The 219,005-nt window shown below is 43.9% G+C and overlaps 1 protein-coding gene across 3 annotated transcripts; it reads right to left on the bottom strand.

Moving 5' to 3' along the window:
• Positions 1-21,358: 21,358 nt before the first annotated feature.
• LRRN2 (leucine rich repeat neuronal 2) lies at positions 21,359-169,128 on the bottom strand. 3 transcript variants are annotated; one of them, XM_083508867.1, is made up of 2 exons: positions 168,430-169,128; positions 21,359-24,881 (listed from the first exon to the last, which is right to left on the bottom strand). In XM_083508867.1, the coding sequence occupies exon 2, from the start codon at positions 24,605-24,607 to the stop codon at positions 22,457-22,459; it is 2,151 nt and encodes a 716-aa protein (XP_083364993.1). In that variant the 5' UTR covers positions 24,608-24,881; positions 168,430-169,128; the 3' UTR covers positions 21,359-22,456. The 3 variants fall into 3 exon arrangements, with proteins under 3 accessions (XP_083364993.1, XP_083364994.1, XP_083364995.1); XM_083508868.1 differs by lacking the exon at positions 168,430-169,128 and adding an exon at positions 168,025-168,343; XM_083508869.1 differs by lacking the exon at positions 168,430-169,128 and adding an exon at positions 76,330-76,410.
• Positions 169,129-219,005: the final 49,877 nt, after the last annotated feature.

Here is a 219,005-nt window from a genome sequence, read left to right as displayed (position 1 = left end):
GGGTTTTGTAAAGGAAACGGAGCCCTTTAACTGGGGAAGGTAGTGACTGTGCTTGTGCTGCGTGAAGACAGACTGACATGCCTTAATTAGATGTTTGTCCCTTCTAAGTGGAACTGATCTGCATATCAGGCTGACCCTCTTGCCCTCATCCCCATTAGCTCCGGAAGCTGCTCAGAAAACCGCCCTGATTGTCAGCTCAGGTCTGCCTTTCTTTCCAAAGGGCCTTCATCTTGCTCTCTCAAATGCTCCAGCTGAGTGGTTGTGGGTGGGGTTTTTTGAGGGTGGGTGGACGGCTTGCTCTGCCCACCCGCTCTCCTCCAATTCCTGCATTGTGCATCAGAGCTGGGCGCACGATTGTTAGCACATATTAATATTAATTTCTCATCAACCCAAACCCTGCCCTTCTCTGTATGCAAATCAGAAATAGATTTCCCCCCTAATTAAGTTTTAATATGGCCCTAGAATGGCACGGGAGCAGCAAGATTAATAATAAAAGTCCTGCATCCTTCAGACAACAGGCTACAAGACTGTAAGAGGGGAGGTGCGGAGGGTGAAATCTGAGGCTCGGGATGTTTTGCCTGGAAGGCATTTCTCTGCAACAGAACTTTTGCTTGCTCCTCCTGTCTCCTGGCCGTCCTTGGCAAATGAGGGATGCTGCTCCTGCCGCTGCTTCGCTTGATTGGAATCGGCAGGGCTCCAAGCAAAATGCCTGCGAGGAAAACACTGAACTTGCGCTCATGAATGATCTTACCTGGCAGGGCCTGTTGTAAGAGACTAGCAGACTTGTGTCTTGCAGGATGGCCATGGCCTGATAGCAAAACTTCCCCCCTCCCAAACCTCATCCTGGAAAAATTATTTCCATAGTCTGTCTGTCTGTCTGTCTGTCTGTCTGTCTGTCTGTCTATCTATCTATCTATCTATCTATCTATCTATCTATCTATCCTATCATATGTATAGCCCATCTCTCCTCCAAGGAGGTCAAGGTAATAATAATAATAATAACAATAACAACAACAACAACAACAACAACAACAATAATAATAATAATAATAATAATAATAATAATTTATTATTTATACCCCGCCCATCTGGCTGGGCCTCCCCAGCCACTCTGGGCGGCTTCCATAAAAACCAAAAATACAGTAAAATATCACATGTTAAAAACTTCCCTGAACAGGGCTGCCTTAAGGTAGAAAACATATTTCACTTCCTCCCCATCTTTACAAACAATCCTTTGAGGTAGGTTAGGCTGAGTGACTGTGACTGGCCCACGGTCACCCAGTGAGTTTCAGGGCTGAGCAGGGATTTAAAGCCTGGCCTCCTAATCCTAATCCATGCTAGCCACTTCACCACATTGGCTCTTAATATGAGCCAACTTCTCTTATATGTGAAGTTGCAATGTTTTTGCCCCAATGTGCATCTGTTTATATTTGCTTGTTTTGAACCTTCATCCCCCCCCCGTGGCCCCTTTTCTGCTTAAATATTTTAAGCGACATTGAAATGTGGGGCATTTCTAGCTATAGGTTAGGTTTCTCAGTATCGCCTTTATCTCTCCCCCCCCCCTTTTTGTTTCAGAAACTGGCTTTTATACAGATATTGGCAAACACTGAAGTGACACCAATGCTATAGGAAAAACCTCCAGCTTTGGCATTTCTTGAATGCATACCTACTGCGTACAGCAGACCCTCCAAGTGTCCCTATTTTCCATGGACGTCCCTGATTTAGAGAAGCTGTTCCAGTTTCTGATTTGATCCCAGAATGTCCCACTTTTCCTTAGGCTATCTCTATTTTCATTGGAGAAATGTCGGAGGTTATGGAATTATCCGACCCCCGAGCCGTCTGAAGGCAATCCTGTATAGGGAAGTTGTTTTTTTTAATGTTTAATGTTTTATTATGTTATTATTACGTTGGAAGCTGCCCAGAGTGGCGGGGGCAACCCAGTAAGATGTGTGGGGTATAAATAGTAAAATTATCATTATGGAATGGGACGTCCCTATTTTCATCAGAGAAATGTTGGAGGGTATGCATATAGTGAAATATACGAAACAGTCTTTGACTTTTCAGTTAGCCCTGTAGCTAACTATCAGGTCCCACAGATGAATATCTGACTTACTCAAGAACCCTTTTTGCAGGCTAAAAGCCTTCTCAGCTTTTAGGTAGGTCCACCTGGGCCCCTATACCTTTTAAAGCCAGGAAGTGTCATTCAAAAAATGGTTGTAGCCTCTCAGATGCTATATGCCACAATAAAGATGTGTTAGAATTTGCATCCTACTTTAAGCTATACCAGGAGCTTGGAATGGCATGTGGTTCTGGGTTCACTCTGGCATACATCCAGTTGGCAGAATTTTCACCACCTGTGCTCACTTGCATTTATCTACCCTGCAATTTGGTTTGAATGGTATGCAGGCAGGAAGACATCTCATACAGAGGTACTTGGATTGCACATTTGCTAGGTTCTTCTCCATGCATGGATTGCCCTGCATATCAGGACACTTGATTTGTTCTTGTGTGTGTGCTTGAGAGAGTGCCAGGATGTTATGTACTGAGCTGAATCCAAGAACAATAGGATCCAGAATGCAGCAGTCTGATTGGACCGCAGGAGCCACTCAATCCAGCTCCAGGTGGAAGTGAATCAGTGACCTGACTGGCCTGTAGAAGCAGCCAATCAGGCTTCTGGAGGAGGTGAATCCGCAACCTGACTGGCCTACAGGAGCAGCCCGGAATTAGCCAATCACACAGGGCCCATTGTGTAAATAATGTATATATAGCTAGACGTTTCGGGGAAAGTTTCATTGATTGCTACTATGAGCTGAATAAAGAGCATGAAATGCTGAGTATATTTCTCTCTCTCTCTCTCTCTGAGAGAGACATTTAAGACGAGAGAGAGAGAGAGAGAGAGAGAGAGAGAGAGAGGGAGAGAAAGAGCTCTCTAGAAGGGAACAGTTACTGCTAGAGGAGAAGCAAGACGGCTTTTAAGGGTGGGGGTTGGCATCACCTAGATCTAGTCTGACAGAATCTTAACTCAAGGCCACAGGGGTTTCATTACCCATCTCGGTACAGTTTCAAGGTCATTGCAATCAGCTGAAAGAGAGAACACAGTGACTTTTACATCAGTGCTGATACCTACAGGTGCTCATCAGACATATGTTCTTACTCTTGGCTGGGGAATTGCATCCTTTCAAAGTGCCAGAATAACTTGGAGACTCCTTTATGTGCATCCTCACACACCCCAAAAGAATCTCATTCTCTTTTTCTTCTGACTGCAGATATTACTGATCCCATGGAGTTTAGCAAAAGGTCAGGCATATGTCATGGAAGTTTCCCATCTCCAAATGCTGTATGTCTGTTTCAGGTAGCACTCCCAGCACTGCCTTTCGGCATAGTGACAAGTATGCATATGCCAAAACCATTAGGACTGAAGTTGGCCTATAATTGAGATTTGATGCCACATTTTACTACTACTGAGGGGCACACATTATTACTTTGTATTACATGCACGCATAAAATGCTTTATGTGTACAAATCAGGGCAATGCAATGTGTGCATGTAACTCATATATTGCTACTCAAGTATATTGGCTGAGTGGGTGGAGGATGGATTGGCTGCTATTCCCTGTCACCGTGGCATCCAGCAGTGAATACTCGTCAGTCATCATGCTTGAAGCAGTCCGTAGGGATGGTAAGGGTTGACTGTGGATGCCCTCCATTTGTTGGCCAACTCTTATTTCTCTCTCTGGCTTTTTTTGCTAGATGGGTTACACCTTCACCTTTCAAGTGGAAATAATTAATATCTGGTCTTAGAAACCTCCATATGCCTGCCAATTAAGTTTGCAGAATGAAACCACAGGAGCAGGATTAGTCTAAGTGGTGCCCTCTAGATATTGTGGGACTACAATTCCCATCATCCCTAATTATTGGCCATGCTGGGTGGAGCGGATGAGAGTTGGAGTCAAACAACATTTAGAGGAAACCATGTTGGCTACTCCTGATAAAAACAAAAGGAAAATATTCTTGCTGGGTCTGGTTAAAGATCCATTTAGGGGAGTGCTATGGCACCCAGGCTGATAAACTTAGGGTGCTGCGGGTGGCACTGTGGTCTAAACCACTGAGCCTCTTGGGCTTGCTGATCAGAAGCTTGGCAATGGGGTGAGCTTTCATTGCTCTGTCTCCGCTCCTGCCAACCTAGCAGTTCGAAAGCACGCCATTGCACGTAGATAAAAAGGTACTGCTGTGGCGGTAAGGTAAATGGCGTTTCAGCGCGCTCTAGTTTCTGTCATGGTGTTCCGTTGTGCCAGAAGCGGTTTAGTCTTGCTGGCCACATGACCCAGAAAGCTGTCTGTGGACAAACACCGTCTCCCTTGGCGTGAAAGTGAGATGAGCACTGCAATCCCATAGTCACCTTTGACTGGACTTAATGGTCCAGGGGGTCCTTTACCTTTTAAACATATATGGCAGCACCTTACAGGTTTTGTGGGCCCCATCTTCTGTTGGCCCCATCTAGCATGGTCAGTGGTCAGCCACAGGTTCCCCATTGCTTGTGCCCTGCTGATCTTGCACCAAATGCTGTTACATCAACCTAGGTGCATTCTGCTCTTGTCTGTACAACTCTGTGTTGCAGATACACCTTTTTAAGGATCAGGGTGCCTGGGCATTCCTATTTCAAGCTTTCCTTCTGTAAGCTGTAACATACAGTAGCAAGGCTGTAATCTTTTAGTTTTGTACTATTCTATGTTGCAGTAACTTCTGTAGCGGCTATAATTTCAAATGGTAACAGCATGGCCAGGCACCATAACTCATCTACTGATAAAACATTAAGACTGGGTAGAGAGGAAGAGCCACAGAAATAATCTCCACAATCACTGTACTGTGCCAGAGCCTGGAAGGATTAATGTCCATACTATGGCCAGTTTGGGTAAACTTGGAGAAGCAAAACAGTGTAACAAAATAGTTAGTTTCCATGAGCACACACAAGCATATATGCACATTTGAAATTGACAATATTGTTTGTTTTTTAATTTAAAAAATCAAAACCGTTTCTTCAAATTCTCTGCTCTCTCCACTACCCATTTTTACTTTATTTTGTTTACAGAGCTTTACTACCTGATCCTAGGGCTTGCTGGGCTAGCAAATAAATACTCAGGATGGATTTGCTGGCTGCTGAGCCAATCTAGGCAGCAGTATTACAGCAGCAATTCCAAGACATTATTCATGCATTCCAAGTATTACCCTGATTTTAAACAGCAAAGTCAAAGTTGCAGCTGCAGAGAATAAACTAGGCTTACCGAGAGTCCAGATTCAAACATGACTATTACTTTAATTTTTAAAATATACTTAGAATAGCATGAGTTGTATTAGACCCGTTTGAGTGTGGAACATTCCTTTTGAGTGTGGGGCATTATTTTCCAAGGGAAGCCCTTTTCCTCATGTTGCTACTGCAGGGGGCGTTTCCCATGGAGAACCGACTGCTGCTTCTACCAGCCAAATACCCCTCCCTTGCTCTTGTATTGACTTTACCTGGCAGGTGTGTGTTTAGGAATTGCACATTTGCTAGCAGAATGTGTAGCTCTGTGCTTCCATATGGTGACCATGCCTGGAGAGCTTTCAGTTTTCTTTGGGAAGCTTTCTTATAGATTCTACAGCAGGAATAGCTAACTTGTGGCTCTCCAGATATTGCTGGACTCCAACTCCCATCAGCCCCAGCCAGTGTGAACAGTAGGGATGATGGGAGTTATAGTTCGCAGGTAAATGGGGATGTGGGTGGTGCTGTGGTCTAAATCACTGAGCCTCTTGGGCTTGCTGATCAGAAGGTTGGCGGTTTAAATCCCCATGATGGAGTGAGGTCCCATTGCTCTGTCCCAGCCCCTGCCAACCTAGCAGTTTGAAAGCACCCCGGTGCAAGCAGATAAATATCTGGAGGGCCCCAGGATCTCCTGCTTCTCCTGCTACTGCTACAATGTGGTTTACATGCAGAGGATCCAAGGTTCTCCAGGTAGGGCTCTAGAAGGGAATGACTCCCTTCTGAAATATTGGAGAGGTGCTGGAAGCCAGTATCAACAATATACCCGTGGTCTGACTCAGTGTAAGGCAGCTGCTTAGGTTCCTGATGTGATAGGAGAAAGTGTATCTCCTTCACTTCTCCTTGCTATAGAGTTGTTAAAGGCAGGTAAACACTATTTGGGACAGGAAGTGGCATAATAACCAACCAGATATCCTACCTGAGGCCACCCAGTGGTTGAGCACTACCCATGGCCAATTAGAATAATATTCATGAGTTTATACAGATGGAGAGAACCAATTTTCTAATGCAGGATCTGGGAAGAGAAGACCTGAGACTTGAAAATAATTGAGCTTTTGATGTTCATTTGATTTTGCTTACAGATTTTGCATTTAAACTTGAATTAATTCACACTTGGTTTGTTTCATTTCTAATGTTAATTAGTACGCATTTGATTACTTCAGGTTTGAGCAATTCATCTTCAGCTCATTTATTTTTTTACATTAAGCAATGAGCTTGAGAGGTATTACAGTCTCAGCTCACTGTGTGAATTGGCCTTGAGTGGTGAGAAGGCCAGCAGAGTCACCAGCCTTGGCAGAATCAGAAGGGGCAGAACTCTCCTGATTCTGCCCCACTCCCCAGTTTGCTGCAGGATCTACTACATCCTGATTGGCCGCAAAACCTATATAACTCCTTGTTAGTCAACTCCAGATTTGGACTTTTACAAACAATACGTGACCATCAAAACAGGCCTGACTGTTCTTTCTTATCTTCAACCTTTTATCTTCCAGTGCAGGGGTGCAGAACCACAATCCTGCAGGCCAAATGTAGCCCTCTAGGCCTCTCTGGCCCCCAGAAAGCTTCACAGGCTGCACCCCTCAGTGGCCTTGTTTTCCTCCTAAGTGTTTCTGCCTGGCTAGAATGTGTCTTTGAACTCTAGCAATGTCTCTTGCTTGCCTGGATGGAGGTTGGATGGGGCATGTGAGTGTGTGCAGAATCTAGCCTATGGGGGGCAGAGGTGAAATTTACATTTGTGGCCCTGCCCACTGACATGTGGCCCTCTGTAGATTGCCATGAAGGGAATGTGGCCCTCAGGATGAAACAGGTTACCCACCCTGTTGTAGGGTTGCATTTCTCTAGTCATAGATCTGGCCCAATTCCTCAGGTGAACTCAGCAAATGGTTCATCCATCTCCAGTGGTTGAGTTCTTGCCTTTCAGGTAGACACACAGCTATGGTAGGGAGAGCTGGTTAATTTATATCAGTGAAACCTTGACTTGTGGCTCCTGAAGCTGTTTCCTTCTAGACACCTTGGTGGATAGAGCACATGTTTTGCATGCGAAAAGGCCCCACTTTCAATCTCTGGTATCTCCAGTTAAAAGGGCCCAACACCAAGTAATGAGATCCTGAAGAAGGGCTGCCATTCATAATGGAAAATACTGGGTTTTATGGACAAACAGGGCAAGGGAGTATAAGTTCCTTTCTATGTTCCTAAGTAACTTCTATGCCCCCTGCTGATCTTGCCAAGTAACCAGCCCCCAAACTTCTCCAGAAAGTTAAAATTAATTAATTAAACCAAAAAAGGTCAGCATTTCGCATGAGTCAAAGTGTGGGTATATATCTTTTTTCCAACTTTTGTTTCATTAAAATATAGCTTCAGTTCTTTTCACCCTCACCCGTCGTGCTATGATCTGTGACCCTGCTGTAAGTCTTGATGAGGAACATACTGAGTTTTGATAAATGAGTTAATGAGATTTGAAAGATGATAAAGCCAATGGATGAGGTCTGCAATTCTGAACATGGTTCATTGCAAATTGGAACCACGGGGCCCTTGGGGAGGTTAGTTATGATGACCCCCCTCCCATCTGATAGCTCAGTAAATGACTCATTTGTTTCTTTTTTTGTCCCCTTGTACTCTCAACAGGCATACATTTAATAGGAAGCTACCTGCTTGAAATCACTAGTGTTCTTTTAATTGATGGTCTCTTTGTTCTTGCATTCAGAGAGACTATTTTAATGATCAATGTTTAACAGTTAAAGATATAAATAAAAATGTTTCTGTATCTACATACTATGGTCTGGTTGCACACTAGTATAGAGCTGGGACATGTTTCATACATGGTAGAGTGCAGATCTTAGGACGGGACAGCCAACAAGATGCTTTCCCCTCCCTAGAAATCTTGGACTCCAGCTCACATCAGCCCCAATCAGCAAAGCCTATAATCAAGGATGGTGTGAGCTGTAGTCCAACAACATCTGAAGGGCACCACTTTGGTGACCTATGATGGATGGGTTGTGCTCTGAAGCCAATGACTTCAATCTTATTGGGAAAGGTGTTGTGACCAACTGCTTTGGAACACATTTCATAACATGCCTGTTTTTTTTAAGGGCTGCGAGCTCAGAACCAGAGACTGTGGTGTCTGGGCTAGGATTAAAAGGGTTAACTTGCCCATAGTTTTATGTTGCTGCTTCCCCTTGTTGGAAAGCCGAATTTGCACTACAAATTCCAAAGCATCCACATGATTTTGATCTTTCCGTGATGTGCACACCTTGGTCCTTTCGGATGCTCTGCTGGTCCCAAAGCCATTGGAATGAATCTGTCTTGTGTTGATGTGGTATGCTTTTATGAGCTGACACTTGAATTCCTCTCTCAACAAGTTTTGTCTCTGATTATGTTTAAAATGTTTGTTTTGCTTAGCTCTTTTTGAGAGGTTGTCACTGTGATATGACCCAGTCCAGCTAAAGCCAGTCATGACTAAAGTCTCTCCACATGTTTTTGAATGTGTGTATGGGAGAAGCTCTGCTCCTAACTTACATGTGGTCATTGTTCTTCCAACTGTATCCATGGAGGGGTCTGGAAAAGTGGGCTGCTGGATGCATGAAGAAGAATATAATGTAATATAAGAAGAACCCTGCTGGGTCTAGTCCAACATTCTGTCCCCAGAGTGGCCACCAGAAGCCCATGAGAAGCCTGTAAGAGTACAGTCATATGCACAAGGATCTTTTTAAACACTATGATGAGCAGGGCCACAGAATAAAGATCCACAAGGGTGGGAGGAGACCAGTTGTGCCTCCTGTTTCCAAGTGGTGGCACGGGGGGAGGTGGGGTGCCTAGGAGACAGCAGGTCCAGCCTGCAAGTAGTTATGCAGCTGTTGTTGTCACTGCAGCACCACCACCAGGCTGTGCACTCCTCGGAGGCTAGATTTGCTGCCCCTGTGGATCCTGCTTCCTGAAGTGGTCGCCCCACCTTGCTTCATGGGTGGGCCGGCCCTGATGATACGGATACGTACATCAGGACCACAGCCTGCCATCATGATGCTGCCCCACTGGGTGCATTCATTATACGTAGCTAAATGAATGGAAGAAACTTTTGTCCCATGGAAATAAGTAGAGTGTTGGTCATGAGTAAAGGAAGCCTCATTGATTTTAATGGGATATAGCTGGATCAGGCTCCTGGATTTCCCCTTTAAGCTTCAGCAGAGTCTTCTATCAGTAACTTCCCTTCTGCACACTCTTGAGTCTGCATAAAGCCCAGGGCAGTCTGGTAGCGGCCAAACTTCCCTTGATTGCAGCTGTGAAAGCTACCATTAATCCAAACAATAACCATTCTCTTGCAAAGAAAGATTCAGCAGTAAATTTCTTCCACTTTTTTTTTTTAAAGAATAAAATAAAATCAAGTGCTTAAAATAGAGTGTGGCACACAATGCCCTCAGCTGGATTTTCCTGAATTTAATAAATTGCACATGAAACTCACAAAGCTGTTTACACTAAGAAGGACGAGGGTGGAAAGGTAGACAGCAGAAGGTGCCATGGAGGTGCCTGTTGTGTTAGATTGTTATTCCCCAAGCAAATGTAAGATGTAAACAATAATAACGGCAGTGACAGTGGCAGCAGAAGTCTTCTGGTTTGCAAGAGGGAGATGAGACCTCAAAGTGGGGCAGGGATACATGCTTTCAACAAGACTTTCACACTGCAAATGAAACCATCAGCCGAGGAATCGTTCTTTGGTCTCCCAAATAGATCATTTCTTCATCCCATCTGTTTTTCTTAATGTTCCTGTTATTTACTCAGGAAGGCTTAACTGCAGCATAAAACTTTCCCCTTTATCATGTTCATAGATTTTAAGGTCAGAAGGAAGCATTGTGAACATGAGTTTTCTAATCTTCCGTGTAGCACAAATTCACCCATAATTCTTGCATTCGGCCCATTAACCTGTGGCTGAACTACAGTGTATTTTTTGGAAATGCTCCTGCAAGTGATGTCTGTTGGCAAGCAAATAATTGATTTACCCATTCAACACCCCCCATTGCAGTCATATATTTGGGATGCCTTCACTATCCTCATAGTTTCTTGGGTCCAAACAACGCATTATATGCAGTCACATATATATTTCTCTCTGACTTTTTCTTTATTTTGCCAGAAGCAGATTCCAGTAGAAGATGTGGCTGCCTAACTCTTCCCCTCCCATCTCTTTTTCTGTTCAGCCTCCCCCCCAGCTGCTTTTCATCCGGGGGGGGGGGACCAGTATCTTTCTCATCACAGGGTCCAAAGCTGTGTGGGGAGAAGCTTTTGATTGGGAAAATAGTATGAAAGCCACTTGTCCCCCAACACCAGGACTTCATGGAAACTCACAGCCTCTTGTCTTTCCAAGGAAACAGAGGAAGATGCAGGTGTCTATGTGGCCACTTCAGTGCATTGCAGATGTGGACAAAAGCTCTGACCATACTGAATTTCCAGTTCCATCAGCCCATGGCAAGGAAATATTGAGCCACATGCTGAATTCAGCCCAGAACTGGAGTTTGACATATTGTTGTACATGCTGCAGTATCTATGTTTGCAATATGCAAAACACAGATCCAGATTGAACAGAAGAGTATGCATATGAGTGCCTCACTATATGAGCTGATACAGCTGGACCGGTTCCCCACAGCTCTCATGCGCCAGCTTTGTAAACAGGTTCTAGGACTTACCGTGGTGTGCAGATAACTTGCGATGAAGTGCATTTTATTGTTCAGAAGCTGTGTATAATGCACCCATAGATCCATGATTGTAACTCCAGGTGATGGTTGTGATTGTGTGATAGAATTTCACTTGACCCATGTAATCATATGGCTAAGTCCACAATCCTGAACGGAGTGTAATTTCCCCCCCACCCTGGGTGTAATAACAGTCACAATCATTCATTTACAGTGGTATCTCGGGTTACAGACACTTCAGGTTAAAGACGCTTCAGGTTACAGACTCCTCTAACCCAGAAATAGTACCTCGGGTTAAGAACTTTGCTTCAGGATGAGAACAGAAATCGTGCTCCGGGGGTGTGGCAGCAGCAGGAGGCCCCATTAGCTAAAGTGGTGCTTCAGGTTAAGAACAGTTTCAGTTTAAGAATGGACCTCCAGATCAAATTAAGTTCTTAACCCAAGGTACCACTGTACCTCCATGGATAACAGTCTGAATCCTATCACACCACCAGTTTCAGCATTGCAGCTCAATTTTGATATGAGTATACTTTTGGTATGTGATGCCAGTGTTGAATCTGTTTCATATACATGGGATGTGCCAGTGGTTCTCCAAACTGTGGCCCATGGTTCACTTTCAGGCAACTTCCCTCCCAGATTATGATGAAACAATAAAAGTCCCAAGACCCTCGTTGCTTCATATCAGAAGAAAAGGCTATAAACAAGGACTGTTATAATGGAAGGATCCATCTGAGTTTTACTTCTACATTTTAGTTCTGCTTCTGCACTGGTTAGGCTTTTAGGGTTGTTATGAAATGGTTTAAAATAATGGTTTAAAATGGTTTTATATTGTACTTGGACTTGGATTTGTCATTTATATATGTGAGCTGCTTTGTGGAGCATGGTTTCCAAAAAGCAGATTATAAATCCTATAAATGAATAAACATGCAAGTGAGTAGGCTGAAAAGCATTTCCATAGGAAAGGGCGATGAATTAAAAGCCCTCTCCTCCTGGACTCCAGTGCTGCTGAACCAGTGAACTGGGTTCTAAGAAAGCGGAAGGTGGCATAGCTCTTTGAAGTCACTCATGATCAGATATCCCTGTGGCACAAAAATATGCAGGAATCTGCTACCTAGACGCACTTTCCTTTCCCTTCACTTCCTGCTCTGTACAACTGCACCAGAATGAAGAAGGGCCTCAATTTTGAGTTCTTTCCCATGTAGCAACCCTAATGGCAGAAAATGTATCTTGCAAAGACCAATCAATTGGAGCTCTGTGACAGCACTAGGAGGTCTCCTAAGAACTCTCAGAACCCCTGCCAAACAATCATTTCCAAGATTCATGACTGTTTAGAGTGGTATGGTACTGCTTTAAATGCATAGTGCAGATGGGGGCCAAAGACAGGGTGTGGGTGGGGATACCCAGGTTAAAATCCCCTACTCAAAGACAAAGCTCACTGGGTTATCTCAGGCCAGTCACTATCTCTCCTCAGGATTGTTGTGAGGATAACATGGAGGGAGATCCATGAATAATGTCTCCTTGCAGGAAGGATGAGATACATTTGTCATAAGCTTAATAAGAACATTTTTAAAATGTTCATTAAGTTTTATAATGCACACCTTTCTTGAATAAATAAAAAGAGTCTCACGTTACCCATTGTCCTACTGACACACTTTCCCCAGGGTGATGATAAGCATGGTTAGGGCAATAGCTCATTTGGAAATGGTCTACTCTGAGTCAGGGGATGTTTTGGATAAGCAGAGCTGTGTTGAGTCACGATGGTGGGGCTTGATATGCTGGTCACTTTTGAGTGGCATCAGCTAGAAACATTTCTATTCTAAAAACAAGCAATGGACGCACTGCCCCGCCTTGAGCACTGATTTGTTCCAGTTACGCATTTTCTTTAAAAGAGGCTTTTAAAATTGAAATTATGAACTGTAATTTCTATTTCAATGCCCCACACACACACACACACACACACACACACACACACACCCCTGAACTGGAACAAACCAGTGCTCAAATGGGGCAGTGTGCCCATTGGCTCCTACTCTGGATACAACCCTTGTGGGCATCAATTGTGCTGGCATCCTCTAGCACCATCACTTACTGGATCTGTCTAGCCAGTGGCAGGCTTCTGAAAAGAACATAAAGCAAATGGAGAGAGGCTAGCTTAGAGAGAGCCATTTTGTTTCATTCTCATGAGACAACATCTGGAAGTGACTTATGCCTGGCAGTCAAAAATATACCCCCTGTGGAGTCGCACAACTGCTCCATTCACAGGATTCAGCCATGAGCTACACAGTGGCCCATAAGTCCCAATAAGCAGGGCCTATAAAATTTTGCAGCCATTATAATTCACAGTGCACAGTTCATCCTCTGACTATTCCCTCCTGATTAGTGATGTTATCACGGCGCCACCTTCAAGGTAGTGATTCATGGAGGCAAGGCTAGGCTGACTTTAATAGGAGCTTCACTGATTTGTGGCTTTTTCTGCCTCTCTGGTGCATGGGCGAGCCTGTGAGCCACTTCAGACAAATACCAAAGAGCCATATGGAAGTGGAAGGGATCCAGAGAAGTTCCTTTTGCCTTTGTCTGAAGTGGCTTTCTCTAGTTGTGACTTAGGAACCTATAGATCTGCCTTATTCCAGATTAGACTATTTCTGTCTGGTGTTCTTGCTTTCTAACATTCAGCCACTGGGATTGTGGCAGTTTTATCTGCAGCTTATCTACACATGCATGTTAAGAGAAACCTCAGATAGTTTGTTTTTTTAATCTGCCCTCAAGGATGGAATAGCTGAGCCTGCAAATTTTTGTTTCTGTACTGCTTTGGAAAAAAACCCAATACCCAATGCTTTGAAGATGCTCTCTCAGATCTTCCAAGTGTCCCTACTTTCCAGGGACAGTCCCAATTTTTCAAAAGCTGTCCCTGCTTCTGGTTTGATCCTGGAATCTCCTGCTTTTCCTTAGGATGTTTCTATTTTCATCAGAGAAATGTTGGTGGGTATGGAGTTATCCAACCCTCGAGCCATCTGAAGGGAAGCTTTTAAAATGTTTAATGTTTTATTATGTTTTTATATATGTTGGAAGCCACTGAGAGTAGCTGGGGCAACCCAGTCAGATGGGTGGGATATAAATAGTAAGATTATTATTATGGAATAGGATGTCCCTATTTTTATCGGAGAAATGTTGGAGGGTATGATATGTGTCTGTGGAGCTATTACAAGCTCCTTTCCTTGTTCCTTGCTATTTGATAGCATGGGGGCTGTGACTCCAAGAAGTATTACTGGTCCATCTGTCAGCATCTAAGAGCCCAGCCCCTGCCTGGTATGCCCATTGTAATGCTCTGTGTCTGGGGTGGGAAACCTGTGACTCTCTGGATAATGCTATGTTGTCTGGGGCTGATGGGAGTCCAAAACATCTAGTGGGCACCAGGTTGGGGAAAGCTAGTCTAAAAGAGCAGGAGTATTTAATGTCAAAGTCAAATGAATTGGAGGCCAATTCATTATTTTCATTAGGCCTTAGCCCAGAGGCTGCCTGTCTAACTGTGTCTGAAGTCCTATACTCAGGAAATGCTTCCAAGGCTACGCTACTTTGCTCCAACCCAGGTGCACAGCTGGGCATCTTTTCTAATTTTTGTGTTGATGCTTCAACAATAGCTCATTATGATGACCGTCCTTGCATTGAACCAGATGCTTGTCTTTTACCATTAGGCAGCTTCTCTCTTGCCTGAGTCATTCGGGGGGGGGGGGGAGCTCTGCTCTCTTTGGAAGGAGAATAGCTAAAGAGAGGAAAAGGAAAGCTACTTCACAATTGATATTGGCTTCACAATCCAGGGTAATAACAGCTGTTAGCTCTGTCAGATTAGAAAGGTGCATGTTGAAAGGGCAACACAAAATGTCATGTAATACAGTTCTGCGCTTCCCTGCCAGGGATTCATTGGTGTTGAGCATTCGGCCTTGCACCAAATATGTGTTTTCTCAAGGTGGGTTCTTCTGATGGCCATTTCCACCTTGCAATAGGTTCAAGTCCCCACAGAACTGGGTTGTCTGAAAGAATCCAAATAGTGATGGGTGCAGTGGCCAGGCCACTATGCTTTGCCATCCTATATTGGACACGTTTGGGCAGTCCAGTTCCATAGGGCCCTTAAAGCAAGACTCTGCCACAGCAGAATAAGAAGCTGCCTTATACTGAGTCAGACCATTGGTCCATCAAGCTCAGTATTGGTCTATCTAGCTCAGTCTCCACTGACTGATAGTAGCTCTCTAGGATTTCTGGCAGGAATCTTTCCCCAACTCCACCTGGAGACGCTGGAGATTTAACCTGGGATGATTTTCTTCCAAAAGGACGCTCTGCCACTGAGCCACTGTCCATGTATTAGGTTTCTATCCTGAGTAATGTTGAGGATAGTCATTGCCTTATTGACTATACAGTGGTACCTCGGGTTACATACGCTTCAGGTTACATATGCTTCAGGTTACAGACTCCGCTAACCAAGAAATAGTGCTTCAGGTTAAGAACTTTGCTTCAGGATGAGAACAGAAATCGTGCTCCGGCGGTGCGGCGGCAGCAGCAGGAGGCCCCATTAGCTAAAGTGGTGCTTCAGGTTAAGAACAGTTTCAGGTTAAGAACAGACCTCTGGAACGAATTAAGTACTTAACCCGAGGTACCGCTGTAGTTCCAACTATTTCAGTTTTTTCTTTTATGCTCCTATGACAGTAGCCTTGTGGCATCTCTATCCCATTAGGTTTAATTCAGCTGACCTCAGCTCAGTTCACCCTGACCAACCATTATTATGCAAGAAACAGACTTAGATAAACATAATGTTAATAGTGGGATTTGTAGACAAGGCACTCTCATTCCTTGCACCAAAATTAGACCACAGCTAGAAAACTGTCCCAAGTGTTGATGTTCTCAGTGCATTTCCCTCACTGTTTGCGCAGCTAGCATGTAGCTAGATTAAAATATGTAGACCAGGGGTAGGCAACCTAAGGCACATGGGCCGCATGCGGCCCAATCGCCTTCTCAGTCTGGCCTGTGGATGGTCCAGGAATCAGTGTGTTTTTACATGAGTAGAATGCGTCCTTTTATTTAAAATTCATCTCTGGGTTATTTGTGGGGCCTGCCTGGTGTTTTTACATGAGTAGAATGTGTGCTTTTATTTAAAATTCATCTCTGGGTTATTTGTAGGGCATAGGAATTCATTCATTGCCCCCCCTCAAATATAGTCCAGCCCACCACATGGTCTGAGGGACAGTGGACCGGCCTACGGCTGAAAAAGGTTGCTGACCCTTGCTGATTAGATGTAGACTATCCAAACAAATGGATAAAAAGGAGGACCTCAATGCCAGGTGAATGTCAAATATCTTGTCTTGTCAAATATCAAAGGCTACTTTCTCTGTTGACATTCCAAAGCTTACTAAACATTATGAAGATCCTCCTGGCTGATTGAAATGTGTGTGTTTAAAATGAAGTATAAAATGGTGAATAAGTATAAAATGGTGAATAATACATTTCACCAGTTCTGGAGGGAACAGCTTTTGACTGAAAGCAAAAGTCAAACAACTGATGTACAGATTAAGTTGCTTACATCAATTTTGTACATGCAATAGTGACCAGAACTATCCTGTTTTCTTCCTGAGCTTGTCAAAATTAGAGTTTTTCAGAGAGGATTGTGTTCATTTTCCTTCTTGGGGTGGGCAGGCTGCTCAGAGAGAGAGCCAGTGTGGTGTAGTGGTTAAGAGCGGTAGTCTCGTAATCTGGGGAACCGGGTTTGCGTCTCCGCTCCTCCACATGCAGCTGCTGGGTGACCTTGGGCCAGTCACACTTCTCTGAAGTCTCTCAGCCCCACTCACCTCACAGAGTGTTTGTTGTGGGGGAGGAAGGGAAAGGAGAATGTTAGCCGCTTTGAGACTCCTTAAAGGGAGTGAAAGGCGGGATATCAAATCCAAACTCCTCCTCCTCCTCCTCCTCCTCCTCCTCTTCTTCCTCCTCCTCTTCTTCTTCTTCTTCTTCAGAATAGAGAGAGACTCATCTGAGTTGGCAGAGGAAAGTAGAACGCTCGCCCTTGAGAGGTGGTGGACTCTTCTTCCTTGGAAGTTTTTAAGCAGAAGCTGGATGGTCATCTGTTACAGATGCTTTAGTTGAGATTCCTGCATTTCAGGGGGTTGGACCTGATGACCCTCAGAGTCCCTTCCAACTCTACAATTCTATGAATTTGTTGAACACCTCACCTGTGCAATCCATGTCTATGGAAGACATTGCTATTGTTAAGGCGTTTTTGCTGAGTCAGCTGTGTCCAACAGTTTTGGAACTCCTCCCTGGTTTGCTGTTTATGGCATTGCTGGAGCAAACCCAGATATGTGTTTGGCCTGCCTGGCCTGGCCAGGAAGCAGAGACAGGCAGGCCAGTGCTAGATATTGCTGCTCTGTGCTGCTGTTTCATTAAAATATTGGCTCTGTGGTTTTATTTTAGGACTTCAGTGTACAGTGGTGCCCCACAAGACGAAAAACCCGCTAGACGAAAGGGTTTTCCGTTTTTCAATGCGCTTCGCAAGATGAATTTCCCTATGGGCTTGCTTCGCAAGACGAAAACATCTTGCGAGTCTTGCGATTTTTTCCGCTTCCCCCCCTTTCTAAGCAGCTAAGCCGCTAATAGCCTTTTAGCCGCTAATCTGCTAAGCCTTTAATAGCCGCTAAACCGCTAATAGCGCTAAGCCGCTAAGCCGCTAATAGGGTTGCTTCGCAAGACGAGAAAACCGCTAGACGAAGAGAATTGCGGAACGGATTATTTTCGTCTTGCGAGGCACCACTGTAAATTGTACCTGTTTTAATTGGGATGCTTTTGTAACCAGCCCTGGGATTAAATAAGCAAACAAAAAACCAAAACAAATCAAGAACCCCACCCCAACAAACCAAAGGAAACAGAGTGCTTTTCTGCTCAAACATGACACACTGTTGTCAAAGAATTGGCTCCAGATTTTAGAATTGTATGGTTTGGGGAATAGAGTAGTAAGTTGCCTAAATGGGGGGGATGCAAATCCCCCCCACATATGCCTCTGAGTAACTAATTTGAAAGGGCACTGTAGATCAAAGAAGCCTTGCTTCATGACAGCAGTCCTCATTTAGGAAGTTACTTAAGCATGCATTTAATTTAAACATGGGAATTAGGCCCCATTTACTCAATGGAGCTAAAGCACATGATTAAAGTTAAACAGAAGATTAAGTGCTGTGCTCAATGACACCATGGCTGCCAAGAGCAAGTGTTTAAAAGCCATCAAGAAGGCCCCTAAAACCAGGAGCTTGAAGGATTAAACTGTATCCTCCTTGCTTCTGCTGTCAAGAAAATGTCTCCTAGGAGGTGCCCAGCTAAATACAGTTGTGTTTTATAGGGGAAGACCCAAAAAGAAGAGGCTTGCATTTTGCCAGATGAGGCAAACTTGCAGCCAGCATCGGACTTTAAGGCTAATCCCTTTCTCACTTAGAAAAATAAATTCCAGTGTTAGCCTTTTCACACTCATTGTGTTTTATTAAGCACTGCTGTGATCAGTTTAGGGAAACTGGCCAAGAGCTGAGCTAACAATTCAAGTGTGGTCTGTTCCAAGGCGAAGTTCTGTATATTGGACATGAAGAAGGCAGCAGGGGAAGTTTTGAAATGTAGCTGTTTTTAATGAATTGTGTTATATATTTTGTATGTTTTATTTGTCAGCTGCCTCGAGAAGGCTTTCCCCCCTTCCGTGAAAGGTGTTGTAAAAACTTTTTTAAAAAATAAATAAATAAATAAATATTGTCCTGGGAAGATTCAGGTGACCTGGGATGAAAGGTTAAAAGTTTTCGTGGGAAGTAGGTTATCTACAGCGTCCAGCCAGAGTCAAATTACACCATGGCATGAGGGTTGGGAGTGGTAAATAATATTGGAAAATGGAATATCATCTCCCCTCCATGAGACTGCAGGCAACCCCCTCTTGAGCTAATAGGTACCACATGCAGAAGTGAATCTCACATTGCTGGCAGATTGCTAAGGCTGGGACTGCATCTGTCCCATGCCCTTTTAATTTTTAATGACAGCCTTTCCATTGTACACCTTGAGCAACATTGAGTTATTTGCTGTTGTTACCTTACAGCAAGCTTGCTGTAAGTCGTAAGGGAAACGTGTTGGTTTTCCCTTTTCTCTCTGATCAACTCAAGGGCCAAGGCCTCCCTCCTGCTAAAGGGAGTTGGCACCGTTGTGTTTACAGCACTCTGGCATCTTGTATGCACTGTTCCCTGGGCTTTTTAAAGCTTGCTAATGCAGCATATTCTGCATTAGATGATTACTGCTGAAAAGTGACTGGAATTTCCCCACCGGCACTTCAGTTTTTAATTGATGAACCCAACCTCGGGTTGTAAAAAGTAAGGAGTGGGATTTTTAATCCCTGGAGGGATGGGCTTTTGCACAGGAAAGCCCTAGGCAACTTTCCTCTGCAAAGCTCTGCCTATGCCCTTGATCCTATGCTGTTGAACTCTTGACATCAAACCTGCTGAATCCCTTTTGCTGTTCCAGAATTTTGACCCCTGCTCCCCCAGCATACACACCAATTTACCATCCTCTAGGCCAGGGGCAGCTCACAGAGTATCCTATGGATATTACTGGACTCCAGGTTCCTTTGGTCCCAGCCAGCATGGCCAACGGTCAGGGATAACGAGAGATACAGTCCAACAACATTTGGAAGTCACCACATTGTCTCTTCCTGTCCTAAACCTAGCCCAGCTCTAAAAAAAAAAATGGCAATCTATCTTCCCCCTTTTCCCTTCTTTGAAATCCTGATTGCGTCCTCTATTAAGAGAGGTGCAAAGTCATTCCCACTTCTGTTTATTTGACCATTGTTGGCTTACTGATAGGGGCTCATTCATACATGTCTGGAAGTTAAGCAAGGGGCTGGACATGTTTTCAGAACTCAGAAATTTCAGACCAATTTATTGGGAGGAAGGTGAGTGTAGCTAGTAGTTCTTGTTCATAGGTGTGTCTAGAGGGCTAGGATGCAGTTGTGTATGGCTTCTGGTCCCTGGCATTGTAACTCATGTTGAGGAACCAGTGATCCACATTGCTGACAGGGATTGGAGAACAATGGACCAGCCCTTTCTGATGGATGGGCATTCTGGATGGATGTGACCTACCAAATACAGCCAGATCACTAGGCTGAAGGCCCCACCTCCAGGAGAGGAAATTTTGGATACATTTAATCTAGAAGAAACAGCCCTTGGGCCCCAAGTTCACCATATCTCATGGCAACTCCAAGAAAGAAGAAAATGGTGCTATTATAGAATAGCTGCTCAAGGAAGGTTCTGCATGATATACATACCCCATGTCATATTGGAGAGAGTTCCTTGCCACTGTAGGCCCATTTAGTGAGAAGGTTGGGTGTCCATGGATGATTGCCTTAAGTTGTTCGCTGCAAGCAGCAAAAAGAGTACGTCCAGACTCGCTTCCTACTATGGGTGTGGGAATATTCCAAGGCAGGAATGAGGAACCTCTCCAGAAATTCTTGGACTCCAACTCTGCTTATCCATCTGCACTGGCCATGCTGGCTGGAGCTGATGGGAGTTAGTGTCCAACAACCTATGGAGGTTCACAGATTCTCCATCCCTGTCTGAAGGGATTGATACCTTCTTATTGTGCCGTGGAGAGCAAGGGAAGCTGCTGCTTAGAAGTGCCTTATGATGAACACTGTGCCCAGGGTCAGTCCCATTGTGCTGTTGGTATATGGGACTAAGGACTAACCTCCTCTCCCTCACCAGGGCCAATCATTCTGCTCCTGGTCTTAGTTGGACTATTGCCAGCCGAGAGAGCCCTGTTAGCTATCCTGCCAATTATCACCTAGGCCAGAGGGAGTTGCACTCTATACTTTTATTATTATGCAACTGTTCACCAAATTGTTGGTTATGCAGAGATCTAGTGGATGCATTTGTCATGCTTGACTGTGTGCCAGCTGGAAAAGTGGGATACAAATAAAGTGACTATTACATCACATCTGACGGCTGCATGATCCTTTTTGTCAGGGGTGGGGATCCTGTACACTTCCAGCTGTTGCTGGATTACACAGCCCATCAACCATGACTGTTGGTCATGATGATTGGGGCCGACTGGAGTTGCAGTCCAACAGCATCCAGAGTCACTTGAGGGCAGTGGAGCCAATCTAGTGCTCCTGCTGGTGTGTTTGCACTGCACCAACCTTGCCCTTCATCCTCCCGATAGGCAGCACCAGTGATGGGAAGTCAGGTAAATGCTGCTGCCCCATCGATCACTACTGGCAATGATTCTTCTGTAGAACAGTTTCTTCCTACGTGTTGTACCCCCTAACCCACTGATGCATTTATTTATTTTGCTCAGCTAGGAAGAGATTTGGGGAAAGCACACTGCCCACTGGTATGTTTCATTTGCAATTTTAATTGGCTTATCAGAGACAAAGAGGTGATGACAGAGTTAGAAAATGAAACATTTATCCTCTCCCCTTTTCCTCACCCCCTCACCCACTCCACTTGCTTTTGTCTCCTGGGATATTTTGAGCTATGCAGCGTGGAGATCAGCCACTTCAAAACGAAGAGATTCTTATTCTTTGAAACCTCTCTTACATTAAAGATTATCCCCCCATAGCCTCCCCTCCCCACTGCCCACCCCTTAGCTGAAGCAATGCTGACCTAGCATAAAGCCTTCTAGCTATGGTAGATTGGTATACAAAGGATTTTTTTTCTTTTCTTTTCTTTTTCTTACAAAAAACAGAAAAGCAGGAATTTCTTCACCCTCCCTCTTCCTCTTTTTTTTAAACATTATTCACAAAAGTTTACAAAATAGCCTTGAAATTAAGCTCCAATCCACTTTTGAGATCCAATCCATTTTTGCTAACTGATGTTGCTAATAGATTGAAGGATGCATTCATTGTTCTGAGGACCATTATTGTTCTTTGTGATCTCATAGCCCCATAAGTTTGCCTTTCCTCCATATTCACCTTCCCTAAGGTGGTCCCCAGGAGGCAACCCATGCAGCCTACAAGAAGAGGCTTGGTGGATTTGGTTCAAGATTAGATTCTCGATGGGCAATACACATGTACACATAAGGGAAAAAGCCTCTTTTTTGTATCTCCAAGGGAGCAGCAATTTGCTGAACAAAACGTACATTGGTAGCAGGCTGCCAGGGGATCCACAGGCAGCCTATAAAGGGATGGTGAGATGCCAAGCTTGGTGCTTCCAAGCTCATGGTGTCTGCTCTCTGGGCACTGACTTTCTTTGCTGGAACTTTCCCTCCATAAACAATGGATTGTTCATCTTGGTATAAAAGAACATTGGTTTGGCCAAACTGGTGATTTTTGTTGGGTAAGGGGACATCCAAAGGGGACATTTTGTTGTCTTCATCCTCCATGCTTATTGTTTTCATGGTTGAGCTTTCCCCCCCATTTATATTTGGTATTTTTTTTTTAATCCACCAGAACTTCTTGCCCACCCTCTCTGGGGGGAAAAAGCTCCCAGAATCCTTCAGGAGTCTAGTGGTGTTGCTTGAACCTCCATGGCTAGGAGTGTCTCACTTTTCCTCGCTTGATCCCAGTGTTTGATATAAGTCGGATACACAACACGCACTGAAGAGGAACCTGACTTCCATGGCATGCAGGCCCTGTGGCTCCCAGGCTGTGGCTTGAGAGCACCCAAACCATAGTTGCCTATAAGGCTAATAAGCAGCAACAAAACACAAAGAGACAGCACCAGTAGGGCGCTCTGCCTGTTTTCCAGGTACTGGTATTGTGCCTCTTTAGTCCTAGCATTGACGCAGGACACCTTGCTCTGCAAGGCTACGAAGGCGACATGAAGGCAGGCCCAGTATTCTGTGCTGTGGTGTAGCCGTGTGATGTTGTACATATGGGTGCCTGTTGGGAGACGGGCCACACTCATCATGTCCAGGCTGGGGTTGAAGCTGGACCATGTGAGGTTGGAAGAAATGGTATTAAGATGAGGTTTCCAAGCAACCAAGATGTGGTAGGCCTGGACGTCTTTCACCAGCAGCTCCAGAGTATCCTCGCTGAAGGGGAAAGAACTGTTGACCATCAAGCTGATGCTTCTTGTATCGGCACCAATGAGATTTTGAGCCATGCATGTGTACAGCCCAGCTTCTTGTGCTGTAACCTTGTGGATCTCTATTGTCCCTTCAGGGTACACTTTATACTTTCCATCTTCAGAGTAGGGCATTAGCTTGAGACCTGATGGTGTGACCCAGTAGATCTCTGGCTCTGGTTCTGCCAGAGCCCTGCAGTGAAGAGAGACATCCTCACCATCTGCCACCTCCAAATGGGAAGGAAAGCTTTTGTCGGAGATGAGGGGCAAGCACCTGTCAGTCATTTCCCTGAAAGGGACGTCGCGGATGTGCTTCCTTTTTAGGTCCGGTGGCTCAGCACATAATGTGGATTGAGGCTCAATGAAGCGGATGCGGTTCTCTGTACTGTTGACCCAGCGGATGACGCAGTCACAGCGGATGGGGTTGCTATGGATACTGATCTCCTGCAGATTGGGGAGGGACTCCAGTGTCTGCTTATGCAAGGCACTTAGGGCATTGTTGTTGAGCATGAGGGTCTCCATCTGGGGGAGGTGGTGGAAAGCACTCGGGTGAATGTAGGATAGTTTAGGGTTATTGGTCACATCCAGCTTGGTCAGTTCAGGCAGGTTGATCAAGGCAAACTTGTCAATGGAAACCAGCTCCTCCATGTTGTTGAGTCCCAGTTCCTTGAGGTGCAGCATATTTGTGAAGTCACTCTGCTTAATCCTCTGAAGCGGGTTTTTGTTCAGATCCAGGAACTTGAGACCAGGGACTTGCTGCAGCGCCCGTTTGGGGACATTGACCAGCTTGTTGTCATAGAAAGAAAGGCTCTCCAGACTTTTCAGGCCTACTAGCGCATAATCTGAAATCTCCTTCAGGTTCATTCCAGCCAGAACCAAACTCCTCAGATTGGATAGGGCCCTGAAGTTCATATCCAAAATGGCATCCACTTTGTTGCCTCCAATCATGAGGATCTCCAAACTGGGCAACACTTGGAACCAGCGGCTGTCAACTGCCCTCAGGAAGTTGGAGTTGAGGTGGAGCCGAAGGAGACTTCCAAGGCCTGAGAAGGCTTGGGGTGAAATCCTACGTATTTGATTGTGGTTAAGATAAAGCTCCTGGAGGTTTGACAGGCCCGGGAAGCTGTTGTCAGGCAGTTCAGCCAGCTGGTTCTCTTCCAGGTGAAGGCTCAGCAACTGGGGCACATTCTTCAGGCCGAAGTCCAAAACGTCTGAGAAGCTGTTCTGTGACAAATCTAGCTCTGTCAGGTTTTTCAGATAGTCCAGCTCGCTCTGCTCGACCTTGGCAATATTGTTACTTTGCAAGAGAAGAATCTGCGTCCCCTCTGGCAAGCTTTCAGGCACTGTGGAGATAAACAAATCATTACAGTCAACTGTGGCTGCTTCCCTGTACACAGACCTGGGCGTGTACCATGGCCTGATCTGGCAGACACATTGCAGTGGGCATTTGACCTTCCAGGGCACAACAGGGATTGCAGTGGTGGTTGCCATACAGATGAGAAGCAAGTTCAGTTGGAAGTGTCTCATTTTCAACTGGCAAGTCCAACTTCCATGCAAGGTGTAAGCTTTTACAGGACACATTTGGAACTCAACATAAGCAAAAACAAAACCCAGAAACAGGGAAGAGCAGACAGCAAAAATCCACTGCCCTGCCACCCCTGGAAGCTTCCACAGAAGTTGTTGTTCCTGAGGGAGGGTGCTGTGCTAGGGGTAGGAGGCTTCCTCAGCTAAAGAGGTCATCCTAATGGGCCTTGTGGTCCTTCTTTTTCTAATCAGAGCTTCTCCTTTTCCTCCTCCATAAGTGGTTCATTTTTTCTCTGGCTTGCATCATTCAGACTTCTTCTTAAGGCTGCACCTGAAAGAGATAAACGAAAAAACTTTGTGTAAGAAATGAAATTCACAAGCTAGCAACACACAGGAGTCAAAGCTTAGCATGCCATTGTGGAGATTTCATACAGAGCTGCTGTAAGTGTGGCAGAGGCAGTGTTTCAGAACTCATGACCGAAGTATGCATGTGTCCATCATGGGTTGACATTCTGTGAAAATTGTTCAAATCTGTTTGACCAAAAAGGCCTCATGGCTTGTTAACGGCTTTCAATATTGTGTTTTAATGTTTGCCTGCTTCCCCTTCCCACCCATGATCCACTGCCTACAGCCAAGTCTTATGATACTACTGCATTTGTGCCCGTCCTTCTAGGGAACAGTGCCTGCAGGTTTTACACCAGGCATTCTTAAAATCCAGTACTCAGCCAGGGAATTGTGTGTGTGTGCTGGAGGGGTGGGGGTGGGCAGCAGCAGATTGACAGGGTCTGGAGAGTAGTTCACCCAGGAGTCATTGACTGTGGAAGACAGGCCCAGCACAGAAAGTTAGAGGGCACCACTTGTCACCTGCATTTCTTAGCTGAAACCTCTCCAGTGTATCAGCCAGGATCTGCAGTTCATTTGGGGAGATGACCTTTCCTCCTCATGGCCATTTGGAGGTGGGCCTGCCCTTCTTTATAAACAGTCCCCCTAGTCTGAAGTGGCTACTCACCAAATACCGGTGGGCTACAGCAGAAACATAAAACCCTGCAACAAACTAGTGTGCTAACTCTGTCACCTCGTCTACCCAGGTATATAGATACTTTACAATATGAGTCCTAGCAAGAGTTTGTCCCCCTGCTCATCTTCCAACGTGGCATACACCATCAGCTGCCAATAGCACCCCTGAAACATTTACATATGTCAAAATGGTTTTCTGCTATGGAAGAGGTTAAATGGACACAAATTGGACATAAAAAAATGTAACTCTAAAAAAACAGCAGGAGTCCATTTCTTTCAGACCATCAAGGCACTCTATAGCAAACTTTAAGGTTACAGTACTTAAAAAAATGTTTCAAGAGGGAAAAAAAAACGTTTCAAGAGGGAAAAAAACGTTTCAAGAGGAAACATTTCAAGAGGGGAAAAAAATGTTTCAAGAGGAAGTTGCCAAATGGGAATTCAGTAAGAAAACTGACAGTGTGGAATTTGGTCTCAGCAGATACTGGGAATTTCTATCTCACTATATAATTGCCCGTTTTATTTTATTTTGTTTTGATGATTCTTTTTCTATTCAAATGGGTCTCATCCAGGCCAACAGGCTTTTCCATGCTTTTGACTGAATTCTGTATTCAATCAATCATTCATTCCTTCATTCCAGCTCAGAAGTTGTGTCTCTGAGCACAGTGGCCTCCAAAGTTGGGGAAACTGTGGTTTATAAATTCAGACACAACTCCAAACCACAGGTAGCACAAACCATGGTTTGCAAGCCTGTTTCAAAGCACAGCTTCTGATCCTGGTTTGTTGGTTAGTCACAAACTGCAGTTTGTCAGTTCAGACAAAACACAAATCCATAGTTAAACTTGCTTAACTATGATTTGCTGTAATGTTTAATTGATTTATAGCAGAAATCTACAGCCAGGAAATAAAAGTTAGAATGATTTTTACACAATCCAGAAAAAGTTATGCGTGATTAAGAGACCCCCTCATTCAGAATACAGTATTTCCACACAAAAAAAGGAAGAAAGAAGTTAAATGCATACACTGCAATTGCTGGGAAGAATTTCTCTGTCTGTCTGTCTGTCTGTCTGTCTGTCTGTCTGTGTCTCTCTCTTTTTAAAGGAATAGTCCATTATAGGCTTGTAGCTCAGAGAGAATATATTCTCTCTGTCTTGCGTGCATGTGTGCACTCATGCACACACACTTTTTTTGAGTGCAGACTGCAGTCAAGGGCTATATTGGCAGCTTGTGAGTAATGCATCAGGTTGCTCTGCTGGCAGCTTAATCAGAGAGCAATCTCCTTTCCAGGGGACGGGGGGACATGCCCTCCTTTGGAAAACCATGTCACCAACTATTATTCTGCCTCCATCTTCCCTAGTGCTCATATGATTATACAGACACGTTCCGTGAGAAGGTAGGATGGATAAGCCTGCTGTAAAAATCACTCTCCTTCCGTTCCCAGACCCACATTAATGGCATTCATAAGAGACACATCGCAGGCTCAAATGTGTTCTTAGTTTCACTTGTGAATTGGCTTGAAGATCCATGTGGGGATTGCTACTGGCCATTTGGATGTTTTAATACATTTATCTGCTGGCATGGCTCTAAATGCACAATCCAGCAGAAGTCAGGCTTGATCGATAGCATGCAGCAGGATGAGACAGCTGAATCTTGAGAGTGGGCAAAGGGAACTGGCCCTACAATTGGACAGGATGAAGTAGCTGCCTCAGGAGACAGCTGCTGCTGCTCCCCCCCCCTCTCTCTCTGTGTGTGTAGCAGCACATCTGCAGCCCCCCCCCGGCTGTTCCACCTGAGCCCTCCAAGCCGTTCCCTTTCTTGGATCTAGAAAACCAGTTTCCTCCAAGAGTTCCTGGAGTGTTGAAATAAGTCTCAGCTGGTATTAGCATACATATAAGGCACTATACAGCTCAGGACCATGTTACTTCAGAGACCACATTACCCCTTAAATGCCCGGTAGGTCAGTGCAATCTGCAGGAGAATGTTACTTTCATGTCCCCAAGATATCTGAAGGGTGCTCTGTAAACATGCCCAGCTGGGTGGGAAATATTATTATTATTATTATTATTATTATTATTATTTATTATATTTTATTATTAATTCATTCAGGTGTGGCTGCCCCTGTTCTGTGGAACAGCATGTATCCTGTGAGGATACAACAGGCACCCACCAGCTACACATTCCCATAAACAATTGAAGACCTTCTTGTTCAAAAAAAGCTTTCCCATCTGGATTCATATTTCTCTGCCAGACCTACTCTGCTACTGTTTTCTGTATTCTTGCTCACTGTTTTTATTGCATTTTGTACATTGCCTTGAGATGTGTGTTGAAGGTGATTAAACAACAGTGGCCAACCTAGTCATGGAGTGGGCACCCTCTTGTATTTAGCATCTGGCAGCAAAATCTCTTGGGCCAGCCTTGAGAAGAGAGGTGATTGAACACTCTTCTCACAAAAACACATAGAAAACATGCGCACCTAGGAAACTGGCATGCCAGAGAAAAGCCTAGCCTGGAGCTCTTCTTGACACCTGCTTTTTGTGTGTCCAGAGACTCTATTTAAAGACAATGTTTGCCTATATTTCTTGATCAGTTTTCCCCAGATCACTTTCCAGTCTCAAGGAAATGAAGGAACCTTATTCTGTACCTGCCTCCTTTAAAAGAGGAAAATACATTGTTTTGCACGATCTGGATGGATTTATGGAAGAAAACACATCCGCAGAGAGGGGAAAGAAAGATGAAGGTCCATCAAGAAGGATGTGAAAATCGATACAGCCCACCCTTTCTTTAGTGCAGTTCCTCTGGGAGTTGGCATAATAAAAGTCAAAAGACCTTGTGGAAGGCAGCAGCGTAAACGCAAAGGATCAATTTTGGCACATGGGCCACAGCAAGGCAGTGGCATATAATCTTTACTCTGACACCCTTTATAGAGTGAGCATTGGGCCTGTAACTAACTTCTTTGGCCTTGGAAAACCACAGCCTTGTTCATTTAATTTTCCTGGAGTGCATGATGATTGCAAGTTGCATGTTTAAGCTTCATAGATGATTGGGGGTTTTGTTCTGCAAATCACAGGGTCTTTCTCTTTCTAAACCTCAAAGCCGGGAGGTGGTTTGAAGAAGAACCGTTAAACTGATCTGGAAATGCTGATCTTTTCTATTTGGAATTGGGAGTATGAAGTGAGGGTTAAAGCAAATCAGCTTTAAGGAAGCCTTTCTGAAAAGGCTCAGCATACAGTTTATTTTCAAGGCATTTATTTTTGTTCTCTATCTCCCCCCCTCCATTCTTTTTATCTTTTTGTTAATTTAGTTAAGTGCCTCTAATGTTATGTGTACATCTAGAGGTTGAAGCTCTGGGAGGGTGGAAATACAATTGGAGGTGGGTATAGGCTTATTTATTTATTTGTATTTTATTTGTTATGCAAAAAGGGCAAGGAGGGGAAGGATCCATTTATTCTGGACCAAATCTTTTGGAATACAAGTTCTTAAATTAAAATATTGCTATATAAATGTTATTTTTAAAAAACAACAACAGTGAAAATAAATTGGGACTTCTCTTTTAGGTCATCCTATGGACCAGCCAGTGCTTGCCCTCTTCTCTTTCATGGAACCTGGGTCCAGAGGAGGTCCAAGTGGCTGTTGCTTGGTCAGTTAAAGCCTGCATCTTTGCTTTCCATCACCTGTGACATAAGATGAGTGTTAGGTGGGGAAGGGAATCACCCTCTTTCAGTGTAGGTGGACTGCATCAATTATTGTAGGAGACCTTTGTGGGAATCCTTCAGTCAGACCAGTGGCGTAGCGTGGGTTGTCAGCACCCGGGGCAAGGCAAGTAATTTGCGCCGCCTAACCCGTGGATTTGCGCCCCCTAACCTGTGGATTTGCGCCCCCTAACCCTAACCCCCAAATGTTGCGCCCGGTGCGGCTGGCCCCCCTGCACCACCCACGCTACGCCACTGAGTCAGACCCATAATGTCGTTTATACTGGCCTTGTCTTAAATGTCCTTTCTAGGTCAAAATGTGGAGGTTTGGTGAAGATGAACTTCTAGCAAACAGTTTGTTACAGAGGAGGGGTGTGTGGGAGGTGGGGGTGAAGGAGGACAGTATTCTAGCAATCAAACTGTGCAGAATGACAGTTGCGTCGCCTGTCACTCCTCATTAATCATTTTGTGCTTATCACTCATTATTACTGATTCCTTGTCTGCCATTCATTGTTAACAGCCACACAAAGCATATGGGCTAGTCAATTCTGGTTATGGATTTAGCAATTTTACCTAATGGAGGAGCTGCAAAGGTAATTAGCAGGAGACCTTAGGCTAGTCCCTGCCCTGCTGAACTCTGTTGAACTAGGTTTCTGTTTCATGGTTCTGCGTTGCTTGCTTTATTTAGCTACAGGCTCCAGTTTGAATTATTATGGCCCCTTTTCTCCCATTGTCATCTTTTCTGCGGCAGATTCCATCTATGTGATAAAATAAATCTAACAGGCAGGACTTTAAGGCAGGAGTGTTAATGTTTCTTGATGTCGGTGAATGAGAAGAGAGGTCCAGCACCAGTGACTGGTGGGGTTGGGCTTTGGCCAAGGGCTCTATCTGCTCCATGATTAGCTGACTCTTCTTGCCATTGGCTCCGGCTCCTGCTAGTGTTGGGCTTCCCTCTATCCTGTCCTATCAGTCCCAGTGAGCACCAGACACCAATGAAAGCTTGAAAAATGGACATTTTTAAATTTAATTTGCTGGAAAACTTCCAGTCGACTGCAAGCAACATCCTGCTTACAAGAGAACACAGAGCTCTGGCTTTCCCTTTTCACACATTTCAACATACCTTGGGCCAGGAAGAGGGCAAGGAAAATGTGCAGTGTGTAAGTTGGGAGCAGAGTTTTGAAAATGGGACTAGTCGCTGTTTGACAGAACTGAGGATTCTGGGAATTCCCCTGCACATATTTTTTCACAGTCCTTTGTGACAGTCTTCAATGAATGATTGTGACTGCAGGAGGATTTATTAGTGCTTAATAAAACAAATTCCAATTAGTTTGGCCATTCATCTGTACCATTTTACTTTCTAAGCTCTTTCCCAACCCAAGTCCACATACACAGAGCAAGTGGTGTAGGTCAGGTTAAGATCTAGGAGACCAGGGCTCCGATCCCCACTTGGTCATGCAGCTCACTGGGTAGCATTGGACCAGTCACTGCCTCTCAGCCTAAGCAACCTCACAGAGTTGTGGTGGGGATTAAATGCAGGGGGAGACAACCATGTCTCAAGCTCCTTGGAGGAAAAAGGTGGGATCTAAATGCAATAAAAAATGAAATGAAATTTACCAATTTGCTGTCACAGATGCCTGCCCCCCGCCCCCTAGATCTTTGAATGGAAGTTCTATGAGAATACACAAAAAATTCTTGTACTGTCAGAGAATTAAAGTTCCTAAGGGTGCCGTGGACAAAGATTTTTCACATTGTTGAGAGCAGAGTTCTTCAAAAGAGAGAACTCTCTACAGCCTGGGATGTTAGATTCAATGAAGGAGATGAAGCCGACCCACAGCAGGTTCACATCATGGGGCCAAAATCTCTCTGACTAGCATTTGAGCACATCTGCCACAGCTACCATCTCATATAGTGTAGCTGCTCATTAAAATCCCCAACTGCTAGTTCTGAAATCTTGGGCATCTTTTTCACACACACGAACTCTGAAGCACTTCCAACTTAACTAACCAAAAACATTCACATTCACTGTGCGTAGGCACCTTAAGGTTCTATAATTGCTACCAAGTGACATCCTAATTGGTTGCAACGATGCTGTGAAGAGATGCTGGATAACAAGCGGAGATGTTGCATTCTCCCTTTCTCTTCTTTCTGCTTGCCATTCCTAGCCTACTGAGTCCTTGTATGTTTCTATCCATACGTGACAGCAGTGAGCCAGCAGTAAATCACACTGTGCACATTGGCATTAACCCTTTATTAGCAGGAACAAGATCTGCACAGACTTGGCAGAGTTTCGAACTCATCCCCGGTAGGATCAGTTGCCCCCCATGGATCAATTGCCGAGATTAAAGGTCCCTGCCTCCCTACAGCTGCCTCTGTCTCCTCTCCTCCAGGTTTCCCATGGACTGCTATCTACTCCTAAAAGGTAAAGGTAAAGGGACCCCTGACTATTAGGTCCAGTCGTGGCTGACTCTGGGGTTGCGGCGCTCATCTCGCTTTATTGGCAGAGGGAGTTGGCGTACAGCTTCCGGGTCATGTGGCCAGCATGACTAAGCCGCTTCTGGCGAAACCAGAGCAGCGCACGGAAACGCCGTTTACCTTCCCACCGGAGCGGTACCTATTTATCTACTTGCACTTTGACGTGCTTTTGAACTGCTAGGTTGGCAGGAGCAGGGACCGAGCAACGGGAACTCACCCCGTCGCAGGGATTCGAACCGCCGACCTTCTGATTGGCAAGTCCTAGGCTCTGTGGTTTAACCCACAGCACCACCCGCGTCCCTGCTATTCAGTGGTAAAGAGTGGATTTTTGGGAGGAAGTGCCAGGGCAAAAGAAGGGGAAGGGGAAGTTCTCAGACACACTGCACCTAGAACTGTGGCATAAAAGGAAGCAGTCATGTTCCATCAAATCTAGTCCACCTCTCCATTTACTTCCCCAAGATATCCCCCTCACCTCCCCACTATTATATATCTTTCCTCTGCATCTCCTCCCTTTCCATGATTTCACACCTTCCACATCCAGCAGCCCTGCTAGCACATTCACAGCGTGAGTTCGATACAGTGTAGAAAAGAGCTCATAATTCTACACTACTGATTCCCAGTCATTGTTTTTTAAGAGTACATTATCATCAGGAGTGAATCCTAAGTTAGTGTCATGGGAAAGGGCAAGAGCTTTGAAAATGGGGGAAATCGCAACTAGATGATTGCTTTAACTACAGGGGTGGAGCATCTCTGGCTTTCAATCAGCCCCATCCAGCCAAAACATCTGGAGAGCACCAGGTTGGGGAAGGCTGCTCTCTAGGACATAGAGACCAGTGCCAGTTTACTTGGGAAAGAGTTGCACTGAATGCAGTAAGACATCTACAGTTATGGCTAGGATCAGGGATCAAGCTTCTTATCTCCCCGCATATCCAGAGGTGCATTCTGTTCAAGAAACCTTCAGCACATGTAAAAGATGCATTGAACGAAGCCGATTGTCTTCCATCTAAACTCATTTATCTGGAAGGAGCTTGCATCCATTGCACTGGCACTGACTTTGAATCATGTGCTTTTAGGACCAGGGTGCTTGGATGGCAGCAGTACAGTGGTAAATAGAAGTCATAGAGCAAGGACCCTGAGGACACTGGCTTTTCCTTTGGGTAACTCATTATGCACCACTGTCCCCAGACATCAGCTGGAAGTTTTCCAAATGCCTCCTAAATAGAATTTAATGTAGTTTCCGCGAGAGGGCTGCATCTCTTTTATTTAATCATCCTGCTATTGTGGGGCCTGGGCCAGTCACACGGGAGCCCAAATGCACCCTCCAAGAGGCTGTTAAAATTCAATCTGTCTCCTTTGTAATGGACTGCATGTGCTTGCAGCACAGCCGCCAATTGGTTCACTGAGAGAACAAGATCTTTAATTACAGAGCAATTGTGGGCAGGTGGGACTGGTGGAGCTTGTTTGTGGAAGGTTAAAAATAAAATAAAGTCAAATTCTGTTATTGTAAATGTATTAATTCAGGAGATAGCAGGTGGCTGCACAGATAAACACAGAAAACACACCAGATGGACTGAGATGTTGCCCTGACAATCCATCGAAAGGACCAAGCCTTACAGAGTGTTTTGCACTTATTGCAAACTCCCAGCACCTTAATGTCCCACTAAATGTCTCAAGTCACTGAAGCTAACCGGGAAATAGAAGCTTAAGTACTGAGCAGGATCAGACTGTTAAACAGCATAAGACGTGCCTATGACATTTTCTGCAGACTGCCTTCCCCTACCAATACGACAAGGTTGCCTGTTAGGAGAATCAGGATGAGCATCATGCACTTTCCATTGTTATACCAAAAATGGAAGGTTGGTTCAGATGAGCATGTTTGTCATTTTATTAGCCAGCAAGCTATGGCTTAACATTGGAGTGTCGAGTGTGTGTTTGAACTGCATATGTTCAGATGATGTCATGGGCTACAAAAATTTGGTCTGTGTGGTCTGTGGAGTTTCATCTGTGGTGGCTCTTCTGCACATGCAGCTCACCACTTGATGCTGACCACAAGAACAGTATTGCTGGATTACATTGAAGGTCCATCAAGCTTAGCATGTGTGCTGGGGTGGAGCTATGGAGGTACCCTTCTGACACCGATGCTGCTGGTGCATACCTGGGTGGGACTGGAATAGGGCAGAGTTTGGGTTTTGATTCCTCCCATTTCTTGGTTTCAGCAGCAGTACAGTGGACCCTCCGGATATGAATTAAATTCGTTCTGGGGGTCTGTTCACAACCTGAAAAGTCCATAGACAGAGGCGCCTCTTCTGCACATGTGCACAGTGCGATTGAGCACTTCTGCGCGCACACGTGGCGCACAGAGCACTTCTGCGCATGCGTGTGACCAAAACCTGGAAATATACACTTCTGGGTTTGCTGCGTTCGTAACCCGAAAGTTACGTATCCAGAGTGGTACATAACTAGAGGGTCCACTATACAGTTTAAGGAGGGAAGAGTCTCCCCCCCCCAGGTGGTACAGTTAAACAACCAGGAGCCAGAAATCCTTCCTGACCCACCTTAAACTGTCCAACCAACAGATCTTGATCTACCTTTACCTACCCTTGTTGTAACTAAAGTTAAATGCACAGAACCAGTGCCATTTTTTTTCTAGAAAAAGAGGTGTCTGGAACTCACCATGAACTTCTCCCTTGTTCTCTTAAAATGGCAATGGTGCCCAACTGAGCTCTGGCTGAAAAAAAGCACTGCATAGAACTCATTGCATAATCCACTCCATTTCACCTGTTTCCATCTCCTGTTGCCTTTCTTGTGTCTAAATATATCTATTTATAGATGCCCTTCGGGGCAGGGACCTCCCCTCTCATTCTTTGTAAAGCAATTGACTACTTGTCAATGGCACTAGAAATAAATAACCATGCAATCCCATGCATGTCTACTCAGATGTACAGCCCAAAGAGTTCAATGGGATTTGCTCCCAGATCAGTGTGAATCGGATTGCAGCCTCAATAAGTAAACCCATATACACACAGCCATACTCATTTCTGAATGGTGGCCCTGAAAGATCTGGGGACTGTGCATGACATGCTAATGTCTGCAAGATTTTGGTTGCTAGCTCCATACCTCCCATGGCTATTTCTGAGCTCTGTTTTCAGAAGCACCATCTTTACTTCAAACCTGTTTCTGCTCAGTACTTCATTTTTATTCTTCCTCTGTCTTTTGCAAATACTTTCCAGTTTGGGTAACCAAATGTGACGAACTTTTCATAGTTGTGCAGGAGAGGCAGTTGCAGCAGGTGGGGGGCTACTTGTCTGAGAAGCTGCTTGCCCCCAATTTTTTTCTTCTACATGGCTTTTACAAAGACAACAACCTTGTCTTTCCTCACTCTCTTTTCCCCCAGCAGCCCATTGTTAAATCCAGAAAATGCACATGCTAACTAACATATAACAGTACATATCATAAGCATTTCTGCAGAGCAGAGTGCCTAATGCAGAGTAGCTGATGCAAAAGAAGACAGGGTTCTTGCACCTTGGTGTAAGGAATACCGGTACCTGCTGAATTTTCCTCCTCTGCTCAGTTATTAAAGATGCAGGAGCCCCAGCCCTCTTTTGCATCTGGTCACTTTAAGCTTAATGCAGCCGAATCTCACACTTGGGAGTCCAGCTTCCTCCCCCAGATTTCCAGCCCAGATCAGTTCCAGTCTCTCCTCTGGCTTGATCTCAAGCAGAAGATTCAGCCTTCCAGGAAGTCACCAGAATGCCAAGCAACAAAGAAGCTAATTAAAAATAAGAAATAAGTCCCACACATTTCTCTGCTGCTTCCTTCAGTGCCTTGTTCTAACCAGCCACCGCAGGGGAGTGTGGTTGTTCACAGAAGCAGGCGGGTAAACTCATTAGTAGTGCATTCCCTGTTCATCGCATGAGATAATTGTCGGAGGCTTTAGCACATTATAGGTGCTCTGAAGATGCGGCTAATGGATTGTGTACATATAACATTTCACTCTCATGCACACACCTACACGCTCATCCCTGATTTATCCCAGGGAAAATGGGCAAGCCATCCCCAAGTTTACAAGGCAGATGAGAGGCAGGATAAACCAGGCAGTCCTGCATCGTGCTAGAGCCCTCTAGCTACCTCCAGGCTTTCCTTTTTCTCCAGCACCCCAGTGGGGGTTGGAAGAGTCCCGGAAAGATTCAAAGGCTTGCACTTGAATATACTCAAGATTATGAATCACAAAAGCAGCGTTTGCTAAGAGCTGTCATCACACCTATTTTGTCCGCTGCATTATAGCCAGGGATGTTATGTACGTGGATCAAATTGTCTTAACGCTATTTTTATTTGTTTCATTTTATTTATAAGATGCCAAAAATGTTCTGGGTGGTATGCAAAGATTTTAACTGGCCATAAGTACTCTGCTCAGGCTTACAATGCAAAAGATGGTGCCAAGGGGGGAGGAATATGGGGAGGGAAGAAGGGAAACCACCAAATCCAGGTAGCAAAAGTTTCCACCAGCAATTAAAAACAAGACAAATCTTGAGTGATGTACAGCTGATACACAGGCCATTTAGTTGTTCATTGACCAAGCATAATAAGGTCTTTGGTTTAACCACTCATCCATTTGCCATTGTGTTAATAAGTTTGTAATGCATTAACTCTGTTGAATGTTAAGATGTGGGATGAAACTTGATGTACGGTGCTGGTATCTGACAATACATTTAATAACAGCAGCAGCAGCAGCAGCAGCAGCAGCTGCAACAACAATTAAATAAATTTATCAAGGGGTAGCTATGTTAGTTTGTACCAACAAAGACAATAGAGTCTTATGGCACCTTAAAGGCTAAACAATGTATTCTGGCATAAGTTTTTGTGAGCAAAAGTCCACCATGGAATGAATGGAATGTTATCCTAAATTGACAGATTTAACACACACACAGATGTAAAGAGGAAAAAGTGTTAGCTGTGATGTCAGAGGGAAATTAAAGGCAAGAAATGCAGACAGTAATAAGTGCATTAATACTTTAACGTTTGCAAAATAATTCCAGTGACAATTCACAAAGCAGTGTTGAATATAATGCAACTACTCTGGTACTGGTGTGTTAATTAACACCTGTATCACCACCATCACCATCCTAACCACTAGAACAGACTGTTCTCTTGCTGCTCTGTGCTTTACTTAGACCTTGGCTGCCTAGGATTTTTTTTTTTTTTTTTTACAAAGCAACCACTTCTCCCCCTTGCAACCTTGTTTGATCAATCAAACAAATACATTTGTTTGCATTCCCAGGCTAGGATCAATAGGCTATCCCTGGCTGCAAGAGGAGATTTAGAACCAGCATTATAGAGCATGGGGCTTGAATGAAAGATTGGCTATGGCATCTGACTTCTCCCACCCGCATCTTGTGAACCAGTCAGCCTCTGCCCACCATCCCATCCCCCACTTCCAATGCCCACCTCCAGGTTTGGGGGGCGGGCGGTGGCAGAGAGAATGAATCACCATGAAGGTGGAAAGGTATAGAGAAAAAGAATATAAGCTGAACAGAATCAGGAAGGGGGAGAGTTGGCAGAAAACAATTTCCCTCAGGGAGGCAACATAACAAGAACAGCTGAGTGCATCCAAGCTGCCAACACAGAGTGCCTTTTGCAGGAGCTATACAACGATGCTTATGAAAAGGTGCCTCTTTTGAGCTAAATTTCCCCTGATGAAGAGCTTATTCCATCTCAAAATGTAACCTCATTTTGTACCTATTATGAAGTCTGATTTGATCTCTGTTGATTAGGTGCTCCTCTCATGCTGTGCTGCTGCTGCCAGACAAAAGCACAAGAGCACCTGTGTGTTTTGCTTAAGACCGGAGACAGAGCTGGACAATGGCTGGGTTCTCTAGTCCAAAAATTGGAGGATATGCTATGATTTGGAAAGCTTCCTCTCCAGCTGTACCCTGGCTGCTTGAAGGGCCCATTGAGTCCCAAGCCTGGAGCAATTCCTGAACCACCCTCCTCCCTCCCACAGGACAACCATGGGAAAGGAGCACTGAGGGTTGCAGAAGTGAGGTGGGCAGCTTGGGCTCACCAGAAAAAAGGCCTGGCCATCGCTCCTGAGCATTGCACATCCTGGTCCTCCAACAGCATCCGGAAGGGACAAGTATGGCTACCACAGTCAATCAATAGATGGGCCTTTCCCCTTGGGTTACCATGTTGCTCATTTCATTTTTGTCCGGCACAAATATTAATCCGCTTTCCCTTTGCTGCTCTCCCAGTGGCAGGGAGTCCCAGTGAAGCATCCTGGAACTGAGTGAGTGGCAAGATCTAGCAGGTCTCTCTTACAAAAAGCTAGGGTTGGTCCCTTGCCCATTATTCTTCTAGTTCTACCTGCCTTTTGCCCTGCAGTCTGTGAGGCAGCTTTACCCTCTTGGAAGAGCATTCCTTTTGTTTGTTATGTGGTACCAAGGAAATACCCCTAGGGAAAAGGGTTATTGAATGTGCACCTCTGTTGGCAACAAAGTACCAGGCAGCAGTGCTTTCCATTTTCTCTTCCCTGCCTTGAATTGATTGGAGAAGCATTTGTTCAGCGGCTTTGGCAGGAAAAGCAGAGAAGCCAGCAAAGCTTTTATCATTTGAAAACCAGCCAACCTCTCCTCTGCACTCCTGTGCTCTGTCATGAAGCAGCACCATTTTGTGTGTTTGTGTGTGTAACTCTGATAGGGCCATATTATCATGTGAGCGACCTTCTGGAGGCTGCCTGCCAGTGGCAGCCAGAGCAAGAGGCAAAAGTGAGAGAAGCAACAGATGTAACTCTTAGTTTTGTACAGCCAACTACATTTCAGCCCAGGAAAAGGGCAGCCAAGAAGACTGTAGAGTGCAGATCAAAGTAGATGATTTGTGCAAAGAAACTTTCAGCAGGTGGTGTGAAGTCTCATGCCACGTAGCTAGTTTTTCTTGTGCGTCTACCATTTTTAATTCCCTCTCAATGTCTTTCACAATGCAGTGGTCTTGGTGAGGGATTGCACTGAGGATTAAAATGGTGGTGGCATTGACGAGTCCTGCTGTGGGGGGCTAACACTTCTGTTAGGGCCTAACAAAAAAATGGGGAGACATGATGAGCTGCTTGTGCGTAAAATCCAAGTCACTCAGAGTTTGGTCAAGTTTGCAAACCTCTGTCTGTAACGGAGCCCCTTAAACATGGCTCCGTCAGTCGCTGGCAGATTCCGACAGTGGCTGCTTTCGGAATCTCTTCCAACATAAAAGCTCCTTAACGGAAACACGTCTTCTGGACTCTCTGCGTGACAGTTTCCGGTGAGGAGTGGGTGTCCCTACAGGAGGTCCTGAAACCTCCCCACTGTTTTCGCTGGAAGTGTCTCTGAGCCATCCCTCCTGCTCACTTCCCCTCAGCTCACCTCCTCTCCCCCTGCTGGTTCCCTCTTCAGCTGCTGAGTCTCTCCCAACCTGTGTGAGCCCTTCCACCTCCCTTCCTTCCGATGGCAGTTCCCTGACAGACCAGTCCCAGCATTGATGTGCTCTGCTGGGACTCCAACATTTGCCCACGGACGTCATGTGCAGGTACCAGGCCTGTCTTGCAGAGTTGCTCCTTTAAAGCACACATGTTCTGCATGTACAGTATGTGAAGAGAATCCTTCCTGGTTAAAGGGTGCCATCCAACCCCCAACCCCTAGCTAGGGTTGCCATATGTCCCGATTTTGCACAAAAAACTCTACAACTTTGGCCAAAAACTAATTTTTCTTTCAGATTTTGGGGAAAAAAAGCTCAACAACTTTTCTCTTTTTGAAATATGGCAACCCTAGTCATAGCAGAAGGCATTGATAGGAAGGAGGACAACTGGGCCTGATCCTTGAACCAGCTCCAGGCTGGTGCAGCAAACCAGGTCTGGATCAGACCTGATGCTTTTGCACCACATAAGAAAAATGCCTTGAGATCCAGAGTTCAATCCTGCCTTCGCATCAGGGCTTTCCACTGACACACATTGACAGAGGACATTGCCAAGGAGCCTTCCACCCACCCAAGTTTGCCAGGTTAGCTGGCAGAGCTGGGTGAAGGGACACATCTGCTCAATCCAACCCCTTCCCAGTCCGATGTAAGTGGGGGTTTGGATTAATCTATGTATAATTTTAGGATCAAGTCTCAGGATGCTGAGGGCTAGATTTAATTTCTCCTGATGCCATGGGCTGGGACTTGGGAAGCAGAACATGGTACAAACTTGTATTACTACCTCCCTCTCCCCCTCAAAGGCCTTGTCTTCTTTGAATAATGGGAGGATTGATGAATCTTTGTTTAGTTCCTTTAAGCTCTTTACATTTCTGGCTGCCTGATTTGTATTTATAGCCAGACATGGAAGTAAATTAATTATTCTGAGAGGCAACCACTTCACTAGGGCTACTAAAGACTTGTGTGCCCTGAAGGAAGGCAGGAAAAAAAAAAGCCCAGGCTATGGAGCCAAATAGCTGAAGGCCTCCCCTGTGTGCCTACAGATACATGCATGCAGCAGGTTTCCATGCGGTCCGGAACTCCAATTGCACAGTGGTCAGGATTACACAGAGCCTCCTCTGCAAGGCTCCTGTTTCCAAAAAGGAGAGGAGGGCGGGGAGTCTGATCTGTCCACTACTTTTAATTGTGCTCCAAGACAAGAAGGGGAGGAAAAGAAAAACTTGGACACTCCAGAATCAAATCAGAAACCAAGATGGCTTCTCTAATTCTGGGACTGTCCCTGGAAAATCAGGACACTTGAAGTGAATACAAAGGGGAAACTCCAAAGAAGAATCACCTTGGGTGACTTAGGGGAGTAGCAAGGGGCACTTGCATTTTCTTTTGTCTCTTGTCAGGGGTTGGTCTGGATCGGAAGATTGGGAAATGCAATTGCAGGGAGATCTAACAGAAGAGAAGGGGGAATATTCACCCCCCCCGCTTCCAGCATTTCCAGAATCAGTGAGGCAGGCAGACGCAGAAGCTGCACAGTTGAAAGTGGAGCTATCCAGCGATGAGATAGTAGCTAAGCAACCAGAAGGGAGGGAGCAGCTGGGTGATACATCAATCAAGAGTGGGGTGGAACCCCCTCCCTCCAAACTTGGATGTCCGAGCGTGTTAGAGATCAAAGGAGGAACTTCCTGCTGGCATGCTTCTTGCTGCGGATGTGGGGAGGAGTCAGAGTAGGCAACTGATATCCTTGCAGAGGGCTGACTGTTTGTGCTTGCAACATAATGCTGTAATAGAAGGACTATAAATCTACCAATTGCTCGTTAATTCTTATCAGTGAGCTACCAGAAGGGAGAGGGGAACTCCAGTACTTGACATCTCTGTTTAATTCTGTGGTGAGTGAACAGGTTTGATGTGAGGGATGTTAGGTGTGTTCAGCCTTGACATGTGAGGGCTAAGGTGCATAGGGTGGCAGCCCCTCCCCCGTGTGTCACCAGGCATGCCCCATCCACTCCTGGTCGTAGCTTCTTTAAGTCAAAGTACAGAGGGACTTATAAGCATATTTAGGTAAACATGCTTAAAAGCCTCTTCCTAGTCAAGAATATGCCCCCAGTCCCCACTGCCCCACTATAGGCCTTGCAACTCCAGGCTGAATGCTTGAAGGGGCCTTATATTAATCTGTATTTGCCTGTTTAGAGCATCTTGGGTTAGCAGATTTTACTTTAGGAATTTGAGTTGATGTTCATGAATTTTGAATCATGTTTATTAATTGAATTATTAATGTCCCCCATGGGATATAATTGACAGATTATTGTGATTTTTTTATTGTGGGATATTTTCCCATATTGTTTGATTTCTTCTTTTTTGGTGCTCGTTTTGGCTGTTGTCATCGGCTGCTTGGGCTGTCCTTTTGGAAATAAAAGAGGAGTATACAGAGGGCATGAAAAAGGAAAGGAAATGAAGGGGGTGCACAATGCATTCTGGGATAGGATACTAGCACAAATGCAAGGATGGCATGTATATGAAAGATAGTTCTTTCTGAAAACACTCTCTCTCACATGTATTATATAATTATGCATGGAGGGGTTCCTATTCCCTAAACACCTACTGGACCTGACAGTACTTTCTCTACTGAGAATTGCTGCTCTGTGCAGATAAACACCTGATATTTTGCCAATACAACTATCTGCTTAGAACAGGGGTCAGTACAGGGCCACATTCACTTGGGGTAATCTGTCAGGGACCACATATCAGCAGTGGGTGGGGCTAGATTCTAAAGCAGGCAAGCTCAGAGCCAAAAATGGGTGGACCCAGAGCCAAAAGTAGCTTCTTCTCTTTCAATCATCCCATTATCTCTTTCTCTTTTTCTGTTGCCCCTTTCTCTCACTGTTCTACTCCTTTCATTCCCATCTCCTCATCCTTGTCAGCCACTGAAATTAGACCAAGGATGCCCACCTGTGGAATAGGATATTGGAGCAGGGTGTCTTGCTGTGGAAAGATGCAAACCCTTCCAACTCTTGGATCAGGTAGTGCACCACCCACAGTATGATATTTCTGCTACTGAAGGCAGAATGTGGTTCCCGCCCTAGCTGTGTTTGCTTCCTTATGCTGCATACTCCATATCAGTGCAGAATTGCAGCTGCCATGACTGCGGTGGTGTCCCTAGTGGGCAGACAGACACATTCTAGACAGTCTGAGCATTGATGGATCACCTCAGCCTTATGTTGTGCTGACTGAAAAAGCCTCCCATCCCTTTGCGCCAGGCTGAGCCTTGAAGAACATATGACTGGCGTAATGGAATCTAACTTTGATAAACTTCAGTCTTCTTGGGGGAAGATAAACTGTGGCTAAGAAAATACAGACGCAGAGACAGCACTCAACCACACACACACACACACACACACACACACGAAGCTGCATAGTCTGTACACAAAGCTAATGCTCTTACTGTTGGCAGATGCCTTGTAAAGGCTTCTTGCCAGCACACCTTGTGCAATACTTCAGCCGGGGCCCATCAAACTGCCACGCACTGTTTTCCTGGCATTCCCCCGTCCATCACTGCTGCTGATGGCTAAGGTGTGTGCTTGAAAACATTCTCCCTCCATCATGGCTGGAAAGGGGGCACAGGACTCGTATAAGTGGTGGAAGGAAGCCAGACCTGGGACAGACAAGGGAGTATGGGCAGTGCATAATGATGACAGGGAGTGAGATGTCATCCAAACAGAGCTTGACAAGGACAATGAAGTCCTTTCCCGGTTGCAAGGCAGCACCAGTTTCAGATAGGGGCAGAAGGGCTATGGAAAGCAGCTAATGTTTCTCTTTCTGTGCAAGAAACAAATGGAAGCCCAGCTAGAGCAATTCCCCCAAAGATAAGGAATGGTCATATTTCCACAGTTTCAGTTGGTTCCCTTCCTCCCCTCCAGAGAGTATGGAAATGGAAGATCTGTATTCAGGAGCAACTTGTGCTCAGGTCCTGCTTGTGGGTTTTTAACAGAATGCTGGACCCGATGGGCCACTGGTTTATCCTCTTATGGCCCAGAATCTTCGAAGACCTTAGGTCCTCCTCCTCCTCCTCTGACACATCCTGTCTTTCCTACCCCCTTCCAGCTAGTGCCACAGGGCCCATGGCAAGATGACCCTGGCGCCCAAGGTTCCCTATCCTCACTCTGCATCTTACCTGGCACACACTCTGCTTTAAGGGGAGTATGATATCCCAAAAACTCATTTTGGGGGCAAAATTAGCAGACAATTAGACTGTGAAATGCTCTATGCAATCTCCAGTGACACAAGGGGTCTAAAGTTCTTGGTTTCACCCCACCTGCTCTTTGCCTGGAGGGAAAGATGTGCTTTATATGCAGGGTGGAGCACAAGCACGGATCGGATTCGCGCCGAGGGATTCCGTTCTGTTTCTGCTTCCTCCCCTGCCTCCATTGAGATAATGAGAATCTTCTTCCCGCTTACAAAAATCTGCCCTATGCAAATGGGAGCACTGAGCTGGGCAGGATTATTTCCGTTGCTGAAATAAAGCTGGGGCAGGGGACCTGTTGGTCGTCATTTATTAGTTCCGCAGTCTAGAATGGAGTCTGCCTCATTATTTCTTAATTAGAAGCCAATGATGCCAGGAGGTAGCATGCAAAGTCATTTACTGTTTTATTGCACTGCACCACTGAGGGGCTTCAGGGAGGGGAAATGGGGAGCCCCTTCTGAGCAGGAAGTGCCAGATGAGACATTTATGAGTGTGTTTTAATGTCTCAACCACTGGGATGTATTTCAGCGTGGAGGGGAGGGAGATAAACTATGCAGAGGTAGAATGCTTACTTTAAACATTTATAGAGGAACTGAGCGATCTTAACATTTTTAGTGGAGGCCAGGAGTGAAAATAGTAATAATTTTAATTGGTTTTCCTCCCCCTCTACCCACAGGTCTTCCAACGTGCGCTGGAGATAAATAAATATTATGAAGTCCACTTTGTGAGATCAAATTTATCCAGTGTCCAACCTTTAAGGTGCTCAATGCTGTTCTTTGAAACTTGGAGGTCCCTGGCATCTATCCCTGCACTCACACCTTGAACAGGATTGTGAAATGTAAAAGCCAAGCAGCTAGACCCTTGCGTTAAGTTTCAGCGAGGATCACAGAGAACTCTTCACAGAAGGTGTTTCAGAATACCGCATCCCTCTTAATGCAGACAGTGTGCCTGGCAAGGGAAGAAAGACTTTGTCTAGGGTCATAAATCACATCTGTGATTGCCGAATCTAGGTCAGGATTTTGAGAAATCCGCAGCACTAAAAAATCTAGACCAAGAGGATTAGTTAAACAATGGTAGCCGTAATGAGGAATTCCCTGGATAACGATCAATAGCCGAGTCTTCTTCATTCTCAGCTTTGAGAAGTTGGGGGAAAGAATCTTTTTTGCATTCTGCCACAGGAATACTCTGTTGGGTCTGAGGTGCTGTAACCAATCACTAGCATTTCTCACTGTATGATCCTTTGGGAGGAAGGGGACAGTGTGTGCCTGTGAACTGGTTCCACACACAAAAAATGATACTGCTGAGGCAAAACACGTAGTCCTATTGATGCAGCGTTTGCTGGGCTGTATGAACCATGGTGCGCAGGGCAAGACTGCTTGTTTGGTCCTGTCTAGATGACTTATTTAATGAGCATTGAGTCTGATTTGTTTGCAGAGAGATAAGGCAATCACAGCTATTTAATCAGTATTCAGCCCGATTGTTTGTGGGCAGCTTAGGTTGCATCAAGGCAAGTGCCACCCCACACTTCCCATGCATTTTACCCAGGGAAGGCGAGTCCTGTTTTGCTGCTTGTGGTGAAACGGGAAGTGCCACCCTGCCCTGCCGCCAGTGCCACCCTGCCCTGCTGCCTGCGCCGTTGGCAGAGAAGCAGCACCAGCATCAATGCCAATTCTGGATGAGATCTCGTGCACTTTGCAATATCTCTTGTGATTTCGGTGAGAGTGCTGATACCGGCGCAACTTCCCCACTGGTGGTGGGGCAGGTGAGGTGCTTGCAGGGGTTCCACCTTGGGGGTTTCTACTGCCTGAAGAAGCAGCCTCACTCCACCTAATGTTTGTGCCGGCCCTGATTTTACAATCGCTGTCCTTATTGCAAAAAGCCTGATTTTCCGCAGAAGGCCACCCCCCACAAATCAACTTTAATTGTGCAGCCTGAATTTTCTGGTATGTAACTGAGCTCCACCCCACCCCAAATGATGACAGTCTCGGAGGGCCTTTTATGGTTGGGGAGACAGTGTCTAACTTTGAAGGAAATCTCTCCTCTTCCCCACTCACCTTCAATTAGCAGAGCTCACCTCTACTCAGTTCAGGGCTGGGGAACCATCAGCTAGAGCAGGTGATGGGAACCTTTGGCAGTCCAGATGTTGCCATCAACTCCAGCAAGAAGGGACAAGGCTAGTAGTAATGGGACTTCTGGTTCAGCAACATCTGGAGAGTTAGAGGTTCTTCACACCTGAGCTTGAGCAACTCCTTGTGGTTGTGGCCAATCCCCAATGAGCAGCTGTCTAAGGAAAGCCAGCAATCTAAGTGCAATTGCAGGTAGCTGTAATTAACAGTGCTCTGTCCTTCTGTTTCCTCTGGAGAGAACCGATTGTACTGTTGAACAGGTTCTTCAGACTTTCCTTTTGCATGAATCTCATCTCATTAGGGGTGTGGATTTTTCCTTGCATGGCAGGAGAGTTGCTTACCAGATCATGGAGACAGACTTCACAGAGGCATGATTTTAGTAGGTAGGAAAAACTCCCCCCCCCCACCCACCCAGCAGTGTTGCTGCTTCTCCTTTTCCCTGGGTTGCCCAGCATAGCCATGACTGCCATTTCCGGCTTCCTTTCCACATCATCACATGGGTCACATGGCACATGTCCTCATAGTCTGATTCTCTACTATAGGATTCTTCACCCCTTGTTTATTAGTGCAAGGGTGTATCCTCTAAACATCTTCTTTGAGATACCAAATTTTGTACCAATGTGCCATCTCTGTGGTTCACCCTCAATTATGGAATACCCCCCCTTCAGAAAATCTATTTATTTGAGCAAACCTTCCATATTCATGGCCAGGTTTTGTTATTGTTTATCACTATTAACCAATGGTTTATCTGGTTTTATTTTGTTGTTGATGGCATTTGTGCTTCTCCTTTTCTTTATGGTCTCCTGCCCCAGGAACACTTGAGATGAAGGGCGCGTTAGAAATATTTTAAACAAACAAACAAAACCCCTCACTGTATATGTGCCAATGTAGCATGCAAAGAAGATGGCTTTAGCCTAGCCTTTTCCCTTGATGCATTTGCTTTATATCTGCAGGGATTATGTGTTTTCCCCAGCTTTGCTGGCACAGGCGCATTTGGCAGCTTTGAAAGCATCAGGGTATCATTTACTTCAATGCAATAGCAAAGAAGAAATGTTAGGGTTTATTCTGCATGAATAAATCAGTTTGCACTGTTTACAGAGTCTTCTAATACTCCGTATCAGTTGGGCAATCCCAGCATACTCTTGGCTCCACCTATCATTGGCTCTGACTCCACCTACAGTCAGTCTCCTTGCATTCCCACCACTGCTAAGAAGCTTCTTATAAGGAAACACAAAACCCTGTTATATATGCATGCAGAATCCATTTCCCATAGTTATATGTGCAGTATCTACTTCCCAAACTAAGATTGTCCAATTTGTAGGCCTAAGCTTTTTTGTGTTGTTCCTTTTTGTGTTGTTCTTTAGTTTAAATAGCTCCCCTTCCTTTATTGTACTAACCCCCCTCTCTAATAAATTTGTGGAACACAGGTCCTCACCACAACCCTCCCTTTTTTCTTTGCTGACTAAGGTCACACTCTTCTGATCCCTCTTCATAAGTTCTTTGTTTCAATAATGGTTCCAGTTGCTTATACGGTCCTTAAGAAAATCACATGGGCCTTTTCACAGTGCCAGGGATTGTTAATTACATTGTTCTAGTTAAATTTCCCCATTAAGATCCAATTTCCACCAGTGTGCAAAGAACTTTTACAGATTGGCCCCCCCAACAATATTTTGCAAAATAGCAATAAACTTGTCATGGCCAACGGACCTGAGTCACATCTGCATTTGCAACAACAGGCAAGGATGCGTTCTGCAAAATCCGGCAAGGTTCCTTGGAGATGAAAGGGTTATAGAAAAACAAGCTATTATTTAGGTTCGAGGGATGGCTCCTGCTGCCATTAAAATCAATGGACAGATTCCAACAGGAGCTGGACAAAGCTCTCTGTTGGCAAACTGTGCGCCGAAAGGACACCTTCTCATTAGCTCCCGTGTAGCACACGCATTTGCTGCATGTTGCCTGCAATCTGTTGCTGCTTCTGTTCAGGGAAGCGTGGGCTCAGATTCTGGGTTTTAAGAGTTTTTTATTATTATGATCTTCAGTTCAAAAGATTCGGCCCACGGTGCTGCATGCTGGAGTCTGTGAGGGAGAAAAAGTACTTGCTATGTGACTAGAAATTCAATGTCGGAGCCACGTGACGCACATTGGAACTGTAAAGGCCCACTGTGTCTGTTAGTAATGAGCTGCTGTCAGCTGGGACTCAGCAGTTTATCCCTTCAGGCCTCGCCTGCTTCTGCCAGCAGTTGCTGAGATGCAGGCCTCTAACACAGAGGCGGCTGCTAGGAGGAAGGTGAAGAGGAATCCCTCTAGCTCTTTGTCCCCTCATAAGCAGCCCACATACCCCTTCACTCCAATTAAACTTCTGTGGCCATTCTGCTCATCCTCTCTGCTCATATTCAGATCACCAGACTCTTCTTGCCTCTTTCTCTCTGCTGTTTGCTAGGAATGGAAGGCTCTGTCAATTTCATTTCTCTCCCTTGTCCATTATTCCAATCATAAATTCAGTTCTCCACATTCTTGCAGCAACTTGCAAAACAATTTTTTGAAATCCCCCTGAGAATTACAATCTTAGTGTGAATTTCTTCCAATATACATCTATGTTATTTTCACCAAAGCCTTCCTTTTTATGCACACTTCCCCCCAATTTATGCATTTTTGCAACTATTGTTTAGTTGGAGAACTGCATCGCAAAATTCAGATATGTGTGAACATAAGAAAAGCCTGCTAGATCAGACCAATCCAGTATCCTGTCCTCACAGTGGCTGACCAGAAGCCTGTGGGAAACCCACAAGCAGGATTTCAGCACAAGAACACTCTCCCAGTAGCGCACCTTGGAGCCTAAGATTTCGGTGGCAACTTCTGTGACACGAAAATTTGGCACCTCCCCACCTCTTACCTTCCATTCCACATCAGTAGTTGTGGTGCCCCCGAGGCTCTGCACCCAGTGTGACCAAACCAGTTGCACTCCCCTAAATCTGCTTCTGACTCTTCTGTCCTGTGCTTTCCAGCAGCTGGTATTCAGAAACATACCAGCGATGGCTAGCCATCAATAGCTCTCTCATCCATGAATTTGTTTAAGGCCATCTAGGTTGGTGGCCATCACTACCTGTGGGAGGGAGTTCCATAGATAAACTATGTGTCGTGTGAAGAAATACTTTTTAAAATCTGTCCTGAATCTTCCAACTTTCAGCTTCACTGGATGAGTTCTAGGGTTCTAGCAAACTCCAAAGGAAAGCTGTGTTTCGGTCCACATATTGTTGTGCAAAGTGCAAAGTTGATATTTTTTTGTTGTTTTTTTTTTGAAGAAGGGGAAGAGGAGTTTGGATTTGATATCCCGCTTTATTGCTACCCTAAGGAGTCTCAAAGTGGCTAACATTCTCCTTTCCCTTCCTCCTTCACAACAAGCACTCTATGCGGTGAGTGAGGCTGAGAGACTTCAGAGAAGTGTGACTAGCCCAAAGTCACCCAGCAGCTGCATGTGGAGGAGCAGGGAATCGAACCCAGTTCACCAGATTACAAGTCCACTGCTCTTAACCACTACACCACACTGGCTCTCCAAAGTTGATAGATTTGTCTTTAAATAGGTCCTGATTCCAACTTCTCCTCCTCCCTTCCTACCAGCCACTCTGTTCTCTCCTTTCCTCCCCCTCCTTTCTCTCTGTGTCATGAACATTTGATTGAATTTTGACTTTCACATAAACCTTTCCTACGACATATGCACCTGTTGTGGGAACAGCCGTTGTGTCAGACTGGCGCCAGTCTTTGATGCAGCACCAGGGGTGAGATGGGCTGAAGGGAGAGAGAAACTGGCTTGCCCAGCAACATAGTGGAGTTAATTTTTGGCCCATATATATTTGAGAAGTATACTGTAGCCCAGGGATGGGGAACACGCCACCCTTCAGATGTTGCTGGACTTCAGTTTCCATCTGCTGCATCCAGAATGGCCCATGGTTAGGTCTGATGGAATTAGTAGTCCAACTGTATCTGGAAGGTCATGGGTCCCCCATCCCATGGGCAAATAGCCCAAGCAGTTTACATCCACATCTCATAGATTCTTTTGCTGATGGCTCATGTAAATCCTTTATCCAGAATGTCTAAATCATATTAATCACAAAAACGCCAATGAACTAATACAAGCATTGGATCTTCTGTACATATTCTTGGCATGTTTTCTGCTTAAGGATGTTTTCTTCTATGCATATTAACACTATGCACACACTTAATATTTTAGTGACAGGGAAAGGATTTGGTCAAGGGAACCCATTGCTCTCATTTCAAACATGCTCACATCATTAAGTCAGGGACCATCCAGTTGTAGTTGGAATAACCCCATCAGTCCCAGCCAGCATGACAGTTTGTCAGGGATGATGGGAGTTGTTATCCAACAACATCCTGAGGGCACTCCATTTACTACCTCTGGATAAAGGCCTAGAAGTGCCTAGGTAGAATAAGGATATGTTTTTGGAAAATATGTTTTGTTATAACTTTGAATAAAAAAAAAAATAGAAGTGCCTAGGTAGAGAATGCACAGTGAGTTTAGATCATGTATTGCAAAAGAGAGCAAGCTGCACAATGCTTGCAGCTACTTGAGGTAGCAAATTCTGCCCCTTTCATGTTTCTTTATTTGTTTTAAGAATGCATGTGCCTCTTTCCAACTTTATGGTTCATAAAGTGGCTCACAACACGTAAAACAGTATTTTTTTTAAAAAATAAAAATGCTTACTATAAAAATAACCATAAAAACCAGCAGCATACTTTTAAGAACAGCAGAACAATAGAAGCAGTTAACAGCACATCAGCGTAAAACAAGCGAATTTGCAGCCACAGGTTTCTGGCTCTATCCCACTGTCCCATCTCTTTCTGTGTCATTCATCACCTTCTTTAAAGCCATTTGTTAAAACCGTGTTTACGGAAGACAATCTTACTCAGCTATGAGTGATCGCCAAAGAAGAAGAAGAAGAAATAACGAACTCTTAACCTGCCACTAAAAGACACCCATGTTGGTGCCTACCTAACTTTTCAGGGCAAAATGTACCATAGGTGGGGCACTAACACACCTTATTAGCCACTCACTTCATCTATGATGTCAGGACATCTGACAAAGGGTCTTTAGGCACACAAGATTCTCTGTGCACAAAACTCCACGTCATCAACCCTGACACCTAAATTTTAATTTGTGTTTTGGCAATCTTACTGTAACCTGTGGGTAAGGCAGAAACTGAAAGGTGCCAATCAAATCAGCCTGATGTGCAGGTGGGGAAAGAACTTTAACAGGAGAAGCTTTCCTCACACTTACCTGCATACCAAGAAAATTTCACCAGTTCTATTTCTTTAAGTCAGGCTGCCAAGAAAAGTACAGAAAAGCAAGACCAAGGGAAAAATAAGAACAGAGACACTTTGCATCTCAAGAACCTATTCAAATCCTGTTTCTGCCCCAGTAGGCAGGGAAAGAACCTCTCTTACAAATTCTGCATTGATATTTTATGTCTTGATAGTATCTGAAATAGCCTGACAGCTCTAGTGCTCAGCTAAAAACCCTTCTGTTGGTTCTTATGCTGTCAAGAATAGATCTGACTCGAGCAATTCCATGGATAAATATATATCCAGCCTTAATTGCAAAGCACCATATGGTTTTAAACACCAGAGCTCAGAGGGGGTCTGTTAGGCAGGAAAGCCAGGATCCTTTCCCCTGAAGTGCAGAGGATGCCACAGATTGTAGTGGTTGCCGCCAGGCAAAGGGATTATGCAAAAGGCCCTCTGAAAGCACAGTCTCTATGCTAATGAATATGGCATCAGAGCCTTTTGTGCCATCACTGCACGTGGAAATGAAGGAGAAGCGGGAAGTCCAATGTGCCGATGGAAGGAGTTCCTACAGGGACTAGCAGAACATTCCATCTGGACCATAGGTTGAAAATCTGTGATGCCCCAAAGCCTTGCACCTAGAAGGAAGCGCTTGATATGGCAGAGATCAGCAAGAACGAAGCTCAGAGAAGTAAAAAAAAAAAAAAAGAGTAATAAAACCGACTTCCTCCTAATATCACTGCTTATGCTGAGTCCGGCTGTTCTGTGCCTGCCATCAATTACTTCATTAACTACACCACATGGCCAGCTTCAGCACAGCTACTTGCCAAAAGTGTACGTGAACATACTTCCTTGACCTTGAGCTCAAATGGAGCTTTTGGATCTGGACTGGGAGCTAATCTGTCAAAGCATATTTAGAGGCTGCGCTTAACCACTTCTGTGTCTGCATCTGTCTCACATCCCTTATTCGTGCCAGAAGTTCAACCACATGGGGTTCTCTGTATGGTGTACCTGGAGAACACCAAAACAAATGATGCGATCAACAAAGAGTATGTTTCAGGGCGTGCAGTGCTACCTTTGCTTGTTCTGCTGAGGACTTAGGGCAAAACTAGATGAGATGTGGGAGATACACAACCCCAGATCTCCTGAAATCATCTTCTTTCATTAAAGAAGCCAACTGGGGGCCAGGTTAGATCAGGGCCATGACCCTTTCTGCTCTACCTCCTTCCCTGCTCAAAACTGCATCTCCTACACTGCTGTTAACTACAGGGTGGAGAGGAGGAATGACAGGTACTTGTATCTATTGCTAATTGCTGCTTCAGTGAGTGATATAAATGGGAGGAAGGGTATGGAGGGGAGAATGGTTGGACTCAGAGTTTCCTTTAGTACCATGGTCCCAATCCATAATGCCCCCTGTGCGGTTTGCAGCCAAAATCACAGATGCATGTTTTGCTAGACAAGCAAAGGGCTAGTACAAAGAGAGTTCTTAAACTTCCTAGAGAGGACCCTCTGAATATGGTTATTTCCTTTGCCTCCACCTGGTGGGAATTCTGTAACAAAGGAGACAATCCTTTATATTTCCTTCTGCCTGTGAGGACAATCTCTCTTTTCACCATGCCTCCAAGCTCCAAGCCATGTTAGCTAAGACTACCAACTTTTATTTTACTGTAACTTAGAAGTACTTTCCTGCACATTACTTTGTTGTATTTGTTGCCTGCATTGATTTGTTAGTAAACCCTTTTCTCATTTATCTTACAAAAATGTGTGGTTTATTCTCTGCAATGGGGTGAAGAGATTCATAATACTAGAACTATCAAATCATCAAATGATGCCGAATGGTGAGAGACTCAGGGAAGAAAAAAAGGAGGTCTTTGTTCATACAGTGATTAGGTAAGGAATGGGATATGTGGCAACTATATGTGGCAGTGACCTCCAACCTGGACAGCTTTAAAAAGGAATTAGACAAATTAATGAACAATAAGGCTATCAATGGGTTTTAGTCTTGATGGCTATATACTACTTTCAGTTTCAGTGTTAACATAGGAATCTAGTTGGCCACTGTGGGAACAAACAACAAATAAAACAGATATCCAATTGGTGTCTATACTGCTTGCAATTGCAATAGCAAGCAGGGGGGGGGGGAATCTCGTTTTCCCAGGTCAAAATATAGCACAATCTTTGCTGGGAACATTCTTAATTCTTGTCTGCTCTTTTTTTCAATTCTGAAAGGCCTCAGCTCAAAATACCCACAAAATGGTGAGCCCGAGAAAGATTCTCCTTTTCAGACCCACAGAAGGAACTGAAGTAGAGCTGTAATGAGGGAGATCGGGGAGAGGGGGAGAGCAGCAGAAAGGCAGGGGTAGGAATGAGCTGAGATAAAGAAGTAGGAAGATAATGAGAGATTGAAAAAGAACAAGGGAGAGATAGTAGTTAAATGAAAAGAAACTAGAAATCTTTTCTAAAGAGGGGGGGGGGGATGCAATGAGAATGAGAATTGATGAGGCGCAGAGAAAGGAAGAGTCCTTCCATCAGCAAGTTTGCCAGATGAAGCTGGGAGATAAATCACCAACTGGAAGGAGCCTGGGTTTCAGTGCCTTTGCTGGCTGCTTCTCTCCCTCTGTCATCTGTCTAATAGCCCAGCTTCAGGAGATAAATGGCTGCAGCTGAGTCTCAGGCTATTCACCCCCCCCCAGCCACCCTCTTTCCCCAGTCTCTTTTTCTCACTCCCTTTGCTGCAGCGAGCAGGGTCTCTGTCACTTTTTTGACTGCAAAAGTGCTGGCTGGCTAAGTCCTAGGCACGGCACCATTATTCAGATTGGACAGAAGGACGGCGCTCAAATAAAGCATCAGAGGCCGTAATGTCTTCTGAGCATTTTATTAGGAGCATTATTATTTTTGTAAGGGAGAATTTGATGCATAGCAAAGGCAGCCACCAGATAAAAGAAGGCGATAAATGACACGGAAAGAGATGGACAGTGGGATGGAGCCAGAAACCTGTGGCTGCAAATTCACTTGTTTTACGCTGATATGCCTATTGCCTCTGGCGTGAATTTCATTTCAAGGCTAAAATCTGTCCTGATGTGCGGAAGTCATTTTGACTGCTGGAGTGACAACTTTTGCACAGTGCTGCAAGCATCACCATCGACTGTTTCATAGACTACAGTTTTTGTTTGCATGAGAAAAACCATGTGGTAGAGAGTCTGATGAATCTTGGGTTAATAAATGGTTCAGCATGTGGTCTCATCTATCGGCCACTAAGTGAAACAACTAAGGGCCTTTCATTTCCCAGATTTCATTTTTAGCACAATAATATATGCACAGTTGTGACCCATTTACTGCACATAGTCCAATTTCTTCTTTCAAGCTTGCGCTTGTGTTGCCATGATATCATATTTTACCAGGAATCGTTGAACTATATTTTTACTTGGAAAACTGCAGTTTCCCAGATTGCTATTGTAATTGCAAGTAAACACCTGTTGGATGTTTTCTTTGATATTTGTTTTTAAAAAATGTATATCCTGTCTTTCCATTTATTGGGGGGGGGGGACGACCATTCATGACAATAAACAATACAACAATGAAGGAAACTAGAGGAAGGAGAAAATTGTACTATGGTGATCTAAGCAACAAACCAAAAGAAAACACATAAAAGCCATTGTTGTTAATTAAATCTTGTAGAAATAAGATGGTCTATGTCTGATACTTAAGTGGCAGCAGCACTGGAACCAGCTGGACTTCTCTATGGATAGAGATCCAAAACTGGGATGTCACCACAAAAAGGTTCTTTCTCTGATAATGGCCTGTTTTCCTGTGGCAGGTAGGGATTGCAGAGAAATTTGATTTGTTCACATTTAAAGGAAAATCTATCAAATCATCACTTTCCAAAACAACAGGAGAACGGAAATGCAGTTAACCTTTGCAATGCAGTTCTTCAACCAAACAATGTCTCCATTAGAGGAAGGTGTGCATAAAAATGAAAATATTATTGAAACTATATACAAACATCCATTATATATGAGGAATTTGCTTGTAAAAATGTGTATTTGAGTTATAACTGCATACAAAAAAGTGCTTAATTGGAGAAATTTGCACTAAAATGCTGATGAATTTTTGGAGGGTCTTTTTTTTAAAAAAACCACACCCCACAAATTGCTGAAGAAATATAGAGAACTAAATTTAAGATTGGGGGGGAAAGAGAGAAATGAAGAGAACCAAAATTGACAGATACTTCCATCCCTAGAGTACCTAAGGAAGGGCCTTAGTTGTGATATTAAAAGCAGGGTAGCTTTGTGCTTGTGGCATGATTGGTGACAATTTGATAGATCACCCCATTCTTACATAATATTCATTTTATTTATTATTAAATGTGGCAGGTCTTGAGACGATTGCCCATTGGATCACCATGGCTTCACAGCACAACAGATATTTGCAGCAGGGGCTAACACCCAGTACTTACCTGTCCCCCGCCTATGTGCTTGTGGAGTGCCATAGATGTCAAGGCAAAATGGACAATGATCTAAATCTGACAGGCTTTGTAGAAATATAGCCTGGGGACTTCTTCGGAAAAGGCTGACTTGAGTTGTCTGGATATTACACAGAGATTAATTATAGGCATTAATTTTCTCAGGAGCTCTGAGGAAATAAAACTCAATTTGAGATGTGGATGGCTGAAAGGTTCTTCTGGCACCTAAAGACCCATGCCATTTTTCTTGGTATTTATATTCTGTTTCCTGAGGTCAAATTATAATAATTATGGAAAACTTTCAGCATGCAAAGTGCTTTACAGCCCTTTTCTCACTTGGATTCCTAACAGGGAAAGTTTCAGCTGAAACATTCACACAACAACCAGTTGTCCCCCTGGCTGGATGATAGCAGAGGGCCAATCCAGCACTACTGGCTGTCATGAAGGCTCTCAGACCTCCTCACTTTCCTCTGCTTCAGCAATGTGTTGCTGAAGGAAGTCACCATGTCCTCCTCCTTTGCCACCAAACTACTGGCATTCATCCATCCATTCTGCCTTCTGACCTGTGGGAAACAAGATGCTGGATATGATAGACCAAGTGTGGGGAACCTTTGACCCTGCAGATGTTGCTGAACTACAATTCCCATCACCCTTGGCCATTGGTGATGCTTGCTGTGGCTGATGGGAGTTGTAGTTCAGCAACATCTGCAGGGTCCACACCTGGTCTATCACACCGAGCATCTTGCTTCCCACAGCGGCCAGCCAGATGCCTCTGGTTAGCTCACAAGGCTTCTACAAAATAAAAAAATTCCTTCCAGTAGCACCTTGGAGACCAACTAAGTTTGTTATTGGTTTGAGCTTTCGTGTGCATGCACACTCCTTCAGATTCTTCAGGTATCTGATGAAGTGTGCATGCATACGAAAGCTCATACCAACATACCAATAACAAACTTGTTGTTGTTGTTTAGTCATTTAGTCGTGTCCGACTCTTCGTGACCCCATGGACCAGAGCATGCCAGGCACTCCTGTCTTCCACTGCCTCCCGCAATTTGGTCAAACTCATGCTGGTAGCTTTGAGAACACTGTCCAACCATCTCATCCTCTGTTGTCCCCTTCTCCTTGTGCCCTCAATCTTTCCCAACATCAGGGTCTTTTCCAGGGAGTCTTCTCTTCTCATGATGTGGCCAAAGTATTGGAGCCTCAGCTTCAAAATCTGTCCTTCCAGTGAGCACTCAGGGCTGATTTCCTTCAGAATGGATAGGTTTGATCTTCTTGCAATCCATGGGATTCTCAAGAGACTCCTCCAGCACCATAATTCAAAAGCATCAATTCTTTGATGATCAGCCTTCTTTATGGTCCAGCTCTCACATCCATACATCACTACTGGGAAAACCATAGCTTTAACTATACGGGCCTTTGTTGGCAAGGTGATGTCTCTGCTTTTTAAGATGCTATCTAGGTTTATCATCGCTTTTCTCCCAAGAAGCAGGCATCTTTTAATTTTGTGACTGCTGTCACCATCTGCAGTGATCATGGAGTCCAAGAAAGTAAAATCTCTCACTGCCTCCATTTCTTCCCCTTCTATTAGCCAGGAGGTGGTGGGACCAGTGGCCATGATCTTAGTTGGTCTCTAAGGTGCTACTGGAAGGATTTTTAAAATTTTGTTTCGACTACGGCAGACCAACACGGCAACCTACCTGTAACTAGAACTCTTCTGCAGTGGCTGTTCCTCAAGAAATGTTCTTCAGTGGTATATTGCCTCTGAGGATGGAAGTTTTCTTTAATTATTATGACTCACAGCCATGGATATACCTGTGTTCCATAAATTGGTCCAGTCCCCTTCTAAAGTCATCTAAGGCACACATGGGCAGACTTTGTATTTTTATTTGTGTCCTGAGATCTACTGGAATAGAATGTAAAATGGTGGCTCACAAGATGGAACCAATTACCTCTCATATTTCAAATCTGCAAGTAGAAATCTACATTTGAGTTACTACAGATCAGAAATTCTAAGAGTCTAATTTAGAGGGAGGGAGAGAGGGAAGCCTTTTTGCTGTTGCTAAACCACAGTCAGAAAACTGTAACTGATCTGTCAGTAGATCTAAGGTACAGCCACTGTACCTTGTGGTAGTAAATTCTGTCAGTTAATTAGCTCTAAAGAACTTCCTTCTGTCAGAAGCTATCACCGATCTATTTTCTTGACTGACTCAGAATTCTAGTATCATGAGTAGGGATGAGGGAGAAATTTGATTCAGTTTGCTTTTAGAGGCAAACTTCCCTAATTCACAATTTTCAAAACAATTTGCAAATTGAAACACGGCCATCCTTGTTCTCTGGCCAAGTAATGTGTATGAAAGCGTATTTGCTAGGGTCAAGTGTGTGTATATAAATGCATGCATTAGTTAATAGAACAAAGAAGAATGGATTATATTAAGGAAAATTGGTTTGCAAAAAATGTGTATATTTGGAGAAATGGACATCAAAATGCAGAATTGAGGAATTTAAAAAATCCCAAACTGATGTAGAAATGTAGAGAACTGATAGGAGAAAACTGAGAGAAACTGAAATTGATATATTCACCCATCCCTAATGATGAGTAAGGGAGAGAAGATGACCTCTATTTGCTTCTTCCACACCATGCATGATTTTATATCTTTCTATCATGACTCATATGGGCCACCTTTCTCCCCCTAAACTGAATAGTCCCAAATCCCTGGAGCTCACGCAGCAAAGCACAGGATGGAATTGCCATCACCCCTTCTGTCTTGGCTGATGTGACTGACAGGGCTTTGTATGCAGTGGTGGTCACTAAGGCCTGCCACTCTCTTATGGGATTTAGGATTCCTTCCTTAGCCTTACCTTTTAGGAAAGATACACCAGCCCCTTGATCATTTTGGTTGCCCATTTCTGCACCTTTCCAGTTCTGGAATATCCTTTTTGAGATGTTGCAACCTGGACCATACACAGCATTCCAAATGCAACTACACTACATAAAGTCAATGCCAATAAAGGTGTTACAATACTGGCTATTTTATTTTCAGTCTTCCCCCTTTTTTCACCACCACTAGAAATAAACTGACATTTTCATTTTTTTTCTTGCCACCACAACTTTAGGATTCATCTCCTGGCTACCCGTGGCCAATTCAGGATCTCTCAATAGAAATGCAAATGTTTTGCATTACTTTCTTTGCTAGGATGTGCATTACTTAATTTAAACCTTGTTTGCTACTTTATTGCCCATTCACCCACTGAAGAGAGTTTAGGGTTGGATTTTCATTATCTTGAATAATCCTCTTGGATTTTCATTATCTTGAATAATCTGGTGTCATCTCTAAACTTGACTATCTCACTGCTCACCACCGACTCCAGATCATTTATAAATAAGTAAGAAGTACTATTCCCAAGATAGACCTGTGGAAAGGACTCCACTTACATCATGAAGATTGTTCATTTATCCCTACTCTCTATTTCCTTTTCTTTAACCAGTTGCTGGTTAGCACATGTCCCCTTTTCTGTCTAGACTGGCCCTTTGCTACTTCAGCGAAAGTAAGACCAATGTAAGTAATGGCTTTCCTCTAACTAGGGCTGAGAAAACAATGTCAAAGTTTTTCAGAAATATTTTTGACCCTGCTGAAAAATATCTCGCAGTTTGATACTCTTTAGTACTCCTTTTGGATAGAATTGACTGTTTATGTGAACTGCTCATTTCTTATCAGTTTCTCTGTCTCTCAACTTCATGCGCTGTCGGTTGTGTTACCACATAGCCAAATATGATTAGTAGGACACCATTCATTGCATTTTCCCTTCCTGAGAGGTATCTAATCAAGGAAGCATTGGACTGATCTGCCCTTGCTTTCCATTGTTCTCATTGACCAGTATTACCATGTAGCCAAATGTAGCCATGTCACCAATCCTTTTATTGTATTTATTATTTACTTGTTGCACTTGTGTCCCACCTTTTTCCTCCTAAGATCTCAAGGTGGCATACAGGGTTCTTCTCTCTCTCCTCGAGTAATCCCCCACAGCATCCCTGCAAGGTAGGTTAGGCTGAGAGGCAGTGAATGGTGCAAGGCCAACCAGTGAGCTTCACATGGCTGAGTGGGGATTTCAACTCTTGTCTTTGTGGTCCTTGTCCAACACTCTAACCACTATACCACACTGGCTCTCAAGGTGAAAATGACATGAAATGCAGCAGCAGTCTGGTGAAACAATTGGCATCAACCAGAATGGTAAAAAGCAAATGTCAGCCCATCTAAGAGAGTGGGTGGGGGGTGGGGGGTGGCGCAGTGGCATTTCTGTGTCTCCTGAACACCAGAGTGGAGAATATTCAGCACAGCTAGTTGGAAATATGCTGCCCTTTTTAGTTTCTCTTCAGCATTTTCTGTAGCAACTGAGGCTGTTCAAGCTCTGAGCCTGTCACCCAGCAGCCTGCTTCTGTGCTTAGGTCCACACATATGCATGTGCACAGCCACCCGCTGCCACATGCCAAAACCTAATAATTCTGAGTTCAGGGTCAGTGAATAACACCCTGTTCTAAATGTTGGAATTGGGTGTTAATGAGAAAAAGCATTCAACTCCAGCAGAGTCCTGGCCTGTAATTAATGACCCAATTGGTTTTGCTTGGTACCCCAGGCAGAAGGCAGGGTTCCTGTATGGCAATTGCGAGCGACTGACCCTGAAGGGCCACTGGCCAAATTAAACAGTAATAATTCGTAAAGGCTCTAGTTGAGATGCAGGTTAATAATGGCGATTAATGAAGTCCTTCTGCTGACCCTAATTCTCGGAGGTGGAGGGCAGTGTACCTGATGCCTGGAAGCAAAAGTCCTGGCCTTGTGGTTAAGTAACTTTAGACTTCAGACTAAATCATTTTACAGGCCTCCTGTTTAGATGGTAAAGAGTATTATTTCACTTACTTCAACATGTGGTGAGCCAACTAATGTGATGGGAAAAAAGAGGGAGGGCATCACCAAAAAGAAAAAGGAGAAACACAGATTTGCACAAAGTGCATACATTTCCCCCACAAGAAACAGTGATGGCCACCAACTTGGATGGCGTTAATGGAGGCTTAGACAAATTCATGGAGGAAAAGGCTATCAGTGGCTACCAACTCTGATGTCCATATTGTTATCTATAATTATTTAATTGACACTGAAATGGAAAATGGCTATGTGTATTACTGAAGGCTTTAACATGGGTTTTTCCCATGAGGCTATACTGCAGCCAAGAATAGGATTTGGAGTTAGAATCATAGAATCATAGAGTTGGAAGAGACCACAAGGGCCATCGAGTCCAACCCCCTGCCAAGCAGGAAACACAATTAACATAGTTAACATAATTAACTATTGTTGTTCTGTAATAGCTAACATGTGAGTGTTTAACCTTAGATCAGGCAACAAAGGTATTTGGTTGCAAATCTCCATTTTGAAAGGAGGTTGCCTTTAGTCTTTGTTTACAGGCTCTATTAAAGTAAGAAGAGCTGTATAGTTTAAGCAGCTGGAATGCAGGCAATGAAGCCTGTGTGTGAGAGAGAGAGATGGAGGGAGAGGGAGAGGGAGAGCTCTGATTATCAGCTCTGATTATCAGTTTATTTTATTTTTAAGAAGATGTGTTGGACTTGCATGATATTACATGGAATTATTTGGATGTATCTTTGATGTTTTTGTTCTGTTTTGAAGAAAGTTCTGCAAGTAAAGTTTTGAACAACCTAATGGGTCTGGACAATGCTTCATCCCCAAAGGAGTCAGTTTTTATGCATCCAGTCACTTTAGAATGTGTAATATTAATATCTGCAATATATATTTTGCTTCCACTGCTTTCAGTAGTATGCTTCTGAATACCAGTTGCTGGAAAACATAGGAGCGGAGAGTGCAGTTGTGCTCAGGTCCTGCTTATGGACTTCCCACCAGCATCTAGTTGGCCACTGTGAGAACAAGATGCTGGCCTAGATGGGACATTGGCTTGATCCAGCAGGCTCTTCTTATGTGCATCTGCTAATTTATATGTACAGGTGCAAAATTACAAAGAAGTTGAATTTTTTTAATGAGATTTTAAGAAATAAACAAATAAGTAAATATCATACATATCACCATAGATTATGACCAGGTGACCTTATGCGTTTACTCTGTTTGCTGTTCAGGAGCTAACTGTTGATGGGTAACTTTGGAGCCCCTGTTCTCCCGTCATATGATTCTTCATCTTCAGATTGGACTTGAGTGGGACAGCCTTTCAAATAGGCAACTCCTACAAATAGAAGTCTGTTCTCTGCAAAGCAGAACACACAAGGCCATCTTGCCACAGTCTCTGGTGTGACTTAGCTTTGATGAATAGGACAGTATGTGTTTAGCTAGAGTATTTAAGCCCTTAGGAAAGGGCTCAATGGCAGAACATCTGTCTTGCATGCAGAAGATCCAAAGCTCAATCCCCAGTATCTCAAGCCTGGACTGGGAGAAACTCCTTGCCTGAAGCGCTAGAGAGCTGCTGCCTGTCAGTTTAGACAATACTGCGCTAGATGGACCAGAGGATCTGACTAAGTATAAGGCAACTTCCTATGTTCCCTTGCTGTGTTCTGTGTTCCCATCTTCAGTCTTGGAAGTGCAACAAACAGACCAGGCAAGCATCAGAGAGTCATAGTCACCTGTTAAAGCTGAACAACATGACTACAGCTTTCCTCGGCATGGAGCTACACTGATAGGAAAGAGCTTTACCTGTTAAATTGCTGCCCGCCCCATACCTATGAGAAATCCAGTAGTTCAATAAAAAAGAGGCAATTCTATTGACGAGGCTGCAGTATTTCTATAATTTGTTGCACTCTATGGTTTGTTCTGCATCTTCAGGAATGTAAAGGGACTGTAACTCAGTGGAGGCAGGTGTAAACAGCTGCCAGGTAAATCAATAAAATTCAGATGGCATGAATTAAACTAATTACAATTGAGCCACTATTGATTTTTCTACATGCTCAGGACAAGGATATATTCATAAAATGAAATAAAAGAAAAAAAAAAACTATCCATCGCTTGGAATAAGCTCCTTGGCTTTTCTGAATAGCCCAGAGATGGAGAACTGGGAGGAGAGAACTTCCTTTGATGAAACTGTGTCTGTGAACACACTGTTCATTTAAGGGACTTTAGAAGCACATGCCTTCCCCCAAAGAGTCATGGGAAGTGTAGTTTGTTAATAGTACTGGGAACTGCAGCTCTCTCTCTTTCTCTCTCTCTCTCTCTGAAACTAAAGTTCCCTGGATTCTTTGCAGGAAATCACATGCTTTAAATGTTTGGTGTTTCCGCAGCCCAAGTAACAGACTATGGTGTTCCATGATGGTTGTTTCCATGAGGCTTGTTCACACATTACATATTACAGATGCATGCCATATCTACGCAAGACATTTGTGTGAAAGTGTGTGCAAGTGTTGATTTATACAGCTCAGACTGTACACTCATTGACCATTAACACTGAACATGGAATTGTGAGGGATGGGGTCAAAATTTAAAGCTAATGGAAATGCAAGAACATAAGAAAATCCTGGTGGCCCATCTACTCCAGCATCCTGTTCTCTAAGTGGCCAACCAGATGCCTGTGGAAAACCCTCAAGGAGGATCAGAGCCCAAGAGCCCTCTCTCCTCCTGTGGTTCCCAGCGACTGGTATTCAGAAGCATTCCTCTTCTAACCATGGTAGCAGAGCATTGCCATAGTAGTCCTTGGTAGACCCAGAGATGGAAAGAAGATAAAGTCCCTACCAGAGAAGAATGGCAGATCAAGTTGATGGATTATGCCGAAATGGCCAAAATGAAATCAGGAAGACAAAAAAATTAATAAGGAATGGGGAAAATTTATAACTTATCTTAAAAACCATTGTAAACAGTTAAAATCATTAGTAGGGCTGGAATATCACTTGCAGTTTAATGGTGAATTTTGGACACAACGGAGAGGTAAAAGATTCTAGATTATCATAAAAGATGCAGGAGGAAATGATTAACAGTAGGACCCACAAAGGGGAGGAGAGAAGTCCAAGAGATTCCTTGGAGTCTTGTTTTTATGTTGTAAGTTGGACACATGACTGTAAAATTTTAATTTGGAAAATATATAAAGTGTGTGTGTGTGTGTGTGTGTGTGTGTGTGTGTGTGTGTGTGTAGTCCTTGATAGCCTTATACTCTATGAATTAGTCCAATCCTCTTTTAAAACCATCCAAATTAGGGGCCATTTGTGCCTCCTGTGGGAGTGAGCTTTTATATGTAATTTGAAGCGGAAATAGGGATTTGTTAAGCAACCCCCATGCTGGCACTCTTGGCCCCACCTGGCACCTTCTGCTCAAGTTGTTGCACCACATACAGCAACAGGTGTTGTGAGGACTGATGCTATGAGAACTGTCAGCAGAAAGGAGGCACAAGCAAGAAAAGAAACAGATTCAGTGAGAACATTGGCCAAGGCAACAAGAGGAGAGAGAACGGACTTGGCTAACTTTAGTCCACATCTTTCCCGCTAAGGCTTGACAGCTGTAAGTGCAAAAGAGAGCAGCTTGTGTTCCCTTCTCGAGAGATTAGGTGGCAGCTGGAGTGAGTGAGAGGTCAGTTCACCATAACCTGGGAACAGCTGTGCTGTGAGTTGCTCTACACTAGAACAAACTGAGGAAAGGAGGCTCTCTTGGTGTGCGCTGGGTTTGTGGAGAAAAATCACATTCCCCCCCTCCAACCCTTTTGCAGCAAATGATAAACAAATCTGTATTTGTGGTAGTAGAATATGACTCTAGAAATCAGGAATTGGGCCAGGGCCTTGTCCAGTCCAGCATCCCCATTCATGGTGACCAACCAGATGTTTCTGCTACCACCTTGCAACCTGGATTTTCAAAGGTTGTACATTCAACGCCATTTGCAACAACAAAAGTATGTGTTATCTCCAGCGCCAACACCATGGCCTGTAGAAAAGCCAGAGGTGTTTCCCAAAAACATCCATGCATGTGTCATCTTTCCTCATATTTCTGGGGTGTTCTATTTAGTAACATGTAGTGAACAGGCAAGAACTAGTGTTTTCCAGTGGTACCTCAGTTTTTGAACGTCTCCGTTGACGAACATTTCGGTTTTCGAACGCCATAAACCCGCAAGTAAATGCTTCAGTTTTCGAACATGCCTTGGAAGTCAAACATGCCGTGCGGCTTCTGCTGAGTGCAAGATTCTGAGGTCTAGCTGTCGGCTATCGATTTTTCAGTTTTTGAATGTTTCAGAACTCAAACTGTCTTCCATAATGGATTATGTTCGAAAGCCGAGATACCATTGCATATGTGAAGGGGCTCTTACTCTCTTACTATCAATTTTTTTTTGTCCAGACTAAATCATTAATCTAGACAAAAAAACAAAAACATAGATCCATAGGAAAATAAAGAAAAAAGAAGGGGAGGGGAGAAGAGAGAGAAAAATAAAGTTAAGAAACTAAGGAACTTTCAATTCTTCATCTGTCAGCTATATAGAAACATTATTCAACTCATCCACTCCAATATAATACCCAGCACAACCACTATCTATAGACCAACATTATCTTCAACCTTCAAACCCAAATGTCATTATTTCTTTTTCATGCAAAAAGTCTATGAGAGGTTTCCAATCTTTAGTAAATGTTGACAATGACTTTTCTCTGATTAAACATGTCAATTTTGCCATCTCAGCTGTCTAATAATTTTAATACTATGTAAACTTTCTTAAATATCAGTGGAGCTAAGTACAAAACTCAGGTGACAGAACTATTGATCATTTGGTTTTCAGATATGAGCTGACAGCAAATGGAACATTTTCTTATATGAGTAATAACCGTGCTTTTAATATACTAATTAACCAATCAAAATTGATACAGTATATGACTGCTTTTTCAAACATGGGTTGAGGATATTTTCCTGACTTAAAAAACGAAAATGCAACCACCACAGGGTGTTAATTCCTTATTTAGTAAAGGCAGTGAAATGTGGAAGCTCCAGCATGCAAGCAAAGGGTCCCATGCCCTCATGGAGTATTGAGAACTTGTTCACTTTTCTTATATGATGAATCGGAGACATGCTCTGTGGGTGCAATAGCCTGTTGTGTGTATGAAGCTCTCCTTGACCAACAGAAGATGTGGACAGCCCCATCTTTGCATGCCTATGTGTGCCTAGGGTATTGGCACAGGATAAGGATGAAATGAAAACTGTAACAAGGTTCCAAAACAGGATGATATGATAATGACGACTCAGACAACGCTAACATTTCTTCTGAGAAAGAGATAAAGCCTCAGTTCACAGTAGCCTGTAAGAGGGCTTGATTTGGCCGGCTGGCTGGAATCCTAAGAATAGGACCACCATATGTAAGAGTGCTGTGGGTGGTGATGATACACTACAACATTTTTTTGCATGCTCCACTTGCAATATCTGTTTCAGAGGCAGGGGACACTGCTGAGCTTAACCTGCCTAGCCTTTGATTGGATCTCTTCTCAGCCTTGTAATCTGCTATATGTGAAACATGAGCGCACGGATGAAAGAAAAATATTACCATATCAAATTATGTGTTTTTCCTGCAAAGGATATGAATTTAGAACGGCTGTACGCTGTCTCACAAAGTTCAGTGTGAAATGGAATCTGGTTGAAAAAGAAAGTTACTGAATGGTGAATTTTAATTTCCACTGTAAATTTGACTCCAGATTAATTTCCGCGTGTTCTGGATCAGCTGCTCCATAGTTGTGATCCTTGGAGTGTCTATTACCTGGCTGTTAATCTCGAATAAATGTTCTTAATGACCACCCTCTTGTTTAACATAATATAACTATGTTATTAAATTTCAATTACATTGGATGAGTCACTTATGGTTAATGCTGACAGAAGCATATGTTTGTGGAACACCTTTGGCACCATGTTGAAAATCAGATATATCCTTTACGTGCCACTTTATCACAGAAACACTGATAAATCACAGACTCATAGAAATGTAGGGCTGTCACGCACCAAGGGTCCACCAGGGCTTCATTTTAATAAAATAGGATCATAAGAAGAATCTGCTGGACCAAGTCAAAGGCTCATCTAGTCTGGCATCCTGTTAAAAGATTATTCCATTAACAGAATCAGGTACCAAGTGATGGTAAAGACATTTCTTGAGATCCTGGGAAGCTGATGCCGCTCAGAGTTGGCAATATTGAGCTAGAAGTACAATCAGTATCACTTGTTATAGGACACTTGTTATAGTGTATCTGAAGAAGTGTGCATGCACACGAAAGCTCATACCAAGAACTAACTTAGTTGGTCTTTAAGGTGCTACTGGAAGGAATTTTTTTGATTTTGACTATGGCAGACCAACACGGCTACCTATCTACAATTGTTATAGGACAGTTTGCTATGTTCCTATCGCATTGCAGCCTGAACACAGAAAGTAATCAGGAGTGAGAATGTTTAAGCCTATGCAGTGTATATATATTTCTCACTGTGGAAGAACAACAAACCCATATCCTGACTTACTGGAAGTGATTCCAGGTAAGAATGGATGACTTCCAGGCAGATTTGAGACACAATGCCCCTTATTTTAGCTTAAGCACTGATATGGTTCCCTAAATATCATTAATACAGTTGATTTTATATACAAAGTAGAGCCCCAGCCAGTCTGGGAACTTGAAAAATTGTTCTGTTCCTTCAGAGTATCTTATTTGAATTCTCCAGTACAGTGGTACCTTGGGTTAAGAACTTAATTTGTTCTGGAAGTCTGTTCTTAACCTGAAACTGTTCTTAACCTGAAGCACCACTTTAGCTAATGGGGCCGTGCCACCACCACACGATTTCTGTTCTCATCCTGAAGCAAAGTTCTTAACCCGAGGTACTATTTCTGGGTTAGTGGAGTCTGTAAACTGAAGTGTCTGTACCCGAGGTACCACTGTATGACCCATAGGAGAAACAACTATGTGCCCAGCTGGAGGAAAGATCAAAATGCTAGTAGAGAAGACAATATAGTTCTTTCTTATCTTTAGAAGATACATGACTTAGTTTGAGAGACTCTTATGGCTCTTTGGACTGAGTCACAGGTATAGTTATCAAGGGTGGACAGCACACAAGGGTGGCTGTGTTTGTGTGCTTCATCTCTGTGTTAGCACTGGCTTACAGAGAAGACTGTGTGGTGTACAAGTCAGAGAAGAGTCCCCATGCCCTTTAATCAGGCCTTGTCAAACAGTAGCGCAGGATGTGCTACAGCCATGGTTGAGTATGATCCGCATAGTGTATGTATTTTGCGCAGTGTACCGGTATTCTGCTTCTGAGTAGGAGGATATAGGAGCTATGTATCATTAACCACTACTTAGAAATAATATTCAGTGATTCTCACAACAAGAGATGGTGAGGTTCACACACTGCCATCAAGGGCTCGCAGGTTGTTTTGAAATGAAAGCTGGGGTACTAAGAAAGCTGAATTGTATATCCAATGCTATATTCTGGAGAGTTTTTCCCCTCTGTACTTGTGCAGGATGGCAGAATCCACACAGCCTTGTTTTATATCCCGACATTGGCAACATACAGTATGGCACTTTTGAGAGAGAGAGAGAGTGTGGCCTATAATCACTCAACTGCGTGTGCCAACAACACAGCCCACAGAGGCAGAGAAACAAGGAATGGCATGTCAGAGGAATTGCTAGAAGATTAAAACCCGAATGGATTGAGGAAGTAATTCATGCTCCAAGGATACACACCAACACTCAACTTCAGTCAGATCCACACTATGGAAACATTCTCCTCAGTCCACTATCTGTTAATCAACTAGGTTCTGAGTTGGGAAACAAGCAAGACTCACCCATGATTTCAAGATGCTATGCTTCTTAATTAGGACCCTTCCTCTAGTTTTCAGCACAAATTTGTGCATTGGCTTAAAGAGCTGCCCGCTGATTTCGTATCTTTCTTTTTTTTGGTAAACATTATTATTATTTCATTTTATAATATATATAAAACAGAGATAGCAATAACAACAGACAAACATTAGAAGATAAAAACAAAACTATAAAATAGGCACATAGAATGATTGGTTGCAGATGTGTTAAAGAAGTGATTTTGTATCTTTTGAGATGTGTAAAGTCATTTTCCCATCTATGATAAATCTAAGTACCATGCAGAAGACAAGTATGACTTTTCATGCCTGAACTGGGACTTAGCCCATGCAATATTATAGTGTGGATTGAGTGGGCCCATTTATGTGCCTCTGTGGCCTTGTGATGGTGTGACTAGTCTTGGCTTTGAATGAGTTTCATGCACCATCTGTTTCAATGGCCAGTTTCACATGGGGATCATTTCGCTCACTATCCTTCAGACTCAAAGCCTTAGGTCAGGACTGTCTTTGCCTTGGGGTTTCTAGCTCAAGGCTGGAAATGGAAGCCCTGCAATACTTCAAGATTTCATTTGTCCTGGTATAAGAACGATGGAATCCCTCGTACAAATGATCAGAATGGAACTCATAGGAATGCTGTACTCTTCATACTGCTCAGTTTGAAGTAGCATCAAAAGTCTATGATACAATTTCAGAGTAAATTATTTCAGATCTGTGATCTTTGAGGAATCACAACCATGTATTTGCAAGGGCATCTAAGCAGTTGTTTGGAATTTCTGATGACTGTATCCAAATTAAAAAAAAAAAATTCCAAGAAATGTTCATGACACCAAGAGTGATTGGCATGTTACTCGTCCTATGTATGTCTGTTATGCAATGCCAAGGAGAAAGAAAGGGTTATTTCCTTGCATGGTGGCTGTTGCTTGGTAGCCTAAGTGAGAGACATTGCTCACTTAACCCCACACCCCTCTATTCTTTTTGTTTCTTTCCACCTCACAGCCAAGAAGAGCCTCTTACTAGACTTTGAGAAAAAACTGTGCTAGACTACCTGTTTTAATGGAATGTGCATTAGAAACATTTAGCATTCCATAAAACAGGGAGGGAGGACTCATGGCTCTCTGAAAATTGTTAGACTCCAGTTCCCATTAGCTCCAACCAGCACGGCCAATTGCTAAAGATGATGAGAGTTGTAGTTCAACAACATCTGGGTGCCCCTGTGTTCCCCATCGCTCCTATAAACAAATGCAACAGTTACTATTGTTGCTTGAAAAGACTTTTAAAAACTGGAGATTTGCACAAACTGCAGCAAGCTTTTCCATTTTCTCACTTTGATTCTTTTTTAAAAAAAGAAAGAAAGAAAAGGAAAGAACTGTGGGCACATTGCCAAATGTGATCTGACCAGCAATGTTGTCAGTTTTAAACGAACCTGCATTTAATTCCAGCTTAAAAAACAATTATAATAACGCTTTGGATGGGAGCAATAACATTACCGGTATCATTAGTCTAATAGTTCATTCCTTTGTATATTTACTTCTGAATATGCCCATTAAACTTTGGGACTTACATCTGAGTAAACATGCATAATATTGGGCTGAACATTATTAAGTTATTTGCTGTAGGAGAAGGCATTTTATGGAAACGTTTCAGCATTTCCCATTTATTTAATCAGGCTTTGGGGAGGGGAATAAAAAGGGGGTGAGGGATTCCTTCCAATTTTCAGTTCTTGTAAAATAGTCTAAAGCTATGAGAAATAAGCCCTGCTACTACTTCCCCTCAATTTCCCAGCCTGCAAAATGTGGGTATGGCTATTTCAAAAAGGCCTTTGAATAATATAGCAAGAGGATAATGTAAAAGCACACCAAAGCGAAAGCATTGCTGGGCTGTAGAAAACAGTGTGCCAGATCTCCCTTTGTAACATGGCAACCAAATCTCCTGCAGCAACGCTAGCCTTCCTAATCTGTATGCTTTGTCACAGCCTCACACCATCCACTGGGTTAGCGCCATGGCAACACCATGGTCTTTAAACACAGGAGTTTGTGCTGTGATTGCAAACGGCATTAGGCAATTTAATTAAGAAGCTGGCAACGAAAAAAAAACTTTGTCACTTCTGGGCCATTTTATTAAATTCCACTGCATTATGAATCCCTGCATCTCCACTATTTTGCTTAGAAGTAGAAGAGCAGACTTCTCTTTCACACCTGCCTCATGTTTCAAAGGAGCTGGAGTTAAGCAGAGGCTGCTTTGGAATTACTCTGCCATCCATTGGTGGAAATGCTAATACACCATTTTGTTCAGGACTGATTCGAAAAGCCTGTTCTATTTAGTAATAGTAACTCCCTTGTTCATTCCACAAAACTGTCATACCCCAGGTTCAAACTCTGGTGACACAGAGGATTGGGGAGGACTTTTATTGGGGGGGCATTCCTAGTGAGAGCCCCTAAATGTATGCTGCAGGGGACCTCAGGAGCCAACACTAATAAATAATAATAATAATAATAATAATAATAATAATAATAGTAATAATAATAATAATTTTATTATTTATACCCCGCTCATCTGGCTGGGTTCCCCCACCCTCTGCTTCACCCAAGCCCCCTCCTCTGACTCCTCCTCCTTAGAACACTTCATGTGTGGGAGTGAACTGCCACAATACAGTCAGGGGCAGCAACCCCACCAAAAAGCCTGTAGAATTGCTCTTTTCAGTTGTCACATCTTACTACAGAGATGGCATGGCTAGAGAACACTGTTGGCTCTCAGTTACCTCTGGGCAGCTGTTTGAGCAGTGTTCCTAGTGTTCTTTTTAGACTGCTCAGATGGAAAGACCATTAGGCTTGCCATGCGTCCGTGATTTCCTGGACATATCCTGAATACAGTGGTACCTCGGGTTAAGAACTTAATTTGTTCTAGAGGTCCGTTCTTAACCTGAAACTGTTCTTAACCTGAGGTACAACTTTAGCTAATGGGGCCTCTTGCCACTGCTGCATGATTTCTGTTCTCATCCTGGAGCAAAGTTCTTAACCCGAGGTACTATTTCTGGGTTAGTGGAGTCTGTAACCTGAAGCATCTGTAACCTGAAGCGTCTGTAACCCGAGGTACCACTGTCCTGGAGTCGTCAGCAGGAAATTGGTAAAATGTCTGAGAAAATCCGGATGTATGGGAACCCATGTTGGCAATTTTTTTTTTTTTTTGTGATTTTGCCAAAACAGCTCAACAACTTTGGCAAAAAAAAAAAGCAAAAAAAGCACAACAACTGTTTGAAATATGGCAATCCTAAACACCATTCCAAAAAAAGTGCATGTGAAATACCTTACATGCCAATAATGGAAAATGATAACTATGTAGACATCCACAAATGGTGCAAATCTGGTGTCTTTATGGAAAAGTGTATGATTGTTGTATGAGTTGTTGTGCATTATATAATCGGCTGCACTTGCCATACCTTTGCAGTATCACAAACCACCACATCTTAAAATGATCACCATGTATTAATCTACAAATGGTGTGCAATCTGGTTCTTTCTTTTCTTTTCTTTTCTTTTGTAAAAGTGTTTCAAACTGAAACATCGAGCCAAGCCATTACAGCATTGCATCCAGCTTCTGATATTCCACAAGGAGCTGGCCAGGGTCCTGATCTCCTACACCCAGGCTTCCCTCTTTCCAAGTCTTTCTGGTATCCCAGCTTGTTATCCCATAAACCCGCAATAAGTCCACATAAGTCTTATGTGCAGGCGCATAGACTGTGCATGAGGAGTTAGTTATGCCAACATACTGTAGGATCTGCACAGAAGACCTAATCAGCATGTACAGATCAAAAGGGAGACCAGCAGTTGTGATCCTGCTCCCCTCTACATGTGTTGATTACCCCCACATTTTTGTGTGTGACAGTACCGCTCCCCTTCCCCGGGGGAAGGCATTGTGGGTGGGCATCTGGGACCTCCCAGTGACCTGGCAGTGGGTGGAGGGATGCCGCCCACGTCATTAGGACTCCTAGCTGCATCATGCCCCCCAGCTGACCAATCGGATTAGCTGGGGGCATGGCCGATGGGGAGCTGCAGCACAGCTGGGGAGTGACCTCCATTCACCTTGTTGGATCTTGGGCAGCTGTGTTCCACAGAATCCTTTACACCATCATTTAAAGGCAATATGGATATTTTCTTATCCCTTTAGAAATGGCCTAAATGCAAGATCTGGATAATGTTTCTTTAAAAACCTTCTGAATTAAGTTTCCCAGGAGAACTAAACTGGAAGAGTTATATTCTTGCCTCAGTTCACCAAAGCTCCACAGAATGACCTGGTTTAGGGGTTCTAGTCAAAGGGTTTCTACTCCCAAGGTCCACTTGCAATGGTGGGAAATTACTGAGTCTCACCAGTTACAAAAATGGGGTGCAGGGACAGATCCAGTTATAATATGATGGCAGATGCAGGCAGAGTTTGGCATAATCAGCTGGCAATTACTGACATAATCTTTCCTTGATATCTAATCCACCTTTGGAAATTGCTCAGTTCTTTTCCACAGTATTTTCACTGTAGCTAGCAGTTCCATAGCTCAGCTTTCCTCAAGCTAAGTGCAGACATTTGCTCTGGAGGCATTGTGATTCACCCTCTCCATTTTTAGGCAGAATTTTCTGATCCTGAGGCTCTAAATCAGGGGCAGTCAATCTTTTTATACCTACCGCCCACTAATACATCTTTCTTGATGGTAAAATTTCCTTACCGCCCACCAGTGCTCGATGGAAGGAGGATTCCGCTTGTACCGTAGAACCCCCTACCGCCTACCTAGAATCCTGAAACGCCCACTAGTGGGCAGTAGGGACCAGGTTGACAACTCCTGCTCTAAATAGAAGATGCATTACCTTTTCTATTTTTGCATTCCCATTCCTCTTAAAGCATTTTTACTCATCTTTTGTAATTTCCTCTTCCATTCTCTTTTCACACTCAACTTGTATTCCCTCCAAACCCTCCCAGTTTCTTACATCCCTTCAACCTGGTTCTTTTACATTCACTTCTTCCTCATGTAACAGTTTTCCTCTCTTATCCCTTTCCTTTCCATTCCCAGTTTATTGATTTTATTCTTATAAATGCATATTAGCACTTTATCTTACATTCCTTTAGCACCTCCTCTAGTACTTTCCCCTCAAAGAAGGATGACCTTCCTTCCATTCTTCCCTGTGAACTTCTCTATCTCCTGACCATCTTTACTCAGCAGACAAGGGGTTGCTGGTACTAGCATTGATCCAATCAAAAGAGGGCGGGACAGGCAATGGGCAGGCTGTGGCACCGAGACACACCTGAAAGTGGTTAAAGGTGGAAAGTCGTGGATCCTGATTCACTGTTTGAGAAACACAGTTCTACATAGACTTCATACCAAGATCTGCCAGCTGGACCCAAGTGCAAAATATGTCCACTTACTAGGAGTCCAGGGATTTGTTTTGAGTACTAGAACTGAGCTGAGCTCATAGTTCTTTCACACATATACATGTGCACACAAAATCCACTCCCAGTTACTCCCCTTTTCTTCATTTCAGCGGTACAACTTAGGTGGGAAATAATTTTCTTGCTGCAATTGCTAAATAATTAGGAGTCAGAAATCCTTGCCATTCTACTTCAAAAAACCTAGGGGTCTCCCAGTAGATCCCAACCCACCCAGCTATATCAAATGTCATGGAACACATCTTAATCCTTTAATTAGGAGGACCTCATAGAACATTCCCAACTCACAGACTTTCAGCTGAATTCCAAGGTACATTCTAGGAAAATACAAGTCAGTTTGAGCCTTTGATGGTTGGTCCATGGAACTGTGATGGCCTGAGATAAGAGGGCAGTTCATTTCAAATGAGAATAATAGCCTAAATTTTTTTTTGTTGAAAGCTACGACCTTTAGCTGCTGTGCCATAGGCTGAGTTGGCCATGCCCATGTAATCGGCACACACTGAAGCCAGCACATATGGCTTTTGACACTCACTCATGACCACAGTTTCAATCTTTGATCTGCCAAGGGCTGAAAGTGTTGTGTGAATTTGCCTGGAGCTTCTGTGATCTCATCAGAAGCTATTTCCAAGAGAGTATGCTAAAGGCCACAGCCTTAATGGACCTGCCACAGCAGCCGCATATTCATAACAGCCCTGGCTGTTTCATTTATAATATTCACTTAATATTGGAAACTGTATTCAACTGGACCTCCCGTTGTTATGGGCGGCGTGAAAAATGAATGCGTTCACTATGGCTTTGACAGCACTAATTGATGGATGGGCAGAATTGCAAGGTTTCTTCAGTCAATAGACCAAACCACTGTAACAATCCTGACCTTTCTCCCATACCTGCATAAAAATTGCTTCTGGTTTTGTTGAAGCTGCGGATATTCAAAAGTTATGCTTCTGGCCTTATCATCACAAGGCTTAATTCCATACATGGGAGGGGATTCCCAGGTGGCTCAATGGAGCCCTTTAACTTCCCACCAGTCCTTGTCCAAGCATGCATCTCTTTGAGTGCACTGCAGTGAGCCCAGCTGTTGCCTGGAATGAGAAGCCCACACATACCTCCCACAGAGCAGCCATCTCACTCAGTGAGCAGACTGAGTAGGACTTGAACTAGGAAGACAAGTCTTCAAATTGGTACTCAACCACAAAGCCCGGTGTGTGCAGCCTGGGAATGATAATTATCCTTCAGCTTCTCCCACCTCAAAAGGCTGCTGTGGCACAATTCTGTCTATAGAGCATTGAACTTTTTGAAGGAGGTACTAGATAGTCAAAGTGGGGAATTGTTCTTATGAGAGTCATATGTTGCCAGTGGTGGAGCAGAGTTGGGGGGGGGGGCTAGAGCCAAAAGCAAGCAGGGTGGCTTCTTTTCTCTTCTAGCCAGTCCCTTCCTCCTCTCTCTTTATCTGCTACTTCTTTTCTCTTCCACCATCTGCATGAAATCAAGTTGAGATCAGCATGAAATTAAGAATATACCAGTTATTAATAATGGTGTTAGAGTATGTTGCAGCCGCTCAGAATATAAACAGAATCCTGCTGCTTGATCTCTGTAGCATACCCTGTTGATATTTTTGTGTGATTCTTGCTCAGTAGCAGCTCTTCTTCGTCTGGGACTCCTCGTAGTAGAGCCCCAAAACCTGCTTTCAGTCCTGCATGGCCCAGTCCTGGAATGTGTGGCTGCTTTTGTGCCTGCACAGAGCATCCTTCCCATACAATATGTTGTCAAATCCAGCCTTCAGATTAAAGGCTTTCCAGGTGGCATTGGGCATGAGTTCCATGTGGCTGTGAGCATCTTGACCTCTCATTTGGAGATGCTCACCAGGTCTCTGTTAGTTTTAGCAGGTCTCTGTTAGTTTTAGACAGTGCTTTTTTACTTAAAAAATGCTTAGGGGTACTCTCATTTTCTTACTCATATTGAAATACTGCCCCTCAATGAGGCCAAACTTACATTCACAAAATGTTTAGGGGTATGCGTACCCCTGCGTCCCCTCAGAAAAAAGCACTGGTTTTAGGTATTTTAAATGTATCATTACTGCTATTGACTCTTGTTTATAATGTGGCTTTGATAGCGTGCTTTTATTCTGTTTTTAAACTGAAGATTGTTCCCCTGGGAATCTCCTTTTTTAGGGGAAATTGGGATATAAAATCTAATATATCTGCCAGTCGGTCTGCCTGCCTGACTGCCTATCTATTTGCAGAGATATATAAATAGATAATACACGAAACTTTTCTATGGAGTTTTGGGAATCCCAAACAGGTATATTTTAGCATTCTGTTTTCACTGACTTCTTTTCCCAAATGGAAAAGAGATGTCTGTGCCAGAGTGCCTGCTGGGCCCAACCTGACTTAAAAGGAAGCAATATAAACAGGATGAAAGCATATATTTACATACTTTCTATGTTGGTGCCTTATTTGTTTTAAACACTTAATGTCTTGCCAATATTTTTTTTTTACATCTCCCATGTCTGATGCTATGTGATGCTCTTTGTAAGTCTGTGTTACTCCTTGTGGTAAGGTTGATACCACTAATTCTATTTGTCTTGAAGATGCAAAAGAAAAAAGAAAAGAAAAAGAAAAAAGAGAGGGGGACTGCCATGACGTAGGTGCGTTTTGAGTAAACAACCACAGCTGACTGCACCTTGTTATCTTGTGGAATCCTTAAGCAGCCAACGGGAGGAAACAGCACCTGGACAGACTGAACTGTTGCTGCTCACCTTTTTTCCCTGGTTTCCATTTTTTTTAAAATAAATAAGAGGGTTGTAAAAAATATTTCACTTACTCTTTGCTGCTATGAAGGGATCCTGCCAACCATTTTATGCATTTCACACTTTCTCAATATGGGGGCTTGGAGATGGAGGTGCCCAATAAAAGCAAGTGTGATAACCTGTGGGAGATGAAATAATTAAGGAGCAGCAGTAGCAGGCAATGTGGGCAAGGATATGGCTGCTTACTTGTCTCACTTGCTTGTCACGGTGCTTGGCACTGGAAGTGCAGCAGAAAATGTGTACACCACTTCACTTGATTGTTCTTATTTTGCAAAAGGAGCACTATCGCCCATGCATTTCATGTGATCCAGAAAAGGGAGAGAAATGCTGGCTAAAACAAGAATTTGCCCTATGGTTGGAATTCATTTGAGGAATGTATGAGTAACATATAATCATCCTCAGAGTAGATCCACTGAAGTCAATGGAGTTCATTGGGTATACATGGAGAATGAGTTAGCTGAATATCACCGTCTGTTTTCAGGAGAATAGAGCACATGGCATTGTGAAATTTTGAGTTCTTGATGTGCCTCTAGCTCCATTTAGGCATTCAGTTGCCTTGCAAGAGAGCAAAAAAGAGTGAAGTCATAATAGCAAGCCCCAAGCCTCCCCCCCCGTGCATCACCCACCCTTACTTTATCACCCTCCATAAGTCGAAGGGCTCATTTCTGGAGTGTGGAGCACCCTGTACTCTGTCATGTCAATGCTGGCATGAGAACAGGCACCATGGAGTGCACAGTTTGTCATTTCATACACTGCCGCCGCTGATGTGTGTTTTCTACCGTTGTATGTTCTATTATTCTAGAACAACCAGGCTTTTAACCAAAAGAACAACCACCCCATCGGCTTTTAGATTGGTGGGAGATGTGAAATTGCAAGACGGAGAAAGCAAAGTAGAGGCTTAAGCAGTGTGTAACAGTGGGGGAGGAGATAGCACTTGCACCACAGTGATCTGTGATATGTTACAAGAGTGTACCTCCTTTTAACTGTGCAGTGATGGAGGGTACAGTCTGGTGGAAAACATTCATATTCTCTTTCCCTCTCTCTCTTTCCCTCTCTCTCTCCCCCTCTCTCTCTCCCTCTCCCCACCCCCCACTATTCTATGTTCAAAAGCCAACCAAGCTTGCTTGCTCGAGTGTTGGCAACAAGAAAACATTCTCCACTACATGTAAGAGCATCAGGCTAGCTTAGCAGCACAATGTGCACTATGTGGTACACACAGCCCTTTCCTCCAACACCTCTTCAGAGGCTCCCACCCCTTCAACATTTGTTGTCTACAGTGGTTACCTCGTTCTACCTAATACTCGGGCTGGCCTTCAGCTGTGACAAACTACTACAGTGCATCATTAATTTGGGCTTTTCATTGTAGATCAAAAAACCCTAAATAATCCACATGAGCAACTCACCATGAACTGAGAGAAGCTGGAAAACAACATGTTCAGGGTTCCCCACCTCCACAGCCACAACTAGGCACTGAAGTGGCCATGAGAATAGGCCCTTTGTGTATACCCTCAGCTCCTTATATAAAGAAGAAGAAAAATTACATGTAGGCCTTCTTCCATCTGCTTTTGTCTTTTAGTTCAGGTGACAGAGGACTAGAAATGTTGCACTGGAGAGCTGTGAGCTCAGTTGCCCATGCAAGATGCAAAGAAAAAGAGCAGAGTGTTTGAAAGCAGGGGAAGGCTTAGATCATTACACACGGACAGCCATGCATGATTCTCTGTCTCTTTTTCACACAGAGAATCCCAAGGACTTTTCATTCTCTTCGAAGATCACAGGCAGAAGACAAAATCTGTGAGAGCTGTACAGTTCAATCTTTTTAAAGAGAAGTGGGAGAGCACTGTGATCTGTGCTCCGGCTTGCCTAATTAAATGAAAGGTTGGGCAGATGGGAGCTTCCTTCTCATCGCATAACAGAATTGTGGCTTGTCCTGTCAAATGTGGTTCTCTTTAAAAAATATATATATGAACAAATGAAAGGAGAATTATCCTGCAATAGATTGCATCATATTGCATCTTCGGAAGCCTCACAAATGACTTGATCTCTAATAAGAAATGAATTCAGAAGTGGTTTGCTCCTGCCACAAAATATAATGCCTGCTTTCTAGCATCAGATCAGCCTGGCACCAGGATCTTTCAGATGTTTATAAATATGAGCATAACTAGCAAAGCCATCCAAGAGGAAGACTGCTGGGCTGGAAGGGAAACAAGAGCCCCCCTGGGGATTCCCCCTCCTTTTCCCCGAGAAAGGATTTAAAGGGGAGAATAGAAAACCATACACCACAGGCCCTGTTCTGAGTTTTACACGCAGCAGGAAAGCCTTTGGGCTTTTTAGTTGGTAATGCATAGAGTCCTGTGTAATTCAGACATGATCAGCAGAGCACAGAAGCGACCAGAAATTCTCTTTATGAGCTACATACTGCCAGATTTTTCAAAGAGCCATATTAGAATGTATTATTGTGATTAGATTATCCTAACGTATAAAGCCCAGGGAATAATGTGCTCCCAACAGAACCCCATATCCATGCCACACTTGTTTTTGGTAGCAGTAACGTGCCCTACAAAGGCATACTGTTCAATTATCCTCTTGCACTTTCTACCATGATGGATACAGATTCCTACTATGTGTTAAATTGGCATCTAATACGGCCAGGGGTAGCCATGTGGCACTGGAAATGTTGGGACTGAGTTATTACATGGTGCTAAAAATGTGTAGATAGATAGCAACTAATATGAAGATAAGATTTATTGGATTGTGCATAAAGGTTTGAGTATGTGCAGAACTGCCACTAAGCTGTTATTCTGAACAATGCCCTAGACATAAACAAAGGTTCTGGTATACTGATTGGTCAGTTAGTAGTCCATAGCATAGGATCTTATACTGTACAGGCAACTGGCTTTTTAGGAATTTGACGAGGATCAGGATCATTATCCGGAGCTTTGATGCATAATGTTTTCAAGTGTTCCAAGCACTGCTCATCCGTTATCTTACAACCCCTAGAACAACCCTGCAAGATTGGTATGCATTATTGTTCCCAGTAACAAGAGTGTGTGTGTATGTGTCTCCTGAGGTTGATAGAGATCTAGAACAGCTTGTCACAATCAACCAGTGAGTTTATGGCACAGATGAGATTCAAACTGGAGACTTCCTGATTCACAACTCAGTTGACTAGCCACCAGACCAGCATTCAGGGTCCCAAAGAAGACCTTCAAAAAGCAAAGGACAAGGGACCACCTATCTCAGTGCTGGAGCTCATGTGCTGCGGGCAGAAGGTCCCAGCTCCAGTCCCTGAGCCATCTCCAGACTAGAGAAAAATACCAGGTAGCAGGTGATGTGAAAGTCTTCCTGCCTAAGATCCTAGATTGGTGATGCTGGTCAGAATAGAAAATACTAGGCTAGGTGAACAAGAAGTCTGATTTGGTATGTAGCAGCTTCCTAAATGACAGGGTTGTAGGAAGCTTGCCAATTCTCATGCTGATCACCATTAATTTGAATGCATCAGCCATGGCACAGAACCAGTAATCACAGCACAAAGCTCCTGCTCTAGTTGGTACCTTTTCTGAGAGGTAATTTACTTCTGCCTTTCCTTTTTGATGCTGCCTCAACCACAGCTATTTGAAAGCAGGCTCCCACTAGCACAATGAGAAGGCACCTTCTTCATTCACCCACCACAAGCACACTTCATTTGCCCGCAGTAGAGCAGAAAACGTAAAATTTTGCAGGGAGCCACATGCCCTCAGTGGGTGGGCTGAGTATTTCTAGGGTCATTTTGGCTCCATAGGATCTGGGAAGTGCTGTTTAATAGGATCTCTAGGTGGTCTGAAGTACCTCTCTACTGTATCATTTCAAACAAGATTATTTTGTATTCAGGCACACCATCTAAGTACAGAATATATGTACCCCATCAGATGTGGAATGAACCAACTTCCATCGTTGGCATTGTTGTGTCCCCAGATAATGCATTCAGAAAAATATCGGCCTTAGAGACAAGCATCCCAAAAGCAGCACACATTTATTTTGAACTCTGAACATAGCCTACACCTTGGTATTCTTTTGTTAGGCTAAAAGCCCACAATGCTCAGCTGATGTTCCATGAAACCAATGACAGGAGATTACTTCCTGATAGGAGGAGATCTCGCATGAGTGTTTTGACCTTAGAGCAGAGGTGGGCAACATGTGGCTCCCCACATATCTTTGGAATACAACTCCAGGCTGTATGGTCAGTGGTCACAGGGATGATGCAAGTTCTAGTCCAATACATCTGGAGAGCCACAGATTCCCCACCGTAGAGAATCTGATACGAAGGCAGAGAGGCTGCAGAAAGAGCAGTTTTGGAAGAGAAAGAGACTGAGAAATTCTAGTTGGAGTTAGGTAAGCATGCTGGGATGGTACCCAAATTGTTCTTTGGGGATTTCTTGTAGGATTGCTAGTTTGCCGCTGCTTATGCTCTGCCAAGTATATTTAAAAGTAAAGCAAATATTACAAAGGCACCATAAGCTTCTAGTGTTACTTCTCATCCAACTGAAACTTAACCTGATACCACTGGCTCTGAAACCCCATAGTGCTTGAGGAAGTAAGCAGTTCAAGTACAGCAATAGTTCATTTGATGGGACCCTCTCCCCTGCTCTGTCCAAGAATCATAGGGTCAGAGAAAATGGCCCAGAAGTTACCAATTTCCAGATGCAGAAGCCTTTCTTCCTGGATTCTTGGTTTTTTTAATTCTCAGGTTGGTGTCGCTGCACGGATGCTGAGCTGTCAGCTCCGGCTGTGAAACAACACGACAGGGAAAGCATCCCTGTGACCCGATAATAGGCACAGGACGCTGTTTATGATAATGCCAGCAATAAAACCTAGAGAGATTTGACAGCATCCTTTTTTTGCACCGGGAATGGATCAAAACTCCCCTGTGTGTCTGTCAGGCTGAGCAAAAACCTTTCATTTCTCAAAAATAATAATAATTCAGATTTTGGCTCCCTATGACAGATGCAATGAGATGACAGGCGACAAGCAAAGCTCATGGCATGTAATGTAGCATCTCCCCCAGCCCTTGGAGTGTGGGGGAAGCAAGTGACAGTGGATCTAATAAAGGACGAGTTCTCTACCCGTGGAAGAAATTTTGGGGAACATGGACATGGGGAGGGGACAATCTGGCCCATCAATCCCTCATCTGGAGACAGTTGAGATCAGAGTGTTCTGCCCTTCTTCCAATGAGCTTGCAGCAATTAGGGTTGCTTTTTTCCATCACATTGCCATACACCTGGGTTTCCCCTAACATTTGCCGATTCTGCAAAATCCCCCCCGACACCATTTTTACACCTGAAAGCCAGGACATTTTCCTGATGTATGGCAAGCCTAACAGCAATGTGGATTTGGCTATCTTCAAACTACCACATTTTTGGGAGACTTGGTTGGCTAGGAGTTGAACTACAACTCCTATTACCCCAAGGTAGAATGGCCATCAACTCTGGAGCTGATGAGAATTCAAGTTCAGGACATCTGGAGGGCACCAAGTTGCAGAAGGCTGCTACTGCTAACAAGGGCTGTTTGCAGTTGTTGCTCTCTGTTGTTGCTCTGAAGTTGTTGCTCTCTGTTGGCAGTCTCTGAGTTCTGCTCCTCTTCTACCCATGTCCTATCATGCATTTGCTGAGTCTCCACCCCACTGCCCTCCACCACAAATAGACTGCACCCTTCACCATTAATGGCTTTAGAAAAGGTAGCAAGCTAAATACTGCCTCCCTCACCACCACCACCTCAATCTAGATGCTACACTAACTCAAGCTGCCAAATTACGAAGCAGTTTAAACTCTCCACAAAAGAACAACCCCACACCACCCCTAAATACAGAAGTTCTTTGGGGCTTCCAACACAACTCAGATCCAGATCCCATGCAGGGGCAGACTTTGGTCTTTCAAATTTCAGCAGCACCCCGTGCAAGCCCAAAATTCGGTGCCCCCATCTCTTACCTTCTGTTTTGCTCGATTCACTGTGTCATCTTTCGCCCCAGCATTGGGTTGTAACCAGAGTATTATCACCCATGGCAGCCATTTTGTGCTGGCACCCACTTCTATATACGAGTACCATCACTTCATTTTTTATTCCCCCTCAAAACCCCCACTGGTCTAACAACACCTCGAGTGCCACAGGTTCCCCATGCCTGCAAGCAGTCACGTTTCAAGTCACGCTGCAGCTTCCATCAACCTGCTCTTGGCATCTGCCCCACTGTTTTTGATTCCCATTTCTGCTCAGACTCAGCATGCATAGTGTTCAAATGGCAAAGTGTGAACTAGAATGCTGATAGCAGTGTTCATGCAAGTAAAATGAGGCTGGATGCTGAGATATGGCTGTGGGGTTTGATCTTTATACACAGGCTTCCAGGATTGACAGCATCCCCCACGCTCGGCATCTACATAACTTCCCTCTGACAACCAAAAGAAACAAACTACTCCTATATCATTAAATGGCAAAGCTCCTATTCATTTTAATGGGAGACGGATCGCTGTCTCAGTATTTATGGGCCAAAGAGAAATGCAAAATGTAAGATTTCCCATTAGCTGTTTGCAGTAAATGGGCATAAAGAAAAACCTTATTCTTCCCCTTTAAGAAGAATTTTATATTTGACGCGCACACACAAATTCACAGAAAATTTAGTATCAACTTCATCACAGAAGAACATGATTTAATCAAACAGAGCTCTCATAGCACAACATGATTCTTCTGTAAAGCATTAATCTTGCTGTAATATATTGATGGAATGCATAATCCAGAGAAAGTTAGTTATGCTTAAATCACACTGAAATCAATAGGGCTTAAGTTAGCTGTAAGTAACTTAGTTAATTGATTTCAATGGGACTTAAGCATGACTATTTCCTCTGTGTTGTGGGGGTTCTATGATTGTAAAGAAGAGAAAATCATCCTGTGCAGAGAAAATGGGAGAATTTTCTTTTTCATTAACTTTTTAAATCCTTTCCTGATTCAGGAGTGAGAATGAGAGCAGACATTTCATGTGGGGCAGGAATTCCATTTGAGGCGCAAGGCAAATGATGGTTTATTTATTTATTACATTTGCCCTCACATAAATGGTAGTTTCTTTGCATGTTTTAATAAGCAGGGCCTGCAACAAAATGTTGCAGCGTGGACAGCTCCTGTCCTGGATTCTACCAAGCCAGGCATTCCCTTTTCTAAAACTCCATTCCAGGTTCCCCCTGCCAAGTTTCTATTTCTGTATCCCCAAGAGTCATTCAACATTCCATGCACACTGAGCATGCTCAGTTCTCATTGAGTTGCTCGGTGCCCCTCCTTAGATTCTTCCACCCCACAAAACATGATTTGTTGCACTTCTGCAAATATTGGTGTTACTCCCCAAACCTGACAATGTCTCCCTTCTTCAAATGAGGAGCCCACCCAGAGAATGATTTGGTAATTAATATCTAGAATTATTGTATTTTAGGAAGGAACATTCAATCCTAGAAGAGAGCCAAAGGCCAAATACTTATGCTTGACCTTGTTGGTAGAGTTGCACAACAGCTCTACCTTCTATAGCCATGAGTCTGCAGATTCACTTATTTGGCTGTCTGGCCCTGCATTAGGAACACAAGAAGCTACTTTATACACCAGGTTAATTTCCTTCGTCCATCGAGTCCAATATTTTCAACTGGCAGTGGGTCTTCAAAGCATTAGACAGTGGTCTTCCCTGCTCCCTGTAGCTATTAACTGGAGATGCTAGAGGTTGATTGTGGGACTTATGCTGTGTACACACTGCAAATGTAAAGCGCATAGGGCAGGATTCCTCTAACTGGCCGTTCTGTGCGGAGACTACCATTTGTGCAATGAGGTTTCTCCTTTCTTCTTCTCCCATGTGCCCTAGGTGCCCCCTTAAATTAGCTTGGGGGCTCAGGAGAACCCCCAGAACAATGAAGGGGGGAAGGGAGCAGAGTATCACTACATCTGGCAAAAGGGACTGCTTGTACAGACAGAACAACTGGAAGAGTGCAATGTTTAATTCCACCCATGGCTTCTCCCAGAGAATCCTGGGAAGTGTAGGCTATCTTTTCCAGAACTACAATCCCTTAGCACCCTTAAAAAACCACAGTTCTCATGATTCTTTGGGGAAGACATGTGCTTTCAAGTTATGGTGCATACTACACAGCTGTTCCATGTGCAGAGCATGTGCCCTACTCACGGAGCTGCAATCCCTCCCTGTCAATAACTGCTCTGGTACTAAATCTCATAATTAAGATATAATTGCATCTTGAAACTACTAGCATTTTGGGAAGAGATTTTCTTAATCAGTGGTTTAGCTAGCTAATATTAGACCCCAGATTTAGTGGTTCTTTGTGGTGGCGGAGGAGCTTTAGACAGTCATCTGCACTATTTCAGATGCAAAGTACACATTAATCGTTTCTCTTTTCCACCCACCCCAATCCATGCTTTGCAACTGCTTCAGTGTTTCTGCTATAGAGCAAAATGCAGACAAAAAGAGTTTGCCAACCCTGATTATAATGATGTTGGTGTTGATAATGATGACAGTAATACTACGAATAATCACATAAATAGTCTCAAGCGCATGCAGTTTCACATTTTTTAAAACTCACTTGAATAACAGCACCATTATGACTGCAGGAATAAAGTTTATGTCTGTTGCCTTGATGCTAAGGCAATTACCTTGTGTGCAAGCACCACCCTGTTGCAGGAAAGGGTAATATAATTTTAAAGTAAAAATAATAAAATGAGGATTAGTAACAACACATGGGCCTGGCAGGCTGCTCCTCAACCGTAAGATTTAAAAAACAAAACCCAAACCAAGATGAAAGATGGGATGCTGCAGTGACCCCCATGCCCATACTTGCCACTACTCTCATCCTCTGCCACCAGAAGTGCCTTCTTCTGAAGCACATTGAGAGGGCCCAACACAACATCCTGACATGGCTCTGCACCCAAAACAAATACAATACCTTGTTATGCAGATGCAATAATTACAACATATAAAGATGAACAGGCTGACAGGATGTACACCATATACAATCCTTGAATATGGTGTACATCCTGGACTTGATTCCTATGTTAGGAAGTAAGCTCCCTGGAGCTGGCACCTATATCTGTGATTCTCTGAGTGGTAGTCTGGGAAGTGGGAGGGTGAGCTGTGGGGAGCGTTGGGTGGTGCCCATTGGCACTGGTAGGCCAGAAAGCAGGGTGGGAGGTCCAGCAGTAGGTGGAATCCAGAGCCAACAACAGGCAGGGCCAACTCATCCCAGCTCTGTCCCCAACCTCCTTCTCCTCCCTGCTAAGTACATGGGTACAATGGAGACCAAGGAGGATGAAGCCGACAGCCACTGCCATCCTCTGGGAGGGTTGGAAGGAAGTAGGCATACCGGCAGTGTAAGTGTCCTGGAAAAAACTAGACATCCCATTTTCCTTCTTGTGAGAGAAAGATAGCCATTTTGGATGCCATGAGCTCGCACAATTTAGTGCTGTGTCACCCCCCCCAAAAAAGTGCTTTTTTGAGGTTGTGATTTTGCTTGGTGCCCCAAAATGTGTGCATTTTGGCGCTGTATCTGAAAAGGCACTTTTTCAAGGGGGAACCATGACGTGAAATCAAGCAAGATCATGGCATCCAAAATGGCTGTCATTCTCCCACAAGAAAAAGCAGGAAGAAGTTGTCCAGGAAGATTGTGTCCTGGATTTTGCTGTTGGGGTGTTAAAGTTTATGTGACGGCATATTGCAATTGATGGGGCAGTGCCCCATCCACCCTCACAGACTAGCCTCCAGTGGCTATGGAGCCCTGAGGTCCAGCCCTAGCTGCCCCACTGCTCTTAATAAGAAAATGGGGGTGGGGTGGGGTGGATACAGACTCCTATGAACTAGCATTGAGAAATCTCTGTAGTTTGAAAAGAATAGCTTTAAAGAATTTATTGGACTATCCCCTTGTAAGCTGGGACAAGCTACTCAGCTATACTAAGACCTCATTTCCACCTTTGCTTTCTCTCCTCCTTTTCTCATATTTCACCAGCAAACCCTCCCCCTCCTCACAGCGGCTCCCCCAACATGGCTGCCTCTCCTGGCTGCTGTAGCTATGGCAACCATGCTCTTCCCCCAACAAATGATTGGGGCTATGTCTCTCTCCTCAAATGCCCTCTGGCCTCCTCATTAGTTGTGGTGCTGGCTTTTCAGAAGCCTTGCATCCCCACAAGCCAGGAGCGAAGGCTTGGGTTTCAATAATGGGTAGCGGGGGTGTGTGTGTGTGAAATGGGATGGGTTGGCGAGAAGATTCAGGAGCCAGAGCAGTAAGGCATGCTTGCCAATTCTGTGCACACTAAGGCTGGCAGGGCTGGCTCGGGGCAAGGCTTCAGCTGCTGCTCATTCTGACAGCGGATGCGCTTGTCACATGCCCAGTTTCACTGAGGCTGGCTCGTGTTAGAGAAGCAATGAATGAAGGCAGCCGCTGTGCATTAAGAGCTCACTCCTGTACCAGGGAGGGCAATATAAATGCCTTGAAACAAGCACTGAACTCAGCAGAGCCTGTTTCTCTTTCGGTATAATTTATATGAAATCCTAAGAGAAACCCTCAAATCTGAGGGCTTGTCTGCACTTCAGCTTGTCTCATTCCAAGGAACCGCAGGTCTGAGCAGTTTTCTGTTTGTGCAGTGCTTTCCAGGCATGGGTCCTAGTGGTTTTGCATTTGCCCCACTGCTTTCCCACAGAAAACCTACTCTTGAGGGCTAAATCAGAGCAAACAGCAATCCAGAGAAAACCCAATTGACATTTGCTCCGATTCAGTGTTAAACAGCAGGTTTCCCCAGGGGAAAGTGGAAATGTGGATGAGCCCTTAATCTATGTGACAGTGCATAAATACTAGGCTCACGTGGGTTTCCAAATCATGCACATGCTTTTCAGCACAACCCTTTTATGCACAGGTTGCCTTACAGGGATGTTTCCCCCAGACCTACATTTGCCATGGAATGAATCTGGATGCATGCGTATAGAGCTTCCTGATAGGGCCACTCAGAGGCCGCGTCTGCCAGATGGAGTCAAACTTCCCCAGCCCTTGAGATGAGATTGCTCCTACATGCCATCCTGTCAAGTGAGATGCTGAATAATTCAAGCAAGACCCTGAACAGCCTGGAAGATACCTCTAGGTCTTGCTTAATGAGCTCATCATGGACTGCTCATCCAAGGATAACTTAAAGGTGGGATGACAGGAGACTCGGCTGAATACATAGCTCTAGCACTAGGTCCAGGAGTGCTTTTCTAAAGTAACACCCATTAGAAGGGAAGGAGAGAGAGGGCTTCTCCATACTCAGCTGGATCCACTCTAGACTTGGAGGCATGCTGAGAAGTGGGTCGTTCAAGAGGGCCAGGATTCAATGTTCAGACTTGGCAAAATAAAAATAAAATGAAATGAAATGAAGGTAGTTGTATTTGTGGTTACAAAAAGAATTGTATTCAACAGACTATGATAGTTTGCATGCAATATGTTTGCTTTCTCCAAAAGCTTTCTGGGGTGACTCATTGTGTCTATCACAATGAATTCATACCATTTGTGTACAGGGAAGCAGGGGATCTGCTTTCCTAACCTGAATCCAAGGGTTTTCCATTCTAAGACTGATAAAACTACAAAAGGCTAATACGCATTCCTTCTCTATGGAGTGTTATATACCGGGAAATGCTCAGGCTCTTAATTAGAAAACAACAATAGCAACAGCAGAAGTTTCCAAAATGGTACAGGAAGTGTGGCATGTTGTGGCACAGGTCATCGGTTTTTTCACAGATGCAAATCAGTAGGTGCTTGTGACCCATGCCAATACAGTGCACACATGATGTTTCATGTGCTAGTGGAAGCGGTGGCCATCATATTCCCCCCCCCCATGATGTAAAATTGAGATATCAGTACTAGGAAATCTGATTATTCCAACAATAGACACACTAGTTGTGTGAAGAACTTCAGATCCCCTGAGACAATTGAGTAATAGCTTCACATGTACCAATATGTGATTGTCTTGCTAGGTCCTTAGTTACAGCTAGACCTCTTTGGACAAGCGACTCTCTGGGTTCCGTGTGGGATTTATTTCTCATCTATCCAGCTTTCAGGGCCCGACTACAGCAAAAAAAAAAGAAAGGGGAAAAAAGGCAATAGAAATGGAGGGTCTATATTAGAAGCTGCATCCATCCTGTTGTTGCTTTCAGCTTGAGATGGTTGCTTTAGAAATATTTACTCCCCAAGTAATTGCAGCTGACACCTGGTGAGCGCTTTTCATTTCCCCTTTCCTTCACAGGTGACTGCCTGTGTTAGGATATTAATAGCTAAAGGTTGAGAGGGCTTGGGCTGCTTGTCCCAGCAGTGGATTGCTGAGAGCTTTCTTCATAGCAGCCAGGAATCATTATACACCAAGTGTCTACTTTCAACAAATGAGTCAACTGGGTAGTAAGTGCAGCAATTCTTTTGGTTACAGAAGGGAGGGGGACTCCACAAGCAAATGAGAAGCCGACGTCTGTACACACCTTGCCTAGCTGGCAGCAGATTTGGCACTTGGTCCCATTTCTCTCTTCTGCCCTTGGCACTTCAGGCAAAGTTCGCTGAGCATCATTTATATGGTGTGTTGATAATGGCCCAGCCAAATCTTGCAGTGAGTCTGGAGAGCATTATACATTCAAGAGTGTGAGACACTTCGATAACAGTCAGGTGGAGAAGGAAATTTTAGACGAATGCAGGCGTTCATCATGTGTGGCAGCTGAGCTACACAAATAGAGTGAAATTCATGGCCTAAGTAACCTTGCTGGAGTGGCAGCTAATGTACGAGCTGCAGCCGTCTACTTCCAAGGCTTATGTTTGTGCTGGCTGAGTCTCTGGATCTGCATGAAATGGGTCAGCCTTCATTTGGTTCAATTTCTGTGGTTGCCCTGAAAATTCTTTGTAGTGATATGTACACCAGTCCCTTCAACTACAAGCTGTTAATGTGAAGAGGAGGAGGAAAACAGAACTGCTACATCAAATATGGAAGGAAGGAAGCCAGTGCCCTACTATAGGTGGAAGTTATTTAAGCTGCTGCCTGTAATGTAAACCAGAGATGGGTTTACCTGTGGCCTTCCAGATATTGTTAGATTGCAACTCCCATCAGACTTGGCCAGCATAGTCAATATTCAGGGATGACAGGAATTGGAGGGCCAAAGATTTCCTGTCCCTTTTCCTGCGGACAAGGACTTCTATATCTCATTAAGACACAGAGAGAGATTCTATTGTTTCCAGTGTTGAGGACCATGCTTCATCATACCTGCTCCTTATCATACCTTTTACATTCTTTTAAACTGCTTTTTAATTGTGTTTTTAATTTTTTTTTCAAATTGTTTTTAATTGTTTTAACTTTTTATGTTTTTTGGGGGGTTATTCGGCTGTTTCTGTTTATATTTTGATTATGTATTTTGTGTTTTTATATTGAAATTTTATCTTGTGAACTGCCCTGAAACCTGTGGGTATGGAGTGGTATATAAATTTAATAATATCTGCACATGCACTGCACTTTTCTCATGTGTGGCAGAAACCTTAGGATTACCAGACTGCAACCACTGGCTTTTATTGTTTTCAGTTGCCATGAATTAGATCTTCACACCAAGCACCATTTTTTCTACCTGGGATTCTAGGCTGTCCTGGCATGCTGGCTCTTTTGCTCAGGGAAACTGGAATAGATGATGAGCCTATTGAAGTTAGTGGAATCTCAGTGTGGAGGTAATATAGGTGCATAGCCTTAGGAAATATAAATACATGAATATTTATCCCCAATATTTCAGGGGAAACTGTTTTGCATTGCTCCTGTATGCAATGGGACCTGTTTCTCAGTACCTCTCCTCATTGGGGTCTATATTTATCATAGACTGATACTATAGGGCAGGAGTCACTAATCCAGTGCCAGATTACCAATATTCAGAGTAGGCACCAGCCTATGGGCCCCATGCCTTTTAGGGCCCCCACAACAATGGATCAATAATATTGATTTGATCTTGGGGGGAAATTACAAAAATGTATTGTGAGGGGAGCCCCAAGATTTCTACAGCCTGGGGGCCTCCACAGGCTTTAATCTGGCACCACACTTCTCTGTGTTGCTCCAGATGTTGTTGAATTCCAAATCCCAACCGCCTCAACCAGCATGACCCATGAGAGTTGTACTTCAACAACATCTGGAGAGCTGTAAGTTAGCTACTCCTGGTCTAGGGTGCACTAGTATGAAGAAGACTAGGAACTCTTTGATTTCCTCCAGAGTTTTCCTCTTCCACTTAACAGCCTTTTCATATGCTGCTCGAATAGGCTTTAAATCTTGGGACTTCCTCATGCCAGCGTAATTTTCCATCTGGGTTCATTTTGCTCATGCACCTTATGTAACAGTTTTCAGAGAGACAGCCGTATTGTTCTTTTTCAGCAAAACCAGTGAGGAGGACTGTGGCATCTTAAAGGTGAACCAAATTTCTAATGCTAATTTTTAAAGGTGCCCCAAGACCCTTTGTTGTTCCATACGTTTACAAAATGTATAGATAGTTTTGCACCATGAAAACAGTCTCATGGTTTTCATGATGCTAGATACCCTTTGGAGCTGTATTTGCTTGTCTACTCTGATCTCCTAGGATTTATTACTCGCTCATCATTTTTATGGACTGCTCCTGTGTCAGGAGTTTGCCCATGACTGGAAGAAAGCATTATGGACACAGTTTCCTTCTCTCACATGTGAAGGCAGAATTTCCCATTGTGCCTTCAGTCTGGAAAATAATAATAATAATGGTGGTGGAGCTGGAGCAGCATTTATAGCATTTATAAGAGTTTACTTTCTCAACCCTAGCCCTGATTAGGAAGATAATTGGGTTATCTATAATTTTCCAAGGTGGTAGCTACTATAAAGGTAAAGGTACCCCTGCCTGTACGGGCCAGTCTTGACAGACTCTAGGGTTGTGCGCTCATCTCACTCTATAGGCCAGGAGCCAGCGCTGTCCGCAGACACTTCCGGGTCACGTGGCCAGCGTGACAAGCTGCATCTGGCGAGCCAGCGCAGCACACGGAACGCCGTTTACCTTCCCGTTAGTAAGCGGTCCCTATTTATCTACTTGCACCCAGGGGTGCTTTCAAACTGCTAGGTTGGCAGGCGCTGGGACCGAGCGACGGGAGCGCACCCCGCCGCGGGGATTCGAACCACCGACCTTTCGATCGCCAAGTCCTAGGTGCTGAGGCTTTTACCCACAGCGCCACCCGCGTCCCCGGTAGCTATGTATGTATAATCTCCACCCCCCCAAAAAAACCCCTTATTATTTCCAGAGAGTGGTAGGGGGTGCTTTTTCCTATGTTGATGGCCTTTCAGCCGATTCCCTGGTGGCCTGCTGGAATGTGGAGTTAACCAGGGCTATTGACTGTTTGGCTCCGAAGCGCCCTCTCTGATTGCATGGAGCCCGGACAGCCCCATGGTTTTCCACGCATCTGAGGGCAATAAAACAATTGCTGAGATGGCTAGAATGCCGGTGGCGGACAGCTCATTCTGAATCTGACCGGACATGGGTTAGAGCTCAATGTTGAGCCTACCAAGTGGTGACCTTCTTCACTGCCTCTATTGCATCTGTGGACAACAGCAGCAGGAGACTCTTTCAGGTGGTTCGCAGTTTAGCAGAACCACCTGCTCCATTGGGGCTCAGTACAGGCCACATGATCTCCTGCAATGATTTTGTAAAGTTTTTTTGCAGATAAAGTCGCTCAGATTCGTGGGAGCAGCGCCAGGGCGGGAGAGTCAAGTTGCGTGGGATCAATTCCAATCTGTTACATCTGAGAATGTGGAAAGGCTGCTTGGACCAGTGAAACCAACCACCTGTCTCCTTGATCCTTGCCCATCCTGGCTTATAAAAGCTAGCCAGGAAGGGCTGGGCGATGGGCTTTGCGGGGTTGTGAATGCTTCTCTCTGTGAGGGAGCCTTCCCAGACCTGCTGAAAGAGGCAGTTATCAAACCGCTTCTTAAAAAACTATCTTTAGATGCGGTCAATATGGCCAACTACTTCCCAGTCTCAAATCTTCCATCCTTGGGCAATCCATCCTTCAATACCCTCATCCCCACCTACCCACCCCACCCCATTGCCAATCTTACTCCTCCCGCAGCTCACCCAAAACTCCCCCTCCCACACAGTTTGCCCCAATCACAAGATCCCTCTGTTGCTGCCGCCATTTGCAGAGGAGAGAGAAGTGAAGAGCAGAAAGCTTTTATTGGTAATGCTTTGTGCTTGCCTGAATGAAAGATAAAGAGGGCCTTGTGAATGTCTACAAACCAGTCTACTGTACAAAGGTAAAAGTCACAGCCATTGCTTTGCCCACTTCCACCTCTGGCCCCACCTACCACTGGCATGTGGCCCCTCTAAGGTTTTTCAGAAGGGAATGTGGCCCTCGGGCTGGAAAAGGTTCCCTATCCTTTGGATAAACACACAACCTTGGAGCCCCTCTCAACACCCATTCCCTCTGCACACAAGGAACATGGGAAGAAAGCTAAAAGGGTTGCCATCCCAAGATAAACATTTATACAAGCAGGAAGGATGCTATAACCTCCCTGAATATATTCGCCAATGGCTACTGGCAACAGCCCTCTCCTTTATGAACACTGCCTTATAACTCACATACTTTACTTGTTTTTAGTTTACTTTTTGGATTTTTGTTGCCCTGATCTTTACAGCTCAAGGTGGTGCGCAAAAAGCAATTTATTATATCAAAACATGAGGAAACGGATCTGTAAAGCCTGCATCCAGCTAACCCATTTAAAAACCTTCATAGGATTAGACTACAAAGGAGCAGGCTGCAGGAAGGGATTTATAAGGTCATATTTTTTCAAGGAACGAGAGATTTAGGACTTTGGCAAGAGGTTGAAAGGGTGCTTGATACATCACTATCCCAAGACACACACACACACACACACACACACACACACACACACTTTCAGGCAATCAGAACAGTGCCACACAGTATGAGGTTCATCTGAACTAAGTGGGAGGCTCAACAGCCCCACTGGGGATAAAGAGTGTTGTCTATCATACTCGGAGCTGACAGATAAGGCTGCAACCCTGATGAGATTCATGGCCTCGGGTTGTTTCTGTGACAGAACAAATCGCTACACTTGAATTGATAAGGGGAAGCCGCATATGGGATAAGAATTAGCAGCAAGCAGAGTTCACCAGAGGATCTGATCCTGTGGGGCTCAATAAGAGTGCATTGCTCAGGTCCGTACAAGAGAAGGCAGAATGGCACATAGCACCCTGCGCAAAGGCATCACAATTTTTTTGGCAGCCCCGATCTTCAAATCAGACATAACCGATTGGTAACATTTGATTAATTCCTCTTAAAGGAACCACCATCAACATGATTTTGATTCTCTCCCAGCAGCCTGATTTAAATTGGTAATAGGCTTCCCTGTGGATGGATATAAACAATCTGTTCCCATGTTTAGAAAGATGTGTTAGGTATAAAGTCTTGTAAAGAGCTGCAGTATATCAATTCTCCTATCAACATATCATTCGAAAGCTTCAGAATTATTTGCCTGCTTTGCTTCGCAGTTTGTTTGTGAGGGGGAAAGTTATCTTCCCCACCCACCCCCTGTGGGCAGAGAAGTAAACAGCCTACACAGGCATGGACAGGCTCATGCAGAGCTGGAAACCATTCAGAGCATGTCATATATTATATATCTATTTACTGGATTTATATCCCACCTCTGCCTTCAAACATGGTTCTCCCCCTCCTCATTATACAATATGAGGCAGCTGCCTTGGGAGGTAGTGGCTGTTAGGAACAGTGGAGGCTAGTGCAGTAAGACAAATGGGGAATACATCACCAACCTTAGTCTGCCCTCAGCCAGCAGCCACTATTCTGCCATCTTACTTACAACCGGGCATTGCCCATGAGTTGCCTCCTCCTTAGTCTTAGTCCTGCCCTAGTAGAACTCAACAGCGAGAAGCATGGAGACAAAACTAGAATTCATTGGCTCTTGGCTCCACTCTATTGCTGGTCTCCCTGCCTTTCACGCTCCCAACCCCAGTGGTTGCTGGTATGTCTCAGAGCCCACTTCAGTTTACTGCTGCTTAGCTTTAAAGTCCTGTACAACTTGGGACCTGAGTTTCTGAAGGGCTGTCTTTTTTCACATGTACCTGTCGAGGGACAGGGATCATCATCATTCCAGGTTTCTCCACCTTTCAGGAGCTACACATTTGGTGATCCTTGCCCAGAAAAGGGCCCTTTTGGTTGTGGCTTTCACCTGGGAGTCTCTCCTATACTCAATTCTGTTTTGTGCCAGGCAAATACCCCTTTAAAAAACCTCCTAGTCCCCTCAAAATATCAGCTCATCTGACTTCTTTGTTCTTCTCCAATGCTTCTTACTTTTATTCTTCCAGAGTTTTAATTTCTGTTTGCTGATTTGATATGTTGTTCTTTTATTGCTTTGCAGTGCAATCTAATACATGTCACCTCAGAAGTATGTCCCATTGAGTGGGATTGGTTTTCTTTTGAATTGATTGTGAGTTGTCCTGAGAGCCTTTGCAAGGAGGGAATGTACATTCTAAATATAAAAAAACTATTGGGAAACATTTCTCCCCTGAATTTAAGAAAGCATATTAACAAAATGAAGTGGCAGACTTTCAAATTGTTGCCATTTGGTCCTGAGTTGTAGACAGCTGTTAGAATCACGCAGAACTTCTACCCAAGGTGGAAAATTCAAATGCCAATTTAAGACCTTTAACAGTGATTATCTTCCATCTACTTGTGGTCTGTCTGTCCCCCAACTACCCAAGAAACTCTCCATCCTAGGCTGTAAGATTTTGGACTGTGGTAGTGTAGACACACCAATCATGCTCTAATGTGCAAGATTCACTACACCTTCCAAGCTCTGGAGATGGAGCAGACAGAACCACTAATGTCATCTCAGGCAGTTGTTAAGCAAATAATACATTAAATGCATACTCCGTCCTTCTGACTGCATCTGTCCTTTTATGAACAGTTTGTCCTGCCTTTTAAGATTGGATCTGTTCCCAGTCCTACAAAGAGAAGAGAGGGGAATTTATGTGCTGTATCCAGATATCCCTCTTTTCAGAGGTTTAATATTTTCCCCCACATCGACCACAAGCTAATGTGGGGACTGTGTGAACAGAGCACCCCACCTGTGTTTTATGATTCCAATCACAGCTTGACTAATGGCAACAGAATCATAAGTTCAAGCATGCCAGCATGACAGAACTGGTGCATTCTGGGAATGTTGTTCTGGCATCAGACAAGCTGATACCCACCAGGCTTCCAATCTCAATGCCAGAGCCTGGCTCATCTTTGTAAATTTGGCACTCTTTCAACTGAAATGTCCCCCCTCCCTCCCTCAGCTCTACGTACACTGTTTATCTTTCTATTAAAGGCAGAGGAGAAAATTCTTCTTTATCCTGTCAAATTACACAAATGGGCCTGTCTCAGTATTGTAGTACTATAGCATTGTCATTACCTAGATTCTTGGCTCACCTCATTCTTAAGGCTAAGAGCGGGTAACAAAATTAAAAAAAAAAAAACCAGTCCAAAGCCGGGTTAAGAATAAATATATTTCCAAATAAAATATTAAGTATGTCAAAAGCTGGCTCAAATCCAAAGAACTCACAGCACTTTAGAACTTCTGAGGAAATGAGGCAAATAGTATTGACCTTACTGACAAAGTAAAAACGGACAAATCACCAGGTCCAGGTGGCATCCACCTGAGAGTTCTTAAATAACTCAAATGTGAACTTTTTGAAACTCTAACAAATATATGTAACTTGTCTCCAAGATCAGTCTCCATACTGGAGGACTGGAAAATAGCCATTGTAAGATCAACTTTTAAAGGGGGATTCATGGTGGATCGTGTAAATTACAGGCCGTTTAGCTTAACACCTGCTCCAAGGAAACTCATGGAAAACATTTTTAAAGATCAAATTACCAAGCATAAAGAAGAACATGCCTTCCTGAAATAGAACTAGCATAGCTTCTGCAAGGGTAAATTATGTCTTATTAACCTATTAGAATTTTCTGAGGGTGTTGACAAGCATAATAACCTGTCCAGTCAGAAATATGCACCACTGAAGTGAATGACGCTTACTCCCAAGTATCTATGTAGAAGACTGTAGTCATGCAATCTTAGCCAACTGTGCATAAGATTACCTAATAAATTGGGTGTTGTGTGTTGTAAAGCTGCTGTTTGTGGGGAGTATGTCAGCACAGCTGCCTGCATTTTTGGAGGTTTTGCCCTTTTGGTTTCTGTTCATCTTTCCTTTTTGAGTCTGAGCCTAGAGAGAAGCCTTTTTCTTCACTTGTGACCTGACAATCCCAGCACCCAACTCGGATCACCTCTGGATAAATTTAATTATTCCCAGTTACCTATTATTTTAGCCTAATTATATTATTTATTTTCATACAGTCTAGATGTCACAATGGGGTTTGTTCAACACTCAACATGGGATACCACCATAGATATGGGAGCTTCCCCTGCAGCTATTACACATGTGGAAAAAGCCACAATGTAAGCAATCCCTAGAAGGATTTCAGGATGCTTCCTAGAAGCCTTCGCAACTCTTTCCCAAGACTACTCTCAAGAGGTCTTCTGGAGGTGGATTACTTCACAGTCAGTCATCAAGTACCAGATGTTGCTTTTTCCTCTTTCAAAGAAAACAGCAGACGTTTGGCATCTATTCTTCATGTGGGTTGGATCTTGTTTTGAGTCCTCCTTTAGTGACTCGTCTGCCGCCAGTCTGCACTGCACGAAGCCTACCAAGATGCAACTCCTCTGTCAATTAAGTCCTAAGGTGGCATCATCTCCTTAAGCAGGTTGTCTAGCATCTCCATTCCAATGGTTGATATTTCAAGACTTGACCAGGCTGTTTTCAGTGTTACAAGTGGAGGCATACAAACAAACTATTATGCTTCCATCTAGTATGATGGCACCTCGAGTCTGGCTGCTCACAGCAGCCATGGTGGAAGGGAAGGCAGGGTGATTGGGCCTGATCCTTGCCCCAACTTCAGGCTGGCATTGTGATTGGGCTTGGGTTGCATGACAGCAATGGGAATGGTTTAGAATCCAGCAGATCCTGGGCCAGCCCCCTCTTTGCCCCCAGAATGCCCTATTTGGGGGCTTCCCATTGTCCCCTTCTGGCAGAGTCACCGAATGTCAGCCTTCCACTCACCTGTTTGGTGACTTGTGAGAGGCCATCTCAGCCAGCAGAGCTGTGTGGATGGTCACCTCTGTTCAGTTCAATCCCTTTCCCCCATACTGTTCAAGGAAGGTTTGGATTGGTCTATCCAAAATTAATTACAACCCTAACTTTTAAAGGTGCTTTATAACTTTAATTTACTTGTAATAGGAATTTGGTGTGGTGCCAAGTGAACAATTATCTCTATGCTTTTGTATGTTAAAGATAACGCTTTTAGTGAGGACTAATGGCTAGAAAAGTTTCTTTAATGGCTTTTGACAAGTGGAAGTATTAGGTATTTTGCCCTGCTTGGATAGTAACTGAAGAGAAATGATCTGGCAATTGGAATATAGAGGACAAAAATCAGTTTTGCAGTTATCTGAAAGAAGACGAAGAAGAGGCAGCAGAGGAGGAGGAGGGAGCAGTGGATTGCAGGTGTGGGTGGTGCTCCAAAGGCTACATTTCCCCCAACCCCGGGAACTGATGCAGCTTTAAAGATTAGCACTGTCTGTCTTGGTGCTTGCCTGCTTTCCTATATTCAACTTGCAAATTTGAAAATAAACATCAGAAGGAAAATGCTATATAAATATCCAGCCTGTGCACATAAACTGAGCCTAGAACTTCCTACTACTCAGGGGAGTGGGAGTGTGTAAAGCACACTGTCATCTAAAATATAGACAATTTAAACCACAAATTTCAACTTGCATCCTAGCCTCTAAATTATTTCTCCAAGCCAATATTGAAATGGGTGGGATTCTTGCTCCCAGAAATGGAGATCAGAAAGACCTCCTAAGGATTGATTCCCTCTCTACCCCCCCTTCCCTTTATTTTCCTCCAGGAGAGATTTCATGCCAGGCTGAATAAAGTAAATAATATGATATTACAAAAGACTGCAGTATAGTATATTAGATACCACAGTACCATTACAGGGTGTCTGTCAGCACCAATCACCATGACTGATGACTTATCAGAAGCAGACCTGACATTTCCAAATGAGCTGTTTTGATAGAGATGTCATTTTAAAAAAAGCTATCTTAACATAAAAAGAAAACCAGGTATAAACTCAGATGTACATGGAAAGCAGCTGTCACCTTTGCATTACCTATTTATAGGATTCCCACCTAGGCAACAAAACATTTGATGTTTTCTAAAACTAAAGAAATGAAAAGCAGCTGAATATCCCAAAGGAAAAACTTTGTTAGGATACTCTCTCAGATCAGAAAAGCTGGTACCAAGAGGTATGCTATACTCATGTTTTGCTGAATCTATTGCCTTCCATTTCAGACCTAGGTTGTTGTTGTTTACATTACATCTCCAGCTGTGATAGGTGGAGAGCAATTATGTAAGACAGGAGTGGCAAACCTGTGGCCCTTTTTATATGTTGTTCAATTACAATTCTCCAAATCCCTGACCATTGGGCTATTCTGGTTGGGGCTGATGGAAGCTGGAAACCAGCCACAACTAGAGGCCCCTGGGTTCCCCATCCCTGATGTAAGACAGTGAAAAACAAAGGAAGGCTGCCAAACACCTGAACTTGGAGAGCTATCTGAAAAATAGCCATGAGTAAGTGTCAATTTAGGACGTGGGTGGCGCTGTGGGTAAAACCACAGTGCCTAGGACTTGCCGATTGTATGGTCGGCGGTTCTAACCCCCGCGGCGGGGTGAGCTCCCGTCTTTCGGTCCCAGCTCCTGCCCACCTAGCAGTTCGAAAGCACCCTTAAAGTGCAAGTAGATAAATAGGTACCGCTTTATAGCGGGAAAGTAAACGGTGTTCCGTGTGCTGCGCTGGTGCAGGCTCGCCAGAGCAGCGATGTCACACTGGCCATGTGACCTGGAAGTGTCTGTGGACAGCGCCGGCTCCCGGCCTCTAGAGTGAGATGAGCGCACAACCCTAGAGTCTGTCAAGACTGGCCCGTACGGGCAGGGGTACCTTTGCCTTTTTAAGTGCCAATAGCTGGTTGCTTCAGTTATAGATTGAATGCCTGCTTCCATGCATGGCTGTAGGAAAGGCAGCTTCCAATCAGTAACGGCTGGTGTGATGGAACAATGGTGCAGAATATGCCTACCGACCCTACCATCATGCGCCAAGAGTCAGCTTTGCCTGATGAACATCAGCCTGAAGGGGGAGAATGTGGAGTGACTCCACCTGCAGCTGACCAACCTTCAAGGATTCAGAGGAAAAGGCACTGATGAGAACCAGTTGGCTTCAGTCTTCTTAAGTAGAGCTTCCAGCAGCAGTCAGATGCTTTTAACAATGCTTGTAGTTACTGGTTCTACCTTGCTGCTTCCTGCTTGTCTTGACTCTTGACCCCATGATCATTGGTCTCCTTAACCCTTGGACCATCTGACCATGCATGGGTGGCACTGGGGTCTAAATCACTGAGTCTTTTGGGCTTGCCGATCAGAAGGTCGGTGCTTCAAATCCATGCAGTGGGGTGAGCTCCTACTGCTCTGTCCCAGCTCCTGCCAACCTAGCAGTTCAAAAGTATACCAGTGCGAGTAGATAAATAGGTACCTCTGCAGTGGGAAGGCAAACAGCATTTCTGTGTGCTCTGGCTTCCAGGACTGTGTCCCTTTGCGACAGAAGCGGTTTAACCATGCTGGCCACATGACTGGGAAAGCTGTCTGCAGACAAACACCAGCTCCCTCAGCCTGAAGCTAGATGAGCACAGCACTGACACACCAGCAGAACCCATCCAATGCTCTTGCTGGTGTGCTCCTACAACCCGACCTTACTGCTGCCCAATCCCACCTGCCCTGTCCAGTTAAGCTGCAGCTATGCTGGTGATGAGAGAGCAGCTTAGCAGCATCACACCACACTCCTTGCTACTGAAGCCAAAGGTTTTTTTTTCACAAGGGGATATATGCACAGGAAATGACATAGAAATCTTACCACCTAAAATGATTGTATGAGCAACTGGCCCAAAGCATTTGAGCCATGCAATGGTTAGCTGACTTTAGGGATAGGCGGGTCAGTCTAAATTCCATCTGTGGCAATTTTGTGTTTGGCCAGTAGTCTGTTCCATTCATTTCCCATGTTTGTGTGTGTATTTGTGTGTGCCTGCCTTAAAAAAAAATCCTACATTTTGCAAATGATCTGGGGCGGCTGCATTTTAATCACCTTCCCTTTTCTTTAAAAGGTTGTAGCTATCTTAAATGGCTAGAAAGTGCAGCAGCTGCTGAACACTTTAAAATTGGGTTCACAGAAGCCCCTTGGGGTGGTTGAATGTATGATGTGCCATCCCTCCCTTGGACTGTACAGAAGATAGATCCCATCTGCTGCTATGGGTTATATACTGTAGCACCCCATGGGGATTCTGTGGTCCCTGGGGAAAATGGAATTGGGAACCTGAAGGTTTAAAGGCAGATCTTTAGTTGGAATTCTAAAGCAGACCACATCTAATTCCACATATTAAGCTGGGAGCTACAGAAAAGGCAAACCACTCTGGAATGCAGAGCCTCCAAATTCCTCAGCCATCCTTGGCTGGCATAGTATGGCATTTGCCTCCTCCTTTGTGTGCTTGTCTCATCTGTCCTCCTGATTCCCTTTCCATCCTTTGTTCTCCCTTCTTTCTACATTGGCTCTGATCTTCTGGTGTGTGTGTGTGTGTGTGTGTGTGAGAGAGAGACTTAGCTTTTTGGATCCTGATTATAAACTGTTCTTTTGTGTTGGTTTCAATTCTGTTTGCCAGGTGACAGGGCATCTAGGCCAGCATTTGACTTTAACTCATGGAGATGCCTGTTCTTTTCCCGCTAAAATTTGGGGATGTTGGGTGGGGAGAGAAGGGAGGAAATCACACTAAAATTCAGTAATGCCATTTCTAATCCACATAGGAAAAATCACTCAATTTACTCATTAATATTTAACACTTTAATTTATGCCAATTAAGTAGCCTACTATCTACAGCTAGGCCAAAGTCAGGGTGGTTTGGGGGCGGGGAGCCATCCAGGTGGCAGCTATGCCTATTTCCCAAATGATGAAGTTGTTCTAGTAACGTTTATGCCTCCCCTGGGGCACTGTTAGAGCGGATTCATTAATGTTAGTAAAGTGCTCTGAGACTCTCCTTAGGGATGGAAGGACCCTGAAATATAATAATAACTTTTGTCCTCCCCTGCTCTTGATTGCTTCTGTAAATAAATGAATTAATTAGGTAAAGTAATACTCTGATATTTGACTACCTCTCTAGAGGGAAAACTGGCCAAGAGCCTGAATATTCGAACACTACTTAATAATAATAATAATAATCCACCCCGCACACCTAGGGTAACAGATACTTCCATGGAGCTGACTTCTGCATTTGCCTTCAAGGCAGAAAGATAGACAGCATACATTTCAAACAGTGCAATCCCAACAATGTCTGTTCAGAGGTAAGTCTTATTGAATTTGACGGGGCTTACTCCTAGGTAAATGGGGTTGGGATTGCAACCTTCATTAGCAATCCCTACTTAGGAAAGTCCATTTCCAAGCCTGGGACAGTAAAAAAAAAGAAGAAGCATCATCACACCACTAATGCAATCTAGGGTTGGGGCCAGGCCATGACATTTTGCTGCCTGTGCCTCGGGTTCCCATATGTCCAGAATTTCCCAGACATAGCTGAGATTCAGCTGTCAGAAATAGTGTCTGGGAGGAAATCGCTGCAATGTCTCAACAACTTTGCCAACTTTTTGAAATATGGCAACCCTACCTGCGGCAAATGACAAAATGGCCCCTCCCACTCCCCTCCACCACCTCATTCTATGCACAGAAGTAGTTGAATCTTACATCAACAGCGGTGATGACTGTGATAACATCTTACCTTCCACTGTCAGGATAGAATGCTACCTTTGGGAGCACAGGGCAGGTTGTGTGTGTCACACAAAACTCTCCCACCCAACAACTCACCACACTCCCTGCCTCTGCTCTAGGATCTGATGCCAGAGGTAGCTGCCTCACTCTTGAGTAGAGGGATAATTAATTGTATGTAGCAGGCCCATAGCTTAGGGGCAGAGGCAGCATGACAGACGCAGCAGGTAGATACCGTATATCCTAGTGCAAAGAATTTGCGTAATGTCTGCATCATCTCTCAACTCCTGCTGTAAGGTTGTTCCGCTCTTCCAGTACCGTCACTATCTTGATCTTCAAAAAATGATAGAGGTATGGTGGAGAAGTGTGGTAGCTCTGTGCCATTATGCATAGCTGTCAACGTTTCCCTTTTTTAAAGGGAAATTCCCTTATTCCAAATAGGATTCCTTGCAAGAAAAGGGAAAAGTTGACAGCTATGCATTATGGCATAAGTTCTACAAGATGCTGGGGGGGGGGAGCCAGACGTGCAAATTATATTTTCACATTTACGGTAAGATCTAGTTCAGGCCTCCTTCAGAGAAGAAAATAATTAGCTAAATTGTTTGAGATGCTTTCTTTTAATTGTAGCTCTTAAGTCAGGAATGTGTTTTCTTCTATCTGCCTTCTCCCACATTGTTGTACGGGAAGGTTTCCCCCTGTAGATGGGTTCCACCCACACAGGTTTCTGAAAGAAAGGCTGCTTGGAGTTTTCCAGCACATTATTTCCTGGGGGGAAAAAAATATCAGCACAACCAAGTCCTTGTACTTCATAATGATTCACTGAGACAAAGATTGTGTGTGTGGTTTTTTTAAAAAAAGAAATGTTGAAGCTGTATTCTCTGTAGGGAACCAAAATTAGGCTTCTATTGAAACACCACCACACATCTGGTCTGCTTTCCAGTTCAATACTTGGGCTCCTGTCACCAGCGGCAGAGCAAGCCAATCAGGAGCCTGGGGTGGCACGCGTGCCCTACACCCAGGGGCAGGGCCAGCCACTGCAGGGCGGGGCAGGATTCTCTGCGGGGCCTCCAAGGAGTCTACCTGCCTCCTCCCACTCAGCCGCCCTACAGCTGAGGGGGAGGTGGTGGGTGGAACGTTTGGGGCAGCAAGGAGCCTGCGAGTGCCCAAGCTACTGTGTCACTCCCAGGAGAGACATGTGGCTCAGGTGCACTGCAGGCCCCGCAGTGACTGCTGCCCGGCATTTTGTCACCCCCCTCAGTGGTGACACCCAGGATGGTCCACCCCACCACATCCCCTTTCCTCCACCCCCTGCCTATCACCCAGACCCTTCCTGAATGCATGTAGTGAGTCTTTCAACTGTGGACCATCTCAGAATAATACTGAGTGTCCAACTAAGACAGGGGTAATGGCAGCAGGAATGAGAGAGGGTTTTTAAAGAGCTTCAATCACAACAGGATTTCCTGCTTACATGTTTTGGGGTATGCAAGGCCCTAAATCAGGGTTGAGGGACCTGTGCCCCCCCCATATGTTGTTAGACTCCCAGCATCCATTAGCTTGCCAGCTTGACTAGTGGTCAGGGATGATAGAGGTGGTAAGCTGAAGTCCAACAACATCTGGAGTTCCCCAGCCCTGTTATATAATAATGATAATTTTATATAAATATTATTCTTGGTAGGGCAACACGGCCTCATAGAATGATCATGTTGCATCCTCCTAAAGATCTGTCTAGACTCCTGGTTCCATTCTTACTATGGCTAGCAGATGCCCCAGGGAAATTCAAGATGGCAACAGCCACCCCCAGTGCCTGGTGACTATTATTATTGAACCGCATGAGCAGTTTTGTAGTTAAGGTATGCATGGAGTGGAGACGGCAGAGAGGAGTTTCCCCCCTTTTTAATAATACTGGTAAACAGGACATTCTGGAAGATTCGGGTCAGAAAAAGGAAATACCTCTTCACAAGGTACATAATGGAACAATGGAATGCCCTACTACCAAGCGTAGTGAGAGCCACTAAGTTGGATCATTTTAAAAGATAAAATTCTAATTCATGGAGAAGAAGACTATCAATGGCTACTAACCATCCCTGGCATCATGACTATCAATGGCTACTACCTTCAGTTTCAGAGCAATAGGGCTTTGAACATCAGTTGCTGGGAATCACAAGCGGAAGAGTGCTGCTGTTTATTTATAAAAAAGCATTTAATACCAACCCTTCAGTGGGGACTAGAGAGGTTTACGTCATAATAAAACTGTAAAATAAAACACAAATAATAAACCACTAAAACAGTACAACCAATAAACTATTGCTCACAGGCTTCTCATAGGCAGCTTCTTAAGAAGCATATTACTGACATTGTCTATTTAGGCCACAAAAAATCTTGTTTCTTATAAAACCGAGATGGATCGCTCTGTCAGTATGAAGGTTACTGCAGAAGAGGGGTTTGAGCTATCTAAATTCAGGGAAATTGAGTGGGAAATGACTGAATTACAGCTGTTTAAAAACTGGGGGCAGAATGGTTTGATGTTTTTAACTCCTGATGCTCCCCACCATTTCAGGTTATTTGGCCGGAAGTGCAAATGTTTCAGAAAATCCATGTGTGCTATGGAGATGGGCCTTTCATTTAACTTTTTGATAATCTATTGAATACTTTTAACACAGTTACATTTTCAGTTCCTTTATCATTCAATAGATACACACAGACATTGTAGTTTCTATTTTGGAATAGAAACATCCCGAATAATTTGAACTTTCTAAGAGCTGCATTCACACACTTGAAAAGCCTTAAGGGAGCCTGTCAACATCCTCGTTCGGGACACCCAAACCTATACACTTTGAACCTGTTGGGGAAGTAGGCTCCTAAGGAACAGTTAAGTTAGTCTGGTGCCAGGTGGACATCTGATTTCTGAGGCTCCTGTGGCTCTGTTCCTGCTGGAAGGCAGATTCCTTTCAGTTTGCTACAGCTGGCCCAGCAACTAGCATGATTTGCCAACTGAACAGGAACAGACTATGGGTAACACTAGATTGTTAGGTCTGGGTAGTGGTGGAGCACCCCTGGAAGGGAAAACAAAGCAATGACTTTGAGAAGTAACTCAGAAAGGAGATTTGTTAAGGCAAGGGTGCACAGGTATATGGACAGCGTTCTTGCTCAACTCACAGTGTGCCACGAGCCACTGATCTTCCCCTGCCCCATACAGACAATCTCTGTCCTCTGTGGTGGTGACATGTAGCCTATATAACATCATTAGCTATGTTGCAGTGTGAAATCAGCTAACTCAGCTATTATGTGATCCCAATTGGCTACAAAGACAGCAAAAAGACATGGAGGAGCAGAACAGAGGAGGAATATCATGGCTGAAAATAGGCACAGATAAAGTGCCATTTCTGTTAATGTCCTCCAAACACTCAATTTCACTCCTTTTTTGTCATGGTTAATACTTTTGGCCTAGCCCTAATTGCAATTAATGTTTTCATTACAGCCTACCAGCTTTGTTGCTAGTTGTTGTCACATGCTAACCCTGCGAAAGGTAGGTATGAAGTGGAAATTCAGTGTGAAAAATGGGAACAGTTGCAAGAGAGAGAGAGCAATTGTTTGAAGGGAAGGGATTTGCTTTGTAAATTCAGTAATCTAGATCTCCCTTTGGGAAATAAAAAATTAGGTGCAAAACAACTAAATAGTTCTGATTATTGTAACCTGACCTGGGATCTTAGGATGAAAGGTGAGATGATGATAACATCAAACATGAGAATGAAGAAGTGTAGGATGAAAGAGCATCTACTTCAGAGAAGGATGATATTGCCATGAAAAACATGGTTTGGTCCATTTCCTTTAAAAAAAATCACGTAGAAAAGATTAATGCACAGTGTGGGTACATGGAACCATTGTAAGCAAGGACAATATGTAAGACTGTACAACATCGTTACTGCTTGTATGGTGCTCAAGTTAAGCTAAAAGACTTAGCAGGCACAGGGCCAGCTTGGTTGGCTTTTACACTTTGCCAAAGGGGGGGAAAGACACAAATTTCCATAAAATTTGTGTGTGATAACACACAAACACAGAAGGAGGGAGAGATAGAGAGATGCAGAAATAGTTACTAATTAAATAGAAATAGAATCTTCTTTCTCTGGCAATCACTCGTAGCCGAGTAAGATTGTCTTCCATGAACACAGTTTTAATGTTGTGTCCGTAGGTGCCTGGAATATGCTCACCATAGAAGGAATACTGTGACTAGTGGCTTGGACTATGCACCTTCAGCCTCCTGTTTTGTTGCTAACTGTTGAAAGGCAGCTTCAAAGCCGCAGCTCTCCCTTTTTATGGCTTATTGCCTTACACCAACTCAGACTGGACAGCTCTTCCGCTAGAAGACTCTGCTCTGACAGCCCTTCAAATAGAGGACAGTCCTGTGCAGACTAGGGCACAGGGCCACCTGTTCATCTTTTGAATACTTTATTGTCATCTCAATGTACAGCCCATTTCATGATTTTAATGCATGATCTCCATGCCTGACTTGCCCTGACATCTAAGATGACAAATTTATGCACAATGATCTAATCATAAACACCCACCAACACACCGTTTGTTGCTTTTTTATTATTAAGTGAATGCAATGTCGGCCAGTGAGGTCAATGTTACCAGCTTTACTAGTGAAGATGAACAGCTTGTACGTTTCATTTTAGCTATTAAGTACAGCACATGACAGGTGCTGCCTTTCTTTCCTTAAATCTAGCTTTTTGGAGCTTGAATGGATTTGGAAGAGACTTCTCTCATACACTGAATGCTTTTTTAAAAAAAAATCTTGGAATATTATGTTTTACAGTGTGCATGCACACGAAAGCTTATACCCAGAACAAAGTTAGTTGGTCTCTAAGGTGCTACTGGACAATTTACGGTATTTATTTATTTATTTTGACTGTGTCAGACCAACATGGCTATCTACCTGAATCTAGAATCGTAAAATTTGTAAATAATATTAAATGCTTTGGCAGTTATAGGTATTGTGATGTCCTTGGATTCGGACTCGGATGCTGAACCTGAGGGATCCCAGCCTGCACAGGATTCCCCGCCTCCAGAACCAGCTGAGCCGGGGCTGGGGCATGAGCCTGAAGGGTCCTCACCTGTGCTGGATCCTCAGGTGCAGGCATCAGCTGAGTCTGCTCTGGCTCCTGAGGTGATGGAGGACCCATTGCCTGCAGGTGCTTCACTCTCAGCCCCATCAGAGGAAGGTGAGGTTGCCTCTGGGTCCGGTAACCCTGCAGAGACTCAGGGCAGAGAGACGGAGGGAACTAAGTTCCCACAGGAGGAGTGCTCGCATCCAGGCCAGGAGAGGCGAGTCACCAGAAGATCAGGGCCGCCCTATGCCTCGGGGCAGATAAAAGCCGGTCAGTCCCAGTCCCAAGTTGTGGGAGCAACATTGTTGGTTGCTAGTTCCTGCCTGAGCTCCTGACCCGCCCTGGCTCCCTGCTTGCAAGCCTGTTCCTGACTTCACTCGACTCCCTGCCCTGCACCCAGCTTCAGCTACTACGGACTGCTTCCATGTTGCACCTTTGACCACAGACCGGACATGGACCTCACCTCTCGGGTAACCCACGGAACCAGCACAGGTATACTGCTACTGAACAAAGAAGTTCAACTTCTTATTATCACATTTTCTAAATACTGATAGAACTAACTAAACTCCATGCAATTATCTACCGTATTTTTCGCTCTATAGGACACACTTTTCCCCCTCCAAAAATGAAGGGGAAATGTGTGTGTGTCCTATGGAGCAAATGCAGCACCGACCCTTCTCGCTCTCCAGGCTTCAGCGAAGCTATCGGCAAGCCTTCGGAGTCCGGCTCCCAAGGCTTGCGGACAGCAGCCTGCAGCCCGAAACCTGGGGAGCGCGGCGCTGTGCACCCCGGGCTTTGGGCATCTATCCACAAGCCTTCAGAGCCCGGCAGGAGCTCCTGCCAGGCTCCCAAGGCTTGCAGACAGCAGTCTGCAGCCTGAAACCCAGGGAGCACAGCGCTGTGCACCCCGGGCTTTGGGCATCTATCCGCAAGCCTTCAGAGCCCGGCGGGAACTCCCCTCCGGGCTCAGAAGGCTTGCAGATAGCAGCAAGCTCCGGGAGCGAAGGCGAGGTTGCGCACAACCTCACCCCTGCTCCCGGACTCGTTCTGGGGTCTGGAGAAGCTCGGGCTTCCCCCGCCCCAGCGCCCCAGCTACAAAGGAAGCAAAGACAGTGAGCGGGATCCAGCCTCTGGGGGAAAAATAATTTCCCCCCCTTTATCCCCCCCAAAAAAACCTAGGTGCGCCCTATGGTCCGGTGCGCCCTATAGAGCAAAAAATACGGTAATTGCTTTAAGGTTGTCTATGCCGGTTGCCAACTCAAGAAGATGACTCCATTGCTTGGACTGAAATTGTCAGTGGCTCAGTGATTAGTGAAGTATGGGCAGACATGTTAAACTGCAGTATTTTTTTACACCGATAGAGGAAAAATGCCCTAGCATGATGCACTGAAATTACAAGAAATGGAATAAAATGACCCAGTAAAGCAACTGAAGAAGGACCTTGGCTATTTCCCAAGCATTCAATACCATTCTTCACTTTACAGCTCTTTGTTGCTGTTGTTTTTAAAACAGGCAAATCTGAAGTGCATTCAATTCACACACAAAAGCGGAAAGAATTCAAACATTTTTAAGCAAACAAGGTGGATGAAATGGAAGGTTAAGCTGCAAACAACTGACACCCAGCATCTTAACACAACCAGCTTTTCAGCAAAGGGTCGTTCTTTTTCAGCCACAGAATAAAAAGCACCAAAAATACATCACAATGTTCAGAGGCATCTTCGTTATGTACACACACAGAGAACACACCATCTCTCCAGAATATACTATAAGGGCTCTGAAAAACTGGTTTTACAATAGTGATCAATTTGCATGCGCGCGCGCACACACACACACACACACACAATATTCCAGTCTGTTTGAAGCAAGACTGCAACTGGTAGATTAATCAGTTGAAGATGGAGTTGAATGTAGTCCAATTTAATCAGAAGGATTGTGGTGTTTCAATGTGTTATGCTACTTTTCCTGTCACCATTGCATTAGCCACACCACACATTGAAAGCACATAGCTTCTCTTCCCCCACCCCCCCCAAAAAAGTCCTGGTGACTGTAGTCTGTCAAGTGTGCTGTGGGAATTGTAGCTTTGTGCTGGTATAACTTCAGTCCCCAGAATTCTTTGTGTGACACCATGTGCTTTAAATTTATTGGGGAATGTGAATGAATAATAGTTTTTCAGTGCAACCCTATGCCCATTTACTAGGAAGTAATTCCCACTGAAAATGGGGGCTTTACTTCTGAATAAACATGAATAGGATTGTGCTGTTCTACAGTTTAATAAACATTAGTTCACCTTCAGCATCTCCAAAAGTATTTAGTTTCAGTCTTTGTTAATAAGGAAATGTATTTAAATTTGAACAGTTAATCAATCAGTTAAATAGGAGATGGCTGGTCAACTAAAAATTATTTAATTGACTTGACAGCTTTAATTTAAACATACTTAATGATGGTAACTTTTTTCTTGCTAAAATAAATTAAGCTTTAGTTTTACTTAAAATAATAACTATAAATATATTTCCCAAATCAAGAGATGTACATAATTGTTTACAACAATGCCGTCAACAACTGAGCACCGTTTTAAGGGACAGCTCCATTTAAAATCCAATTAAAAGCTCACATTTTAATTTGTGGCTAATGAATGAATTGATTATGTGCACCAATTCATCAATTAGCAGTTTTAGTGCTAGCAAAAATAACATGAAGAGCAATTTGAGAGTATAACACAAGAAACCAAATGAGAGAATCGAGTCAGAAGGCAAAGTAAAATATTTATATAACACCAAAGGTTAGCATTGCTTCACTTCTAAATCTTGGGTCACTCGATGACAGCTTCCAATTTCATCCAAAAGGTTAAAAAAAAACAACAAACCCCACACTTTCCCCACACTTTCCCCATTCATGTGCTTTCTTCTGTGGCCACATCTACATGGGTCACATTTAGTGTGCATATCTGTTCTTTACCAGCCTGCAAATGATCAGTGAGTGTTGCAAGCCTTGGTTTGAATACACTGGGACTTCCTTCTGGGTAAACATGAATTGGCTTGAACTATCAGCCCGTCAAAATTATGAGCCTATGTAAAAGTTATGAGATGCAGGCATGTGATTGACACATATACACACACTGGAAAATAAGTAATTCCATTCAAACCTGGAAATGGCAGGAGAGAGCTGGAGAATTCTTGTGGCTCACAAGGACACCCTCCCCAGAGCCTGAAGAGGATGTAAGCGAGGGCACAGGAAGCCCCAAAGAGACCTGAGGCGCACCAGGGCTTTGTTTAGGCTGCTCAGCCTCCTCGGATAGCAGCTGGTGTGCGTAGTAGTACAGCAGCCGCATTCCTACATGTCCTCCAGCCTCCTGCCAGCCCCAGCGTGTCAATTCTAGTTGTAGATATTTTTAGACACAGTGTTTTTGGTCTGGAGTGGTGAGAGTGTACCAGAGAGGGCATCTAAAGGTGGTCCCCACTTACACAATTTTTGCTTATAAGCACAGAGTCCTGGAACGCAACCCCCGTGTAAGTGGGGGGACACCTGTACTTCAAACACATTCAGGGCTTTTAAAGTTTTTGCTTCTGGAGAGACCCTTATTTATTTTGATATATATAAGAATTTCAACCCTGCCCTTCTAATGGATATGCATTTCTCGGGGCAGCAAGCAGTATTTAAAATCACCATATCACAGCAGTTTCAAACAAAGTGTATTGGAATACAATGGAGGAAGGCAGATCAGATAAAACACAAAAACCTCAGGTAAAGGTGTCAATCTTCCCTGCAGAAGGCAGGTGGAAGGTCCCATCAGAAGACAACTAGAGAAGAGGCAATCGGAACTTCATGGGGCAAACTGTTCCAGAAAGAGTATTTATTTTTAGCTTTTAGAATTATATCATTATTTATATTTTGGACCTTCCACCTGCAATTATCACTGTTTTGAGACACTTCATGACCAGCTGAAATTCTCCCAGTGGAGACTCCCCCAAATCCTATGACTCATAATAAAATAACGGGCACTAGCAACCTTGACTGAGAGATGCGTACCATGAAAGGAATAGTCCTAGAAGAGTAGATAGCATTGTGGAAGCTGATAAAATATTGTTTTCCCCAAAGGCAAACAATAATATTCATTGTGAATGAACACTAAGCAGCTATTCAAACTATTCATAGAAGAGACAAAAAAGGAAGGTGGTTATTGCCTGAGGAAGCTTTCAGATGTGCCTTTATGGATATATGAAAGGAAAGAATCCCAGCTGTATTTTTTAATAAAGCACCAGAGAAGATAAAAAAGGTAAATTTCAAGAATCTCTGCTCAGAATGAAAATCTACCGTGGAAATAACATGGGAAGATATCCCCAACTGCTGCACAGATGAAATATCAAGTCCAATTCACCTTTGTAAGGGACCCTTTGTGCTGATGCCCACAGAGTATTCACATTAAACACAGCAGGAAGACCAAAAATAATTCACACAAGCTGCTGAATTGAATGGACAGGTTCAGGGACAGCTTCTCAACTAGCCCAAACCCCAATGCTTCTTTGATTTATTCTAGCAAACCATCCAAGCCTTTAAAAAGACTCATAGAGAATGAATGTCCTTTGCTAATCAGACATTAAGCAGACAAGCCACATAGTTATGTACTTCTATGTCAAAGGCAGTTGTATGTGTGTGTTCACATCTAGGCTCTCAAAGCAGCAGAAGTTTACTCAAGTAGAAACTACAGCAGTAAAATACTTCACTTCTACCCACATTGCCAGCTTCTGTACTGTCTTCACTGCCAACTTAGCGGGATGTAAATTGAGGGCATATGGATAATATAGAAATCAATTATGTTACTGGAATAAACTCTACTGCTCTTTGGGAGTTTAGGTGTAATTGCACCAATAATAATAAACTGGCCTATCCAAGGCATCTAGTCTCATGCAACTGCCACAACCCACATTTTCTTCTGCCAGTCCCTTTAATTCCTATTTTCTGCCATAAACCCCTCATCCATCAGCTCCTGGTCTTCCCTGCTTGTTTCATTACAAACCCTTAACCAAACCCATAAATCTTTGCCTCCTAAGTACATATTCCTCATGTCTTCTTGCCAGTAAAATAAAAGCTCACAGAAAAAAAGAGAGAACAAGAGGGATGGACATCTGAAACCAGTCTGGATCAGCAGCATCTTGAGAATTTGGACCCTACAGCATATATACAAATGGACTACTGTATCACCAGTGGTTCATGGCAATTAATGCTGAGTACTTAAGTGCGGGAAAAGAGACTCAGAAAGTCTGGGACTTACTTAAGGGTAGGTGCTGCTTACAATGTAGCTGTTGATCATCCAGTGCTCACAACGGCAGAAAGGACAGGATGCAATTAACATTCAGTGCATAAAATCGAAGCAGCTTAAGGCTAGTTTGCTGAATCCTCAAAACCTTGATGAATGAAGCACTATGATTATGACTGTTGATAATAGCAGCTGGAAACTTGGTCTTCTAAAACCACCTCCCATTATCGAAATGACAGTGCCAGTCCTATCCAAGCAGGAAGATGAGGAGCTCAACCTTTCCTCAGCTGTGATGACCCCAAAAGTCTTGTACATGAGTGGGGAGACAACGTAGCTTTGATTTAGCTAATCTCAGGAAAGTGTGGCACCATCCCCTATTGAACAGATTGATGTTAAGCATATAGCTGATTTGAGGATGTGAATGGACTGTATATAATATATCTCAGTCTTTGGTTGCCAGCACTATTCTCAATGCAGATGGTTCTGAGGACCATGCAGATAAGTGATGATGCTTGATGAAATCATGCAAATGAAACATAATGAATGGGATAAGGTAGACAGGGTTAAGAATGCTAATCTGCAGAACATGGTTTCTTGTGTTGGGGCTCATCAAAGGAACACTGTGACCCAGCAGAAGTACAGGGGGCATCACCCAGGTCAGTGTGTTGCTATAAGAACAGCAAACTGACTTGCCATAAAAGCCTCCTCACGTTTACTCTGATATAAGTCCCACCATGATCAGCAGGATTTACTCTCTAGCAAGTGTCTTTAGGATTAAAATCCTAAAATATAAGGAGAGGGCCAAAATGACTTTCATAGGTTCCCTGCTTCAGATGGGCAATGGTTCAACATCTAATTATTAGAGATGCCAGGTTGGAGACCATGAAATGCTATCTTTTTTAAAAAAATATTTTTATTGCTTTTCTCAGGTACAGAAATAAAGTCAGATACATAACATTAATAAGAGGAAAGAAAAAGAAAGAAAGAAAAAGAATCCATCTTTTCAAAACATTTTTTCATCACCAACCGGACTTCCCCACGTCCCCCTCACCCTGCATTCTTTATAATAAAAATATCAACAAATTATTATCTTGTTTCATACATTGCTTTGTACTTTCAAATAGTCATGTTTTAGGTTTAAAATACTTATTGGCAATTTACTTTTATCTTGATATAAATGTAATGTCATTTTAAACCTTAGTCCCTTCAAACTTATAACCTAATTTCCCATAACGCCGAATCTTGTTGCTGAAGCTAGATTTTTCAAATCATGCAAATTTTTAACATTCATATAACTTATAATATTTTTGTAAATAGGCCTTGAACTTTTTCCAATCCTCCTCCATTGTTTCTTCTCCCAAATCTCGGATTCTGCCGGTCATTTCAGCCAGTTCCATGTAGTCCAACAACTGCGTCTGCCACTCTTCCAGTGTGGGCAAGTCTTGTGTCTTCCAATATTTTGCAATAAGAATTCTTGCTGCTGTTGTTGCATACATAAAAAAAGTTCTATCCTTCTTTAGCACCTTCTGGCCGACAATGCCCAGGAGGAAGGCCTCTGGTTTCTTGGGAAAGGTGTACTTAAACACCTTTTTTAACTCATTATAAATCATTTCCCAGAAGGCCTTCACTTTTGGGCAAGTCCACCAGAGGTGAAAGAATGTCCCTTCAGCCTCCTTACATTTCCAACATTTACTATCAGACAAATGATATATCTTAGCAAGCTTGACTGGGGTCATGTACCACCTGTATATCATTTTCATAATATTCTCTTTCAGGGCATTACATGCCGTGAATTTCATACCGGTGGTCCATAACCTTTCCCAGTCTTCAAACATAATGTTGTACCCGATGTCCTGAGCCCATTTTATCATTGCTGATTTGACTGTCTCATCCTGAGTGTTCCATTTAAGCAGCAAGTTATACATTCTCGAAAGTACCTTGGTCTTTGGTTCTAACAATTCTGTCTCTAGTTTCGATTTTTCCACCTGGAAACCTATTTTTTTGTCCAACTTAAAGACCTCTTGAATTTGAGCATAATGAAACCAGTTTTGCACCTTGTTCTTTAGTTTTTCAAAACTCTGCAGCCTCCAAGTTTCTCCAACTTTTTCTATAATTTCCCCATATTTTGGCCAGCCAACCTCCATATTGGGTTTTTTCCAGGCCTTGGCCTCTGCTGGTGATAGCCACCTCGGAGTCTTACCTTCTAGTAAGTCCTTGTATTTTGTCCAGACCATAAATATTGATTTTCTGACAATATGATTTTTGAACATTTTATGAACCTTTGCCTTGTCGTACCACAAATATGCATGCTAACCAAAAGCATTATCAAACCCTTCCAGATCTAGGACATCAGTGTTCTCAAGAAGTAACCAATCTTTCATCCAACTGAAGGCCGCAGCTTCATAGTATAATCTCAGGTCTGGCAGGGCAAACCCCCCTCTTTCTTTTGAATCAGTTAATATTTTAAACTTTATCCGGGGCTTTTTGCCCTGCCAAACAAACTTTGATATATCCTTCTGCCACCTTCCAAAACATTCCACTCTGTCCACAATCTGTAGGGCTTGAAACAGAAATAACATTTTCGGCAATACATTCATTTTTATGGCTGCGATTCTACCCAACAAGGAAAGTTTCAGTCTTGACCAAATTTCCAAATCTTTTTTGAGAAATGCTATCTTTTTATTTAGACACTTAGCTGCATCTTAGAAAAGGGCTGGAAAAGCTATAGCTTCCCACGGGTTATTAGACTATAGATCTCATCACCCCTTACCATTGGCCATGCTACCTGAGACTGATTGAATCCAATGACATGTGAAAGGCCACAATCTCCGCACCCCATGTTATTATAAGCCCACACCTGCACTATCCATTTGAAGCAGTCTCATGCCACTTAAAGCAGTCATGGCTTTCACCAAAGAATCCTGGGCACCGTAGCTTGTTAAGGGTGCTGAGAGTTGTTAGGAGACCCCCTGTTCCACCCACAAAGCTGCAATTTCCAGAGTTCCCTGGGAATAAAGGTTGGTTGTTAAACCACTCTGAGAATTGTAGCTCTGTGAAGGGAATAGGGGATCTCCTAAGAACTCTCAGCACAGTTAACAAACTGCAATTTCCAGTATTCTTTGGAGAAGCTATGACTATTTAAAATGGAGTGCTAGTGCTTTAAATTGATACTGCAGATGGATTGATCGGCTTCTTTCTAGCCCTGCAAGACTTTTTCCTGCTGGAAGGCGAATACGTTGCCTTTTGCCCAATGTGAGGAGTTTAGATTTGAGAAGAAGACAGAAAAACAAGCCTTGAACTTTTGCCCCAATTCCACTTACCTCCTAGCAGAACTGGAGAATCAGACTAAATTGCATTTTGCTATATTCAAACTATTTGCTTATAGATATGTGGCTTTGAGAAAGGGATCTCAAGGGAGTAAATCTTATCCGAGAAAATGAAGACTGGGACTACTACGACATTTTGCTTAAATGATTTGGGATTGTTTTTATCATTGCATTTATATCCCTCCTTTTTCTCCAGGGATCTCAAAGTTTTGTACATGGTTCTTTCCCTCCTCAGTTAATCTCCACAACAACCCTGTGAGAGGTAGGTTAGGCTAAGAGGCAGTGACTGGGCCAATGACACCCAGTGAGCTTCATGGCCAAGGGAGGATTTGAACCCTGGTCTTCCAGGTCCTAGTCCAATGCTTTAAGCACTACACCTCACTAGCTCTCTTAAGAACGTTGCTGCCTGGCTTCACCCTTCAGCCAGATGATCTTGTAAGCAAGAAGCTAAATCAGAGTGGGTCTGGGGTGATTTAGTCCAGAAGTCTAAAAGTGGGCCATTTACCATCAGAGGTCAAGAACCGTGAGGACTGAGGGGTATAACACAGCAGCTACAATATATAACCTAGCAGCTATACAATCAATGTAAGCTCATCAGCAGTCATTGGAGAAGGAAAGAAAGAAGCAAGAGTAACATCAACACCAAAATAAGAGTGATCTTAAAGCTATCAGGCATCAAACAAACAAAACTGAGTAGACAGTATTATATTTCAATCTCAAAATAATGACACCCACTATATGGCATGCAGCTACGGAAAACCAGAATGATGCAAAAGAAATAGCTTTAGGAACTGTAAGCAATTTTGAGGAACACTTTCATTTTCTTTGTAGTTTTGTTTGCAAGAAACTAAACTGGAATAGCAGTATTTCCCAGTAGGTTTTAATAAGTTAGCTGTGTAGCTGCTACGAATCTGAGATATAACAGTAACAGTGTCTACTTCTTCTGGAACACTTTTGGAATTGATTCACAAATACTGAGCTAGATTGACCAGTGGGCTAACTCACAGCTTCCTACGCTTCTATACCATGAAGACTAAGTGGTATAACACATTCATATGAAATTTGCCGGGCAGTTCTCCAACCAAAGACCATATACAAAAATGCAGACATTAGAGGAAAGTGTAATAACTTATAAAAATGTGTTATATTAGGAGAAATTACTTGCAAATGCATACATTAGACAAAACGGCATAGGGGAAAAAAAATCTATTAGCAGAAATCCACACTAAAATGCTGAAGATTTTTCACAAGCATTTTAAGAAAGAAAATTCACAAATTACTGCAGAAATGTGGAGAACCAAATTTTAAGATTAGAAAAATGAGAAATGCAAAGAACAAAAATGGACAAATCCTTCTCTCCATAGTCCAGAAATAAATTAAAGGTATAGATTCCCTTGTCTACTGTATACTTGGGGTTTTGTTTAACTGGAGAAACTTAATAAACAAGAGGTCTCTGGGTCAAAGGTTATTCTATAGCTTTTAAAAAGGTAGGTGGATAGTGCTCTCCTTGCTCTCGGCTGACACATCCGAACTTCCTTGAATATGAACTAATTTGGATTAATTGGCAATCAATTAACCCTCTTTAAAAACTCTCAAAGAGATGTTTGGCCACTACACTGGGGACTTCCAGAGCTGAAAGCCTAATAACTTGAACTAAAGAGATAACATTCTCGTTTAGCTTGAACAGAGAAAGACACATTTCACAATATGCACAAGGGAAAGAAATCAGGCCCAATTAGCATGAAATGTTTGCAGTTGCAATGCTACGGCACAGCTGCTACGGTGAAAGAAGCCCAGCCATGGGATAGTTGTGCTTATGAGATCTTGGTCATCAGGAAAGTGATACAAGTTCCCCGTATTCACCCACTGCCTTAGAAATCTTCAGGTCCTTCCAGTTGTGTAGCCACTGAATTTCAACTCAGTGATTTGGTTTCTTGATTAAGTAGCATTTTGTTCCCAGGTTGAAGAGAAACCTAGTAAATGTTATACAATCATGACAGTGAAGATTGAAAAGTGGATTCCATTACCGACAAGTTCTTGGGATCTTTTTGACTGGGTGGTCTAGTGGGTGGCCAGGGAAGACATGGTTTTAATAATCTGGTGAGCAATGAACCTGCTACTTGAGACTCTGGATAAAGTAAGTCATTGTGTCTCAGCCTCTGCTCCACATATATAATATAGAAATGGCAGTGAGCCCATCTTACAGGAAATCAAACACTATGGACCATTTTTCACATCCATCGTTCTGCACACATAATAAGAGACTGCTACACATTTGGATTCCTGGCTGGTTTGCAGAAGCCCCAAATGCTTCTGGCTCTGTTCAGCTCCATTTGCACTGCCATAACTGAAATGTCCAACAGATATTGCATCGGAGAGTTAGTTGGTATTCAATGTCTAACGAGTGCCTTCTTCAATCTAAATTAAATCCCAGACCGAAAGGCAATTTAGCGTGAGACCATGAGTTCATTAGAAACCCATGCTGAATCCAAAAGGTGCTCGCAGAGAAAAGAGAGATGCACAAGCAAGCAGGTAGTGAGTCAAAGTTAGAAAAGGGGGAAATCGTCATATTAGGGAGATGAAGATTAAATGACAATACACCCTCCTTCCCACAATTGAAAGGACAAGCAGGCAGAGCTAACAAACTGTGACAAAGTGGAGTACGCCGACACTCGCAGTCAATTCCCTTAAATAAAACTTTTATTGGAAATAATATCTGAAAACAAGCAGGCTGCAATAGGAATTAATGGCAATTCGTGCCCCACCAGCCTATCTTTGCATTCACAGTGTGGAAAAGGAGACATTGCTGTGTTTGCTTCTGAATGCAAAATCTTGCAAGTGCTATTACTGGAAGCAGGTGAGGGTGGGGGGCTGGGAGGGGGCAGAGGCGGAGAGGAGGAGTGAGACGGAACCATTTAGCCTTCATTAGTCCAAATTAAAATCAGAAGTGAGATGACAATTACAATTTGTGACCAGCTAATTGTTTCCCTCAGAAGCTGATCGTTCTGTAGATTTGGAAAATTAATTGTTCACAGTCCCAGGTGTATTGGCTTTGAACCCTGCTGAGGAAATTAAACTCCTTTGAGCTAGGAATCTGTGACTCTGAGCCATGCTCTGCAGGCCAGGCCTACTAACACATAAAATGGGAATTGCCATCCGTAACCGGAGATGGTTGGTACACACTTTGGGAGACCTGGCTGGTAGTGGAGAGGGATGCATTTATTTTCTAAACTACTGTATAGGAAGCAGAGAGCTAAAGGCACATAATAGCTGGTACAGGAAATGGAAAGTTTAACCATTGTGCTGTAGGCTAGTTTCCATACACACTTCTCTCTCCTCTATCCAGGGAAGCAGGAGACATCATCAGAGTTCAGGGACACATTCCAGCCAGGCAAAACTACTCAAGGTCTGTATGAAGCAGGAGTAGTGGAGACTGTGGCTAGGGAGGGGGCATGACCTTGGGAGAGTCACAGGGGCTAGATCAGTGGTTCCCAGACTTATTTGGGCCAACCCTAAGGTAAAGGGACCCCTGACCATTAGGTCCAGTCGTGGCCGACTCTGGGGTTGTGGCGCTCATCTCGCTTTATTGGCCGAGGGAGCCGGTGTACAGCTTCTGAGTCATGTGGCCAGCATGAATAAGCCGCTTCTGACAAACCAGAGCAGCGCACGGAAACGCCATTTACCTTCCCGTCGGAGTGGTACCTATTTATCTACTTGCACTTTGATGTGCTTTTGAACTGCTAGGTTGGCAGGAGCAGGGACCGAGCAACAGGAACTCACCCCGTCATGGGGATTCGAACCGCCGACCTTCTGATCGGCAGGTCCTAGGCTCTGTGGTTTAACCCACAGTGCCACCCCTACTTGGTCCCATAAATTCATCCCCAGTGTCCCCTATCCTACAAAAAGCATTATTCAGAGCAGCAGCTTGCCCAACCCACTAAGAAAGGCAGTAACATAATAAAATTGAAAATGGTAACAATTAATTGCACATTCATTCAAAATCCAATTAAAACTATTGAGTTTAATTCAACAAAATTGATGAATTGATCCAGTGATTCCAACTTTTCAAAGTCTGATAGTCATTTACACCTTTAGTGCCACCCTGCTACCCACTTGTCTCTTAGCAGCCCCCTAGGTAACCTCACCACACCCAGGGGGCAGTACTGTTGCCCATCCAGTTTGAAACCATACCAGACCCTGCTTAGCTTTGCAAATGTGCTAGCAGCTTTACTTATGCACCAATAGCTTTGGAGCATATTACTGACAGCTCTTTCTACCTTCTTCCCAGCTTTTCACGTATGTGATTTGCAACGAGTAAGCTTTCAGCTAGAGGCACTGGGCCTGCGTTACCATTTTTCAATCAGAGTGGCTGCTATTCAAGGATGAGGCATTCCCCACCCCAAGGGGGGAGAAAACCAGCAGGAGTAGTTTTTCTTGGCATATTTAATTAGTAAAACAGTTATTGGAAAATTAATTTTCCTTTGGCTCTTTCACAGTAATACCTGCCCTGAAAAATGACTACGATGAAAGGATTGCTCACTTTGCAGAGTACAGAAAGTCCAGAAGTTAGTTATTGGGTCCTGTGGCTTAGCCATTTGTGTGGCATCTGCTGAATCTTGCTCCTATGGAATGTCTTACTACACACTAGCAGCAGTATTCTAGATGTTCACTATACAGATTGAGAAGAAAATAGGATATTCTTACTATCACCAGGTTTGGGATTACTATTGGGCAGCTGCGTCAGTGGCAAATGTTGGAAGATGGTGGGGTGGTTGTGGTGTCAGCCTCCCCAATTCATTCTGAAATTCCCTGGATGTTCTTGTGACAGATCCTACATGGCTGAGATGACTGCCCACCTCATATATAGCCATTGAATAGAGAACTGAAGTCTCAGAGGACAGCCAGAGGAATGCCATTGTCATGTCCCTTTATGAACTAGGGATCAGAGCTTGTCTCATAGGAGTATTTGGAGAATGCAAGTCTGAGTGTTGGTGCCTATGTGGAAAACCACCAATTTAGCCTGGACTTGTTGATGTGTTCCAGTTCCTGACTTATATAGTAACCAAGTCACCCCAAGGTCTTTTTCTCAGGCTAGGGGTGACCAGAGGATGAATCATACACATGCATGTCACTGCTTTGCGGATCTGCCTACTTTAAGCTTAAGATGAAGGGAAATGAATTACGTGAAGCATTGTCTTTTTTGGCCCATCCTTACTTTTGACCTTTTAATCCTGTTTGTATAATAAAAGTCTGACACAAGAAGATGATCCCTGTACTTACCGTATTTTTCGCTCTATAACACGCACCCGACCATAACACGCATATAGTTTTTAGAGGAGGAAAACAAGAAAAAAAATATATTCTAAACGAAACAGTGGATGTATGTTTTTTGTGGTTCATGCTGTGGCCACAGACATGTGATCTGACGGTGAGTTTGGGGTAGCCCAATGCAAAAATCCTGAGGATCCATGTGGATCCATGCTTTGTAACCATGTTTTTGCACCACTGTGGCCCCAGGCAACAGTGGGTGCGTGATTTTTTTGGTGCAAGCTGTAGCCATGGACATGCTATGTGATCTGATGGTGAATTTGGGGTGACCCAGTGCAAAAATCCTGAGGATCCATGTGGATCTGTGCTTTGTAACCACGTTTTAAGTGGGGAGGGAAGGAAAAGCACTCAAGGGACAAGGAACACACATAGGGTGGGTGGAGAAGGATGCTGTTAACAATGCAGAAGAGGGGTATAAGAGGAGAAGGCTCCTCTCCTCTCCTGCTTTGCTCCTTTAAAGCAAGCAGGCTCTCTGTCCCTCTCCTCCCCTCCCCCACTCAGCGGCTCTTCTTCCGCTTTGCTGGTTCCAAGCGAGCCACGGAGGAGGGAAGGAAGGGGAACCATGGATCCTCTGCTCACAACTGCAGCAGATCCCCCCGCCATCTGTAGGCATTCGCTCCATAACACGCACAGACATTTCCCCTTACTTTCTAGGAGGAAAAAAGTGAGTGTTATGGTGCAAAAAATACGGTAATTATCTAGACAACGCTCTAAATAGAGCCAGAATTATCTGTGCAGATAGCATTTGAGCCTGGATACCTCGAAGCTATGTACATAGAATCATAGAATTGTAGAGTTGGAAGGGACCCTGAGGATCATCTAGTCCAACCCTCTGCAATTAAGGAATATTCAGCTGTCCCATATGGGGATCGAACCTGCAACCTTGTGTTATCAGCACCATGCTCTAACCAACCAAGCTATCCACCTCACTTTCTGGGGGAGAGGGAGTGTCATTCAGACAGGGAGCCTCTGCCTCTGACATTCTTCTTTGTTGGAAGCCAAAGCTGTGTGTATCACACAGGCTGTATTGCATCTCCTAAACAAACTTGCTCTTTCCAGGCGCACTGGAGGATACTGCCCCATCACCATTGTAGAAGTAAGACCCAACTGACTGTTGGCTTCTGTATGTGGAATTAGGGGGTGTGCATGCACTATCTTGTTATTTGCATCATACATCAAAATGTTTGGGGCTGGCTGTGGGTTGACCCTAACCCCAGAAAGCTCTAAACTCAATGCAGTATTCTGAAGTCAAAAATAAAGCTCAGCACTGGAACCAATTTTTCCACCGTTAGCAAGTTTGGAGACAGTGCTTCAGTTCACATGTGTTTTAACAAGACACAAAATATAATGAAACAAGGAACTATTACATCAATAAAAATGTTCAGAGATAAAATGTTCAGGGCACAGTGTGAGGAAAAAATACAGAATGAGATTTTCAGGGCACAGCGGGGAAAAGTATATATTTCGTACAAGAGAAGAAATGACCAAGAAAAGATTTGCAACACAATAGCATGGGATAGGGCATTGTTGCCTACCATAGGTGTAAGGACCCTTTGGTCTTCTAGATGTCGCACGACTACAATTGACTATTGACCATGCTTGCTGGGGCTGAAGGGAGTTGTAGTTTAGGAACATCTGGAGGGCCAACCGTTCCCCAGCCCTGGCCTACAGATTACACAATGGGCTAACCAATGTGGTGCTCTCCAGATATTGTTGAACTTCAACCCTCCCCCTCCAGCCCAAGCCAGTGTGGCCAGTGGTCAAGGATGATGGAAGTTAGAGTCCAGCAACATCTGGAGAGCTCTACTTGACCCACACATTATTTGCACCAAATAAACTGAGACATCCAAAATAGAAAGTAGTTCATTCTGGGGTGAGAATTTAAGGCTGTAATCCTGATCATGTGATTGCAGCAAAAATAACTGAACTTTCTTTAGAAGAAATATGTTCATTATAGAAGCATTAATATGAATTACACATGTATTTCATATTAATGAAGTACATCTATTAATTTACTTACTTTTGTCTCTAGCTCCACTCACCACTGGCAGGTGACAATTGGGATGAAAAATTACCCCCACCCCTGACTTTGGATTTGAGCTGGTTAGAGAAACAATGCATAAAACAGTAGGATTTTTATAACCTTGTTCAAGATACATATGCATTTTAGATAATGTCATGTGAACAGGGATTGAAAACTTGAAATGCACAGTAAGTGGAAATGTGAACACAGCCTTAGAATATCTCATGGGTTAGTGAGATGATGGCATTTCCTTTCATTGCTGATTTCTCAGAAAGATGCTAAAACAAAGTGCAGCAGCAGCAGCTCTAACAACCAACTAAACCTAAACTGGAATGGGGCTAGCTTCACCGTGATATGCATATGCTTTCTTTTACAACCCGGGTCACTTGAAAACTCAGCTTGGCCTCTTTAGTGCACTTTCAGAAAAACTAGGCCCCTTGAGGATGTCCAACAGAGCAGCTTCTGCTAGTTATTCAAATATCTTTTTCCCCTAGCCTCCTTGCTCCCAGTTTTGTGCTTTACTGCCAGCTGTCTTGCTTGCGTTCCGAGATTCTAAGCGGCACACTTCTCAATCAAATCTTTTTTATGACACCTCTATCCAAATGGTTATTTTTATACGCGGTTCAGGCATCCAGATGGAAAAGCACAGTTGCCATTAATAGTTGGAGGACTCAGGGACTTGACAAGCATTCACTTAACAGGCATAAATAGATGAGGCAGTCCCTGGATGTTATGCAATATATATATATATATATATATATATATATATATATATATATATATATATTCGGGTGCTTCCCATTCTAACTGGAGCACAGCTGCAAATGCGGAAGCACATTATATGCTCTAACATGAGGTCCTTCCTTTGAGGCCTCTCTCACTTCTGCTTACTAATTAGCTGAGAGGCTCGTGAACTAAGTGACAGATCATTCTAAATTTCCCTTTGGTATTTAATGTAATAACATTGATAGTATTCTGTCCACAGACCCGAGGTGCTGCCAGCCCCTGCACACTTTATTAGCACATCTGTCAAGTGCAAGAATAAACCAGCTTGCAAAGACTGGCCCAGACCCCTTGCAGGGTTATGCTTTTAATATAGAAGATCCCAAGTCCAATCCTTGCTGCCTTCAGTTAAATGATCAGGTAGCAGGTGATGTAAAGACCTTCTGCCTGAGACCCTTTCAGGCTAGATGGAAGAATTGTCTGGCCAAGTATCAGGCAGATTCCTGTGTCCCTTTGAAATATATTTCCCATGTCTCAAAAACGATTCAATATAAAGGAATGAAAACAATGCAGGTCATTTACATAGTGCAGGGATAGGGGACCTCAGGACCTGGAGGCCAAATGCAGCCATCAAAGAGTCTTCATTTGATCTTCAGGACCATAGGTGCCAACTCCTAGGGGCCAAGGTCCTTTCACCCCCCCCATAAAAGATTTCAGTCCCAGCCCCCATTTGATGGGCATTGTCATTCAAATGGTGTGCATGCACCATGTCTTGGGATTGATTATTGAGGTGGGGCTTACCTGTCCCCCCAATATCTTTTTCATGCTGGTACCCCTGCTCGGGACTTTCACTAGGCTCAGGACCCTCACCATTCCTGCTCCACATCCTCAGAAAGTGCCTTTGTCTGAATGGGATACATCAAACTGTGATAACTAGCTAGTTGGTGTATGGGAGAAATGTGTCTATCAAAGATCTAATGGTGGTACCAGAAAGAAAGATGGGAAGGGGACACACAGAAAGGGCAAAATGCATTTCCAGGAGGTGGGGGGAGGCTTTGCCTGAAACACAAATCGCATGCTTGTTTCATATTGATGCTTCTATAATGAACATATTTCCTCTATTTAGAGGAAATATTTCAATTATTCAATTGGTTCAATTATTTTTCTATTTTTCAATTGGTTCAATTATTTTTCTATTTTTCAATTGGTTCAATTATTTTTCCTGCAATCACATGCTCAGGATTACAGCCTTATTACAATTTCCAGTTTGGGTTTCAGTTATAATTTATGTGTGATGTGTAATTTATGTGCCCTTTCCTTCAAGTAACCACAAAGGTCCAGCAATGAAGGCAGTGTGTGTGTGTGTGTGTGTGTGTGTGTGTGTGTGGTATGAGAGCAGGATCTTATGTCACCTGTGTACCTTTCACCCCCACAAAGGCATGTAGGTAGCTAGATGCCCTTGTGACATTAGATGATTAATAGGTAGAAGGCCCTGCCCACCTGTCTAATAGCCTGCAGTGGTGAGGAAGGGCAGTGCAGGTGCAGAAGAAGAAGAAGAGTTTGGACTTGATATCCCGCCTTTCACTCCCCTTAAGGAGTCTCAAAGTGGCTAACAATCTCTTTTCCCTTTCTCCCCCACAACAAACACTCTGTGAGGTGAGTGAGGCTGAGAGACTTCAGAGAAGTGTGACTAGCCCAAGGTCACCCAGCAGCTGCATGTGGAGGAGCGGAGAAGCGAGCCCAATTCACCAGATCTTAACCACTACACCATGCTGGCTCTCAGAAGTGTGCAGCTACCTGGTGGGAAATGTGATGCATTTGATATCATATAATACAGGTGTGGGGAGATGGACACAAATACAGCAAGATCAACACATAACTAAAGTCCTCTATCTCAACTTTTGGAAACAAAACAAGCAATAAAAACAGCAGATTTAACATAATCAGTTGCAAAAATAGCCTACAGCTGCAGAGTCCCTTAAGCATATTCACAGGTATATATTAAATATATCAAGAAGTTATTAGAAAATCCAGCAATGATAATACTAAAGGGCCTATTCACATTAAACAGTGCTATGTGGTTGTCAGTATTTAAGTGTGAATGAACTGACTATGCCAGCTGTGGCCAACTTGCGGAGCTGCAGAGCACACCCTCTGGACAAACCACATGGGAGCCTGATCTTCTGAAGACATGATGCCACTGCGCTCTAAGAGTCCTATTTACTTATTTTATGAATTAGTTTGAAAGACTGCTCATCATTTAGCCAGTAATCCTGTGGCAGTTTCTACCACATAAAACAACTCGAGAAAAAATATATATTTAGATAAAGCAATCAATACAAATCAAAACACTACTGCAGCAGCCCAGAAACCAATAACAATGGCAGCTTTGACTGAATAATCCCTTCTGTCCTTGGAGAACAGAAATGCTTTTACTTGGTGGCGGAAACCCATTAAGGCATTCACTCTCTGTGCCTCCAAGGGAATAGGATTATGAAGCTGGGAAGCCACAACAGAAAGGCCCTATCCTGTGTCACCATAGGATAAACCCATTGGGAGACAATTAGAGGAGCCCCTCTGCCAGTCACAGGCCCAGGACTGTCCTAGCCATAGCCCCAAACTTCAAGAGCACAGATACGGAAGAAAAGGAACCCCAAAACCTTAGAGTGCCCTGGAGTCCAGTGGAATGGACTACAGAGGCAGCGGACATAGGCTCTGCCAAAACACCATGGCCTAATTATCCTCTCAAACCCTGAGCCAGAACATCCTGTGGTGGAGGCCCTGTCAGAAACAGTTACCCATGCTCCCCCCCCCAAGACATCCCAGTTTTTACTCACATGCTGGCAAAGCCCCCAAACCCCAACAGCATATGGCCCTTTTAAACATCTCTATCTATCCTAGAGGGAATGGAGCCTGGGATTATAGCCAAGGCAGGGAAGAATAGAAAGGCTCATCGTGGAGCTGTCCAAGGTCTGATGCTTTAGCCTGATGCTTCTACAGTGGTACCTCAGGTTACAGACGCTTCAGGTTACAGACGCTTCAGGTTACAGACTCTGCTAACCCAGAAATAGTACCTTGGGTTAAGAACTTTGCTTCAGGATGAAAACAGAAATCACGCGGTGGCATCAGGAGGCCCCATGAGCTAAAGTGGTGTCTCAGGTTAAGAACAGTTTCAGGTCAAGAATGGACCTCCGGAATGAATTAAGTTCTTAACCCGAGATACCACTGTACCTGCTACTGATAAATTTACACCGGGGACCCCATATCCCAGGAACCTCTTCTTCTCTCTGGGCTCCTGCTCACAGTCAGGACAAAACAGACCTGTACTTAACTTGTCTCAATGCCTTATGGGAGTTATGCACTGTTTTAAAGCTGGTAGGCATTAGGAATGGGTGAATCAGTCTAACTGCACCTTGTGTCACTTCTGCACACATCCTCCCATGAATCTGTTTCCATACTTAGTATGGAATCTGTTGGGGGTTTTTTGAGGGGTGGGGGTGGGAAACGGTATAAAAATCCACATAAAACATGTATGCATTTAAAGAGATGTTTTAAAAATTGTTGTCTTTCAAAACACACCATGCTAAATGTATTTTCTTTCAAATATGCATTTCTAAATGTATATTGCACTCAAATACACGTGCGTGTGTATGCCTGGAACTGTGGTGAAACATTCAAGAAGTGCAAAAGCTGGAAGGCAGCTAAGTTCCTATCTGCACATTAGTTCAGGAGATCCAGATCACATCAGTTTGTATCAAATTTCTTAAGATGAGATTCCTTGAGAATCCCTAGTATCATAGAATCATAGAATCATAGAATCATAGAGTTGGAAGAGACCACAAGGGCCATCGAGTCCAACCCCCTGCCAAGCAGGAAACACCATCAGAGCACTCCTGACATATGGTTGTCAAGCCTCTGCTTAAAGACCTCCAAAGAAGGAGACTCCACCACACTCCTTGGCAGCAAATTCCACTGTCGAACAGCTCTTACTGTCAGGAAGTTCTTCCTAATGTTTAGGTGGAATCTTCTTTCTTGTAGTAGGGACTCTCTCTTTTTGTGGGGAGGGGGAAATGAAGAAATCCTAGCAATATTTCCTTTTCTGGAAAGGACACCTGCTAAGGAATAACTTGTGCTTGACTCTCTTTCTCTCTGCCAAATTAGGAATGTTAGCACTGCTTTTTCCCTCAAGGAAAATAAGAAGAGTGCCTGATATTTGTGAAGTGGTGCCATGCCTCATGTTCACAGTCTGGTAGGAAGAAAGGGCAGTGGAAGGCGGGGGGGGGGGCACATGCAGCTTGTGGGCCACCAGTTGCCCATCTCTGCTTGATAAGCTCTTTCACTCTGAATAAACTGTTGTGTTGAACTGGGGAAATGCTTTGGTTGTTTTGGACACGCAGGTGCCACATCTGACATAGTTTAGAAATATGTGGGCCTTTCTTTCCCAAGAGGTTTTACAGCATGCAGAAGCTTGTCCAAACACCTGAGATTTTCCTTCTGCTGATAAGATATGGAGTGCTCCAGGGCTAAATTCTATTCCAGGCCTGCATCTTGGTGGCAAAAGTTATGATCCTTATTGCTCCGAAGCAAAAAAGATTGATGGCCATTGTAATTTGTATCCTGGCTAGTCTAACCTCGGTTGCTTTTTCTCCTGTATCAGCCCAAACAGCTTCCTCAGCTGGTCTTCTTAGCTGGGGAGAAGATGCGGATGATTAATCACCCTTACAGCAGGCTGGCAAGCCAAACAGGAGTGGGGAAGACGGGCAGGGTGGGATTCTCAGAGCCTTGGTATTTTGCAACTACAGGGACTCTTTTTAGGAGGCTGCTACAGGCAGTGTGAATATTTGCCTTTGAATATGCAGTCAAACAAAAACATAACACACAAGCCCTGGAATCCAAAACGAAGAGGGGTGTTGGTGACTTAACCTGGGGAAGAGGCTTTTATTTCATGTTTGTGAATCAATGAAGAACACTGCAAACTGTTCAGGGGGCTGTAATAATTTGAGGAAAGTTTACAATATTTGGGTCCTTTTTAGGAGAAAAAAGTGAGTGAGAGCAGGGGATGCGTAATGGAAATGTACATAATTGTGCATGGTGGGGAGAAAGAGAAGTTTTCCCCCTCCCTCTTCCATAACACCAGAACCGGGGGGATCACCCACCTAAGCTGGATATTGGAAAATTCAGGACAGACAAAAGGAAGTACTATTCCTCACAATGCATAGTTAAAACTATGGAACACCCCACCACCGAATGTAATGATGGCTGAGATGGCTTTGTAAGGAGATTAAAGAGACTCGTGGGAGATAAAGCTATCAATGGCTACTGGTCCTGATAGCCCAGATTTTGAGGCATAATGCCTCAGAATACCAGTTGCTGGGGAACATGAAGGGGAAAATGCTATTGCACTCATGTTTCCTTATCTGCTTCTTGTTGGCATCTAGTTGGCCACTGTGGGTATGGAACACTGGGTCTGATCCAGCAGGACTCTTCTTGGTGAAATGAACAAACTGGAGTTACAAGCCAGAAAGCTGGAACAAAAAAACAAAAACAAAACCTGGTGCAGAAGACCATTCTGCTAGTGGGGCTAGTTTTTGTTTCTTCTCCTGTATCCTTGGCAGGTGCCTCATCATAACAGGTGCCTGATTTGCTTACCAGGCACAGAAAAATGTTGTGGGCCACCCTCATTCAACTCAATGTTGAAGGCGGTTTGCTGGCATGCAACATTCCAGTTTTCTGTTTCTGTCATTGTGACAAACAATTCAGATGACCCATGTGACACTGTAGGAACAGCAGCCATAATGACCTATGCAGTTGGTTGTTTTGATTCTCTGCTCCTCCTCATATATCAATGGCCAAAGCCATTCCATCAGTATTTGTTTTCTTGTGAATACCAATTGATGGTGTGCATTATTTTTGTACTGAAAATGGTGTGCATTATTTTTGTACTGAAAATTACAGACTAGCTTCCAACCACTGCTATATAACATTCACCTTGGTTTGGTACCAAGCACAGTATATTGCAGCACTGCTGCATTCTAAAAATTACAGTAACTGGGAGCTAGACTTGTGCATGACAAATTGGAAGGAAGGTCAGGCATAACTAGGAAAAAAAACAAACTGTGGAAAACTTTAAGCATCTCCTACACAAGGTCTTGAGAGCTTTGTTTGCACAGTTCTCATGCTTGCATCTGACCTTCCTGACATTGCAAAGATGAACATCTTTGGTCATTTTCTAGGGAAGACATGCATTTCACGAGCATGAGTAGCAAACTGTCACATTGGAAGCAAGACCAAATGTAAAAGACAAATGGGTAGGTGGCAGAGAGTTGGCATTTAAAGTCCAACTCTGTACGGTCATTTCAGTCAAAGTCAGTATTTACAGACATATACTTAATCTTGAGAAGATTCCAATCAACTTTGTTGCTGACTGTTGCTGTGGGTAAAGGGTCCCGGGGAGAACAGATTCCATTTGCCTGTTCCTGGTTGCCTTACCGGCCATGATGCTGTTGCTAATTCCAGAAGAGGAGGAGAATGGAAACAGTTGTAGAAAACTGATTTGCCTCTTAGTCTGCAGACTGCATAATCTGCAGTGTGGTGGACTAACTCTGGAGGGTCAGCACTAACAGGGAGACACCAAAGGGGTTTTCAGTTTGTTTTCTTGAACAAAGAAAACAGTAGGAGAAAGTGAATGATATTGATAACTGGAACTGTGTTTCTGCTGCCCACAGTGAGGGTCTGTGTTGTAATTTTGTTTTGTGTTGCCAATTTGCTTAATACTTCTCAGTGTGAGGGAATGGCCCAATTGAGAGGAGACAGGGATGGAGTGGTTATGATGCTATTTGTATGATACTCTATTGCCTTTTTTAGAATAAGGGTCATATTCCCTTCTGCATAACCTTCCAGGGCCACATACCAGTAGTGAGAGTGTGCAGAGCAATGAATGTAAAATTTACCTTTGTAGTGTTGGCTAGTTTTTGCACACACTCCCATGCACCTTTTTGTCCTCCCTTTAAAGGCATGAGCAGAGTTCCTAGGACACATTCCAGGCAGGCAAAATCACTCAAGGAGAGTCTGATGGGTGTTGCATCAGTCCAAGACATCTGGAGGGTGCTGTGTTGACTAGCTCTACACTAAAGCATTCAAAACACTTTGCATGCATTGTCTAATGGTAAACTTAAGTAACCACCACACCATCGTATTGCATATGTCTTTTGATAGACTTGTAGATAGACAAGACAGATAAACAGCATTTTGGCTTTTATGTGATTTTCTCACAAGTGTCAAAGAAAACAATGTATCGCTGTACAATGAGTAAATGCTGGGGTGGGCTGTTGCTCGTTCCTTAAAATAAGCAAGCAAGACAAATGGGAGCATGCAGACTTCAAAACAGAAGGGAAAAGAACAAGCTATTATAGTCTGTCTATCTACAAAGAGACATATGCAATATAATGCTGTCTGACCTTACCAATAGAATCAGCCTAGGATATTTCAAGAACTAGAGTGGTATCCTGCTGAAAGATATCTGGATCATGGGAAACTACAACAAAGTAAAAACATTTACTGAAAACAAACCAAAAAATGTATCAAAGGTTTGTGTCAAAAAGTTGTCACAAGAGCTCATGGAAGCAATTTTGCTCACGCTATCTATTTGAGGCCTGCCCCACTATGAGAAGCCACCCTTTCATTTAAATGAAATAAGTGCATCAGCTTTTGTTCTCATTTCATGAAAAAATATTGGAACTATGCATGGGACACTGTGCCAGCAGTCCAGCTATTCCAACAGTATCATCTGTTTGAGAAAGAGAGAGTAAAAAGAATTGGTTAGATAATCCATTTCAAGGAGAATTTTCCTCCTGAGCCCTATTAGTTACAGATTAGAGGATGCTCTGAGGAAAGAGGGTTTGAAAACACTCCCAGTCTTTCTAAAGCAGAATCAATGCAGCCAGCCAAAGGAGGACTTTCCTCTCACCCCTCCTATCCCATTCCTAGGTCACTGTGCAATGTAGTGAAGGCTGATGTGTGCAAAATCTGGCACCATTACAGTAAATCAAACTTGAGGTTAGCAATGCACAAGTCACACACTATCCCATTAAGGAGCACCTCCCAGACTACATATGTGAATTGTTGCTATGAGGGTTGTTTGGTGAATAGTATTGATTGCAGATCTTGCTATAACACACAACCTTGCTTATGAATATCCAACAGATCAGCCTTTCTAACTGGGCACCGTCCAAATATCATTAGACCACTGTATTATTGTGACAAATTTAATCCTGAAGTCTTCATGCCTTTTGATGGTTCAAAACAAGCAATAGTTTAGCAACAGATCCAGCAAAGCTTCAGAAATGGGGTTATTTGCAGATCTTGGTAAAATAGACAACATGACTAGTCAATAGACCATATTTTCCAACATGGTGACAACTCCCTCACCATTGGCTGGGGAATATGGGAATTAGAGTCCAACATGTCATAAACATATTAAATGTGAATAGTAGGGAGCTAACTGATTGCAATCCATTTCTTTTGCTAAGACAATAAGTTTATTCTATCAGAAATCAAATGCAAAGGCATATATCATGATGGGATGATAGTCCACAGAGTTGTGTTGGGTAAGTCATGTATTCTAAACATCTAAAACAGATTTTCAGAAGGGGTTGAGGGCTCTATTAGGTACCGAGAGCTAGATATTTTCCCCAGAAGGGTTGATCACTCTTGCTCCCTGCAGGTAGATTTTAAGAAAAACTCTGATGGGGGTGGGATGGAGAGAGAAAATGAACTGAGTCTCTTTGCAAAATCCTGCCCCAGTGCTAAACACTGAGTCATTTGGACAAGGAGTTTGGCCTGTATAATTTGCACTGTCTAAAAATCCCCATTTGCCATCAGATGGTGAGAAATCCCATTACAAATGCTGAAATGTCATAGATCTTACCTTTACAAACTGTGACATAAAACTGATAGCAAGGAGAGAGAGAAATCACTCAGGGGATCCAGGGCGGATTAAACTGAACAAGGCAAAAATTAAGGTTGAAAACTGGAAAGGGAGGGATGCAATTCTTATCAGCCAAGCTTTCTCAAATGTGGGAGTGGAAGACCCACATGTTGCCTTGATTCAAATTAAATGGGATAAGAGAGAGAGAGAGATGGAGGATTTTGTAGTAAGTCACTGTATGTATCGTAAACTGCAATGACAGTGAGTTGGATGCTTAGCTAGTTTGGGAGCTGAGGGTCTTGCTAAAACCAACCATCTAAATGAATCAACGGGTGTGAGGCTTGATGCAGAAATTACTGGCTGTATTCCCAGGGCATGTTTTAAGCAGTGGGTTGGACTCAGGGCTCATTTACACTTCCACTTGTCCTGTGCCTAGAAACCACTAGGCACAGGTCCAAATGGTTTTCCCCTTGCACCACTCTTTTCCCAGAGGAAACCCACTCTTTGGCTCTAAACTGGAACAAATGTCAATCCACAGAAAACCCCAATTCCTGTTTGTTCCAACCGAGTGCTAAAGAGGGTTTTCCCCAAGCAGGGGTGTGTGGTGGACAGCAGGACAAGAGGAAGTGTGGATAAACCCTAAATGAATAACAGCATAATCCGCTAGGGTGCTTCCACACAGCAGTTTATTGTGAATTTGGTGTCACTCAGGCACACAAGGTACATGCAGTGTCTACATGGTATTGTTCTGATATTAAAAAACCCATCCAGTATTATTTCCCCATTAAATCTGGATTTACAATTTCTGCAAAAAATAATAATAAATCAATAAGTAAAGCAAAACAAAATGGAGGAAACAGTAGATCTAGATTGGGACTGGGATTAAGGGGTGGCATTTTGATGCAGATGACATTGTGTGAATGCTACACAAAACTTTTACTTGTGAGCAGCACAGTGGAAGTGTCTCTAGTCTACTCAGAAGAATCCTTTTCAAAGTCTACTCGTGGGTAATTGAGTTTAGGATTGCAGCTGCATACAATGCATTCTATGTTCGACATGCCTAGAATATTAAAAGTCACAAAGTACAGTGAATTTTATGTTTTGCCATTTATAATGTGAAATTTCTTTTAAATGTGCTTTTGATACTCGTATTACAAACCAAGCCACTATGTTTACAAGTTTTACTCTGCAACAATACTGTTTTCAAAATGAAAAGCATATCCACACAGAATACACAATCATCACACATACTGACAACTATAGCTACAACTCATCCCCCCCCGAAATATCAATAATAAGGTTTTTAATGAGCATAGTCCTGTAAGAGTTAAATCAATGGACATCTGGCTATGCAATCCAGATGTGATGGTGGTGCTAAGGAAATAGCCTTGCATGCAGATAGAATTCATATTCACTGATTTAAATAATCCAACACAGAGGCATGTAGTGGAGAGGAAAATTAACAGCCAGAGAACAATTAGGCCCTCTACCACTCCCTAAAGATAGAAATGTAAAGAATGATATTTGCTTAGGTTTTGTTTGCTTGTTTTCTATTTGTTATTAGTGATCCATAGGAGTGCTCCTGTTACCAGCTAGTACAGCAGGAGACTGCTCAGCCATAGCCAGGCTCTAAAGAACAAAGACTAGAATACCATCACATTTCCAATTATTCACAGCTAATACTATCAATGATGTAACTGTCAGGAAAGACTCTTATTGTGCCTGCTAAAGCAGCATTCTGCCTGCCATGAATGGTGCAAAGCTGTCCAGCTCTGCTCCCCATGTTTCTGATAGCTCCTGAGAATCCCATTTCCACAACTTTTGCATTGGCACAGGGATGTACCAGGCTGCAAGGCTGCTCTGATAGGACTTCTGATCTCTTGGTGTCCTTTCCAACCCATGCCCGTCCCCACCCTCCATTTTGAGGGTGTGGGGTTTTTTTTGCCATTGCTGGCATAGCAACACAGAGGAGAAGATGTGAAAAGATTCTGCTACCTGTCAACATGCACCCAGTGTTCATCACAGATTATTATTATTATTATTAATATTATATACCACCCTTGATCTGAGGATCACAGGGTGGTTTACAATATAAAAACACAAACATGCATAACGTAATAATAGACAAAAGCAATACCTCTCACAGTTTAAAAGGCCATAGATGGTTTAATTAACCAAAGGCCTGGGAGAAGACAAATGATTTACTGCTGCTATATGGCAGTCATGTGATCAAGCTCTTAGGCCTACTGTCATACTATATATATATAGTGTGTGTGTGTGCTTTTAGAATGTACATGTACATGATGTACATTTCTGAGTCAAATGTTTCTGTGCTAACCGTGTTCAGCTGCTCTGAATTCCTAAAGCTGCACCAATTGTTTAATTTTGATTAGCAAAGGAACACAGTATAGACATTTCTGTTCTACACACACACACACACATCTCATGCCACCGCACTAGCATGGATGTCTCAAATATTTCCGGACATTTTTATCACTACCTCGAAGTGAAGGCTTTGATGTTTCTGATCGATTTTACATAGCAGGAGCTCAGAGTCCATAGTGAGAGGCAGCAGTGCAGAAGGCTATTGTTAATAGCTAAGTGGGAGCAAACCCTTTGAGGACTCCGAGCCTGAGGCATTTGGGAGGCCCTTGTGGTGCCTCCCCTTTCTCCGGGGCTCATGGCTGACTTCTCCAGCCTTTTAAGCTATGCTGCCTTGTCATACAGAGTTGAAAGCTGAAACATCTGTTGCCATCGTTTTCTCTCTCCCCCCCCTCCCCACACAGACACTGCAGGTTCTTCCCTGCTGTTAAGCACAGCCAAGAGACACTTATTATTCCGGCAGCTGTTTCTGCAATTAGAGCCACAGGGGTTTCAGAGAGGCTGCCTCCTCTCGCCCTTCCCTCAGCCCTGAGTGACAGAGGGCGCAGGCACTCGGAGGCACGGGTGAAACGAGAAGCATTAGCAAAACAAGTGTGTAGGCCCACTCTTCTCAAGCTGAGTCCTCCTAACCAGTTATCATCTGAGCATAAAGCAGAGAATATTGAGGCTGCTTCCTAGCAGGGCTAGCCCACAACATTTTTGCTGCTTGAGTCAAAGGAGGAGATGACGCCCCTGACTCAGTTCCAGTACAAAAGCAGACTGAATCTTCAGCACTAGCAATGGGACAGCACCCCCCATCATGGGGGTGGGGGCAGGCAGGCTGCCTGTTGCACACATTGCTCTGGCTTTCGGGAAACCATGCCTGTGCTCACTCACCAATGGGCACCTGGTTGCTGCTGCCCAAATGCTGCAGTGCAGCAGAGGTGGGGTCTGTGTGTGTCATGGCAGCAGAGCAATCAGTGCAGCACATGCACTATGCACTGTGCTTCCTGGAGGAAGGAGCCTTGATCTCAGCCCTCTTACTTGATCAAGGGTGTTTCCCAATGGCACTGTCTCTGGTCACACCCAAACCATATATTTAAAGCACAATTATTCCACATTTTAAGGGCATGGCAGCAGCACCCCCTCCCAAGAATCCTGGGAATGGTTAGGGTGCTGAAAACTACCGTATTTTTTGCACCATAACACTCACTTTTTTCCTCCTAAAAAGTAAGGGGAAATGTCTGTGTGTGTTATGGAGCGAATGCCTGTGAGTGGGGGGGATCTGCTGCAGTCGTGAGCAGAGGATCCATGGTTCCCCTTCCTTCCCTCCTCCGTGGTTACAAAGCATGGATCCATATGGATCCTCAGGATTTTTGCATTGGGCTACTCCAAACTCACTGTCAGATCACATGTCTGTGGTCACAGCATGAACCACAAAAATCATATATCCACTATTTTGTTTAGAATATTTTTTTTCTTGTTTTCCTCCTCTAAAAACTACGTGTGTGTTATGGTCTGGTGCGTGTTATAGAGCGAAAAATACGGTAGCTCTGTGAGAGGTAGACTTACAGTTCCTAAGATTCTCTGTGCATGGGCTCTGTGACATGTTGGGATAAGGGCAACTAGGTGAGATAGCCAACAGTAAACACCACTGCTGGAGCACCAGCTCAGGAGGATGTAAATGGCTTGGGTGGGGTGTCTCAGAGCGGGTAACCAAGATGGCACCCCAGCATCTGGCAGAGCCTAATGGTAGAGCCAGCCATGGAGGTCTGGTTGGTGATTTGTTTGGGCCTTTGGGATTGCTGAACTGGAACACTCATACGAAAGGGGTGAGCTAGTCAGCATGCCCCACATACTGATGCTTCTCAGCACCTTTGGGCTGTTTGGGTTCCCCCAGAGGCATAGCAAGCCCAGGTGGTACCTGGTGCAGAAATTTGTTTTGTCACCCCTCCCCCCACATTGACACCCCCTTCATACGCTTCTGTGCCCCAACCCCTGTGACTCCCAAGTACCCCGAGCTGTTGGGGCAAGGGGGGGGGGGAGCCATGCCACTTTGCCGGGGCGCTGGCAAAGCGGTGCAGCTGGTCCTCTCGGGAGCCATGGCTCCCGTCCATCCTCCTCCCTCTCTCCCTCCCTCCCCGGCTCGCTGTAAAGCGGCAAAGCGGGAGACGCTTATGGCGAGCCGGGGAGGAGGGATCCCACCACCAGCCATACAGCGCTCCACCGGCGCCGGGGCAGACCGCTATGTGCAGTGCATGTGCAGCGTCGCTACACACAGCGCATGCGTGTGGCACCACACATGCGTTGTGTGTAGTGGTTTGCTGCCAGCGCCGCCTGAGAGCCGTACGGACAGTGGCAGGATCCTCTGCTTGTGGCTGCAGCAGTTATGGAGGCATCCCACTGCCATTCGTCTGGCGCTCGGGCAGCGCCAACAGCAAGACGCTATGCATAGCGCATGTGCGGCATCACTACATACAGCACATGCGTGTGACACCGTGCATGCATTGTATGTGGCAGTTTGCCGCCAGAGCCGCTCGAACACCGTACAGACGGTGGTGGGATCCTCTGCTCGCAGCTGCAGCCGCAAACGGAGATCCTTCACATGCGGCTGTGGCGGCTGCTTGCGACGCCGCGCCCAGGCCAGGGCGGCAAGGGCAAGTACCCCGCGGGGTGCCTTCTCGTCACCATCCCAGACGTGGAACCTAGGGCGAACCGCCCCCCCGCCCCGCTGCGACGCCACTGTTCCCCTACCCCCTCTTCATTTTAGCAGTTGTGGGTGCGGGGAGATGGGGTGGACATACTTGTGCCCAATTCCAGTGACATTATTCTCGCTCCACTGATGTCAATGGATACAAGTGACCTATCCAGACAATGAGATGGTTCTTTCTACCTTTTAGATCTACAATGGTTATACGAAAATATACAGACCTTTTATGTCATACATTCAACATAGACCTCTCTCTTTCCTTATCTGTTTTATATCTGTGTTGCTTTGCTCCTGCTTCAGCCTCTTCCTTCTATTCCCCCTTCCCACCCAGTTGCCAAGGTTCCCTGCACTCACTCTACCCCAGCCTGCATCAGATGTCCTTTTTTATTGTGCATTGATGATGATCTCCACTCTTGTTGGTATTGGGGGAAGTTATACATGATCCCACTTTCAATACTGTTTGTGCCTCCACTGTTTGTGAGTGCACATCCCATCGCTTCCTGCTGAAATCTTGTGACTTTTCAGACCACAAATGTTCTGGGGTGTTTTTTCTGTCTGGCTTTTGTTGCGCTAGAGTGCCAGAGTGCGCCTCCAGATGGCAATGAGGCAAGAAAGTTTGGGAAGCATCACAGAAAAACTATTAAACCAGAATGATGTGTGGTTGGTCCAGTATAAACCCACCACACACTCTTAGTGCAGAATACACCTGTAAAACAACAACCTAGTCTGGAGGGGCCCACAGTCCGGGGAATGTGAAGCACTTGACTGTTCCCTTGCTTAGAGATGCTGGATCTTACCTCAGCATTAGTTGTGCTTTATATCCACCACCCCTCCCCGCCGCCCTCAGGCCGTATGCCCTTGCTTGTTATTGTTATGTTTGGCAGGCCAGAGCTGTCCTGCAAGACTGGCACCAGTTCAAAGTGAAATTCCTCATGAAGACATCCTGCCCACCTCAGCTTAGCCTGACAGGAGGAAAATACACCACGATTTAACACCATGCGCAGAATAGTAAATCACTGCCTTTTTATTAGGCTTGGGAAAGTCGGGGGTAGGAGAGGGGGGCCCATTTGGAGAAGGATACCTTTGAGCACTCAGAAGGGGAGAGCCAATTCCCTAGATCTCAAGCTCGGGTGAGATGTGAGGGGCTCTGCTGCGTGCCTTTCATAGCCCTGCTTAATTAGTGTGCCTAACATTAAAGGGATTTGGGGTGGAGAGAGACAAGCCAATCTCCAGCTGCCAAAAAGCTGTAAATTACAACAAATGCCAATAAGTCATTAGGAAGCACAAGAAAAATGTGGGGTTGCCATGGCAACTGACATTTACAGCTTTCAGGCGATGTTCTGGGGGCTGTGTTCTCTTGTTCCTCAGGTGTGTGTGTGTGTGTGTGTGTGTGTGTGTGTGTGTGCAGGAGATAGAAAGAGAAGAACAGCTCCCAATTACTATGCCATAGGTAGCTGGGTGTGGGATGGAAAGGTGGGGAGCATTGGGGGTGGACGTTAAAACCTACCTGGCTGAAAGGGAGCTTGTAGCATTTCAACGAGGAACATGAAGGGAGAGTTGACAATTCGGTTTCGGTGGACAGACTCTGATTAGCGTGTGTGAGTATGGGGGGAAGTGAGCGTGTCAATCAACCTCTTTGTCTTCACAGGGGTTACCGTGTGCATGCATGTGCTGGTGCACCTTGGAGGTGTCAGCTGCTTATTAACTTTGACATCTGTCTGTTTGCAGGCATAGGATGGGGAGTGCAGCAGCTCCATTGTGATGCCAGGATGCTGCACAGGGCGTTGGAAGGCAGAAGAGAAGCAGAAGAAATTACAGGAAGTGAGGGGAGTTGCTCCTAATTTCTATTTTCAGTCCTCTTTCTGTGCACCAATCTCTCTGTGCACCACATAGCAGATACACTGGTGTGACATATTGTTCCTACTGCATCTTCAAATTAGCACTTCTTTTTGCCAAGTACATTGAGGTGCTCCTTTGTGAGGTGCCAATGGCATCAACCTCAGCCAGTGTTCCAACACCTGACCAGGAACAACACAGAACTTTACTTTCTGCTAGTTCTGTCTGCTCTGACTGACAGTGGCTCTTCAGGGTCTCTGACCAAGTCCTTTCCCACCATATGATACCTGGTCCTTTTTTAGCCTGGAGATGTCAGACTTCAAATTAAAGAGGCCCACGAAGTCCAGCATCCTCTTCTCACATTGGCCAACCAGATGCCCATAGGAAGCCCATAAGCAGGGCATGAGGGCAACAGCATTCTGCCTACTTGTGATTCCCAGAAATTGGTATTCAGAATCATATAGGCTCCAACAGAGGAGGTAGAGCATAGCCATCATGACCACTAGCCAGGATAGTTCTACTCTGCTTCCACAGTCAGAGGCAGTATGTGTCTGAATGCCAGTTACTAGAAGCTGAAGGAGGGGAGAGTGCTGTTGAGTTCAGATCTCAATTGTGAGTTTTCTACAGGCATCTGGCTGGCCACTGTGAGAACAGGATGGTGGAATAGATGGGCCATTGGCCTGATCCACCAGGTTCTTCTTGTAGCCCCATCCTCCATTGATTTGTCTAATCCTAAACTGACTTGCGTCCTGTCAATAATAAGGAAAGGTAAAGGGACCCCTGACCATTAGGTCCAGTCATGACTGACTCTGGGGTTGCGGCTCATCTCGCTTTACTGGCCGAGGAAGCCGGTGTTTGTCGGCAGACAGCTTCCAGGTCATGTGGCCAGCATGACTAAGCCGCTTCTGGCGAACCAGAGCAGCGCACGGAAATGCCGTTTACCTTCCCGCCAGAGTGGTACCTATTTATCTACTTGCACTTTGACATGCTTTCGAACTGCTAGGTTGGCAGGAGCAGGGACCGAGCAACGGGAGCTCACCCAGGCGCAGGGATTCGAACTGCCGACCTTCTGATCAGCAAGTCCTAGGCTCTGTGGTTTAACCCACAGCGCCACCCGAGTCCCCCTCCTGTAAATAATAAGCCTCTTTTAAAGCCATCCAAGTTGGTTGCCATCACTGTGTCTTGTGGGAAAAAATTCTATAAAATAAAATAAGAGATTCCATGTAAGTGGCATGTGCCGAAGATGTGGACATTTGTAATGTCAGAATAAACTGATGTAAGGAAGATGCCTGCATTTTGTAAAATCTCCAAAACCTTCCCAGAAGGCTATAAGTTTTGTCCTTCTGCCTGACCTTTCTGACACTTAGCCGCTTTCCTTCTTTACACACATGTAATGTGGGAAGCAGTCTTAACATAGAATATTCTTTCACAAGACAAAGGAAAGAACTTTCTGAGGATATGACTTACAGCAGAACAGAGTAGGTTGTGATATTTGAGTAACTGGCCAACAGAAGATTGCAAGAAGCCAATGTGGATCTAAGAGACGGAGATATTGTGCAAAGATATTTAGGAACGCCTGCCCTGTGGAACGCCCTCCCATCAGATGTCAAAGAAATAAACAACTATTTGACATTTAGAAGACATCTGAAGGCAGCCCTGTTTAGGGAAGTTTTTAATGATTGATGTTTTAATGTATTTTTAATTTCTTGTTGGAAGCTGCCCTGACTGGCTGGGGAAACCCAGTCAGATGGGTGGGGCATAACAATATCATCATCATCATGATGATATTATTTTTATATCAACATGACTTTTAGAAGAACCTTTTGGTTTATGCATTTGTTTAAATGATGATTGCAACTGAACACCCTCCCTCCCTGCTCTCTTTCTAGTTGGGTAAAATTTCTCACCTACATGTTCTGATAGTCAAATACAGGCACTCCCCCATTTACGTGGGGGTTACGTTCCAAGGCACTGTGCTCATCAGTGAAATCATGTATATTTGAAACACCATTGAAAAAGCCTGCAAACTTCCCATTCTGCCCCCATCCCATTCCGCCCCTTTAGGAGACATTTCTGGGTCACTTCAGAGTTTGGTGTGATGTGCATGTGCTCAAATGAACACGTATTGAACGTGCATAAATGGAGGTTTGCCTGTATAGCCAGTGTTGGGGGCTTCTATCAAGATCCTAATGCAGAGGGTAGAGGGTCTTTAATCCTTTGCTCCTCCTGTGGGCATGTCTTAAACATGTCTTGTTAGGCTTAAACTGGTTGACATCCCATGCACTAAAACTGAAGCAATGGCCTCTGCAGCCAGAAATGTATGTCTCCAATGGGAACTGGAATCCAGACACAGCAACTAAAGGTTTTAATAATCTAACACCTTTCCAGAAAGGGGAGCAATTAAGTTGGGGTGGCTAACATGAAGCCCTTCAGATGCTGTTGGGCTTCATCTCCCCAGGCAGCATGACTAATGGTTAGCGATGATGGGAGTTGTAGTCTAACAACATCTGGATGGCCAGATCCCTGAGTTAAGGAGGTTGCATTATTAAATGTATATTTGCATAGCTAATCAAATTGAAGCAAGGAAGACTTACTTATAAGAGCCAAATGGGTTCTTAAAATGATATAACATGATTGACCTGAAATGCAAGGATTCAGATTTGGAGCTTGGTGATGAATCCTCAGCCTTTTATACAAATAAACTTCTGATTCATATTTCTATAGCCAGTTTGAGTTTCCTTACCTAGACCAGGCTGTCACGGGAGAATGAGATGTCCCACATTTCCCACCTGCCAGGAAGGATCGTCTACCACAAGCCACCAAATAACTCATTCTCCGTCTCCAGCCCCCTCCCAGCAGCCAGAGTGAATTATGAAGATCCTTTCTTCAAGTGAAAGAGATGGAATTGCCCTTCATGGGTGAGGAGTTCTATTTATTCTCAGCAAATTCACTTCCACTTTATTTTAAATTAAACTGTCTTGACTCTCACCATTTGGAACCTGATGATGAAGGAGGAGCCAGGGGAATGAGAGCAAGCCCCCCTCCCCCGATCAGCTGGAAAATTAGCGCCCAGACAGGTTTGTGTTCAAGCAAGCACAAAGCACAGGAGGGATTCTAGGATGAAGCAGGTACAACCGGGATGCCCATGACGAGAATTATCCCAGTGCTCCTGGCATTCCTATATGAGTTATTGCATTTCAGAACACATGGCATTTCCTAGGTGAGTAAAAGTAAAATGCTGATGAATTTTCACAAGGACTTTAAAATATAAATGCAGCTTTTATGCCACTGTTTGCCCTCCTTTTTGTGATGCATTTCCTCTCTGTTTTGCCAGTGCACCAAAGGTCACCCTAACTGGGGCTTCTCAGTGGCAAGGCCTCACCTGCAGCCTCAATACCTGTGCCACTAGTGTTCTGGGCCCTTACTTAAAAGCAACAACACCTGATCTCCGTGGGTCATATACCATTGCTTAGATATGCACACGGCAAAGTAGAAAAATGTGAATGTAATGTTTCCCTGAATCACTGAAATCCATTCAAGTCTACAACTCCCATTGCTGATCTCTTTCCTCCATTACACAACACCCACTATTCCTCTTCATTCCCATAACATCTCCTTCAGGTTAGGGTTTACAGCTCTGCTGACATTATGAACTGATCAGATAAAAGTTCAGAGAAGTATCACATGGTATGAAAAGGATCCAATATTAGCAATTGCCTTTAAAAGGCTGTAGATTGGCGCCTAAGGGATCTGTGTCTATTTACATATAGGGCATTGATTGGCTAAGCAAGTCATGAGGCACTAATTTGTTTTTCCAATGGAAAACTAATACCGGAGTCAAAAGGGCACAGTATGTTGTATAAACTCCCATGTGCTATATCAGTCACCAGCAACTTCTGGAGAAGTTGGCATTGGAAAGGAAGTAGCTCTGTCATCAAAGCACTTGCTCTGCATGCAGAAAGTCCTACGTTCAGTCCCCAGGTTCTTCCGGTAAAACTGGGAGAAACCTTTGTCTGAAACACTTAGGAGCCACTCAGTGTAGATAATACTAAACTAGATAGGCCAATGGTCACATCCAGGATAAGGCACCTTCCTATCTTCTGTTCACTTCCTTCTCCTATTACCTGTCAGTTCTGCTGTTTCCATTTTGATTTCTGATCTCTGAAAGGTAACAGATCGCTTCTTCCATCATTCATAATTGAGAAACACTTCAGAAAACCATACTCTTTGTTCTGTTGAGCTTTATTTTCCTAATTTGTTTTGTTTTTATGCTTAAGCACCACATTAGAGGGACTTTCCTCTTCGGGTAGGAAAGATTATTTTGAAAAATGACAGCCTTTCGTTTTTCTAACTTCCCCTCTGTGATATTTCTTGCCTGAAGGTGTACTGCCCAGGACACTTGCAAATATGAAAAACCTGCTCCAGTTATCATCAGAAGCAGAAATCTCAGAGTCTAGCTGCCATCACCAAGATAAAATGAAGCTTCCCACAGTAGCTCTGTCAGACCTATTCTCAACTGGGGGTGGGAGGGGGGAAGCCTAGCACAGCTCTGCTGATTTCACACAATGGCCAATTGACTCTACTGGAGATTTGACTATTTGATGTACATGGAATAATAATTGAGGCCAATTCTGGTACCAGAAGTACTAGTGGTGTCCATACAGAGTAGTTTTGTTGAATCATTTTATTCAACTCCTTGCTGAAGTTACCTTAAGTTCTCGGTATGTGGCCATATATAGCTAATTGTGACCAATTATCTATCCTCATCAAATGCACCTGGCTAAATCGTTGACAATGCAATTCAGTTCAATTGCAAGTTGGCAGTTTCTTAATTAAGGCATCAGACCTTGAGACTAATAATAAAAATTAAGCACACTTCGACTCTAATGAATAAAAAATATAAGTGCTGTGCAGTAGGAACATAAATAAAATCCTTATTTTGTTAATCTCTAGTACTCAATTTTTTATTTCAACCATAATCATAGATCTTCCTTAATCTGTCAAAGAAGTACATAAGAGTGTAACATAAGACGAGCCCTGCTGGATCAGACCAAATAACCCATCTTGTCCAGCATCCTGCTCTCACAGTGGTCGAACAGATGCTTGTGGGGAGACAGCAAACAGGATTTGAGCACAAGAGCAACTCTCTCCTTCTGTGGTTTACAGCAACTGGTATTCAGCATCATTGCTGCCTCCCACTGTGGCAGAGCATAGTCATTGTGGTTAGTAGCCATCAATAGCTCTCTCCTCCATGAATTTATCTAATCCTCTTTTAAAGCCATCCAAGTTGGTGACCATCATTGCCTCCTAAGGGAGTGAGTTCCATAGTTTAACTATACCTGCATAAGCAAACTCGGTCCTCCAGATGTTGTGGGACTACAACTCCCATCATCCCTAGCTAACAGGACCAGTGGTCAGGGATGATGGGAGTTGTAGTCCCAAAAACATGTGAAGGGCCAAGTTTGCCCATGCCTGATCTAGCCCAACCCCCTGCAATGCAGGAATCTTTCCTCCAATGTGAGGCTCAAACCCATGACCCTGAGATTAAGAGTCGCGTGTTTTACCAGCTGAACCTTTCTTTATAGGGGAGTCACCCAATCACATTGATCATGATGGAATTATATGGTGCATTCATAATATTGTGATGTTTGCTGTTATAGGATATATATAGCTTTAAGACTGCCTAGCTTTTTAAAATAGTTGGTGGTCACTGCTTGTACCCTTCTCTTTATATTGGCAAGTCTGTCTGCAGTTATCTCCCCCACGACCCCTACATCTTCTGCAGGAAAAGAGAAACACTGGTTTCAATCACCACTAAAATTATTGGAGTCTCCTACAAATTTACACCCGATGACGATCTAGTTCACTGTGCTGCTGAGTGGATCGTCTTTCTCCCCTCCTCCTTTCTTACTTAACAGGAGGTGACATTGCCCTTTCATCCATCTCCTGTGAGAAATTACAGGCATTACGCTCCATGTGTGCTGTCTGTAGCTGTGCACATCAATTTCCACCTCCTCCCACCAATGGGTAAGAGGCACTCTGCAGCTGGCTTCTCTGATTTTGCACATGGCATTCAAAAATATTAACCCCAGCCTCTCATTAATTCCTATGGAGCATCATTTTTCCTAGAAACCCATTTGAGCTTAGATTTTTAAATATGTCATTAGTTCTCTTTTAAGCATTTCCTAGAAACACTGAGCATCTTTCCTTTTTGGGACTCCGAGCAGATTTTAAATTAACATGCAGATGTGCCCAAAGTAATTCTTCCTCAAGTTCAAAGTTCTGCTTCCATGTTGTGACCACAGAGAGTTCATATTTGCATTTGTCGGTTGACAGTTACGTGTTTCAGTAATCCAGTGATCTATAGCAGTGTATCTTGTTGTGGGTTTCCCTCTGCCCACATTTTGTCATCATCATTATCACCACCAAATTGCTGGTCTCATGGAAATGGAAAATTCTGAATATTGACTGTTATATAATTTGACTGTGATGGAAAAGGATATCATGCTATTATCATGCTGTCTCTCATCCTACCACAAAACTGTTATGTGAGACCCCCTCAGGGGTTAAGCCTTCCAATCATCCAAACCCCAAATCTGTGACACCCGAGACCTCACTTTTCAGGTTGTTGATGTTTGCTTAACTGTTTAAAAGAACATTTGCACATACACATCACAACCTTCTATTGTTCTATATTCTCCCGATGGAGACCAAATGTCAGTGGTATAAAATCACAGGTTTATATATTGAGAAAAACATACTGCTGATGAAGCAAGATATCCCAGGTCAAACAAAAACAATACAGAATATTTTTATATGGTTTCCCTTGTATGTCCAAACTATGGCACAACTCTATCCTACACAAGCCTGTCACTTTGATTGCCCAGTGTCAACGCCAACAACAACAACATAATTATAATGGTTCGTTACAGAAGCTGTACATTGGATAGCATATTGTGAGTGTTAATTCTGGAAGACAACTTCTTCAGCATCTGTGATGCCAAAGAAGAAACTAAACAGAAGACACTTCAAAGAGGCATTCACTAGCACAGAGATTTAGTGCTACCACTATTAGTCTATACTTTCCACGCCCATACAGCTGGTCCATGTTGACTAGTAACCAGTCATTAGCACCATTTCCAAATGATTTGGAGGGTATCAGAAGTGTTGGTTCAGCAGTTCTGACATTTCCAAACTTATCTGTTTGGGACCCCCTAAGTGAACTGACGCGGGTGGCGCTGTGGTCTAAACTACTGAGCCTCTTCAGCTTGCTGATCGGAAGGTCAGCAGTTCGAATCCCCGTGACAGGATGAGCTCCTGTTGTTCTGTCCCTGCTCCTGCCAACCTAGCAGTTCGAAAGCACAAAGTGCAAGTAGATAAATAGATACCGCTTTGGCGGGAAGGTAAACGGCGTTTCCGTGCACTGCTCTGGTTCGCCAGAAGCGGCTTAGTCATGCTGGCCACATGACCTGGAAGCTGTATGCCAGCTCCCTCGGCCAGTAAAGCAAGATGAGCGCCGCAACCCCAGAGTCGGCCACGACTGGACATAATGGTCAGGGGTCCCTTTACCTTTACCTTTAAGTGAACTGAAGGCACTTTCCTGCATTGATACTATGATCATGAAGTAAATGCTACGCACTCCAGTTGATAGTACTTATACCCATGGCACAAAATTTGAAGTACTTCTGGAGATCTTAACAAGAAACTAAATGCATTCTCTGTCCTAACTATGGCATTGATTGCTGCAGTAATATTTGTCTTCATGGTTTGTCTCTTGAATTCTCTCTCTCTCAAAAAAAGAGAAAAAAAGATTGTCAATGGTGTTGAAGGGCTCTTTGGGATGTAGCATGCATGATGGATATTGTATGAAATAAAATTGCACTGGGGTATGCACATGGAGCAGAAACTGTCACTGACTCTGATCCTAGCAATGCTGGTGTAGATCTGCAGTAACTCCACTGAGTTGCATGTACCTCCTCCCCAGCTAGTATTCTCGAGCTACTCCTGATGCTATTCTTGCATCATTACCACCTTGCTAAACTGTTGATATCATTCACTCACAATTCAATTCTGCTGCCAGTTGTCGTTTCTTAAAGCCTCAAGTCATGAGGCTCATAATCAACTTGAGAGAGTTTCAGCTTTGACATATACCGTTTATATAAGTAAGATTCTCGCCCTGATTCTTGTGGAGAAACACTTCAAAGTGTGATTGCTATCTAAGCCTGAGGGCCAACAAGGCAAAAACACATTAGAAATAGCCTAACTTTCTTAATCTTTAACTCGCTCAATTTGTAAGCCAGTCTAAACAATGACCTGAAAATCCTTTTATTAAAAGGACCTACCAACAAAGTTTTATTATAGGGATGTAGAGATTATCTTTTGATAACTTTCTCCCTTACAAGATATATAGCCTGATTGTGCAGTCCTTGTGGAGGTAAAATTACTAGAGTACTAAGGATATTTATTGGAAAGTAAGTTTTCACTGAAATAATTGGGGCTTTGTTGTTACTCAAACTTTTTGAGCCCGAGACTCTGTTCTAAATCCATTCATTCATTCACAGCTGTTGATGATCCCATTTCTCTAATGCTGATGCATTACTCAGGGCAGCTTACAACATAGAAAATTAAAATAATAATTTTTTTTACTATATCAGATAAAATACATTGCAATGAAAGTGGTATGACAGATCAAAGCCATCCCTCCTGATAAAGACAGCTATCTGCCCAGCAAAACAGAACTCTAGCAGTGAAAAACACAAAGTGTTTCACATTACCTGTAAGAGGAGCCAGGCTTCATGTTCCATAATTTGGGTGCTGCCTTATAGAAGGCCCTGTCTCTAGTCACAGAGACCATTGGACCAGAATGATCTCTTGATCTCTTATATTCCTGCCCAATTACTGGGGTCTTTTAGAAAGTCACTGTTAGTGGTTCTTCGTGGTTCAGATGCACAGCTTGTATCCACCAGGAGCCATGCATTTAGTATGGTGGGCCCAATTTTATGGAACTCCGTTCCAGTGGAGATCACACAAGACCCCTCCCGACTGAACATTGCTTCTAAGAGCCAGAAAAGCAGGGAGAACAAGACAGAAATCACACACACACACACACACCACCTCCTCAATCATTCTATGCTTGGGGTTTTTGTTTAATTGTTTCCTCTCTCTGGAGGCAGAGTAGGAATCTACTGCTAGTGATTTTTATGACTGGCTAAGCAGATGGACAGAAACCCCTCAGTCACTGGAAATGCACTGATTTTATTGTGGGTGATAGGCAAAGACTAGACCATGGGTAGGCAAACTAAGGCCCAGGGGCTGGATCCAGCCCAATCGCCTTCTAAATCCAGCCCGTGGATGGCCTTGGAATCAGTGTGTTTTTACATGAATAGAATGTGTCCTTTTATTTAAAATGTATCTCTGTGCTATTTGTGCGGCCTGCCTGGTGTTTTTACATGAGTAGAATGTGTGCTTTTATTTGAAATGCATCTCTGGGTTATTTGTGGGGCATAGGAATTTGTTCATTATTTTTTTCAAAATATAGTCTGGCCCCCCCACAAGGTCTGAGGGACAGTGGACTGGCCCCCTGCTGAAAAAAAACTGCTGACCCCTGGGCTAGACCATGGCTTGGGAAGTTTTGGGGGGTTCAGAATCTTGGCATGGTTATGTCTCAATCTGCCCATAAGTGGAGCCTCCCCTGCAATAAATTGCCACCTGGGGCAACTGCATTAATCTGTCTAATAGTAGGGCCAGCCCTGCCGGAAGCATAGGAACTGAGCTTCTCCCTCCATATCTGCTGTATACAGAGGTTCTGCTCTGCCAAGCTTGGCTTTACGTAAGGAAGAGAGAGCAAGCTTCCAAGAGGGAGGAATCACCATGTACAACTGTCCCAATAGCTAAAGCTGCCACCGACTCCCAGAATCATGCCTTCTCACTTGTAAGCATCTCATGCCTTTCTAGGGGATCCATCCTACAGTTTGAGAGCCCAGGACTCACCTGCAAAGAGGAACACAGGAAACTGCCTTATACTGGACCATTGGCCCATCTAGTTCAGTATTGTCTACGCTGACTGGCAGCCGCTCGCCAGAATTTCAGACAGGGTTCTTGCCAGGGCCAACCCAGAGGTGCCAGGGATTGAACTTGAGACCTCCTGCATGCAAAGCAGGAGCTCAGTGACTGAGCCACGGTCCTTCCCCATTGCAAATGTATTTCAATTTGTGGTTGGGACCGGTGGTAAAATTATGCCACACTAGGAGCAGCATGCAACAAGATACTGAAGTACTAGGAGGTGAAGGAAGAGAGAAGCTTTTACCAGAAATGGGGAGGGGGAAAAAATCTATTATCATTATTCAGTGCCATTCATTCCTCTTTCAGTTGCTTTCCAAATCTACTGCTCCATTTTCAACTTCTTCTTTTTTAAGCATAATTGATTTCCATAGACCTCCCTGGAAGCACAATCCTCAGCCCTCCTGCTGCTTTGTATCAGCAGCAAAGTAATGGGCACCATTTTTCACATGGCAGAGGTAGTGTTTTGCTGGTGCCGGTGCATAATCAGAGAGGGAGAAAGAGGGAGACTTGGGGTATGATAAGTTATCACCTTTAAACATAAACAGGTCCTGTTAATTTAACTTCCATTTAAAAGGGGAAATGGCACAGGAGGAAATTCAGCACTTGCCAAACAGAAAAGGACAAATGCAATCAAGCTGGTGATGGGGGATTTATCTGTGGAGGACGTGTGTGTGTGTGCACTCGCTACAAATAAACCAGGAGGCAATGAAAAAAATGAAATGCCAAAAAGATGCCTAGATAGCATCACAGAAATCCGTTTTGTCTCATTTAAATAGGAGCTTAATGAAAAAGAAGGAGCGGCAGAAGATCTCAGCTCTGGAATATGACACTCTCGGGTAATCTAGATACAGTTTGCAACAACAGGCATTGGGAGCAGCTCAGGCTTAGGGTGGTGTCAGAGGGAGAGTCCATTAAAACTGGCAGCATTGCTGTGGAGCTGACTCAGGAACTGGCTTGCAATTCCTTGGAAGGGGCCAGGGACACAGCAGCTATTTCTCTACCAAGGAAGCTAGCTAAATGTCAGCTTCACTGCCTGGCTTGCTGCTGCAGACATTATAATGTTCACAAATGTCTCCTTGGATCCGTGTGTAAGAATCTTGATAAGATGAAGGTTGGGGCTCTCAGACCTCTCTGTCTGGCCTTCAGGACTTTCCCAGGCTAAGCTCCCATGTTGCCCTGCCCCTCGCCCTCCGCAAGTCCTTGCACCTGGCTAGAATGTGTCATTGAACTACAATGATGCCTCTCGCTCATCTAAATGGAGGTGTGTGTGTGTGCATGTGTGTGTACAGAAACTTCTGGCGGTTGCATGGCTTGAATGCAACCTATTGAACAACAGGGCTCCACTCACTTTTTGTCCCTGGCCCCCACCCATCACTGAAAAGAACATAGAGGGAATGTGGCCCTCTGACTGAAAAAAAAGGTTTCCCACTTCTGCTATTAAGGATGAGGACTTTGCCTGCACTGCCAAAAGGCATTATACCTCTGAATAGCAGTTTCTGAGAATCACACGTGGGTGGAATGCTGTTGCTAGCTTGCGGGCTTCTCACAGGCAACTGAATGGCCACTGTGAAAACAGGATGCTGGACTACATGGGCCATTGGTCTGATCCAGCAGGTCCTTTTATGTTCTTATGGTAGGAGGATGTTTAGGTCACCGCATGGGCAAATGATGGGGGAGCTGAACCCTTCTCCTACTCACATTGCTACCTTCCCAAATCACTTCTCCCTAGCCATTTTTCTCTTAGTGGCAATCTGCCACCAGACTGGGGAGATGGCAGATGTTCATTATCGCTATGTGCATGAAGATAAATTTAGGTGACCATGCATAAAAGTAGCACTGGGCCAGCCCCAGCATTAGGCAGAGTGAGGTGGCTGCTTCAGGTGGTAGATGGTGGAGGACAGGGAGCAGTTCTAAGGTCTTGGAGGAATGGGTTGTGTGTGCCCTGCAATCTGCCCTGCCTTCCCATATCTAGCCTGCTGACATCAGGTGCAGTGAAGGGCGCTGTCCTCTTGCCAGTGCTGAACTTAGATTTGGCTGCTGGTCTCTTCAGCTTCTGTATGTGAAATTGGGAGCACCATTTTGCCCTTTGCCTCATGTAATGAAGCAACTTGGCCAGCCCTGATTTAACACAAAGGTTTGCTTAAGCAAGGCTGCTAGGCAAGCAAATGTTCATTATGAATACAGTGTCTGCAGCAACTTTGAAATGTATTTGCTTTGTCAAATCCCACAACAGGGTGAGCTCCCGTTGCTCGGTCCCTGCTCCTGCCAACTTAGCAGTTCAAAAGCACATCAAAGTGCAAGTAGATAAATAGGTACCGCTCTGGCAGAAAGGTAAACGGCATTTCCGTGTGCTGCTCCGGTTCGCCAGAAGCGGCTTAGTCATGCTGGCCACATGACCTGGAAGCTGTACACCGGCTCCCTCGGCCAATAAAGCGAGATGAGCGCCACAACCCCAGAGTCGGTCACGACTGGACCTAATGGTCAGGGGTCCCTTTACCTTTACCTTTTATGACCCCAATAATTTTAATGGAATTTCCAAATGTAATTAATAAATGTGTTTTGGATTGCAGCTGTTGGGGTTAGAAAACGACAATGGTCACAGTACACACAGTTATACTATTGCAGTCATTATTATGTCAACCCCCACATTTTATGTGAATTCTCAGCAGGCATCCCCTACTAACACACGCAGAACACATGCATCCTTACTACTGAGAAGAGGTCATGGACAGAAAATCTTCAGATTTACCTTCTGAAGCAGAAAAGGAGAGTAAAAAAGGCCATTTGAACATTATACTTTTTCCACAGTAGATTCAGGCCCAGTTTTAAAATGTACCTTCAGAGCTTCTCAGAATTGGTCATTCAATATTTGTTAATTTAATAATTTGATTTCCATTAGTTCAATATTCAAAATGGGATGTTTGCTAATAAAGTAATTCTCCAGCCTACAAATCTGGATAGTCTCCCTAGAATTCTCAAGAATACTGGAACATTTACGAGAGCAATTGCCTTTTATGCTCTAATTTGCTAAGTCAGTAGTGGCACAGTAGAGCATCTGTCCCAGGTGCCTTCACTCCTGCTACTAACCCTTTCTCCACTCTCTCTCCACAACAGTTACAGAAGCTTTTGCCCAGGGAGATTGTGGTTAAAAAAGCCAAGTAGTTACAGGACATGACTTACCCTGGTTGACACATGAGGGGGAAATGGTCAGTTGAAGTTTGAAAGAAAGCTCCTTCCTTTTTATGCTGAGCTTTCATTTATCTTTCTCCGTAAGTATTACAGATGGAAATAGACAATTGGATAATATAGACTTAACATAAAGAGTCAATGCCACCTTCTCTTAGATGTGAAGGATCCTATCTCTTTGAAGTGATTTAATTAGATCCTACTTCATGAAGCAGTTGGCAGTGGTTGGCCAATGAGTATTTAGCTTTAAGGAATAATTTTAAACACATCTATTTTTAGTTACAAAGCTGCATTTTGCATTCAATTTTACTTATTCATAAGTAGTAGGAACAAATGGGGACAATGAACCACCACCTGGGAATGTATTTCCATCTTAATATTCTCCTGTATGTTGGTCATCACAAAGGGATGTGGAATAAAAGATGAAAATCTAGGCTTTTCAAAAGTATATGACTATTTCCTGGTTTTCAGAGCAAAACAATGGAAGACCTGGGGATATTAGATGGCAAATCAGGAATAGTTCTCTGGCTTTAAAAATAATTTATCAGCAATTAAGAGTATTAAAATCAAGCAAGTACCACTGAATTTCACAGAAGCACAGGCGATCCTCTGGAGAATAGAACAATTTCTTGTCTTGTCTTTGAACTTTTAGGACTGATTCAACTCAGATTTGATGAAAATGAAAGGGGAAGAACAAAGCCAGCCTGATATAACTAGGCGTCCTTGATAAAGTGTAATCTTGGAGGGGAAAATTATACCCAGTGATATTCTCTACTAAATATGACTTTATAATGGAGCAGAAAAAGGTTATTAATTCTAATAGGAATCACTAGAGTCTCTATGGGGTCAGTTGATATTCCAAGCATTTTAGACTCAGAAGGTGCTGGAGGGGAAAGCTGGCATTAATACCAAGTAGAACTCCTGAATAATTCATTACAAGTAAATTATATGGGGTCTCTCATGCTTCTGGTACCATTATCCCTGTCTAGAAGTCAGCACATCGTTGGTAGGAAAGATGGTCCAGAAGTGAGAGAGGATTGCCCTCTGGATAGGCATGATAGTAAATTTTAAAATCTTTCGGGGGAAGAGCATTTCTTTAAATTCACAGATTCCTTCTACTAAAACTAAATGAGAGGTTTTACGAGCATAAAACTCAAAACAGAACTCCAGAGCCAAATTGTATTCATTTTGCTATTTAGAAGATCTCTTTAAAAAATATTTAACCGTAATGAATTTCAGCTCATTCAGCCATAAGCTAAGACTGGCTGCAGCTTCTGAGCATGTATATGCATGGCAAAATGGAGATTTATATTCTTCACTCAAGATGGCATACATGTGCCGGAAAACATTTTATTATATTGAAGCAATATCTTCAGCTTTGCATATAATGGTTGCATGTGAATCAAGACTGTAAAACCAAATGGAATGAAATGGAAAGAACAACAAAAAAAGTTATTCTAGCTTTTGTCAGAAGGAAGGATCTGTACAGTTCTGTTCTGTGCTCTTATAAGATTGTATGGAGAGCCCTGCTGGATTAAACCACAGGACCATCTAACCAAGCATCCTGCTTCCAACTGCAGCCAATCAGATGCCTACAAGAAGCCTGCAACCAGGGCATGGGGAAATAGCCCTTTTCATCATCACCATTTTTTATTCTGAACCACCTCAGCATCAGCAGCGCATCTCACCAGAAATGCAATACCTACCAACATGTTACTTCCCCGCCTTATTCAGAAAAGTCAACTTCTGTGACTAGAACACACCATATATAAATATAAGTGCATGTGCAAATGTAGTTGAGGTGTCCATGGACAAGCTTGTCTTCTTGGCATTCATGGTCAAAACCACCCCCCCCCAATCCACATCCTGCACACAACATGCTCCTTCTGTTCCTTTGCAGATCCTGCCCTCTGCCTGCGTCACCCAGTTGTGAGACTTGCTCATTGTATTTTGTGCATGACCTTGAGCAGTTTCCTTCTGCCTCTCCCAGCTATCATGACCCGTTCATTGCAATCCTGCTTCTTAACGGAAGGAGCAATCTCATCATATATGCACAAGCAGCGTATCTCAAGCCAAAGGATTCCGCCACTCTACTCCCCCAAAATAGCAAGTGTTCCACCTTGCATGAACAGAAGTCACAGGACGTTGCTCCCTCTCACCCACTGCCCTTCCCCTCTGACAAAGCAAAGGGGCTTGAACAGACCCCCATTTAGCTTCAGTGCCTGAGATGTGCTGAGATGCAATCGGAGCAATTTTCTTGACCATTTATTGCCTTACTAAAAACCACTCATTGGAACAGCCTTTTACACAACCTGCAATAAATATATTTATCGCAAAATACTCTACCCCATCAACAACCTCCAGACCTGCACGTATATTTCACTGCCTATAAACTGATTGATGCCCTGGAACTGCTTCAGGCTCTTAAACAGCTCTCCTTCACCTACTTCTCATTTTCCATGGCTTATGGGGAGGAAATACAAGAGGCTTGGGAGGCACAAGCTAAGTTCCAATTGGCCTTCAGCACAGGAAAGGGGAGGTGGGCAAGTGAGGTGGGGATGTCGCCAGCAGGACTGGTGCAACTATTGAAGGTCACAGCAGAGTTTCTTGTAGAATGTATGGTTGCTCTTTCAAGCAGTGATTGAGTTACGCTGATAAGGCTTTCAAGTCATGTAAATATAAAAATAACAGGGAATTAAATGACATAGGTTAAATGTTGCTGTGTGACTGACTGCTACCTGAACAGCAGGGTAGGGCTGGATTGCATTATAGGAGCTGTGTGCACAACAATTGACTTCAAGCTAGCCGTTTGCTGGAATGGAGGAGAAATTAATTTGGTCCACATTTTGAAGTGAACTGAAGCTAATTTATTGGTCCCAGACTTATGTGTGGATTGGAACTCAGCTATTAACTAGATTATGCACTCCTCTAAATGCAGCTTTGGTTAAAAAAAAATGCTTACAGTAATGTGTATTTTATGGGAGAAATGTGTATTTTAGAGGGAAATACATTGGAAAGCATACCAAAATGCATATTTGCGGGAAAGAATGCCTACAAAGCATATCTACCATGTGTTCAAAAAGCAAACAGTTTAAATGATAACTGCCATATATTTTTCTTTTAAAAATATGCAAAACCAGCAGGAACTGACCTAAGACTGAGTGCCTGTGAACCTGACATGGAATGGAAAGAGGCTGGTTTGTGCATCCCCACTTCAGGTCCAAACTGCTTTGACTGATGGTTCACTAAAGGGTATGGCTGATCCATTCATAGGAAATTTGGTGTTTTGTTGAGCCTCCTTAAATGCCATTTGGCAGAAAGGAAGAAAGGAAGCATACAAATCTTGCATTGAAATATTGATGAAGCAATCTGCTAGGGTGAAATGACCTTAGTTCAGAGTGGAAGGACTCTAGAACACACCAAAGCATCCAATTGCCAGACAACTCCTTTCCCTCCCCAACAGCAGATACTGCCTATGATTCTGTCCACCAGTTGCTGTACTGGGTCCTGGGGAACACCTTTGTCACCTAATATCTCTTTTTCAGACCATAGCAATTTTGGAGCAGTGAGATACTGTATTATGTAAGGACCATGTCACTTGCCTCTTGGCCCCAATGATTATTTTACCTGCTCTTGTCTTCTGGCCTGCTATAGATAGCCTGATCCCATTTTTACCTACAACAGGGAAGAGAGACAGAGAAGGATGCACAGAACAACTGCTGGAGCACACACTCCTTTCCTGATAGTAGATTGAAGACACATGGTGCAGCCACCTCCCTGAAACTTATGAGGTCTGAGTCTGGCCACTGCTTGCATGGAAGACCATGTAGGGATACCATGTATACTGCCCTGAGTTCTGTGATGGAAGAAAGGTGAGGAATAAATGTAATGAGATGATTCATGAACATACCAGTTGCTGGGTATCACAAGTGGGGAGAGTGCTGTTGTACTCATACCCTGCTTGTGGGCTTTCAATAGGCTTCTGGTTAGCCACTGTGAGAATAAGATATTTGACTGGATCAGATTTTTTTATCTGATCTAGCAGGCCTCTTAATGATTCATAGCAAAGTGAACTCCAGTGCCTAAGGAAATAAACAGACATTTGTCTCCCTAATAGTTCATAGATCATAGAATCATAGTTGGGAGGTGCCATTCAGGTCATCTAGTCCAACCCCCTGCAATGCAGGGGGTTTTTTTTGCCCAAGGTGGGGCTCAAACCCACAATCCTGATATTAAGAGTCTCATGCTCTACTGACTGAGCTATCCCAGAGCTGCAACAGAACTCATTTAAAAGAATATCACCCAGAAAGATAGCACACCCCATCTCACCAGATACTGCTCCTGTACGACAAAATGAGGTTTACACAGGAGTAGGACTGGGTGGTTTGAGTCACTTCCTTAAACTGTAGCACCAGCCTTGATTTCAAAAAGCATGGTGCAATTTTGTTTTTGTTTTTGTCTCCAGGTTCTTGATGCAAAAACTTGGTGTTGTGATAGAAGAAGAAATCTTTTGGGTGTTTTTCTTTTCAGGTGGTGGGGGACTGGTAATTTCCAGAAAAAAAGAGAAAGGGAATATATTTCCTAGGAAACAATAATTTCATTTGCAGGAGGCCACACAACAGAATAGGAGAAAGTGGCTGGCACATCTTGCTCACAGAAAGAGTCAGAAGAAGATATCATCAATCAGCACGCCAGTGGCTCACACCTCATTGCAAAGAGAGTCCAAGCGAGACACAGATCTCCATTGTGCTCCCAGGCGCAAGGACTAGATTGCAAAAGCAATTGGCTGCAGCAAGCGCCTACATGTAGGGAATTAATTAGTAAGCCCCAGTAGGAAGGCCCCAGGTATCTATAGGCCAAATCCTCATGTGATCTAAACCAGCAATACCAAGAAGATTGGCTGGAGACAAACGGATTTACACCAGCTGAGGATCTGGTATACAGACACACAGAAAAGAGCAATTGAACGACAGGATTTTCTGAGCATCACAGAAGTATCAGTTGTTTTTAAGTATCCATTCATATAGCTCAAAAGCCAGTCCAGGATGTATGATGGGATTAGGGAAGAAATTCAATCCAGTATGTAATTAAAGATGAATTTATGAATGCACACTTTCTGAAACAATATGCAAACTGAAACATAGTCATCCTTTGAAATCTGCACTCCTTCAAATTTTACAATGCAGTTTTCTGGCCAAGTGATGTATACAAAAAACACATATACTAGAGAAAATGTGCCTAAAACTCATACACATGACATACAAAATACACTATATTAGGGAAATATACTTTGAAATAATGTGTATTGAAATAATGGAAATAATGCCAAATTTGTATATTTTACAAGAAATTCACACTAAAATGCTAATGAATTTTCATGAGGGTCTTATTTTTGTGGGAATTCCACAAAAATGACATGGCAATGTGAAGAACTGAAATTTTAAAAATTGAGAAATTGCCAGATTTGTCCATCCCTAGTCTATAGTCTTTGATAATGAAGACCAGAGGCTTGCTTCTGATGTGAAGTGAGTAATTCAGGGTACTTTAAAACATCACAGACTTGGCACAAGACTGTGTGTATTAAAAATATATTTAAAAAATACAGAAATGCTAATCATATATTGCAATAAAGAAAACTGTACAAAGGAATTGATTGTCAGAATTTTAGCTATGGACAGATAACAACCTTTTAATCCAAAATAAGTGTTAGTTGCCAATCTCTTAAAGATGTTTCTCAATTTAATTCTTTCTGCAATTTCCAGATTTTTACAACACAGTCGTAGCATTTAAGAGACTGTAGTTTTTTTTCCAATTTGCTGTTAATAGAAGTGAGCTACCTTTACCATAAACAACTGGACATTGGTGCAAATTTTGTGTTGTTTAAAATTTCTTCCTGATAGGCATATTGTCGACCCTTGATTAGCTTTCAGTGGTAAGACTAGAAAAGTATAGCATCACTAGCTAGACAGACCAAGAAGCAGAGAGGTGGAGATGTAGAATAACATCCTTTCAGATAGGAGGATATCTGCTCAAACAATCTAAGTGTTTACCAAAGCAGTAACTGACTTTTGCCAGCTTTGTGCCCCAAGGAAATTATGGAGCAATCCATCATCTCTCAGTCATTTCAAACTTCCAGTAGACAGGTATGCCTCTTGTGTAAAGTAAAATCCAGTTAAATTCTTGGCCAGTAGCCATGTTGTTCAGGAACTTTTCCACCCTTCCAGCTCTTTTTGACCTCAAATTGTTGGCCTTCACAATTTCTCTTGCAATATTATTTCCCAAGTTAACAATTCAATGAGAGACTTATCAAAACGGATGCCTGTTAATGTGGCTGGATGTTTGTTCCAACAACTTATATGTGATTACAAAAATCATTGTATCTGCGCAGACAAAATAGCATCAGTTGCTACCTGCTATGCCAACTGTTCCCTGAGCTCCACAAATGATAGCAAGTTTTTAGTTATGAAACACCTTCTGCTTCTATGAGGTTGGTTGCAGAACAACTCTTATTGCCTGGAAAACTGAATAATATATAGAACCAGTAATGATTGTATAATGAAGTGTTATAACTTCTGTATCTTTCTATAGTAGCATTACTACTGGCAGAATCAATTATACAACCAAATCAAATACTTTTGGTGACAATTAGTTACAAATGGTGGCATTTTACAACGTATGAGACTGGGCCCAAACCCATTAAGATAAATAAATATGCGAAACATTCCAATTCTCCAGATTGTGCCAAGTTTCTCGTTAGTTTTGAAGATTCTAGGATTACCTCATAAAATCACTGCCATTCCTGGTGGCAGCTATAGGTGATCAGTAATTCCTACAGGAAAAAATTCTATCAGAAAGTCACATTTGATTGGAGGGGGCAGGGTTGGAACTCCCATATTCATTCCTCCAGAATGCTTTCAGGTTTTCTCTACAATCACTACCACAATGTTTTTAGAACTGAAATTCTCCAACATCATATTGTATGAAGCATCCAAATTATGTTCTCAAAAATAAAAATACTGTTTTTTAAAAAAAGAAACAGAAAACACCACACTTTATAAAAAAATGATGGTAAAATCCTATATACATCAATCTAGGACTGCCCTGTAAAATGCCTTAAACAAAATCCCAAGTTTGGTCAGGACTGCATAGTGTAATTTGATGGTGATTCCTCTAAATTCAATGTTTCAGCAAGCAACCACGTTATCCTGGCTGAGGTCTTCACCCTCCAGCTAAGAATCAGCTGTGTCCAACCTAGTTTTCAATGCAGGAAGCAGAAGGAGGTTATTATAGGGCTAACAGATCTGACTGCCAAGCTGCTCTTTCAGAATACTTACTGAACTTTATCCCCTTTCCTCTGCTCATTTCATGACTCCCAGCCATATCCCCTTGTTCTCATAATTCCTCTTCTACTTCCTGTGCAGATAATTCAGGTGCTGGACCTGCAGCAGACCTTTTATCCCACAAGAACAGAAGAAGCCTCTGGATATCACAGGAGACTCGGCAAGATTATGCTGCTACCAAAGTTGGAGGTACTTTGGAATTTAGGGCTCATTCACAATTCTGCTTGTCCCATGCCCAGAGCCATAGCTACAGGGGGGGCAGGTTAGCCAGGTTTTTCTTTGCCCCGGGTGAAACCTCCAGAGGGGTGCTATTGAGGCTCCCAACCTCTCCCTCTCTCTGTGTGTGTGCGCAAGCGCAAATGTGCATGGGAGGTGTGCCAAACTGGGTCTTTGACCCAGGTGAAATAAAGCCTAGTTTCACCCCTGCCATGCCCAGAAAACACAGGTCCAAGCAGTTGCCCCACCGCTTTTCCTGGGAAAACCTGCTCTTTAAACATCAAACCCAACTGATGTTTGCTCTGATTCAGTGGTAAAGATCGGGTTTTCCCTGGGAAAAGAAAGCAGGGCAAGCAGAAGTCTGGATGAGCCTTCAGAGGACTCCCAGATTATTTCTCCATCTATTATTGGACCATGTCTGCCTCATCAGTCAACTACATTTATTTTGTCACCTTGAACTGACATGTATCTCTGGTTGTGTGTGATGGATAATATGATCCCATGGCATATGAAAACAGTTCAGGTTGCCGCTGACTTTCCAAACCACATTTGAAGCTTTTGACTTGATGGGACATTACCATAGATCTGGAGCCTTTGTGTAGCAATTAGTTCACTTTTTACTTTCATCAACCTGAATGGCAATCTGGATTAAGAAGGAGGTTAGTGATTTCTAGATTTACTGACAGCACAGAAAACACATTTTGAAAAACTTGTGGCTACCCTGCAACAGGTTATTTATTCATGGCCTCAGATTATTGAAAGCTTGAAAAATCAACCAGGGGTGGTTAATAAATAGGAGAGTTCTGAGCTTGAGTTACTGGATACTAATTCATGGCTGGCCAAACCCTCTTGGCTCTGCTTCTGAGAGACTCTACCCCTTGTTTCAATTGCTTATGCCATAATGGGCTGAAGAGGAGCCAAGAGTGAGTAATTTCTTATAGGATCACACCATTACAGGAGAATAACTTTCCCCAAAGAATCCTGGGAGCTGGAGTTTGTGAAAATTGTTGGCCTTACAGAGCTACAATTCCGAGCAGCCCTAACAAACAACAGTCCTTGGGAATCTCCATGACTGTTAAAGTGTGGCTGTGACCTAATGTGTGCCATAAGCTGTTGTAATAGAACAGGTGCTTGCATAGGTACAATACTTTGAGAATTATTTTCTAGCAGAGAAGATATTTGAGCCACTGGAAAGCAAAGTCCGGTTGTAATGAATTGTAGTCTGGCATTATAATGTTAACAGAATGACAATCAATCCGGAAGCAATAACTGAAAACCCCATATAGCTCTTCATTCATTTAATTCCAAACTCACTGAAGATGCCTCTCTGGTGTCTTCAGATCTATCTTTTATGAAGAATCTTGTCTAACCATTCAAGGTGGTTGGCACAGACATGCAGATGTGTATAAAAATAAATGTCATAACACAACCAGTTGCTCTGCATGAAACAGGCTTTGGAAATAAACACATCAAAGAGCAGGAAGGAACAGTTTATCCCAGGAAGCCTTTGATGTGAGAACAGAAATAAGAGTAGAACATAAGACAGACCTTGTTGTATTGATACATCTGAGAACAGACCATAGCAGGGGAAAAAAACACTTATGGGGAAAAATATTTTGAGAAGACACTTCCCAGGAAGAAACAGTTTAGTTAAGGTGATCCTGAGGAAACTAATTGGCATATTTTCTGATATCATAGGCATAGCTGCAAAAGGCAGGGGTTAGATACCTGTTACCCTTATCACCGCTCACTGGAAGGAAAGATCGTGAAGCTGAGGCTCCAATACTTTGGCCACCTCATGAGAAGAGAAGACTCCTTGAAAAAGACCCTGATGTTGGGAAAGATTGAGGGCACAAGGAGAAGGGGACGACAGAGGACGAGATGGTTGGACAGTGTTCTCGAAGCTACAAACATGAGTCTGACCAAACTGCGGGAGACAGTGGAAGACAGGAGTGCCTGGCGTGCTCTGGTCCATGGGGTCATAAAGAGTCAGACATGACTAAACGACTAAACAACAACACCCTTATCACCATCTATGGTTTTGTTTTGATTAAGAGAAATAAAGATTTCATTACATAACATAAATCACACTAAAGCCAGAGCTGGGCCACCCAAGACATTTTGCTATCCAAAGCAACTGACAAAATGGCACCATGTGCAACAGCTGCTGGGGCTAGTGGGTGAACCTTCCTTCAACACTGGCAACAGGACAATCTCCTCCAATGTTCGTGAGGGCAACAGGACAGCTTAGAAGGTTCAGGAAATGCCATGTGGCATAAACTGTCCTGTCCACCAATACCTTGCTCCCATTCCCTATCCCTCAGCATCTACCACCTGAAGTCATCATGCCACTCTGACTAATGGTAGGGCCAGTCCTGACTAAAAGTCCTGTGCACACATTACAATTATGTACACTGAGCATACAGGAAGAAGAATGGGGGCCCTTGCACATTCAGCATAGTGTGTGTGTGTGTGTGTGTGTGTGTGTGTGTGTAACAAACTTTGTTTGCATAAATTCTGTATGTGAGGTTGCGGACTCCACTTTTTGTGTATGAACATTATGTCTCTTGGTGGTTATGGTGAATACATATTGGGGGCTAGGCCAGTGGGCCGAGCAGGTAGACACTATCAGTATGCACAGTTATAATATATATATTATATCAGTATACACTATCAGTATACACAGTTATAATATGTCATAGAATCACAGAACTGTAGAGTTGGAAGGGACCCCAAAGTTAAATCTACTCCAACCTCCTGCAATGCATTAATCACATCTAAATGTGTGCAGCTCTTATGCAAATGCAGCTACAGACGTGAATAATACTTGCATCAACAATCCCCTTTTCTCACATCAGGATCTGAGTTACTCCAGTTCATAAGACATTATGATGTATCACAGCTCACATCCCTGAATGGACTCAGCACTCCTCTTGTTTCTGTAATATAACTGTGCTGCTATAGGATGAGATAAGAAGAACAAAGAGAGAAGATATTTATTTCTTTTCTTTTTCTTTTTTTTCCTTCAAAAAGCCTTTTATAACATGAATGAATTCAGCGGAAAACCTTTTCACCAGGCTCAGGCGGACGTTCTATGTAAGATTATGTAGGACGGAAAGGTGTCACCTTTTATTGAGCCAGCCTCAGCTGAAGAGAATCTTTCAAGCAGCATATAACTCTACTTTGGACAGGAGTGAATACTTAGGCATTAGCCTTAAGCTTGTACTCTATGACTGCTCCCACTAAAAGAAACTCCAACCAATAAAATCCATCACCTTTCTCATTCACAAAATCCAACATGGTAACACCAAAACAAACAAACAACAAATCCAACCAAGTAACCTAAAACATATGTGAAGAAATTAATGAAGCTAAGAATGAACCTTTGCTCTGGGTATTTGGAGGTCTGTAGACTAGCACATGGAGATGAATAGAATACTTGGTACTTGGTTTTGGAGGAGGCAGATTTTAAAATCTGTTTTGCAACAAACTTCCAGGCTGGATTCCAAAATTTCTTGAATTCTAGAACAGCCTCACAGCCTTTCTATCATATGTGCAAAACCTGCTAGGTTGGACTGCACTGATTTCAAAGAATATATGCAGATTCATAACCCAGGCTGCAGTAGCCTCGTGCACTAATCCCCCTAGCATGTAATAAATGCCATGTGATAATGACATTGTTGATGTGTGCATTGCAGTGAGGCCTTTGAGTATGTGCAGGCATAGAAGAAAGTTCTAGAACCCACTAGGATATCCCCTGCATCTAGGTTCTAGTAAGTCGGTGCCACATTCGCTGCCAAAATGTACACACACAGATGCCATTCTCATGTTTCATTGAACTCATGGTAACAATTCTGATCTGCCACATAGGGTTGTTGCAAAAATTGCTGGAGGAAATGTGTGTGAGGTGCTTGGACACTCAGAGGTGTGTTATACAAATACTAGATATTAGAAGCTGGTGGAACAGCTTTAGTAAATTACATTGCCCAGAGCCAGCCAGTCTTTCAGAATTTCAAAACTGGTCCAACAGAAGATGTCATGACAGCTTCATTGCTTCCTTGAGTCCTTGGGCCCAACAACACAACAATTCAGTTTTGTTTTTGCTTGAAGCTAAATACAGTGAAACTCAATAACTCGCACAATGGCAACAACAGTGGTTCATGTTGTCTCTAATATTCTCTTGGAACATTGCACTACCAAAATGTAATGAAATCTTTCAATTTTCTTCCCAGGTTGCTTTAAATCCAGCATATATGTTATTGCCAAAATTTGGAGAAACTTAACATTTCCCATTCTTTCTCTCTCTATTAACAATCGCACACACATGCCAACATTTACCAGAATTTGGACGGGTGTAGCATGCATAATATATGTAGGCAACACATATAAAGGTAGAGAGACCTGAGAAACCCAGCTGCCCTGCCACTATCTGGCTTCTCCCGCTCCATAAATTTTGTCAGCACAGAAACTTCATGTGGAGTCATTTTGTATCAATGCAAAGGAACGACAGTTTTTCACTTGCTTTTAACACTGATGCTGAACTAGTGTAAGTGTCACTATTTAAGATGTAAGGCTATGGAGTAGCGCGGAACTAGGTCAGCTAAAAGAGGGTGGTTTTCCCCAAGGTGAACAGCGACACCAGGTCAAGGAACACTGCAGTATATTATCATGAGGCTGGAGAACAGAGGCAAGAGGTTCATTTGGTGGTGAGAAGACCTCTTGACCCACAAACAGGGGAGATGTGCAGAGAGAACTCCTGGCAGGAGCTCTATGGGAAAAGGCTGTTTTCCAATCACTGGGCCATTTTGCCAGTGGAAACTCCTGAGGCCACAGCTAGGTGTGTCCTCTGCACTGGGTTCCCAGTATTTATATTCAGGGGGGAAAGTCACTCTGGAGTTTCCTCCTACAGGTGATGGTTAGAATGGAATTTGTTCCACTTGATGAAGGAAGGACAAACTGCAGCATTAGCCCTGCTTATTTAGCAAAGCGCTTCTATGTGCCTGCCTTCTTGCCGGTTGCTCAGCGGAGCACAGAAGTCCCTTGATCTCAAGGGCAAACAGCAGCTCGACTGTTGCTTAAATAAGGGAAATAGGATCATCACAGAAAATTCAGCATACCTCCAGGTCTGTTCCTCACTTTCCTGCTAGTAGTTGCCCTCCAGGCTCATCTGCCATAATTTGAGTCCCTAAGATATCTACTTGCCCACCTCCTGGGACCAAGACCCTTCTTTTTCAAGATATCCAGATATTCTGACGGCAAGCCACAGGTACCTCCTAGTCCTAGAAGAGCGGAGGGCAACCTTTTGGAGCTGAATCTCCCTCTGGCTGGCAATAAGCAGTGGCCGCCCAAGCCATCTGATTATGGTCTCCTTCCAAGAGCACATCCCGAGACTCTGAGAGCCTAGTGAGGAGAGGGCTGAGCATGCGGAGCACCCAGCTGACCATACAGATCAAGACCCAAGAGCAACTTTGGGCATTTAACAGAAGCGGAGGAGGAAAGGAAGTGTGACTGACTTGCGCTCCTGCTTTATGCACTTCTCTCCCCCTCCCCCACCCCAAGGTGAGATGTGTGGTCATACATCTCACCCTAGTGGAGCTATGTAAGTTCCACCTGCCAGTGTTACACAGGAAACACAAAATGAAGGGCAAGTCATCTGGGTGTCCTTTCTGTGTGCAAATCCCCCTCCCCAGCGCGCACACACATTGGAGACGCTAATAAGGAAAGCTAACACAGGTCTGGGTCAAATTCCTTCACTTTTTCAGCAACAGCTTGTAAAGGATCGGCTACTGCTGAGGAGAAACACACACCCTTTCGACAGCAGAGCATCATTGTGCCAGGAGCCTTGCATTGGAGGCAAGGGGGAGGACCCTTCAACACAAGCCTTTTGACACTGAGATTTTGTAGAGTGAGTTAGCTTTGCGTACACCTTTAGAACACATTCTTCCCCTCAGATAATTACCCCTCGCAGAGTTGCGATCCCCAGCAACCCTTAACAAACTACAGAGCCCAGGAGTCTTTGAGGGGATGTGCGCTGAATTCACTTTAAAAGTATAGTGTGCACACAGCCTTAGGCAAAGGATGAGAGAATGAAAGATACAGGTCCATGCATCTGGAAAGAAAGGAAGGAAGGAAGAAAGAAAGGGGGCAAGTGATCTGATTGCTATGAGGGGAACTATGCACACACAGACTTCCTGATGCTCACTGTAAAAAATATCCCTCCTTTTCCAATGTCCCCCGCCTTCCCCTTAGAGAGAGCTTCTACTCCATTACTAGGAAAGGTTTGCTTCACAGCCATGATCTAATCTAACTAACTGCATGATCTAACACAGAAGTGAAAGAAATACAAATCATTTACAGATCTATTTCATATGACGAAAGCTCCCGTTGGAAAAACTCCCTTTGCCTCGCCACAGGGATACACTCCTTTCCCAAGATGGGTTGCAGATCAGAAGCAGGATTGCAGGGGGAAAGGGGAGCGGGGCGGGGGGGCTGAACAGAGTCTCTTCACGTGTGGGTAGAATATGCCATAACTACAACAGGAAAACGGTTCGGCAGGGCTGTATTTCTCCTTAGGCACACGCAAGGAAGGGAAGGAAGGAAGGAGCAGACAGCAAGCACAGCCCCCTCCAACGCCTGCACTTGTTCCGCCAGCAACTCTTCGGCAGAGCTGACCCCCACCGTCTTCCTCGCTCGCTTCCTCGCAGGCTAGCCTGGCTCTCTCTCTGGGATGACGACAGACAGCCATCGCCGGGTTATTGCAGGAGGCTTTAGGGGGCTGTTGGCAATGGTGAGTGAAGGTGGTTCTTTGGTTTGTCTGCAGAAGCCAATGTGGTTTCCTAATGCACCAAGTTCCTATTCCACCACCACCCATCTCTCATAAACACATACACGCACACTTCACTCTCTCGATCAGCTCTTCCTGGGTATTACGATGCTTGTAACCAGAGCCCTTTTCGTTTATGGCACCATCGCAGGATGGAGACTGCTAGGCTAGACGGCCAGAGCCCAGGCAACCTCTTGAGATCCTAAGGTTCGTCGGGGTGAAATGCGCGGGGCCAAGCGAGCCTCAGCCTCTCCGCCAGGGGAGTGGAGGCTGAATCCTGTGACTACACGTAGACGACCGGTGTCAACCTCCTCCCCCCACCCCACACGGGGACCACCCCCTCCACGGGAGCCACTCCAAATTGAACACCCAAGTCAACCTCTCCCCAGTCGGACGAGGGGTTTCTGCGCTGTCTGATAGCATTCGCCAAGACCAGAGTTTGGCCTCCTCACCATCCCCTTGGATAAGTGTGTGTGTGTGTGTGTGCATGTGTGAGAGAGAAAGATAGACTCGGACACACCTGGATCAGAACGCCCGCTCTGTACAGCTGCCTCGGATTCCAGAGGATCGACTCCGGATCTACGCCGCCACTGGGCGCGAAATCCGGATCGAAAGTTCGCAGTCGGTTAGCGCCCTTCTCTTTCCCACCTAGTTCGTCTTCCTCCAGCCTTGACTTTCTTATCCGCTCTCCGCTCCCAAAGCCAGACCATCCAAGACACTAGAGCGACACGGCAGCGGCTTCATCCCCGCGCGAGCCCCCTTCCTCGCTTCTGCCTCTCCCGGAACAGGAGAGCGCGCGCGGGCGAAACCCACCCAGAGAGGGTGTCCGTCAAATCAAACCTTCCTTCCCGTCGGCATCCCCCCCCCACCTGCCATTCCCCTCCAATGCCCCCGCCACGGGTAAAGGACAAGGAGCTCAACTTACCCTTGGATTCTCCTCTCTTCTCTCCTCTTAGCTGCTGCTCCCTGCCATCGAGGCACGCACATCTGGCTCAGACGGATCCCTGGAGTTGGCAGACACAAGGAGGCTGGCGGCGGCAAGTGGGGGGCGGTGCGGTTCCGGGGCCCAGACGAAGCTCGGGAGCTTGCCCAGACTCCCCCACCCGGACGGAGAGGATGGCAGGAGAGGGCTCTGCCTCCGAGGCTCTCTCCTTCCTCGTTCCCTGCGCGCGCTCTCGCTCTCTCCTTTCCAGCTAGTTGTTGGGGAAGCGGCGGGGAGAAAGATCCTCTTTCCTTTCCCCCTCTTACATCTTATTTGCGATCTCTCGATCTCTCTCTCCTTTCCTCTCCGCCGCCGCCGCCACCACCGTGTACACCTCCCTCCTCCTCCGCCTCCTCTCCCTCTAGACTCCCTCCCTCCCTCCTTCCCTCTAGCTGGAGTCTTGTCACTGCAATGTGCCACCCACCTGAATCAGCTCCTGCCTGCTTTGCCACTTAACTCCTGAGGCACCAGCCGGCTCGCTGTGGTAAACAACCCGGGAGAGGGACCCTGCCTGCGTGGCAAGAGGCAGCGGTGATGGTGGGGACGCCCTGGCAGAGCAGGCTGCTGGCAGCCAGAGCCCAGGCTTCAGGAGAGCAGCTGTCTCCAGGCAAAGGCTGCCATCTCTGGGCGTTCGGGTGGAAGTTGCCAGAGATCCTGCCCAGGGAGGGAGCCCACAAGTACCCCAGCGGGGAGGAGATCAAGGCAGGAGAGCCAGAACTTGCTTTTATTTATTACTTTTGTATGCCGCCTTTTACCGACAAAGGAGCCCAGGGCGGCAGATGTGGAAATGTTAACACAATGCAAAGTAAAATAAAACGAACATATTTAAAATGTTTAGAACATTGAAAAACATCAAAAAGCAATCGCATACCCTCACAGTTGGTAAATTCAAGGTTGCCATGCCCAGTCGTGCCTATAACCCATCAAATCCCCGAGTAAACAGGAATGTCTTTCTGCTGAAAGTCAATAATGAGGGAGACAGAAGCACCTCACCAGGGAGGGCATTTTGCAAATGGGGAGCAACCACCAAGGAGCCACTGTTGTTACAATTCCTATGCCTAATATTATTAATAAAATTTCTATTCTGACAAGCAACAAAGCCGTAAAACAATATAAATTAAAACATTAAGACTTTCTTAAAAAGAAAATTAAACACAGTCCCAAGATCCTCACAACCAGTGCTTTTTTCTGGGGATCCTCAAGGGTATGCTGTACCGGCATCTCTCCCCCCCCCCCCCATGTTAAGAATGTGGCACTTACTGTAACAACTTCATGGTGAGTACGGACGTCTTTCCCCCCTAAAAAATAAAAAAGCACTGCTCACAACCAACCATGTCAAGTTTTCCAGGAACAGTCTATTTCAACTACCAAATGCTGGATGAACAAGAATGTTTTTAAAATGCCTCCTGAGTAGCAATAATAAGGAGGTGACAATGGCAAAAGGGTGGGGGGAAATCTGTTCGAAAAGTGCTGAAGACAGAGCCGTACCTGGGGGTGGAGCCAGGTTTTGTGCCCCAGGTGAAGCCTCCAGAGGGGTGCCATTGAGGCTCCCAGCCTGTGTGCGCACACACGCAAATGCACATGGGTGTGGGGTGTGTGTGTCAAACTTTGTCTTTGACCTGGGTGAAATAAAGCCTAGTTTCACCCCTGCTGAAGAGAACGGTTTCAAAAATGCTCCATCCAGGCAAGCAGAAGAATGCAAGAAAAGCCTGATGGATCAGGCCACGGACACATCTAGTCCAGCATCCTGTTCTCACAGTGGCCAACTGCATGCCTGGAGAAAACCCACAAGAAGGATTGAGGCACAAGGTCCCTCTCCTCTCCTGTGGTTTCCAGCAGCTGGTACAGTGGTACCTTGGGTTAAGACCTTAATTTGTTCTGGAGGTCCATTCTTAACCTGAAATTGCTCTTAACCTGAGGTACCACTTTAGCTAATGGGGCCTCCCACTGCAGCTGCACGATTTCTGTTCTCATCCTGAAGCAAAGTTCTTAACCCAAGGTACTATTTCTGGGTTAGCGGAGTCTGTAACCTGAAGCGTCTGTAACCTGAAACGTATGTAACCTGAAGCATATGTAACCTGAAGCGTCTGTAACCTGAAGCGTCTGTAACCTGAGGTACCACTGTATTCAGAAGCACTGCTGCCTCCATCTGTACAGGCATATTACAGCCATCTTGGCTAGTAGTCTTTGATGGTTCTCTCCTCTACAAATTTGTCTAATCCTCTTTTAAAGCCATGTGTGTTGGTGCCTCTATGTGGGAGCAAGTTCCATAATTTAACTATATGCTGTGTGAAGAGGTTGTTTCTAAAGCAAGAAGCATTATCAGAGTTCAAGGACACAATCCAAACAGGGGAAAATTAATAATAGTAATAGTAATCATAATAATAATAATTAATAACCCACCTTTTTCCTTATCAGGGACTCAAGGCAGCTTACAGATAAAATAGGAACAGCTAAAAACAGAGAAAATAAAATAATTAAAAATGATTAAACATTAATAGAATTAAAACTATATATAAATTTAAAAGAACTATTAAAAACATACAGATAACTACACTAAAACCAGCATGGCGCCACGCCTTCCCTTAAAAGCAGTCAGTTCCCAAAAGTCTGTTGGAATAAGAAAGGATAACAAGGAAGGAGCCTGTCTAACTTGTCTAGGGAAGGAGATCCAAAGTCTGGGAGCAGCCACTGAGAAGGCCCTCTGCTGCATCTCTACCAAGCATAGCTGTGAGGGTGGCAGGACTGAGCAAAGTGTCTCCTACCTCAGAACCTGGGCAGATTGTATGACAGATTATGGTCTTTCAGATAGCTTGGACCTCAGTCATGCAGGGCTTTATAGGTCATAACCAGCACTTTGAATTGTGTCCAGAAACAGACCAGTTGCATGTTCCCTACCTTATAACCCCCAAGGAAAGCTTGAAGCATGGCCAGCAAGGGATATGTCTCGAGGGCTAGACAGAGAGGGCCCCAAGTGCCCCACACATGGAGTAGGAGAAGCCTTATGTTTCTTTGCTGCAAGACAGTACCAGGAGTTCTACAGGGAAACATCAACAAGAGAGTCCCATTGCTGTGTACTGTGTGATGCAGGTCAGTGTGCTCTTGGCATTAGAGCAGTGTTTCCCAACCGGTGTTCCGCGGCACACTACTGTGCCGTGAGACGTTGGCTGGTGTGCCGTGGGAGGGAGGCGGGCGAGTCAGGCGGTGAGAGGCGGCGGCGGCGAGGATCCGCGTCGAGCCGGGGGCGGCTCCGCGGTGGTGGTGCCGAGCGGCGGGGCAGCGCGTGCAAAAGGGAGGAGCGTGAGACAGCGGAGGAGGAGGAGGCCGGCATGTCCGGGCAGCAGCAGCAACAACAGCAGCAGCAACTCCCGGCAACGGCTCCTCAAGCCCCGCCGCCGCCCCCTCCTCCGCCCGCTATCGCCGCCACCACCACAACAGCCGCCGCCGCCTCAGTTGCCGCCGTCCCTCAGTCCCTCGCTCTGCTGCCTCCTCCCACCCCCAAAGCTTGGAGGTTCCCCGGCAAGGGGGAGGGAAAAAACTTTCACTTTCGTGCGTCCCTCCCGGCGTGACGCTGCGCGCTGACGTCACGGGGCTGTAATGGTGGTGTGCCGCGACATTTTTTTCATTAAACAGGTGTGCCGTTGCCCAAAAAAGGTTGGGAAACACTGCATTAGAGAACCTGTGTACACATACTGATGCAGAGGAAATGGAGCAGCTCAGGCTGCTGTCCAAGAAAGAGGAAAAAGAGAATCTCACGTTAAAGGAAGAGAATGTGTCTCAGCAGCCAACCTAAGCTCAAAACCACATGCTTCATTTATTCATTATGCTATTTATAGGTTGACTCGTTATAGAAAGTTATCTGGGCAGCTTACAGCAAAAACATTGAAACATTTAAAAATCACATTACAGTAAAATTGAATAAAACACCAACCTTCCCCAGCTATGATATAGCTGATTCAGAAGATCTGCTTCCTGCTAACTCTCCTGTACACCAGTTTCAAATATCTATGGATTTAATTCTGGCCCTTTCGCTATAATGACATAACACAGAGAGCTAGCTACCATACTGGAGAGACCTGGAAAGAATCCTGTTATCCTGAAACAATATAATAGTTCATTGAGTGTGCTGTCTACATTGGGTACTTAGGACTTAGAATCATAGAACTGTAGAGCTGAAAGGTGTCCTGAGGGTTCTAGTCCAACCCCCTACAATGCAAGAATCTCAACTAAAGCATCCATGACCGATTGCAATCCAACCTCTGCTAAAAAATCTCCCATGTCACTCATTGAATTGATACCTTTTACCACATGGGCTGCTGATTCAGGTTGGGACCCACTGCTTGCCCCATGGGTGTTGAAAAGCCCGCCTTTTCTTCCAGAGACACTATCATTGCCAGAGTCGGAGCCAGCAAAAGCTTAAGCTTAGACATTGAGCACCTGACATTCTGTACCATAGCATGGCATCCAGTACTTTGAATCAGCCTTTGCCTACTTGGTGCCCTCCAGATGGTTAGGACTACAACTCCCATTGACTAGGGCTGATGGGAGTTGTAGTCCAAAATATCTAAGATGGCACCGGTTTGGCAAAGGCAGCCCTAAATCTTATGCCTAGAAATAGAGATAACATCAGAGTTTGGAGATCTTCACCCTCTTGAAGGCCCATAAGAGTTCACAGCAAGCAGTGGGGTAGTGGTGAAGATCAACTCCCTTTCCTTATAGCTAAATATTCACTGAGATCCAAAAGACCGCTGATGCCCTAACCATGGCTTTTGTTGAGAAGCTATTTTGCAAACTGGGCGACTCGACATGCGAGGACGATGGAAGAAACTGCCAGCTGAGAAATGCTGGGCTGTCACCTCCATCTCAGAGTCAGCTGCACCGCAAAGGCTGACACAATTTTGACAGCATCGGCGTTGAGTCTGTTTTTAGCTGTCCTTCTAAGCTTTCTCTCAAATCAGCTTTATGAAGGCGCCAATAAGCACTCTTGCTCAAATTCCATGCTGTGCACACCCTGGTTCACCAAATAATCAAATCTACGCAAGGGGCAGGGGCAGCCCATCCTGTTCCTCCACCTGAGGCAAAATGGGAAGGTGCAGCAGCCAATTTCAGGGTATGACCCACAATCAGAGCTGGCTGGCATCAGCACCTGGCATCATTGGTCAGCTGCCAGGGCCCAAGCAGTTTGGCAGAACCCACTATTATGGTCCACCCTGCACCTCTATTAAAAGTTCCTGACGTGGCACTCCAAGCATTGTCAGGAAGGATCTAGCCAGCCCTTTCATTTTTGACAGTGCCCCTGACAGTGTCAGTCTGGGGCACTGTGGGAAATTAAAAGTGTGGCTGGACACAGCTGCCAGGTGCTGTACAGAGCATTGCCTCCACACTCTGATAAGCCCACCAGGCTTCCAGAGGAATGGGGTCTCACTTCATCTGAACCCCCCCCCCTCAAGCCTTAAACCTGTGCTGCCTACAGTGCACTGTTCTCTCAGTCAAAGTTGATGGGGTCACAACAGTTTTGGGGCTCCTGGGAGCACCAACAGTGACTAAGAATAGGCACTCATTTCTTGTTTTGCCTTCTTTGCACATTAGATTTTAGATGGTGACTTGGTCTCCTTCCTAACAATATGCCTGAGGGCAGTGAACTAGAGAGGAAAGAGAAAGAACACATGTATGTTAGAGGGTTGGGGGGGGTGAATGCAATGACCTGATTTTGTTGGCAGTGCTGCAGCAAAGTACTCTTTGTGCCTGATAAGGCCCATGAGCTCAGTTTAAATGGCTGCTGCTGCACTTGGTCAGAATGAATGTAAGCCTGGGACACAACATTTTAGCTTAGCTTAGTTCTGTTCAAGGCATGTGTTTTACTGAAATGCTTTCCCAAAGATGGATGGGTTTTCCAAATGGAAATCTCATTGAGAAACAATGAAAGGAGCCCATTGGCCTGGAGATGCACAGGAATGGTTGTGTGTCCCAGGTTACCTTGCATCACAGTTCTGGCCCAGAGAAAATCAATGTCTGCGTATTTTTATGCTTGGAATTCAAGGGGTCTGCCATGAGCTCTTATACTAAAATTCCAAATGTCTTAATTTTGCAAGGGATGGACAGGACACTCTTGTTGCTGGAGGGTGTTGTGTTGGATTATTGTGAAAAGGTTTGTTGCCATGACTTTGCCCTAAAGCAAGAGCTGATCATAGTGTGGAATCAGACAAAAGTATATTCCTGTTCTTCCATAGTCAGTTGATGCTTCTTTATGAGAGCTGGTTGTTAGAAGCTAGTTTGTTGATACAGAGATAGGTTTTGGGATGGGGAAGGTGGCAAGTCCCACCACCACCCAGTTTAGGTTCTAAAGAACAAAATTGCTTTATAGCAGATCTAAACAGTGCTTGGAAGCTGCAATTCAGCGGTAAAGATTGGATTTCCCTGGGAGAAAGCAATGGGACAAGTGGAAGTTTGGAGGAGTCCTACTGTAAGTGGCTGGTCCTAGAATGAGCAACCTTGTCACTGACAGATTGGAGAAGGGGCACATGATCTGCCATGCCTCCAATCTGAGCAATGACAATTGGATCCTGCTGCTCATGAGCTCATCAGAACTGATGGGGAGGTGGATCCAGCGCAGATAGATCTAGCAAAATATTTTAGAGTGTCGAGCTGGGCTTAGCATGTCATTCACATGTCTATATTGCAACTGAGCACATGATCTATTACAGTGGTACTTCAGTTTAAGAGCTTAATTCATTCTGGAGGTCTGTTCTTAACCTGAAACTGTTCTTAACCTGAGGTACCACTTTAGCTAATGGGGCCTCCCACTGCTGCCTCGCCGCCACCTCACAATTTCTGTTCTCATCCTTGAAGCAAAGTTCTTAACCCGGGGTACTATTTCTGGGTTAGTGGAATCTGTAACCTGAAGTGTCTGTAACCCGAGGTACCACTGTACAGGCATAGGCAAACTCCGGCCTTTCAGATGTTTGGGACTACAATTCCCATCATCCCTAGCTAACAGGACCAGTGGTCAGGGATGATGGGAATTGTAGTCCCAAACATCTGGAGGGCCGGAGTTTGCCTATGCCTGATCTATTATAGTGCAAAGGTTTTCCAGGATGTGGGAAACCATAATCTGCACACATGTAGCAATCCTGGATCAGAAAGTCAATCTGTGCGGGGACAGAAAGTTGTACACATAACTCTCAGTTTCAGTGTTTGTGAGGTGCATACATGCTAGCATTATCAGGTATGTGTGAAATGTACTTCATTAGAAAGTGTGTTTTCCTAGATTCTAACCCCTCATGGATTCTCAAGGAAAATCAGTTGCCCAAATCAAAATCTGAGAGGTTCTATGTAGGCTTCTGTTCTTCACTGCATTTACTTTAATTCAAGTCTCAAGATATTTTTGGTGCATGTAATTTTACCTGTGGCTGAAATCCACCATGGTGTTTGTACTCTCACATCAATACATCAATGCTTAGTCATTATCATGGAATATTTTCTTCAAGGCTGCACTGCAGCATGGGGGTTGTATTCAAACGGTGTAAGTATTTAGCCATTCTAGTGGATTTGGGAATATGTGCTCACAATTTTAAGCAGGACTTGTCATGAAAAGGTTGTTCTGAGATTTGACAAGGAGTGGCCTGGTGGCACACAAGGATTAATACGATGAGAATGATGATATTGCAAGAATTCATAATGCTTGTTGCCATGGCACTAGAAAACACTCCTTGGATGAGCATGTAGCACATACAACTAAAGTGAGGTGGGTTTTGCTAAGTGTATTCTGCAAATTGTAGTCCACTAACCTTTACCCAGAGTGGAACCACTGAAATCAATGGACCTAAGTTAAACATGGTCATTAGTTTCAGTGGGTCTACTCTGAATAAAAGTTAGTTGAATACAACCAAAAATTCTGTTCCATTTTGATGGAACTGAGAATTTTAAATCAAATTCTCCCTTTGCTGGATTTGTCAGTAACACAGTGTCTGCCTTTGCTTCACACCCTTTGCTCTTAATTGGATGGAGTTGATGCACTTTATACCTATATAAAATCCTGAGAGAGTTTTTGCCAGCAAGGGGTTTTCGGAGCAGGTTTCTGATTAGGTTTCTCTCGGTCTGTCTGTCTGTCCCTGCTCTGCTGAGCCTCACACCTATTTCTTTTCTCCACCTTCTATTATTCGCTCGATATCATCCTGAATTCTTGCCTCTGGACTAGCCTGGCTTTTGCCGTGTGACTCCAGCTAATTCTCAGGTGTGGGTGTAGCCTCTGTTTACCCCTTTCCTGCAGACTGATTAGTGCCTTTTCTAACAGTAACTTCCACTGAACCCATTTGGGATGGAAGGTCATTATCACCTTGCAGCTACGCTGAGCTGATTTGCACTAAGGCGACCCCTCACCTCTGTGCTGTTCTAAGCACTCAGAAAAGGATTGGGCTGCTTGCTGGGTTTCAGATGGAAGCCTGTTTCAAGCAAGCTCTCAAGCACCGAAGAGATGGAAGAATAAATGGAAGCACTTCTGTTTCTGTCAGCAAGCCCTTCAAGCATACCTTGATCTCATGTTTTTAATAAGCAGACAGAGGTTCAAGGACTATTATCTTCCTGCTACTCAAACATCCCGACTCAATCTTGAGACCAATTAAGGGACTGATTTAAAATAAGGAAAATAAACTAGAAAGGTAGGCATTGGAAGCTCTTGTATTTTCCTTTGTCTTTCTAATCTTTGTTTACATTTGAGTGCTCACTGGAAGGACAGATCCTGAAGCTGAGACTCCAATACTTTGGCCACCTCATGAGAAGAGAAGACTCCCTGGAAAAGACCCTGATGTTGGGAAAGACTGAGGGCACAAGGAGAAGGGGACGACAGAGGACGAGATGGTTGGACAGTGTTCTCAAAGCTACCAGCATGAGTTTGACCAAACTGTGAGAGGCAGTGGAAGACAGGAGTGCCTGGCGTGCTCTGGTCCATGGGGTCTTGAAGAGATGGACACGACTAAACAACAACAACAACAATGCTTCCAAGCTTTACTCCAAAAAATAGGAGAAAATGCACACAGGCACCCTAGGATTCTTCAGAGTTCAACTTACAACGGAGCAGAAAGCTTTTTATTTCATAAACCGCCCTGTGATCCTCAGATGAAGAGTGGTATAGACACCCAGGACTCCACTTGGCAGAATAAGCTGGTGGGGCTATTGTAGGCTGGCTTCCACATGCTGAAATAAGTCATATACAGTACTGTAATGCATTGGTTGTGAGTTTGTGGGTGCCCCAACTCCCTTAAACTCATGGGTTCCAAATTCTCCCCTTGGAGTTAAAAAATTCTTGGAGTAATAGCATGGGCTGCCAGGTGCTGGGTTTAGCAAAGTGTTAAAATACAAGCCAAACCAGTTTTCCATTCAGGAAATTGCCTGGGAGAAGAGTCATTGTGGAGAACAAAAGGCAAGACGATGAGCCATTCAGAAGGCAAAGTCTGTGCCAGTCAGCAAGGGAAAAGGGCTTCTCCCCTCAACTCCGGATTAGTTAGCAGGATAAAGGCCAAAGCTGGAAAGAGTGTTGTTTAGGATTGCAGTTGGCTGGGATGTGAACTGGGAGAGGAAAGGGAAAGTCTGTAAAATGCAGCAAGCTGGAGCAGTGGGACACAGAGCCATGGTAGATTTCTGCTGGCCTTCAAGACTGAGGACATGGAAGAAGCAAGAACTGCTTGGAGTGTAATGATGTGAGCCCCTCCATCATAGGCTCAGGTTGTATATATGTGTAAATAAGTCATATATGATAAAGACACCACAGTCTCCACTGTGCCTCATGTTCAGAGGAAACACAAACCCTGGGTAAGCACCTGGAGCTCTGGAATTTCACACTGCTCACAGATTGGGGTGGTTACATCTCAGGAGGGCCCCATCCCATCAGACCATTAAGTCTGGGATAGAAAAATACCAAACTACACCACTATGAAATTCAGATGTTGTTGATAAGAGCATCTTTTGCATAGAGACTAACATCTACAAAAGCTAGTATTCTAGTAAAGGAACTTCCAGTGGACTTTTAGGTGATGTATTAAGTAAGCAAAACTGTTTAGTGTTAAGGAAATCAAAACAGCTAATTTTATCCTTGCATTTCTCTCTCTCTTTAAATAAATATTATTTAATTGTTTTGTTCAAGCTGTGTTAAGGTAGATAATATAAAAGAAGTGTGCTTGGACATGCTTTGAAGTACAGTGACTGACTTCTGCTTCTCTCCAAATCCATCACTCTGAGACCCAAATGCTTTGCACTCACACACCTTTGTGCAACTTCTGTTTATCCAGAAAGTAAAAGCTGTTGGACGTGTTTATGCTGCAACTTTACTATTCCATAATAAGCACCACCAGATTCATTGTGACACTAAACATTCCATTAAGCATTCTTAGGTTTGGAGAAGTCAGGGCCAAACTAATTTGCTGGCAGCAGATCTGTGTGTTTAAATCCAGACTAGCTGTAATTATGTAGAAAGCAGGGGTCCGATTTAAGTCTTCCCTGCTATGGTGAGATGTATTTCTGCTTAAATTATACTAATTGCTTCTAAATTTCCATCTGTCCATATTCTTTGGAATGTGAAAATATTACCTCCCCGAACCCCCCGCTTTCTAATGATGCATAACTAGTCCTCCGATCTCACCTGCCCTTCCTCTTCCCCTTTGGCTTTAAAATCATTCCCTGTCTCTCACTTTCTACCTGATTTCAGTTGATCCAGGGTTCAACACATGAATCTGTGGCTATCCAGTCCAATTTGGCCCTTTACTGACTTGTACATTCTACAGAAGAAGCCAATGCAGTCCAGCCTTTCGATGAGTCAATAAATTCAGCACACCTCTATGGAAAAGAGCCTTTAGGCTACAACCTATAAGCACTTGCTTGTGAAAAGCCCCCATTGAACTCACCTGGGCATACTTCTGAGTAGTACACCATTAGCCACCTGTGATTGTGGGGAGGTGTTCAAGCTGTGGTCCCTGCAATAAGAATAGGTGTCCCACCCTCTCCAAGGCCATTAAATGGTGGGGGAGGGGTGACTCTTCCCATGCTTTTACTTCATGTTTTTGTGTGCATTCTTAACTGTAAAAACAGTTTCAGGCAATCAGAGATGCAGGGCAAACACAATGAAAAGCACATCAACTTAGATTTCTATGCTTTTTAACCTCCAGAGTGGAGTTTTTGAATCTCTTCAGTGATAAGATGTGCAAGCTGTCTCCAAGCTGAGGATGTTACTAATCACTGTTAGGGTGGCCACTTACTTACTGCCAACAAGGAGAGACAAAGGGTGTGTGTAGATTTTCATACAAATCGTACATACACATTTTTGTATGTAGGTACAAATTTAGAAGTAATTACTATAATTTACATAGAAATGCACCTGATCAGGCTTGCTTCCAGAGGGTCGCTGTTTTGGGGTGAGATTCAATTCAGATTGCCAGCAAATTCAGGTTGCACAATTAAAGTTGATTTGGAGCTTTTCCACTGCAAACTTCCTTCCCCAAAAGATTGGACTTTTCGCAATAAGGAACGTGATGGGGAAAAGCACTGAAGAGTGCGGGATGACACCTGTTGGTTGCAACATCATCTAACCTCCCCACAAGCAAATAAGAATGAATGCTAAATAAATTGCTGTCATCTTTTAACCTCCCTGCAAAGAAATCAGGACGAAGGCTCAATAAACAGGTTGTACGGATGCAGCCTAGGTGACCTCTGTGTGTCGGCTGCCCAGGTGCTCATTGAATTTGGACCAGGCAACCCTTCAAATAAAGGTCTCCTTCAGATAGTCATCTGAGGACTATCCTTGGGCAACCCTTCGAATAGAGGTCTGTCCTGTGTAGGCCATGTATCCACCCTAATCAATTAATTTCCAAGTACCTCAACAACCTCACACTGCACTTTGTTTATGGTGCATGGATAGTGTGAGGACATCACATGTGACCCAGCCAGCCACTGGGAGTGCAATTGGGTCAATTCACTTGCAAACAGTTTGGAGTGGTGCACCCAACTGTGATCTGAGCTCACTCATAAGTCAGCCTCCATTTCCCGTTCACCTCAAAGTGCATTGCCCTGGAAAAAGAAACAAGAATGTCAATACTAGCTCATCTGAATCTTCCCTAAGTACAGAAGCTGCGGGTGGGGAGTCAGAGAGGTGCAGACATCCAGTTCCACCAGGTATGTAAGTGTCCTTGGCAGGAAGAATATTCAGGACACCAGAAGTAATATCTGAACCATTTTCAAATCACTACAGATTTTTAAAATTCTATTATAGTATCATCAGCATGGAGACTCTGTGAGCTGCTAGACTAGTAAAGAAGGATGGTAACTTGTGCAGCAGAAGAAAGAGCCATTTACTGTAGCAAAAAGCTCCCTCTAGTGGAAATCCTCTGTGACCACTATAGCAGAACAATCCAAGTTCTAAAAGTAATAAGAATAAAAAAGCTTTTGCTCGTGGCAGAAACTGAAAATAGTTTAAAATTTGAACACACACTCAGAGAAGCTAACATTTTCTGCTTATTTTCTTTAGCACATTAAACTGCTTATTACAGGATTTACATTATCATACCTATCGGCGCTCATCAAAACTTAAGTATTTCTTAACTTTCCCCTCTTTCATCCCACGAAGAACTAAATATCATAAACATCTATTCTTGGGAGGAGGGGAAAAGGAGAAATTCCATCTTTTCCCTGTGTCCTGATCTGACTTTTGGACTGTCAGTACTGTACTTTATAGTAGCACTGCTCTAGCATTTTAAATATGAATAGTTTGGCATGTGTGTGTGTGTGTGTTTGTTTGAGGGCTTTTGTCTTTTTATTTTTTCTTTGGTAAACAGGCAACCAGTCCTGCAATCTTTGGCAAATGCCTGTTGGCAAAAAGAGATAGAGAGTGAGAGAGCAGAGCAGACCCTCTGACTCCATCGCCTTCCCCATTTATGGCAATGGAAGGGTGCCTGCTGCTTGCACAGGAGCTGCATGAGTGCATCAGATCACACACAGGGCTCTGAATCAGGAGGCATGCGTTTCTTCTTTTGAGTCACAAATTACATCCTAGAGTTGCATTGTGTAAAGAAGTCTTGAAGGCCATTTGGTCCAGCTTCCTATGCCGAGGGAGTGTTGTTGGGAAATAGAAGATCCTAACCAGTGACACATGGGTGAATTCTGAAATGCAGGAGCTCATCATGACAGCCTCCATAGCCCACACCCGCAAGGCAAATCCAAAAATGCAGGCAGCTGCATTGATCTATGACAGTCACAGAACAGCGACCTGGCAAAGTGCAATGTAGTGGTTAGCATGCTGGAATTTGGCTGGGAAGACCTTGGTTCACATCCCTGATTAGCCATGTGCCTGCAATCCCATGCTCCATTGAACTTGGTGATGCTTCCTTCAGATTGCGGTTCAACTTGTAAAACGTATTGAGCGCTATCCAAAGATCTCCAGCCAGCTGAAATGCAACCCTTCATTTGTAATTAGAAATGCAAACAATCTTGCAAAGGAGTGTGACTATTCAAACTGCTAGCATGAAATATTAACCCCATGAAACAAATGAAGCATCGTGCCTCTGCTTTATTATTTTCCTCGTTTTCCATCCATGCTAATTTGTCACAAACAATAGTAAAAGTCGAAAGCCTCATTATTGCTACATTCACTTGCCAGAGCAAGGAAAGTCCATCAATTACTCTGGTGGTTTGGCAGATGAAGTGATGGCTTCTGCTCTGAAATAAGTCCCAAAGCGACACTCCACTTGCCCTTTGTTCCTATTTCGCTACTCCACTGATCCTAACTCAGGCCAACCTAAACTGAACCTAACTCAGATGCACTGAACCAAGTGCAGCCCACTAGCTATGTAATGTTCTCTGCCAGGTGTTTGACAGCACCTCTATTGCTCCAGGTTCCCAGCAGGAGTGGCCAGCTGATCAAGGAATGAAATAAATGGATTTCTTAACTTCGCTCTATTTCAATTGGTCTACTGTATGATTAATACAAGGGCTAAATACAGAATTCAGGTTTCTAGGTGCCATCATCATCAAATGTCTAGATATTCAGGCAGTCTGACACATGGGATTATTACGTTCCAGAGTTATATCCTGAGCATGACAACAAAATCTGTTCATCCATATTTCCCAAAATAACTTTTTCATAGCAATGTGACACAAATCCACAAATTGCCCGTGATTAATTGGGCCTTGTTTTGACGCCTCAGTGGGAAGGACCTCCTCGAGTTAACATAAAATTCTGAATCTTAATGAAAGGTTAGCTACTGAAATCAATGTGGTGATGGGACAGCCATTCCTTCTGTGTCACAGGAGCTGCAAATGCGGGAAGCGAATGCTTCTGCTGCTGCAGATATCACCACATCCTATACCCAGATATGCCTTCTTGTCACTGTAGTGCATTCATCTCCCTCTCCATACCCACCCCCTCTGACTCTACTGTCCCCTCGTGTTACACAGGATTCCTTGAGAATGAATACGAGGCGGCAGGCACCATTCCTGGCATTGTAGCACAAGTGCATTTGTATCTAACAGCATCAGTATACCAGAGCAAAGCATGCACAAATATCGGCAGTTCCCTTGGCACGCCTCTCCAACAATCTGATATAGCAGGGGTTCTATCAAAGCAGGGTGAGGAGCCTCACACCCAGGGGCTGAATGTGACCAGGTCTTTTTTTATCTGGCCCTTAGAATTTGTTCTGGGCTACACCTCTTCCTCAGCCACACGACCTCTTCCAGGAAGGATTAGGGGAGGGTTTTGATTCAGTTTGCATTTAAAGCCAGGCCTATCTAATTCACACTCTCTGAAACAACAGGAGAATTGAAACGCAGATGCCCTTCACATCCACACTTCCCTGAATTTTGTAGTGCAGCTCTCCAGCCAAGTATACCAGGGTTAGGTATCTGTCAAAGACGTGTATATTACTGAAAACAGCATATTGACATGTTTGTATTGGGATTAACCTCCACTAAAAGGCTGGTGAGTTTTCAAAAGGGCTTTTGTGGGAAGGTAGAAAAATGGACTTAAGATTGGAAAAATGAGAAATGGAAATTGAGAGGTTCACTCATCCCTATGCCCCAGCCCCCTGCTTCACTAGCTATGTTAAACTCCTCTGGAGTATTTGTGCCTGGTTGTGACCCTGAACTCTGATAATGCCTTGTGCTTGCCTGGATGGAGGAGAGAAAACAGAAAGGAACATGTGAGTGTGGGTAAAACTAGCCTATTGTAAAATGAAAAAAATTGCATTCATTGCCCCACCCACCACTTGCAAGTGTCGTCTGGAAAGTTGCCTAGAAGGTAAGTGTGGCCTTTTGGTCTGAAAATGCAAGTTCCCCACTTCTTCTAAAAGCTATATCATGGCATACTCTAAAAGGAGGCAGAGGTTGGAAGGAGATTAACAGTGAAGGCATACCCTCCAACATTTATCCGATGAAAATAGGGATGCCTCATTCCATAATGTTAATTTTACTATTTATACCCCACACATCTTACTGGATTGCCCCAGCCACTCTGGGCAGCTTCCAACATATATAAAAATATAATAAAGCATTAAACAATAATTAAACTTCCCAATACAGGATTGCCTTCAAATGGCTCAGGGGTCAGAGAACTCCATACCCTTCAACATTTCTCCAATGAAAATAGGCACATCCTAAGGAAAAGCAGGACATTCCAGGATCAAATCAGAAGCCGGGATGGCTTCTCTAAATCAGGGATGTCCTTGGAAAATTCTCAGAAGGGAAGTTCTAAACTGGAAACACAGAACATGTTCTTCTGAAGCCTCCCAAGAATTAACAAGCTCTTGCTGAGCTATAGCAATGCTTAAAGGTGCTTTCCTGGGAAAAATGGTAGCATCGCAGAACACTGCTGTCAGGAATTACTTAAGTGTTAGTTAACCACATTCCAGCACCATTCTGGGCCAATCCTATAAGCTCTTATGCAAGATGCAATCTCTAATGCAAGCAGATGCCAGAAAGGAGAAATGCCAGAAAGCATGCAAATTCACATGTGGAGATACAGCCTTAGAATAAAGGACTGGTAAAGGTTAGGTGAGACACCGGAGATAGAGTACATGCCTTGTACTGTATGTGGAAATTCCTAAATTCATTCCCTGGCATGACATCCCAGCTGACCATTGAAGACCTTCCTTCTGCCTTCCTCACCTAGCTGGTACATGCCCTGCTCCTTCCCATTCTATGATTCCATTAAGGATCTCAAAGAGGGCTGGATAGGTGAATATCAAGGATACCTTAGGCCTGTCTTGGGACTAGCAATTGGTCTTATTGGCATATGGGTTCCTTTTAGTCCCATGCTAATTTGTTTTTCTGAAAGGCTTGTCCTCTGCTGCTCTGACCCCTCCAGGGGATGAAAAAGAGGTCTCTTTTCTCCGAGCACAGTCAATACAGCCCCTTCTCCAGGACTACATTCAATTAAAACACACTTTAAAACCTGCTGAAAAGAAGTGGAACTGTACAGCTTCCCCTTAATCCCATCACAAGGTCTGTTATGTAAGTTGCCAAAGCTGTTAATTCTACAGCTTTTCATGTATTGCCACCTCTCTCCCCCCCCATACCCCACCCGCTTTATCTGTTGCTTCTTCTGTTTCCCCAATCCTCTGCAGTTTTGTCAACTTCAGCAGCAGAAACTGTGCTGTGCAGATATCCAGTCCCCCATGCCCCCCCAACAAAAAAAGGCTGCCTTTTCCCCATTTCACCTGGATGGATGTAAGGCTGCGAAGTACAACTGGCAGTCTTCCATCTTTCTCTCTCTTGCTCTCTCTTTAAGAACATTATCAATTAAACCAATTCTTTCAGGGCCCCTCCAGACTGGTGGGCTGGTTGTTGTTGCAGGTATATTCTACTACATACTAGTGATGCAGTAATAGTGCATTATTATTATTATTATTATTATTATTATTATTATTATTATTATTATTATTATTTTACTTGTACTGCCCATCTGGCTGAGTTTCCCCAGTTACTCTGGGAAATTAGCAGTGAATTCATTGTGGTCCAATGAAATCAGAGAACTCAGTATCTCTCCTCCCCACCACCAAAAAGAAAACCACTCTGACAACATTGCACACTATGCATTTAACATAACATGTACTCATCCTGGGCACTTTTAGCTGATGGCAACTCACATGCTCTGCAGTTTGCCAAAACAACCTGGAGCACATTTGGGAGGGTCCTTCCTCCCATCTCTAAAATTGGACTGACTGGGGATATTATTGCCATCTGGCCAGTGAAAACATATTGACATTTCTAAATATGACAAAACATAAGGGAGGTACCAGTTCAGGAAACACAATGCGAAGCTTCAAGGATATGCAGCAACCATCATTTATCATGGGTCCCAGGTAATCAACAGTTCAAAATACACCACCACCAGTTATAAGTGTGTGAAGTGGTTTGCACCAGTTTGTACCAGAGGTGGGAAAGCCATGGCCCTGTGAGTCACATGCAGCCCCCACCTCAGTGTCTCCCCTCCGGCATCTCCCCATTCCACTTGTAGCTTCCACCAGTTCTGCAGTGAACTAGCCACCATCATGTGGAGAGACTGCCAAACAAGTACCGGGTACCTCACTGAACTCCAGTGCTCAGCTAAGGAGTGTGGTGACCAGGAGAGCCCCATAAAATCCTTTGGAAAGATTAACTAGTTGTCAGTTAACATGCACTTACCGGTTTGCTAGTCTCTGTGGCTGCACCCAGGTAAGCTGTTTATTGATCATTCAACCTGATTTGTTTGCACAGATATTATAGAATATTGGCTATATAAAGAGCATTCATTCAGATTTGTTTGTGGGGATGCTATATGTGCTTCAACACAACTGTTATCCCACATTTCCATTTTCCTGCCACTTTCCTTCTTGCATAAGCCCAATATTTGGAGGAAGTGGATTTGCGGCACAAGACCTCCCTATCAACTATAATGGTGCAACCTGAATTTGGATAATGATATGGGTGCTTTGCTGAGCCTTCTGGGTGTTCTATGTCATAGAAATACCCTGGAAAAGAAGAGGTGACTAGTGCAGAGGGGTCACAAACAGTGGGAGCATTTCAGAGAAAAGATTTTGTTATTTTCCCTAAACAACAACACCCAGTTCAACCAGCTGTAATAGCTGCCCACATGTTCCCTGCTGAGAGCTGCAGCCAGGGAGGGGTAGAGGGATTCCTTGCAAAACATCTGCTCATATTATGTCCAGTTGAATTAGTACTTACCAGACTCGTGCTTCCCTGGGCAATAAACCTCCCAAAGTTATAAAAAGACTTAACTCTTCACTCGCTACCAACAGCATACAAGTATTATTTGGAAAGACAACATTGCAAAGCTTAGGGCTAGGAACACTGGGAAGATTTGGGTGAAATCTCTTATTCTGCACTACAGGCTCACTAATTCACTTGGGGACAGGTCACAACCAGTGCAGCTGCTATAAAACTGGTTGAAGATGTTCCCACTTCCCCGCGCCAAAGAGGAGGAGGGTTGCAGGAGCTTGCAGCAGCTCAACTCTCAGACTTTGTTCAAAGCCAGCTCAGCACAGAATGCATTGCAGTAATCCATCACCCCAAAGGAGGCATGGACTACTGTGGCAAGGTCTCTGCCCTCCAGGCAGGCAGACAACTTAGTATTTGAGGAAATTGAGAGAAAGCACACCTGGCCCAATAACAAGTAAATCCTGTGCTCCAGAAGTGCTTCGTACCATTTGCACTTTGCCTGGAAACACCTTTAGTCTGTGGTCCTTCACAGTCTTTCAATGCTTAGATATAATGTAATATAGACAGGTGTGCTGTCTATATTCTATAACTCTAGGGAGTGGAGGTGTCATCAGCCCCCTCAATATTCCTTAGCAGGGGGCTCAGCGCCCCCCCCCCAATATGGAGGGGACAGAGGAGGACAAACCACTGAGCCGAGTGTGGCATAGCATCAATGGCAGGTGAGCGTGAGAGAGGAGGAGCCATGGCCATTGAAGCTGTGCAGCACTGGGCAAGGCCTCCTCCTGATGACACACCTCCCAAATTTCCTAATGCTTGCTCCCCACAGCTTCATGTGGATGATAAATAGCACTGGGGACATGATGATACCAAGAGGGGCAAGGGGCAAAAGAACACAATTGGCCACATCATTGCAACTACATTTGCCACATCATCAGGCTGCATCAACTGAAACTGATGCCATGATGTAGCAGCAGATATTGTGATGGACCCCTCACTGGAGAGCAGACTGCAGTGAATGTGGATGTGGTGCCAAGATTGCCAAATAGAGGCAATTGACTTCACCTCCAAGTACCTTGCAAACCGGTAATGGTGGGCTTCCAAAATGTCTAAAACTCCATTTCTTGGAGTAGATATTATCAGATCCTGGACAATGCAAAAAAGTCTCCAGAGTGGCTACTTGAAGATGCAATGGAAGCAAAGAAGTGGGTCTTCTTTGCTGCCCTCAATGTCATGCAATAGGCATAATTTGGTGCTCTTACTCATGATTGGTTAGCTTCACCACACATCTGTTGCCACTTGTGCTTTAGCCATCATTTGGCTTCTTTCTTCACTCTTAGACCTCCGGTATACCAGGGCTGCTTTTGTGGCTGAATGTTTGTGGCTGTTCTACTTTGTATTCTAAGGAGGAGTTTTGGTTCATTTGTTTTTCACTATATTCTTGTTATACACCACTTTGAACATCTTCCAGCAGAAAGACATTAAGAAACCCCACACGGCTATGGGGTAATGTTTCAAAATGACTGTAGAACATTCATAGGAGTTCAGTGCACACTGCTGTGAAAAGCGTCACTTTCCTCATTGCACAGGTTGAAAAACCAATGCACTTAAGGATACAGAGTGAGTCACTGAAGGAGGACTCTGGAAGGCTAATATCCCCTGTGTTTTGTTATGATTCAGATAAACAAGTACTATGAATTCTCATGAGTCTGGAACTGCTCCGGAAAAAATCAGGTTCTCTCAATTCATGCAGAAGAACCCTGTAGTGGACCTTTATGCATGTCACATTATACATCTGGGTGTTCAAGGTCTGGATAATGCAATGAACATGAACAGCAATTGTTTAAGCCATTCAGTATTGTGCACTTGGCTAAACCTGCTTTCATAGAAACCTGCATGTCCTCTGAAACAGCCAGAAGTGACCTTTGCTGATATCAGGAAGGTGGGCATGAGGAGGATTATTGGATAACCCATATAATGAAGGGTTTCATGTGTTTCAGAATACCCAGAACCTCAATAAAATCCACATGCGGCCCTTGAAGGAATCAGAAAACCCCTAGAGAGATGCTTTTAATTCATAGCTGCATACTTCATACACCCATAGTGCCTCATTGGGCCATAGAATAGACACATGCACACACAACTCTTTAATTCATAGTTTATTTATTTGCTTCTTCCATTTAAACCCCACCTGTCCATGAACTTTGGTGTTGTTGTTTTTTTAAAGTATTTATTATTTTCTTATATTCCAAAGAACCAGAAACAGTATTAGAACAAATGTCCTAGGCCAGATGGGGAGGTGTTTTGGTCTTGTGCAACAAATCTAGTCCTTGCAGTCTTTCCCATTGCCCCTGTACACAATTCTCTTGCCATGACCAGCAGCTGCTGTGAACCAGAGAGGATTCCAAAAATGGAATAGCACTGGGGACCATCCAACGAATGTTGCCAAAGGCTCTGTTTTCTGAAGCCAAACTCTATTGATGAAGTGTCACTGGCTTGGTGGTGACCTTTTTTTCAAACACAGCTGGGTGAACAAACCTCATACAGAGAGCTGGACGCAGATGAACTGCAAAGGACTTCATCAATATCTATTACAATATTAGCAACGGTTTGGAAATGCTTGGATTATATCCTTAAATCATCATCATTTCCCCAAAGGAGTCCTATAGCCCAGAGTTGGAACTTTTGCAAACACTCTGTAATTTAATATTTGAGTTGATTTCTGATCTCAGTTTCCATTTATTAACCCTATATTTATTAAAAGAAAGGTCTTGCTTCTTAGTCCTGTTCCTTCTTGGTGTATGAATCTCTCCGTACTGGTACTTGAAAAATTTGCACTTAGAATCTCCATTTCACATCTTTGCTCTTTGCCATGTCATGTCATGAAGATTGTTCATAAGGATTGTTACCAAGGAGCTCAGCTGGAATTCTGCTCATGCCCTGGAACTGTGTGATTCCTTTTGTTTTGCTCAGCAGATAACTGTACAAAGAGTGTGGACTTTTTGCCAGTGCATAGAGCAAACCAGTCTTGACACAGATTTATGGAGAAAAATTACTGGTACTCAAGTGATTGAAGAGTGCATGAACTCTAGGTGTATGCTAATGACCTAATTACAGTATATACCTGTAGTATTTGCCAACTGCTAGCACAAGTCTCTATTTAGTTTTCATTAGCCCTAGTAAGAACAAAATTTTCCTCCTGATTGGCACTGTCCTTCTGGTAACTTAAATAACAGTCATTTGCATCTAAGAGTAATCCACTTGGGACACCTCTGTCAATCAAGTCAAAATATGGTATAGACTTAATACAACTTTTTTCTTAATGGCTTTTGCCCTTTACTATTTCCCCCTAGCACTACCCCATCAGTTTGCAGTGGGAAATGTGTAATGTTATACTTACAGTGAATCAGTAAATTTACCCATCATCTTGCGACTACTTTTGCTATGTTTCTAATTATGTTCCCCCCACCACCACCATGTTGTAAGCCATCTTGAGCATGGTTTTAACTGTGGAAAGGTCACATGCAAATATAATTATGTATGTATGTAAGGATATGTACAGACCTGGTGACAGGGTTTTTTTCCAGAGAGAAAATGGTTTTGTTTCTCACCATGACATGGAAAGCCCAAAGAAGCCCTCTGGTGCCATGTGCTTTACTCTGCGTAGGTGGGCCAGAAGGTAGAGAATGAATACGAGATGCCTGGAAACCTTAGGGCAGTTCAATGCTCACAGCTACATCATTTAATATTATTCTGTGCCACTGTTCCTCATCTGTTCAATCAGAATAATAGTTCTTCTAGAGGCTGAATCACCAATCTCTTCCAAATGAGTCATCTGAATAATTTGTCCTGCACACAAGCCTCGACTTTGCATGTCACAGAAAACCTCTTATGGGCTGAACTATGTTATGCCAAATCTTGATTTGCGCCTATGTTGAAGAATTAAGAAGTGTTCACTGCAGACACACAATGCAGTTGGTGCACAGAGAAAACAGCATTTGATCTCACAAAACATAGCTCTGTGTAAACTGGCACTAACTCAAGGAGTTTTGTAGTATGCAGGTAATGCAATGTTTAGGGTCCTGTAAAAGTAGTGGAGTATATGATTCAGTTAATTCAAAATGTGTTGCAATTGCCTGCAGCGTTGCAAATATAATTGGAAGCACAGGAATATGGACCTCTTTTCCTCATTGCCCATCTGCTCCCACATGCAACAGGCAGCCACTGCATTAAACATGGAGGTGGGGGGAAGCTTTCAGCCTTTCAGCCGGACTGGGAGGCAAATGCACTGCTTTCAAGAGAACAAATGTGGTGTGTATTCAGACTGCTAACAGCAGCAAATGACTAATGCATGTCATTTCTGAGATGCTATCTCTGCATGGACAAGCACACTCTGATCCAGGTTTAAATTGGGTGTGATTTTAGCTGAGACGGCGCTAATTTATTTTCTCTGCTACTTCAGCGATTCTTGTGCTTTTACCAGGGTGAAATCATCCAGAACCTATTCTCTAAGAACAAAGGGTTAAAAGATTATCCTGCTACAACAGCAGCTAAAAATAAAATAAAAAAATCAAGGCCTTGGGCAGCATCGTACATATATCTGAGTTTGCCAATGTTCAGATCATTGTGTTTGCCCCCAGAAAGGTGTGGCTGCTAAAGAAATATTCTTTGAATCCTGATGGGATGTTGTGGTTGAATAGGGGTCCAGAGGCTTCCTGAATGACCATGAATAGGCACTAAATGACCATGAATAGGTCCCTGAATAGGTCCTGGGAATGCTTTCCATGTTACAAAATTTTGGCACGAAAGACAACTCTGTGTAGGAGTTAATGTGCAACTCATGCATGAATTATCACATGATCAAACATACTGTACTAGCTGACCCAGTTCCTGAAGTCAGCAGGGTAGAGACAGCTACATGAAGTGACATGGTATATGGTTTTCTCTGTAAAGGTAAAAAGGTAAAGGTAAAGGATCCCTGGACGGTTAAGTCCAGTCAAAGGTGACTATGGGGTTGTGGCGCTCATCTCGCTTTCAGGCCGAGGGAGTCAGCGTTTTTCCACAGGCAGCTTTCCGGGTTATATGGCCAACATGGCTAAACTGCTTCTGGTGCAATGGAACACCATGACAGAAACCACAGTGCACAGAAATGCCGTTTACCTTCCTGCTGCGGTACCTATTTATCTACTTGCACTGACACGCTTTTGAACTGCTAGGTTGGCAGGAGCTGGGACAGAGCAATGGGAGCTCACTCTGTCACGGGGATTCGAATCACTGACCTTCTGATCAGCAAGCCCAAGAGGCTCAGTGGTTTAGACCACCGTTCCACCCGTGTCCCATGTCTTCTCTGTTGTGACACCTTGACTATGGAATTCTCTCTCTCTCTGGAGGGCACAGACAGACGCTACATTTCTGGACTTCTGGTGCCAGTTTAAGACACATGATTACCCAGGGCTTTGGTGGAAGTTAATTGAAATGTCCAAATCCTGGGTTTATTATGAACTGCTGCTGCTTTATTGTCTTGCTGTTGTAAGGGTTTTTAGAAATGTTGGTTGTTTCATTGTAGGTTTAGTAATCTTAGTTATGTTTGTTTGTTTAGTGTTTGCAAACTGCTCTTGGATCTATTTTGATGAAGTGCAGTTTAGATGTTCCATAAATAAATGTGGGCTGTTCTTTTCATGTACACATAGAATACACAAGCTGGGAAGTGGTAGCCATTTGAGGCTTCCCAGTGAATGTACCCATACAGAAAAACTCATGTATGCAATGGTACATGAGCTTTCTCCCTGCTCTGACATTGTTTTAAGACAATGTGAAATGGTCTCCAATATCTTGCTTTGATGCATGCATTCATAATGTACAAAATACTTTACTGTCTTTATTTATTCATTCTCCAAACAGGATGTGAAGGTGACCACTATTATCCCCAGAACTGAGGCTGTGAGACAGTGGGAACCCTCAATTATCAGTTAAGGGAGTTGGGCATATTTAACCTGGAGAAGAGAAGACTGAGAAGTGATATGATAACTATCTTCAAATATCTGAAGGACCCAAAACAATGGATTCAAATAATAACAACAGAGATTCTGACTAAACATTAGGAATAAATTTCTGACAAGTGGAACAGACTGCCTTGAAAGGTGGTGGATTCTCCTTCATTGGAGATTTTTAAACAGAGGTTGGATGGTCATGCGCCAGAGGTTCTTTAGCTGTAATTCCTGCATTGCAGGGGATTAGACTAGATAACCCTTGGAGTCCCTTCCAACTCAGCAATTGTATGACTCAGTGAGTGATTTGTTCCAAGCCATACAATAAACCAGACTACTAAAATTCTAGGCTAGCTTTCCATCCATTTAAGATACACAGGCTTTCAGCCCAGTTTTTCGGTGGAATAAGACATCATCATCATCATCATCAATCTTTTTCAACTACTTTTGCCCAAACAACTATTAAGTTTTGTGAGTTCACAAGGTTCAAGTCAAGCAGAAGCTTGTGGTTCTCTACCTTTTTCGAAAGATTCCAAAAATATGTGCTAAAAGGGCAACCCTAGTGACTCACAACCCTTGCTGTCTGCTCCATCTCTTATGTCTATTTTAATGCACAGAAACATGTGCGTTTCCCCTGTCTGATGCTGCAGATGCTCCAAGCTCCATTCATCAGCAGGATTCAAAAATAGACTGACATCCTTCCATCAGAACCAGCCTGGCACACCCTGGGATTTGACCACAAATGCCATTTAGCTCCTTCCTTGAAAGTTGGAAAACCATTCAAATAGTGCATAAACCCCTATCCACCTGAGATTAGGTGTGGGGTGTGTGTGTGTGTGTGTGTGTGTGTGTGTGTATTTATTTATTCAGAGAATGCATCAGCCCTGCTTTTCTTTATCCAGCCTCTTGCAGGCATTTTCCTGGGAATTCTGGCTGTCCCAAATGCAAGCTCAAGGCAGGACGAGAAAAACAAAGCCAGAAGCTTTTAAACCATCCCAAAGACAACCTCATTGCTATTCGCATGCAGAAATCTTTTTATGGTTTTCTTATTTATTGATTTAATGAAATAAGAAGAAGAAGCAGGTTGGAGGGAGAGGATAATAAAACGAAACGGCTGCAAAAAGGAGAGAGAGAGAGAGAGAGAGAGAGAGAGAGAGAGAGAGAGAGAGAAGTCCATTTCCAGCTCAAGCAAGGCCTAATCTCCCCTCCTTCTCCCCTGTGAAGAATAAACCGAATCACCTACCAGCAGCACTGAGTAAATGATTGCAGGCTTGTCACTTTGGTAGGACAGAGTCATAAGTCACACACGCCCTGCACACTCCTGAATTATGGTCACCTTCATGCCCCAGGCGGAGCTGCCATACTTTACCCCTGGCATCCAGGGCTCCCTATGTGGCTGGTTTTAAGCAAAGGTCGATAAGCCTGCCTCCCTTGGCAGTGACACTGAGAAAAATGGGTTGTGTAAAATACTGTCAGGGCTGAGCTGCCCAGGCTCAAGAGACTTGCTTCAATCAATCTCAGTAAACAGATACTTTTAAAGGCCTGCTGTGCCCACATCCTCCTCTTCCCCCTTTGTTTTTTTCTCTTTGGAGGCCGCCCCTTTCTTCCTTGCTTCCTGGATCCTTCACACTTACTTCTACCCAGCATCAGTTCCACTAGGGCTTCACCTTAATAGTCCAATAAACTGCTCCATGGAGCTGGAACTTTAGATTTAACAAGGGCTTTGGGAATGGCCATATGAACGCGCTACTGGCCCTGCTACACAGAGGGCCTCTGTCATCTTGCATTGCCTGCAAGCGTAGCTGGGTAGGAACTTACACAGTGCAATGAAGAATCAGACAGAAGCAGTTTGAGAGCCGGTAAGGAATGCTCTCCAGCTTTGGAATACACAAATTAGAGCTCTTGTGGGACTATCCTAGTTTGTTACAGGTTCACATGCTGCATTTGTTTTTCTGTACTACTCAAGAGGCTAGTAATTCAAGAACAGGGTGCATGGTAACATAACCATATCTCTTTCTTTAAATTTGCCACCAGCTAAGCCTTCTTGGCCATTAGGCAGAGTAGGGCAACTGCCCCAAGGAGTAGATGTTGGGGACCTTGGCAAGAGGCTACTTACTAGCTGTTCCTCCTGGGCCCCACAGCAATTAAGAACATAAAGAGCCTGTTGGATCAAAGCAATGGCCCATCCAGTCCAGCATCCTGTTATCACAGCAGCCAACCAGATTCCTGTAGGAAACCCAGAAGCAGGATTTGAGAACAAGAGCCCTCTCGTCTCCTGTGGTTTCCAGTAACCAGAATTCAGGAGCACTGCTGCCTCCAACTGTGGAGGCAGATAGTGGCCATCCTGGCTAGTAGCCATCATTAACCTTCATGAATTTGTCTAATCCTCTTCTAAAGTCATCTATGTTGGTGGCTATCACTGCCTCCCATGGGAGCAAGTCCCATAGCTTAAGAAGTGCCGTATTTTTCGCTCCATAAGATGCACCTGACCATAAGACGCACCTAGTTTTTAGAGGAGGAAAACAAGAAAAAAATATTCTGAACGAAACAATGGATGTATGATTTTTGTGGTTCATGCTGTTGCCACAGACATGATATGTGATTTGACGGTGAGTTTCTCTCCTCATTGCTTGCTTTAGTATTCCTGTCGCCTCTCCTTGCAAGTTCACTGTCTTTACCTCCCCCCTCCCAGGCAGCCTCCTTTATCGCTAGAGTCCTTTATCTCCCTCCCAATTGCTTGCCGATCAGCTGTTCAGGGGCTTTGTTTCAACACCCCCTTCCTCTTTCTAAAAGAAAAAAAGAAAAAAGCACGATCTGCTTTTTGCCCCTGGGCAATTTGGCTCCAGGGACCACACATTCGCTCCATAAGACACACAGACATTTCCCCTTACTTTTTAGGAGGAAAAAGTGTGTCTTATGGAGTGAAAAATATGGTACTTTCTTCATTGGATGCCCATGAGTTCTGCTGCTGGTCCGTCCTGGGGCCCCTAATCCCCCCCAGCTTACTTTGCAACTTTAAACTCCCACTGCCCAGTGTTAGGCAACCACAGGCACTTTCACAATTTCTCCATCCAGAATGCGTTGCTCTGAGGGAAGGACACCCCTGCCAGTCCTTCCTAGAGAGAGGCAGGGAGGGTGGAAGTGGCAAGCCTCTCTAGGCATGTGGGCCATCCAGCAGAGGCAAGTAGTAGGCTAGGGGTGAGACACCAATTTACTGCCTCTTGCACCTGCCGACTGAAGCTGTTGACTTCTTTTGCCTAATTGTCATGAATACACACTCGTTGTTTTTCCAAGATTCCCTGACACTAATGGAATGGAAGGGCCCCTGAATGACACATTACAGAGAAGAGAACTCGGCAGTGGGATCCTCTTTTCATCAAGCGGCTCATGGTCCTCATAGCATGTAGATGTGTCCAGAGGGGTCTTCTGGTTTCCTAAAGGACAGTCCAGGCTGCCTTGTGCCTCTCCCCAACTGCACATGCTTGCTAAAGTTCATGATCACCTAACATAGAAGTCTAACTCTTCTTGATGATTGCTGATAAAGAATTCATATTGCTCTGCTGCTTCATGGCACTTTGGGGAACGGTGGGCCTCTGAAGCTGCCATCAGAGCTTACAGCGTTGAGACAGCGCTGCCATATATCTTTCTATCCTGATCTGCAGAGAGAAACAAGCCGGTTGAGACATTCTGCACTGCTCTGTGTTCAATTGCCACATGGGATGGGATGTGTGTGAGAGAGTAGCATCCTCTGCCACCACAGTTCAAGGATATGGGTGCCACTTCCTGGTGGCAAGTTGTGAAGCAGCTGAAAAACAGGCTTCTGCATTCCAGCGAAACCACCACCATTAGGATTTCCAATGGGGCGTTTGCCGCTGATATGCAAACTTACAGCAGAATAAAGGAATTCACAGGGGAGACAAAATAGTATGGGGCGGGGGGTGGGGAGAGGAGATGCTTGATTTCATGTGCCTCGAGACCATATCCTAGGACAAGTTGGTTATTCACTTTACCTTGGCCGTGATGATTAATGAGCAGCAAAGCAGCGCTGGGTAGGGAACTACTTCTTATGACATTATCTGATGCCAGAGCTCAGTCGCCGTTGTAAACAGGCAGACTAGGAAGCAGGGAATTGGCAGTGGTGGGAGTGGTGGGGCAGAGAGAGAGAGAATGTTCCCATACAGCTACTTTATTTTGTTACTTTGAGGCTGTTTTACAGCAACCATAAAAGCTTGCCGTAAATCAGGGCCTTAGCTATAAAATACAGGGACAGCCACAGTTAGATGAATCTGAAAGGGGCTAGGTCCCCCCCCCCTTCTGCCACCGGTAGCCCGGAGGATGGTGAGAAGCTCCCCACCTTCTCTGTTTCTTTACAGCCACCTGATGAGAGGAGAAGTACCATAATAGGGGGTGAAGAGGAGCTGAAGGAGCCACTGCTGATATGAAAATATCGCTCCAGGCACAAGCTCGGTGCAACAACTGGGCTTGTTTGTGTGGGTGTGGGTGTTTTAAAGGAGACTTTTTGCATTGCAGAAATTTTACATCCCCCCCCTTCCCCTCGTCAATTTTATGGGCAGGCAATTGGCGCAGGGGGGGAAATAAACTCTTTATAAGAGCACAATGTTAGTGTTTTGTTTGTTTTTTTAATGTGATTACACTGCCTGATATATTCATAGCTCAAGTGCCTTCCTTTAAAGAGTCAATTTTTTATGATTTTATTGTCAGATCCAAATTCAATTAAAGGGCTGCTGTGGAAATCAAGTCCACTCGCTTTTGGAGGAGGGAAGGAGGACACGGCCATTTTTATTGGGCTGAGCTCATTTCGGCGACACACAAGTACTGTGCCATCCAAATTCCCAGAAATCAATGGGTTGTAAGCCTGCATTATCTTCCTACTGGATTGCAGCCTTAGGGCAAAACCAGGCTGGACTTTTTGTGTGTGTACAATATGCTGCTGATAGTAAAATAAAGAAGAGGCACAATACTTACTGCTTCTTGTGATATGTCCCTGTCCCTGCTTTTCTTCTTCTTCTTATAAAGCACAAATCTTGTTACTCATTAAGTAGTACAGCCTTTGGGTCAAATAAGATCATAGGCAAGCTGTCTTCTACTGTGTCCATCTAGCTCAGTATTGTTTAGCAGTGTTTCCCAAACTTGGGTCTCCAGCGGCTTTTGGACTACAATTCCCAGCATCCTTGACCACTCGTTTTGCTAGCTAGGGATGATGAGAGTTGTAGTCCAAAAACAACTAGAGACCCAAGTTTGTGAAACACTGGTCTAAACTGACAGGCAGTGACATTCCAGAGCTTCAGAAGGGACATTCCCACCCTACCTGTAGATTCCAGGGACTGAACCTCAGACCTTCTGCTCCCAAGCAGATGTTCTACCACTGAGCTGCAGCCTTTCCCTGGTCTGGGTGGAACCTTTGAACCATTCCACCTTCTGACTGCTGTGCTGTGCATACCTCTTCAGGATTGGACCATTGTTAACAGTGCGAGCTCCAGGTTTTGGGGACTCCTTGGGCATGATGTTCCCAAGGTCCTCCTTTTCATCTTCCCTGCCATTGGCCACTTGCTTTTCATCTGCTAAATGGAAAGGATGGACAGCAGACCTCTGCTGCTGTTGCTTCTCTTCCTTCTTACTGCTTGCTCAAGCTCTCCCTTTGGGTGCAAGGCTAGGAAACTCTTGGGAGAACATAAACACGGCATCAAAACCCAAGTAAACCACTCCATGTAGCCTTCCTCAGACAATTTTTAAACATCTCGTTAAATGTATCAAATCTTATTAAGGACACACTTTAAGGCTGTATAACACAATATTTCTGATACAACAAGCAAAATGGGATACACAAGTGCAGACTGACACCTCACATCCCAGAGTCTTTGCCCTGCCTAACAATTACTCATTAGGTTTTCTATCATGCCTTGTTTTCTCTCTTGGTCACAATGCCGCCTTTCCCAACCTAGTGCCCACCAGGTGTTCTAGACTATAATTCCCATCATCCCCAGCCAGCATGGTCAATGGTCAGCAATGTTGAGCATTGTAGATATTTTGCAACCTCTTGCACCAGGTTGAGGAAGGCTGACATAGAAGACTGTGCCCATTTTGAGGGACAATAAGCAGGCAGTTTGCTGCAACAAGAACATCCTATTGTACTTGGAATCTATAGACTTTATCTGGAACAAACATCTACAGAGAATAGTTGAAAAGGTGCTCTTGCCTGATTGGTTTTTTGTTTCTGGGGGCATTCTGAACTCTGAGAATCTTTCAGGATGTTTCTAGAATCTATTCTGGCTGCTGAGTATAAACCTGTACATTTCATTAGTAACAACAGAATATCCTCTCACAAGAAACTGACTCTTCAAAAGCTGCTGTAAAAATTCTAGGATTGCTTGAGGGAAACGGCGTGAAATAATATTAATAACGCTTTCTTATAAGATCATTTTCAAAAGTGGGTCTCAGTATTACTTTATGAAGTCCAAACACTTGAGCTGCTAAAGAGGTCCATGGTGCTGAAATGTGGTCAAAATGTGACCGTTGCACTGGATTTTAGGGGGGATCTCAGTTCCCATATGTGCTTTTCCATTGTGACCTTGTGCAAGCTCTCTGGAGGCAGCAATTTTTGGATGAAATTTGCTCTCCTGGTGTACCCCTCAGGATTTCAGGCTTATGCCCATGAAACTTTCTCATTGCAAGTTGCAAGGGATAGGAGGCAAGGCACTACGACAACTAATGACCTCTTTTTTCTCTTATCAGCTTATATAGCAATTGTTAATACTGTGTGAATCTGACCACCATACCAGGGAAGAAAGGACTTGCCATCTATTTATTTTAAAGCATGTATAAACCACTTAATGTTTGAAAAATCTCTAAGTGGTGTACAACATAAAAACAAGGATCTGGAAGAAGAAGTGTGCATGCACACGAAAGCTCATACCAAGAACTAACTTAGTTGGTCTTTAAGGTGCTACTGGAAGGAATTTTTTTATTTTAACATAAAAACAAGGAAGACTAGCATTAAAACAAAAATACAACACACAACTTAATTAACAGGAGTTCTATCTGTGACGTTACCATATATAAGAGAGTGCTGGAGGGGAAATAGTTAAATAGGCTGCACAGACAAGACCCAGGGGGTGGAGTCAGTGGGTCTATAAAGGAGTTCTGAGAGGAGTTCTGGGGGGTTAGTTCGTGGGGAGTTGTGGGTGGGTAGTTGGTTGGTTTGAGTGGGTTGGCTGGTTGGGAAAGGCAGTTGGTAATAGAGAGACAGTTAGGGCAGTTGGTCCTTGAGTGTGGGGTGGTAGCAGAGATAGAGAGAGGAACATAAGACTAAGAAAGTAAAGAGGAACACTGTTTGGAAGGCTGTAATAGTTTTGTTTTAAGTCTGAAATAAAATACACTCTTCTTTATGAATTGAAAAGCTGGCTGAGACTGAAGTGATTTTTACCAAGGAGGACCTAGTTGGTGGCAGCGGATTAGTGGAGTACGGGTCAATAGTCCGTGAGATGACTGGGGGCTCCGTACAAACGCCACACTATCCCTGTCAGATTGGGGGGGGGTTAAACTGTGTGTGTTTGATATCAGAGTCATGGCAGGTCCTGTATTTTGATAAACAGGAGATTCCCAGTAAGCAATCTTAAGGTATCAGGGGCAGGGCTGAGAGGGAACTCCAGTCTCATCACAATTAGCCACAGTTTGTCTTAAAACAGTGGTTTAATTGTGAATGTGCCTCTGCCCCCAGGAGTGGTAAACCTCCATTCCTGTGGAGGTTCCAATTTGTCCCCCAATACTTTCCCCCCTTCAAATCCACACCCACCTGTCAATCAGCTGACTTTACTCCAATGGAAGGGTGATGAGCTGATGGGCAGGGTTGGAGTTCAATTATGTGTCGGCTGCACACACCAGTTCAGCCAACGCAACAGGATTTAACTCCCTGTTCATAATACACAAATGAAAATACTGGAAACTCAAATGCAAATACCACAGACTATGTGCACCCTTAATGAGGAATTTCATTATGGTTTGGATGGGGAAGTCTCATTTTTTGTGTGATTCTTAGTGCCTCCCTTTCAACTCAAGTAAGTGTTTCTCCTTGCCAACTTCCCTAGTGCCCTTTCCCCTGAAATGGAGACAGTGCAAGGCACGGCTTGATGTTGTTCTGCACCTGTCTGCCCTGTAAGTCTGCTGAGAATACAGAAAGAAAAAAGACAGAAGAGACTGAAAGCAAAATATTGGGGCTGGAGATTTAGGCAGAGATAGGGAAAGCAGAATAAAAGAGAGAGCCAGTGTTACTGTTCCCTGCATTCTTTATTGTACTTCCATTGTCTCATTTGCTGTGTTTGTGTCATTTATCTCACTGTTCAAGGAAAAGTTTGGAAGCAAGAGAGAGCGATTAGTGGTGTTTAAGTTGCCATAGCAATATAGTCCATATTCTTTCCCCTAAGCCTGCACACACCTATCTTAAAATCCTGTTGTAGTTCTGCACGGTTTTTGTCTCTTCATTTCCATATGAAAGGGAGGTTCCTCAGCCTCCAGGCACTGCTTGCTCCTAACAATACAATAATGGGGTCCCTGATTTTAGTGCTGGCCCTTGCAGCTGAACACACTGATTTGTGCAAATAAACTACAGGAGGGGAAAGCAGCCTTTATGAGTTACAACTCTCTCTCCCAATCTCTCCCTTTACTTCTGCCATTTCCCTCTTACTGATCATGAGCACAGGGACTGCTGGTGAGAGCAGGACACAGAAATGTGTGGCTGCTGGATACTGGAAGAAGCTGCTTCTCTCCTGGTGTGCGCGAGGGGGGAAGGTGTGGCTCCTTATTATTCTCCACACGAGCGTAGTGTACATCTGAAATCGGCGTGGGCAAAGATAATTGTGCCAGTGCTAATGTGTTGTGCAAATACGCAGTAAAAAGCTCCGAAAGGGCTTGCAATTTCAAAAGAGAAATAGAAGTCCATACTGAAAGATAAGCATCTTCCATTTTACTGATGGAATCATAGAATCATCAAATAGCAGAGCTGGAAGGGACCACTAGGTTCATCTAGTCCAACCCCGCTGTGATGAAGAAATCCTTTGCTCAGCATAGGACTTGACCCTGAGATAAACATTCTCATGCTCTATTAACTGAGCAAGAAAGATTCCAGGACTTTAAAGCAGCTCTGCAGCCATCTTGATTTTTAAAATTTGTATTAAACCAACTCAGCTTGCCAATCTTGTTTCAGATCAAACTTTTCAGACTCAGCTGCTCTTTCTTCCTGAAGATGTGAATAATCAGTTCAACACCCCTCCTTTCACCACCTTGATGAAAGGCAATTATGCAAATAACCCTGTAGACACTGATTGATTGGCTAATATGACTTCAGTTAGTCACATTCCTTCCTGTCAATGCTTCCTGTGTTCTACTTGCATATTGATCTATCTATTGTTAATCGAATAACTTTAGAAAAATATTTCTGATTATCTATGCTTCATGTGGGATCTGACATCACAATACTTTTTAAAAAATATATATCTTAAATACATTTTAATTTACTGGGTATGTTTGGTTCCTTTGATAGCTCTGTCACCTTTGTCACAGACACAAGCTGCATGATTGTTTGAAACTCTGCATCTTTGAGGAGAAAGGCTAGATATATGATCTCTAAAGAAATAATAGAATTGTAGAGATGGAAGGAACAATGAAGGTCATCTAGTCCAAACCTCTGCAATGCAGGAATATTTTGCCCAACATGGGGCTCAAACCAGCAACTCTGAGATTCAGAGTGTCATGTTCCACCAACTGAGCTATTTATGTTAGACTGCTGGAAGCTGAGAGCGAAAGAGAATAGATCAACTTTATTATTGCCCACAATGGGATAGCCAGTGTCATGTTTCCTGATCACAGCTCTCATCACTCCTGACCATTGACTGGGCCTAATGGAAATTTGGAGTCCCCCCACAGCTGGAGGTGACCATGTGAGCTACACCTGTAGCAATGAGAAAATGTATCCTCTAGAAATATTGAGGTAGATGAGCTTCATCTAAATTTCACTTAAAAATGGTTTCATGATTTGTAATTACCTGGTTTGGTATATATATGAAATTATCTAGCTCACAGTGTTCACCAGTCTTATGAGTTCATCTCCAACTCAGTTTGCTAAATAAGCATGCTTAGAAATTTTAACAATCAGCAAACCAGATTCCTAAAGCCAGCTGCTTCCTAGACATGGCCTCCATGACAATGATGCATTGGGTAAGGAATATGGGACCAAGCTAAAATTTACAATGAATGGTTGTGACTGACATCTGGACACAAATGATTTTCCTTCTGAAGATGTTAGCTAGATCATCTCTGATGCAAGCTGGAAGAGTCTGCCATTTGGATCCAAGGATTGTGCTTTGGTTAAATATATTCAAAATTGTACAGTGGTGCCTTGCAAGATGAAAATAATCCGTTCCGTGAGTCTCTTCGTCTAGCAGTTTTTTCGTCTTGCGAAGCAACCCTATTAGCGGATTAGCGCTATTAGTGGTTTAGCGGCTATTAAAGGCTTAGCGGCTAAAAGGCTATTAGTGGCTTAGTGGCTTAGAAAAAGGGGTGGGGAGCGAAAGAAATCGCAAGACTCGCAAGACGTTTTCGTCTTGCGAAGCGCATCGAAAAACGGAAAACCCTTTCGTCTAGCGGGTTTTTCGTCTTGCGAGGCATTCGTCTTGCGGGGCACCACTGTATAGTAATATCACGGAATTACAAATCATAAAGTTCAATAATCATGAAATCCAGATTAAAATATTTCACTTTTTAGCAAACTGCACACTTTATTAAAATAAGTTGTTGTTCTATTCATTTCTCTCTCACCTTTCCTCCAGGAAGTTCGAGGTAGCATACATGGTTCTCTCCTTCTCAATGTTATCCTCTCAATTTTATTATCACAACCACCATGTGAGGTAGGTTAGGATGTGAGACAGTCACTGGCTAAAGACCACCCAGTGAGCCTCATGACTGAGTGGGGATTTGAACCCTGGTCTCCCAGGTTCTAGTCCAGTTCTCTTAACACACTACAACACAATGACTCTGTTATATTGAAAGCAGCAGGTTATGTTGAAAGCAGATTGCTGTATCCCTCAAACAGTAGAAACATGAATTCTGAGATACAGTCAAGAAAACAAAGCCTTGTCTGCAGAATTGCCAGCCTCCTTTTAGATGATCTGAAATGGAATGCATTGCTTGCAGTGATTTTAAGTGTGGGGTTCAGCTGTTGTTTAAAACAGCAGAGATGACAGCAATCCTCCAGTCTCCCGCTTCACCAGCCCTTCAAGTGCTGCCTTCCTAAGCAAAACAGATCCTTCATTAACCATTACCCCTGGCTCGGAACATTGCTAGCCCCAACCTCAGTAATCCCATTAGTTTTTCTTTCCTGCCTGGCATTATGGCCTCTTATCAGAGGCCTTTCAGAACCCTGGATCAGAGCTGCTGTTCCCGTTCAGTGTCTCTGGGAAAGTCATGAGGCAAGCACACTGTGCTTGCTGCTGTTATTTTCTTTAATTGGAATCTCTGTTGAATCTGCTAATTAAGTTCTTTGCCTGCAACTAATATTCGGCTGTTAATTCCTCCCAGGAGTGTTCCCTGCAGCAGAGGTTGCACTGGCTGGCTTCTTGCCATAGCATCTTCAGGGCAGGAGGGGAAAGAATGAAAGAGTCCTTTTAACCACAGGAATGACTCGTGCATTGCCTCTTCCGCATCTGAGTCCTGGTGCAGTTTTGTTTTGATATTTGATGGTCTAGAATTGCCAGAAAAGGAAAAAAGTCATCCATTTCTCTGATAGACAGCACCTATTGGGCAGTGCCTGTGACATCACTAACAAAACATACCAGTGGTGAAGTTGGGAGTGGGATCAGCTCAGCTAAGGCTTAGTCCTAGCATATATGGAAAGGGGCGATGCAAAGAAAGGGTTCTGCTGCTGTCACATTGGATGGCCATTACACCCTCTTTTATCTTCTGATCTTTGGCTACCCTGCCTTCCTCCATTCCACAAGGCCTGTAGGGTGAAGGAAGCTTCAGGGGAATAAGTCATGTGCATCTCCAGTTTGGTCACCCTCGGCTGCAGTCCATGACTCCTCCATGCACATCTGTGGGCTACACAGGTGGCAAACCAAGTAAATCTGCTTTTACTTTTTCTCAGAAAGAGCGAGTGAGCAAGAGATTCTGGATTTACTAAGGAAAAAATATTGCTGTCAGCCAGTCCAAATTTCTGGCTTCTGCACATAAATTCCTGGCAACTGGCCCAGAGTTCTGTTTTGTGCTGAACTGTTCTTGTTCTTGTTTTGTTTTCTTACTAGTCGACGGGCAATCCTAGTTTCTTACTGTGCTGCAGACTCCCAGTGGAAACTAATTTATAATACTTCAGTGTCAGGGGCAATATGCTTCTATGTAGCAGTTGCTAGGAATCACAAGTGGGGAGAGCACTTCTGGACTCAGGTGCTGCTTGGAGGCTTCCTCCAGGCACCTGGTAGGCCACTGTGAGAACAGGATGGAGGATTAGATGGGCATTTGGCCTGATCCAACATGGTTGGGCTATTCTTATGCTATTGCAAGACACATTTCCTGAATGTGTGTGTGTGCTAAAGAGATTAAATCAGGTGTATAGATGATGAAATCCTGAGAACTGCATAGACACGGGTAGGCTGATAGCTATAAGCTAATGACAATGACAAGCAAACAGCTTAGCTTTGCACCCCCAAAGTCCTTCCTTGACATAGCATCTCTGTGTGAATTGTCATGGGGCAAAGAGGCCCCCACCAGTTGCTCTTAGACTTGGCACAGGCATTGGGCTCAGATGTTGAATTAAATGACATATACGACAACCCCTGTACGTGTCTTATCTGACATATGGAGCCCAGTGAGACTAATTCCAAGATAAGCAGGGTATAGGATTGCAACCTTTATTTTTTTAAAGGTGAAGTACCACTTAGCCTTCCCTTGCAATTGTTTTCCAAGAAGCGACAAGCCCACTGTCCCATTCCTCTCGGGAAAACCATGAAAAATGAGGCAACTTCCGAAGTGAGCAGGGGAAGCTGGCAGAGCAGCAGGATCCCCTTGCCAGCTTTTGGGAAGATTTAAATGGCATTTAATTAGCTGCATTCAGGTGGCCACAATGGTTTTTTTTTTTCATACAGCAGCAGCAAGGAAGGATTGCAGTTCCTGGCATTTGTTAATTAAAGCAGCTCTTGACAGAGACTAATGACTTCTTAATGAGTCTGTTGTCTTAATGTCTTATTAAGTTTTGACTCTTCTCTTTCCTTCCCTGGCCGCCATTTTCTTGGGAACTTTGCAAGTCATGAATTATTGATATTCCCCCTCCCACTTCTCCCCACCAATGTTTTTTTCTCATGTACCTCCTTGATTTTGTGGCTTCCTTCTTTAAAAAGGAGATCCAACCAAGCTAAAATAATCAGCTGGAATAGCCAGGATAAGGAGCATAGTAATAAGGAGCTTAGTCCTTCCCCTAAAGCAATTTATATGACAATTTATATGATGGAAGTTTGGGTGCAAGTTAGCTTGCAGAAGAGGGATTTGCATGGGTCAAAAAAGATAGAGTTAGGAACCTCTAGATTCCCAGACTATCCTTGTAACTTTAAACTCTTGAGCTGACCTCTCTCTCTGAGGTTTAGACTGATATTCTCAGGTTGCATCTTGTTTGCATCTCCTCACATTTCTTTCTCAGTCCTCAAGATGCAAAGTCACCTTGGAGATATCATTTGAGAGAATAAAGGAGCAAACATGACTGACTTTGTTATTTTCCGGACTAGTTAGACTAGAATGAGAAACGTCTATCCAAATTATGTACTTACTACAATGAACTACTTTATTATTTTCTTACCGACAAGCATTTGTGTCTGTGACTGCAACAAATGAGGATTCAAGAATCTTAACCAAGATTCACGTGCCAAACACTGCTCACACGCCATACGAAAGGGTTTCAAGAGGTAATTGATCCAGTTAATCCCAAAAACAGTTCATACAAGTAGGAAAAGGGTTTTGGAAAAGTAAGAATGAGGGTTGCTCCTTCAGCTTGGAATAAGAAGAAAAGAACATGAGGTCATTGGTCCATCGAGTTCAACATCCTGGTCTTGCAATGGCCAACCTGTGGGAAATCCACAAGCAGGACCTGCAAGCACAAGATCACTGGTATTCAGAAGCATTGCGGCCTCCAACTGTGGAGGCCGAGCATAACCATCATGGCTAGTAGCCCTTTCCTCCATGCACCAGAAGATATCCTGCCAGAAGACATGACCCATCCGATTGATGTGAACAATGGAATGGGGTCCTAAATGCCACATCTACACTTCCCTGGCCAGTGGATATGGTTATGACATGAAGCCTGTCCATGAGGCAGGTGAGGCAGCCGCCTTGGGCATTGAATGCCCAAGAGGCAGCATTCCTGTGGGCACCTCACCCATCCCACCACTGTCAGAGAAGCAGCACTGGCTTCCAGCAAGATCTTGTGAGTCAGCTGTAGAACCCTGATAACATGCCCTCCCTCTGAGGTGGTATCTGTGTGAGAGATGTTTCCACAACAGTAACTTCAGTCTGAACTATAAACTCATTGGGTTGTTGTATCTAGTACTAGTTCTACTAGAGCCATTGAAATTAATGAACACAATTAACTTAGGCCCATTAATTTCAGTGGGTCTATTCTGAGGAGTAGAATTGGATGCAACTCCTCATTGCTACTCAAGCAACATGATACATGGAATCACTGCTATTCTTTCACCAAAATGCCCAGAAGAAGAAGAAGAAGAAGAAGAAGAAGAAGAAGAAGAAGAAGAAGAGTTTGGATTTGATATCCCGCCTTTCACTCCCCGTAAGGAGTCTCAAAGCGGCTAACATTCTCCTTTCCCTCCCACCCCCACAACAAACACTCTGTGAGGTGAGTGGGGCTGAGAGACTTCAGAGAAGTGTGACTGGCCCAAGGTCACCCAGTAGCTGCATGTGGAGGAGCGGAGACGCGAACCCGGTTCCCCAGATTACGAGACTACTGCTCTTAACCACTACACCACACTGGCTCCTGCAGGGGCAGGGAATTCAGAAGCAAGTGGCTCTAGTGCCAATGGATAGCAATTGCTTTTAAATTCTGCCCACTTTTTATGTGTTCCACTTTCTCAGAGCCTAGAGCAGTTCCAGTTCAACAAAAAAGGTTGCAAGGCAGAAAGCATCCACTGCTGGCCAAAAATAAATATATGTCCAAGCATGGCTTTGGAGAACAATTGGGTTTAGAGATGCAACACATCTCACTATTCTGGGGAAGAGTGTGCTTCTGCTCAGTCTGCTGTCCAGGTGCTAACTGTTAATGGAGAACTTGGAGCTTTCTGTTCTCCCTTCTTATGCTTCTTTATATTTTAACTGGTCTTTGAGTGGACAACCCTTCAGACAGACAGACATGTGGCCACTGCACTAGAAAACCAACTCAAGAGCAATGTTTTCTCTTTGGGTCTCCCTGGTGGTTCCTGCAACCCTTTTTCCATTGTACCCTACTACTCCTCTCTTTAACTTCATATTTATTCAGGAACGGTCCCATTTTTTCTCGCCGATATTTCAGCTGGCTGTCTCAAGCATTTGTTGTTTGTGTTCCCCTGGAAGCATTATTTATATTTGCAATAACTCATAACTGCAGTAAAATGATATAAAGAGAGAGAGAAAATAGGCATGGTCCAGAAGCAAAACAATTTTGTTGCAGCCGTGCTGAACTTTTACCAGGTTCAAACCCAAATATGGTTAAGAGAAGGAATATCTCATTATCTTGTTTGCTCTGAGGACAATTCATGCTTCAAAAGCTAGGTAGAGTACCGACAGCAACCTCCCTGGGTTAATTGAGTGTAGTGTTGCCACAGAAATGCCACCGCAAGCTAAATCCAAAGCAGTTGTGAAGGTTCCTCTTTAGATGGAGCATTTAAAGAAAAGTCAGTTGGAGCCAATATGGTCCTGTTGATAAAACTAACAGGAATTCTCAGGAGGGAGACAGGGCCTGTTCTGCATGCCCTTAAGGTATCAATGGAATTAAATAAAGGAAAAGTTGAAGTGAATGTGTTCAGGCTCTTTCTTTGGTAAACTCTCTAGAGATTTTGAGGGAATTGTTTTGAATTTACTGGAAACCGTTTCAAGAAAATTAGCAAAAATTCTCAGTAAGGTCACATCCACACCATACATGTAAAGCACTATCATACCACTCTAACAGTTCTGGAGAATGCTGGGTACTGTAGTATGTTAAGGCTGATGGGACTTAAAGCTCTGTGAGGTCAGCATCCTTAACAAACTACAGTTCCCATCAAGGCTTGATAATCATCAAGGCTTCATACATGCCTAATTGAGGACCCTTTCCTACAGAATGCTCAGACCTTGGAGTTTGCAGCATTTTCAAGACCTGTGAAAATATTACAATGAACACATGCAGAAGATGGAGTGAGTTTGTATCTGCTGACCATGCCTCTCCTGTACATTCAGCAAAACTTCTGATAGGGCCTACAGGCATGCCAACTGTATGTCAGTAAGCACTGTCTCCATGATCATGAGCTCTAGAAAGAGGAGAGGGCAAGGCTGGTCTCCTCCATTCTCCTCTGTGTGCATGCACTAGAACATACAAATCCAAGTGATGTTCCCATTGCAAGTGTTGTCATTGCAGAGAAATCACACTTTTCCCGCACTCACATTGTTGGGAAATGACAAAATGAAACGCTTCCTAGAGGAAGGCATAGAAATACATAAATACATCTTTTCTAGAGCTGTGTATTTGTCTTCGATGAGGAAGCCCAGGGAAGTACCCCTGCTTCAGAGCTACTCAGACCACCTTGGCATTCAGGGTTGTTTTGGAACAACTTTAGGGCCTCAGGAGAACTTCTAAATTGTTTTTTTCTTTTCTGATTCAGTCTTGTAGCCTTTCCCCAGGTACAGAGGAGAGGGGTTCTAGCTTCCAACCAGATAATGATTCTCCTTTCACTTCCAGACACCATGCTTTGGGGAGTGAAATACAAAGAACATATTTCAGAAGCTGTTTCCATTTCTGTGATTTTTGATGCAGATTGATTAGGAAACAAAATAATCATTCTTAACATCTCAGATACTGTTTTTCGGTCATGCCTCCCTAATCCCTACACCTATCCTTGTGACATTTTGCAGATAACAAGCAATTATACTTTCATGTAAATTATGTTCCAACAAATTGCCTACAAAACCATAAGAAAGCACATCAAACTTTAACACTGAATTATAATGACACCTGGCATAACCTCCCCAGGGGTGTAGCTAGCTCCTCCAGTACCTGGTGCAGTGGGTGCGGGACGACCCGCCCATGGGGTGGAGCGACCCGCCCACAGGGCCGCCACTGCGATCCTTACACAGGGTGGGGGCCGCCAATGCAATTTCTCCTTTATCTAGAAGATTGAGTGTCCTCAAGAAAAGGTCAGATAGCAAATGAGTTCTCTCCATACGCATGGGCCAAAAGATGGTTGGAGATTTCCTCAGCTTTTTATGAGGCATCACCAGTTTGTTGCTCAAATATTCACCACAGACATCATGCCATAATACTTCCTGTGATGGCTTCTCTTTCTTACTATCCCTTCCCTTCAATAATTGGGTACAAGACTTGATTTTTAACATTTTTTTACAAGGGTAGGTGTCATCATCTCAAGATTACAGCCACTTATTACACCCCTAATTTCAGGTCTGCCTGAAGCAATATGGGCAGTGCAAATTTGAGAAAAAGTACCTTACATTTTACAAAGTGACTCTTATTTGCAGTCATTATATCGGGGAAGGTTTAATTTCACAGGCATTAAAATTCAGTCAAACTGGAAAATAATCTATCATCTTCCACCAACTTCAAAGCAAGGGACCAGGTGCTGTAGAAGGAAGCCAGTTTTCTGAAGTCCCAGGTCAGATAAAAAGATATTGCATCACTGGGCTGTCCCCCCTACCTGCCTTTGGTAGATACTTTAGGAGGCCCTGCAGTTTAAGAGCAGAAAGTATGACAGTTCCTTCATCTTTAGCTACTTAACCAGAGAGCTGTTGAAGACAGTGGTGTGCTCTTGTTGTTAAATGGCAAAGAGCACAGCGTGAAGTAGCAGCTCTTGCCCACAAGCAGATCAACAATGTTCCATTATAGGTCGCTAAGGTCTGTGGATACTCAAGCACATTTACATCCTTTCCACTGCCTGTCCTGCTCATAACATGACCTTTCTGCAAGGAGTTCAGGGCTGTGTACATGGCTCCCCTCACCCCTGTTTTCATCGTGACAGAAACCCTAAAAGGGGTTGAGAGAGGGATCGGCCCATGGCCATCCAGACAACTATATGGACAAGTGGTAATTAAATTCTAAGCCTTCCAGTCCAGGTATATTGGCTCTCATCCTCTCCTCTAATTTTAGCCACTCCTAGTTGCCAATGTGGTAGCCATTTTAAAACAACAACACAGTGCACCTGGCAATGAAGTGAGCATCATGACATGGTGTGTTGGGGTATTTTGAAAGATTCCCTACATGAAACCCTAGAGAGCTGCTACTCCAGTTTGATCCCAATTTGGCCCACAATGACATTTTCCCCAAACCACACCTATGTGCCCCACAACTGACATCATCTGTAGATTCAAAGGAACAACTGTGAGTTCAAAATGACCTTCCAATTTTTTAAAGAATAGGGTTGGAAAGGAATATCCACGCTCAGGTTCCATCCTGCCCTCACTTTCCAGAAAGCACTGCTGCTGCCACAGGGTTTCTACTCTAGCTTGATAACTGCAACTTGGTTCCAGTTGCTGACCCCAACCTAGACTCCATGCATACCCACTATCTCCAATTATCTCAATAAGGTCAGTGAATCTTGATTAAATAGCTTATTCCCACTGGGAACCTGCAGTTGATTTGTGGGTGGGTGAGTTTCCTAATGCGGCCCTCTTGTCATAACACAGGCTGCCAAACTGCATCTGTTGAACCATTTTGCTTTCTGGCTATGGGCTTAATAAAGACTGACAGAGTCTGCAGTTCCAGGTAATTCCATTGTCAGTTTCCACAGCATATCACACCTAGTTAAACAACAGCAGAGAGAAAGGCAAGGATGGAGGGAAGGTGGGGGGAGTCAGGTGGAACTCGGGCTGCCAGAGCCCATCTGTTGAATTAGCCAGGCTCAGGCACCTGATACCACTGCCTAGAGCATCTCTGCAGTCTCTGACAGGGGCTGGAAGGAGGTCACTAACGCAGGCCCAGGAAAAAGACCAGATCAGCCTGCTGCTCCCAAGGAAATAAACACATTGTGGAATGATGAATGATCCAATCAAGATTGATGGGGCGAGTGCCCTCTGGTTGTGCTTTCTTGCACGGATGCTGTCAACTCGGGGCAGCCACCTTTTTCCTTACAGAGGCTTGGAGTCTTTAACCATCTGCATAATAGGCAGGAAGAAGTGCAGCTTTTCATTCTATGCCTATGCAATGATGGAGGAGAAAGCGGCTGACTAGATTTCTGGCTGTCCAAATCCAGAAACGCTGGTATTTCTTGCCACATGTGATAATGCTGTATTGTTTTTAACACTTGATTGGGAGCCACCCAGAGTGGCTGGGGAAACTATGATGATGATGATGATGATGATGATGATGATGATGATTACTGTTCATGTCCCCTTGTTTATTTGGCTAGCATGGTGAATAGCATTGGGGTCTCTTTTTAGTCACATGGAATTAGAAAGGCAAATGTATGACCAAAATCAATTTGGGTGCTGTGAAGAGTCAGTGTTCATGACATGACAGTAGCCTAGGATGGCCATACTGGGCTCCCATATCTTTAAGAGCTGTATAGAAGAGAAGCTTTTGGTAGGTAGATTCCACCTTCTGTACAATTATTAAGAATACAGAAGCCTTATCCTCCTTTGCATCTGATCACTTTGGGTGTGTTCATATTGCAGCCTTAGAATGCAGTGAAGTTGTTCTGACCAACCCAGTGCATTTCACAGCTCTTTCCCCTTATCATCACAGCTCCATCAGTGTGTGATTCATTTCTGTTTGTGTACACACTGGGAGGCATTTGGGATGTCTTTGCCCTATGCAAAGCTGTTCACACCTTGGCTAGAGATGAATTAGGAATGGCTTAAGGACTCTAATCAGTGTGAAGCTGGTTTGAGAAATGATGCATCAAACTATAGTAATTTATAGCGAAGCACAGGATACATATGCCTTTTGGATAATGTTGTGTAAAAACCCTGGGAATGTCGTGAGTGCACAATAAATAGGAATGTGAACACAGCCTTAGATGAGGCTTTTCTTTTCTTTTTGGGAGGGTGTGTGTAAAATTACAGAATGTGGAGAACAAAAGCTGGTACCAAAATGGGGACAGCAGACTCCTCTCTGTGTTTCTTCTGACTTTCCCCAGGCTAAACTCAGAGCCAGGGTTGTCGTGAAGACTCAGCACTCATCTTTTTCTGAAATTGCACAACAATAAGAACATAAGAAAAGCCCTGAAGGATCAGGGCAGGAGCACATCTAGGCCAGGATCACATCCTCACAGTGGATGTAGAGAATTCTAACTCCCTGCTACCCTTGTCTCTCTCTACCCACAGGATGTCTTCATATAAACATCACCATAGCTGGCACTCCCATTTGAGACAGAACTCAGCTCACGGAACCAGTTTTCAATTCCAATGCTCCGTTCTGGGGAACCTGTGATGTTATAATACTAAACACATACAAGGATGCCATCTGCACATGTGCAGAGTGCCAGTCCATCATCAATGAGTGACTAGTCAGATCTCATACATCTAGATTCCATGTCTGTTCACATCAGCTTCAAGCAGGTTTCAGGCCTAGCCATCTTGTCTTTTGCAAATGGCGCACTGACTTCATCCTCAAAAGTAAAGCCAACACAAACCTTTATAGTTGAAAGGATCCCGAGTACAAAAGAGCTTTCAGTCTTTCAGCTGAATGTTCCATGTATGTCTATGGCTTCCTCTCTTCTGGGGCTGCCCCTGTATTATTTCCATTATCACAACGATTTCTACGGAGGAACTATAACGACAACCTTGGCCTCTTTCTGAATTGCAAAAATCTCAAAGCTTGCAGGGGAAATCAGAATTCCATCACCTGTTAACATAATAGCCTTGGTTACCAAGCCACATCTACAGAGCCTCCTCCCTCAGCAAGGCTGCAGCCTCAAAATGAGGGGAATATGATTGCCAGGTAAGCTTCTTTGCAGTGGTGGGGGCAACCGGTTCCCAGAGCTATTTATCACCATCTGTCAGGGCTCCCTACAAATGGCTGAGACCCTACAGAAATGCCGGGTGGGCCTGTCATCACTGAGCAGGCTGCTCAGCACCCTGATTTATGGCTCTGCTTTTCCGAGCTGCCTGGATTCGCTGAGATGTAGGATTTCTCTCTAGATAGAACTACAGCAGAGGCCCAGAGAGAAAGAGCAAGCTGGGGGTGGAGAGGACCTGCTGGGCACAAGCAAATTGCTTATAGTTAGGTTCAAACTTGGAGCAGCCACCCATCTCCTGCAGAAAGGCTACTCCATCTGATCTCCCCCTCCTGGAGCAAGGTCATCCCCTGACCTCTGTGATATCGGATTTGATCTAGCGCAAAAGTTGAACTCAGAATAAACAAGTTGGTATGGTAGTAACCAAAATGTTTGAGTTAGATCCAGAAGGGCACTGCAATCCAAACCTGGGGTGGGTGGGTATTAATTTTAAAATTACATTTGTATTCCCCCTCTTCCACAAAGAAGTTCAAGGTGATGCAAAGTTCTCCTCCTCCCTGTTTTATCCTCACAATAATCCTGTGATGCAAGTTAGGCCGAGAGACAGTGGTGGAATCTACACACATATAAAAAATGCTGTGAAAATGCTTTCTTAAAAAATGTTTTGAAAAATATATTGAATTTGCCATAGCTCACTATCGCCATCTAGTGTCACATTTGCACACTGCACTTTACAACACAATTTATTTGCAGCTTTATAGCGCTGTCCAGTGACTGGTTGAAGGTCACCTAGCGAGCTTCAAGGCTGAGTGGGTTTGAACCCTGGTCTTCCAGGTCCTAGTCTGACAACCCTGCCACTCTACCACACTGGATACAGTGGAGGTGCTTCTCTCCACCCAGGATCGCTGGCCTCCATCTGTGAAGTGATGCTGGACGAATGTGCTGGTGGACCTGCTGGCAGTGGTAGCCTATGGAAAGCCCTGAAAGGGAGTTTCCTGGGATGGGGAGGTGCTGAGCTGGGTTGGGATCAACTGGAGTTCAAGTCTGTCCCGCTAACATCACATGGCGGCATCAGCCCTGATTTGGGCCCAACCACTGCATAATCTTCAGGCTGTTGCAGTGATTGATTTCCTTTTCCTACTACCTTCTGCTCTGGACTAGCAGTGGCCCCATCATTCTGTTAAGCCCCATCTGGATTTGGATTGCAGCCTAAATTAGTTGCTCTGCTGAAATTCATTTGAGAAGTTAGTCATGACTAAGGGAGGTTTCAGTGATTTCAGTGGGAGCTAAGCTCTACTAATTTGGTCTGGATCCAACCCATAGAGTTTGAGAAGAGAGATTCCAACCAGGTGAGAGAGCCAGAAGCCGCTTTGTTCAGTCCAATAAGATTTTATAGGTCTGTTAGGCCAGCTCAGAATTGCCAAAGCATAACATTAACCATCACCACTCTTTTATACCAGTCCAAATATGTCTGCTGAAAGCTCTCCGTGGGGCATCAAAGTGTGCTGAGGATGGAAAATCTCCCTATTTAATGTGTCTTGGCAGGAGATGAAACACTTGAATATATTCTGACACCTCTTTCCTCCTCTCCTTTTCCCCCCACTCCATACATCATTACATTGATTGGACACGCTATAGACACTGAGATATACAGTTATCATCACCAACACTCACATGCATTGAGGTGGGGAAGTATTTATTTATTGATATAACATATTTAATTCCCTTTCTCTTAAAAAGACAAACACACATATCCAAGATGATATGCAACAAATATAATTTGAAATGAAGACAATAAAATAATAGCATAATTAAAAGAACAACAACAAAGCTCAGCAGTTTCATTTTAAACCATTTAAAAGGCACAGAAGAAAAATGACTGAACTTTGTGCCTAAAGGATAGTAATGAGGTGCCCTTGGTACACACACACACACTGTCAAAAACTTGCTCATCCATTTACTAAAAAGATATACTCACTCACACATGCAGAGTCAGGGTCAATTTGTGCAAATATTTTAGCATTCTGACAGGTGGGTTGACTCAATTTGAAATGCAGTTAGGTCTGCAGTGAAACAGTTTTCTGATTGGTTTACCAGAAGCCTAGATTGCAATTTGCCACACATTTAGCAAGTCAAAGCACCAATCTGCTTCCAGAGGCTTTGCAGAGTTGCAGTCAGGGCTTAATACACCAGTATCACCACACCCTTATGAAAATCTATAATGCTGCTGCATTTGGAATGGCTGTGTTCAAGTTTTGTTTTTTTTAAAATGATATTTATTACTTTTTCAACTTTTTCAACACAACACTACAAACAAAAAAGAAAAGAGAAAAAACAATACAAATACAATACAAAAACGCTACATGGACTAACAAAACAAAGCAAACACCAACAAAAACAATTTAAAAACACCTCAAAGATTTTCAATATCTTATATTTCATTCACTTATTTCCAGCGACCTCGTCACACCTCCCTTTTTGTATTCCACTTCTATTAATTGTTTCAGCAATTCCTTTCCATCTTACTCTGTTTTCTATCCTATAATTATCTTAACACATTCTTGCCTTATTTTTCCTTTAATTTTCTATTAATCTATTTATACTTAATTCTTTATGACATTTCTACTAAAGCCATATAACTTCATTCCAACATTTTTCTAACATTCCTTAATTTTACAATATTTCTATAAATAGTATTTAAACTTTTTCCAATCTTCTTCCACCGACTCTTCTCCCTGGCCTCGGATCTTGCCAGTCATTTCCACCAATTCCATATAGTCCATCAACTTCGTCTGCCATTGTCCAACACTTCAGTGTTTTCAAGAAGCAGCCATTCTCTCAACCAGCAAAAAGCAGATGGTTCACAACGAAATTTAAAGGTCTGGCAGGGCAGGTCCACCTCCTTCTTTGGCATCCATCAATATCTTAAGTTTTACTCGAGGCTTCCTGCCCTGCCAAACAACTCTAAAAACATCCCTCTGCCACCTCCTGAAACAATCCATCCCATCCAAAGCTTGCAATATTTGAAACAAAAGTAACATCCCCAGCAACACAGCAGCCCTCATCCCCACCACAGTAACTCGGCCCAACAGTAACAACTTCTGATTTGTCCATATTTCCAAATCCCCCTTCTCTTCAATCCAACATCCTTCACAGTTATCCTTAAACAGATTCACATTTTTGGCGGTCATACTAAACCCCAAATACCTCTCTTTCTCAACCAATGTTAGTCCTGTCACCTCCTGAAACTCTGTCAAGCTTTCCTTTTCCAGTTCAGATAGGGCTCTGGTCCTCAAATTCATCTGTTCTTCTTTAAGTTCAATCATAACGAATGTCAGCTTATGTTTAGATTCAGCAGCAAGGGTTTTTCCCCTGACTTCATCTGTAGTTTGCCGTATCAGAGTAGATTCCTGTGTCAGTTTCTGGGTGGTTTCTGAATTGGTATTCACCTTTTGTCCCAAGTTATTTAAACTTTCTACGATTAAGTCAATTTCAATATTTGCAGCATCCATTTTCACATTTATCACGTCTGTTTTCTTGTGAAGTTGTTCCAGCGAATTGTTTATTTTCAATAATGCAGCCACTAAGGCCTCTTCTGTCGACATCCCGTCTGTTTTTTCCTTTCCGTTTGCCATAACACTTAAGAGATTCAAGGTCAGTTCCAAAGTCTCAGACTTTTTTATCTTGCAGCTGGAAATTCCCCTAGCCCAGCTCCTGTAAAGTAACCAATTTCAAAAGCTTCCACTAGGGGAAAACAGTTTCTATTTGTATCGGTCAGTATATCCTCTTTTAAACACAGTTTCAATAATCCAAAGTTAGTTTCAATTTTCAGTTACTTTCCTCCTTTTTTAAAAAAACAACAGGAGACAATAGAAACAATGTATTCTCTTGTTTAGCTACCTGTCAATGAACGTTCCAAAAAACATCAATCCTGCTAGCAGCCCGTTTCCAGGGTCAGAGTGGCGGTATTTTAACTCTCTTAACTCTCTCCTACAGGCATATTCAGTCCACCACTTCCCCCCCTCTTCTCCTGTCTCCAAAGGGGGGGGGGTTAGTTCTTTACCGATGGAAATTTAGTCTTTTACAAAAGGCTTTCCAAGACTTTAGCTTGCAGCCTCCTTGCTTCAGTTTATCTACAAAAGGGGGAGGCGGACTTCCTGTATTGAACCTCCCCGTTTCGATGCCAGATTAAACGTTTAAAAATCCAATTCTTCCCAATTCAGCTCTACTCACGGGTAATTACTTTAGAGTCAAATTGTCCACAGGAAAAAGTCAGTGCTCTCCGACAACAGTTATGCAGCTTCGCTCCGTGGAAGAAGCAGACGATTCGAAGCACCGCACCACTCACCCCACATCGCTCCGGATCCCCGAAACCAGGTTTCCCCACGAGTAGGGGAGGCGCAAAAGGTGCCCGCCGAATCCCACGTTCACAGGCTTCTCCCACCTGTGATTTTTACGGGTCTCCGCCTACGCCGTGGCGGTACAGACCCAAATTCCCACGGGGCAAATTCCTCCCGATCAGAGGAATTCTGCCATTGCCGGAGGCACCAACCCGGAAGTCCGGCTGTGTTCAGGTTTTGTCATCCCATCTCACTGGAAGGATATCATAAAACTGGCAGAAGTTCAGAAAGGACAACCCAAAATGATCAGTGGGCTGCCATACCTGTCCTACAAGAAAAGGCACTATATTCAAACCACATTCCACAAATATTCCACAACCTTAAAATTTGCATATATTAGCAGTTATTACTTAGTTATTTTTTAAAGTTATGTAGAGACCATTTTGTAATCGTTTAAAAAATTACGCATTACTAGCGTTTATTTCTTTATTATGACATTACTATTAGCCAACATTGGATACAAATCTGTACACTCATGTGCCCCGAATCTGTGTATGCATAAACACACACTGATATATACCACAAAATCAATTGTCCTGTGCCTTATGTGCAAACTAAGCATATTCCATTTTTGTGATCTCAGATACAGATGTACAGGCTGACATACATTCCTGAACAATCCATCTTTGGGCAGTCATTCAAATATAGCTGGCATCTTCCCTCCTTGACCCTGACCTTCCGCCCTGGCTCTGGTGAAATGCCTGGCACAGAGCAAGAGACTGGAAAAGTGCCTTTGCCATCATGAT

The sequence above is a fragment of the Podarcis liolepis genome (assembly GCF_965112155.1).
Source record: "Podarcis liolepis genome assembly, chromosome: 6".
NCBI lineage: Eukaryota > Metazoa > Chordata > Lepidosauria > Squamata > Lacertidae > Podarcis > Podarcis liolepis.
The sequence above is the reverse complement of the archived record's forward strand: the minus strand, read 5'-3'. Positions and strand labels throughout refer to the sequence as shown.

Bases quoted from the DNA above. Each gene is read 5' to 3' on its own strand.
- LRRN2 (XM_083508867.1), bottom strand. From the start codon at position 24,607: ATGTGTCCTGTAAAAGCTTACACCTTGCATGGAAGTTGGACTTGCCAG.